The following is a 268,458-nucleotide window of genomic DNA, read 5'->3' on the forward strand; positions in this document are numbered from 1 at the left end:
ACTTCCAGTGCTATGTTGGCTAGAAACGGTGACGGAAGGCATCCCTGTCTTGGTCCTGATCTTAGAAAAAAGGCTTTTAACTTTTCACCATTGAGTAGGATGTTAGCTGTGGGCTTGTCACATATGGTGTTCGTTATGCCAGGAACATTCCTCCCATTCCCGGTTTGTTGAGCATTTTTATCATGAAAGGATGCAGTGTTGTGTCACATGCAGAGAAGCATCTACTGAGACGACCATACGATTTTTATCCTTCCTTCTGTGAATGTGATGTATCACTTTTGTTGATTTGCTGATGTTGAGCCATCTTGCGTCCCAGGGATAAATCCCGCTTGGTCATGGTGGATGATCCTTTTAATGTGCTGTTGAGTTTGGTTTGCTAATATTTTGGTGAGAATGTCTGCATCTATGTTCATCAGGACAATTGGTCTTTGATTTTCTTTCATTGTGGTATCCATCCGGCTTTGGTACCAGGGTGAGTGTGGGCTTGTAACATGAGTTTGGGACTGTTTCCCTTCTTCAGTTTTTGTGACTCCTTCTTTGGCATAATCCTCCCTCCTCTTCTTGCTTGTTTGTGTTATGCTTTCCTTAATGAGTTAAAACGAGCACGTCTACCCCTGATTCTTCCTTGTATGTTTACTGAGATGGTATTAAATCCATACATAAGTTTAGGAAGGATTAATGTCTTTATGCGATGTTAAGTCCCTCATCCAAGAATGTGGTATTCTGGTCCAGTTTCTACGGTGTCTGTTGGGAACGTTTCAGTCTTCCTGCATATTTCTTGTTAAGCTCATCCCTGGGCCTTTTGTTGCCATTGCTTATGGAATATCTCCTCTATTTTGTCCTCTGACTTGACGCTTGTGTATGTCAAGTCTTCTGGTGTGATTGCTAATGGTGCAGCCGGCCGACTTCCTGACTGGCCGCTCCCAACACGACGCTGACCTTGGCTCCATAGAGGTGGGTTTCACTGAGGAACAATATTGCTGTATCAGGTCCCCATTGCTGTGTGAGGGATCACCCCCAGACTTCGTGACCTAAAACAACATTAAACGTCGGTTAGCTCATGGCTGGAAGTGGCTTAGCTGGTGGCTCACGCGTGGGGGCTCTCACGAGGCTGCACTCACCTGGAGGGTCTCCTCGCAGGGTGACTCACACACGTTCCCAACTACCGGTCCGGGTTGGGCGGGAGGCCTCCGTCCTTCTTGGCATGGGACTCTCCACAGGCCGCTGCTTGAGTGCCCCCACGCCGTGGAGGCTGGCTTCCCCCACAGTCGGCCTGAGAGCGGGGAGGAAGCACCGTGTACTGTGACGCGGCCTCAGTCGTCACACTGCTGCCATGGTTTAGCTCTCTTCATTGTTCAAGGAGACTCTACAGGGATATGAATCCAGGAAGCAAGGGTCCTTGGGGTCACGTCAGGTAATGGTGGGGGGATCGGGTGCTTTGCTAGCTGCTAGCTGCTGAACCTCAGCCAGTGACCACGGTGCCTGTTTCCTCAAGGGAGACCTGTTTCCCTCAAGGGAAAGTTGCGGGGTCAAATGCGATTAAGCTGCAAAATTCTCCTGACGCTTCCTGCGTCTAGAAGGGGGAAGCTCTCCCTCGGTCCTGGTGCTGGCATGGGCCAAACATGTCCTGAGTATTTTAAGGGGCTGGAGAGAACTCCAGAGTCATCGCCAGGTAAGAAGGCAGGTCCCCTCTAACCTAGACTGGATGGAGCCCTTTAGGAAAGGGTCACTGCCCCAGCCCTCAGCCCTCTCCCTGCAGGTGCGCTGTGGCTCAGGTCTCTGCTGCCGGGGTCAGTCAGCGGCCACCCACCCGGGGTTCTTGGGACCACCTTCCCCCTTTGCTCTGATTTCTCGTTTTCTGGTTTTCTCCACCCGCCCTCCCGCTCCCCGCCCCAGGGGACGGCTTGCCAACCTCGGAGGATCCCATCCTCCCCGAGCCCCAGGCGCCGCGCGGGTGGGCGGGTCTGTGCGCTCCGGACACCGGGACGTGAGGCGGGGGTCGCAGCCGCTCCGGGGCCTCACCGGGGGCGGGGAGACGAGCTGTCACTTGAGGGCGGTGCCGGGGGCGGGGTGGGGGGCGGTGAGGTAATTTCCGCGATGGGGCGTCAGCGCTTTGAGTCACCCTGGGGGCAGAATCGAAAGTGATCGCTTGGCGGGGCGGGGACGGTGCACCGGGCTGCGGGGAAGACAGGATCGCGGAGGGTGAGCGGGGGGCCGGGAGGGTGAACAGGGGGCTGGGGGCCGGGCCTGGGGTTTCCCCCGCCAGGTGGCGGCTGCCCAGTGCCCTCCAGGCTCCGGCTTTTGTGGGATCCCCGTGCGAGAGGGAGAGGAGGGGAGGCCGCACCCCGCCCGAGGGGGTGCTGGGGTGGTGAGGTGGTGGGGGGACCCAGAAGCTACCTCTGAGCCCCCAGCCCCGAGAAGCCGCGACACTGGCCGCCTGGGGAGGGGCCGTGATCTCTGGACCCCAAGTCCGGACCCCTTTAGGTCCTCCTATTTCTGAATATCCACCTGGCTCTGGGTTCTCACCCTGGTCCCTCTGGAGGTGGACTCAAGACTCACTTTGGAGTGGGGTGGGTTCTCCCGCTCAAGGCTGGGGCTGCAATCATTTCCTTTTAAAACGTCTTTGTGTTGTCCTCAAAGTTTCCTGTGAAAGTTCTAGATCCTGGGCATCCCTGTTTCCTCTGGGAGGAAAATGTGCCGTCCTGTCCTGTCCTGTCTGGCAGGGCCGGCCTCTGAAAGGTTCCGCCTGCCTCCGCCCCTGCCCCCACGGGGAGGAGCCCAGTCTCCCCTCGCAGGCAGGTGCAGGGTGCACCATCTCACAGAACAGGGAGGTGCTGTGTTCAGATGAGTCAGTGCTCCAGGAGCGAGCGTTTCAATACAAGGGCCCTAGCGGGAGGCTGCCGGGGAGCCCCAAGCCTCCAGGGGCCTCCAGAGCCTCTGCCAGCCTGCAGGGCTCCTGTCGCCGGGGCAACCTCCCTCCCACTGGCCAGCCAGCTGGCTCCTTTTGAGCAGGGCCCAGAGACCTTTCAGCAGGGGAGGGGTCTTGGTTGGGTCAAGGTCAATGGGGCCCAGCTCCTTGGACCTACCAGCCCTCTCCTCCCATCTGGGGGACGGGGTTCTCCCTGCTTCTGTTTCCTCTGCCCCTGCCTGACCGAGAGGCAGAGTGTGTCTGAGCCCCCACCTGGGCGCATGTGGACCTCCTGGCCTCGGGACCCGACCTTGCTCCCTGCTGCTCCCGTTCCAGACTCCTCCTCGTGAGCGAACAGCCCCAGACCGCCGGCTGAACCCGTGAGCCTCGGACGCCACCCCACAGAGCCAGGCCGGAGATGGCGTCCCCAGGGCCCGGCCCACCACCCAGCAGCTCGGCGGCCGCCAAGGAGCTGTCCCTGGCCAGGCTGTGCGCCCAGCTGGACCTGTGTCTGGGCTGCTCCCGGTGCACTCAGCGGCTCAACGAGAGCACCTACCTCCTGCGCAGGGTAGAGCACAGCTGTCGCCACGAGGTCCTGCTGGCCCGCTTCAAGCGAGCCACCAAGAAGCACGTCTGGCGCAAGGTGGACCGCCGGCCCAGCTTCCCGCGGCCTGCCCGCTACGAAGTGTGCCGCTACTACAGCCCGGGGCTGGGCTGCCGGCGCCACCACCACCAGTGCACGTTTGCCCGGAGCCCGGAGGAGGCGCTGGTCTGGACCTTCGAGCGCGAGCACGACGTCCGGCGCCTGTGGCTCAAGTGCGAGCTGCAGGGCAGCGGGGCCCAGGGCGACCCGCGCAGCCCGGCCGACGCCATCCGTGCCGAGTACGGCGGCCGCTTCCAGCTGCTCTGTGCCCACTGCTTCCAAGGCTGCCCGCCACGCCTCTGCCCCGTGGACCCCCAGGGGCGGTGCCCCCAGCACGGAGCCTGCCCTTCGCTCCTGAGCCACGTGAGCACCGAGGGCCGCCGCAGGCAGCAGGTCGTGGAGGTGCGGCCGCAGCCCCAGTACGGCCAGCCCCTGGCCTACTGCAGGTTCGTGGGGCGTGGGCGGCCCTGCCGGCACGGGGCGGCCCGCTGCCAGTACGCACACAGCGCCGTGGAGATGGCCGTGTGGGAGGCAGAGCAGCTGGACGGGCTCCAGAGGCGGGACCTGCTCTCGACCCCCGGCCCCGGCGGGGAGGAGCACACGGCTCCCCACCGCCAGCCCCCCGGAGCCAAGCTGTACTGCCGCGCCTGCCTGGTCACCTGCTGCTCCCAGGAGGCCTTTGAGAACCACTGCTCCTCCCTGGAGCACGCGTGGATGGTGGCCTTGGACCCGGCCGTGCCCTGGAAACACCGCAGCCCGCCTGCCGGGCTCTCCGAGTTTGAGCTCTGCCCGAAGTAAGGACCGTGCGGTAGGGGACGAACCCGCCTTTGACAGAAACCGGGGGGGTTCCTGTCCCCTCTGTGTTCCCTACCCGCTGACCCCCACCCCGGCCTCTGAGGCGTGGCTAAGGCAGGTCCATTCAGGCCTCTTCTCGTGGGCACGGGATGGAGGAGGTCCCCGTTCCTCCCCCAGCCCTGCCCCCAGGTGCCCCTCCCCCACCTCCAGGCCAGGATCTGGCGGCCAGGGCTCACACCCCTCTGCTTGCCGACCTCCCCTTCCCCAGATCCGACCTCTGTGAGTACGGGGACATCTGCACCAAGGCGCATTCGGACGAGGAGCTGCAGGAGTGGATCCAGCGGGCACAGAACGTGGAGCTGCGGGAGCAGGCCGCGTGGCAGGAGGGGCTGGTGCCTTACCAGGCGCGGCTGCTAGCCGAGTACCAGCACAGCAGCAGTGAGGTCCTCGTGGTAAGTGGGGCCTCGTGAGCGGGTGGGGCTCGTTGGGGCCAGAACGACCTGCCCACAGCCGGGCCTCTCCGTGCAGCTGGCCGGGGCCGTGGACGGCGTGTTCATCACCTGCAGCCAGCCCTTGGTGCATCAGGCCCAGGAGAAGAAAACGCAGCACAGCTGGATGTTCGACGTCCGCTCTGAGGTGAGGGGTCGGGGTTTGGGGTCTGAGCTGCCGCCTCGGACATCTCGCCCGTGTCTGTGATCCGGAGCACGAGCCTCAGCCGCTTGGGCCGAGCCCCGTGAGGGTTTTTTGGTGGGCTGTCCGGCACGGAGAACGAGGACCGGGCCGGTTACCACCTGCGCCCTGAGCATCCCGTGCTGCACCGTTACCTTGCTCGGCGTCCGTGGGGGCCGCCTGGGCCAGCTCGGTGACCCACTTGCAGAGGCGAACCCCGAGGTTCGGACGGGCCGAGCACCCCTCTGGGAGCACAGCAGGGTGGACTCTGGTCTCTGACCGCCGGGTGGGGTCCAGGGGCCACCTTGCCATCGAGTCCCTCCCCCAGGAGCCCCTGCTGCACGTGGCGCTGCTCAAGCAGGAGCTGGGAGCAGACTTCTCGCTGGTGGCGCCCTGCCTCCCGCCGGGCCGGCTCTACGCACGGGGCGAGCGCTTCCGCGTGCCGGCGGCCTCGCCGGCCAGGTTCCAGGTGGAGGTGCGCGTGCAGAGCACCTCCTTCGGCTCCTTCGAGCAGTGGGTGGTCTTCGACTTTGGCCGCAGGCCGGCGCTGCTGCGGAAGCTGGTGCTGCGGCTGGGCCAGGCGCAGGGCCCGGGGCTCCCGGGGGAGCCGGCACGCGGCCGCCCCGAGGTGCTGCAGCGCTGGCACGGCGGCAGCCGCCACGTGGTGCCTGGCGTGGAGCGGACCGCCGAGCAGGTGGCCCTGCTGGCCAAGTACAAGGTGCCTGACCTGGCCCTCGACTTCAGCCCCGGCGGCCTGGCCCCAGGTCCCATCTCCTGCACCAACTACCGGCAGAGGATGCACCAGTTTCTCTACGAGGAGGAAGCCGTTCGGCAGGAGCTGGTGGCCAAGTGAGTGTGGGCCGGCGGGCGGGCGGGCGGGCGGTGGCGCCGGGGCGTCGGCCGCAGAGCCGTGGCCCCGGCCGGCTGACCCCTGTCCTGCCCGCCAGGCTGAACTTCCGGGGCCCGGTGCCCCTGAGGACAGTACTGGAGACGCCGGCCCTGGGCATGGTCTTCCCGCCGCCGGGGGCCCTCTACGCCGAGGTGCCCACGCCCTCCCCTCTGACGCCAGACACAGACCAGGGCTTTCTGCTGAGCCGGGCGGTCCGCACCGCCCTGGTGGCCCCCGTGCCCGCCCCTGACGACACGGTGTTCGAAGCGCGGCTGGAGGCCCAGGCCGGCTCGGAGGGGGCGCTGTGGCTGCTGCTGCCGGCCCGCTGCTGCGCGGCCCTGGGTCTGCAGCCCGACACCAGCCCCGTCCTGGAGGTGCAGTTCCAGGCCGACCCGCTGACCTTCCGCTTCTGGCACCAGGCGGTGGACGCGCTGCCTGAGGAACGCCTGGTGCTGCCCCACCTGCCGGCCTGTGAGCTGCCGCGCCCCCTGCCCGCCCTGCCCGTGCTGCGCGGCAACCAGAAGCAGAAGTTGGCGGTGGCGTTCATCGCGGGCAGCAGCCCCAGGGGCGTGCGGCCCGTCGCCCCGCTGCTGCTCTACGGCCCTTTCGGCACCGGCAAGACTTACACGCTGGCCGTGGCCTCCCTGGAGGTCATCCGGCAGCCGCACACCAAGGTGCTCATCTGCACGCACACCAACAGGTGAGCCCGGAGCCTCCCCTGGGACCTGCCCGCCACCTGCTTCCTGGGCTGGGGCGAGGGCACCGCTGTGGGGGTGTCGCTGCAGGAGAAGGGGAGCCCGGGTTCTCAGGTTCCCTGGAGGTCCGGGCAGCTGGTTCCGGAGGAGACCTGCCGGGATTGCCTGGCGGAGCTTCCTCCTCTGGCTGCTCTGCGCATGCTGGGGGGAGGGGGGCGGGGGGGGAGCACGATGCAGCCCTTGGGCTGCGTCAGGGTCACTCCGATCCCTGGGACTCTCCCTGATAGCTGACTGGTCCTGGGCCGAAAGGGACAGGGGACGTTTGTGCTTCAGGCCCAGCACAGGGTGCCCCGGGGGTCAGGGTCTGCTGTTTGGGGGAGGGGCGGGTGCCTCCACAAAGGCCCCGAGCCAGAGAGAGCAGCGGGTAGGGGGTCCGGCATGGCCCATCTGGCACTTCCCCGGGGAGAGGGGGGCTCTGCTGTGGTCTTTCAGAGAAACACAGACTCTTGTCTCAGCTGTGATTGTCTCCCGCGGTCAGTATGGTTTTCTTAGCTCCCAACACTTCCTGCTGCTTGGGCAGAGCCCTCCCCGCCACCACTCCTCCCGGGGTGGGCCTGGGGGTCCCTGGGTCTCTGAGATGCCCCAGAGCTGTGACGCGTCCCCAGGACGCGCTGGCCTCAGGGCCCCTTCCAGCCACGCCCAACCTTACTGCTCGCCCACTGACAGCCACCTGGGAGCTGAGCTCAGGGCCAGCCGCAGCCTCTGGCCACCCTGGGCTGCCTCGGGCAGTGGCCCGGCTGTTCCCTTCTCTGCCTCTCTGCACGGCCAGCTCTTTCACCGCCCCCCCCCCCCCCCCACTCAGGAAGCCCTCCCTGACCACGTAGACCCTCTGTGCCGTTGCCGTCTCCCCTCGTCCGGCTCTGACCTTCCCTGTCTCTCTGTCTGTCTGTCCCCTCCACTGACGTTTACGCTCCGTGGGGGCAGGACACAGGTCTGTCTGCCTCTCTTGAATTCCTGGCATCCGGGCTGGGCTGGGCTCACTGTAGGTGTCTTAGCGGACGGCAGCTGAGGCCCCGTGGGCCCTTGTCCCCTCAGTGCGGCCGACATCTACATCGAGGAGCATTTCCATGGCCACGTCAGCAGCGGCCACCCTGAGGCCACCCCGCTGCGGGTGATGTACACGGACCGCCCGCCCAGCCAGACGGACGCGGCCACGCTGCGGTACTGCTGCCTGACGGAGGACGGCCGGGCCTTCCGCCTCCCAACGCGGGCGGAGCTGGAGAGGCACCGCATCGTCATCACCACCACCTCCCAGGCCCGCGAGCTCAGGGTGCCTGCCGGCTTCTTCTCGCACATCCTCATCGACGAGGCCGCCCAGATGCTGGAGTGCGAGGCCCTCACCCCGCTGCGCTACGCCACGCCCCGCACCCGCGTGGTGCTGGCCGGCGACCACATGCAGGTCGCGCCCAAGCTCTTCAGCGTGGCCCCGGCCCAGGCGGCCGGGCACACGCTGCTGTACCGCCTCTTCCAGCACTACCAGCAGGAGGCGCACGAGGTGGCCCGGCGCAGCCGCGTCATCTTCCACCAGAACTACCGCAGCACCGAGGCCATCCTCAGCTTCGTCTCGCGTCACTTCTACGTGGCCAAGGGCAGCCCCATCCACGCCAGTGGCAAGGTTCCTCGCCACCCCCAGCACTACCCGCTCGCGTTCTGCCACGTGGCGGGCAACCCTGAGCGTGACGTGTCAAGGACGTCCTGGCTCAACACAGCCGAGATTGCCCAGGTCATCGCCAAGGTGCAGGAGATCTATGCCTCCTGGCCCCACTGCTGGGGCCGCCGGGAGCAGAGGCACATCTGTGTGGTGTCCCACGGCGCCCAGGTAAGCCCCGGCCACCGGGACAGCCCCCCTTCCCCACTCCCGTCGGAGCAGCTCAGAGGAGGGGGGGGGGGTCCCTGTGTGGTCTGGGGGACCCGCGCGCCCCCGCCCCGGTGGGCCTTCTCAGCCTCTGCGAGGGTGGCCGTGGACTTAATCTTCCAGACACCATGTGATTGGTGCCAGGGCCGGGCGGCTCGAGGGCACCAGGGTGCGGGGGCCAGTGTCCCACCCTTGCCGGGGACCCTCACGGCACACAGAGCGCTCACCCGGGCCTGCTGCTCCGGCCGTGTGTCTCCAGGTGAGCGCGCTAAGGCAGGAGCTGAGGAAGAGGGACTTGGGCCAGGTGTCCGTGGGCAGCTTCGAGGTCCTGCCAGGTGGGTGCTGGGTGCTGGGGGCGGGGCGGGCAGGGCGGGGGGCCCCCCTCGAGCCCGGCCCGGCCTTACGGCACCCCCTCGCAGGGCGCGAGTTCCGGGTGGTGGTGCTGAGCACCGTGCACAGCCCGCACAGCCTGCGGAGCCCCGAGGCCCCTGCCCTGGGCTTCTTCACGGACGCCCGCGTGCTCAACACCGTCATGACCCGCGCCCAGTCCCAGCTGGTGGCTGTGGGGGACGCCGTGGCCCTCTGCTCCTTTGGGGCCTGCAGCAAGTTGTGGAAGAGCTTCATCTGCGAGTGTGTGAAACATCGCAGCGTCTGCCCCGAGGGCCTGTCGCTGGGGCACATCGAGCAGGCCGTGGTCCACAGGCGGCACTGGGCCCTCGGAGCGGAACCAATGCTGGCAGCTGTGGCGCAGGGCACTGTCCCCCAGGAGGGGGCAGCCGAGGGCCCAGCTACAGCGCGCACAGCCGTGGAAAAGGTGGAGCCAGGGGCGGTGGCCAAAGGCGGTACCTTCCTGTCCGGGACCACGGCGGCGGGAGACACGGCCACACAGGCGGCAGAGGCTGGGGATACGGCGTCGGGGTCTGCGGCCGGGGGGCGCCCAGCAGCGGGGGACACGGAGGTGGAGGACACGACATCAGCAGAGAGCTCAGCGAGGGGCGACGTGGCCCCCGGGGATGCGGGAGCAGGATGCATGGCCACGGAAGGCAGGGACCCCGAGGACCCTGAGGACTCCGAGTCCGACTTCTGGCCTGACAGCGAGCTCAACGCCGATGACTCCATCCTGCAGGAGCTCCTGGACGAAGGCCGGAACGTGGCGGTGACTGTCCGGGAAGATGGGCTTCTGGACACCGTGGCCAGGTCCGAGTCCCCGCACCAGGCCTGGGGGTACACGAACCTGCCGCGGGCCAAGCTGCGGAAACTTCTCCGCTCGCAGCCCGAGCTGTACCGCCACTGTGCCTTCGTGCAGGAGACCTTTGAGCGGGCAACGGCCGTCCCGCTGGACGGCGTGGACCCTGGCCCCATCCAGGTCAGGGGCCGCTTGCGCTGTGGGATGGCCTTCAGCGGGGACGAGGTGCTGGTGGAGGTCCTGGGTGGAGACAGAGGTGCCTCGGGGAGGCCGCAGGGCCGCGTGGTGGGCGTGCTGAAGAGGAAGCACCGGGAGCTGGCGTTCGTGTGCCGCATGGACGAGTGGGACCCCCGCATCATGACCCCCATTGACGGCTCCGTGACGAAGATCTTCGTGGCCGAGCTGAAAGACCCCCTGCGGGTGCCCATCCACCGCGTCCTGCAGGGCCGCGTGCAGCGCGTGGGGCACGAGCGGCTCACCGCCGAGGCGCGGAGCAGCCGGTTCTTCCGCGTGCGCATCGTCCTGTGGCGGCAGCGTTTCTACTACCCGCTGGGCATCGTCCTGGAGGTGCTGCCTGAGGCCAGCACCTGGGAGCGGGGCCTCCGCGTCCTGGACCTGGAGCACGGCCTGGGGGAGCCCCCGCCGGAGCCGGCCTCCGCCTGCAGGGCCTCGAAGAAGAAGCACCGGGCACCCGGCCGCCGGGAGGACTGCCGCGGCTTCCTGACCTTCACCGTGGACCCCCAGGGCGCCCGCTGCCTGGACGACGCCCTCAGCGTCCGAGATCTGGGCCCCAGGTACGAGGTGGCCGTGCACATCGCTGACGTGGCCAGCTCTGTCCCCAGGGACGGGGCCCTGGACGTGGAGGCCCGCAGGCGGGGCACCGCGTTCTACGCCCCCGACCGGGAGCCGGTGCCCATGCTGCCCGACGGCCTCTGCCAGGATGTGCTCAGCCTCCTGCCGGGCCAGGACCGCTTGGCCATCTCCCTCTTCCTCACCGTTGAGAAGGGCAGCGACCAGCTCAAAAGCCTGCGCTTCGCGCCCTCCGTGATCCGCTCTGACCGCCAGCTGTCGTACGAGGAGGCCGAGCGCGCGATCAAGAGGCACCCGGGTGCGGGCCGGGAGCTGCCGGCCCAGCTGGACTCCGTGGACGCCTGCGTCGTGGCCGCGTGCCACTTGTCCCGGGTGCTGCGCCGGCACCGCCTGCGGACGGACTCCCACTACGAGCAGCCGACCGAGGACTGCGCGCTGGGCTTCCGAGCGGCCCACGTCATGGTCAAAGAGTACATGATCCAGTTCAACAGCCTGGTGGCCGAGCTCCTGGTGAGCAGCGAGCGCACGCGGACGGTCACGCCGCTGCGCTGGCAGCCCGCGCCCAGCGACCGCCAGCTCGCGGCGCTGCGCGAGAAGCACGGGCAGCTGGTGCCCCTGTCGCTGCACCTCCGCCACCACCTGGGGGGCTGCGGTCCCCCCCCGCCGCGGCTCTACCTCCTGGCCTCCCTGTGGAGGCACGTCCAGCTCGCAGCCCGCGCCCACGACGGTGACCGCCTGGCGGACCTCGTCACCACGGACGACGTGCACCCGCCTCTGGCGCCCGTGGGCCTCGACCTCCGCAAGGCCCTGGGCCGCTCCGTGTTCGGCCGCTCCCGCGAGGGCGGCCGGCCGGTGGCCGGCCACTACGCGCTGCAGGTGGACTGCTACACGTGGGCCACCTCCCCCATCCGCAGGTACCTGGACGTGGTGCTGCAGCGGCTGATCCTGCTGGCGCTGGGCCACGGCGGCTCCGCCTACTCCGCCCGGGACATTGGCGGCCTGTGCCACGAGTTCAGCTACCGGCACGGGCGCGCCCAGAGCTACCAGCGCCGGGCCCGGAGCCTGCACCTGGCGGTACAGCTCAAGACCCAGTCGCGCAGCAAGCTGGGCTTCGTGGTGGACGTGGAGGCGGGCGCCCGCTGCTTCAAGCTGCTCTTCCCAGCCAACCGCGAGACCCTGCCCGACCCCTGCCCTGTCTTCTACCGCGCCCTGCAGCTGGCCGAGCACCCCGGCTGCCTGGCGAGGCGGCCGGGCCTGCGGCTTTCGTGGCGGCGCCGCGTCTACTCGGTGCAGGAGGGCAGGCCGTGCTCCCCGCCGCCCGGCACCCTGCTGGACCCGCACACCTGGCCTGTGGACGCCGACCTGTGGCAACAGCTGCTGCGGCTGGTGGAGGAGCAGCGGTGGCCCCAGGCGGCCGCCCTGGTGCAGGAGCGAGGTGCGGCGGAGCCCCGGCGGCGGGAGCTGGGGCGGGTGCGGCGGAGCCACTGCGGCCACTTTGTGGAGGTGGCCCGGGAGCTGGGCGCGGGGGACACGCTGCAGGTGCAGCTCGGCGCCAGCCTGCAGCGCGGGTTCCTGGCACCGACCCTGCAGCTGTGGACTGTGGCCCCTGGCCTCACCCTCTGCCTGGAGCACGTGGAGAGGCCAGGCGACTGCTTCTCGGGCCAGATGCCCCAGGCGGGGCGGGACCGGTGTTCGGACGTGGGCGAGCACTGCCGCGTGTGGGGGCCCTTCTGCTCCCTGGAGGCGGCCACCAGCGCGGTCTCGGAGAATGACTCGGTCACGCTGCAGCACGTGCGCATATCCTGGGAGCGCACGTCGCAGGGGCGGCTGCGGGGCGCCTTCTGCCTGGAAACCTCCTTCCTCAGCGAGCACTGTATCGACCTCAGCTTCAGGCACTGCTACCTGTGCGTCCGGCTCGAGGGGCTGCCGGCTGGGCCCGGTGCTGGACCCGGCCAGCCTCCCCCGGCCGCCCCGTCCTCCGGGCCCAGCAGCCTCGGGCCCTTCCTGAGCATCGACCCCGACACGTACACGTGGGTGGCCCACGGGCTGACAGAAGACTGGGACCTGAGAGAGAGCCAGGCGGACCGGCAGGAGATCCCCAAGCAGGTGCACTTCTCCATCCAGCACATGGCCATGGAGAGGGTTCCAGAAGAGGTGCTGAGGCCTGGCACCCCATTCACCATCGAGGTGTTGCCCAAGCAGCTTCCTGACATGTGAGTGGCCTCCACAGGGAGAGGCCGGTGGGTGGGGTGGGTGGGGAACACTCTGGGTTCCCTCGGCTGGTAGGGCGTAGCTGGTGGGGCTGCGGCCCCTCCCCAGGGGGAGTCCCGTGGAGGTTCCGGTGTCCACCCTCATTGCCACCTGCCCCCAGCCGCAAGGAAGAAGCCGTGTGTGGGCTGAAGGACGCGTCCCCGCTGGTCATCAGCATTGCCCTGGGCCAGCCCATCCCTCCGCACTGCCAGCAGACCCTCTGCCGGGGTAGGTCCCTCCGGCTTCCCCCATGTCCCTTCGTCGTGCCTGAGCCCTGCCCTGGGCCCCTGCTCAGGGAGGCCTGGCCCTTCTTTAGGGACCTACGGCAGGCTCCTGGAGAAACAGACGTTCGACCTCCCCGGAGGCCGCCACACGCTGAACCCCAGCCAGAATGGGGCCATCAGGGAGGCTCTGAAGAAGCAGTTCACTGTGATCCAGGGCCCTCCAGGTGGGGCTCACGCTGGTGGAGGTGCTGCTTCCGGCTGCCCGGGGCGGGCCCGGGGGACCCTGTTCATGGTGCCCTCTGCCCGCAGGCGCAGGGAAGACGGTGGTGGGCTTCCACATTGTGTTCTGGTTTCACAAGTCAAACGAGGAGCAGGTGGGGGCCTGTGCCCCGCCCAGTGAGGAGAAGCAGCCGGGGGGCCCCTGCATCTTGTACTGCGGCCCCTCTAACAAGTCGGTGGACGTCCTGGCAGGTGCGCTGGGCTGGTGGTGTGGGGGCTCTGCCTGGGGGTGCTGGCCCCGGGGAACGGTCCCTCATGCCCCGCTGCCCCCAGGACTGCTCCTGAGCAGGAGAACGGAGCTGAAGCCCCTTCGAGTGTACAGTGAGCAGGCGGAGGCTGCCGACTTCCCGATGCCGGGTGTGGGCGGCAGGCGTCTGCCCAAGAAGAGCCCTCGGGAGGGCAGTCCCAACCCGATGCTCAGGTGCGGCCTCTCCGCTGTCTGCCTGTGGGTGGAGGCAAAAGGCCCCACCATCCTGTCTCGGACAGGGGTTAACGCGGGGCTTCACGGATGTCCCCCCGCACCCCAGGAGCATCACCCTGCACCACAGGATCCGGCAGGCTTCCAACCCCTACGCACCAGACATCAGGGCGCTTGACGCCCGGCTGCAGAAAGGGGAGATCTTTTCCAAGGAGGATCTCAGCTGGTAAGCAGTTAGGGGCGTGGAGTCTGTCCTCTGCCGTGGAGGTGGCAGAGGGAGGGGGGAGGGGGAAACGGTGTCCCCGGATGACCACACGGTGACCGCACGCAGGTACAGGAATGTCCTGGGGAAGGCACGGAAGTTCGAGCTGGACCGGCACACAGTCATCCTGTGCACGTGCTCATGTGCGGCCCTGGCCGGCCTCAAGAAGCTCAACGTCCGGCAGATCCTTATCGACGAGGCCGGCATGGCCACAGAGCCTGAGACCCTCATCCCGCTGGTGAAGTTCTCGAAGGCTGAGAAGGTGAGTGAGGTGGGCGGGGAGCCGGAAGCCCCAGGCAGCCGTCCCTGGCGTGGTCTTTCGCCTACGAGGGCAGCACCGCAGGCATGGCCGAGTGGCCGCGGCCACGGAGCCGGGTACCTCTGGGTCTGGGGGTTGTCAGGACCACACCTGCCTGTCCCTCCAGGTGGTTCTTCTCGGGGACCACAAGCAGCTGCGGCCTGTGGTCAAGAATGAGCAGCTGCAAAATCTGGGGCTGGACCGGTCTCTCTTCGAGAGGTATCACACGGAGGCCTACATGTTGGACATACAGTACCGCATGGTAAGCCCGTCCCAGCCTCTGCCCCTCCCGCCCAAGATGTGACCCGAGGCCAGGGGTGCCACAGGTGCTGCTGCCCACACCCCTACCTCCTGTGTCCACCCTGGCCTTGTCCTGGGGCCACAGCAGGCCCCCCCGAGACCCCGGCCCTCGGCCCCAGGACAGCTGGACGGGGGACCTGCTCTGGCTTATGCCCTGCCTTGCAGCACGAGGGCATCTGTACCTTCCCGTCCATGGAGTTCTACAATGGGAAGCTGAAGACCTGGCAGGGCCTGAGGCGGCCACCCAGCATCCTAGGCCACATTGACAAGGAGAGCTGCCCTGTCATTTTTGGCCACGTGCAAGGCCATGAACAGAGCCTCCTGGTGTCCACAGACGAAGGGAATGAAAACTCCAAGGCCAACCTGGAGGAGGTAACAGAGGTGGTGAGTGTCGGTGAGGACTTTCCTGCTGCCCCTTGGTCACGGAGGGCTTCCTGGAGGAGGAGGCAGAGGAACCGAGGCAACAGGTGAGGCTCCGGTGCCCAGGGTTAGCTTCGACAACACCCTCTTGGTCCCTCAGGTCCGCATTGCCAAACAGATGACCCTGGGCAGGACAGTGGACCCCAAGGACATCGCAGTTCTCACTCCCTACAACGCTCAGGCTGCGGAGATCAGCAAGAGCCTCCTGCGGGAGGGTGTCGCTGGAGTGACTGTGTGCTCCATCTCCAAGAGCCAGGGTGAGGGTGGCTCTGGGGCAGGGGGCACGTGGGCCAGCGGGTCTCGAGGGAGGATGCAAGCAGCATGGTCAGCGGCAGCTGACAGGGGCCTCAGCATGCCTGCCCAACTGCGCAGGAAGCGAGTGGCGCTACGTGCTGGTGAGCACGGTCCGCACGTGCCAGGAAAGTGACCTGGACCAGCGGCCGACTAAGAGCTGGCTTAAGAAGTTCCTGGGCTTTGTTGTGGACCCCAACCAAGTGAACGTGGCCATCACCCGGGCCCAAGAGGGGCTCTGCCTCATCGGTGGGACAGCTTGGCTGGCGGAGGGCTGGGGCGGGGCTCCTCCCTGGGGGTGTGGCTGCTTGGCTGGGGGTGGGGAGGGCGGGGGCGGGGCTCCTCCCTGGGGGCGTGGCTGCTTGGCTGAGGTGAGAGGGCTGGGGCGGGGCTCCTCCCTGCGGGAGTGGCTGCTTGGCTGGGGACGCGGAGGGCTGGGGCGGGGCTCCTCCTGGGGGCGTGGCTTCTTGGGCGAGGTGGGGGGGCGGGGCGGGGCGGGGGCGGGGCTCCTCCCTGGGGTGGGGGTGGTGGCTGCTTGGCTGGGGGAGGGGAGGACTGGGGCGGGACCGGGGTCTACCATGGACTCGTCTCCCCTCTCCCCACCGCTGCAGGAGACCACCGCCTCCTGCGTTGTTGCCCTCTCTGGCGTAGATTCCTGGACTTCTGCGAGGCCCAGCGGAGCCTTGTGCCCGCCAACCAGGTGCGAGTTCGGAAGAGGCCAGCCGTGTCTCCCTGAAGAGCCCTCTCCATCTGCCCACCGCTCTCAAGCTGCCAGGACTTGGAGGAAAAGACCGTGCCCTCTTCTGAGGATTCCCTAGTCAGGCACCACTCAGGAGCATCCCATGTGCCTTCGGTGAGCACTGTGGCCACCCCGCCTATCGGACTGGGTTTCTGAGGCCAACTTCTGAGCAATAATCTCCTTCTGGAGTCTTGACCTCTCCCCAGGGCAGAGAGCAGGCCAGGCCCCACCATACCGATGTGCTGTGCGCCTGCACTGGGGAGGAAGAATCCCTCTCTCCCTGCCGAGCCTTGCATCTGGAAATCTGGTGACAGGGGACATCTCAGGGGTCAGGGGCTCGGGGAGGTCCTCTGGACCTTCTGGCGTTACTAGGAAGGCTTGGGGTCAGAAGGAAATCCTGCTGGGGCTACTTTTTGGTCTTTGAACACCATCCCTGAGACACTGGGCGCTGGCTGTGGAGCTCAGCTTTTCCTTTTTTCCCTTTCTCACTTCTTTCTTTTCTTTCTTTCTTCCTTCCTTTCCTCTTTCTTTCCTTTCTTTCTTCTCTTTCCCTCTTTTTTCTTTTTCTTTCCTTTCTTCCTTCCTTCCTTCCTTCCTTCCTTTCTTTCTTTCCTTTCTTTCCTTCCTTCCTTCCTTCCTTCCTTCTTTCCTTTCTTTCTTTCCCTTCTTTATTCTTTTTTCTTTTTCCTTCCTTCCTTCCTTCCATCCTTCCTTTCCTTCTTTCTCTCTCTCTTTCTTTAAAGTAAGCTCCATGCCTAATGTGGGGCTTGAACTCATGACCCTGAGAGTAAGAGTTGCCTGTTCTACCGAGTCAGCCAGGTGCCCCTATTTTCTATTTTTAAATAAACCAAAAACCAGTGTCTTTATTACTGGAACAAAGTCCTTCGCCCAAACGTAGGGCCAAGAGGCCTCCCTGGAAGAGAGGGCCTTTTCTCTGTCATCACTGCCCCACCTGACTGGGGCCCACAGCCCTGTGTCCTCTCAGGAGGAAGGGCAGAGCAGAACCAGATGCCCGCACGGCCCCGCCTATACTGGGCGGTACCCCTGTGGTGTGTGGGTGGGGCTGGGACTGAGCGCCCCCTGGATGGGCAGCCTTGTGCCTTCACCCTGAGCTTTCCTCCCCTTTACGACCTCAAGCCTGCTCCTGCTTCAGGGCCTTCAGGACAACCTGTGCTGAGAGTCTGTCTTTGCAAGGTTGAGGACCTTCACCTGCCTCTCAGGGTGTATTTATATCCTGCTTTTTCTGGAAACCTCTTGCCTCAATATCAGCCCTCACCTCAGGCCACCCCAGACCCCAGCACCCCCCCCCCCCCACTTCCACGGTCCCCACGGCCTGAGGGTTTGCTGCAAACAAGCCGCTTACTCTAGGAGGGGTGTGCCCTCTCTGTGGCCTTACTGAACCCTCGGCTGGCGGGGGAGGGGCAGGGGGGAGGATGTGTCTCTGCGTTCCGCGCTTTCTACAAATCCAATGTCTACATTCCAATTTTTATATCTTTTCTTTGGCTCTGTGTTATATGATTGAATAATAATTTTATTACAAAGACCACTCTGAAAGTTCTCTCTTCTGGGTGTTTGAGGTTTTACTGGGGGGCAAGGAGAGGTGGCCCCTCCTCTTGCGTCACAGGGTGGCTACCCAGTCTGTCAAGAGTTAGGAGCCCATTACAGCCAGATGCCGGACAAGCGAGCTCAGAGAAGCTGGCGTCGCCACGTCACAGCCCTCGGCCTGCCGGGAGGGTGGGGGGTGGGGGGTGGGGTGAGGGGGTGGCGTCTGTGCCAGAACGGAGGAGGCTGGGGCGGGGGGCGGCTGACTTGCTGAGGGTGGGCTACAGCCCCAAGCCGTGTCCAGGGAATTGGGGCAGGGCCTGCCTACTGAACTCTGACCCCGAGCAGGGCTGGCTTCACAGTCCAAGTCCAGAGTCCCCGCGGCTGCCAGTCCTGCTGGAGTCCTGCATGGTCCAGGCTCTGACCCTGGACCAACGCCCACCCCCTCCAGGCCAACTTGAGCTACTCAGGACTCGGCATGCTTGTGGCCGAGCCCCCAGAGCCACAGCACCAGCTGTGCGGAGGAAGGCACACCAGGGCCCTGGCCTCCCTAGATGCCAGCGTGGGTCTTGGCAGGGACTGGAAGTCACAGAGAATCAAAGAGAAAAGGAGTCTCTAAGGCCCGTGTGTTCACTGTGGGACTGCAGAGGGGCCACGCGGCCTTACCTGAAAGAGCAGCCATCCAGGCTCGGAGAAGTTTTCCTGGCTGGTGAAAAGCAGTTGAAAGGAGGATGGACAGGGGCCCCGAGGCAGGAAGTCAGAACCTCTCAGCCTGGAGTCAGGGAGGGCTTCGCAGAGGAGGGGTCGTTGACGACCCGAGGGCACGGGCAGCTGCGCCCAGAGGCAGCGCTCGCGAGCCCGGTGGCTGGTGGAGGGTCAGCCTCGTCCCAAGAAGAGTCGTGGTTTCGAGTTAGGGGCGATCTTGTTCGAGGCAGCGAACCCAGCGAGCCCGAGCTCAGAAAAAGCGCCTGGCCCTGTGTGCGGCCGTTCAAAGACTCGGGAACCCCAGGCCGGCGCGGTGCGGTCGTCTCAGAGCGGGGACCTGAGTGGGGCCGGCCTCTGTGTAGCTGCCTTCCTTGGTGAGGGCTGGAGGCACCCCCACCCAGCCCGCCTCCTTCTCGGTGGGACGGTGTGACCCCGCACAAACCCTGATCTCTGATCCCTGCCCCGTCCGCTCTACCCTGTGCCCTGCCTCACCACCCGCCATTTGCTAGGAGCACCCTGGCTCTGCCCGGAACACCCTCCAGCCCCCCACCCCCCGGAAGCCTTGGGATGACCAGACCCTGAGGAACATCCAGGAGTGTCCGCCCCATAGCCACATGATGTCACAGAGTGTGTGACAGTCTGACTTGAGCCCCTGGATGATGTGGGCCAGCACACCCATGCCTCAGCAGCACACAGTGGGTCAGCAACTGCGGACGCCTGGGAGGACCCACCCTACCTCTCAGAGAGCATGGCCTATGGCTGGGGGGCAGGTCCTGGGGCCTTTCCGGCCCAGTTGGGGGCCTGCTCTGTCCAAACCTGCCTCTGTCCAAACCACTTCTCTGCCAGTGGGGGAGAGAGTCCCTCCTCCTGGTCACCCTGCCCTATGTTCTCAGAGGGCCCACTGTCCTAGTGACCACCACGGCACGCGGGCGGGCAGCTCATGAGATGTCAGCGTCCCGACAGTCCCCCTCGGCCGTGACTCGTGGCGCTGGCCACCCTGGCCCCAGGCCCAGCCAAGCTGCGGCAGGAGCCAGACGCATTCGCCCGCCCCAAGCAGTGACCGGGAGGGAACGAGCTGTTGGCCACACTGGCGGTCAGATGGCCACACTGGTGGTCAGATGACCACACCGGAGGGCGAGGACAGACCATCGAGGCAACGATCTCACGGTTCGTGATTTCCAGCCCCACACTGGGCTCCGTGCTGACAGTGTGGAGCCTGCTTGGGATTCTCCTTCCCTCTCTCTGCCTCCCCGCTCTCAAAATAAATAAAACTTAACATATATTTTACAATAAAATAAAATAAAATGTCCTCTTGGCCTTGGTGCCAACTCCAGTGAAGCTGGGAGCAGTAGTATGGGGCATGGCTGCCCCCATCGAGATTACTGTACCCCCCTGGAGACGGGCCAAGGACACAGGAAAGGACGGGCAGAGCCGGGCTGTTGTGACAGAGCGGGAAGGAGAGATGTGGGAGCGGCTGGGCCCACGCGACAAAGCCCCGGAGAAGCTCTCCTTCACTGGCGGTGGTAGCCATCCGCTGGGGCGATGCTCCTTTCTCCAGGGGTCGGCTCTCCTGGAAGGTCCAGCCCCGGGCCCGACCCGGGAAAGGGGGCTGGAGCCTGGGGGGCCTGGGGCTGGAGGGGAGGCTGGCCGGAGTCCGAAGAAGCACTCACACGGCTGCCGCTGCCTCTAAAACGTAAGCAGGTTTGCTTCTTTAATGGTGTGTGTGTGTGTGTGTGTGTGTGTGTGTGTGTGTGTTTATACTCCTCTTCACTAGTGGATAAATATTAGAAAATCATCTCTCGGAAAGCGCGGTCAGGGGCGGGCCTGGCTTGCCCGGCCGACTGGGGGTGGGCCCTTTGGGGGGCCCCGGCCTGGTCTGCAGCGTGAGGCTGTCCCGCCAGGGCTCGTACACCAGCGTGTAGCTCTCGGCTCTCTTGACGGTGAACTTGTAGGAGCGGTTGGGCATCAGGTTGTGGATGTCGAAGGTGCAGGCGGCCACGGGGATGATGCCACACTGCGTGCACTCCTGCTGTGTCCGCGGGTCCAGCAGCTTGAAGCGGAGCTCAAACTGCTCCGGCGCCACCGGCTGGATGGTGGCAAACCACCGCAGGCTGACCCAGTCCCGGTGGGCCACCGACTCCTTCCGGTCGAACACGACGGGCATCTTGGTGCTCAGCATGAGCCGGATGTGCGGGATCTTGGCGGCACCGACGTCAGACACCAGGCGGTGCTTCATGTGCAGGCGCCCGGGCACCGTCATGGCCAGGAAGCTGTCCGTGACGGCCGCCAGGTCCGCCAGCCTGCGCTCCACCAGCCCCCAGCCCGCCAGGAAGGGCTGCGGGTCGGGTGAGCCCAGCAGGGCGCCCAGCTCGGCGCGGCCGCGGTCCAGCTGCTCCAGCAGGTCCGTGAGCAGGAGGAGCTGGATCTTGGTCTGGGCCGCGCCCACCTTCTTCATGCGCTGGAACTTCCAGGGGTCGATGAGCTGGAACGTGGCGGTGGGCAGCGGCAGCGGGTTCTGGTCGCCCGGGGCCAGGTGCTTGGGGAGGATCTCGAGGTAGTAGGAGCATTTCTTGAGCAGCTCCGTGCGGGCGTGGTGGCGCCTGAGCAGGTGGGGGCTCAGGTCGGAGGTCAGGAAGCCGCGCAGGGCGGTGCGGCGCTCCATGTAGGTCCTCCAGACCTCCGGTTCCAGCAGCCGCGCATCGTCAGCCTCCTCCGCCTCCTCCCGGTCCAGGAAGGACGGGGGACTGTCCAGCTTCGTCTCGTTCGGGCCCAGGCCCGTCACCTGGAAGCTCATTGTCTGGGAGCAGGGGCGGAGGGCGGGGTGTGAGCTGAACGCAGTTGGCCTCCGCCACCCGCCCAGGGGCTCGCTCAGGGCAGCGTTTGTGTGTGGGGGTGACTTCGGGCCCACTGCCCTCCCTACGGGGCCCCCTGTCCTCCCCTGGGCCGGGAGGAGGGGAGCTTGCGGGGAGAGCACGGCCCTCTGCAAAGAGGCCGATGGAGGGCCGGGCCGGCAGGCTGCAGGCGGGCATAAAGTTGGACACCGAGGGGCCGGCGCTCCACCGACGGTCAGTCGTGATGGCACAGGGAGGAGCTGACACAGTGAGCTCCGGGGCAGAAACCCCAGCCCACTGAGCAGCTGCGTGGCCTGGCCAAGGTCTCAGTTCCTCGTCTGAGGGGGTGAAGATGCTCCCTCGGGACAGTGGAGGGGCTGCGGTGTGATCCTGTGCGCGCCGCACCAGACTCCCCCTTGGGGACACCACTGGCCTGGACACCTTCCGTGCCCGGCTGCAGGTGCAGAGCACAGCGCCAGGGCTCACCCGGAGACAAGGCCAGTTGGTGGCTGGAGCCAGCGAGGGTGGCAGGGTGGCCCCAGCCTCAGCTCTGAGGGATAATCGCGCCGGCTCCTAGTTACCAAGTCCACGCTCTCTACCTTTGACGAGCTCACTGCACGCAAAACCCCTCAGAGTGGTAAGGTCCCCTGACCTCATCTCACAGATGGGGCCCCCGAGGCTGCAACGCTTCGGAGTTTGCTCTCAGTTCAGAGTTTGACCCCAGCCGTCAACTCCAGAGCCTGATTCTCCTTCTGTGCTACTCCTGCCTGGGTTCCCACCCCCGGGGGGGCCGTGGAGGGGCCGGTGCAGCTGTCCTTCCAGGACCGGGACACAAGGATTGGCCCTGCACGCTGGGGCTCTTTGGAGAAGGTGCCAGCGACCTGGCTGGCGTCCCGGGTCCCGGCCACCCCCAGGGCAGTGAGATAGCCGCTGGGTCAGCACCACGTGGGAGACCTCAGGTTGTCCCAAGGGTTGGATGAACTATGAAGAAAGCTCACAGGTTGAGTGACCTGCCCAAGGCCACACCTGCCAAGCGGCAGTGAGGTCGGGACCCAAGTCTGCCTCCCTCCCCAGAGGCCACCTTCCAGGGGCGCAGAAACGAGAGCAGGCCCTGGGCACCGCCAGAAAGGTACTGGGATGCAGCGAAGCGTGCCTCTAGCAATCCCAGCCCGAGTCCTGTTGGCCCCTGGGTCTGACCACCGGTTCAGGGATGCCTCCCAGGCTGTCAGTCGGAAAAGCGCCGCGGGGCTGCTTGTGAGTTCCGGGGAAGGGGCCGCTCTGCGCCCGGGGCCGGGCGCCCAGACCTACACCCTCCCGGGCCTTCCAGAAGCCCCCAGACACCTCCCCCAGCAACCTGCCCGCCTCCCCGGCCCGCGCCCAGCCTCTTGGCGCGCCCACTTGCCCTGCCTCCCGGAGCGGAGAGAACCACGCGGCTGACTGTGCGCCCAGCGCGCACCTCCGAGGCCCGCGGGTTGCCATGGGGACCGCGGGCCTTTGTGACGCCCCGCCCGTCTCACAGGGTGGAGCGGGAGCCCAGGGCCCAGGGGTGCGGTGAGACGTCGCCGGGGGGCGGGGGCGGGGGCGGGGGCGGGGCGCTCTCTGGTCTCAACACCCAGACAGGAGCCGCTGGTGTCAGCCTCCGGTCCCGCCCCCCACCATGGTCTCAGGTGCCAGGAACTATCTGGGGGCTTCGTTCCCTCCCTGAGGAACCTGGGGCAACGCGCCCTGCGCCCTGACTTGGGAACCACCTCGAGTGGCTATTCCGAAAGCCAAGCCTAAAGTAGGGTTCCCCGGAGAGGAGTAACTGAGGCTGGCCGTCCCTCTGCGAGTGCCCCTGTCCCAGAGTCCTGTGGACACAGTGCTCACGTGGGGCTGCCAGAGCCGGGGGGGGGGGGGGGGGGGGGGGAGGGGGAGTGCTAGTGGGGAAGAGGACTCCTGCTCGTGTCCCAGCCTGAGACCTGCTCCAGGAAGCCCTGGGAGGACCTGGGGGGAGCAGCAGTGACCTCGGAGTGAACACCTGTCACCGCAGGGAACAGCGCAGGGATCAGAGCAGCCTTTCCTGCGACAGCAGGCTTCCTCTCCCACCTCTGACAGTGCGGGGGTGCTGGCGCTGCTCATCTACCTGGGTTTGGACAAACGGGGTCTCCACAGTTCCAGGGAGCCTGTCAGAGGGGTTCTCAGCCCCCTCCGTGACCCCATCTGTAGCCCCCAGCTGGACTCAGGACCTCTGAGCTCTCTCAGCAAGCCTGGGGCCTCCCTCAGGCAGTAGTCAGTCTCAGACACCCAAGACACTCGTTGTACCCCTTTGGGAGAGGCGGGAGGGAGGGAGGGAGGCGGGGGAGGGAGGGATGCTCCCCGGGTCTCTGTCCTCGGGGGACGGGAGACGACAGAGGTGGGTCCAGAGCCTCCCTCCACTGCACCCCTCCCCTCCGGCTGACCCCACTCTTGCGAGGAGGCTCCCCTGGCTGGGCGTCCATCAGTTTATCCTCAGGCCCAGGCCTGGGTATGGCGCCCCCAGGAGGTCAGACCTGGAGGGGGGCCGGTGGGTGCGTTTCCGCCCTCCTCTCTCTGTTCTGGGCTTTCAGTAAATGCTAGCTGTTGGTGTTGTTATTCGGGGGTCTGAGGATTATTTGGATCATTTGGAAAGGGGGGTGCTGTCTGAAGGCTGAGGGGGAGGCTGGCACCGGAAGGGGGGCGGGGGAGGGAGACGCCCGGCCCCCGCAGAGGGGACAGAGACGCCCCTGCCCCCACCCTGTCCTGGGCATGTCTGGGACTTCTGCCGTCTCCTTGGTGTCCCACCCCCTTTTTTCTGTTTAACTTTAAAAAATTAGCCTCTTCTGTTTCTTTTCAAATTTCAATTTCAGTTCTAGTGAAGAATTAAACCCAGTTTTGAGAGAGTTGCAGATTCCCACGCAGTATAGCACAGTCCACATACTCTTGTCCCGTTCAGAACATCTTGTCACAAAGGGCCACCCAGGACAGTGACGGTGGCCCAACAAGAGCAGGACTGGTCCATCCCGCAGGGACCCTCACGTGGCCTTCTGCCACCACCCCAAGCCCTCCTTTCCCCAGCGACCACTAACGTCATCTCCATTTCTACAGCCGTGTCCTTTCCAGAATGCTGTGTAAGACAGCTGGATGCTTTTGGGGACTGGCTCCTTCGCTGGGCACATTTCCCTTCATCGCTGAGCGACCGTGCCTGGCACGGATGGACCAGTCTGCTCAGCGCTGTGTGCCGCCACCTTGGTCCTAGGAGCCTCGAGGGTGGGGAGCCCGGTGGTAGTGAGATCACGGGGGGAGGGTTCACCTCCACCGCAGGCCCCCATTATGTGTCCTCCGGAAGATGAACCGAACCCACGGTGTGGTACTCTGGGCTGCCAGCCTCGGCCCGGATACCCGGGGGGCCCCCCTCCTCATCCCGGCAGATCTGGTCTGAACCCTCACTCGGCCCCTGCAAGCCCAATGCTCTTAGAGACGGGGACGCGGAGGCAGAGAGGTCTAGCACCTTACCCGAGACCATACGGCTAGTGAGCCTGACAGCAGGGCTAGAACACCATCATCTGACCCCGTCCGGGGTCGGGGGTCCTCCCCCCCCTTCACACACCTCTACACGCCCCGCCCCATCCAGCACTGTCTCTGTGGTCAGGGCCGATGGAGGGCGTGAGTGGCAGAGTCAGGGCAGGGACCGTCCCGGGGGCCTGGACGCTGCTGTGTCAGGTGGGTGAGGTGAGCAAGGGAATGGCGGGTCCCAGAACCTGGAGGCCGGAGGGTGGGCAGGGAGCCCCGAGAGCCGCCAACGACAACACGGACACAGGTGGCTCTCGCTGCCGGCTGCCTGATGCCGGGTGTGTGTGGTGCCGGGGCGGCAGGCCGTCTGGGGGTTTGTGGGGTGAGGGGACGGGAGAGGGCCCAGGCAGGGGTTGCCAGGCGCGGGGTGCTCCCTGCAGAGCCCGCTGCGCGGGGCAGACGAGGAGGAGGACCCGTCCTGGTCACCGGGAGGTGGGGCAGGCATTCTTTGTGAGCCGGGTCCCCACCGCCCAGCACAGGTTCCTGCTAGAAAATGTCCCTGCTCTGACCTTGACGAGGTGGACTGAACCTTGCTTCCTCACCTGTAGGATGTCCTGGAGGTCTTTGTAGCGGGGACAGGGTGGGCAGCCCACTGGGCTCTTTCCTTTGGGCACCAGGCCTGGGGCCAGGCCAGAGGATGAGGAGGAACCCTCCCTGCCTGCTCTGGCCGCCAAATGAACGTGCTGATCCGAGAGCCTGGGGCTCTGGGGCTCGGAGGGACTGGGAGTGACCAGAAGGAATCTGTGTCCAGTGCTCCGAGCGCTGGACCCCAAGCACGGTCAGCACAAGCAGGACCCTTCCAGGACCCGAAGAGGCCTCCCTGCGCCAGGTGGGTCAAAGACAGGAAGCATGGCTTCCCAGGAGGAGAGCGGCACAGGCATAAAGGACTTGAGGGGACCCGTGTGTGAAAGGCAGACTCGCCCAGGGATGGGAGGAGCAGGTCGTGGGTGTGGCGGCAGGGTCGCCAAGCGGGCTGGTGGAGTGGGAGCTCCAGGCCCCTTCAGTGGGTGGGCTCCAGAGAGGAGTGTCTGCCGCGGGTCTGGCCCGGGTAGGTGGCTGTTCGGCCTCTCAGTGACCAGCGGTCACACCCGTCCGTTGGCTCTGTTCAACCACATGAACATCCAGCCGTGGATCCAGGGCAGGACTGGGAAGGGGGTTTGCGGCTGTCACAAGAGGGGTGTGGGCTCCGAGCGCTAAAGTGGATGAGCTGGGGGGAGGCCAGCGTGGGGTTGGGGGGTGGGGAGGAGCATGCGGCGGCCTGGGCCCGGACCCACCTGCCCCCACCCTTCCCCCACCCTGCCCCAGGCTGCCCAGGGTTTGGTCTCCCCACCCTGCCCAGAGACAGAGGCAGGGCTTGGCCCGGCCTCTCCGCCACTGGAACCCCAGTTCACATCCCTGAGGTGGGGGTCAGACATCAGAGCCTCCCCCTCCCGGTGGTGCCTGTTGGGGGGGTCTCCTGACCCCCAAGGGCCCAGAAGATACATCGCCCCATCCTCCGTGCGGCACCCACTCTGGTGCTCACCGAGCCCTGGCGGTCACCAACTCCCACCTTATGAGGGAAAAACCAGAGTGGAGGGAGCCTGCCCGCCTTGCGCGAGGTCCCAGGCTGTCCCCAGCCGGACTCAGACTTGGCTGCGGACGTTCCTGGCCAAGCATGTGAGCCTGTCCTGCGCAGGGTTTTATGTTGAGAGATTTGGTCGACACGTAAAGAACCAGACAGTTTTCTAGCAAATCCGGTCACTGCCAGGCGCTGCGCAGCGGTGCCTCCTTCTCTGAGGGCAAGGCTCAGGTCGAGGGCGAGCGCGTGGTTCACTTGAGCGTGACCTCTTGCGCGCGCCCCCACCTCCGTCGTCCCACCTGCACCCACGGCCCCGCCCCGAGGCCCCGCCCCGAGGCCACGCCCCCAGAGGCCCTGCCCCCAGAGGCCCCGCCCCCCCGGCAGGTCCCGGGGCCGCTTCCGCCCGGGCCAGGGAGAGCGGCTGTGAGCCCCTGGGCACGAGCAGCTGGGGAGCAGCCGTGGCGTGGCCACCCTGCGCCCCTCCCTGGTCTCAACCCCAGCCCGGGAGGCGGGCGCCTTGTTGGAGGACTCTGCAGTGACCTGTGGCCCACGCTCCGCGCCACCCGCTGACCCCTGCGGCCGCGGCCCCTCCGCTGAGGGCCCCGGCTTTGGCCCCGGGAAGCCCCGGAGCATGGAGCCCTTCCTCAGAAAGCGCCTGGCCTTCCTGTCCTTCTTCTGGGACAAGATCTGGCCGGTGGGCGCGCCGGACGACGGCGTCCTGGGGCTCCCCGACCCTGAGGCCGGCGCGGAGCCAGAGCCCCCCGCCGCAGAGCCCCGCAGCTCCCCGGCGCCCGCGCAGCTCTTCAGGGCGCTGTACGACTTCACCGCGCGGTGCGCCGACGAGCTGAGTGTCAGCCGCGGGGACAGGCTCTATGGCCTCAAGGAGGAGGGCGGCTACATCTTTGCCCGCAGGCTCTCCGGTCCGCCCAGGGCCGGGCTGGTGCCCATCACCCACCTGGCCAAGGCCACCCCGGAGACGCTCTTGGACCAACCGTGAGTATCAGCCTGCTCCGCAGCGACAGGAGTGAGGACCAAGTGAGCCCTAGGATCACATGTCCCGACCCACCCTTCCTCCCTCCTGCCCCTCACGCCCTTCCTCCTGTGGCCTGGACCCACGAGGCCTTGCCATGCGGCGGTGAGCGAGCACACGGGGCGGCGCACGCACGCCGGTGACTGTCTCCTGGTCCTGCCAAAAGGGAGGACGGTAGCGGCTCCTGCAGGCGCCGTCGGGTCCGGTGCTGAGTAAGCTGCACGGCGTGTACACACGCCACTGGCCGGGCCCCCAGCACGGTGGTCGCTCTGGGGCCCTGTCCCGCCAGCCGGGCCCTCCTGCCCTCACACAGGGATTCAGCCTGGGGAGCCGAGCACTCTGGGGGTCTCCACAACATTAAGCCGAGTGGCCATTGCTTGGAGGGCAGGGGCTAGGCTCCTGAGTGTAGTTCCAAGGGAGACACGACACGGCCCCTGTCCTCCCTGCGCTCCTGATCAGGACGTAAGTGACCAGAGGGGCCATCCAGATGCAGTGAGGGGGTGAGGGGGTGAGGGGGTGCCATGCTGAGTCGGAGGTCTGCATTCACCTGCCCCTCACTGGTCCACATTCACCCAGAACTCTCCTTGCTGCCCTGGGCCAGGTGCGGGGCAGACATGACCCCGGCCTTTGGAAGTGCTCCCAAAGAAGCTTGTTTTGAGAGGGGGACACGGGTGGATGGGGGGGCTCACCCATCCCGCCCCCCCCCCCAGCATGCCCGAGGCCCCCCAGGGCCGGGGCATTCCACAGGCAGGGATTGGCCGGCACGGACACCTGGCGGGTCGCACGCCCGCCTGCAATCGTGGAGGGAGGAAGACAGACAGTGGAGGCTCCGCTGCAGGGCTTGGAGGAGGAGATGACCTCTCAGCCCAGGCTTAGGGTCTGAACGACAGGGTAGCCGTGGGTCCACCCGGCCCCGTCTTCGTAGACATCGTGCACGGGCCTCAACCATTCGATCCAAACTCTGGTTGTGGCCCCACCTGTCTTTCCCCTTAATGCAGTGGGTCAGCCTGGATGTCATGGCCGTCGCAATGCCTGACGTCCAGACAGATGTGGCACTGGCTAGGAGGACCTCCGGGGGCGGCAGAGACGCCACCCCCCAGCCCCGGCATGCATGGAGGTGACGTGCTGGGTGAGAACAGGCCAGAAGCTGGTCGGTGACCAGGCTCAGCAAAGCCAGGCCCAGCTGCCCAGACCCCTGCCCTGTCAGACCTGCCCAGGCTGACACTGGTTTCTTATCCTGTGCCCGGCTAGGCTAGGACTGAGCCCTAGACATGTCCTCTGCAGACCAGCACTGGGTCTCAACTTCACTCAAGCCATCTCCAGTCCCCTGGGGGTTTTGCATGTGGCCTGGAAAGCCCGAGTCCTAGGAAGGTGCCTCCTGAGGGGACTCCCACCCAGTGACCAGCCTGCTGGGAGCGATGGGAGGGACCAAGCAGCCGTTCTGATGGGGAGGGGGCCCACAGTCACTCCAGGTGTGGAGGGCAGATCCCATGAGCCACTCTTAGAGGTGGCTGGCAGGGCTGGGAGCGTCAGAGGGGGCGGTGCTGGGAGGAAGCAGTAATGAGTGTTTGCCTGGGCCTGGGATGAAAGGGCCGACCACACTCACGGTGTCATTAGCCCCAGACAACCTGGCTGTCTGTCCTCGGGGCCAGACTGGCTGGGCAGGGGAGGAGCCTCGTTCTCAGGGTTGAGGGTTGACCTGAGAACGAGGCTCCTCCAATCTTAGCTCAGCCAGTGCCCCACCCCGGGGAGAGACTCCCGAGAAGGTGCCTGAAGCTCGGAGTGTGCAGGGTCTTGGCCTGCCATCGGCCTTTGCTGTGGGGCTGGGGACCCTTCTGCCCCTCCTCTCCCCCCGACCCCCGCCCTGCTGTCCTGGGAGGGGCCTCTGTAGCCCTTCTGATGCCCTCCTGGCTGGTGGGCTGCGGAAGGCGGGGTCTGGCTGCATAGTTCCTAGCTCCCCCACCCCCATAGCTCCCCAGGTGCCCAGAGGCCTCTGTGCCAGTGCCAGCCTCCCTCTGTCTCCCTCCTGCCAGGCACTGGCCTCACCCCAGCCTCCGGCAGCATCCGCCTGCCTGGGATGGCACAGGTTTGACCACCCAGTCCCCTCTTTTCAGGGCACCCCCACTTTGTGTCGACTCACTTCGAGTCATGCCTGGGGACCCCTGGGATAACTGCCAGTCCCACACGCCCAGGTGGGGGTCAGAGCCCACCCTCCAGCCCCCAGAACCCCGAGTTTCCCCCCATCAGAGGGGATGAGAGCCATGCTCACAGGGCTAGTCGCCTAGTGGCTGTGGCTCCCCCTTATAGGAGGCAGGCCTCCTGCCACGGGGTCCCCAGAATCTCCGGGAAGCAGGAGCCTCCAGGGTGGGAACCTGACTCAGGCGTAGGGCTCCCCGACCTGGGCCTTGGGAGGCAGACACAGGCAACGGGGTGGGGCCTGGTGCCTTTCCATTTTCCTTCCAAGGATGTGGAGCAGGGAGCTGCACCTGGTGTGGCCCAGGTGGGTTACGGCCCAAACGGGTGTCAGATGGGGAGCCCCGGGCAAGCCCTCACCCCCTGCCCCGCTCCACACTCGGGTGTGTAGCCGCCTGGTATCTGGGCACCCGGTGCTCGGAGCATCTCAGCGTGTGGAGGGCCGGGGGCCGGGGCCCCTCAGAGGCAGAGGTGTTTTGAGCCCCTCCCGCCTCTGCAGGCCTGCCCAGCCTGGCTGAGCGGCCTCCTCCAGGGCCTTCCTGGCCAAGCCACCGTCAGCCGCACTGTCCTCCCCTTGGGCGGGTGGGCTCTGCCCGGCCCGGCTGCTCGTGGTCCTCCATACACCCCTGCAGCCCGGCTGGGACCGCTCCCCGGGGGCCCTGGTTCCTGGTGCCCCCTTCCCCCGGGCAGGTTGGGCCGGGGCCGGGGCCGGTGGTCATTTTACGAGCAGGGCTAGCGGAGAACCTGCGGCCGAGGAGTGTGGACAGTGTCTGTCTCCTGACTCAGGTCCCTGCTGGCGGCCGGCCCAAGTGGTCCCCCTGTCCCCTCCCCGATGGCTCCAGAGGCTGGGCACCGAGGGCCGGGGCAGATGCAGACCTTGGGCCGGGACCCTGCGCTGGGCCCTGGGTGCACCTTGTGCCTGGGAAGACGGTGGGAGCCGGGCATCGGGGCCTCTGACCAGTGTGGGGGCAGGGGTCGCTCAGGTCTGGGCCTGCTGGTGACCACCCACCTGCCCTTCGCAGCTGGTACTTCAGCGGCATCAGCCGTGCCCGGGCCCAGCAGATGCTCCTGTCTCCGGCCAACGGGCCTGGGGCCTTCCTCATCCGACCCAGCGAGAGCAGCCGCGGCCACTACTCACTGTCAGGTAACGGCGACGGCCGCTTGCGCCTCTGTCCCCGGGCTGAGCCTGCGCCAGAACACCCCTGACCTTGGGGCAGGTGCTCCCCAGGCCTCGCTGGCCGCACGTCGAGCTCGAAGGCACCTGCAGCTGGTCACCTCGAAGCTCACCAACCTGCTGGTTACCTTCCCTCCTGTGCCTCTGAGCTGCCCGGCCTGCACAGCCGCCCGGCCGTCACTCACCCTCCCTCCCTTCTTCCGCTCATTCTCGGACTCTCCACGTGCCCTGGGCTCTGTGCCCTGTGGCCAGGAGCCCCCAGTGCCCCTCTCGCTGCACCTCTGGCTTGCGGCTGCCCACGCTCCCTCCTTTTCCAGGAGGCCCCTGAGGCGGGCTCCGAGCCCGGCCCGTGGAAGGTTGTGGTGGCCGTCTGGTTGGGCTGGTGGGAGGGTCTGGGGCAGGCAGCAGCCGGAGGAGGGCTTCATCTCTGTGCGCTCACAGTCCGGGCCCAGGCCAGCGTTCGCCACTACCGCATCTGCACGGCGGCTAACGGCCTCTACCTGCAGAAGGGCCGGCTCTTCCCCAGCCTGGAGGAGCTGCTCGCCTACTACAAGGCCAACTGGAAGCTGATCCACGACCCGCTGCTGCAGCCCTGTGTGCCCCAGGTGGGTGGGCCAGTCCCGCCCCCGCCCCCTGCCCAGCACACGTAGAGGGGAGGGCAGAGGGGGGTGCGAGCCAGGCAGCAGGCCCAGGCCGGTCTCCGAGCGCGGCTGCAGGGGTCTGACACGGCCCGGAGCACTGGGGGCCCTGCCTGGGGTCGGGTTTGCTCTCACAGGTACTGTGTCTCTATCTCCAAGGACTTCTGGTGCCCCCCCCCCATACCCAGTTCTGTGGGGGGACAGGTGAGGGCCGGGACAAGTGTGGGGAGGCGTCTGGGGAAGGTGCCCACAGCAGCTGTGCGCCCCAGGAGGAAGCTGTAGGAGGAGACGCCGGGACCGGCTGCACACCCGTGCCAGAGCTGGAGCCCCCGGGCCACCACGCACCAGCCGTCCTGCCAGGGGCCAGGCAGCCATCCAGTTGCTCTGGTTTCTAATGACAGTCTGGCCAGGCACAGTAATGAGTGCGCGTGGGTGGGTGTCCACCTCCGGCAAAGGGGCCACTTAGAGCCCGGAGCCACCGGGGCTAGACTCCTGGAGCTCAGCACCTGGCTCCCTAGGCCTCCGCCAGGCCGGCGTAGGGCGAGCGCCGCGGCACAGGTGCTGGAGGCCGGCGCTCCAGGGGGAACTGTCCCCTCTGTCCAGGGCGCAGCAGGCGGAGGCCCCGAGTGCCCCCCACCCCCTCAGCAGCCTCTCCTGCAGGACGGGTGGGAGCGGCCTCGCTCCGAGTTTGCCTTGCGGAGGAAGCTGGGTGAAGGCTACTTCGGGGAGGTGTGGGAAGGTCTGTGGCTCGACTCCACACCGGTGGCAGTCAAGGTCATCAAGTCAGGTGGGTGAGGCCTGCCCACCCCTGTCCGTCCCGCCCTCTGACCCCTCTCGCCCCGGGGGCAGCGGCAGGGTGGCACGGGCGGGGCCTGGAGCGGTGCCTCTCCTGCAGCCTACGTGAAGCTGGGAGACCTCACCAAGGAGATCCAGACTCTCAAGAGCCTGAGGCACGAGCGTCTCATCCGGCTGCATGCCGTGTGCTCGGCCGGCGAGCCCGTGTACATCGTCACCGAGCTCATGCGCAAGGGCAATCTGCAGGCCTTCCTGGGCAGTGAGTTCTGCCCCCGACCAGGGGCCGCGGGTGACCCAGCTCTCCCTGCGCAGCCACGACCGTCGGCCCCCTTCTCGGCTTGGGCCTTTCGTGGCGTGCCAGGCTCGACTGTCAGGGCTCCGGCCCACAGCGGGTTCGGGCCCCGGGCCTGTGCTGTGCCTTGTGGGGGCACTCGGAGCGTCGAGGTTCCAGGCTGAGCGGGTGCGCAAGGGGTGGGGCCCGCCCGTGTCACCAGCCCTGCGCGCCTTCCCTGCCTTGGCCCCCCTCTGTGTCTGGTCTCTCCCGGGGGCCCAGGTGGGTTGCTTCACTGAGCGGTCCCCGCACAGCACAGTGACCCTGCAGCCTTGGTGGGTAGCCCTGCCCTCACCCCCTCTTCAGGGTGAGGACGCTGAGGCACAGGCGGAGGTGACCAGTGCAGACGCCCGCCCCCCTGATAGCCCGCCCCGCCCCGCAGGCCCGGAGGGACGGGCCCTGGGCCTGTCCCTCCTGCTGGGTTTTGCCTGCCACGTGGCCGAGGGCATGAGCTACCTGGAGGAGAGGCGCATCGTGCACCGCGACCTGGCCGCCAGGAACGTGCTTGTGGGTGATGACCTGGGGTGCAAGGTGGCCGACTTTGGCCTGGCCCGGCTGCTCAAGGTCAGTTCAGCTTGAGACCACCGACCCTGCCGTGGCTGGGAGGCGAGGGCGCCACTCCGCCCCGCCCACCACCAGTGTCCCCTCACCCAGGAGGACATCTACTCCCCAAGCAGCGGCTCCAAGATCCCCGTCAAATGGACGGCGCCCGAGGCAGCCAACTACCGTGTCTACTCCCAGAAGTCGGACGTCTGGTCCTTCGGAGTCCTGCTCTATGAGGTCTTTACCTACGGCCAGTGTCCCTATGAAGGTGGGCCGCGGGGGGGGGCCTGATGCCGGCCGGGCAGGGTCTGGCCAAGAGCTGGGGGGAAGCGCCCACGCTGAGCCCTCAGCGGAAGAGAGGCCCCCCCCGCCAGCCCTCTCGTTGCCCCTCGCCAGGACTGAGCAACCACGAGACCCTGCAGCAGGTCACCTGGGGGTACCGGCTGCCGCGCCCGGCGTCCTGCCCGGCCGAGGTCTATGCGCTCATGCTGGAGTGCTGGCGGAGCAGCCCCGAGGAGAGGCCCGCCTTCGCTGCGCTGCAGGAGACGCTGGATGCAGCCCACAGGCGCCTCCACCCCGCCCTCACGTGACCTGGGGCGCTGGACGCAGGGGCTGGGGCCACTCCTCCCCGCCCGCGTGTCCCCGCAGGACAGCACTGGCCGCCAACACACACGGGTGCCGGCGGCCTGGAGCCGACTCTGACCGAGGGCCGAGGGCCCTGACACACACGCTGACCCACACTGTGCGTGTGGATGGCAGACACACGCAGACTCCCGCTGGCACAGGAGGGTATGATGGCCTTTGCCCCGCGTGACCCGGTGTCCCTGCCGAGGGAAGAACTCGGCATAGAAGTCCAGGTGGGGGGGATGCGCTGGGCCTGCCGCCCTGGACGCCCTCCACCCCCTCCCAGGTCGAGAGCCGGAGGCCGGACTTCCCAGTGTTCTGCAGGGCCCCCCTGTGGCCGATGTCGGGCCGGCGGGCAGACCCCAGGCGCTGGGCACACAGGGCTCAGGAACAGACCCGGGCACACGGGAAGGCAGCGGGCACGCGGTAAATGCACACCGAGCTGACTCAGACACACGCACAGACACGCGTCACCCACAGGCCGCAACCCCAGCCCCGGAACAGACCCGGAGCTGTCACGGCCCACCAGCTGGTTCATCGTGGCAGACAGACAGCTGGCCCCGTGCGGCCCAGGCCCCCGGCCCAGGATCCTAGCGCCCAGACCGGGGACCCAGAGGAAGCATGACTTCTGGGCCACTGGCAGGACTCTGTGCCGGCCGCGGGAGCTGTGTGATAGCCCCTTCCATTTCCCTGGGGCCGGAATTGAAGGGGCGGAGGGAGGGACTGGGTCAGGCCACGGGGAAGGTCCGGCTGGCTGGCTCTTTCTGGGGACGGGGCAAAGGTCAGGGAGGCAGGGTCTGGACCTCAGCCGCTCAGGGTCCCGGGTGCTGGCCTGCCCGTGCAGGGTCAGGCAGGGGTGGGGTTGGATGCCACGGTGTTCAGGCAACTGGGTCACGACCCGGTCTCTGGGGAAAAGGAAACGGGCGGTTTCCAGCGTGTGACTGCTCCCCCAGAGGCTGATTTCAAGCCACTGTTGATGTCACTGAATGAGGAGCTGGGGGCTGGGAGGGGAGGGGGGACGAACAGCTTTGCTTCTCAATCATCCTGCCCAGCTCTGGTCACTAAGACGAAGGGCCAGGGGCCGGGCAGGGGAGGTCTATGCTCAGGGTCCTTACCCTCCACTCCTGTGCCCCCCATGATGACAGCTGCGCCCCGAAGGCCTGTGGGATGGAAGGACAGAGGCGGCTGGGTCTGCTTACCGTCCCCTGGAGAGAACCGCCCATGTGCACAGTTCGAGGCAGGGGTGCGCCTGCTGAGGCCAATTAGCCCCGCCCTGCTTGATGTGAAGTGTTGGGGTTCGGAGCCGACGGCTAAGAAAGAACTCTTGAGACGTTTTTGGTGCGAAAGGTGGTTTTATTAAAGCGTGAGGACAGGACCCGTGGGCAGCAAGAGCCGCACTGGGGTTGTGGGGGGTGATGGGTTATATAAACTGTTCTAGTCTATGGAGGGGAAGGTGACGTTAGGGCTTCAGGAAATTGAATCCGTAGGTTCCTGGGAGTTTGGCTGTTGAGAAAATGGCTTTTTTCCTTGTAAATCATTAAGACGGTTGTAGACTGACAGACTCGTGTCCTGCGTGACTGTGATCTCTACCAGTTATCTGTTTGTTTGCCCCTTTTCCTTTGTTCTGGGGGCCAGGAGAGCGTGAAGAGAGTCACACACATCCCATGGGGGAGGGGCCCGAGGCGGGGGAGGGGGTAGCTTGTGCTCAGCCCTCAGCTGGCCTTTGTTTCCCACATCACCACTGATGACAGGCCCTGCCCTCCGGCTGGCTGGCACGGAGGCTGTGCAGGGCTGGATGGTGGGGGGCTTCCCAGAGGGGAGGGTGCTGAGGTCACCAAGGGGAGGGCCGCACAGAGGGAGGAGGGAGGACACGGCAGGGCCCGGGTGTGAGTCAGGGTTGAGCGGGGAGAGGACGGGGGCTCCTTACATTGGGTGCCAGGCGTGGGCCAGCCCTCACGGGGGAGGGGGGCGGGAGGAATGGGCGGGCTTGGTGGCAGCCCCTGGTTCCCCACCCTCTGCCCCCCGGTCCTGCCCGCGACAGACGGAGGAGCAGGTGAGTGTGGCGTGGGGCCGGGCCGTGGCCTCTGAGGGAAGGAAGGGAGGGAACAGCTGGGCTTGGACCAGACGCAGGTGTGCGTGGGGGTCACCGGTGCGTGCCTGGCGTGTGTCATCAGCCACAAGCCGGACGGGTTTGGTGCTCAGGGGCTTCCAGGTGTGGCCCGGGCAGAACCGGGACGTCCGTACCCAGGAGCCGACTGGAGCAAATGGCCCCACAATGAGGGAGGCCTCGCGGCTGGTGGGGGGGGCCTGCCTTGGAGCCCTGGGTGCGGGAGATGCCTCGCAGGCCCCGCCCAGCCGGGCCCCCTCCCCACCCTGCTCTGCCAGTAGGACTGTGACCTTACTGAGTGACCACACTCCTGTTCTTGAGCCTTCCCTTTCCAAAAGAGGGAAGTGCCAAGAAATCAGGCTTAGTATCTGGTTTTCCCTGGTCGTTGTCTTCCCGGACCTCCCATCAAGGGGGCAGGCTGGGGCAGGCCGACCACAGATGGACGGCGCACCCGGAGCCCTCCCCGCGCCCAGGCTGCCGGCTCCCCTTGGGGGCTGGGCCCCGCCTGCCCCCACCCCGAGGCCTCAGTGCCGCTCCCTCTTTCCGGCACCTGCCCACCCTTTCCTGTGTCTTGGAGGCCAGCGCAGCTCCCCTGGGTGGTCGGAGGTCTGGGGAAGGGAGTGTGTGGTGGGCCCCCAGGGGTCAGCCTTCAGGGAGGGGATGGGAGGCCACACCCACCGGGGCTCCAGGGGTGACTCTGGAGAGCTCAGCCCCAGCGGCCCCCGGGGTCGGGCAGCGCTGATGTGCCCACGGGTCTCCAACCGCCCTGTCGCTCACTCCCACCTAGGTTCCACTCAAACCGGAGCCCCGGTTGCTAAACTGGACCCCAGGGAGGCCCTGTCTGACCCGTTACTCGTCCCCCCCCCCGGGAGGGCGGGGGCTCAGGTCCAGCCACGCGACCATGTGGTGGGCACGCTTTCCAGGGCAGGTGGGAGGAAGCGGTACCCAGACTGACTTGGCCTCAGTGGGCAGGAGGACGGGTGGAGCCCAGGGCAGAGGCCCATCCGGGCTGCAGGTGCGGCCGGCCTGGCTTAGCCGCCTCGGCACCAGGAAGTGGGCTGGCTTCTCGGCCGGGTGGAGGTGGCCTGTCAGGGCGGGCCCCACCCGCCGTTCCTAGCCACAGGTGGTGCCGCCACCAGCCCGGTGACAGGTGTTGAGGCCAGGAAGCCAGTCCAGCCGCTGCACCCGCCATGGTGTCCCGGGACCAGCCTCACCCGGGCCCCCGGTACGTGGGCCTGTGGGACTTCGAGGCCCGGACGGACAAAGAGCTGAGCTTCCGGGCCGGGGACCTGCTCCACGTGGCCAGGAAGGGGGAGGAGTGGTGCTGGGCTGTGCGGCTGGACGAGGCAGGCAGGGCCCTGGCTGAGGGCTACGTGCCCCACAGCTACCTGGCCGAGAAGGAGACGGTGGAGTCTGAACCGTGAGTGTCCCCATGGCCCTCGTGGGTCACCCCAAGGCCCCCCCACTCTGGGCCCTGTGGCCCCTTGGGAGCTCAGGGCAGGGCAGCCCTCAGGACAGAGCTCTGCACTGCTGCGGCCTCTGGGGAGGCCGGTGAGGATGGGGGACACGGGACGCCATCTCCCTATGGTCCCTAGTCGGGGCCAGACCCCACCACGCTGTCCCGGGAGAGCTGACGAGGCTTTCTCTGTGCGACATCTGGGGATACAGAGCCACAGAGGCAGGCGGCCCCTTCCCTGGGCTCCCCCACGGTCACTTGGAGGTGCCAGGACCCAAACAGGACAGAAGGGTCCACGGTGGGCTTCCGGGCCAGCCGACAGGGATGTGGTCTGCGTAGGCGTCCGAGGCAGGGACTGAGCCTTTTGGGGAGCAAAGCTTCGCTCACCTTCCAAACAACCCAAACCAGATGCATGACCTAGTTAGAGGGAGCAGGAAGGTAATTGCGACATGCCGGGTCTGGGCGTGGGCCACGGGCTTTCGCATCACCGGCAGGGAGGCTCCTGGAGGTGGTGGTTGGTCCCAAGGGGCTGCCCAGGAAACTTGGGCCACAAGGGCAGCCTGGAGTGGGCGTCCGCACAGCCCCCCGAGCTCTGGGCCAGGACGGTCCAGCGTGAGAGGCCCCGGGAGCTGCTGCGAGCCGGTGCTGTCGCACGGTGAACGGGCGTGGGGGTTTCCTCCCGCTGAAGAGGGACGAGCAACAGGGTCGTAAACCGCACAGCTTCAGAAGGCAGGGTCCGGCCACGGGGATCGTGCAGAGGTGGGCGTGATTGGTGCTAAGGCCCCGAGGTCCTGAGAACCTAGTGCATTTGTAAAGCAGGAAGGAAGCAGGGTGGTTGCAGCGGTGAGCCAACAAGAGAGACTCCAGAGGCGCTACCTCGGCCAGGCTCAGGGTGGGGCGTGGCCCTCACGAGGCCCCCCGCGGGGGCTTCCTGTTCCTGGGACCCCTGCAGGAAAAGGGGGAGCTGAGGGCTGAGCAGCCGGCAGCAGAAGTCACCTGGGTAATTCTGCAGACCCCACCCTGCAGCCCAGAGTCCGGGGCTCGCCCGTGCCTGGGCACCAGTGTGTATGAGCAGGCGTGAGTGTGGGTACGCGTGTGTGAGGGCGCACGTGCAGAGCCTTGCCGCTCAGACGCCGACCCAGGCCCCACAGTCCTACAGCAGAGCGTCTGCGGCCAGGGTCACGGAACAACGTGGTCCCTCTCACGGGACAGGATGGCACGTCTCTGGGACAGGAGTGGCTCTGAGCCCACAGACAGGGGACTCCCCGGGCAGGCCTTTCCTTGGTGTCCGGACGGGCCATCTGGGGGCTGCGATTCAGCATGGGCAGGTGGGAGGAAGCGGGGGCAGAGAGGGCAGGGGACGAAGGTCAGTGTGGGCTCAGGACTGCCCACCCCCCCCCCACCCCCCCGCAACCTGCCCTGCAGCTGGTTTTTTGGCCGCATCTCCCGCTCCGAAGCGCTGCACAGGCTGCAGGCAGAGGGCAACACAGCGGGGGCCTTCCTGGTCAGGGTCAGCGAAAAGCCGGGCGCCGACTATGTTCTCTCAGGTACGGCCTCCCTGGCCCTTCTCCCCGCTCTGTGTCCCCCGTGCAGTTGACCCTGGGGCTGCTTGCCCCCAAACCCAGCCCCGCTGGCCTATGCCTCTCTGTCTGCCACAGCCAGGACCTCCCTCCGGCGGGCGGACACTCGGCCGTCCGGGGCGGCTCGTCCTAGCGGTCCTGGGTCTGGGTTTTCTCCCATCGCCGCTGGGCGTGCCGGGGGCGGGACGCGGGGCCCGCGAGCGCTTCTCGAGAGGGGACCGTGATGGTGGGCGCGTGTCAACGCGCGTCCCTGCCTCAGCCCACCCTCCCCGCACCCCAGTGCGTGACGGCCAGGTCGTGCGACACTACAGGATCTGGAGGCGTGCTGGCCGGCTGCACCTCAGCGAGGCCGTGTCCTTCCCCGGCCTGTCCGAGCTCGTGGACCACCACAAAGCCCAGAGCCTGTCCCACGGCCTGCGGCTCACCGTGCCCTGCTGGAAGGTAAGGTCGCCTGCACCTGCTGCCCCCACTCGTCGCCCGCCTCCCTCTCTCCTGACGTGGGTGGAGGGGGCACGGGGACACCTGGCCCCGGGGACTCTGGCCGTCTCCAGCCGTGTTCCCACAGAGCGGGGCGTGGGGGCAGGGCCGTGCCTTCCTTTGCTGGGTCACCCTTGCCCCTGGGCCAGGGAGAGGCCTGTGCTCCTGCCAGTCCCGAGTCTCTCTGGGGCAGTGGGAGCCTGGGGCCAAGAGCTCTGTGGGACTGGCACTCAGGTGGATGTCACCGGCCTAGAGTGGGCAGGTGAGGGTGTCTGCAGCACATGGCTGGGGTCACGAGGGCAGTTCCTGGGAAAGCCTGGCTGCGTGCTGGGCCCTGGGGCGTTGCCCTGAATCCAAGGATAGATCAGGGGCTCCCATCCTGGGGTCAGAGTGGGTGGGCTGGGTGATGGGCACGGCACCCTGCCTGTCCCTCCAGCATGAGCCCAAGCCCCTGCCCCACTGCGACGACTGGGAGATGCCACGGGAGGAGTTCACACTCTGCAGGAAGCTGGGGTCCGGCTGCTTCGGGGAGGTCTTTGAAGGGCTCTGGAAAGACCAGGTCCGAGTGGCTATTAAGGTGATTGCTCGAGGTGAGTGGGCCCCAGGCCAGGCGCCCCAGCAGGGACTTCGGGCCTTGCGCCCTGGGGACGGGCGGGGTGGCCAAGCGTCCCCGGCATCCCCCGCGCCACCTGCGGCCGTATGTGCATCGCACGCGTCGTCTCCAACAGTGTCCACGTGGCGTCTTCCTTTCAATGTGCATGTTTTTACCGAAAATGCGTTTATTTTATGAAAAAAATTTTTTTATGTATATTAATTTTTGAGAGAGAGAGTGAGAGCGTGCGCGAGCAGGGGAGGGGCAGAGAGAGAGAGACACAGAATCGGAAGCAGGCTCCAGGCTCCCAGCACAGAGCCCGACTTGGGGCTCGAACTCGTGAACTGTGAGATCCTGACCTGAGCCGAAGTCAGTCGCTTAACCGACCGAGCCACCCAGGCATCCTTCAAGGCATTTGTTTTAAAAGGGAATTTTAAATTCTTTTCTTTTTAAGTTTAGTTTTATTTATTTTGATAGAGATATAGACAGCAAGCACGAGTGGGGACGGGCAGAGAGAGAGAGAGAGAGAGAGAATCCCAAGCAGGCTCCATGCTGTTGGCACTGAGCCCGATGCGGGGCTCGAACTCATGAACCCTAAGATCATGGCCTGAGCCAAAATCAAGAGTTGGACACTTAACCGACTGAGCCCCCCGGGCACCCAGGCAATTTTAAATTCATAACGTACATGGAAAGCTATTAAAATAAATAGATCACTAGACATCTGAAAGGGTTCGTCTAAAGTCTCCTGTGAACCCACTAGAGGTTTGGACCCCCCGCTTCAGGAATTGGGGCAGGGGCACGTGGGGACACACCCGGGGGGTGAGCCACTCCACATCAGGCTGGGGACAGGGCATCAATGCGGAGCCCGGTGTGTGGCCGGCAGGTGGTGGGTTCGGCACAGCCTTCACGTGGACGCTGTGGTGCGGTGCTGGGGCGCCCCGGGGAGGGCGCCCACGCGTCCCGAGCCGCTGCCGCGAGCGGGCGGGCGGGCGGGCGGAGGCCGGGACTGGGCCGCACCCACGGAGGCCGCCTGCCCCCGCAGATGACCTCCCGCACCAGCACACCTTCCAGGCGGAGATTCAGGCCATGAAGAAGCTTCGGCACAAACACATTCTGCCGCTGTATGCCGTGGTGTCCGTGGGGGACCCCGTGTACATCATCACAGAGCTCATGCCAAGGGGAGCCCTGCTGGAGCTGCTGCGGGGTGAGCTGGCCGCGGGGCCGCACTCGGGGCTCCTTTCCTGGGGATAAAAGTGCCATGTGCTTGAGGGCATGGGAAACTTGCACAAAGAAAGAGGAAATCCACGTGGGCTCGGTCGGTTGAGCGTCCGACTTCGGCTCCGGTCACGATCTCGCGGTTTGTGGGTTCGAGCCCCGCGTCGGGCTTTGTGCTGACAGCTCGGAGCCTGGAGTCTGCTTCGGATTCTGCGTCTCCCTCTCTCTCTCTGCCCCTGCCCTGCTCAACTCTCTGTCTCTCTCAGGAATAAACATTTAAAAATTTTTAATAAAAAAAGAAAGAGAAAACCCAAATTGCGCCCGTACCAGGGACAGGACAGCCCGGGGGCTCCTTGACAGCCTTACCTGCTTAAGAAATGATTTAAAATATCCTGTGGTAAATGCACCATCCGTTTATCTATTTACCACAGGTCAAGTGAGAGAAGACTAGACAGGCCAGCCCTCCATTCACCATTAACTGAGACCATTGTGTTCAAATGCCAGGCGAGGCCGGCCCACCTCTTAGCCTGGGGGCACGCCGGCCTGGTTCTTAGGCTTTTCTTTCTAGAAGGTGCTGACCTTCTTCTGGTGTCCGAATGGGCACGTACACTTGCACACGCATGTACACAGACACCCTCATGTGCTACACACACACACACAGACACGCACACACTTCAACATGCGCGGACTCACAGACCTCGTCATCTGGACCTCATCGAACACCCAAAGCGAACGCGGCCACTGCCAATTAGCTGGGGCGCCGTTGCTAAGAGCCCTTCTCCAGAAGGCGGCCCCACCGACGGCAGGCTACCGCACCCACGAGCTGTGCCTGTTTAGCGAGTCCCCTCTCGTTGAAGCTTTCTGAGGTTTTTAGTCGTGTGAATAACGTCGTGATGAGCTTCTCTGCACGGACACTTCCGTGTGGATTCCCAGGAAGGGAACCGGGGAGTGGGGCAAAGGGCACACGCGGCGACCACGTCTGGCCTTGCAGAAGGGCCACGACAGGTGCACTGTTCAAGTCGGGCAGCCACCCTCTGTCCCAGCAGCACACAGGGCCGGTGGAGGGGAGGACGTGGCCCCCTGCCCCTCTGACCGTGGCCTCCCCTGGCCTCTGCAGGCTCTGACGAGAAAGCCCTGCCCGTCTCGGAGCTGGTGGACCTCGCATCGCAGGTGGCCGAGGGCATGTGCTACCTTGAATCGCAGAATTACATCCACCGGGACCTGGCCGCCAGGAACATCCTCGTGGGGGAAAACAACATCTGCAAAGTCGGGGACTTTGGGCTGGCCAGGCTCATCAAGGTAGGGCCCGGGGAGCACGCAGGACTCCCTCTGCGCAAGGAGCTGGGGTTCAAGGGAGGCCGGCTGAGCAGCCACAGGGCGGGACGCCGGAGTAGCGGCAGCTCCCAGGTGAGGCCCGGGGCGCAGACTTCATGGGATGGGCAGGCCTCTCCGGGGACTGAGAGCTGGAGGGGCAGGGGGACCCCCGGAGGAGAGAGAAGCCACACGGGGGGCCGGTGGGGCGCTCCTGGGTGGGTGGGGCACCTGCTCACTCTTTCATGGTGTCTTGCGTTCAGCGCTCAGCGAGGGGAGAGGGTGGGAGTGGCTCGTGAGCTTAGGGCAAACGTCCCCCCCACAGAAGACACTTTTATCGTGGAGGGTTCTGAAGACAAACGTGGACAAAATGGTGTCACGAGCCCCCTCCCCAGCCCCATCCGGTGTCCCCTCCTTCCACGGTTAGACCCAGGTCGACACGTGCACACTGAGACTCCAGACAGAAACAGACACAGACACATTTCTGACAATTAACGGGACTCCTTAAGGTCATCACATGCCCCCTCGGAGCTAAGTTTCCAAATTCCTGAGAGCCAAGATTTCATTTGTTTGCTCCCACTGCCTGACCCCTTCAGTCTGTGCTCCCCTGCGGCTCCTTCGGTGTTGGGCCTGGCTCTCTGGCTCCCTCTTCCCAGAAACCCCCCTTGTGGCAGGGCCTTCCACTCAGGGCGGGGTCTGTCGGTGGGCGAGTGGGTTCTGCCTCAGTTCCCCTGGCATGGTGGGGCACCGATGGCCAGAGTCCAGGGCCCTCCACTCAGGGGCTGATATCCTGATGCTGTAGTCCTTGACTGGAGGCTGGGTACTTCTAGAAAGGCATTTCCCTCATTCACTTGGTGGCCAGCCCATCCGGGCTGTCTCTATGAACCCATGGTTTGAACACACCGGCAGCCTCCAGCGTGGCAGGCACTGTCCCTGCTCGTGCTCACGCTGGCCGACCTCTGGGACACGGATGCCACCTGGGAGGGGCACGTGTATCCCAGTGCTTCCTGCGCACCCCCCGCCCCCAGCCCCTGAATCTGGTGGCCCAGGGCCTGCCTGTCTCCCAGTGCCAGCACCACCTCCCTCTAGTGGCAACCGTCCATGATCGGTGCCCAGTCTGCTCTGGCCCACCGCGAACCCCAGCTCCCCACGTGCGTCCCCACGTGCGTCCGTGCTGCGGGGCCAGAGCCTGCAGGCCGCCCCGTGGCCTGCCCCAGCACGTCTCCGCTCGCAGGAGGACATCTACCTTTCCCACGGCCGCAACATCCCCTACAAGTGGACCGCCCCGGAGGCCCTGTCAAGAGGGCTTTACTCCATCAAGTCGGACGTCTGGTCCTTCGGGATTCTCCTCCACGAGATTTTCAGCAGGGGTCAGATGCCCTATGCAGGTACTGGCCCCCAACAACGTCCCCAGCCGTGGGCAGGGTGGGAGGGTGCCGCCACCTGGACTCGGGGCGTGCACCACACAGAGCGCCGGGCTGCCTCCCTGGGGCGGCCTCCAGACGGCGTCAGGAGGGTGCAGGGGATGCAGAGCGCAGGAGAGCGGCCCGGGGTCCCCCGGGAGGGTGGAATACGGTGGTGAGGGGACAGCCCCTGCAGCCCCTGCTACCGGCCCGCCACAGGCATGTCCAACCACGAGGCCTTCCTGAGGGTGGACTCGGGCTACCGAATGCCCTGTCCCCCCGAGAGCCCACCCGCTGCGTACAAGCTGATGCTGTCGTGCTGGAACAGGGACCCGGAGCAGAGACCTTGCTTCAAAGCCCTGCGGGAGAAGCTCTCCAGTGTCAGCAGGTACGAGAACCCGCTGTGAAAGGGACACCCCTCTGGTGCTGCCTCTGAGGCCACGAGGCCCTGTGAAGGGGGGCCTGGGTGCCGCCCTGGACCTCGGATCAAGGGCACGGGCAGACGAAGCTGTGGACAAGTTCGCAGGACCGGGCTGAACGCTTGGGGGACGGAGATCCTCCAGCCAGGGGCCCACCCTGCCCCGGGGCCGGGGGAAGCAGTCCCCTTGAAGTCGGGGGGCTGAGGCTGCCCATTCCTCCTGTCTGCTCCTTCAAAGACACCAGCTCCTGGAAAGCGCCGGGACTCTCCACAGCCAGCTCTAACCCTCCAGGAGCCTGGCCACTCTTCTTTCCAAAGGGAGTGGACCTGTCCCTGGTCCTGACTCAAAGCCCATCAGCTGTCGGGACCAGGGCACAGCTCCCCCAGGTGGGGCATGAGGAGGGGCCTGGATTTTGGGCGGGCTCACCCTGGGTCACCTGGCCTGTGTGCAGCTCCTGATATGGGGGGACATGGCCTTCTCAGTGCTCTGTGAAAACGGGCTATTTGCTGGTGGGGCACTGCGGTCTGCTACCCAGGGCCGTGGCCATCAGCAGCCGCCACCAGGAGTCCTGAGGGCCTCATCTGGACGCTGTAGCCAGGAGACTGGGCACCTGCTCCCACCCTGGGTCCGTGTGAGGTGGGAATGAAGGCCTCCCCTACAGGCCTCAGCACGGACTACTGGCTTTGGGAGCACAGGGGGCCTGGGTAAGACTGCACTGACCCTGCAGCCTGCCCGGACACGATGAGGGCAGACGGGACAGAGGCCCTTGAGGGCCATCAGCTACGCGGGATGCCCTGGATTGGACTGAGCCGTTTCTAGCACAGAGCGGGGGCAGAGTGGCCAAAGAGGAGGCTGGGCTCCCTCAGTGGCCCGTGGGGCCCCTAACTTCATACCAAGCCCCCATCCACGCCCTCCCTAAGCTGCCCCCTCCTGCCCAACAGACCCGGGCCAATCCCTGCTGGCCATTGAAGGTGTGTGGACACACAGTCCACCAATCACACCCGCCCAGGGAGGCCGGCGGAGGATGACACAGCCACACCCTCCCAAGGCTGGAGTTCGTCCAGAGCCGGGTCACCAGTGGTGGGAAGGTCCCTTGGGAACGCCCCCATACCACTTACGACTCAGTCTTAATTTGGGGTCCCCGCCCCCAGAGTTGGGGGACCCTACCCAGAGCGCGTCCTGCAACAGGCTAGAAGAGACGACACCCTCACAGGAAGGCTCCGGGAGACAGTCCGGCCCCATGAGCTGCACACCAGTTGGGACAGCTCTGGTACCGGCCCCTCACTGCCCTCCAGGGTGTCAAGGGCAGGGGCCCTTGCCAAGGTCCTTCCAGGGGCACCAGGTCCCTCCAGCTGACGGCCCCTAAACCCACAAGCAGAGGCCCAGGACTCCAGTGGCTGCCCCGGAGCTTCTCGTCCAACCTCTGAACTGCCTGCTCTTCCAGGCCCCCCACCCCTTCTCAGGTGCCAAGGCTCCACACTCGCTGTGGTGGCTTGCCGCCGTGAACCTGGGCCAGACCCAAGAGGTGGCTCCCCAGTGAGGGAACCCAGGAAGGCCCAGGGAACAGGGCCAACTCTCCACCTCTGCCAGGAAGGGAGGTTGAGAAACATCAGCTTCTCCCACGGGCCCCGGGGGCACATGGTCACACACACCATCAGGGCTACTGGCTGCTCGGTTTATTGTCCACTTGGTGCAAGGCACACGGTTACAGGGTGTCGGGAAGGCTTGCGTGTGGCTTGGATAGTAAAGAGTGGGGTTCTCTCGACTTCCTTTTTGGTGTTTTGTTATTTTGATATAAAAGAACCCAAGTGCTTCTGCCGCAGCCCGCCTAGTCTATGGGGGGGGGAGGGGAGGAGACAGGGGAAGAGGGGAGGGGAGGAGAGAGGGGAGGGGGGGAGGGCAGGGACGGGCTCTGATGAGCCTAGCGCCTCCTGCAGCCTGGCACGGGCGCTCAGGACTGGGGCCTGGCGTTGGCTTTGCCAGGCTGGCCACCAGGCTGCTTCCTCACGGCTTCCAGAGCCAGGTCGCAGGCGATGGAGCGGCTGGACGCCTGGGGAGATTCCGAGCTGGGGGAGAGCTTGGGGTCAGGGGGGGGTTCCACCTGCCCCCACCTCCCATGCTGGCCCCCAGGAATGTGGACTCACCGCTCTGGGGACTCCAACACTGTAGCCATGAACGGGAGAGTGGACTTCCCGAAAAAGAAGCTTGCCCACCAGTGACCTGGGTCAGCCTTGGGGAGACCTGAGACAGGCAAAGTAGGGTGGTGGTGCCCCTGCCTACTCCTGGTGGGATCCCGCCACATAGTGCCGCCCACCGAAGGGGAGTGGCCCTGCGCTCACCGGGGTGGTGAGGGATGGCTTCCCCAGGATACTCCGCACTTCCGCAGGAGCTGTTACTGGAAGTGGAACCCAGGCGGCCTGGAGAAGAGAGGCCTGGTCAGCTCTGCAGGGCCCCGAGTCCCCTGCCCTGTCCACCAGGCCAAGCGCTGGCTTTGCTGGCAGCACAGCGGCAGAGCCAGCGCTTCTAGCGGCCCACCCCCCGCCCCGACGGGACCTGTAGGGCAGAGGACGAGGGGGCTGACTTACGCCGGTAATAGTCGTGGGTGGCCACGAGCGAGCCGCTGGAGGGGATGGCTGCCATGCTGTCGCTTCTATGGCCGGTGGAAGCCTGCGCACACAGGGGTCGGGGAGCCCCCCTGGTCACCCGCCGGCCCTCGGGAGGGGCGTTCCCCACTCGGGTACCCGCCCCCACCCAGACTCCGGAGTCCGCCACGCTGAGTTTATTTCCCGAGCGGAGGCGGAGCCCGAGCCCGGAACTCCCGGCAGCCTTCATCGCGCAGGGCGCGGGCGGCTCCAACCGACCCGAACCGGCCGCGCGGGAGCAACAAAGGCTCTTTGTGCGCTGGGCCGCGGACCCGGGGCTCCGGGCACCTGCCCAGCCCGCCCGGCCCGTCCGGCCCTAGCCCGGCCCGCGCCCCCGGCCGTCCGGCCTTCCGTCCGCCAGTCTGTCTGTCCCGCCAGCCGTGGCGCACGGGGGCGCCCCTTCGGATCGCTCGACCCCACTCACGCGCCGCCCGGGTCCTCACCTAGGCGGCGACCCCTCGCGGGCCTCGGCGCGCGATCACGGGTGGCGGGGACGGGGACGCTAGGCCACGGAGCCCATTTGCAGACGAGACCGCCTAAGGCCGCTCCACGACCGAAGCGCGCGCGGAGTGCGCACGCGCGGCCGCGCCCGCTTATATAGCGGCTCCGCGCTCGCGTCACGGGGGCGAGGCCAGGCGAGGCCCCGCCCCGAGACTGGCCCCGCCCCGCTCGTCCAAGACACACCCCCACTCCCGACCCCCGCCTCTGCGAGGCCCCGCCCCGAGCTCGGCCCCGGGCCGCTCCAGTCCCATTGGGCCCGCCCCTGGGTCCGTCCGAGCCCCGCCCTTAGTGGCCTGGCTCCCGCGGGCTGGCCAGGGTGCAAGTGCCGACCTGCGGCGTCGGTCCAGTCTGGGGCCACCTGGGAAGCCCGTCTCGGCCTGGCCTGGGATTGGGATGGTTAAATGACCTCCCTACCCCGTCCCGGAGCAGTGCCTGTCCGGCCACCTCCCCTGTCCTAAAGAGACCCTCTCTCCTGTCCCAGAGCAAGGCTTGTCCACCCTTCCTGAAACCCCGGGACCCCAGGTGGTCCAACCTGTCTCGACCTCTCCAGCCCTTCAGAGGCGGTGGGGGCGCTGGATGTGGCCACTCAGGCCCAGCCCCTGCAGTGCCTTTCTCCTTCAGCCTTCTCCACTGGGGACAGAGCCAGTCCCACTGTCACCCAGGACAGACTGGGGCCTCTGCTCTGCGTGCCCAGCCCTCCAACCAGATGTGGGTCCCCAGCAGCTCCCTTCTCTGCCTCCGTGGGCTCGGGGTGGTGCCTGGAGCCCTCCAGCTGGGCTGTGGCGGACGAGGCCCTTCCGGGGTGTCCCTGTCCCAGTTCTGGTGGCTCTGGGACCCACACCCCAGGCCTCCAGCTTCAGCCAGCATCCCCCTGCTTGTGAGCACAGCTTGCAGGGGAGGGTGGGGGTGGGAGGGCAGCGGGCCAGGGAGGGGGCCTCATGTGAATGAGTGGAGGTAAAGAACTGCCATCTGGGGATGTCTCCCCCAGCGGGAAACAGAGGCCCCCTGTTTGGGGCAACCACAGAATGTTCCCTGAAGCGTCTGGGGCCTTGCCACACCCCGGTTGGTCAACCAGGACGACAACTTCCTTTTCTGTTGTGGAAATCAGCCCTCCCCCCAGCCCCTCAGCTCCTTGTCAAAGGCCCCGCGAGCCCCAACCTCCCTCTGCAGGGAGAGGCAAACTTGGCTTTTCGCATTCTAGGCCCTGGCTGGGTGTCTCTTCCCTGATGGTTGGGAGGGTCTTGGGAAGTCCCTGCGGGCATCAGGGAGAAGCCAGGGAGATCTCATAATGCCTCTGCCAGGCCCTCCCCATCTTCAGACCCCGGCAAGGACCCCTCCAGGATTCCTGGACCTCAGTCCAGCTTCTCACCCAGCAGACAGGAAGTCAAGGCCTCAGGAGGGGAGGGACCTGGCAGCCCCTGGATGTGACCCTTTATCTGGCTGGGTGGGGGGTCGAGGCTTCGGACATTCTGACCAGGACCTGGCTTGGGCAGCGGTGTGGCCCAGGGCCCTGTAAGAGGAGCTCAGTCTGGGTAATGCCCACTCCTTCTCCACCTTCACCCTCTCTTCCCCGTGGGTGAGTCCCCTGCTGGCAGTTCCGGGGGGGGGGGCTCTCACGCAGGGGGTCAACCAGGCCACACGCATGGAGGAGACAGCCTGGCCCCCGCCAGCTTGCTCTCATTTCACCACAACCCCAAGCCGCCTTCACAGCCGACGACCTTCCCCTCTCGTCGACTCCCACTGTCTCCAGTTTCCTGTCCCTGCGTCAGGCTGATTCTGGATCACAAACTAGGTGTGACTTGGTGCGAATCACATTTAATTGTTAAAGGACATTTGTCATCCTCTACCTCACCCTCACACTCACCACACCTCGAGCCCCTCCGTCAGGTTAGTGGGTCAGTGGCTGTCTGGGGTTCGTGCTGGGGTGCCGCCATGGGCTTCAGTGCCAGCCCCTGATGCTGGCCTGGAATGGGCCAGGCCCATGTGCACCCCCCAACTCACGGGGTGCCTGTGCCTTTGCCTGACTCTTCCTCCCCTGAGAAGCACCGGACCCCCCTCCCAAGCTAGGGGCAGCTCCTAGGAGGCTTGAAGCATGACTGGATTTGGCGTTTTGTGGTCCACAAAGGTGGCTGGGGTGGCTGGGTGCCAGCTCTGTGCTGGGTGCTGTGGGGGAAACCGAGGCCAATAGCACCTGCACTCTCTGCACAGTAAAGACACAGAAAGCGAGGGAGGGATGCTGGGGAGGGGTTTCTCATGTCCCCAAGAACACAGAGATGGGCCTGACTCAGACCTTGCACCATTCTGGTACTCAGTACGTGGGTTTGTTGAATATCTAGTATGAGCAAATGGCTGAGCCGGACAGGAGTGGAAAGGCCAGTCCAGAGTGCAGGGGGACCCAATGCGGTAAGGGAAGACAGCAGAGGGGGTGTCAGGTTTAAGCTGAGATCTGAGGAAGGTGGAGATGGGGGGAGGGACCAGCAGGGACACCCTGAGACCCAGCTCTCAGTGCTGCCGGGCAAGAGCAGGGAGGCTGGTAGACCCTGGGATGGGGAGGGTCCAGGCCGGCCCACTGGGGCCACCGAGGGTCACTCGTAAGGCAGATTGGTCAGTGTACTGACCAGGAGGGAGGAACATTCTAGTAAGACCCACAGACCTGTGGTCTGTGGCTGAGTGTGTGACTGTCTTGTGGTATGTCTCACACACGCCTCCAACAGGACTGTGGTTTCAGGGCTTGAGGACCTTGGACAGCGCTTATGGCCAGAAAATGGGGTCGGGGCTTGGAGGTCAGGCCACAGTCTCTGAAGCAGTGGGGTGTCTGCTCTGAATCCTGGGCATGGTGGTCACTCAAAAGGGGCGCAGCTGGGGTTGGGGGGATGGCAAAAGCTGATGCTACTCTGGGGGGCCTGGGTGGGTCAAAGAGAGTGTCCTGGGGGTGGGGAGACACCAGTGTGAGCAGGAGGAGGACAGGCTGGGATCCCTGGGGCAGACCCATCCTGTGGGGGGGGAGGGGGTCTGAGCAGAGACAGCTGGGATTGGGGGCCACCTGGAAGGATGGGGCCAGCTTGGGGCTCCCAGGGACAGAAGGGCTGCCCAGCCTCTGCTGGGAGGGGCTTGGTGCTGGAGGCCAGTGTTGACGTCGCTTTCCCGGCTGAGGCTCGTCTGTCTGTTCTTCCAGAGAGTACTGGAAGCCTACTTTGTGCCCGGCAGTGCAAGGCCTGTGTGTGCAGAGCTGGATGAGTGGGAGCCCCTGCTCTCCCAGGGCTCAGTCCCAGGCTCAGTCCCCAGAGCTTGAGAACGTGCTGTCACAGCCCCCGGGGCAGGGAGGTACACGGGCCCTGGACCCAGAACCCCTCGCACACTGGGCTCAAGGTGCGTGGAGGTTGAAGCTATGTCCTGCCTCCTGGTGGGGAGCAGCGGCCGAGGCGTCCTTCTGCCTCCCCCCAAGTGGGCACACCAGGCACGGCCCTGCAGGCTGGGCAGTCCTGCCCTGAGGCCTCAAAGCTCCTCCTTCAGCTGTGCTCACAACGGTGAGGGCCCTGACGCAGCTGCTCCCCAGGGACCCAGGCCTGTGCCTCTTGGGGGCTTCTCGGGTCTTCTTAGGCCCGGGCATCTGGGGCAGAGGGTTCTGGGAGAAGTGTAGGGGGGCCAGGCAGTTGGGGTCCTGACCCCCCTCCTGCAGAACCTCCAACCCCAGGCACGGCTGCCTCCATCGCATGGACAGAAGCTTCAGACTCTCACAGGAGAGACCCGGAGTGGTCAGGCCGGCCTCTGTGGCTTGGAGCTGTGACTTCTTGACATTTTGTCCCTCTTTCACATGTGAGCGCCGGTTCTGTGACTTTTCTATGACTTGGTGCTTTTCACTTCAATTTGACTAGATTTGCTTCCGTTCACACTGACCCTCTAGCCCCAGCCAGCCAGGCCCTTCCCCAGGCCACATGACGCCCCACCCTGGCTGGGTGCAGACATGTGCTGGGTGTGGATGCCAGGCAGAGCATGTGAGCCCCCCTCCAGGGCTGAGGGCAAAGCCAGCCATGCCCAAGAGTCACTTACCTCAGGGTCGGGGACCCTGTCTGGGGGCCCGGGCAGGCGGGGCACTTGGCCGCCACCTGGCTGTGGTCACCTCCCCTCTGGGGCCCCCCCTTGTAGAAGTGTCATAGGCCAGGCTCTTGGGAACAGAAGCGAGATGGAGACTGAGAGGCAGGGCGCATGTTGGGTGGGGGGCCGCGGGGCCAGTGGGGGTCCTTGGCGTGAGAAGCGACGGTCAGGGGTAACCTGCATTGGCCCCCACCCCACTCAGACCAGCCTGGGGAGGAGTCCTGAGGTGAGGCGGCTCTGTGGCCTGTGACCGAGGCCAGCCCTGCGGGAGCTGTCAGCAGGGACTGTGTGCTGACCACCCCAGCCGCGCAGCGAGGCCTTCCCTGGAGGAGTGCGTCTCCCGTCTCCCCAGGCCACCCTCCAGCTGTCCACTGGGCCAGCTGACACATCCCCAGCCTCATCGGCATCTTCAAGAACAGAAAATCTGAAAGGAGGCGGTTTTTTTTTTTTCTTTAAAGTGTAAACAGAAAAGCTACATTTACTGAGCCAGGAGGGTGGAGGCTCTGCCAGTCCCCCCACTTACTAAGTGTCAGGGACCCAGAAGGGGGCTTGTGGGACAACCTGGTTACAGTGGGGACCCATCGCCACTGGTGCATCCCCAGCCCGTGTGCGGACTGCGTGGCATGGCCTGAGAGGGGCGATGCTCCTGTCTGGTGTCCACTGAGGCACCGAGAGGAGGAGTCAGGGCCGCTGTCCTGCCGGCCGGCCCCCAGGTGTGGCTCCAACATGGGGGGGTGCGTCCCCAGCTCTGGGGCCATGAGGCCTGGGGTAGAATCTGCCTCCACCTGCTGCTGGCAACAGGACCCCACCCAGCCCCACCTCAGTATCTGGGCCGGGCGGCCCGAGCTTGGACAGGTCAGTCCTTCCCTTCCGCTGGCTCTGCAGGGAGTGTGGCCATGTGCCTGGAGGGTGATCGCGTGCTCAGGGTGCACAGGGCTGGGTTCTGTGTCGGGAAACACCCGAGCCTCCAGCCACTGGGGAAACGGTGACAGAATAATCACTCAGTGGGGCAGAGATGTGCGTGCTGCCTCGGGCTGGTCGCACAAGGTGGGCGGATATCTCTGCTGAACACCAAGTGGCCGGCCCTCTCGCGGCCACAGGCTCCCGCAGGGTGGCAGGGAAAGGCTCAGGCCCCGGGGGTTGCCGGGACTGGGGCTCGAGTCCCAACTGTGTCACAGCCGTGTGACATCTGGAGCCTCCACTCCCTTCTGGGGAGATGAGAGGTCCGGGTAACGACCGTGCGGTCCTAACAGGTGTTCTGTGGAGACGGGCTGGGAGAGGCAAGGCTCACAGCAGCCCCTCACAGCCGGGCACTGTGGCTGTGAGAGTCTGTGGATTGTCACCCTGGCCGCAGGTGTTTGCCCTGAGGTAAGACCTGTGCCGAAGCCAGAGGCCAGGGCTGGGGCCCTCAGGGCTCAGCCTACTCCTGGGGAATGAGGGTCCCCCCGGGAGCACAGCAGCCCAGCCCCAGCCCCTGGTGCCCCAGGCAGCAGCTTCTGCAGGCTTCTCCGGCACACGCACTGGCACCTCTGTAGGTGGAGTCACCATTTGCAGAAGAAAATAAAACAGCTGACTGATATTTGGTGAACGATGTGGGGGCACTTTGTGTGGCCGGACGATGTCCTCGGGGGCCACAAGCCCCACCGCTGTTCCCGTTTTCCTGCCTGTAAGATGTAAACGCTTAGACCAGCACTGAGCACGTAGTGGTGAAAGTTAGACATGATCTTTATTAACAGTGCTTTTCACTGCTGGGAATAGCCTAATTTGTTTACTTGTTGGTTAAACAAAATCTACAGGAAGAGAGTTTGTGTCCGTCGTGCGCCCAATGGCTAAGAAAGAATCGGCCATGTAGTAGACATTCAATAGATACAGTTGATGAAAGGATGAATTGAGTAATGAAAGACATTACAGATTTCGGGCGTGAAGGGGTGAGGAGGTCAACAAATGTTCTCCCCAGAATGCGACTATACACCTGGGAAAACTGTCAGAAACAACCGTTTTAGTGCTCAAGGCACACAACAAACTGAAAAGAGTTCATTCATCAAGAATTCTGAGTTTCAGGACAAAACCCAAAATTACTTGGCATGAAAGCCCCAGGAAAATCTCAACTGGTGTGGGAAACAATAAACAGGCCTGGGAGGCCCAGATGCTGGATGATCGGACTCAGGCTCGAAAGCACCTGTTACCAGCAACTGGGAGCATTCATACCGTGTGCTGCGGACCCAGCATCCGTCCGTGACGACAGCTCGGAAACGAGGATCAGAAAGGTTTTCAATCTAATACAGAGCACTGGCGAAGAACTCATGCCAAGCACGTTCAGCATTGCACACGTTGGAGAAGGTCTGCACCCCCCGTCCAGGACTGGGATGAGGCAAGGACGTCCACTCTCGCTACAACTCCTCCACACCTCCTGGGAGTCTTGGCCGGTACGCTAGGCGAGGAAAAGAAACACAAAGCGTATGGGTTGAGACTGAGAAATACAACTATCCCTGCTCACCGACAACATGATGCTCTGTGGTCACGGAAAGTACGCCAAGCGGATAGAGCAAACGTGACCGGCACGAGGCGGGGTCAGCCATATTGTGACACGCTGGCAATTTACAACTGGAAGCAGACTTTTTTTTATTTTTATTTTTTTAAAGTTTATTAACCCATTTTGAGAGAGAGAGAGAGCGCGCGCGTGTGTGTGAGTGGCGGAGGGGCAGAGAGAGGGAGAGAGAATCCCAAGCAGGCTCCACGCTCTCAGGGCAGAGCCTGATGCGGGGCTCAATCCCATGACCCTAGGATCATGACCTGGGCCAAAATCAGGAGCCTGACACTCAAACGACTGAGCCATCCAGGCACCCCTAAAACATACCATTTTTAATAGTTACCCTCTGTCCGTGAAGCACTTAAGTATAAACCTAGCAAGACGTGTGTGCCCAAAGTGAAATGCCAAAGGAAGATGTCAAGCCAGACCTAAGTAAACGGAGACTCAACACAGCGAAGACCAGCTTCCTCCGAACTGATACACAGACCTAGGGCCGTGCAAGTGAAAACAGACAAGCAGGTCCTAGAGTTGGTGTGAAAAGACAAATAAGCTACACTAACCGCAACATGTTTGAAGCCTAAGAACAAGGAAAGATCGCGGTACCCAGATCCTTTCATGGGGGGTAAGTTCTAAGTTCCCAGAACACGGACGTCACCGTTTTAGAGCGCGCATTTTCGCACGTTCGCAATGTAGTGCAGCCATCACCTCTGTCTAGTTCCAAAGCATTTTCATCTCCCCAAAAGGAAACCTTGTGCCCAGCAAGCAGTCCCTCCCCCAGCCCCGGGAACCACCAATCTGTGTCTGTCTCCGTGGAATCAGTGTCTGGCTTCTTTCCCTCAGCCTAGTGCTGTCCAGGTTCATCCACACTGCAGCACGGATCAGTACTTTCTTCTTCTCAAAACAACGTCTATTGTGGTAAAATACGCTAACAACATTTACCACCTCAGCCATTTTCAGTGTGCGGTTCAGTGGCGTTAGATGTGCTCCCGATGTTGTGCGGCCTCAGAGCCACCTGCATCCGCGGTGGATTCATCCGCTGAAGCTGCGACTCTGTCCCCACTGACCCCCGTCCCGTGTCCTGTCTCCCGGCGGCCACCTCTCGGCCCTTTGTCCCTGGGACTTTGGTGTCAGCATCTCCTGTCTGGCTGTGACGGGGGCTCCCTCCCGTCTTTATTTCCTCTGGTTTAACTTGTTCTCCTCCTCCTAGTTCCCTAAGTCTGAACGTTACATTGTCGACACGAGACCGTTCTTGTGTTTTCACGTGTGTTTATCGCCATAAACGTCCTCCTTCCGGTATTTTAGCCGAGTCTCTTATGTTCTGATACCTTATGTTTTCCTTTTCTCTCCTCTCCGAGTATCCTAGCGGTTTCTTCTTCCAGAGTGTGTTGTTTAGTTTCTACAAACCTGTAGATTTTCTACTTCATCCTATTGTGATTCAAGGAGATATTTTGTGGATCTATCTTTTAAAATCCAGCAAGATGCAGCCTGGGACCTGTCGTCGGCTCTCTGCTGGAGACCGCCCCGTGTCCTGCTGATGCGTGCTCTGTGTGTGTGTCTTAGACCTGCTTGGTTCATCATGTTAAGTCCTGTTTCCTTACCTTCCATCTGATTGTTTGGTCATTATGGACAGTGGGGTACCGATGTCTCCAACAATTGTTGTAGGAATGCCTGTTTCTCCCTTCAGTTATGTCAGTTTGGGTTCATGTGTTTTGATGATCTGTTATATAGGTTCACAGTGCCTAATAATGTTCAGTATCTTTTCGTGTGCCCATCGACCATCTGCAGATCTCCTTTGGATAAATGTATATTCATATACTTGCCCATTTTTTAAAAGTTTATTTATTTATTTTTGAGAGAGAGGGAGAGAGAGAGAGACAGAATATGAGCAGGAGAGGGGCAGAGAGAGAGGGAGACACGGAATCCGAAGCAGGCTCCAGGCTCTGAGCTGTCAGCACGGAGCCCGACGCGGGGCTCGAACTCAACAACCATGAGATCGTGACCTGAGCTGAAGACGGACACTTGACCGACTGAGCCACCCAGGTGCCCCTCCCCCTGCCACCCATTTTTAAATTGAGTTGTAAGAGTTCCTTATATATTCCGCACACTGGACCCTTATCCAACATGATCTGTAAATATTTTCTCCCATTCTGTAGGTTGCATTTTCACCGTCTTAATAGTGTCCTTTTTTTGCACAGAAGCTAAACGTTTTCAAGTCCGGTTTACTTATTGTTTCTTTTGTTGCCCATGTATTTGGTGCCACATCTTAGAAACCACTGCCAAATCCAAGGTCATGAAGATTTACACCTGTGTTTTCTTCTAACAGTTGTATAGTTTTATCGGGCTTTTGATCCATTTTGAATTAATTTTTGTATATGGCACGAGGTAGGGGTCCAAATTCATTCTTTCGTGTGTATTTATCCAGTTATCACAGTGCTACTTGTTGAAGAGACCATGCTTTCCACATGCTGCCTGAGTCTGGCAGTTGCTATAAGACTATAGTAATCAGGTCAGCATGGCCTTGGCAAAGACACGGACATAAATCACTGTGACAGAAGAGCGTCCGGAAACAGCCCTCCCACACACATGCCCAACGGTGTTTTGAGAAGATGTGAAAGCAATTCGACAGAGAAAGTATAATTTTTTCAATAGGCGGTACTGGGAGAACTGTACATCCTTATGCAAGAAAAGTAACACGACCTAAATCCCACACCTTCTATAAAAGTTAACTCAAAAACAGGTAATGTCTCCAGGTGGGACACATAGAACTTCACGGCTTTGGAGGAAAGTATGGGAGAAAATCTTTGTGATCTGGGGTTAGCCAATGTCAAAAGCATGAAAAGCATGATCCGTGTAAGAAAAACGTTGACGAACTGGACTTTATCAAAATAGAAAATTTTGTGCTGTGGATACAAGTACAAAAAGAGAAGCCACCGGTGGGGAGGAAATATTTGCAAATCAAATATCTAACAAAGATTTAAAAAAATTCTTTTAACATTTATTTATTGCTGAGCGACAGAGCATGAGCTCTGGGGAGGGGCAGAGAGAGGGAGACACTGAATCTGAAGCAGGCTCCGGGCTCTGGGCTGACAGCTCAGATCCTGTAACGGGGCTCGAACCCACACACCATGAGATCACGACCTGAGCCGAAGTTGGACACTTAACCGACTGAGCCCCCCAGGCGCCCCTAGTTTGGCAGTTTCTTAACAGGTTAAACAGACACCTGTCACACGACCCAGCAGCCCCTACTCCTGGCATTTGCCCGAGAGGAACCCAGATGTGTTCACACAAAAACTTGCGTGCAAATGTCGACGGCAGCTTTATTCATGACTGCCCCAACTGGAGACAACTCAAATGTGATTCAGGGGAGAAGCGGGTAGATAACTTGTGTTTTCGCTGTATATGGAATATTATCCATCGATAAAAAGGAACAAAAGGTTGCGACACAGCGGCCTGGATGAATCTCCAAGGTGTTATGCTAAGGGAAAGAAACCCACCCCAAAAGGGACATGGTGTAAGCTTCCGTTCACATGACGCTCCCAAGACGACGCCACAGTAATGGAGAACAGCTCAGCGGCCGCCGGGGCAAGAGGACCATCTAAGCATAAAGCGGGAGCGTGGAGGAGAGTTTTGGGGATGGGACAGTCTGTGTCCTGATCAACGTGGCTACAGTCATCTGTGCGTGTGCTAACATTCATCCAACTGTGTATTCCCCAGAGAGTCCCTTTTCTGTGTGACAACTTAAAAGATAAAAACAAAAAATAATTCAAAAAGGACAGCCACCATAGTAAAAATGGATTCAGGTAAGAATCATCAATGAGTGTTGGGTTGAAAGAGGATATCGATGAGGAACAGGATATCTACAGAATCCAAGGTGCATCCTCATTAATTAGCTCATACTTACGAGGGGAAAATAAAACTTTGCTACAGGCAAAGCTAGTGGCCACCACCGTCACTGGGTCGTCGGGGGTGACGTCCCCGTCAGGGAACTAACTGACGTGAGGCACCTCCCCTTCGGATGCGTTGGGGGAATACGTGTTGCTCGGCGGGGATTCCCACCAGAAAAATAAAACTTGAACTCATTTGTGCAGAAACATCAGAAGCTCCAGAAGACGGAACTCTTCAAAGCAACTGGCCTCAACTCTTAAAAAATGTGTGTCATAAAAGACACAAATGGCAGAGGAACTATTTCCAATTAGAGGAGATCGGGACATGTGACTTGGGAAACCAGCATTTGGTCCCAGACCGGGAAAAGCTGCCGGGGTGGCTGGCGCCATCGGAACAGGGCTTGTAGACTGAAGTGTTGTGCCAATTGGAAGGACGCAGTTGAGTGCTGAGGGCAACGATTTACACAGCCCCTTCGCAAGTGGCTTGAAAAAAAGAATATGCGTAGACACACACACGGAGAATTGCATAGACGCACACAGAGAGGATTGCATGGACACACACACAGAATTGCATGGACACACACAGAGAATGAGAACGCAGATGGGCAGGCATTGACAATAGGGTGCCGGCGAAGGGCGCCCGACGCTGGGGGCACCTACTCTTGCAACATTTCTCTAAGTTTGCAATGATTTCAGAATAAAAAATGTACATGTGTGGAATCTACTGCTTCCGGCCACGGTGAAGTGGCAGGTGGCAGGCCAGCCCTGTGTCCATGAGGAAGCGTGGAGCTAGACCCAATTGCGGCAGCCGCCCCAGGCGGTGGGGGGCCCAGGGAGTAGGGCTGCGGGTGGAGGGAGGTGGGTTCAGCGGACCCACACTCGCAGGGTCATCCAAGTGGGCTCAGGCTGAGGCTGGGGCGCAGGCCGGCTGAAGCGCGGGGAGCGGCTCGGGTCTGTGCCTTCTGGCTGGGGGAGCCTGGGGGGCTCACGGAGAGCAGACACTACGGTCTGTGTCCTAGTGTACTAGTTATCTATTGCTGCATAACAAACGATCACAGGTTAGTGGCTTTACAAAACATGTGTTTATTGTGCACACCCACCTCCCTGGGTCAGGAGTCCAGGCACGGCTTACTGGGTCCTCTGCTCAGGGCTTCAGAAGGGTGCCACAAAGCCATCAGTTTCCTTACGAAGCTCACGGTCCTCTTCTAAGGTCACATGGCTGCTTTCTTTGGCTGGACAGCTGGAGGCCACTCACAGCTCTTAGGGGTTCCTTGACCTGTGGCCCCTTACAGGCCTTCTCGTATCTTGGTAGTTCTCTTATTCAAGGCCAGGAGGAGAATCCCTCGTTCCTGTCTGTCTGCCGAGACAGGGTCTTAAATAACGTAGGCCAAGTAAGGGAGTTATAGCTCACCCCCTCTGTCATGTTCTGTTGGCTGGATGCAAGCCACAGGCTCTTTCTGCCCTCAAGGGGAAGAAGTTACTCCAGGGCATGAATCCTGGGGAGGGGGGGTGAGTTGAGATCAGAGCCAGAATATCAGCAGACATCCAATGCTGGGCACCACTGGTATCTGGACCTGGCTGGGGTGGAGAGACCTTCTGACTTATTTCTTTAAGAGATAAGACTACAGGGGCACCGGGCTGGCTCAGTCAGAGGAGCACACAACTCTTGATCTCATGGTCATGAGTTTGGGCCCTATGTTGGGGGTAGAGATTACTTAAATAAATAAAATTAAAAAAAAAAATAGAGAGATGGGGTGCCTGGGTGGCTCAGTTAACTTTGGCTCAGGTCATGATCTCACGGTTTGTGGGTTCGAGCCCCGTGTCAGGCTCTGTGCTGAGAGCTCAGAGCCCGGAGCCTGCTTTGGATTCCATGTCTCCCTCTCTCTCTGCCCCTCCCCCACTCACACTCTTTCTCTCTCCAAAATAAATAAACATTGAGAGAGAGAGAGAGAGAGAAGAGTACCCACCTACAGTAATGTCTACTCTAGGACCATCTAAGAAAAGTTAAAGCTGAGCCTCATGAAAGGCTGGGGGACCAAGACTGAAAGTTGAATCTTATCAATCTGAGGGAAGTTATGTTGGGTGTTCCACAAATCAACACCAAAAAGCATGAAAACAAGCCCATACAGGCCCAGCGATTGAATGGCCACTAAAATAAGAACCCACAGTCTCCAGAGGAAGATAACAGAATCCAGAGTCTTTACAGAACGTTCAGTATTCAACCAAAAATTACTAGATGTGCAAAGAAATAGGAGAATTTCCTCATACCAGCAAGGAAAAAAGCCAGCGAGCAATCAATTTTCTCTCAGCGGTGAATTTATCCTTCAGTGCCTGCCCTATGGAACGATCTGCTCACCGTAAAGCAGAAATGCTTCAAGTAATTCTGTCCGTCATCACAGAGCAGGTTTTGAAGCAGGAGTTTAGAGCCAAGAGGCGGTGAACAGATGACGGCGCACACCTGTGGCTCCGAACCCCATCCCCGCGGTGTCCTCGCACAAGTTCACACACAGCGGCACACGGCAACCTTATCGTAGAGCGACACTGAACGCGGAACCCCGTACGGCAGTGAGAAGAAACAACTACCGTGTAGACCGTGTATGTGAAGTCTGAGAGTAGACAGCATGATGCACGGTCTAGGAAGTCAGGACAGTGGTCACCTCTGAGGGCACGAGGGAGTGTTCTGTTTCTTGATCTGGGTGGCCAGGTACATTTGTCATTTGTGCACTTTTCTCTAAGTATTTCCAAGGACAGTCCCCGCACCCACCCCCCAACCTTTTCTCTAACCAAGGACCAGCTTCCTCAGTCTTGCCAGTAGGGAGGGGGTCTCCCCTGGGGCAGGGGAGGCTCTGGACCTCCACCATTGATGGAGGCCGCCAACAGCCTCCTGCGCCAGTCACCCTAAGACACCCACGAGGCCTCCTGCTCTGGAGGCAGGTTATTCCCAATTGCCCTGCCGAGGGTTTGCTCTACCTACGAGGTGAAAACATGGGCCCAGAGTTGCTAAGGAGCCTCAGGATCCCCAGGGTTGTCTGCCTGGAGACACTCCTCCTTGAACTGAGCACTGTGGCCTCTCCCTGCAGCACCTGAGGAGTGGGCAGTGGGTCTGTAGACCCTCCCCAGGGGCTCCCTCCGTCTCTGGGCCCCACCATAGGGGAGGCCCCTTCTTGGCCAGAGAGGCTGACCCATCCCCTGGGCTCTCCAGTGGCCCCCCAGCCTGCCATGGACCACATGGGGGGGGCTGGGCCCCCCCCCCTCCTGGTGCTAAGCTGGAGCCCCGGACTCTGGGGGGCTCAGAGGGCAAAGCTCGCCAGACCCCTTCCCTGGTGGTGGCGCTGGGCTTGGGCAGGGCAGGGGTGGAGCTCTGGTGGCGGCAGGAAGCTGCCCTCCCAAGCACTGATGACACTAACCCAGGCTCTGGGTGGAGCGCTGCTCCTTTGCCATGGCAACAGCGCCCCGCTGTGTTGCTGGGGGACCAGCGGCCCCAAGTGCTGGTGGCTGGTGGCGGTAGGGCAGTCCCCTGCCGCTGACCTTCCCTTCCCTGAGGGGCTGCGTCCCCCTCCTCGGGGCTTCCCACCCTCCAGGCACGCTGGGTTTCTTAAGGTGGACCGTTTGGGGGCCTAGATTGTCTAGTAAGTCACGCCCCGCACCCCGTTCCACTCGGCCCAGGGACCGATCACAGGGCTGGACGTTCGGTGGGGCCCCTGCCTAGCCTTGGGTCTACTTGGGGCGCAAGCGGCCGGCCCGCCACCCCCCCTCCAGCCCCGCCCCAGCCCTGCCACCAGGCGGCTCGGCCCCCAGGCCCCGCCCGCCGCCCCCTCTGGCCCCTACTTCTCTGATTTGGGGCCACGATCTCGCTTTTCCGTGGGGAGTTCAGCAGCCGACAGTTCCTCCTCCATGGACACCACCTAATGTGCGGACTCATGGGCAGCTCAGTTCCCTGGTTGTCCAGCCTGGGGAGCTGGGGGAGGGAGGACCTTGACCCCAAGGCCGTCCAGGGTCCTGCTGCCCAGGGAGGCTGGGAGATGAGATGTGACTGACCCCGCACGTGAGGGTGAACACCGGAAGTCCTGGGGACAGACAGGAGCCTGTGGCCCGAGGCCAGGAGTTGAGGTCATGCTGAGACACCCCAAGGCTGGAGGGTGTGCTCAGCCCTGACCCCCATCCTGCCCCCAAGTCACTGCCCGGGCAGCAGCTCCCAGGGTGACCACTGGCCTTGGCTCCGCAGGAAGGCACATGCCCAGCTGGTCAGTTATGCATTCGCAGGTTATTATTAACCCAGCAGTGACATCACCAGCAGCCAATAGGAGGAGGGTTTATTTCCAGGCTGACAGCTTGATAACGGTTAATTTTAGCTGGGTCTTCTTTCCACGGGCTCATGAAACCTCAGCCCGTCAAAGTGGGGGCTGCCTGTGTCTCCCCAAACAGCTTCCCGCTGGGGGTAGCTGGGGGCCACCGGAGGGGACAGAAGGTGTGCCGTGAGGCGGTGGCCCCTTCTTTGCTCCCCCTCCCCCGCCCTAACCACCCCCTTGGCTGCTCTGGGGGCCGTTGTGACTAGAGGCTCGGATTTGGGAGGGGGGGTTGGGGGGAGTTGGAGGGGGAGGCGTGGCAAGCCTGACCTGGGAGGAGGGGAGGAGCGCAAGCGGGAACCGGCTGGCCTCTGTCCAGGAGTGACACTGGCCGGACTCAGGCCTTCCAAGCTGCCGGCAGGTTCCGCTCTCCTTGCTGTGTGACCTTGGGTACTGTGGCTTGTCTGTCTGTGCCCAGCTGACTCTTGGTCAGTGGGTGCCCTGCCGCCTGGTAGGCCCACCCAGCACTTGATGAACTCACAAGGCCTGGAGACGGGTTATTTAGTATTTGGTGTTCGGTTCTGTTCAGTGACCTGTAGTTATTAAATGCTATGCGACGGCGAGGAGGTGTTAGTTAGTTTGGGGACTCTGCAGTCGTACGGGCTTGTTCAGCACTGTCGGTGTCTCATTATGCAGTCTCACCGTCCAAGAGAGCTTGAGTGTCGCCACCTCGCCCAGCCTCCCAGGGCCCTGCAGGCTGCCCCGCTGCAGGTGCACGGGGCGCATCCTGGGGACCCAGAGGCACCTTGGAGAAACCACCTGAGACCCCTCGGGGTCAGCGTGTAGGGCCTTCAGGGAGGATGCTGCATCCCACCGGCAGCGGCTACTCCCCTGAGCAGCACCTCCCGGCACCGGCCTGCCCCTGGCAGGGGTGTCCCAATGTGATTCTGTCCCCACCAGGCTGACGGCTGTGGGTAAGCCCAGAGTAGGTGCGCAGTCCAGACCTGTTGACGGGGAGCGGTCTGCAGGCAGCCCGGGGTCCTGGGCGCTGGTGGTCCCTCTGGGGGAATGGGGGTGGGCGTCTCCAGGGGCCTGGGCCTCCCTCAGCCTTGGTTTGGCCCATCCCAGCTTCAGCCAATCCCGATGTCTCCCCAGACCCTTGCTAACCTTCAGGCGGGAGGGATGCATTAAATATAGAGGGCAGCTGGGGGTGGGGGGGTGGGGTGGGTCTCCGTTTCTTGCCAGGAGTTTATTTTTAATTCCTGGCTCCTGCGTGATAGTATCAGCAGCACTTGGAGGTGCCCAGAGTCATCTGTGAGCCCCTCCCTGCCTGAAAGGGCCAGGAGTCCGTCTGTCTGTGGGGCAGGGCCCCCCGTCCTCACAGCCCAATGGGACAGCCTGTCCCTCCCTCAGAGACCTCTCCCTGAGCAGGGGAGACCTGCTTGCCCTCCCCCCCCCCACTGTGCTGGGCCCCTTTACCCCCCCCCCGACCTCTGAGGGTCCCATCTCAGAGGGCTCTCTCAGCCACTGCCCCCGTGCAAGGAGCTGGGCACCAAGCCTCTGCTCTCACCCACTCAACACACATTTCTAAAGACCCTGCAGTCACTAAGAAGAATAAGACAGGAGCGGTGGCCGGACGATGGCAGACGAGGCCACGGGGAGAGGTGCCAACGGCGGAGAGGCCTGTACGCTTGGTTTTCACACAACACATCGCTTCCCCGTCCCTCCCCTGAAAACCCATTTTGGCCATTGCCCTGGTCTGCCCAGGACCCTCAGAGGTCCCCCATCTGTGGCCTGGGACTCTGCTTCCCTGGGGGCTCCTGCCTGTCGTGCACACCAGGGCAGCCCAGGAGGCACCGGTGGGCTCTGGGAACAGACCTGGAGTGCTCCCTGCGTGGAGAGAGGCCCAGGGTGTTAAACAGTCCTTTCCAGAAGCCTCGCAGGGACGGTGGTGGAGGTGGATCGCCTCAGGCCTCAGGTCACTCTGCCGAACTGAGGGGACCCTGGACACAGCATTTTCAGTCTGTCCCATGGGGCCGGACTGGGGGCACGCCAGGGTGAGGCCACGTGGCAGACACCCGGGCACAGGGGCCTGGAAGCAAGCAGACTCCAGGGTCTCGGGGGAAGGACCCATTCCGCAGAGGCCACACTGAGGAGGCAGAACGGAGGCTTGTTAGTTCCGCGGGCACCAACCACGTGGAGGGCCAGGCCAGGCCTCAGTCCCTGACCTCAGTCCCCTGACCTCAGTCCCTGACCTCAGTCCCTGCCCCCTCCTGGCAGAGGCCTTACCTGCTGCTACCCTGGCCCCACCTGTGTTTTCCGGTACCTGGGGCTGACCCCTGGCCGGAGACCTCCCTCGGCATCTGCAGTGCCGTCTCGCTCTCTCCAGGAGCGCCAGAGCCTGGCCACTCGGGCTCTGCTTCATCTGCCCTCCATCTCTGGCTGTTTCTCTCCCGTCGCCTCCCTCCTCTCCGTCTCCCTCCCCCTGCCCCCCTCTCTTCTCTCCGCGCCTCCCTGCCTGCACTCCCTCCGGGTGCGTCCGCGCCTTTGTCGCTCGCTCCCTCGCCGCATCTTTCTGTCGCGTCCCTGCTGCGCCCGCGCGCGTCCGCCGTCCCCGCATCCCCGCATCCCTCGCGTCCCCGCCCCGGCCCCGCCCGCCCCCCTCCCCCGCCGGTACCGCATTGCCGTACTGCAGGGGCGCGGTGCATTGCGCCCGCTCCGTCAATAGGTGGACCCCCTCCCGGAGAGATAAAACCGCCGCGCCGGCGCTGCTAGTCCCTCTGGCTGAGATCTCGGCTCTGGGTAAGGACGCTCGGCCTCCGGGTCTCCGGCTCCATCCCCAGCTTTCCGCAGAGGGCCCTCTCTCGGGGGACCGGACCTGGAGGCAGAGAGGGGCCAGGGAGGCGCCTGGCCAGGCTGCGCTGCTCGCCCCGGGCTTCGGCCAGCCATCCCACGCGCCCGGACCGGCACCAGGGTTCGGTCCCCTCGGGCGACAGGGGCTGGGGTGGGGGCACCGCGGTGGCGCTTGTTTAGCCGGTGGCGGCGGCGGGGGAGCGGTCTTCTGGGCGGTGGCGATCGCCCTGCTGCCGTGACCTTGGAACCGGCTGGGGCCCTGCGGGGTTGGGGCAGGGTCGTCCTTGCTGGGGGCTGCTGGAGACGCCCGCGGAGGGGGAGGCAGTGAGAGCCCGGAGGCACTCACCACCCTGCCCCCACCGGGTGGGCCTAGGGGTGTCCGCTTGGTGTCTGCACCCTAGGGTGCACCGTTTCCCTCCCCCAGGCACCTGTCCCCTGCCGGGCTGCCCAGATTTCTTCACTGACCTCCAGGGTGGGGCAGGGGCTGTGACCTGGGTTCTGACCAGAGGGAGAGGGGGAGGGGGTGCCCCCCTGCCCCCACCAGGCTGCAGGCATCTCTGTCTGGCTCTTGCTGAGCTTGGCTGCGGGGCCAGATTCTTCTCTCCTCTTTCAGAGCCGGCACCCCACTCCCTTGCCCTACTGTCTGCCCCCTGCCCGGGTCCGGGGAGGGCCCAAGCTATTCTAGGCCCCCTGTCTGGGCACCACCGCCTTGTCGGAGCTCTGGCCCAGCCTGTCTCCCCTGGTGCCAGCCTGCCTGGCAGGGATGAGGGGAAGATGGCTCCCTCTCTGCTGGAGGAGAGGAGTGGGGAGCACTGACCGTCTCTCCACCAGGCGACAGCTACGCTGGTGGGGGTGGGGCACAGCAGTGGGCCCGGGACTCCTGGTAGGGGAGAAGCATCAGGGACAGAGCCCCGGAGAGCGGGGCAGGGTGACTCATCACCGGGCTCCTGGCTGGTCATGGGGCTCGCCCAGCTTGGCGCTCCTCCCCCCCCTTCGGGGGGGTTAGCCTCCTTCATGGGGGTGCCCTGTGGGCACAGCACCCCGATATTTACTGCAGATTGGACTGCTGGGGCTTGCCACTTGACCCGAAAGGGCCAGGCCCAGGCTGGGGGGTGGTCTTCCCTCCCTACTAAATGTGGGAATGCGGCCCCTGCCTCGGGGCCAGGTGCGTGGGCAGGGGTGGGGGTGTGCTGGCAACCTGTGCAGGGCAGTGTCTCTGCTGGCCTCCGTCTGAGGCTCTCCGTGGCCTGTCCCCCACCCCACCCCACAGAATCACTGCCCGACAGCCCCCTCATCCTGAGCCACAGCGCTCCAGCTCGGTCCGGCCCCTCCCCCCACCCCGGGCAGAATGGGCAAGGAGAAGACCCACATCAACATCGTGGTCATAGGCCACGTGGACTCCGGCAAGTCCACCACGACGGGCCACCTCATCTACAAGTGCGGAGGCATCGACAAGAGGACCATCGAGAAGTTTGAGAAGGAGGCAGCGGAGGTGAGCCTGGGGGCCCCTGTCTTTTTCGCCACACCGAGGGGACAGCTTCCCGCCTTGGAGGCCGGGCTGGCGCGTCCCTGACTCCAGGCACAGCGGATCTCCTCCAGGGCACGAGGGCGTGAGCCCTAAAGGAAGCCGCGTGGGGGACAAATATCTGAGAGAGTCCAGGTGGAGTGGCACGGGGGGGGGGGGGGAGGTGGGGCTGCCTCCTTCTGAGGATGTGCTTGGTGTTGGCGGGGGAGGGGTGGCCCGCTGGCTCTGCCCCTGGGGCAGGGGAGGTGGCCTGGACGCAGCATTTCTGCTGCCCCCCTGCCACAGCAGGCTCCGGAACTCTCTGCCACACCGGACTTGAGAACCTGGAACGGGTGGGGTTCCCGTGTCCCCGGGGCCGAGTGCTGGGGCTGCAGGCACTGCTGCCCTCACTTGTCCCGGGGCTGGGCCACGACTCAGGGTGGCTATTAATAGCTCACTGATGGGCACCCGGCCCCAGCCCGTCAGCTCCACTTTCTCATGCTGGGCTGGGGAGGGCTGCTTGTCCAGGGCGGCACTCTTTGGGGGGGGGGTCCTGGTTGCCTGGTGAGGATGAGAGGGGCCCCGGTGACTGAGCTTTCTCTCAAGTGGCAGAGACCCCCGAGTGGGAAGTGGTCACGGAGTGGGGGTCTGCTCTTTGCGATCCCCGCCCCCACCCCCGGGCTCTGGGAGAAGCCCCCGTGTGGGGGGCTGTAAGGGTCCTCTCCTGGATGACAGAGGGGTGGGGGCCAGGGCCCAGGAGGAGTCAGTTGCTGGCCTGGGCTGACCTCGCTCGGAGTGTGTGTGTGTGTGGGGGGGTGCGGGCCGCCTCCCTCCGCGCCTGGGCCCAAACGCTGCGTCACTCCCTCCTTCCCTGCGGGTTTGGCGCTGGGGGGAGGCCGTGGGTGTTCGCAGGATGTCTGATTCGGGTCTAGCTGGGTCCCATCTGGGTCCTGGCAGGGCGGCCCTCCTGGCCGGGCAGCCTCACATCAGCCCAGCTGGGCGGCAGTAACCACAGCTCTGGGCCCGGCACGGGGGCCTCGCTGGGCTGGGCACAGGTGTTTGCAGGTGGGGCGAGGAAGGGGAGGAGGGGCCTCAGAGCTACTAGGAAGCCTTGGCTGTCTGTAGAAAGAGCTGGAAAGCCCGGCCCTGCCATGCGACCTCATCCGATTTCCTTTTTATTTTTTGTCTTAAAAAAAATCACAGAGGGATTTTGGGCTTGACACCTCGACAGTGGTGTTGCAGGCCTGTGGCTGACGCAGCGATCTGCGCCTGCGGGTGCGGCTGTGGGTGCGGGGGTCGCCAGCTTCAGATAAAGGGGAGCCCCCAGCCAGGGGAGGGGTTTAAATCGCCTGGGGGCTTCTCCGCAGGCCTGACTCCCAGGCCCTTGCGCCACCTACTGGTGGACATTCAGATGGCAAGCATCGAGGTGGCAAAGGCCAGACCTGGGGACACAGGATGGCAGGGCTGAGGTCGAGGTGTCCCTCAGAGGTCCTTGCATCTGACTCCCTCACTCCGGAGATGGGATCGGGGTCCTGGGGTTCCAGTGGGGAGCGAGGGAGGCTGTCACCCAGGTCTCTCCGCTGTGACATGCTGCCGTGGTCCAGGGGCTGAGTCCCAAGCCCCTCCCTGAACCATCCCCCCCGCTCCCCCCAGATGGGGAAGGGCTCCTTCAAGTACGCCTGGGTGCTGGACAAACTGAAGGCGGAGCGGGAGCGCGGCATCACCATCGACATCTCCCTCTGGAAGTTCGAGACCACCAAGTACTACATCACCATCATCGATGCCCCCGGCCACCGCGACTTCATCAAGAACATGATCACTGGCACGTCCCAGGTGGGCAGGGCTGCAGGGGGCCGAGGGGGCACCCGTACAGTACACACCTGGGGGCCCGGGAGCCTTGAGGGGTAGCTGGGTTTCCTCTGCTCCCTTGCCAGGGCACAAGGAGAGAGAGGGAGAGGAGAGGGAGAGAGAGATAACCTCATCACACCCGGACAGAGTCCCCCACAGAGCTGACTAAGGGCCCCATCATCTCAGCTAGGCAGAGGTGCCCACGAGGACCGCTGGCCACTGTCAGGGCCGCCTCTGCAGACAGACAGACCCGGACACTGTCAGGCCATTCACACGGACGGACGAGCCCCTGCTGCTGCCCCTAAGGCCCAGACCCCGAGGGCCCGTCCCGGGGCACCTGTCTGGCGGGGCCCGGTGCGAGGCGGGGCCCGGGGCTCACCGCGCCTGACCTGCCCGGCAGGCGGACTGCGCGGTGCTCATAGTGGCTGCAGGAGTGGGCGAGTTCGAGGCGGGCATCTCCAAGAACGGGCAGACCCGTGAGCACGCGCTGCTGGCCTACACGCTGGGCGTGAAGCAGCTCATCGTGGGGGTCAACAAGATGGACTCCACGGAGCCCGCCTACAGCGAGAAGCGCTACGACGAGATTGTCAAGGAGGTCAGCGCCTACATCAAGAAGATCGGCTACAACCCCGCCACTGTGCCCTTCGTGCCCATCTCCGGCTGGCACGGCGACAACATGCTGGAGCCCTCCCCCAATGTGAGTTGCCCGGGGCTGGGCGGGGGGGACGGGGCCGCTCGGAACCCTGCCCGGGAGCCCAGGGCCCTGGGTCAGAAGGCCTGTCCGTAGGCTCCCCTCAGCCCCGCTGTGTTCCCTTAACCTGCATGACCCTGGGCACCTGGCCCCGTGGGTGTCTGCCCGGTGGGCCGCCGCCTCCTCGGGGCCTAGGCGCTGTGCCCATGAGGCCAGCAGAGGCCCCTTCTCTGGCCAGGGGTACCGGCTCTGGGCAGGCAGTGTGGGAGCAGCGGCCGCCACGGCCTAGGCCCAAGCGCTCTGTCGCAGGAGGCTCTGCCCTTATGGGGTTGGTTGTCGTCTCCCCGGGGTGTGGAGCGGGCTGGGCTCTGGGAAGGGCCGAGGCCCGGCTCTCCGCTGGCCAGCTGGGAAGTTTCTGGCTCCCGCAGCCGGCATCTCAGGGACTCTGACTCAGCGGGAGGTGACGAGGTGGGGCCCGAAGTGGTTTTCAGGACGTGAGAACAAGGGCCTGGACGCGGTGAAGGCAGAGGACGGCGCTGGCCTAGAAGGGTGGCCATTTGGTCCAGCCAGTGCTGCAGCCACCCACACTGAGCTGGGCGGGCGTGGAGGGGGCCCTGGGCCGAAGCCGGGGACCCTGCCCCCGTCCCGCTAGGCTGCATGCTCGCATGTGGTGGGTCCCGCATGGGATGTCACCGAGCAACCAGTGAGCCGCCACTCCCCACCCTCCTGGCAGGGCCGACAGAACACCCTAGCCCTGAACTTCCCGCTCCTGACCTGCTGCTCAGGGAGCCGTCTGTTGATCTGTGGTGCCGGGAGGACACAGCCCCTGGGAGTGGACTGGGCAGCACTTCCGGCCCCCTCCCCTTCTCCCTGCCTGTGGCCAGTGGGTCGGGGGGCTCCAGGCAGGAGAAGCCCTGGGCCATGCCGGGTCAGCCGTGCCTGGAGACAGGTGGCATAGCGGTTGGGGGCCGAGGCTGGACCCTCTGCCTCTAGCCTGGCCGCTGGCCGGACTCTGGCCGCTCCCGCTCCGGTGCCGGCCCTGCCCAGGGATCTGAGGGCTGCCAGAAAGAGGGGCTGAGCTGGGCTGGGCTCCATGTTGGACGCTTATTCAGGGGTGCCAGAACCCGCCTCCGTCTGAGTGCGGTGTGAGCGGTCTGGGCTGGGGAAGGGGCCCCGCTGTTTTTTCGCCAGACCTGCTTTCCCAAGGCTTCTGTGATGTTGGGAGTGTGGCCTGGGGCTGGGGAGGGTGCAAGGCTGCGCAGCGTCTCGATGGCATGAACAGGCTTCGGGTGAACCGTTGGCCATTAGGTAGCGGCGAGTCCCGTGCTCCCCTGCTCCCCAGGCCCTCTCAGGTCACATGCCTCCACCGGGATTTCTGGAAAGTCCTGGGGAGGCCCTGGGGCTGTGGGGCAGGGCGGGGCAGGTGGAGGCGGTCTCTGCCTCCAACGACACCTTCTTCCTGTCCAGATGCCGTGGTTCAAGGGCTGGAAAGTGGAGCGTAAGGAGGGGAACGCCAGCGGCGTGTCCCTGCTGGAGGCCCTGGACACCATCCTGCCCCCTACACGCCCCACAGATAAGCCCCTGCGCCTGCCACTGCAGGACGTGTACAAGATTGGCGGTGAGTGACGGTTCAGTGCTTGACACACGCTGCTCCACCTCAGGCAGCTGGCCCAGCCCACCCTGGCCGGGTCTACCCCTCACACCCAGCTCCTGAGACCAGGGCCCCTGACAAGGAGGGTTGGAGGCCAAGTTATCTGCCTGTCCCTCAGTGCTGCACACTTTCTGGGGGCCGTCCATCCACCTGTCCATCTCCCACCCATGCTCCATCCATCCATCCATCCATCCATCCATCCATCCACCATCCATCCATCCAACCCATCCATCCACCCCATCTATCCATCCATCTGTCCATCCACACGTCCATCCATATGTCCATCCACCACCCATCAATCCACACATCCATCCATCCATCCATCCATCCATCCATCCATCCATCCATCCATCCACCTGTCCATCCACCATCCATCCATCATTCATTCATCCATCCATCCATTCATCTCTATCCAGACGACTGTTTACCCCACACATTCATCTGTCCATCCATCCATCTACCCAACCATCTGCCTATCTGTCCATCCAGACATCCACCCACCCCTCCCATCCATCTATCCATTTATCTGCCCATCCATCCATCCATCCACACACCTACCCACCCTTACCCGTTCATCCATCTGTCCAGGGTCTTTCTCTCTTCAAGTAAGCACTGAGCCCTGTGCCAGGAGTTGGTGGCATAAGGGTAACTCACATGTCCCCTTCCCCCATGACCGTCCCAGTCCTGTGGGAGACATGACCTACCCCAGGCATGAGAAATGCTATTCGTGAGATGACAGAGAAACCACAAGCAAACATGAGGCCCACAAGGAGCACCGTGGAGACCCCCAGCCAGGGGGCTCGTGCAGAACGGGGGTGTCACACTCACCTCGCACAGAAAACAGCCCCCAGCCTCAATGTCTGTCATACCACAGCCAGGGGTATGGGAGTAGGGTCTCCCTGCACGCACGCTGGGGGACCCCGCATAGCCACTGAGCAGGCACACAGGCGTCAGCGGATCCATGAGAAGCGCTGGTGCCACAGTGTCCCTCTGGGGGTGGCTCCCCGAGACAGGCAGGCAGTCCTGGGTGGATGACCTTGACCCGTGCTGCTGCTGCTGCCTCGCCAGGAGGGGCCTCAGAGAAGGGAGGGGTCCCCACAGTACCGCCCCCGGTCGAGACGGGCCTCCCTCTGCCCATGCTCCCCCCGCCCAACTTTGCTCCTGCCCAGCACGACTAGGGGTTCTTTCTTGTTCAGTCCTCTCTGTTCCCGACAGAACAGGCCAGGGGAGCCTCCACTTCCGTCTGAACCTCAGTGTCTGCCTTGTCTGGGGTCTCCCCAGTCTCTGCACTCTGCCCATGTGGCCACACCTCTCCCCCACCCCTCACAGCCCTCTTTCCCTCCACCCAGGCATTGGCACCGTGCCCGTGGGCCGAGTGGAGACGGGCATCCTTCGGCCGGGCATGGTGGTGACCTTTGCACCCGTCAACATCACCACGGAGGTGAAGTCCGTGGAAATGCACCACGAGGCCCTGAGCGAGGCCCTGCCTGGCGACAACGTTGGCTTCAACGTGAAGAACGTGTCGGTCAAGGACATCCGCCGAGGCAACGTGTGTGGGGACAGCAAGTCCGACCCACCCCAGGAGGCTGCCCAGTTCACTTCCCAGGTGCGTGGCTGCAGAGGCCGGTGTGGCCCGTTCCCTCAAGGGTGGTGGGGCTGTCATCGCACGGTGCTGGGCGCCCCTTAGCCTGGCGCCTGGGAAAACGTAGACCCCCGCTTTACAAACGAGGCCACCCAGGCCTGGAGAGGCTGGATCAGGGCTGAGGACACTCACGGGAAGAGCGGACACCGGAGGCGCCCGGCCTCTGAACCTCACGGAGGTCCCGCTTGAGTCCTCAACATGTTTTTAGTAGTTTATTGCCGGAGACATCTCTACATTTTTCTTTTCTTCTCTTCTCGACATTTTCACGGCACCCTCTTGATCACCTCTTCGTGTGACAACAGGTGTAAAAATTGGCTTCCTTGACATATAACCGAAGTGTAATAACTGAGGTCCGCTTTTCTCATCCCCCTGCCTCAGCTCTGGCCGGTGCAGACAGTATGAGTCCTGCCCAGTGGCCCTTCATGCAGTGCACTTGCTGGCTGTTTCTCTCCTGTGGTTTGCCAAATGCTTGATGAGGACCCTGGGGTCCATGTCAGGGGTGTGGGTCCCTGACCTTTCCCCACGGCCAGCACCTGGGCCCCTGGGCCTAAAGCTTCTCTCCGATGCCGTCTCACCCCCTCTGGGCACGCCTCACGGCCTTGTGCCCTTGTGCACCTCTTCCTCCAGGTTATCATCCTGAACCACCCAGGGCAGATCAGTGCCGGCTACTCACCGGTCATCGACTGCCACACGGCACACATCGCCTGCAAGTTTGCCGAGCTGAAGGAGAAGATTGACCGGCGCTCGGGCAAGAAGCTGGAGGACAACCCCAAAGCCCTGAAGTCCGGTGACGCAGCCATCGTGGAGATGGTCCCTGGGAAGCCCATGTGTGTGGAGAGCTTCTCACAGTACCCACCTCTCGGTGAGCTGGGCAGGTGGTGGAGGGAGGTGCGGCCTGGGTGGGGCTGGTCCGGGCTGCCAGAGGACCACTTCCGGGTGGGGGGTTTGGCAGGGGGGGGGTCCTTCAGTTTGCCCCGCTTAGAGTTTAGCAGGAGACCTGCGGCCTCCATCCCATGCATGAAGCAGCCCTGCCGGCCAGCTCTGGGATGGTGTCCTCCTCTGTAGATGAAGGCCCCGGGCCCCATAGCCAGTCTAGTGGCAGCATTAGGGCTGACTGCCGGAGCTGGACAGCAGCTGGCTGGCCGCACACACGTCCCTGGGATAACCCACCGGCCTCTATGCGAGAGCTGCCTTGTGCAGGCTGCCGGCCAGCTTCGTCGTAGCTGTGCCTCGCCAGGCGCGCTCCAAGAGCGTCCGCGCGTCCTGGGACCCCCACACGCCCGGGGCGGGTCCTGCAGTCGTTCCTGCCACCCGAGAACCTGATAGCGCTAGCGTCCCACACTCCTCGGGCCGTGGCCGCACCGCGCCACCCTCAGCCCCGCTGGGCAGGTAGCAGCGGGCGCGAGTGCGCCTGCGCCCGGCGTGTCCCGGCCGGGGCGGGGCCAGGCCGGCCCTCGCCCACCCCTCACGCCCTCTCCCCGCAGGCCGCTTCGCCGTGCGCGACATGCGGCAGACGGTGGCCGTGGGCGTCATCAAGAACGTGGAAAAGAAGAGCGGCGGCGCCGGCAAGGTCACCAAGTCCGCGCAGAAGGCTCAGAAGGCGGGCAAGTGAAGCACGGGCGCCCGCGGCGCGACCCTCCCCGGCGGCGCCGCGTACCGGCCCCGCCCTCGGCCCCGCCCCCGGCCCCGCCCCCGGCCCGGCGCCCCGCCCCCCCGCCAGGCGCATGTCTGCACCTCCGCTTGTAAGAGGCTCTCGGTCAGCGACTGGATGCTCGCCATCAAGGTCCAGTGGAAGTTCTTTAAGAGGAAAAGCGCCCCCGCCGCCCCCGCTTCCGCGCCCAGACTTCGCCGCGCTCAGTGCCCGTTTTACCAATAAACTGAGCGACCCCAGAGCCGTGTGCGCCTGCTTCTGGGTGGGGTGGGGTGGGCGGGGGCCGCCCGGGGGCCGCCCGGGGGCCGCCCTGCGCTCACCCTGCGCTCTCTCCTAGCCCCTTCCTTCCGGCCCAGATGGCCTCCCGCGTTTACCCAGGGTGGGTGGTGGGGCGGGGGTCCCCACACACGCTGTGGCCCAGTACTGGAGGCCCGATCCGCAGTGCAGCTGGTCTGGCTGGCTACGGAGGGGGGCGAGTTTTGGAATGCCCTCCTGGGGGCATCCAGCACAATCAGTCACTTCGGATCCACAGAAGGGGGCTGACTGTTTTGAGGGTCTCTGAGAGCTGAGGGCTCCTCCCCCACCAGTGATTGTCAGGCACACTGGCCCCCGCGTCTCACTCCCCTCCCCAGCCAGTCACCTGTGGCTGGAGGGGCACCACCACCTACATCCCGCTCCCGGCTCCTCAGCTGAGCCCTCCCCTCGCCCAGGAGCTCCAGCCGCGCAAAACCCTAGAGAAAGCCCTGACTTTGGTCATCAAGGTTGGGGGTGGCGGGGGGGGGGGGGATGGCAGGCCCACCCCTGCTCCCCCATCCCTGCTCCAGGAAAGGAGTCCCAGCCTGTGCCCGGTGTTGGTGTTGCAGAAGGAGCTCGGGGTGGGGGTGGGGATGGGCAGCTGTGTCACCCAGGCTCACAGTGCAGACTCCGTTGCCTGTGGTGGGGAATGGGCTGGGGGCTTCCCCTCCAGGGTGGGCAGCAGGCTAACCACGTGAGTCTCCTAGGGTCACTGCAACAAATCACCTCAAACTGGTGGCTTAAAATGACAGAGGTGTCCTCTCTTACCGGCCAAAGTCACCAACAGTGGGACAAAATTCAGGCCTTGGCAGGGCTGTGTTTGCCCCAGAGGCTCTAAGGGAGGGTCTGTTCCTCACCTCTTGCAGCTTCCGGTGGCTCCAAAAGTGGCTTGGCTTGTGGCTGCGTCCCTCCAATGTCTGCCCCATGGTCACGTGGCATCCCTTCTGTGTGTCAGATCTCTGTCCGTCTCCTCTTATAAGGATGCATGTAGTTGGCTTACATGATAATCAGGGCTAGTCTCCTCATCTTGAGATCCAGGATTTAGTCACTTCCACAGGACCCTTTCTGGCCTCACAGGCCCCATCAAGGTTCCAGGGATTGGGAAACCTGCGGGGGCACAGGCAGGCCACCACACTGGATGAGGCTGCCAGCCAGGAGAGATGGGCCGCGGAGGGGCCGCTGTGTGTCCCCACCTGTCCCAAAGCGAGCATGGGTCTCAGGCAGGCGCATGAACAGCGTGTGATGAGAAGGAAGGGCCGAGTAGCCAGGCAGAGTGCGGTTCCCAGTCTGTGTCCCAGGCAGTGGCACTGGTGGGGCAAAACCACATGGGAAGGGTCTGGGTTGATCTGTGGAGGCCGCCAAGGGAGATGGCCTGAGCAGGAAAACACAGACACAGGAAACCCAGTCAAATTTGGATTTCAGATAAACGGTGGATAATTCTTTAATATGTCGTATGCAGTATTCACACCAGAAAAGTCCTTGTTCTTTATCTGAGATTCAAACTGGACTGTCTGTTTTGTCTGCGACCTTGGGAGACCAGGTGCCTCCTGATGCAGGCTACCGCCACCGGTGGGGGACCCGCTGACCCTGCAATCTGTCTGCTCCAGGAGGCTGTCAAGTCGAAGAAAGCTGTGAGCCGGGGACAGGGTACGAGTGAAAGAAAGCCCCACTGGGGTGAAAGCACTTCATGGTCTGTAGTGGTCCCTGACCTCCTGTCCCAAGCTGTCGCCACCTGGCTCCCTCTGGGAGTCCTGGTCACCTAGACACTTCAGGTGGGACGAGGTCAGGTCCTGCCCACCAGAGGTCTGTGCTCACAGCCCCTCTGCTGGCCCCGGGTGAGGTGATGGAGGCAGGCCCAGGAAGGTCCAAGCGCCCGGATCTGGAGCCTGGCAGGGCTCCGGGCCTTGAAGCACCCCTGCCTGGTACCAGGCTCAGCGTATGGCCCACGGGACGGGCAGGGGATCGCGGCTGGAGGAGGCAGAAACCCGGGGCTCAGCCCGGCGGGGTGCGGTGGCTCTGGGCCTCCACAGGGGCAGCACGCCTCCCCGGGATTTTCCCCAGGGTCCAGCAAGGGGGCTCCCCTGCCTCCAGCACTCTGCCAGCAGGACGGCGGGAAGTGCCCAGGCTGTTCCTGGAGCCGCCCACACTCGGAAGGTGGGTTTCTGGGGTCCGGTGGGCACTGGCCACACCTCGGGCTTGAGACACTGCAGGGAGATGAGCCCCTGTCACAGGGGAGGGCTGGGGTGGGGGGACTCGCACAGCCTCTCGTGTGACACTCTGGCCCTCGGTTCTCACCCCGTCACACAGTGACAAACGTGTGGTGTCATCACACGTCACGGCCTCCGGAAAACTCCACATATAAGAGAGAACAGTAGTGACAGAGACAAGGTCTTGGTAGGACTACGGAAGCAGTTTCGACCTCTAGGGCCTTCTAGAAGGTTCTTGGGACCTGAGGGGCCCAGACGAAACTTTGACAGCCCCTGGTCTCAGTAGCATTGCAGGTGGCAAGGCGCCAGGGACAGAGCAGGTGTTTGAATGAGCGGCACTAAGTGCGTGCTCGCAGGTGCGGCCGGCGGGCTCCCCTCCTGTCTCTGCTGCTGTCCAGCTCCGGAGTGGCCGCTGGGGCTGTGGCGGTGGCCTGCAGGAGTCAGGTGGGGGTGCAGGCTTGGGGTGTGGAGGGAGCTGGGGGGCCCTCCTTTGCCCCAGTGGCGGGGGGGCCCTTTCCTACCGCAAGCAGGGGCTGCCGAGCAGGGTAAGGGGCAGGGTCCACCGGGCTTGGGGGGTAGGGTGTCAGCTTGAGGAGCCCCGTGGGCAGCTGGGCGGGGTTGTGGGTGGGGGAGGGTGGGCACCACAGCCCTACGGTGCCGCCCGGGGTGGGGGAGCCACAACCTCAGGCCTGGGGGACCAAGCCGGGGACACGGAGTGGCACTCACAAAGGGCTCGTGTGCCTGGGCTGCCGAGGAAGATGTGGAGGCCCAGGGAGGTGCCCTGCCTGCCGGCCACAGGGCTGGCTCCGGCCTGGGCTCAGGGAGGCTACACCTGAAGTCGGGGCCTTGGGGCCAGATGCTACCACCCTTGCTCGGCTGTGAATAATTTAAAGCAGGACCCCCGGGACCCCACTGGCAGCTTCGCTCTTCACTTTGGGTGCCTCTGAAAAATTCATGAGTCTGTGGGGTCCTGCTGAGCTGGCCAGATCTGATCTGTCTCCTGCCCTTGTCTGCCCGGGGCTCCTGGCGCCCTCCCCTCAAAGCAGAAAGCGTGTTCTCACCGTCTCCCGGGGTCCAGGGTAGCCCTGGCAGTGACAGTTTTGGGTCTGAGCAGCAGTTTCAGACCCAACAATGGGATTTTGGGGTTCCTCACAAGAGAGCCACCGTCTTGTGGGTGGCCGTGGGTGAGTCCCCTCCTGGGTGCCCTAGTGTGGCTCAGACTGGGACCACGGGAGTGCCCCTGGCGCGTTCCCAGTGTGGGCTCTGCGTTCCTGTGCGTGACCCGGATGTGGACCTCTGCGCATCCGTGTGTGGCTCCGTGGGGTGTGGGGAGAACTCGGTGGGCGTCGCGGAGCCCTCGGGAGCTGGTGCGGTGTGCGTGCGCACGTGTGTGTGCAAGTGCCTGAGGGTGTAGGTGATGTGCGTGCACGCACGAGCGCGTGTCCCGGCCCTTCCTGTGCCGCTGGCAGGCTGCGGAGTCAGAGCTGAGCTCCTGGGAGGCATCTGTGGGAGGCCGGGTCCAGGCCTTGCCGGCAGTCCTCTCTGTCCCATAGCCCTGCGGGGAGAAGCTAGCGGGGGCGGGCGCACCGTCAGGGGTACGATGTCTCGGTTGCTCTCAACGCCGCTGGGGTGAGTCCGTGGGAGCGGAGCACGGTGTCAGTAGGAGATTCAGGGCGCCGGCTCCTTTCCTGGCCTCACGTGCTGCTCCCGGTGTCTCCCCGTGGGGGTCAGCGGGGGAGGAGGTGAAAGAGGGTGGAGGGGGCCTCGAGTCAAGACCAGCCCAGACACGGGCTCGTGGGCCGGGAGTCGGGCCGTGGCGGCGGCCGGCAAGGAGGCCCAATCAGCCTCATCACAGCAGGGTCTGGGCCCGGACTGGGTCTGAGTGGGGGCCAGAGCCAGGGTTGGGGGAGGTGGCGGCATCTGGGTTCTCCTTATCCTGTGTCCACCTTGGGCAGAGTGGGTGGGCCCGGAGGGGTCAGTGAGGGCGAGTGCCAGTCAGTCTCTGGGCTGTGGCCCTGAAGATGCTCGGAGGGGTCGATGCTGGCAGCTCTGGTTGGAAGGTGAGCTTTGCTCCCAGGAGGGGGCTTGGGGGCTGTGGGCTGGCACACAGTGCCCGATGGCCCTGGTGGGGTGCCTGGCCCGGAGAGCCCACCCCGGGATCTGGCGACTGCCAGCCGCCACTTGAAACTGCGCCCGTCAGGCGGGCCGGGGCCCCTGGGTTCCAGGGCTCAGCTGCCTGCACGGTGTAGGGCAGCGCTGAACCAAACGGGGAGCCGGGGGCACGCGGAGGGAGGGGAGGTGGAGCAGAGGGGTCCCGTGGTGGGGGGCTGTAAGATGTCTCCGTTCACCTCCTGGCCTTTGGGCAAACCTCTTGCTCCCCAGAGCGGGTGGGGCCCGCACAGCCGCTGTCTGCACCCTTAGGGCTGCCGTCTGGGTAAAATGGCTCTCCCGTGTCCCCCAGCTTTCCCGGAAGGCTGCGGCCGTCTCCGCTGGGGTGGGGGTGCTCCCGGGACGTTGGGTGCCTTGGGTGCCCTCTCTCCTCCCTGTCTTCACTCTGTGTGTCTCCCGACACCCACGGTCTTCATCTTGGCGGAGGAAGGCAGTACACGTTGTAAGTTCAATGCGCTCAGAGCCGGCCCTGGGATGGATTCATTTGTGTTTCCTTTGATGCTTGTAGAAGTCTCCCTCGTGCCAGGCACGGTCTAAATGCCTTACAAACCTTAACTCATCTCACTGTCGTAACAACCCTGCGATGTATGTACTGTTATTAGGCCCCATTTACAGGCTGAGGAACTGTGGTACAGAGAGGTTCAGCAACTTGCCCAAAGCCACACATGTAAATTAAGCCTCCGAACTATGAAACTGCAAAGACTCCATTGTTCTGTGATGGGGAGAGAGTCGCAGTGTTTTGTCATCAAGCTAGAAAAAAGCATCGTGGAAGGTGCGGGGCTACTGTGTTACGCTCTGACCACGAGCTGATGATGAGCCCGACCTGTGTGGACCCTCACACAGATGCTCGCCTGCCCAAAGCCCTTGGCGCGGCGCCCTCCTTTCCAACCCCTCCCAGATTCCTGCCTCCTTTCCCATGAAAATGCTCATCGCTTGGCTTGGGTATTGTTAGGAGCCTTAGGGAGAAAAATCCACGTATTTGCACTATTTTATGCTAAGGTGTGGATGGTTAACTTACCAGAAATATTTGCATTTTAAGAGAAGACCCTGTTAACCTAAATCACGGTGTCTTGACCTCAGCACTATTGACATCCGGGGGTAGATAATTCTCTGTTGCGGCGGTGGGAGGGCTTTTCTGTGCCTTGTAGGAGGGGCCAGTAACACCTGCCCCAGGCATGTTAGACAAAGGTGTCTCCGGGGAACGAGACCACCCCTAGGGGAGAGAGACCACCCCTAGGGGACAGCGACTGGCCTGATGGATCTCATCTCTGTGGGTAGGACGTCAGGAAGGGATGGGGTCAGCACGCCTGAGCTGGGAGGAAGGATGGAGCACTTTCTTCAACTGCAGCCTGTGTGTGGAGGTCTGTAAGAAATGAGGGGAGAGGGAGCCTCCAAGTGGGGAACCGGGGCTGCTGGGGCACCTCCTGCCCCCCCTCCCCACACACACACAGACCCGGGACACCACTCAGCCGACGCTGCTCAGGGCACTGTGCTGCTCTGCTCCATTCAGTGCCCCCGCAGCCCCACCAGGTGGGAGCCATTTCTCTCCGCCTGACCAGTGAGGGAGCCAGGGCCCTGCCAGCTCGCTTACCTGGTCTGCCCAAGGTCTCAGGGCTCAGATGAGCTCACCGGGCCATCTCAGTGCTGCCCTCTGCAGCAACAACACCCTGCCTCCGTGATGCTACGGGACGCAGCCTGGTGTTGGGGCGCAGCCTGGTGCTGCTAGCAGAGTGGGTCATCAGGGGCCACCCCAGCAGAGCCCTTGGTGCTGGCCAAGGACTCCAGCTCTGTCTGGGCTGACGTGTCGCCGGTCTGCTGGCTGGAGAGTCCAGCCTTTTTGTCCCTTCCTCCTAGCTTGGCTTGGTGGTGACCTTGTGCTGGGTGAAGGGGTGGGTGAAGGCCTCTGACAGCCCATGGGTTCTGCCCCAGGTTAGATGGCTCTGTCCAAAGCCTACTGGACATCTGGCCAAGCAGGCAGGGCACTCGAATGAGCCCAGGCCAGCAGTGGGCGGGCAGCCAGGGCCCAGATGCTGATAGCCTGTGTGTGGGGGAGCTGACCACTCTGATGGCAGGGAGCCAGTCTCCATGGCGTTGAGCTCCAGCTGCCCATGTCCTCCATGGTCTACCCCAGCAGCCCCTGAGCCACGCAAGCCCCAGGCTGCAGTCATCAAGGGCACATCCTGGCTCGAGGCTCCAAGCGATGTCCAGCCCTAGAACAAAGTGACTGCCATTCACAGAATGTTGATGAACAGCTTCTGTGGGCTGTGAGTGTGTGCAGGGGGCTGTGAGTGTGTGCAGGGGGCTGTGAGTGTATGCACTGGGCTGTGGGTGTGTGCAGGGGGCTGTGAGTATGTGTACTGCCTGTCCAGTGGGGAGATGAACAGGAGGCAGCAAACACGTGACACGGCTTCCTACCACTCTGGGGAACCAGAACTGAGAAGAAGGGCGGGGGTCCACTTCAGGGAAGACCCGTAAGCAGGGCCTCCCAGAGAAGATGCCCAGAGACCTCCCTGTGCCGGCAGCTGCGGCAGAGGTCAGGCCAGGGGTTACCCCTCCCAACCGCCACCCTGTGTGTTCCGTGTTCCCTCCTGGAGAGGGGGGCAAGGGGGTGGGAGGGCGTGGGGCCGCGAGCAGGGGGTTCCCTTGAAGGCCCAGAACCTTGTCCAGATCCACCTCCACTCCCCAGCCCATTTCCACTGTCACAGGCGACCACAGGCTCCTGGTGCAAGGAAGGGCCTGTGGCTGATAAATACCAATCAGCCCTCATATGATTAGCTGTTCTGCTGGGGGCTGGGGAAGCTTTCTGGGGGCTCTGATCCTTGAAAAAAAACCTATACGTTAAATTTCCATTGACTTTAGTGTGAGATGTTTCAAAAAAAATCAATGCTTTCGTATTGAATCTTTTCCTTATTGTCCTGCTCCCCCATGAACTGGATAAATTCAGCCCTTCCTCCTCCTAATGATGGAAAATTCCCCGGAGGGGAGGGCTGGGACTTTCTGTCGGGTAGGCACTTCCTGTTGTCCAAATTACAGAATTAAGACAACAGCTCTGACCCAGGTTAGGAGATTGAGAGCCTGTCTCTTCTCATTTCCCCAAATTAAGTCTTGTTTCTTGGCCTGGTGGAGTGTCCTCTCTGGGCCTCCGCCAGGATCATCTGTTTTCCTGAAGGCACCGCGATTGGGGAAGGAGCTTGGTCCTCCTCTACTGGGAGGAGGCGGGTGGGTACACGGAAGTCTGATTTTCAATGTCTGTCCCCAGTGTCCCCATGGTCACTGGCCCACGGAACTCAAGTGTCTCCAGACACCTGGGCATAAATATCTTGTCTGTCAACAGAGCATCAGGCTGGGGCTGTACTAGAAGGGCCCCCACAGGCAGGGTGACAGAGCAGCCCCTACTCTACCACGGAAGGGCCAGTGCAGCCTCACCGCTGACCTCCCTCGGCCAGGACAAGCAGCCAGTGGAAGCCTGTTCCTTCTAGACTCACTTCCCCTGCACTCTGATGTCTTCTGGACCCGCTGTCCCGTGTTGTCTGTGAGACCAGGGTCGTGACTTCCCAGGACTGCATTCCAGGAAATGCCAAGCCCACTCCCTGTCCTGACCACTGTGGGAAGAGTCACCATGTAGCTTTTCCACGGAGGGTATCATCCAGATGTGCTTTGATTTGGCCTGCACCAGCGGCAGCTGTGATATGTACCGTCCACACATTGTGGACCCTGTGCCGGTCTCTGGGGGACATGGCAGGACACACACAAAGGCAGGGGTGCCAGGCTGGGAAGTGGGGTCACAGCCGCGTGTGGTGAGTCCCTGATCGGAAGGGAACATGCAAGAGCGCTTTGGGGGAAGGTGGGGACTTGTGAGAACTCGGAGCTGTCCTTCCGTAAGATGGCAACGGTGGCCAATGTTCGTTTCTCAGCTCAGGAGTCCGATCTTGGCTGCTTGGTGTAGCCAGTGATGTGGGGACAGGAGGAGGAACCGAGAGGAGAGCCAGGAGCAGGGTGCTAGGCCCTAGGTTCTGGGGGGAGTGACCGGAGCTGGAGGTGCTGAAAAGACAGCGCACAGCACAGTCTCCCGCCCGCGTCCTGGTGAAAGGTCCCTCCGGACCCGAGCTGGGTGCTGTGTGCATCTGGATTTTTCCACTTCTCTTTTCTGGATCCCACAGTGCAGTTTTGGCAAAGATGGCTTGAGCCTGAAAGTCTTTCCCATCTATTTTTAAATAAATGAAATTCCTGTCTCTTGTATGGAATTCACCCCAACTTAGCATTTTCAACGAACTGCTTCCCTGGGCTGCAGGGGTGGAGGGCACTGTTGACCAGGTTGCCGACAATGCAATCCTTGTACGTGGCACAACACTGAAAGCATACATGTTCAATGAGCCAGCTCACTGAAAGGACATCCTAAACAGAGGAAGCAAAGATCTTCATGCCTTGAGGTGGGCTTCACGCGCCACAGCCCCTGAGGGTCGAGGCAAAGCTGCGTGTGCAAGAGAACAGTGGGCTTGTGCGTCCCCGGCAGCCTCCCCTCCAGCCTGGCTGTCGGTGCTCCTGCTGCAGGGGCCTCCCCCAGGGGACTGTGAAGGCAACCTGGGGCATGTGGGTCCCCTTGGGGTCTCTGCGGAATCCTGGTCCCCTCCCACCTTCGGGGCACCCTACACTCTGGGATGAGAACAAATGTCACGTTGACGCCTGACTCTGGTCTCGGCGAGCACACAACTCTCCCTGTGGGCCTCCCTGATCTCTCCCGCCTTAGCCTTCCGGAACTTACCACGAAGACAATGGAGACCAAGTTGGTGATGTAGGCTGGGAACCGATGTCTCCAGGTCAGCTTCACCGAGTCCACCTACAACAGGGAACAACGTCGGGTCACCTGGTGGGAACCGTCACGGAGGAGAGAAGTCTGTGCGCACGCGGTGGGGTATGGGTGAACAACTTGGACAAACAGAAATGCTAGGAACACCTTTTTAAAAAAATGCTTGCAGGTGATGAGTAAAGCAGACACCTAGCGTCCAAGGAGGGGTCTGGGGTCTCACCGCTATCAAACGATGTCACGCAACAGTAGAAATAGCGTTTAAAAATGTGGTTCGCCTGTGTCCAGGGTGTAACAGCACCAAACACCTTTCTAAGGTAGACGCTTAGACCCACGTCTTGTCCTGGATGCCAGACGGCACAGACTTTGCTCCCACTCGATGCTCATGCGTCTGCAAAAACGATACCTGGGAGTCGCTGCTTCATCCTCTGCGAAACGACCCTAACCACGGATCCACTTCACTCTCACATCGAACCCTGACAAGGGGCTCCCCGAGGAAAGGCCATGCCCAGCATACGTGGCACCCCACAAACCAGGGCTTCCTCTTAACAGGATGAGGGGGAACGAGGGCTGCTCAGAGTCTGAGCAGCAGGGCCAGTCTCGGTAGCTTCTTTCCTTTTGCGATCTAGGCCATTGTCTTCCCCTTGAAGTGACCAGGTGGGTCCCCCTTCCTGCGCTTGACCTCAGCGATGGTACACATACTCAAGAAAACTGCAGCCATTTGGGGACATGCTGGCTGGTCGTAGCTAATGAGCGAGGGGCAGGGAGGTAGGGGTCAAGAGTGTGGTCCCTGGGACACACCTGTGTGCACAGGTGTATGTGGGGCCTAAGTGGCACTCCATCCCCAACATTCTAGATGACTTACAAATGAGCACTGTGCCTGCATTGACCATTCTGTTTTCCGCTGAATATAGAAAGCTATAGAAAGAAAGGGGCAGGGGCGCCTGGGTGGCTCAGTCGGTTAAGCGGCTGACTTCGGCTCAGGTCATGATCTCGCGGTCCGTGAGTTCGAGCCCCGCGTCGGGCTCTGGGCTGACAGCTCAGAGCCTGCAGCCTGTTTCAGATTCTGTGTCTCCCTCTCTCTGACCCTCCCCTGTTCATGTTCTGTCTCTCCCTGTCTCAAAAATAAATAAAAATGTTAAAAAAAAAAAAAAGAGAAAGAAAGGGGCAAACGACACAGCGGACCCGGTGCGGTAGAGCGTGCTGGCTTGTGAGCCTAGTAACTGGTGAGGGTGGTTCAGCACAGGGCCTTTCTCAGTGGACCCCTCGGTGCCGGGCAAATGTGGGGAGAGGCTGGTTGCAGTCGGGAGAGGCACCTGCGGCCAACACCACCCACGGGGGACAGAGGGAGGCTCCGGGGGGGACACGGTGAGGACTGTCAGCATGGAGTGCACCGGGGCCTCTAAGTGGCTGAAGCATGGGTCCTTTGGCTTCCCAGAAGCAGGTTCTAGAAAGACCCCTCCCCCCCAGGACACCCTGGCTCCCTGGCTGTAGGAGGCAACCTCTGCCAACTGCCCTCAGGAGGACTCCGTGCCATCTGGTGTCCAGAACCTTCCCTCCTGGACTGTGGCATCCGTTTCCCCATTGGCCTCCGGCCTGTGTCTTGCCCTGGGGCCCACCGGCCACCCCCCTGCCGCGGGCCCTTTCTGGGGTCTGCCTTAGAAAGCCCAGGCCCCCCAGGGGCAAGTGTCTCAGGTCTCACCTCTCTGACCACCTTTGCCCCTCTTCCTGCTGCAGGGGCCTCTGCAAACCCTCCTCGCCTTTCCCCTGCTGCCTCCCTTCAGGACTCCTTCTCCAAAGCCCAGTTCAGGTAACCTCTTGGGAAGTGTCTCCAGATGCCTCCCTGTACACTCAGGGGACCTGCGTCTAAGGGGTCTTCATGCCTGGCCCACCTAGAGGCCAAGAGCATAAGTTCCTAGTGGGCTGGGCCTTCACGGAGGGTCCGGCAAGAGCCGGTGCCTGTCTCTCCGTCCTGGGCGTCCCTCCGTCCTGCTCCCAGGCGTCCATTCCAGGGGCCCAGCTGGTAAGAATCCGACTGGGGCCAGGCGCTCCGATCCACGGAGAGCTGGGGGCCGCTCAGGCGGCGCGCTTGTCTGGCCAGGGAACGACCAGGGGGCCGGATTCCCTCGTCAGGGCACACCGGGCCGCGGGAGCGGGGCCAGGCGGCCCGGGGCGGCCAGACGCCTGGAGCAGCCGGGTCCCCTCCCCCCTCCCCTCCCGCGGCCGGCGCGGCGTCGCGGGGGTTAACGGGGGCGGGGCGAGGCGGCGGGCGGAGCCAGGCGGCCGCAGCGTCCCCGGCGCGCGGCCCGGGCCGGCAGGAGCGCGGAGCCGCCGCCGCCGCCGCCTCGGCCATGCGGCTCCCGGGCCGGGGGCCTGGGCTCGGGCCCGCGCCGCCCCCCGCGCGCCTCGCCCGCTGAGCCCGCGCCCGCCGGGGCGCCGCCCGGCACCATGGTGCAGAAGTCGCGCAACGGCGGCGTGTACCCCGGCCCGAGCGGGGAGAAGAAGCTCAAGGTGGGCTTCGTGGGGTTGGACCCCGGCGCGCCCGACTCCACCCGGGACGGCGCGCTGCTCATCGCCGGCTCCGAGGCCCCCAAGCGCGGCAGCATCCTCAGCAAGCCGCGCGCGGGAGGCGCGGGCGCCGGGAAGCCCCCCAAGCGCAACGCCTTCTACCGCAAGCTGCAGAATTTCCTCTACAACGTGCTGGAGCGGCCGCGCGGCTGGGCGTTCGTCTACCACGCCTACGTGTGAGTGGCGCCGGCTGGGGGCGCGAGGGGCGGTGGGGGGGGGGGGTCTACGGGTGAGTGCGCGCCGGCGGGGGGCGAGAGGGGCGGTGGGGGGCCCACGGGTGAGTGCGCACCCGCGGAGGGTGGTGGGGGGGCCTACGGGTGAGTGCGCGCCGGCGGGGGGCGGTGGGGGGTCTGCAGGTGAGCGCGCGCCAGCGGGGGGCTCGGGCGGTGGGGGGCTCTGCGGGTGAGTGCGCGCCGGCGGGGGTCGCGGGGGACGCGGACGCGGGGTCGCGGGGCAGCGTGGGGGGCCTATGTGTGAGTGAGCGCCGGCGGGGTCGCGGGGCGCACGGCGGTGGGGGGGGGCTCTGTATGAGTGCACGCCGGCGGGGGGGCGCGGGGCGGTGGGGGGGGCCTCTGTGTGTCCGAGCGCCCGTGTCGGTCACGCCGGTGCCGTGCTCTGAGCCGGGGGACCGCGTTCCCTGGCTAAAGCGAAGGGCGGAGACGGTAGTGCGATTTGGAAGGAGTTCTGGGGCCCGGGCGTTCAGGCGGGTGTGGGGGAGCCATCCCCCTACCGCCAGCGGCCTGGTTGGGTTTCATCAGCCCCTCCCCCGCAGGATGGGGAGATGTGCGGCGCCCCAGCCTCCCTTCCTCGGCCCGAGGCCCCTCCCCACGGCCGCTGCGCTGAACAAAGGGCCAGCCGGGAGGGAGGGTGGCGCTGCCGGTCCTGCCCCTGGATCTGGACTCCTGGAGGCCCCCTCTGGCCTAGACTCCCCCAAGGAAGGGGGCAAGGGGCTGGGGGAAGGGGCTGGCCTACTGTTCCTCAACCCCCAAGCCGCTCACTCTCCAGCTAGGGTGAGCCTCAGGGCTGCTGAAATGGGGAGGAGGGGTGTCCAAATATTACCTCCCTGTCCCAGCTCTAGGCTGAGGGTTGTGGTCTGTCTTGCCCCGCGGTTCCTGCCCTTCTCCTTGGCCCAGCCTGGACCCCCCCCCTCCCCCCCCCTCACACAGCAGCCTGACCCCTGTCGGCTGGAGGGGCAGGTATGTGTCTAACGCAGTGCACATTCTGGGCTCTGGAGCCCCTCCTTGGTAGAGTGGTCACCCAGGAGGAGCGGTGCTGCTGGCCCAGGAACGGGCTCTTGGTTTCCCAGGCCCTGTTCAGGGAACTCCTGGCTCCTGGGTCAGGTCCGGTGGTCTCGGACCGGCCTTGTGCGCACATGAGTGTTCACGTGTGTGGTGTTGCGGGAGCTGCTGTGTGTGGACTGGGCCGTTGGCATGCACAGTCTCTGAGCAGGCAGGCGCTCTCTGCCATCCCAGTTAGACTGGGACCGAGACTCGGCCATTTTGTATGAAAGAGGCATTTTGGGATGGGATTGAGGGACGGATTCTGGGAAAGCACCTCCATGTGCCCCCTCGGGACGGGAGGCGTGTGTGTCCCATGAATGTGCCCATGTGCCTGTGAGTGTGTGCCCTGGACAGATCCTCCGTGGGATGGGGGAGAACACCCCGGGAGGGAAATGCTGGAGGGGAGGGTGTCTTGGGGAGGGACCACGGCCCTGGCAGGTGCCTCGGGCACGTCTCCAGGCCCAGCGCTGAACCACTTGGGAGTCCAGACGGGCGGGGCTGTTCTGGCAACATGAGTGTCCCCCCGCCACCGGCCCCAGTGAGGGGACTGGCTCTTCCCATGTAGGCGTACTCAGGTATGCTGTTCATCCTGGGAAGAGCCCTGTGTCTCCTCACCAGTGGCCCTCCTATCACCAACTCCCTCCCCGCCTGGTGGGACCAGCTCTGGTCATCCGGTCCCGGCCCAAGGTGGCCTCCAGTATGTGGCCAGAGCCCACCCCCAGCCCCTGGGTGCCTCTGCCAGACCCGTGGTGCGGCTGCCGGAGCGAGCGCTGTGCTTTGGCCCCGCACGTCCCTGGCTGGCAGGACGTCCTGGGGGTCCCGTCTATGTGGCCCCGTCTCCAGCCCTGAGTGGCTCCTCCCTGCCGGGCCTGAAGCAGCCAGCCCCTCCTGCCCCCTAAAAGCTGCAGCATCCAGAACGGGGAGCAGAGCAAAGCAGAGCGTGAGGGAAGCCTGAGTCTGGTTGCGGCTCTTGTGTCTGTGGGGTCTGTGCTGGGGTCCACCTCAGGTGTCTGTGAGCCTGCATGTCCAGACCTGCGGCGTGTGGGGGCATGGGGGACAGTGGTCCTCGCTGCCCAGGCGGCCTGCTCAGCCCCTTCCTGCTTCTCTACCGAGGGCACAGAGCTCTCTCAGCACCCCTCACTCCCCTCCTCCCTCCCCCCCCCCCCACCTCGCTCACTGGCAGGAGGGGAGCAGAGGTCTCGGCAGCTGCTGGGTGCGACACTTGAGTGCAGTCACAGAATGTGCAGGCCTCAGTCTTCCCACAGTGAAATGGGCATCATACTCCCTGTTCCCAGGGCCCCGGGGACCTGAGCTGCTCTCTCAGGGTGGCCCAGTGGCTCTCCCCGGATGGTGACGTGTCTCCTGCCTGCTTTTGTAGCTCCTGTTCAGCCCCCAGGCCCCCAGGTGTGGAGTTCTCCCCTGTCCCTGTGCCCGTGCTTGGGGCCCAGCCCCACCCTGGTGCTGGTCTCCTGCTCGAGGCCCAAGTTACTCGACGGTGCGGCAACCCTCGCATCCCCTTGCCCGGCACAAGGACTGGCCCGTATTTGAGCGTCATTTGGTTTGTTGATTTATTAATTAAATGAAGTCCAAGCCCCTCTTCCCTGTGTGGCACTGAGTGGGCCTGGGGAAGCCAGTGGAGGGCAGGCACAAGGCCTATATAGTCTGTCCCGGCCAGAAAGGAGTCCTCGGGCCTGGGGCAGCCCTGAGCCCCCTGGGACCACATTTCTTCTCCTCTTGCCACCACAGCCTGGCTTCTGGAAGATGGAGGTGTGCCAGCCCCTCTGGGTGTCCCAGGGGACCCTGGGGGCAGTGGCTCTCAGAGGTGGGGAGGGAGGGTGGCCACCCTGTGGCCTCCCGGCTTGGTGGGCCTCAGGCAGGTTCCCCCTCTTCCGTCTGTGGAAGGGTCTTTCTCCGAAGACACGTCTCTGGGACCAGAGCTATGGCCATCACTCCTTCCTGGTGTGAGCTTTTTGAGACCTGCTTCTGGAGACAGGAGACTTCCCTGCATCAGGGGGGATCCGACACCGGCTGAGGTATGGGCCCTCCTGGGCAGAAACAGTTTGCACCACCCCCCCAGCCCTGACGGCCCTGGAGGGTCCCTTCCTCTGCTCATAGCGAGATAGACAGCCGGCCCCGGCTGACCTGCCCCATGTGACGGCCCACCCAGATTCGGGTGAGCAGCCCAGGCTGCACATGGGTCCAGGGGGAGGTTGCCGGGGACCTGACCGTGTTGTCAGCACTGGGTGGGGCCCTGTGTTGAGGACCTGGGCATGTGGGGTGGGAAAGGGGTCAGACTCAGCTGCAGGAGGCCCACAGATTTTCCTCACCCCCCTCCTCTCCTCCCCACTGCCTGCCCCTCCTCACTCCTCAGGCTGGAGCCTCAGGGTTCTGACGTTCTGTGCACCCTGACAGTGGGGGCGTTTTTGTGTGAGAGGGTTTTCGAGATAGAAGGTCTGGAGTTTCCATGACTTTCTCAAAGCGGATGTGAGCCACAGAAAAGGCTTAGGCCACCTTTCAGGGGTGTGTCCCCCGCGCTCGATGGGAGTCCTTCAGGGGGATCTCCTTAGGGTGGTCTCTCTGGCTGCAGCTGGGGGTGGGGTTTATTTTGTGTCTACAGTGTGCGGGTCTCGGATGTGTCCCTGGGAGCCTGGGAGGTGCCCATTCTCACTGGTGGGGAGACTGAGGCCAGGCCAGGTTGAGAGGGTTCCGGAGCTGCCCCACTCAGGCCGAAAGGGGTCTCTGCCTTGGAGATGAGAGTTTGGGGGTACAGATTGCTTAACCTTTCCAACATCTGAAAGCCACTTTAAGTTGCCAGGATGAAATTGCATTTAAAATAGGCCGGGTGGAAAATGCCGGTGACGGCCACGGGGCTGAGCCCGTGAAGTCTGGGCTCACTTGACTGGCTCACTTTTTGTGAGCTGTTTTCTCTTGGGCTCGACTGCTAAGCCCTCTGTGTCCTCAGATGGCATCTGCTGTGGGGCCGGTGCTGGGGGCTGTGGGGCCCCGTGTGACCTCTTGCCCCCCACCCCCCCCAGCAGCAGGCTGGGGTCCGGGGCCTCAGGGCCTTGCTCCAGTCCCCTGCGTGGCCTTGGCTAACCCAAGTGGGGTCACACTGTTGGCCCGCACAGGCCGCCTGCTGTCCCCTCCCGCTCATCCGCCACCGGTGGGCCACCTGGGTGGGAGGTGGAGCCTTGGCCCTCAGCCTTGACCCTGAGTGTTGGCCACTCTGTTCCTTGGTCTGACCGCATTTGGGGGTTGAGTGTGGCCCCGGGGCGGTGGCAGGGTCCCTCCTCTGCTGACGGAGCATTCTGTGTTTCCAGAAGAAGGCTGTATTCTCAACTGCTTTCCAGTCGCCGACCTCTCTATAGGCCTGGGGAGAAAGTGTCCACCGGGACTTGGAGAATCTTATGGAAATTTCCACAAAGGTGGGAATGCCAGGAGAGTTCTGGTTTCCAGGGAAACCAGGGCTTAGCAGACCATCCTCGCTGGCCTGGAGACCTCGGGCGTCTTTGCAGAACTTCCCACCCTCCGTTGAAAGTGAGATCACTCTGTACCAGTATAACATTTTTTGATCACTGTCTACTGTCACACGGGGTCAGTCTCCACACACATTCTTGGGTCTGCAAGGCGATAGGGTAGGTGGGAGGCTCAGTGCTGGACAGCTTCACAGATTCAAGCAGAAAAAAAATCTCAGTTTTATTAGAAATCCGTACAAGTCAAATATTCCAAGTCCGAAGTCTCAGAAGGAGGGAGGCTCGGCTTGGCTAGTGACATGGGCGCCACCGTGCGTTGGGGACCCTGAGACCCCAGATGCTCACCATGTGGTGGGAGGGCCACCCTGCTTCTAACGAAGCTTAAACCCCAGAAGGTCAGGTTACTGAGCCAGATTACTTCCAGGAGGCACAGGCTGAGTCCGGATGGAGTTCCTTTTTTTTCTTTTTTTAAAGTTTATTTTTATTTATTTAGAGAGAGAGAGAGAGAGAGAGAGAGAGAGGGAGAGAGGGGGAAGAACAAGTCGGGGAGGGGCAGAGAGACAGGGAGAGAGAGAATCCCAAGCAGGCTCTGTGCTCACAGCACAGAGCTTGACATGGGCCTTGAACCCATGAATTTCGAGATCATGACCTGAGCTGAAATCAAGAGTCGGATGCTTAACTGACTGAGCCCTCCAGGCGCCCCTGGATGGAGTGCTTCCAGGTTGGGTTTTACCAGTTTGTTTTAGTTAACACGTTAATCCGCAGATCTTTGTTAATACGTGCACTCCTGCCTGACCGAGGCAGGCCCTGTGGGTCTCTGCGTGAGCGTTACTCGGCAGACGTTCTGGGTCCTTGTTAGTGGAGCCACAGGGCTACCTTTGGGAGCTGGCTTTCTACCCGTCCCGTAGAACATATAAGGTCCAGAGGACTGAGCTCTTGGGACATTTCACGGGAGGCACTGACAACGGGGTCTTGGCTGAGGGGAGGGGAGACCCCCTCAGAGGCTTGAACCTTTGTGCGGGACAGGGAAGCCCATGGAGTGCGTGTTCTGTGCCCCCTGAGCATCTGCCCGAGGCTGGACAGGGCAGGTGGGGCCAGAGGCAGGTCTGGGCGTCAGGACCCGTCCTGTTAAAAGGCTCATGATGGCGGATGGGCCCTGGGCTGCAGGCTGTTCCCCTTCGGGGACAGAGCTTATAAGGGACACCGGTGACTGGTGTGTGCCCATTGTCTTGTTACTGTGATGGTGCTGGGATACCTCGCAGGTGGCTCTTTTTAAGTATTCTCAAGTACAAATGTTGGGTCGTTCCTGGATGGACGTTGCAGGGGGCGCGTTGGTAGCGGATGTCACCACGTTCGCCCTCGCTGAGGTCATGCTGTCTCAATTCCTCCTATTGGGTGTGTCACTTAGCTGCTCACTATTCATGGCGTGACGTTGTAGCCAGTGGAGATGGTCCAGAGGGCACGTTCCTGTGAAAGACGGCGAGTGGTGGGGACCACTAGCTCTAGGCTCACCCGACTGGGGTCCTGCCTCCACTGACATCCCGGGACCAAGCCTTCTTGTCTGTAACGGGGGCTAAGAGCTCCGTGTTTATCTCCTGCAAATCATTCGGCGTGGTGTTTGATGTGTGTGGTGCTCATGAAGCTCGTGGCCGTTGTTGCTAGGTCTCCGTGGTTGTGGCTTAGCAAAATGAAAAGCGTCGTCCTGCATAGAGACTGGCCAGCCAGGTGGACGACGGTTAGCAAGCATGTCCTGGACAGCGCCCTCAGCCATCTGCCCCTCGGCCCAGCCACGGCCAGTCCTCAGCCATCAGCCAGTAGCCGGCCTGGATCAGGAGGTTTGTGGCTGCTGTTAACGAGCCCGCACATAAACGTGAGGCCTCTGACACTTCAGACGCTTGCTCGTGTGTTGCAGGGGGACCTGCTGTTTTCCTGAAGGAAGTTGCTTGCTCTACAGCCGCCTGGGTCTGGGGACACGTCTTCTGTTCACAGCCGAATGGCACACATCCCCAGCATCCTGAGCCTCCAGACATGGAGGCAGAATGGTTTGGGCTTGAAGAACACCGTTGCGGGCGGGTTGGACGGGCAGACTCTTGGGACCCGAAAGAACTTCACCGGGGACATCTGGTTTCCACCTGGGCGTCCTGACCAGCCCCCCCACCGTCCTCGGCTAAGTCATGTAGTGACTTAGGTGTGTGTGGGCCTCAAGGCTGAGCCCACCTTCGACCGTGCTGTCCCCAGAGCATGGGAGACGCTGCGGACATGGCTGCTTTCCTCTGCAAGGCTGGAGCCAGTGGTGCTTTCCAGCAGCAATGTGCTGACAGCTCCAGCAGCCTCTTAAAACGGCACCTCACTTGTGACGACGTGCCGGGCCGTCGCTGCCGGAGGAAGTGTGTCCTCCTGTTGTGGCTGCGTGGCACCTGTCCACCCTGCCCAGCAAAGCTGGAACAGCTTAGCTGGGTCCTAGGTACGAAGAAGAGGGCCGTGCAGACCTAAGATTGTCCCCAGAGAACAACGTCGTCTGTGCTGGGGGGAGGGTTTTGAAGAAAGCAGTGCTTCTGGAAATGACTCCCATTTGTCCTTGTCCCCGGGGGCCCCTTTCAGCAGCTGGGCCCCACCCTTCTCGGTGGTGATGCGTCGCACTGATCCGTTCGTTCTCAGCTCGCTTTCCTGGCTGCTGGTGGCACAGTGGTGAACCCCCGGAGTGAGTTTGCTCTCCTTCTGTAGTTCTTGGGGAGGTGCGTGCGTGTCAGAGAGGGTCATCAGTGGCAGAGATGGCTCTCCCTGTAGCCTGTTCCTCATGTGAATTTAAAAAGCCAGGGGCGCCTGGGTGGCTCAGTCGGTTAAGCGTCCGACTTCGGCTCAGGTCACGATCTCGCGGTCCGTGAGTTCGAGCCCCGCGTCGGGCTCTGGGCTGATGGCTCGGAGCCTGGAGCCTGCTTCCGATTCTGTGTCTCCCTCTCTCTCTGCCCCTCCCCCGTTCATGCTCTGTCTCTCTCTGTCTCAAAAATAAAATAAAAACGTTAAAAAAAAATTAAAAAAAAAATAAATAAAAAAAAAATAAAAAGCCGGGGCCACAGAGTCGGAGGGGAGGGGGTCCACGGGCTGTTCAGCAGATGGACTGGTCTGGAGCTGGGGGCTGGGAGGGCTGGAGTTTTTATTGCTTGAAGCTGGTCTAGGTCATGCTGAAGGCCCTGAGGACCGCAGGGTCCCTGGACTGGGGGCCCTCCGGCTGAGCTGCCCAGGGGCAGCTGTCCGCTCCACATTTCCAGGGGAGTAGGTGCTCCTAGAATGATTTGCTCTCAGTAAGTTTGTGTGGCTTTCTCTGCAAGGGTCTTGCTGAGCGTGGCAGGATGGGTCCTCGTGGGGCACCCAAGGGGACTAGGCTGGGGACTCATTGTGGGGAAGGAAGGGCCTGGTATAGTCACACTGATGGGCACTGGCTGTGGGTCTGAGTGCTGATTAAGGAGCCTCTTGTCCCTAAAGCAATCCACCACCAACCCTGCCATACACCTGTAGCCTCACCCTTTCCTGCTGCAGAGAGGGGACTGTGGCCCTTGGGGACGCTGGCCCCAGTGCGGTGTTGAACCTAACCCTTCCTCTTGCCCCCCGGACTCTGGTTCCTGTGGGGTTCAGTCACAGGGGCAGTCAGGTCTCAGAAAGGGGGTCCTCTGACCCTTCCCCAAGTCTCCAGGATGATGAGCAGGGGTGGGAACAGGATTGTTTTCAGGTGCTCCACACACCTGCTGTCCGTCAGCCCCCAGATGCTGAGGTCAGGACCCCAGGTGAGTGGTCATGGACTCAAGGCCACTTGATGGTAAGTGGGGCAGCCGGGATTCAGGCCTGGCAGGTGCTGGGTCAAAGAGGTCATGGCCTTCTCCAACAGCCCCCACAAATGGGAGAGGTGACCTGACTTGGGGGGTGGTCTGGCTTCCCCCCCAGCCACCAGCTGCCCAGAACCTTGGTCCCACTGCTTAGCACCTGGGGTTGGTTGAAGGGAAGGGATGCTGGGGGGGGGGGGCAGGGCCCTGGCTTTCCTGGCGGCTCCTTGCAGAGACCATGAAGGTTGGGGCCACGGCTGCTCCCCTTGGGGGAGATGGGGGATGGGTGTGTTCCGGGTCATCCCTAAGCCTGACTTTCATCTCCAGGACGTGCTGCAGAGCTGAGTGTCATTAGTCTCTACTGGTTATCTAGCCTGAATACAATTAGGTCTCTAATTTTTTTGGATTACTTGGAATAATGTTGTAAATGTACAGAAAGTCCTAATGGGAGTCATTGGGAACAGTGTATCCGGATGTTCCTTAATCATCTGTGATGGTGGCAGGTCGGCTGCTAACAGTGGATGGATGGGTAGTGCCAAGTGAGCCCGGTCGCAGAGGGCGTCCCCCTGGATTGTTCCTGGTGGCCTGCAGGGTGCGGCCGTCCCCTGCCTAGCTGCACTCCTTCCCCCTAGGTCTTGTATGCTTTGCTCTTTCCGTCCACGGAATTAGAGAGCTTAGAACTTCTGAGTTTGCTTTTCCATTTAGGCTTGGAAAAAAATGTTTGAAGTGTTTGGAGGAAAAGGCCAGTTTCTCCTGGGACCCCAGGTTTGTGGGGAGGTGGTGACAAGCTGCGGGAGGTGCAGAGAGAAGCCAGTTCACTGGGAGAGGATGTGGAACTGCCGATTCTGGCCCAGCAGCCGACAGCTTGCCCCAGGAGCCTGCTGGGCCCATGGGAGTTTGTTTACCCACAGACAGAGCCTCAGTGAGCCTCTCTCAGGAGGGCAGGGCCTGACCCAGTGTGCTGTTCATCACGTGCACAAGGGCAGAGCAGGGGAGCATTTTGGAGCTTAGGTCCCGGATGGGATTAAGAAGAAGGCAGATGGGTTTCCCTTGGCCTACCCCAGGCCTGTGGGCAGGAGAGGGTGCTGGCCAGGGTGCTGGCCAGGGTGCTGGCCATGGTGCTGAACAGGAGCCCACGGCCCTGGCCCTTCATGGGCACCAGCCAAGGCCCATGGGGCGTGAGGGGCCCCTTGGCCCCTTGGCTGGTGCTGGGGAAGGGGCTGGGGAGGCTGCACAAGCACCAGCCCTTTTCACCTGGACCACTTGCTTGCATCTCCAGATTTAGCTTGTGCTCCCAGCGATCCTTTCTTCCCAGTTAGCATTCTTGCCTGCATGTCTGAGGCACGTGTGGTTTAACTAGCCGAAAGCTGAATGAATGTGGCATGGACAGAAAGCAGGTGTTTCAACCCTACCTGAGTGAGGGGCGCCAGCAGCTTCTTAAACCATTGGGTATGGTCTGTCGTCTTTGCTGATGACAGAAATAATACACGCCCCTCGTGGGGAGCTGGGGAGATACAGTCAAACAGGGGAAGAACGTTTGTGTCACCTGATTTATTTTCAGGCATCTGTGCCCATCCTATGCGTTTTTTAAACGAGATAAGATTCAGACTTCTCTAGTCCTTTTCCACGCTAACGACATATTGTGAAGTTTCCCTGTGGAATTACATGTGCCTGTTTGGCGAGCACTGGGCTTTGTCTCTGTCATAAGAGCTCCTGGTGCTCCCTGGGTAACAAGGTGGCCCTGTCCCTGACTCCCCTCACCTTGTGCCCTCGGTGGCTTATAGCTTGGGAGGAGACAGTGGCTGTGGGTGCTGGCCTGGAGAATGGACCCCACGCACATGCCTGGGGGAGGACTGGGACCAAGGAGGGGGCATGTTAAAAAGGGGTTCTGCCTGTGGGTGAGCCTCCTGTCACTTGGAGGCATGTGAGTGGAGTCCAAGAAAACACTCGCTAGGGATGATTTTAGGGGACCAGTATGCCAGAGCTGTGAGCTGTGGGAGCACAGGGGATGGGCCAGCCCAAGAGCCAGTTGGAGGCTCTTCAGGAAGAGTCTGGGGGAGACTGACCCTGGGGGAGGCAGGCCTGGCTGTCCCATCAACGTCAGGGGGCAGTGGGGCAGGGAGGCAGGTCTGTTGGTTCCTGTGCTCATGTAGGGAATGTGGGATGTTTTGTGGGGCGTGGTCCTAACTGATCCCACTGCTGAGCACCTTCTCCCCAAAAGGTGATGTCTTCTCAGCAGATGACAGTTCTGCTGTGTCCTGACCCCAGAGCTCACATCCACAGCAGCGCTGGCTGCCTCAGAGGAACCCTCCTCATCCTGCACGAGGCTCCCCTGTGATTGTATGGATGGGCACGAGTTACCTCCGTCATCTCCTCTGGGGTGTGGCCTTGCTGGAAGTGAGCCACATCTACCCTGTTGTGGGTTCCTGTGTGGCCAGGCTCCTGAGACAGGGCCAAGCCCCTCCTGGTCTCAGGACCCCCATGCTCTGCCTTTGGAAGCTCTCTGGGTCCCTCTAGGACACAGGCCTCCTACCCGTGGGCCCCTTCTTTCCAGTTCTTTCCAGTGGTGTTTAGAGACTGCTCAGGATGCACCACTGAGCCTTGTCTGAATGGGGCCGGGGGCTGCTCTCCAGTTGGATCTGACCTCACGAGGGCCATCTTGGCTGTCATGCGTCAGGATGCACATGCCACCCCTGTGTGTGGGTTCTGACTGTGTACTCGGGGGCCAGCAGAGAGAGCAGGAGAGGAAATGAATGGACCCCTGCTTAGAGGGTACCAGTGTAGGAAGGCTGGGCAGCCTGTCAGAAACCTGAGGACAAGGAGGAGGCAGCCCTATGGTGGATGTGCAAGCAGGAAAGAACTCCAGGCAGTAAGAGGAGTGTGTGCAAAGGCCCTGGGGCAGGGAAGCTGGCTTGCGGAAGCTGAGAAATAGACAAAAGGGGAGCGAAGCACACTTCCTATGGTCTCTGGTGGGGGTGGCAGGTGTTTGCAGTGGGGCACGGTGGACACGGGACACGGGGTGCATCAGATGGAAGGGCCAAGATGAGGTCTTTGGAGGAAGGGAGACACCTAGAAGGGTTCTGACCGGAGGCTGTGAGCCTGGAGGAGGTCACAATCGTCTATGAGAAGGGTGGGGTTGGGGAGGCAGAGGAGACCCAGGAGTGCAAAGTAGAGACTGCGGCGCAGCCCCTGTGTGGGCGGGGTGTGGGGTGGGGGGAGCCCCTCTGGTGTGCTCGCGTGAGCCAGGTGGTAATTACCCCGGTCTCCCAGGATCGAGCAGGAGGCACCTGGGGAAATGGCCTTTATTGTGTGCTGAGCCAGCGGGCCTCCTGCCCGGGCCCCTTGGGTTCAGTCCCTTTGCACACCTCCCAGTCCTGGAGCACCTGGCGCTTCACCAGGATGCTGGCTCTCTTGGGGAGGGGGGCAAGGTCTGCAGTGGGCAAAAGGGGGGCTGGGGGCCCCTGTGAACTTGGGGCTTCTGATGGGTGGATGACTAGGGGGCGAGGCTCAGGGAGGCTCAGGGAGAGGCCCCTCTGACCTGCATGGCCCCCTGTCCAGAGAGACCTTGGAGGGACCCTGGCCATCCTGGGGTCACTGGCCAGTGGGGGGCTTCAAGGGGTCCACCTGGGTGTCGGGAGAGGAAGGGGCATTAGTGTGAAAGGTGTGGCTGTGGGGTGGCCACGGGCGCCAGTCGGTGGATGGGTGCAGTGAGGTGGGGGTGGGGCCTGGGCAGGCCAAGGCTGTTTATGGGGGACTCAAGTGCCGGGCCAAGAGCCGGACCTTCTGAGGTCTGGGACTTCCTGAGTTGAGGCATTCGTCGCACCTCCATCACCTCCCCAGCCTTAGGTGCAGGTAGGTGCCACCAAGAAGCCTCCGTTCTCTGATTAGCAGGCTCAGGTGGGCTGGGGGCAGGCCACGCCCACGGGTGAGACTTGGCTCCAGACGAGGGGTCTCAGGAGTGCGGCCTTGGCCTCCCTCCAACGCTGGCGGGACCTCAAAGTGATTTTTCACATCTGGTTTACGCCTGGAGCAGCCGTCAGCAGTCCGGGCTCCGTCGCTACCGGAGATTGGAAGTGGCAGCGTGTCCTGCAGGCAGAGCAGTTCATTAGGGGCGAAATTCGATTCCGGGCTGTAGCGCCGGCTGCAGTCCTAGCGGACGAGGTGAGCGGGAGGCTCCCGCGGCCCGGCGGCCGGTCTGGGCGGGAGGGCCTGCTTTGGCCTCACACTGGAAGCTAGCCCAGCCCCGGGCCCTGCTGGGCTTCTGGGCCACCCAGCCCGCAGGGAGGCACAGCCTGATTGGGATGGACATTATTCTGGGGAGAGGGAATTTCTACAGCGGAAGACGGTGCTCAGGCTCGACCCTGAATGGCCATGGTGAGCTGCTTCAGAGCCTCCGTTTTCCCGTCTGTTAAATGGGTGAGAACATTTTCTGCCTTTAGGGCTGTCGTGGGCCTGGTGCATAGTAGACTCACTGTGAATTCTAGCCTGGAGGGGCGGGGCTGGATGTCAGAGACCCTTCCCCACTTGCCGAAGAGCAGCCACTGGGGGCCGGAGGGACAGTGGTGTGCTGGCAACCTTCTCCGATCCCGGCTGCTCCCTTGTTAGATGGTGATTTCACTAAGTACACAAATGAGATTAACAGCCCCAGCCATCTCCTGAGTTAGTCTTTGGAGGCTGTGAAGGGGTCTGGGGTGGGCCTGACCACGGGGGCTTTGCCCTGCCAGTGCCGAGGGACCCTCCCAGTTGGCCCCACAGCAGTGAATCAGGACTGAGGAGCCAGGTGGCAGGGGTTCTGTCATATTTTCCCAGAAAATAAATAATTCCCTGCTGCCAGATGGGGCGAGGGTGTGGGATGGGGAGACGGAAGCAGAAGCAGAGGAGTCTCTCCCTGGAGGTGGGCGCTGCCCCTCTGTCTCAAGTGCAAGGGCAGGCAGAGCACACGTGTGCACACACCCGCACGGGTGCACACCCGCACAGGCGTGTGCACACCCACACGCGCGCACACGCCCACAGGGCGCACCCCGTGACGTGCAGGTGTGGCTGCAGGCTGACCACCAGGAGGGGCCCCTCCGGCCAATGTGATTGCCTCCACCGTCCTCTGTCTCTCCTGTCACCTCGCGTCTGCTCTGGGCCCCTCCCCGCTGTCCATGTGTCAGGACCCCAGCCCTCAGGACCCTGCCAGTCCTCTGCTCAGAGCTCGGGCTGTGGCTCAGATGTCCCTCCTGACGTCTGGCTGCGGTTTCTCCTGCTGCCGGGTGCAGACGGTGTTTGCTGTGGGTCCTGGGGCGCAGCAGCAGGCAGCCAGCGGGGGAGTGCTTCCAGCCAGAGCTGCGTCTCCAGGTGGCCCGCTTCCTCGCTGCTCGTGAGCGTCATCTGAGGTCCCTTGTCACCCTGGCTCCCCCTCCTCGCCCCCCCATCCCAGCCCCTGGAATCTGGGCTGCTTGAGATACTGGTCTCCTTGGCAACCGCTGCCGGAGAATTCGCGATCGTAACCATTCTCGGGCTGCAGGGAAACCGCCCCGTTCTGGCACCGGGGACGCTTCCTCCCTCCTTTCTTTCCCTGCAGCCTGGACGGTTCCCAGGCTGGAGGGCATGAGAAGGCCCTCTCCCACCTGGGCCTTTGGGTGTTGGAGAGACCAGGCTGGGATGAGCCTGTGGGTGGGTAGAGCCACTCACCTGTCCCCATCAAGAGGAAGCAGACCAGCCATCCTGCGCCAGCACAGCACAGATTTCTATCTGAACGTTTCCTCATGAGCCACGTCGGTCCTCGGGGCCTGGAGGGGACACACTCTGAGCACGTGGCCGTGCCGTGAGGGTCCCCCGCGGTGGTGCTGGTCTTCCCTGTGCACCGTCCCCAACACCTCTCCTAGGGCGAGGGGTGGGAAGAAGGGCCCCTTCCTCCCACAGCTGTCAGGAGCCGGGACTGAGGGTCACGGGGTCGCTGAGGGAAAGGACTGTGGGAACACTGGCCATTTGCAGACCCCTGAGCACCCACAGGAAACTCCAGGTCTGCCCAGGGCCCCAACCGCTACAGCCCAGGGGCCCTGCCATGGGCTGCGGGGCTTTGGTGACTCTCCCCTGTTGCCTTGCAGGAGGCTGGCCCCTCCTCCAGGCTCCCCAGGGCTGGACCCCACCCACGTGTCCCCATCACCAAGGACACTGTGCTCTGGCATCATGAGGCCAGAGGCAGAGCCCCCTACCACCTTTCTGAGACTCAGTGTCCCCCTGTGTAAGGTGGGTATGAGTGTGGATGTGGCAGGGGGCATGGCAGGGCACCCTTGTCACCAAGGTGCCTGCAGATGGGAAGAGGCCTGGAAAGAAGTGTATTCCCCGTTGCTCAGCGGCCTGCAGGGCCAGCTGGGGAGCGAGGGAAGGCTCTGGGATCCGTGGGAGACTCGAGTCCTGGGCCTGGAGGCTGGGCGGGTGGGCGGCCTCTCTCCATGGGGATCTGCTTGTCTTTGCTGCGGGTGTGGGGTGCCCCACGAGGCTGCCTGCCTCCTTCCTCCTCCTCACGGGTGGGCAGGCCCCACCCCTTTCCCCCGTCGTGCAGACCCGCCTGCCGTCTGTGGCCACCTGCTCCAAAACCTCAGAAGCCGGGTGGCTTCTGCTCAGGTTCACTCTGCTCACCTGGTGGCCTAGGAACATTCACCGTGTCTGGCTTTGGGTTTTTCTTCTCCTGTATTGCTGGCGTGGCCCTGGACATCCCAGTCCCTGCCTTCTGGGAAGGGCTCTGTGTCCGTAGAGCACGGCCAGGCCATTCCGGAATGTTCCAAGATGCCAGTCAGAGCTGCCCTCAGGAAGCAGGGCCGGGAGGGCCCGGTTGCTTTGGGACTTGGGCCTTCCCTTTTTACTTCAGGGTAATGTTTTCGTACAGTGTGAGTCTGAGTGTGGACTCTCCGGGTCCCCCCACGTGGGTGACAATGGCATCAGGCCCATCAGGCCCCATTCTTTAGTCTGGTTGGACTTGCCCTCTGCTGAGTCCTGGGACCCCCTGTCGTCCCTTTCTCTGGACCACCCCTTCCCTTCTCCCTTCTTGGCCCCACCAGTTCCTTTTTGCCTTTGTGGACACCTTCTCAGGGAAGCCTGCCAGATTTCACGTCTCCCCTGGGCTCTCTGCACCTCTGCCCCGGGCCAAGCTGGGCTGGGTGGCCTCCTTGCCATGGGCTCTCCCGTCACCCAGGCCTCCGGGGTCCTGACCCAGAGCCCTGGAGTCTCCGGGTCCCCCATTCCTGGCAGAGGCACTGTGTGTAAATGCTGCTTCCCCACTGACTGAGTCGGGAAAAAATACCACCAGGCAGAGAATTATGAATAAATATAAGACACATGAGATAGCTGGACGTTTTTTTCCCAGCGCTCGGTTAATTGAATAAATTGTCTAATGAGCAAAGGAAATTAATTGTGGTTTTGAGATGTGACTGTTTCTTCGCGTGGTTTTGTGTGTGCCAGCGGGCACCGGCTTTGCCTTTGTCATCTGCTGTCCGTGCCTCTGCTCCGGAGTGGGGTGCGCGCCGGGAGCGCCCTCACCAGCCACGCTCCTGGGAGGGTCGTGTGTCTCTGCACGCGGTTGCCCATCTTCGGGGAGCGTGGGGCCGGGCTGCCCGAGATGCCCCGGGATCCGGCCGAGGCCCTGACGTCTGGGGGCTGCGTGTGCCGGCAGGACGTCCGGCTGGAGGTGGCCGGGGGGCAGGGCTCGTGGCGGACCACGCAGCAGCCTCCCCACTGTGGTCTCTCCCCCTGGCACGTCCAGGGTGGCAGTAACACACGGGAGGGGTGTGGTGTGCGGGCCCCTGTCCAGCTTCCCCACACTGTGTGCTTTGTGCCCTCAGACCCCACCCTCAGCCTTTGGACGGACACCCTGGCTGGTGTCAAATGGGGCCTCCTGGTTCCACCTCTCGGGAACCGATGGGTCTTCTGCGCGCCCGCCGGGTGCGGCCCGGACGCGGGTCCGCGGCCAAGGCCCTGGGCCGGTGCTACTTGGAAGATCGGCGGTTTCCGTTTCGGAGCCGAGAAAGGGATGTTACAAACAAGGAGGATGAGTTTCATTGAGGGATGTCCACGGGGTAGCCGGTGTCCCCCCGAGAGCCTGGGGACCGTCTCAAAGCCCAGGGCTGTTGAGGCAGGAGTCCCGGGCGCGCTGTGTGCGTGCGTGCGTGCGGCGCGCTTTTCCCCGGCCCCTCTGTGGCGGCCGCTGACACCCTCTGCCTCTGCCCGCAGCTTCCTGCTGGTTTTCTCCTGCCTCGTGCTGTCCGTCTTCTCCACCATCAAGGAGTACGAGAAGAGCTCCGAGGGCGCACTCTATATCTTGGTGAGCCCCCGTGGGTGTGCGGCCACGGAGGCTGTGGTCGCTGGCCCATCCCCATCCCTCCGAGCCTCTGACCCCCCCCCCCCCCCGCCCGACCTGCTCCTGCATGAGCCTGGCCTCCCCCGCAGAGACGCCCCCCCCCCCCCCCCCCCGTGGCCCCTGCTCTTCCAGCTCTAGCCTGGTGGACCCGGGCCCCTTCTGGCCTCACCTCCTGACATGAGCCATCTCGCAGCGTCCACCGCGACTGTCACAGTGCTCCCACCCACTTCTCCCCACACACGGTCCACCCCGCTGCCCTCCCTGTGTCCCCACAGCATCTGACAGCCACCCCACTCCCCCACCCCTTCCCCCCCTGCTCACTGGAGCCCGAGGGCCCAGGCGCCCCCTGGCCCCAAGGTGTGGGGTGTTTCCCGGCGGGCGTGGGCGTGGGACAGGGGGTTGAGAAGCTGACGGCAATTGACAGGCAGGGGCGGGCGCCATGGCAACCACAGAGCGATGTCTCCGTTGCTGTTGGCGACAGAGGGGCCGCTCGAGGAGGCTGATCCGGGTCCAGAGTGTGGGACCCCTCCCACTGACACCGGCCCACACAGGCCGGGCCCCCCACCCTAACTCCCGCTCAGCCAGGCTGGTCCCAGCCCTGACGCAGGCCCGGGGGTGGCTCAACGCGGCCTCTCCTGCAGGAAATCGTGACCATCGTGGTGTTCGGGGTGGAGTACTTCGTGCGGATCTGGGCGGCCGGCTGCTGCTGCCGGTACCGCGGCTGGAGGGGGCGGCTCAAGTTTGCCCGGAAGCCTTTCTGCGTAATAGGTGAGCGGGGTGCGCGTGTGCACGTGTGTGCACATGTGCGTGTGTGACAGGTGAGCGGGGCATGTGTGTGCGTGTGTGCACGTGTGCATGCAGGCGGGGGCTGCCAGCTCCGGGAGGAGCTGAGTGTGTGTGGGCACGGGAGGCGGGCTGAGGCTGAAGCTGAGGACTGGCTCCTTCTGGAAGTTTCTCCCACCTGCCCTCTTGGCATCTGAGCCTGTGGTGAGCTCGGCCTGGTGGCGGGAGGAGGGGACAGGTGGCAGGACAGCAGCCGTGCCGGGCAAGGCTGGACTAGGTGGACGGCCGTGGCGTCCCCGTGCTGCCACGCATCCACGTGGCTGGGGGCCCCGCCCTCATCTGCACCAGGCATGGAGGTGCAGGGGGCCGGCCCCGCCTCGAGCCGCGACGTCCCCCGCAGACATCATGGTGCTCATCGCCTCCATCGCCGTGCTGGCCGCTGGCTCCCAGGGCAACGTGTTCGCCACGTCGGCTCTCCGGAGCCTGCGCTTCCTACAGATCCTCAGGATGATCCGTATGGACCGGCGCGGCGGCACCTGGAAGCTGCTGGGCTCCGTGGTCTACGCCCACAGCAAGGTGAGCGCTGGCGCGGGGTCACCAGCCCTGGGGAACCGAGCCCAGGGGGCGGGTCAGCTGGGAACCAGCCCATCCCCTCTTCTGGGGGCGTCTTTCCATGACCCGGTCCGTCTGGTCGTCTCTCTCCAGAGCGGCTGTTCTGCGGCTCGCTCTGTGCTTGGTGGGTGAGCCTGGGTCTGTGCCGCCCGGGCTCACAGCGGCTGCCCTGAGGTGCCCCTGCCCCACGTCCTGGCAGGAGCCCAGCCCTGTGTCCCAGGCAGCCCCCACGAGGCCCACACCGCACCCCGCCAGCCCAAATGGCCTCCTTTCCTGTCCTTGTCTGAGTCCTGAGGCTGGACGGGGAGGGGGTCTGTCCCCAAGGAGGGCAGCCAGTGGGCAGTCGGGCTGCCTGCTCCAGGCGTGGGGAGGTGGGACAGGTTCTCAGCAGTCCCAGATCTGCAGCGGGAGTGCCTCAGGATTGTGGGGGTGCTCCCCATACCTGGTGGACGGGGTGAGCTGGGCTGTACTGAGCGGCCGTCCTCTGGGTTTGTGTGAGCAGGTTCAGGGGCCACGTGGCACGGGGACCACACAGGCAGGACCACACACACCATCCCTCCCACCCCCGCAGCGGCCCTGTGCTAAGGGCCATGCGGCCAAGCAGGTGCCGGCCTGGGCTGCCGAGGGCTCTGTGGGGACAGAGAGCTGGATTGGGCGTGGTGCCTGCTGGGGCCAGGGAGCCGGGACGTGACCCTCTCTTTCAGGAGCTGGTGACTGCCTGGTACATCGGCTTCCTCTGCCTCATCCTGGCCTCGTTTCTGGTGTACTTGGCAGAGAAGGGCGAGAACGATCACTTTGATACCTACGCTGATGCCCTCTGGTGGGGCCTGGTGAGTCCTGGCAGCTGGGGTCATCGTCCTTCACCGGGGACCCGCTTGCTTGGCACCGCCTTCCTTGGGGGCCCTCCTCCTTGCTGTCCCCCACCCCATCTCCAGGATGTGCCCCCTGCCCCCAGGGCATGGCAGAGTCACAGGGGCTCTCTGGCTGCAGAGGTCTCTCTGGGGCTGGGCAGTGGGCGGAGAGGCCCTGCCCGGTCACCCACCTTCCTTACTGGCCACCGGTGTGTGAGGCCTCTGTGCTGGAGGGAGGAGGGCACAGCCCTTCTGTCACACAGAGAGTCTGGAAAAGCAAAATCGAGCCCCTGGCCCTCCTGGGCCTCACCTTCCGGGCTGCCCGTCAGGGCAGGCAGAGAGTCTGTGGGCCCACAGCCCCTGCTCACGGCCACCCAGCTCCCAGGGCCCCGGAGCGCCCCTCCCCTGTCACCTGCCTCTTCCTGGGCCAGCCTCTGAAGGGTCCCTCCACCCTGCGTGGGGTAGCCCTGTGTCTGTGGCCCTGCCCTGTGGGCTTCATCCCCATTAGCTAGATGGAGCCTGGCCTGGCTCCTTGCCCAAAACCACGGATGGATGTCCCCAGGCAGGGTGCTGGAATGCCCCGAGGGTGCGGGGCGCTTGGCCTGGGGATGTGTGGCCAGTCCTGGGACCCCAGGCCCCCTTCCACAAATGCTGGCTGCGTGGCCTTGGGCAGATACTTCAGATCCAGTGGCGAAAGGAATATGTAGCTTTTACACGCATCTCAGTGAGAACGCACTTTATCCAGAATCATCTTATCGATTGCCGTGCAGCCTGGAGTCTGTGTGCTGTGCCCTAGCTGAGCGGGAAGGAGCGGGGTGGGCCGTGGGCCAGTCACTGGTGACCCGGCTTGCCCTGCCCCAGGTCTTGTTCGTGGGCCATGGCCTTCCCATCTTGAAGAACGGAACCGAAACGGCTACTTAAGTGTTTTATCCAAGTAGTACTTAAACATGGTGAATAGTGTGTGCGTGTTAGAGTGACCACGCAGTTCCCCGCACTCCCTCCTCGCCCTCTGGGCAGAGCTCCTGTGGCTTTTCTTGGGGTTTGCCTCCATGCTCCCAACAATATGCTTACGCTGCTGTTTCCGGATTTAAACTTCAGACGTGAATTATTCACTCTGTGCTGTGATAGAATGAGGTGGTGCCCCGTCCCCTGTGCTCGTCATTCTTGGAAAACGTCCAGCCTGAGCCTCCCCTTTCTTCTGCCCTGTAGGCCTGCGCGGCTGTGGGGGACCCTCATGGGGGTTGAGGAGTCTCCGCAGTTCGTCCCGCCCAGGCCCACCCCGATGCCCCCCTCGAATCTGCCCTCATTTTGGAGGAGCAGGCCGATGGCTTTCTGAGAGTTTTCTCAGACCCGGGCGTCTGCGAGGTCCCACTCCCACGCCCTCCCGGCTGCCAGGACCCACACTTCCGGGATCCTCTCCCACGTGTTTCTGGAATGTGGCTGGGTGGGGGGGTCCTCCTGTGCACGTGAGCTACCTCGTTGCCCTCCCTCCGGGCCCAACAGGCCTCAGGATGTGTCCTCTTATCTCTGTCTCCTCACCTCTTGTCCGGCCCCGAGGAGGCGTCTGCAGCCGTACATCTCCGCCTGCTTGATTTTAATTTAATTTTCAAGACTCCTTTGTCATATGGATGTGATTTCTTCTCTCTGTGTGAGGACCAAGGTGTCCGGCCACAGAGTGGCCCCGTGGATTCCAGGTTTCTTCCCGCCTCCTGACCCTGAGCCCCTCCTCCAGGTCCTACCCTTGCTCTCCAGGCTTCTTTGCACAACCTTGGCATTTTTGCAGAGAGTGGTGGTTTGAAGCATCTCCTGTCTTTAAAATACGCTTAGTTTATGTTAAAAATCTTGACTGTAATCCTCACAAGAGGTGAAGATTCTACCAGGGAAGCTTTATGGTGAGAAGTGGGTCTCCTTCCTGCCCACACCCACTCCTGGCTGCCCTTCCTCATTACCTGTGACTTTCCAGAACTTTCTGCACTGGCGGGAATGGGGACGGTGGCCCCTCGCCTGGGCCTGTTTCTTGCTGTATGTAAACAGGCCCTGAAGGTCCTACCCCCGGGGCCTCCATTTACCCAGGGCGTCTCCCAGACTCATGGCAGGCCCTGTGCGGCACCCGGGGACAGCTTCCAGGGGCTGCAGGTGGGTGGTGACAGGTGCCCCTGTCCCCAACAGCGTGAGCCCATCCCCACTGGCAAGTCTGCTAGGGGCCACCTGGGGCTTGCTCCACGGGCAGCGGGCCCTCCTGTGTGCCCAAGCACCCCTCTGCGTGGGTGCTCCTCTCCCCGCTGTACAACAGGGCAGCTTGCGCTCCGGCCACACCTCTGGGGACCCTTCCCGTTCTGGCCTTATGTCACCTCCACACGTCCCACCACACGGTCCCCATCCTGTCCCCGTCATCTGTCCCCCGGGGCTCCTGCTCAGCACCGTTCCTGTCCAGCCCCTGACTCTGCACTTCCTGGCTGCTGCCTGGCCTTGAGCCCAGAGCTGCCCCCGCCTCCGTCCTGGGGGAGGCCGCTTGACGGGTTCTTCTGCCCTCATGCGTGTGAAATGGTAACACAGGCTTCTGGTGACCCCCACATCCTGCCCTGGCATGTAGGGCAAGACAAAGGATCCGGAGAGTTCTGATGTGGTTGTTGCAGGGGGGGAAGGATGGTGATGGGGAGGGTGGTCCCCATGCCTGTCCAGCTCACCCCGAACGGTGTGGGAGGTCACTGCGTGTAAGACTCCCGGGGGCTTTGGAAGTGTCCAGCTCAGGGTTGCGGGTGTCCACGGCGGTCACTGCCAAGCTGGCCGAGTGACTGGCCTTGCCGCCCTACAGATCACTCTGACGACCATTGGTTATGGGGACAAGTACCCCCAGACCTGGAACGGGAGGCTCCTGGCTGCAACATTCACCCTCATTGGCGTCTCCTTCTTTGCTCTTCCTGCGGTAAGTCCTGTGGCCCCTCTTGCCTTGGCGAGCCCCCGGGTGGCCACACGCAGCTTGGGGCACCTGTCCACTTGGGGTCCCTAGGACGGGAGCGTGGCTGCCAGCAGGGTCCCTGGCACCCCAGGAGCCGCAGGCAGCGGGTATGGTGCAAGGACACCCTTTCCCGGGCTGTGCAGGCAGGGTGCGGGTGGCTTCTGTGAGCCTCCGTGGGAACACACTGACCGTCCTCCAGCTGTGGCTTCAGACCCTGCATCTGTGGTCACTGTCAGCCCCTCCCAGCCCTATGGGATTGACCAGTAGGGTCCCTGTGAGCCAGAGCAGTGCTTAGTGGTGATGAGGCTGCCTTGTCAGATCTCCCGGGGGGGGGGGGTGCTTCTGGTGTCACCCACAGCTGGACAGGTCAGAGGGGTGGCTGGTGGGGACACAGCTGTCTCAGGTGGCTGCCACCCAGAGCTTGGGCTGCACTTGCTTCAGTGCAGGCCAACCGGGAGGGAGGGTAATCTGTGGGCCCGGCCCTCTCCCGCAAGGTGGAGGTTTTCCTTTACCCTAAATCCGAGTGTTTCTCCCCAGCATGGTCCCCAGGTGATGGGCAACTGAGGAGGAGGGAAGGCAGAGCCGGCGAGGCCCCCGGGTGTGCAGGCTGGGGCGGGGGTGGGGCTGTGGTCCCCAGCACGTGGTCTGACCCTGATGATCTGCAGGGCATTTTGGGATCTGGCTTTGCTCTGAAAGTTCAAGAGCAGCACCGGCAGAAGCACTTTGAGAAGAGGCGGAACCCTGCAGCGGGCCTGATCCAGGTGAGTCCAGGTGGCCCCACATGGGATTCCCCGGGGCGCTCCGGGCACGGCCCTGCTAAGGGGGGGCCACCTTGGCCCCTGTGTCTCCCCTGCCCCGGCGACGTGCACGGCCCTTGTTCCTTTGCAGGAATGTGTTGGGCACGGGAGCCGGGTGCAGACGCCTAAGGCTGCAGTACCTGTAGTGACACCCGGGGGGGCGGGGGTGGGGGGGTGGGGGAGTGGGTGGCCGTTGTCCTGCGTGGGCCCCGGGCCCTAGACCAGGCGGTCACAGGTACCCCTGACGTGCCGCTCACGGGGCCCCTGCCGGGCAGGTGTGGCGTCTCAGCTTCGCTGCCCGCGCTCACACAGCCCGTCCCACTGCTGGGGACACAGGGGCCCTTCGGGATCTAGCAGTGCCTCCCGAGCCTGAGCAGCAGGCTGCCCGAGGGGCCCCTCCAAAGCCCATGGGCGCCGGCGGACCTGGGGAGCCGTGGTCTTCCCTGGGGACAGCCTCCTGCGCGTGCGTGCGGCGTGTGAGTGCGTACAGGCGGCGTGCGCGTGCGCGTACTGCATGCGTGCGAGCGCGCATGCATGTGTGCGCGTGCGCGTTTACCTTTCACCATAAAAGCTGCAAGTGGCTATTTTTCAAATGCGAAAGAGCATGAGGGACAAGGACCACGGCCTCACCGCGCACGTGCACGTGGGGCCGAGGTGTGAGGCCCTCTCAGCAGCCGCACGCTTGTCCCGCTTCCCCCCGTGAGTGTCCTGCGTGCCTGTCCCCCGTCAGGACTCAGGCAGCTCAGGGGCGAGGCTCGGGTGTTCACCCGGTGGACGGACACTGAGCTTGTGGGCGGGGCTGCAGGGAGTCCCGGTGCACGAGTGGCGCGCGGTCACGGGCGATGCCTCGGGGACTGCGTCTCCTCGGGGATCCTTCTTTGGAGGCAGGTGGTGGGACCACAGCCCCGCTGCTCGGGATTACAGGCTGGGACAGCTGCACAGCTGCGTAGCTGGTCACCTGGCTGCGATTCCCGGCGCCCAGACGGGAACAGACCCGCGGGGGAAGCCCCAGCAGAGGCCCGGGCCCTCTATGCTCTGGAAGTCTCCAATGGTCTGTGTCCTTCTGGCAGCTAAGGTGCCCGGGCCGGTATCCACCCCATTGCCTTTGCACGTGGTCCACAGTTTGCCAGAGTGCCTCCCCACCGCCAAGGGAATGGACATCCTCCCTCGGATGGCCCGGGACAGGCTCTGAATAGCAGCGGGACAGGGAGGGGAGGCATCCCCTGCCCTGTGCTGAGGTCCCCACAGGTGGGCAAGGTGCTCTGGTGTTGTCTGTGAATCCGGGTTGAGGGTGGGCCCAGATGGGGGCCTGGAGAGGGAGGGGCAGGAGGGACAGGACCCAGAGAGGGAGGGAGGGGAGGGCAGAAGGAGATGCCCCAGGCTTTGCTAGGAGCGTCCAGGAGGGTGGAGAGGTTGGGAGGAGGTTTGGAGTGTGGGGTTTGGGAAGCCGGTCGGCCCTGAAGGGCAGGTGCGCACAGCGGCTGGCCAGAGGCCTGGAGTGGAGGGGTGAGGCCCTGGCTGGACGCAGAGGTGCAGGAGAGGAGATGCGTGTGCAGAGGATACCGGGCCCTGAACATCACAGGCAAGGAAGGGGGCAGCATGGGGGCCCCGAGCCGTGGAGAGCCTGTTGGGGAGTCCCCGGGGCCGGTGGGCAGGTGATGGGGAGGCACCGCTCAGACTACAGGTGCAGGGGTCCGGAGCCTCTCTCTCAAGACCCCACGTTCGAGTCGAGGGTTTGGATTAAAGCTTAGGGACCAGGGAGGTCACTGGACGTGGCGGGAGACAGAATTCCGGCACCTCATTTCTGTGCTAAAGGCACACAGATTAGCAAACCTGTCCGGATCCTGTTTTGGGGACTCAGGAGCTAAATCAGAATTTTACAACAACCAGGGGAGGGGGTGCTTGTGAGCACAGGACTGTGGGCTGTGTGTGGGGTTAAAGGCACCTGCCTGCCCCTGCCCTCCGCCCTGGGGAGTCCCTGGCGTGGCCTTGTTCCAGAAGGTCAGTACAGGGCTTTGCCTGTGTTTTGTCCGCCTGGAGACCTCAGAGCTGGAGCGGCCCCAGGGCTGTGAGCGTTGGTAAGAAGGTAACCGCGGGGTAAATGTCAAAGCCGGCCGTGGTGTGCTTTTGACTTGTGACTCGTCTTTTGTTTCTTCACGTGATTTAAAAGGCAGACGTATAGGGCAGTGATCACAGATCCGTTTTTCTGGTGTGCAGCGTGTAGAGATGTAAGGGGCACAACACCAGGGAGTGGAGGAGGGGCGCGTTCGTGCGCCGTGGCAGCTAAGCTGGTTCAGACTAGATGCTTCTGTGAGACGCTCACCGTGAGGCACACGGTCGCCATTAAGAAAACAATTTCTAAAAATTCCGAAGAGGCTCAAGATAACGTAGCAGAACAAGCGAGCACCGAAGGCAGAAACGAGGCGCTGGGAGCACGCACACACAGAGGGTTCTGTCCGTGATCACTTTGCACGTGAGTGCACCCCCCTCTCCCGCTTGAAGGGCAGCAGTTGAGAGAACGGATTTGAGATGGGCCTGGCGGTGTGCTGTCTGTGGAGACTCCTTAGACGCAAGGACAGCGACAGGCTGAAAAGTGCAGCAACGAAGACAGGAACCCCTCAGGGAACGGTGGCCCGAAGGGGGCTGGGAGGGCTGTGGTCGGGGCAGACAAAACACACTAAGGCAAACACTGTTAAGAGAGACCCGGGAGGCGATGACACATTGACAGGAGTCCGACTGTACGGACGGGGGTAGACGTGTCCACGCTGGGGGCAGAACCCCAGAGTATGTGCAGCCAACGCCTGACAGAATTACAGGGCGACCTAGATGCTTGTATAATAGCTGGAGATGTCAGCACCGCCCCCCCCCCCCATCCTGGGTACAAGGACGCAGGATGTACAGGACCTGCAAATACCCGCAGGGCAGCCCCCCACAGCCTGTCAGCCCCACGGGAGTGTTCCCCAGGATAGACCACGTTTTAGGCCCCCAAACAAGCCCCCAAACTATGATGCTGCAAACCTCCAACGGGAGAGAATGTCTCTGCAACAAATGGTGTTGGGACTGCTGAAGATCCAGTTTTAAGAGTGAAGTTTTGCTTTCATGCAGAATTTACTCAAAATGGGTCAAAACCTAAATTTGAGAGCCGAAACTATACAGTCCTTACAAGAAAATAGGTGTAGAGCTCCATGGCTTTGGTTTCTCAGATCTGATACCTGAAGCACAAGCAGAAAAGAAAAACCCATGGGAATTTATCAAAGTTAAAACCTTTTGTGCATCAAAGGACACTGTAGAGAGAGTGAGAAGCCAACCCACAGAATGGGAGAAAGTGTTTGCAAATCCTGTGTCCGGTAAGATTCTGGTATCCAGAATCCGTAAGGGGCTCCAGCAACTGAACAACAAAAAGACAAGCCAATTAGGACGTGAATTCGGACAGACGTGGCTCCAGAGAAGATGTCCAGGCGGCTAGTCGGCACGTGGAAAGATGTTCCACGTCATCCGTGAGACAAACGCGAGTCAGAAGCGCCTCAGGCGGTGGGAGTGTGGCGGGATCGGGATGCTGGCGCATTGCTGGTGGCGGGTGCAGGGGTGCGGCCCCTTGAGAACCCTGGGTGGTGCCTCAGAGGGGTAAGTGCTGCCTTACGTCACAGCAACCCCCCCAGGTGTGTACCCAAAAGAACTGAAAACAGATGTCCAACCAACAACTTTTCCACAAACATTTGCTCCTGGGGGATTCACAGCAGCCAGAAAGTGGAAACGACTCGAACGCCCGCGAACAGACGAACAAAATGCGGTGTTTCCTTGCCGTTGAACGTTATTCGATCATTAGAACAGAACGCTAACGCTCACCACGACGTGCACGGGCCTTGAAACCTTCGTGAAAACAGCCGGTCACGAAAGGCCACGTGTCGTGTGGTTGTGTCCAGGACAGGGATGCCGTGGAGACGGGTGCAGGTGATGCCCGACGCCCCCACGCTGGGACGCCCCCCCTTTGGGGGGATGCGAGTGTGGAGTGAGATGGGGGTGGTTGCACGGCAGTGTGAGTGGACCTGTTGCCCCCGGATTGCGCGCTTTGAGACGGCGGACCGTGTGCTCTGTGCGTTTCGCCACAATTGGAAGGAAAGGGAACGGGAGCCCAGGCCGGCTGTGTGGCTGAGGCTGGGCCACTGCACTGGGGAGGGTCCGGCTGTGTGTCCCTGGCTCTGCCCCTGCCCCCCGGCTCCTGAGCCACCCCCCCGCCCGCACCCAGGGCGGCGTCCCCATCGGGCTCGGGGAGTGCGGGAGCGGCCGCCGTGGCAGGTCCCAACCGCCAAGGGTCGGGTGAGGCGGACGACGAAAGGCTCGCTGTAGACGGGCTGCGAGCGTGACCTGTGGTGGCGTGTGCCCCTCCTCCCGGGGGTAAACTGAGGCGGGGGTGGGGCCGGACGGGGCCCGGGCAGGGGCGAGGCCCTCAGGGGCGTGGGCATGGTCTGACCCTCGCCCGCTTCCCGTCCGCAGTCCGCCTGGAGGTTCTATGCCACCAACCTGTCTCGCACAGACCTGCACTCGACGTGGCAGTACTATGAACGCACGGTGACCGTGCCCATGTACAGGTACCGCCCGCCCGCCGGGACCCCGCCCCGCGGCACACCGCCTGCTTGTCATCGTGTCTGTTCTGAAGCCCCATTTTTTGGTTGTTCATTATTTTAATTGAGTTCTCCTTTTTTTTTTAAACAACGTGTGTACTTTCCACGGAGTTCTGTGTGTGATTTATTTCGCAGCATTAATTTTGTTCTTTGTTTTATAGCTCGTGGCTCTTACTTTCCACCTCCACCCACCCTTTGCTTCCCTTCCTTGCTGTGGGTCACGTTATGTTGTGAGCATCGTGAAGACAGGCCCCTCCCGAGAACTCGTGGAGGCCCGCGGCCCGGCGTAGTGCCCGCCAGGGCGGGCCCCGGAGCTTTGGAAGTGAAGGGTAACCTCTGTCCTTCAGCGAGGACCAGGGTCTCTGTGTGGGGGAGGGGCCACGTCGAGGCTGTAGGAGCAGGAGTCCCCGACAGCACAGAGCACACAGACGCTCGAGGGCGCCCTCGGGTGGGACAGAAGGGCCGGAAGCCCGCGCTGGGGGCACTTGGTGGAGGCAGCGTGGTCACCAGCAGGTGGCAGTCCCCGGCCACCCCCAGGATTTGTCTGTGCTGGGCTCTGGCTTAGAACAAGGTCTGAGACGAGGGGGGCTGGGGACCCTCGGGGCAGACACTGCCCTGCAGGCCCATCCTTGCCTGGGGCGGGGTGCGGGGGCGAAGCTGAGCCCGGGGGCGTCCGAGCCCCTGGATGTCCCCTACCTGTACCTACTGGTGTCCAGCCAGGAGCCCTCACCGGAGGAGTGGCCTGGGCTGCCAGAGCGGGTTGGGGCTCTGGGCTGGGACGACGTCCCCCTGGGGATCCTGAGGTAGCGATGTCCAGGCAGGGTACGACCGCCCCGCTCTGTCACCTGGGCAGAGGCCGCGGCCCCGCCCCTCCTTCAGCAGCCACGCTGGCGGGCACTCTCTGGAACGTCCCCCTTCCCCGGGAGTGCTGAAGGCTCTGGCTTTGCCGGCACCGTCCCTCGGGCCTGAGTGGGCCGACCCTGGCGCTAATTTTCTTTGTTCTGTTGTTTCCCCCACTTTCCTCAACCATTTGGTTCATTTTCTTTTTCTTATCCCGTTCTTTTAAAATTTCCGTTCTCTTCCCTTTGTGTGTGTGTGAAAACACTTGAAAGCTCGCAAACTCAATCCTACGGGGCCTCCAGGTAGGAGATGCATGGGACGGACAGCGTGTGTGGTGTGGTTGTTCTCTGTCTGGGACGGTGCAGGGCCGCCCCGGCCCCCGGCCCCCGGCCTGCCCCGGCCTGCAGCCCTGTACCCGTGCCCAGCCTGTGTCCCCCACGCCGGGCGCAGGCGCTGCCCTGGTCCCCCTGTGGCCTCCCTGCCTGGAGCCCGGTTCCCCCCTCGACTGGTCCCCTCCCCCGTCAGCTGCTTTCTCCGGCTGGATCCGTCTGTCCTGCCTTGTCTTCTGTTCCTCGTCCTGCTTCTGCCTCGCGTCTCAGTAGCTGAGCCCCTCCCCGCCCTCCCCCCCTCCCCACAGGCCCCATGTGCAGAGCACAGAGTGGGTGGACACGGCTTCCACTGTCCCAGCCAGGGGTGCTCCCTCCCTGGACCCGGGAGGACCGTGAGCGCTGTCCCAATTGCTGTGTCTGCACGGGGCGGGGGTGGGGCTCTCACTCCTGCTGACCTTTAGCTGCTGCACAGGGCAGCTTCTCGGCAGGCCCTTCCCTGTGGGATGGGTGGGGCTTCGGGCACAGGCCTTCGGACCCAGGGCCCACCCTCCCTGTGTAGACCAAGCCTGGGATCCCCCTGGCAAAAGCTCTTGCCTGTGGTGCCCTACGTGGGAACTGATTGAACGTTCCGGAAGAGGGGGAGTGTTGTGGGGGCAGGGCCGGGCAGCCCCCGAATCCCACGGGCATCTCCACCCCAGCACCTGCCCTTTACTGGCCGTACACCCCAGAGACCCCGCCCAGAGGAGAGGGTGGGGGGTCAGTGTACATCCCCCCGCCCCCCTGTGTACTGACCCATCGCTGCCCGGGCAGTTGGGGGTTCCCTGCTATAGGCTCCTCTCCTCCCTTGTCCGTCTTGTCCAGCCGGTCCCTGGCTCCCGTCTGAAGCAGCCTCTCCCCGGCCTGGGTGGTTGGAGGTGTCCTCTCGGAGCTGGCTGACCCCCGGCCAGCCGCCACTCTCTCCTGTGGGGCACCCCCTCATGTCCCTACTCCCGCGTCCTCCACAACCGCCCTCAGCGTCATCGGGGCTGTGTGCTGTGTGCACGTCCCTGCCCGTGACCCCGCCCCTCTGTGTTCTGTCCCCTGCTTCCGTGTCCAAGGCATGACGTCCTATCTGCGTATATGTGTGTCCCTGAACTTGGACCTGCGTGTGTGGGGGCCGAGTGGGGGGTGCTGTCCAGGGTCTCTGCTCCAGGCCCAGGGGTGGGTGCCTGAGGGGCAGTGGGGAGGCCAATTCTGTCCCCATGTCCAGTCCTGGGGCCTCTGCTGTGCCCATGCCGTGAGCCAGCCTGACTGCCCACATACCTCCTGCTTCGTCCTGACCCACTGGGACTGGGACAGCCCTGCGGGGAGGGGAGGGGAGGGGAGGGGGGAGGGGGAGCGAGCTCACCGGTCTCCCCTTCGCAGCCAGCTCTGAGGCTGTGACCTCAGACCAAGGGCAGGCCGCCCTCAGGGAAGTGTGGCCGGACAAGGAGGGGTGTGGAGAGGCCTGGCCGTCAGCACAGAGGACTCAGGGCAGCCAGCAAGCCTACTGTGGAGGCACGGGGGAGCCATTGAGTGACGTCACGTGAAGGCGGGCGGTGGGGGGTGGGGGGGTGGAGCGGATCACACCTGATAGCAGGTGACGGCTGAGCCGGAAGTGGCCGTGCCCTCCACACCAAGTAAAGGCTCCGACGCTGATCCTTGACCAGGGCCAAGGGGGGGTCTGGGCGGGGCAGTGGTCCCCAGGGTCAGGAAGGACAGGGGCTGAGGACAGGACGATAGGGAGGGGGGCTGAGGCTGGGTGGGGGTCTTTGAGCATGGTTTTAAAGGAGTGGTTGGGACTCCACTTGAGGACGAGTAGGGGTCACAGAGCTGGGTGGGGGGGTCACAGTGCAGGATGGGGGCTGGGTCAGGAAGGAGCAGGGGCGTTTCCTCCTTACGCTGAGATGAGAAATGTGTGAGGGCAGAAAGTGGTGAGCTCCCGAGTCAGGGGAGGGTGGGTGAGGAGGGACAGAACTTGCCCCAGAAGTTGGGAGGGGACTGGGGTCCCCCCCCCCCGTTAGCCCCTCTGGTCCTGCGGCTGGGGTGGGGGAGGCCCGAGGTCCCCCAGGAACCTGGCAGGATTTACAGATCTCTGCCTTGGTGTCAAGGCGGAGACTTGACTGTCCCCTTGGCTCCTGTGGAAGTCCTGCTTGGAGCTGCCCAGTGGCCACATGGGCGAACGCCCACCTGCGGGCGGGGGCCGGGCAGCAGGCTGTCCTGGGTGGGCGTGGCCCGGTCTGGGAAGAGGGGGCTTGGAGCAGAGCCTTTTCTTCCAGCTGTCCAGGCTGCCCATCTGCAGCGGACTTCTCTCTGCCCAGCAAAGAGCCCTTTTCTGTGACCTCGGTCCCCGCCCTGGCTTTGCAGGGAGGGATGTGGGACCATGAGTATGTTGGGATGCTGTTTGCAACGGTACTGCCCCTCGGGGGTGTTCAGGGATTGGGAAGGGAGAGGAGACAGTACATGGCCCCCCAACCTGTCCTCCGGTGCCCTTCTAGACCCTCCCCACACTCTCCATGGACGGCCCGGGTGCTGTTCCTGCCCCCTGCCGTGCATGTTGCTCACTGCCCGCCACCAGCGCCACGGACCCTGGGAGACGTGTAGCCCGGAGAGTGCGGGTGGCCCCCCAGGGCCACCACTGCCGGGGAGCCGTCCCCTCCCTCTGCCTGGGACAGGCCACACCCATGCCCCCAGCATTAACACCGTAGGTGCCTGTGTGTGCAGTGGATGCTGGTGAGAGCAGGGGTGAGGGTCCCCCAGGCCTAGGCGGCCTGAAGCTCACTGTGCCTCTTCTCGCCACAGACTGATCCCGCCGCTCAACCAGCTGGAGCTGCTTCGGAACCTCAAGAGTAAATCTGGGCTCACCTTCAGGTCAGCAGAGGGCGCCTGGGCTGGAGCTCGGGGGACAGCGGCGGGGGGGGGGGTGTCTCAGCCCTCCTGGGGGTCCTCGGTGAGGGGCAGGCAGCCACAGGAGGTCCCCGGCACTGCTGGCCACGGGGCCTGGTGGCCTTGGTGGTTTCCAAAGCTTCTGCTGACCTGGTTGAGGCTCTCTCCAGAGTGTGGCCGGTGTGGGGGGTGGGCACAGAGGGTGCTGCTCCGCGTGGGGCCAGGGGCTCCTCCCGTGGCTGGCGTGCCAGCCCCGGGCCGGGGGGAGCCCATCCCCACATCTCTCTGGGGCAGCGGGCGGACGCACACGCTACGGTGCCTGCTGGTTCTCTCGTAATCCCCCCAAATCTGCGACTCGAGTGCAGGGGCACAGAGCCGGGTGTGTGGAGGGGTGGCTGCCTGGGCCCCCGCGCAGAGGGCTGCCCCGCGCGGCTTGCCGCCTCTGAAGAGGGGTCAGCGGGGTGGGCCGCCCGTAAGGGTTGAGCGGTGGCCCCCATCCCCTGAAGGTATGTCTGCGCCCCGGAACCCGTGAACACAGCCTTCTTTGGAAAAAAGCTTTGCAGGTGTTATTGTGTGAAGGATCTCAACACGAAACCATTCTGGATGAGCATGGGCCCTGAATCCCAAGACCGCGTGCCCGCGTGAGGGGAGGCAGAGGTGGGAGGGATGTGGCCAGGGGCCCAGGATGCCTGGGGCCACCAGGAGCTGGGAGAGGCAGGAGGGACCCCCCCCCCCTCAGGCCCTGCCCAGAGCCTCAGGGGAGCTCGGCCGCCCCAGCTCGATGGAGTAGCCTGTGTTGTGTAGGCTGCCTGGTTTGTGCTCCTGTGCGGCCTGGCAGATGAGTGCAGGTCTGTAACCAGACGTTAGGAGCCTGTGGCACTACCCACGGTGCCTGGGATGGGATATGGGAGAGGGCGGTCTGGAAGAAATGGAAAAAAGACACAGGAAAATCCTGGGTTCCCTGGAGGAAATGATTGACGGGAAACACGGCCGTGGGAGTGGTTCCAGTAAGAGCTCCAGGGAGTGAGGAGCGTGGCGGGGACGGTCTGGTCAGGGCACAGGCCGCTGGAGGGTGCCGTACGCGCTGCTGGTGAGGTCTTGCATGGAAATGGGGATCGCCGGCTAAGGGAGGAAGGCCACTCTTGTCACAGACGGTGGCAGACAGGCCGAACCTCGTGGAAGACACTGTCTGGGGCGGTGAGGGGGAATTGAATCAACCTCAGAGCAGAGAAGCCAGTGCCTGAAGACTCGGGGCCGCGGCCCCGTCGAGACCGCGGGGGACACAAAGACCGCGGGGGACACAAAGTTAGGAGATGCGCTCTGGAAGGAGGGTCGTGGGCGGGGACAGCCTTGGTGGGAGAGCTCGGTGTGTTGACGGGCGGGTCTAAGCTCTCTTGGCAGAGGCGGTAAGGTGGGTCACCCGGGGGAGATGTGTGGGAACCCTCCTGCACAATTGCCTGTCCCCGTGGCGTGTATGGGAGGCCCACGCGGCTGTTAAGAATTTATAGCAGCATGCCCTGGCCGGCAGGGACAGACAGACTGAGCGAAGGAGGGCTTGGCAGTCTGGGGACCCGCGGGCAGGAGGCAGGCTGATGGGGTTCCCCAGCCACAAACACGCCGGGCCCTCGGGGCGAGGGGAGAACGGCTGGGGCCCGGGCAGGTGCGGGGCGAGTTCGGGCCGGGGCCCCTGGAGACCATCGAGGCGCTTGTGACCAAGAGAGGTTTCCTGCTGGGTCTCAGACCTTGGGCACTGGTGACCCTTTATGCCTTCCAACTTCTCCCTGTTTGGGTGGGCCTCTCTGGGCCTGTCTGTCTTGTTGTATTTTGGGGACAGATCACTGGTTTTCTAGAGTTGACGGGTCCCCACCTGGAGAGGACTTTTACCCAAGTGTGGATCACATGCACTTTTCCTCGCATCTGGCTCAGATGAACGAGACCCCGCGATTATGGGTTCTCTGAGCTACTGAGCGTTAGTTGAGATTTGGACGTAGGGCTGATGCTGTCATGGGTTGAGACTTTGGGGTGTTGGGGTATAAGGTGGACATGAATTTTGGGGTGCTAAGGCACAGACCGTAGTGGGTTTAGTGGTGGCCCCCGGAAGATGTCCATGCCCTTGAACCGTGAGTGGACCTAATTTGGGAAAGGGGGGTTGGAAGATGTAGCTAAGGATCTCAAGGGAAGGTCATCCTGGATTGGGGTGCCCCTAGACCCAGGGACACGTGTCCTGAAAAGACCAGACACAGAAGAGAAGCCCTGTGACAGGGAGGCAGAGACTGGAGGGGCACGGCCACAACCTCAGGAGTGCAAGGGGCCCCCAGGGGCTGGGAGAGGAGGAGGGACCCCACGCTCCGGCCCCAGGCGGGGAGCTGCGGACCGACACCTGGATTTCTGACTCTGGCCTCCAAACCGAAAGAGAAGCTCCCGTGGTCTTAAGCCGCCAGATTTGTGGGTCTTTGTAATGCCGTCACCGGAGACTCGCCGCGCAGCTCTTGGCGTCTGAGCTCCAGGGCGGCTACAGGACGGGCATGAGGGGTCCCACGGAGGCCTCTGCACCCCGCGTCGCTGGACTGTGGGCGGTCTGGCACCCCTCCTGCCTCCTCTGGCACACGGCTCCGCCAGCCACAGCAGGACGGTACCTGTTCCGCCGAGACTTTGGACACGCCCCGAAGAGCCCACTCGGGTCACCTGGGGTCTCCCCGCGATTCAGCCAAGGAAAGTCCAAGCCGCCAGCCTTCCATTCAGTTCATGAAGAGCGTGGGCCCTGGAAGTCACCTACCCCCAGTCAGGGTGCACTGGAGAATTGCCCTGGGCCGAGCCAAGCACAGGCCCAGGACCACAGCCCCGTGGCCTCTCCGCTGGGAAACATCACGGAGAAGAGTGACCCCAAGAAGCCACAGTGGGAGCCAGAACTGGGGCAACTGTCCGTCCCGAACCTTGGCTGTGGAGCCGGAACCCTCCAGCGTTTCCATCTACGCTCACTTAGTTAACGTTGGCGATTCTCATTAAAACGTGTGCCCCTAACGTGGGGCCTCGAGCACTTCCAGAATTCCCTCTTGCCTTCAGGACCTGCCTCCTCGGGCCCTCCAGGGGCTCTTGGGGCGTGTGGGCCTGAGGTGGGGCTGGGTGGGGCTGGGTGGGGCTGGGGGGCGGGTCCACTGGGCCCTGCGTGGGGTGGTGTCCGCCTGACCGACCTGCTGCTAACAGTCTTGTCGCTTCTGTTTAAAGGAAGGAGCCTCAGCCGGAGCCCTCTCCAAGGTCAGTGCCCGCTTGCCCCCCGCTGCCCCGGGTATGCTGCCGTGCGTGGGGGCTGGCCCCTCCGTGTCTGTGCACTGTCATCGCGGGCCCTGTGCCCACGTGTGGAAACTGTGTGTCTGGACCCTGCCGGCCACGCTGTGGGCCCTTAAATCACTTTGCCTGTGCTCAGCGCCCCCCGTCAGCCCCTGGCCCTGAGGCAGCAGACCTCTGTGAGCACCCCTAGTCCAGGACAGGGCCAGACGCCCTCTCCCCGCCTCATGCCTCTTTGGTGGGAACTGAGCCCTGGCCCTGTGAGTGTTCGCCTGTCCGGCCCCTGCAGGTGCCGCCTTCCGGTGTGCAGTCAGGCAGGTTAGAGACGGGGTCGCTCCCAACCCCACCGTGTGCGGGGACTCCGAGGGTTATCTCTGCTGGGAGCAGAGAAGGGCTGATAGCAATCTGATGTTTTCCTGTACTAAGAAGAAAATCGACTGTTTCATGACTTCCAAGTCTGATAAACCCCAGCCTGCCTGTGTATCACCATGCTGAGCTCGGGGCGCACCCCCCCCCCCCAACACCCTGCCGCGAGTCTAGTCCCTTCTGGACCGCAGGCCACTTAACTGGCCGCTCAAGTTAGGCTGAGCCCTACCCTCTCCATGCACCGGGGGAGGGCACGCTCCTCCCCCCATGTTCCCCCAGAGGGGGTGACAGAAGACTGGCCACACTCTTGCCCCGAACCAGCCGCTGGAGCAAGGGTGACCAGCCCCTCAAAGCGGCTAAGAAAGCCGACCCTGGACCTGGCTGGTTTACCCGGCACGCAGACCCCGTGCTCACCATCAGGGGGGATGCAGAGCACATGCCCAGCACGGCCTGGCGTGTGGGGGACCGGGGGGGCTGCCCCCCGCGTCCTCAGTCCCCATCGCTGCTGCTGTGTCGGCCCTTCCGCACCCTGAGCCCGGGGGAGGCGGGCCCGCAGCTCTGCCCCGGTCCATCTGAGGCCCCCCGGCCTCATGCGGCCTCTCGTTCTCCTCCCCACGACTCTCGTCTCAGCGTCTCTCTCTCTCTCTCTCTCCTGCCCTCCCCCCAATTTGGACACTCTTGCCTGCCCCCCCAAGTGCCTTTAATCTTGTCACTGCCCTTCTTGGGCCCCTTTCACGTCCGTCTGTCTTTGGGGAGGAGGTGGCTGACCCTGAAAGCAGGACTCAAGGTGAGGACACACGGGAGCCCTCCCCCGGGCTCTCCGGTACGTTCCGTGGCTCCCCTCTCCCTGCTTTCCGCACACCACTCCTCTGTCTCCTCCCTGTGTGTCCATGTGTCCCTGCCTGCCCGTGACCCAGTGGCTTCCCCGAGGGCTGGCCTGGCCCGGCCCTCCTCCTGGCGCACCCTGGGCTGAGCCCTGGGGACAGAAGGCCTCTCCTGGGACATACACTTGTCAGCTAGGTGACGGAGGGCAGCATTTCTGTCCCCTCACTCGGGGTGGCCACAGATCCCCTTTTCGGCAGCCAGAGCACCGTAGGGATGCCAGAAATTCTTCTGCGGCCAGGGCCCCCAAGGGGGTGGGCCTGTCCCGGGGCTGCCGGGCAAGGGGACCCTGTTGCGTGAAGTGCTAACGGGGGTGTGGTTCCCCAGCCCCTCCTGCACGGCAGTGGGAGGTAGTGGCCTCCTGCCACCTGCCACCTGCATGTCAGGATCCCGCTGGCACTTACCAGTCTGGGCAGGTGGATGGGTGGGCACAGGGACCCTCACTCAGCTGCCGTGAGACCCCCTCCCAGTCCTGGCTCACGACGGGCATGCGCCCCAGCTGTGTTGGGGTCCTTGGCTGGGCCGGTGTCAGACCGAGGCCGTGTGTGCCGGGGCAGGGTGTGGGGGCAGGCCGCGGGGTCTCGGGCTGTGCCGCTCTGGGTGTGTCTGATCTGCCCTTTGCCCCATCCCACTTCTCACTGCCCCCCACCCCCCGTGCCTGGAGGAGACCCCCCCCCCCCCGTCCTCCAGCTGCTTTCCCCTTGTCTGTGTGGGTCCCTCCTCGTCGAGGCAGCCACGTGCTGTGTCCGAGTGCCTGTCTGTTCAGTTTGGTCTTGGTGAGTGTCTGTGGTTGCCTCTTCCACTCACTCAACCCCCAGGCCCCCTGGGCGTGCCTGACCACCCCTCCCGGACCCTTGCTGTCTGCTGGCGGTTCTCAGACCGGCCGGAGCTCCACTTGTCTGCTGCGGGCAGGAAAACCCCAGCGCTGGCCTGAGCCCCGAAGGAACGGGCCTGAGTTGGGGGGCCTTGAGCCACGAGGCTCGTGGGGCAGTGCTCAGGGAGGCCGTGGGTACCCCCTGGCTCTGGTCAGGCTCTCAACGCACCGTCCCATGGGGGCGCCGCTGGCCACATGTGACCGGTTCAGGTTTTACTACACACGAGAGCCAGTCCTCCGACGCAGGTGCTCAGGAAGCAGGCAGCGGGCGGACAGGTGGGTGGTTATGTCTTCGGTGCGGCTGGGAACGTGTCCCCAGGCAGTGTTGGGCCCTTCCGGGGCCGGCGTCTATGCTGGGAGTTTTGAAGGCAGCAAAGCTGTTTGGGGGGTTGGACAAAGCTAAGGTCCTTCTAAGGCGCTGGAGGCAAAGCCCATCCCCCCATCACCGTCTTGCCCTGGACAGAGCCTCCGGGTGGCGGGGGCTGGGGGCCGTGTGCAGGCCCAGGGAGCCCCGGGGGGCAGGGGGAGGCAGCAAGGGGCTCTCAGTCTTTAGCTGTGGTGGGACTGTGGCTGACGTAAGGGTGTGCCTTGGGCAAGAGCATTTGCCCCGAATTTGAGGGTCTTCTGTGAACAGAGCTGCTAGGTGGTGGGGGCGGGGGGAGGGTGGTCTGGGTCCTGGGGATACTGAGTCACAGGGAAGTTTGCCCCCACGTGAGGGCACTTTCTGATACAGCTGGACCCCAGTTCCCTCACCGAGAGGACCCCACAGGGAGGAAGTCCCCCCTGGAGGGGAGAGGGCTGGGGGGCCCATGGCCCTCGGCCCCTGGGCTGGCATGGAGCGCTCTGGGCAGTCTGAGCTCTGCACTGGTGGGAGAGCTAAGTGTTGGGGACCGGAGGCGCCCTGTGGGGACGCCGGCAGGTGCCGCCAGTGTTTATGTGTGTGGACGTCGGGCAGCCCTGCCTGGGGCTGGGTTGTGTGAGCAGGGGGGAGGGGAGGGGTCGGCGTGTCTGGTTCCTGTGCCCGCGGTTTGAGAGCAACTGTCTCAGGCCATAGCTGCAGGGGTGGGGGGAGGGAGGGTGGCCTCAGGAAGACCAAAGACTCTTGTGTGTTTTCACTTTTGCTTAAAAATGTGCACGATGTAGTGCAGAGAGATCTGGGGCCTTCGGGGGAGGTTCCTGGGGACCGCAGACCACTGGGGGAGCCTTTTCTGAGCTGCCCGGCAGGCCCAGCCCAGCCCAGCCCAGGGCTTCAGCACCGAGACCCAGACGAACCGACTTGGGCGGTGCCCCCAAGGCCCCTTTGCCGAGCGTCCCTCCAGGGACAGGCAGCCACTGGCTCCTGGATGTGCCGAGGCCACTGCTGACCGGCGGCTGGCTGGGCTCGGCGAAGCCTCGGTGATCAGTTTGTGACGCCAGAGTGCACGCTTTCCCCCCCTAAAATGTGTGCTTTCCGGAATCCTGTCCATCTAGAACAAGCCTTTTGCCAAGTCTCGCCCGTGTATTATTTTTTGGTTGGCATGAAGATAGCAAAAAATAATACATTTTTAAGAAGACGTGGCCCAAAACTCTGACTCTGGAAGGAAAAGGTATTTTTGGAGGAAAAAAACGGGAATTTTTTTCTCCAAAAATAGGGCACTATTTTCTTTTCCAGGCCGGCGGAAGACTCTCTGTGCAGGCCCCTCACTGTCATTGCTCAGACCCAAGTGCGGCTGCTGGACCCCGAGCCCAGGGCTGCATCAGGGTCGGCGTGGTGCCTCAGTTTACCTGTGCTTTCTGCCCGCTCGCCCGGCCCAGGCCCCTCTGGGCGCGCCCAGGACTAACTGTGCTCTCCTCATTTCCAGTAAAGGCAGACCGTGCAGAGAGTCCCTGTGTGGATGCTGCCCAGGACACTCTAGGTACCGCGGGCGTGTCGCACGGACCGACCATTGCTGCACGGCTGTACTCCACCTCCTCTCCCGCTCCAAACACTGCTTATTAGAGGTTCTAGATGAGTGAGGGCGAGGCTGGCACCCCGACCCGGCCCCCCAGGCCCCAATTCTGATTGGCAACTCGGCCTCCACGGCCCCTCGCGACGGAGCCCCGGGCCCCCTCTGATTCCAAATGACGGCCGGTGACGGTGCTGGCTGCTGGCGGCACACTTGCTTTTGTCCCCAAGCCAAACGATGCCCTGCTCCAAGCAGGAGGTGGGGGGAGGGGGGGGGCCGGCCAGGGGCTCTGAGGCCAGGAAGGGCGCCGGTGGTTTCCGGGGTCCTCATCGCTCTCCGGTGAGCCTTCCCTCCGGGGCTCGCCATCTAGTACCTCTACTACGCACCGAGGGTGGCCACTCCTCACCGGCCGCCTCACCTGCGGGAGGCATCTCCGTCCTGTGTGTGCGGGCTCCCCGTGGCCCTGACACACCAGACGCGCCGGAAAGCCAGAGGCCCACGGCCCCCCCTTCCCCCTACAGGCCTGGTTTTGGGCGGACCGGAAACGGCCCCCTGCCCCGTGGGCTCCTTGTCCGCACCTTTACTCTTCGTCCACTGTCTGCTGTGGGGTGTGTGGAAGCGTCTGTCCTGCTTGCTCTGGGTCCCCGCCCCCGCCCCGCCCCCCTCCCGCCTGCCCCCCTCCCCGGCCAGAGCAGCACGCAGCCCCACAGCGTGTGGGCAGCTGCACTCGCCTGTCATCTTGTGCATGTGGCGGTGCTGGCCCTGGGCGCACGGGTGTCGAGCGGCGGGCGTGGGGAGGGGCTGTGCAGCAGGACCAGGGGCAGGGGCATGCTTGCCCACCTGCATCTCTGCATGCCTCGAGTCCCCACCGGAGGCGGCGCTTGGGGGACACTGGCAGCTCCGGGACCGGAGGCGCTGGGCCCCGGCAGAAGCTGACCCGCTTGTCCAGAGCTTGTGTCCAGGGGGCTTCTGGCCACAGGCTGGGCCCTCGGGTGAGGGGCCGCGGTCAGGCTGCTGGGGGACCAGACGGCCAGTCCAGGAGCCCAGGCCAAGCTCAGCCTCACGGATGCCCCGTCATCGTTCGCGCTTTCCCTGGGCACATCCGTGGTCGAGCGCGGGCGGGAGGTCCTCCCCGCGGATGCTGGCTCCCTCCCCGCTGAGCTGGGCCCCGGCTGTGCAGACCCAAGCGTGGCCGATGTCGGTGCGGGCCTCCCCCCCTCCCCTCCCCTCCCCTCCCCTCCCCCGGGTATTTAGGGTTTCGCTGTGGGCAGCAGGCAGGGGAGGAGAAGGCTGGGGCTTGGCTGTCTCCCCCAGACCCTCCGGAACCTGCTCCCCTTGTCCCGTGTGAATGCCAGAGCACTGGTGCCAGGAGAGACCGCCCTTGCACACCCACGGCGGTCTCGTCCGGGGGTCTCTCCGCCGGAGCAGGTGGCCAGAGCCCCAGCCCGCGTTGGTTCGCTTCTGTCCTTGGCTTGTGAGGTTATTAAGGCAGCCCTTCCCTCGACACCTGCTGCAGCAGGGGCTGCGTGGACACCTGGCCGTGGGGCGGGTCTGGGGGGCCGGGGGCCGGGTGCTGCACACACTGAGCTGTGCAGCCTGGGCACCCACGTGGCGGGCTCTTGCGGCAGAGCGTCCCTCACCGGTCTGCACGTTCCGAGAGCCGGGACAGCAAGGCCTTCCTGTGGCTCCGTCCTCGAGACGGCTGCGTGGGGCCCAGCTCCGGGGGCTCAGCGGGGCCGTTGCTTCGTCCGGTCTCCCTGCACCAGCTGTTGATCTCCGTTGGGAAGGAGGAGGTCGTCTGTGCGGAGGGCCGCACGGTGCCTGGATTCCGGCGTCCCTCGCACCCGTCTGGCCTTCTTGGCCTTGTGCTGGGCGCAGCCGTTACGGGCTCGGGCCAGTGTCCCGAGCCAGCAGATGCCTGCTCCACCCGAGTGGGATCCACACCGCAGCTCAACTCCTAGCTCTTACAGGCTCCTTTCTTCCCTTTTTCCCTGTCCTGGGGAGACCTGCTCACTAGCAGACGGGTGATCTCAGCTGCTCAGGGAGGTGGGAGGGGATGCTGTTTCCAGGCTGGGTAGACCAGGCCACTGGCCGTCTCTTCTCCGTGGCCAGTCATGTCTGCGCCGTCTCAGGGACCTGTCTCGGCTGTGGGTTCTGGTTGGGGCCGATGGGGGTGGCTGACCCAGGGGAGCCACAGTGGGGTCTGGCGATGTCTGAATGGTGAGCAGGTGATGGTGGCTTCCCGGTGACAGCAGAGGCCCCCGTCGGGCCCCGGGAGCAGCGCAGGGCTTTGCTCAGAGGCTGTTCTAGAAAGTTCTGTGGCTCCTTGCATGTGCTGGGTGTGAGCAGGTTCACAGTTCACAAGAGCCATGCTCTTCCACAGTGGAAACTGTCCAGTGGGAGGAAGCCAGGGGCCAACTGGTCCCTGGGCCTGACCTGCCCCCGGACCACAGTGACCCACTCCTGTCTCGTGGCTGCTGCCCAGAGGGTATCAGACCCAACTGCACAGGGAGGCCTGAGGACCTCTGGCTGGCCACGGTGGCCCCTCCCTGTGGCACGTCCCTACCACCCCCTGGAAGTGCGGGCGTTCAGTTCCCGGATGCATCCTGTATGTGGGGGCGGGAGCCTGTGCTGGCCCTGGTGCCGGGGAGAGGGGACGAGCCTCACAGGACACCCCGGCCCCCTCCACGCTTCCATGCTTTCTGCTCCAAACCTTTCTCCAGGTGGCTCCCGGGGTTTGGCAGAGGGGGTTTTGGCAGCTGTGGACCTCACCCCCCCCAGACCCTGGGGCAGTTACGGGGTATGGAGGGGCAGGCAGGGAAACCAGAGAAGGTTGCCAGGGAAAAGCCACACCCACGGGGCATTTTGGGGCCCTCGTGCCGCAGAGTGTCACCGTGGAGTTGGAGACCTGGCAGGACAGTGTGGAGAAGGCCCAGCACCTTTCCGTAGCACCCAAAGTGATTTAAGAGTCCACTGCCCCCCCCCCCCACCGGCCATGCCGAGCACTGAGGGGCCCTAGGGGCGCCCGTGTGTGCACGTGTCGGCGTGGGCTGTGAGCGGACGTTGGGGTGTGAGTGTCCTTTGCACAGTGACTTCTCTTGCTGTCTTTCTGTGTGTCCGCCCCTGTCGGTCCTCGTGGGAGCAGTCAGAAGGTCAGTTTGAAAGACCGTGTCTTCTCCAGCCCCCGAGGCGTGGCCGCCAAGGGGAAGGGGTCCCCGCAGGCCCAGACCGTCCGCCGGTCACCCAGTGCCGACCAGAGTCTGGAGGACAGTCCCAGCAAGGTGCCGAAGAGCTGGAGCTTCGGGGACCGCAGCCGGGCACGCCAGGCCTTCCGGATCAAGGGCGCCGCGTCCCGACAGAACTCAGAAGGTGGGTCAGGCCGCCGTCTGCCTGCGCTCTCGCTGTCCCCCGAGCACCGCCCAGGGCCCCGGAGCCCCTTTGAGCAGCGACTCTCCTCGACCCTTTCTTCTGAGGTGCAACTCCCGTAACGTAAGGTCGGCCACGTCACAGTGAGCACTTTGGTGGCAGTACACTCAGCTTTCAATCCCGCACGTTCTTTGGCTCAGAGCAGACCTGCACCTGTCAGGGCCCCTCCCAGCCCCGGCCACTGCCAGGCTGCTGCTTCCCGTGTGCCTTGGCCTCCTCTGCACTTTTCACACAAGCGAGTCACGTGCTGTGTGCTCACACGCCCGTGCAGGGCCACAAATCGGCTTCGTGCCTGTTCGTGGCCGGACGATCTTCCATGGTTTCTGTCCACTTCGAAGCCGTCCTGTGAGCCGCTCGGCTGAGGGGAGCAGGTGGGCTGGAAGGTGGCCTCCCCGGGGAATCAGGGCACTGCTCGGGGGAGGGGGGCGGCCCCTCTGTCCTCGGTGCAGCTCCGCCCCTCACGGGCCGCGTCTCGCCCCCGCCCAGAAGCGAGCCTCCCCGGGGAGGACGCTGCGGAGGACAACAAGAGCTGTAACTGCGAGTTTGTGACCGAAGATCTGACCCCAGGCCTCAAAGTCAGCATCCGGGCCGTGTGGTGAGGGACTCAGCTTCCGCTCTCCCTGGGATGCGGGCCCTCTGGGGGCCGGCGTGGGGGCATGTGCTCTGGTGAGACACCTGTGCCTTGTGGCTCCCATGGCCCTTCATGCCACGGCTGTCAGCTACCCGTCCTGGGTGCAGAGCACGGAGGCTGCCGGGAGGCGGCTCCCGGGGGTGGGGGGACGGGGGTCGTCTGCACCCTGCGGCCCGGGAGCGGCCCGTGTGCACAGAGGGCGGGTGGCCGGCCCGGGAGGTCGTGGTGTCGGCCGCTGCCTGTTCTTGGAGGTGCTGGGCGTGCCCGGGGCTCACGGCTGCCCCCGCCCCAGCGTCATGCGCTTCCTGGTGTCCAAGCGGAAGTTCAAGGAGAGCCTGCGGCCTTACGACGTGATGGACGTGATCGAGCAGTACTCGGCCGGCCACCTGGACATGCTGTCCCGCATCAAGAACCTGCAGTCCAGGCAAGAGCCTCCCCCCCGCCGCCTGCCAGCCCTGGGGCGTGGAGGCCGGGTCCTTCCGGGCCGCAGCCGGGGTGGCTCCGGAGGGGTGGCATCCCTCAGGGGCCAGCACGGGGGGTGGGGGGGCGACGGGGGCGGTCCTCGTGCCGCCCCCAGAGGGGGGGTGGCGGACGGGGCTGCGGGGACGCGGTGGTCGGCCCTGCCTGCCGCCGCCTCCGGGCCCTTCCTCTCGGGCCCCACGCCGGCCCTGCGTGGGCCTTCTGCACACCCTCGTGTGGTCTGTCTGGTGTAATCTTTCCGTTGTCTCTCCCTTCTCGCCCTCCTGCCCCCGCTCTGGTGGGCGAGCGTACGTGTGTGTGCATTCACATGCACGTGTGCGCGTGCGTGTATCGTGTGAACGCACACACGCGCGTGCACGGGTGTGGGCACCTGCGGCCACGGTACAGGTGCACGTGTGTGCACACGTTATGCATGCGTGTGGCGTGTGCATGTGCCTCTGTGTGTGCTGTGGGTCCACGCATGTACGTGTGCACCTGTGCACACCGGTGTGCGTGTGTGTGGGGGGTGAGGGTAGTTGCCTCGAGAGAGGGGGTTTGGTGAGCCCCGCCGGGAGCTGCTGCTTATTCCGGGACAGGGGCTTGTCCACCCCCGTCCCTCACGGGCGGCCCCCTGCGTTCCAGGACACATGGGAGGGGTTGGCATCGGCAGGGCACGTACACGCGTGTGCACGGACCCGGGCGCACACCCGAGCACAGGCGCGGACACGTGCACACACGTGTGTGTGGTGCAAGGAGCCCACGTGGCTGTTGCCGTGGTCCCTCCGGAAGTGAGTCACACGCTCCCGCCAGCAAGAGCCCCGCCCCTGCCCGTGGTCCCTCAGACTCCACTGGTCTGCCCCGGCCACCTGGGTCCTGGCCGCAGCAGGGTCCCGACGGTCAGGGGACAGTCGTAGGGCTCAGCCGGCTCCCCGGGCCCTGGCGGTAGTGAAGTCCTCGTCCTGGGGAGGTCAGTGTGCCCCTCCCGCACCTGGACGCCAGGGAAGGGTCTCTCTGGGCCTTAAGCTGCTCCCGTCGGGCGGGTAGCGGGGGGTGACCCTGTCCTCAACACGGCTGAGGCTGCGCGGTCAGCTGCTCACCGTCCCCCACCGCCCCGGGGCAGCAGCTAGACCTGTGCCGTGCACGCGGGCATATGTGAGGTGCGAGTGTGTGCGTGTGCAATTATGCACATGCAAGGAAACGTGTGCCTGTGCAGCGTGCGTGCAAGCTGAGGCGTGCAGAGCGTGGACGTGCGCGCGCACAGAGGTGTGTGAGACAGAGTACTGCAGCGGCTCGGCCGCTGGGCCTGTTCCCATGTCTCTCTCACCGAGGTTGATTTTGTTAACCGGGCTCCTCTGTCCTACCCGCCCCCCTCCCCCTTCTGACCGGAAGAACAAAGCACATGGGCCGCCCCAAGGAGCTGGGACACCTGCCCCTCACTGGCAGGGCCCCACCGTGGTTCGCCGGCACCCTCGGCGCCGTGCCCCGGCTGCGGTGGCTCCGGCGCACACACCTGCTGGCCCGGGCAGGCCTGGGGCCAGCCGCGTGGTTGCGGGCCCCCCTAGTTCTGGGCTCGCTCGGGCGCCTCCCAGGTTAGGTGAGCGCCTTCCGCGCTGTTTCACGATGCATTTGGTGGTGTCTCTTTTCTTGTTCACTCGCCAGGATAGATATGATTGTGGGCCCCCCACCCCCTTCAACTCCCCGGCACAAGAAGTACCCCAGCAAAGGACCCGCGGCCCCTCCGAGAGAGTCACCCCAGTACTCACCTAGGTCAGGACGCCAGCCCTTCCCGCCTTGTGTCTGTGGAACGGCCAGCTCCCTTCGCTCCAGGCCACATGACGGCAGCACCTGGCCTGTATCCCGACGGGACATCGGGGAGGCGGGGGGGCTGCTCCTGGCGGGGGGGGGTGCTGTGTCAGGGTCCCGGGGAAGCTTTCCGTGGGGGGCTCCTTTCCACGGACATCCCAAGTGACGTCTAGCCTGGGCGGGGGCCCCCCAGCTGGCGGTGTCCTTCCCGCCCCAGCCCCCCTGCCCCTTCCCCCCGCGCCCTCCCTGCTTCGGGGCTCACCTGGGCTGCCTCGTGGATCTGAGGAGCGCCTGTTGCTTCTCCCGCCTTGGAGCCACCCGGGTAGAGTAGTAAGGAAGCCCCCCCCCAGGCACCCAGCACTCAGCCGGGTGCCAAGGGGACGCGTGACAGTTCACTGCGTCATGTCCAGCGGGCAGAATAGTATGGAAGCCGGTCCCGGCTGATGGGCGGAGTGGAAGGTGAGGGCACGGTTAGGTGGGGAGTTCACAGAAGCAGCTGTTCTAGTGACGAGTTCAAACTTCGGTACCTTTCTGCCTCCTTGGGACAGATGGTGGCCGTGACCTGTGGCCCTTGGGCAGGGCTGCTCAGCCGAGGGACAGCGGAGCCCCCAGGGCAGAGAGGAGGGCCAGGGCAGATATGCCCTGGCCTGCTGGCAGCTCAGGGGCAGAGGGGCCCAGGAGCATCCCGGAGGCCTGCAGGGACACTGCCACGTGGATCCGGGCTGGCCGCTGGAGGGACTGGTGTGTTTGACCCGTCCTCCCCGCGTGCCAGGGTTTCTGCACGTGAGGCTGAGGGTCAGCATGCTGGACCTCTCAGCCTGGTGGCTCTTCTGTCAGAAAGGGGTCCCTGACGAAGGAGGCCTGACCCGGGGCAGCCCCTGACAGTGTTTGCTGGTCTGCTGCTCTGCCCGTCCTCTCCCGCCTTGAGACGCCAGCCCGTCCTGGGCCTTGTGCAGGGGGCAGGGGTGGGCATCCAGAGCCGTGAGCTGGGAAGGTTCTGTAGCCCTCGGAACTGCCCGGGGCCTCCGGACCGGCTGCAGCCAGAGGACACGCAGATTCTCACAGAGAAGGGGCCGGAGACACAGCGTGGGCACGTGGGGGTTTAGCCTGACCCCTCAGCCCGAGGCCAGGGGGAGGGAGGGCACAGGCCCCTTAGAGGCCCCTCCCCCAACCCCGGCAGCGTCAGCTCCAGGCTCCCAGGGGGGGACCAGCCAGGCAGGTGGCCCGTCATGTGGCAGGGGTGAAGGCGCTGAGCACCTGTGCCTGGACTGTGTGGACACTTGGAGACACCAGGGAACCCTCCTCCCTCTCCACTGGCGTCTGCTTGGAGCCCGAGGGTCCCCCCGCTGCCCCCCGCCCTTCCTGGTCCTTCGTGCATGAGTCAAGCATGAAGTTCAGACAGAGCATGAGGCTGTACTGTGGCTGACGCAAGCCTGAACCCCTCTTCTGCTTCGTGCAACAGAAAGAGAACAATCCCCCCGAGCCCTGCTCCCCGTTCAGAGGCAGACAGAGCAGCCTGCGGGTGAGGAAGGAGGCCGAGACGTGGCCCCGGCTAGCTCACGTGGCCCCCTGCACTCTGAGACCCGAGGAGTGTGCCTCGTGCTGGAGGCTCCCGACCGCCCGGCGGGGATGCCGTTTGCCGGGCCGGTCGGAGGGCTGACCCAGCGGCTTGCACACAGCCCGGGACTTTGTTCCCGCGTGAGCCCCCGCGTACCTGTGGGTCTTGGCTCAGTGTCAGGAGCCCACACCGCAGCGGTGGCCCCTTCCGAGCCTGTCGGTGGCCCATCCCGTTCGGCCGGGGATCGTACCGATGTCCTCCTCCCAGATGGAAACCTTCCACCTCCTGTTGCCGTTCGGGACCCGTGGCCTCCTTCGAGTTGAGCTCAGCCGCGCTGTCCGTCCCACACGCGCGAGCACACGCGCACACACACACGTGCACACGCCCAGCAAGCACACAGACTGGTCGGCAGTGGCTCTGTCTGCCCCCACCCCGTGTTGTGCGTTGGCGGTTTCCTGTGTTGGTCTGTGTCCCTCCCTGTCCGGTGTGCATGGAGCCGCGGCCCTCATCATCTGCTTCTGTTCCTGCCGCAGACGTGGAGCTCCGCCCTCCCCAGGCCCCCCCCCCCCCCCCCCCCCCCCCCCGGTTGGGCTGACTGAGGTCACATTTAGAGGAGTAAAGCTCAGGGGAGGGGGCGGGGCACGGGGGGCAGGGCAGCTGGGGGGTGAGCGGTCCGATCCCTCTCCACTTTACTCCTCGTTAATGTGCCGTCCGCTGGAACGCAGTGGGTGGGAGCAGGCCCCTCAGGCTCAGAGAGCAGGGCGAGACCAGGTGCCCCACGTCTACCTGCCCTGGCGCCCTGCTGCCCCCCCCCCCCCCCCCCCCACGCCCCGGGCGGCTCCGGGCCCAGCCCGGAGCCTGGATCTGGGGGCCCGTGGCCTGGCCCGGGAGGAAAGGGCCACGGGCCCCGGCGCACCCGCCCGAGCTCATGCTGGGGGGTGGGGTCTCTTCCCGGCAGAGTGGACCAGATCGTGGGGCGGGGCCCGGCGATCACAGACAAGGACCGCACCAAGGGCCCAGCCGAGGCCGAGTTGCCCGAGGACCCCAGCATGATGGGGCGGCTGGGGAAGGTGGAGAAGCAGGTAGGAGGGTCCCCCAGCCCAAGGTGGGGGGCGGGGGGGGTGGGACGGGGGAGGCCACGGCCCTTCCTTCCCTCTGGACGGTTTGCTCCAAGGGGTGGACCCACGGTGGACAGCGAGGCGGCCCAGAGGCCACCCAGGCTGGCGGGTGGGGTCAGGCGCAGAGCCCCTCGTGCATTTGCTTCTGCGCCCACGCGGGGGAGGGTGCCCGCCCGCCTCCCGGCAGCTCCAGGCCTGGCCCAGCGGCCCCTGTTGCAGGTGTTGTCCATGGAGAAGAAGCTGGACTTTCTGGTGAACATCTACATGCAGCGCATGGGCATCCCCCCGACGGAGACGGAGGCGTACTTCGGGGCCAAGGAGCCCGAGCCGGCGCCGCCCTACCACAGCCCCGAGGACAGCCGCGAGCACGGGGACAGGAACGGCTGCATCATCAAGCTGATCCGTTCCGCCAGCTCCACGGGCCAGAAGAACTTCTCGGCGCCCCCGGCCCAGTGCCCGCCCTCCACCTCGTGGCAGCAGCAGTGCCACCCGCGCCAGGGCCACGGCACCTCCCCTGTGGGCGACCACGGCTCGCTCGTGCGCATCCCGCCCCCGCCCGCCCACGAGCGCTCGCTGTCCGCCTGCAGCGGGGGCAACAGGGCCAGCACGGAGTTCCTGCGGCATGAGACCGCCCTGCGGGACAGCGACACGTCTATCTCCATCCCGTCCGTGGACCACGAGGAGCTGGAACGTTCCTTCAGTGGCTTCAGCATCTCCCAGTCCAAGGAGAACCTGGACGGCCTCCACAGCTGCTACGCGGCCGCGGCGCCCTGCGCCACAGTCAGACCCTACATCGCGGAGGGCGAGTCGGACACGGACTCGGACCTGTGCACCCCGTGCGGGCCCCCGCCGCGCTCCGCCACCGGGGAGGGCCCTTTCGGCGACGTGGGCTGGGCCGGGCCGCGGAAGTGAGGCCGCCCGCCCGCCTCCCCCCGACTCTGGCTTTCCAGGTCTGCAGACGGGACGCTCCTCAGCGACGTGGGCGGGGGCGCCTTGGTCTCGGGAAGTGAAGTCTGGCAGAAGTTATTTCTTAACAAGGGGCCGCCAGGCCGGCCGTGCCCTCTCTGCAGACCGCCGGCTGGGGTGTGAGCAGGGGTGATGGCAGAGGACAGACCCCTGGCGGTAGGGAAGAGGCGTGCGGTCAAGGAGCAGGGCCCGCTGAGGGTGGCAGCGAGGGGCAGGATCGATGGCCTTGAGGCCCGTGGGGAGGGAGCTTGGGCTGAAGGAAGCACTGTTGCCCCGTGGGCGCGGCTTGGTCTTGTCCCTCTGTCCCCGCAAGGCTGGCACGACGACGCCTTCTCTGCTCCAGGGAGCTGCAGGCCTGCAGAGGAGGGGGTGAGACCTCAGGGCCTCCCGGCCTCGGCTCCTGTGGGGAGGGGCCTGCTCCACAGGCTTCTGGAACGGGGCCGTTGCGGGGGGCTCTTGCAGCCACCGGAGACCTGGGGGTGGGCACCCCCATGTGCTCCAGGCCACGGCCAGCACCGGATAGAGCCCCGTGTGCAGGGAGCATGCTGGGTGGTTGCGGGCTGGTGTTTCTAGGCCCCAGGGCCGGGTAGGTCGTGGTGAGCAGGTTCACGTGCTGTCTTTCCCTGGGGGCCCTGCCTCACTGCTCCCCCACTGGTGCCTCAACAGGACCCAGGGCAGGACGATGCTATAACCCCTGGGGAAAGCCTTCAAAGCCCCCCAGATGTTGGGGGGCCCCCTCCCCCCGTGGAGCTGAAGCAGCCCTGTCCTGTAGGGTGCCTCCTTCGTCCCGCTGCGGCTGACCGTCCACCCACCCGCTCTGCACTGACTGGTCCCTTGGCTGTGACTTCTTGGTATCCTGGGAGTCAAGGATGACCATCTCCAGCCTGAGCCTCAGGGAGCAGGGGCTCTTGTCTCCTGTGGTTGGCACCTTGGCCCCAGGAACAGCAGCTCTGAGCCAGTCTCAGCACTCTGTGGGGTGGGAGGCATCTGGCATTTGGAGGCGCAGCCCGGGCACCTGGCTATCTCTGCGGCAGTGACCCCCGCGTGTGGTCGGGCTGGACGCGGCCAAGCCCACTATGGAGTGACCTCCCCCCAAACACTAGGTCCTGGGGGAGCTCTGTCATGACTCGGACCAGAAGTGGTTGGCGAGAGAGTCTGCCTTTGTCCTCGGAGAAGGGCTTGGAAAACAGTATCTGAGGGTCATGTGCCCCGGGCATGAGGTCCGGGTGCTCAGAGCTCTTTAGGGAGTGATGTCTCTTGACCGGGCAGGGGCCATTGCTATGGGCTCTGTGCCTGCCGCCTCCCCTTGCCAGGACACCCCGGGTCCCACCATAGGCGCCTCTTGCTGGCTGGGCAGCAGGTGGCTGTGCTGGGTCTGTGTTTGCCCACAGCGGAGGGCGGAGGGCGGAGGGCGGAGGGCACAGGCTCAGAGGTGGAAACCGCTGTTGCTGTCAGGGCCCAGCCTCCGGGAGGGGAAGGTGTGGAAGTTGCCACGGGGCCCAGGAAGGAGCGCTTCTGGGGCCGTGCTGGCTCCCTCATGCTGAGGACCGTCCTTCTCCAGGGCCATGTTTCTCTGGCCTCAGGGTGGTGGGAGAAGTCCCTGCCCGTGCAGACGCCGCGGGCCTTGGTGTGGCCTGTGCGGAGTGGCCTGGGGAAGGTGCCTCTCCCATCGCCATCTCCCTCTGGGCTGAGCCCCCTTCGCCCTCCCGGCACGGGGGAGGGGAGGGGGGTTCCAGCTGCAGACCGCCAGGCAGGGCAGGAGTGGGCGGCCCCTGAGCCGGGCAAGGCCGGGTCGGATCTCGAGGCCCTGTGAGAGTTAGAGCATGTCGCCGGTGACAGACCCGCCTTGTTGGGTCTCGGCCATCGAGGACTCCAGGCCCTGGGTGGAGGCGCCTGTTGTCCCGAGAGAAAGGTTGCTGTCCCGTCCCACATGCTCCCTGTGTTGTGTGCCCCTGCAGACGGGAGGAGCTGGCCTCAGAAGTGCTCCCTGTCCACAGAGCCGCTGCACAGGGGGAGGGGTCTCTCAGGCCGCAGCAGGAGGGGTCTCAGGCATGTTCCACGTCCGCAGGGGGGACGAGAGGCCTCCTGCCTGAGATCTCTGGCCCCTCCGAAGGGAGGAGGCACCCAGCTCTGGGGGATGGTTTAGGGGCTCGGCTTTGGGAGATGATGTCGTAGAGGCCCCCTCTCGGGACGCCCGGACCGAGGCCCGGGCGGTGCGTGTCCCTCACGGCACCCGCCCCCTGCCCCGGGGTCCCACCCTCGGAGAAGCATAGCAGGAAAAGGCTGGAGGCCTCTGCAGGGAGCGTGAGCCCTTGGTTGGGCGTGTGCGTGATGGGAGTACGGAGCCGGCCGGTCACCCTTGGCAGATGTGGCAAAGGTTTCCTAAGACAAGGGCACTTGTTAGGCCAGAGTATGTGCCCCCACAAGCCCACAGCCCTGTGCTCATGTACACGCTTGCGTACGTGCAGCACACGCACATACACAAGCGCACCCATGGGGATGTAACTTGGCACACACACGCTCACATGCACGCACACACTCATGTGCACACGTACACATGTGCAGCCCACCCACACATGCACACAATGCGCGCACACGGGCTCACTCATACACACACTTACAAGCTCACACGTGCACACGTGTGCACACTCACACACACACAACTTCACACGCACACGGTCACCCACACATGCTCACACACACTCATACACACACTTACAAGTTCACATGCACACGCTCACCCACACACGCTCACATGCACGCGTGCACATTCGCACAAAAGCTCACACATGCACGCTCACCCATACATACTCGCACATGCACACGCCCACGTGCATGCACTCTCACACCCTTGCCCAGTGTGCGTGCACGCTGCACATCTGACCTTGGTGGCCCTTTGTCTGACCTCTCTCTCTGGATCTGTCTGCTTTATGCCCTGAGAAGCTAACAACTTTGAGTGGCAGGTGGCCGGCGGTCCCGGGCTCCTGGGCAGCTCTGGCAGAGGGGCCACCGGGGCCCGTCAGGGGCCCACGCGCCTCACGTCAGCCGGCCCGGCGGCTGTCCAGAGCCTCCGTTCGGCCGGATGCCACGACGTGACTTGGGCTGGGCTGGGGAGGCCCGGGTGTCCGGTTGTAACCCTGGGGCCCTGACCGGCTCCCTCTGCCCTCCCTGGCCACACGGGCGTCACCCTATCCCTCACCGGCACCCTCTGGCCCAACATCTCCTGCCTGCCCACGTGAACTCATGAGCCATGGCCTCGCTGGGCTTCCCTGGAGGATGGAGGGGCCCTGGCCAGGTGGCAGAGGCCTCCCTCGGCCTGCCCGCCTGGCCCCTTGTACGGGAGGGCGCTCCCCTCGTCGGGGGCGCTCGCCTCAAGCCCGTTTGGAGGCTGGAAAGGTGCCTGCGCTCTGGGACCCCACACTGCAAAGGGTGCTCTGTAGAAGCCCATCTGGTTAGAGCGGGAACTGCCCTGTGGCTGCCCCTGGTCCCCGAGCACACGAACCAGCCAGGTGGGGCGGCATCATGAACTAACCTTGTCCCTTGTACTAGGCTCACGGATTCAGCACGTTAACACGGGAGAGAAGTGGGGGGGAGAGGGGTGCCCTCTCTTCTGCTGGCCCTCACATTCAGGGGGCACCCCATAAAGCAGGTGCCCCTGCCTCTGCTGTTTGTGGATGGAACTCGGCCCTGAGACCGTTCTAGATGCTTCCTGAAGCCCAGAGGTGTGGAGGGCTCCTGGGAGGCCTTTGTAGAAATGCTGACTCTTTGTATCTATTTCGTATTCACCCCGAACTGTAAATAGTGTACAGACTGTGGTGCAGGCGTTTGTTTGCCTCTGACGTCATGCTGCGAGACCAGAGTGACGACAGTGTCCCCGCCCTCTGATGTCACAAGCCCTTGAAATAAACACGGTGTGCAGAGGGACAGTTTGACACCCCATGGAGGGCTTGGGGACATCTTGCACCCGAGCAGGGTGGCTGGGTTCTGAGCAGCAGGACGCCTCTGTGCCCCTGGTGCCCCTCCCCCCACCCCATGCTCACCGGCTCCGAGGCAGACGCTCCCTTCCCCGACTGACGCTGTCTTGCGTGGTCTTCCACTGCCTCCGGCGGTGGTGTGGACAGACCTGCCCTCTGTGACCCCGGAGCCGGTCCTCAGGCCACCTGCTTGGATGTGCCAATGCTGGGTGAGGGGCAGGAGGGCTGGGGAGGGCCCAGAAGTAATGGGCTACCTGCTTCTAGCACCCAGGGGAGCCTGTGTGGCTGCTCCCGGGGGGCAGGCTCCGCTGGGCCCTTGCTGAGCACTAAGTAGGAGAGACGACCAGGGAGGGCTTCCCGTAGGAGGTGGTGTGGTGGGATTAGGGGCTTGCACCTCTCCTCTCTCCAGGGGACCTGGGAACACCAGCTGCCGAGGCCGGGACGCTGCATAGCCCCCGGAGCGTGCACGAGCAGGGGCCACGGGTCACGGGATATGCCATCTTGTGGGGGTGGGGGCTGACCGCAGACGCCAGGAGGAGACGTTGGAGGGAGAGAGGCTTTAGCAAACAGGGTAGAGACAGCACGGAAGAGACACTCCCTGGAAGGGGAGACCCTCTCCTCTGTCAACCTCTCCAAGGCACCTGTGGGACCGGAGGAGCCGGCTGACCTCTCGTCTTGGACACCTGCGTGGTGTCCCTGGCTGGCAGAGGACGCCAGGGAGACCCTCAGGACGGGCAGGTCAGGTGCTGGGGGAGGGGGCCCCGAGAGGGGCGGCCCACGCGGCTGGCCCTCCCCCGCCACACCACACGCCCAACTCTGGCTGGGTTTCATAATGTCGTTGCCTTAATGCGCATTGACGGAAATTCACCGAGGTCGCCCCATGCCCCCCGGCGTCTGCCGGGCACCGACACAGGACCCCGCCTCCTCCTCCCCGCCGGCTCCGCAGATGGACGCAGAGCGGACGGCGGACCCGGCACCAGCCTCACGTCCGCCGGGCCCTTCCGCGCCCCGTCCCGCGCCCGGTGCCCCGTTCGCCGCCCCGCAGCCCTTGTCCGCGCCGCTGCCTTGGCTGTCTGCACTTTGTTCTTGCTCCAAAGAATACTCATAATGCCTTCAGTACTGCCGTGTACTTTCCACCACTCGTACGCGCCCCTGTACCATTGCCACCGGCCTTTCTTCTCGCGAATGTGTTACCACCGCACACTTGACCCTCGACTTGTGCATTGTCCGTTTTCTAGGGATAGACGCCCAGGGAATGAACTCTAGTTTTCTACGGACCAGCCGACACGCTGACTTACTCAACTCACTGTCAGGTTGACACTTGTACCTGAGAGCGGGGCCCAGGACGGCTTTGCCCAGGACCGCAGGGGTGGAATCTGGCAGCAGGGACGCATGTGGAAAGTTCCAGAAAGTTCTACTGCCACAGGGACCTGTGCACTTAGTAAAACACAGTGATTCAACCTGCACGGTGTGTGGCCTCTTTCCTCTTGCACGCCGTCTCGGGGCTGCTGGCCTCTGGCCCTGCTCGCAACGGGCCGGGCGGCGTGAGGCCTCTGTGCTCCACGGTGGGACTCCCACTCTCCAGGGTCAAGGCCTTGGGCTCTGTCAGTGTCCTTTGCTGCCGTAACAAAGGACCACAGGTCGTCAGCTTAAGGTAGTAGGAATTCCGGGGCCCGAGCCCGCCAAAGCCCCTTCCCGTCCCTGCTGCTGCCAGAGGGCCGTGGGCTCCAGAGCCATCCCGGGAACCCTGGAACCTGCACTGTGTGGCCCTTGGGTGTCTGGGCCAGCACAATCCACTCTGGCCAGATTTCTCTGCGGCTCTGGGGGTCCTGGTGAATAACCCTGCTCCCACGTGCTCTGGGGGGGGAGTCCCTCGCTACCCCCTCACACACTGGCCCCCTCACTGCATGGAGGAGGCTGTGGAGGAAGGCAGGAGCCTGCCTGTGACCGCCCTAGCCTCACCGTGGCCATGGGAGAAGAAGGTCGTTGTCTCTTGCATTCGATGGTCTTTGGCTCATTTCTCTGCGCCAAGAAGTTTCGCTCAGTTTCTCTAGAATTGTCACCTAGGGTTAGGGTTAGGTTTGGCTGTGACTAACAGAGAAGCCTTAAGTAACCATGGGTTCAACAGAATAGACTCATATTTGTCTCTCATGGTCCAGAGGGAGGCTGTCTGGACTAGTGTGGCAGGTGGCCCTCTGGTGCCAGGGACCCAGGACCCTCCTGATTTGTGGCTCTGCTCTACATGACTTTCTCCACAGGGTCACCTCAAGGACCAACATGGCTGCTTGAGTCCAGCCATTACATCTTCATTCCAGTCAGCAACAGGGGGTGAGGGAAGGACACCCTGTCCCTTCAAGGACCAGTCTCTGAAGTTACACACACACACACACACACACACACACACACACAGCTTCTGCTTACTTCCATTGGCTAAAACCCAGTCACGATCTGTACAGAAGATCAGAAAATGTGGCCTTCATGCCGGGTGCCATGTGCCTACCTATGCTCTCTGGCAGCCCACCCAGCCCAGGTTCTGCTCCCTGCAGGGCTCACTCACCCTGGGTGGACACTGGCTGCCAGACCACAGGGTGCAGAGAGTAGAGTGGGGAAGAACAGGGCAGAGGGTGACCCCGTGGTCCCCGCTGCTCCCCGCACATTCAGGCTTTCCTTGCCACTCTGCGCCCAGCCCATGTGGCCGCACAGCCCTGTGTGTCCGGCCAGCAGCGGCCGGTGCACACCCGCCCCCCTCCTCATCCCACTATGTGGTGGGAGCACGGATCACCACGTTCCCCGGGGAGGAAACCAAGGCGGGAGAGGTAAGTAGGGGCCGGTATGTGGCCCCAGAGCCTGCCTGGAGAAGCGGCCAGAACTCACAGGGGAGCCCGCCCCCAGCTGAGCCGCCCTCTGTGTCCCGGCCACAGGGGCCCTGGTTTCTGAGAACGTCTGCGTGTTCCTCGTCCCCATCCCGGTACGCCAGGCACAGGGCTGCCTCCCGCTGTCTCCCGGGCCCATGGGCCCCCTTGTCCAGTGCTGGACGCTGAGGCCAGCACCGTGGGGGACTGGACACTGGGGCCAGCGCCGTGGGGGACTGGACACTGGGGCCAGCGCCGTGGGGGACTGGACACTGGGGCCAGCGCCGTGGGGGACTGGACACTGGGGCCAGCGCCGTGGGGGACTGGACACTGGGGCCAGCGCCGTGGGGGACTGGACACTGGGGCCAGCGCCGTGGGGGACTGGACACTGGGGCCAGCGCCGTGGGGGACTGGACACTGGGGCCAGCGCCGTGGGGGACTGGACACTGGGGCCAGCGCTGTGGGGGACTGGACACTGGGGCCAGCGCCGTGGGGGACTGGACACTGGGGCCAGCGCCGTGGGGGACAACGGGGAAGGCTGCAGATGGTGGAGCCGGATCCGGGCAGCCTGTGGGGGCGGCTGGAACGAGGGCAGCTGGTGTCCCGACTGGCGTCTGAGACTGTGGCGGGGGGGGAGGCTGCAGATGGGGCACAGGGCGGGGGTCCTTGTGGAACAGAGCGTGGGGGCAGGTTGCAGGTGCCTCTGAGTGTCCGAAGATGTCGTCCCCGGGGGCACCCAGGAGTGCGTATGATGTCTGGAAGAGGGTCAGTGGGGCCGCAGTCAGCGGAAGGACGGGACGGGGGCAGATGGGACGAAGGCGTGGCTCGAGGGAGGCTGGTGGGCGAATGCCACTGCCCGCAGCCGCCTGGACACCCCCTCTTGCCCTTTCTGGAGCCGCTGCGTCCAGGACGCCACTAGGGGGCAGTGCTCACTGGGAGGAGGGCTGCCTGCCGGGGCCAGGCCAGGCCCAGGCCAAGGGGACTCCGAGCGGACCCTCCAGCTTCCCACCTGCGATTCTGGAACCTTCACCCTGGGTGGAGACCAGTCCCTGTCCCCCCCCCCACTTGCGACTGAGGTTAGAGTCAGACACGGTCCGCAAACGAGGCCAGCGTGAGCTCCTGCCGGGAGAGCTCCGGCCTCCAGGTGGCCTTGGCCGAGGGGTTATCGCCACCTCACTGGCTCGTGTGTCAGCACACGCGTGTGCGAGACGGGAGGCCAGGCTCCGGGGATCCGGACGGGCCCCGCGACATCCGTGAAGCAGCCGACAGGAGGGGGTCCTTGTGGAGACCCAGGGGCGGCACCGGCTTGGTGGGGTGGTCACAGGCTGGCCCGAGCGGCCAAGCCTGGGTCAGCGGTTCCGCTGGGCCCTTGGAGCAGCCTGGACCCAACGCCGGGGGCCCCTGGAGGAGCCGTTCCTTACTGGGACCGCTGTGTCGGGCTTCACCGGACCCAGAGCCTGGGGCACAAAAGGGGCACCCGCCCAGGCCTGTCCCCCGACCTCGGACGCCAACCCTCCCCGGACGAACCTGTTATTATAGTCTCACTTTCTGGAAGCTCCCGGAACAAACCTCCCCTGACCTTCTCCGGATGCCCCTCAGCTCCGTCCCCGCAGGTGCACGAGGCTTGTTTGCTGACCTTTATCACACGCCCCAGGCCCGGCTCCACTCCGCAGAGCCCTGGCGGAGGGAGCAGCACCCCAAGCTCCCGCTCCCTCTCCTCTGAAAGCACCTTTATGGGGAGCACGGTGGAGTGTGGCGGGGGTCCACAGGGAGGCCCGAGGGGGCTGTGTGAGGGGGCAGCACCCTCCTCCCCGCCGTGGGCACCGTGCCCTCCCTCCCGCTCCCCCCCGGGGCTGGGCCTCCCCCCACCCTCCTCACCTGCTCCCAGCACCAGCCAGCCCCGCCCCCGTCTCCTGGACAGAGTATCCCTCCAGGTGTCTTGTATTCTAGAAACACAACCCCCCCAGCCCCGCCCCAGGTCCTATGGGTCTGAGCAGGCCTCAGGGTGGGCATGGGGGGCTCTGAGTGTTGGGGGCAGAGGGCCTGGGGATCAGGGGCTCCCTTGCTGAGCCAGGCCGGGTAGTCTTGGGATTGTCTGGGTACCTCGTCCGGTGCCCTGGCCTTGGATACCGTCGGGAGCCCGCCCTCTCCCCCCTCGAAGACTCTCCCGCGGCCCCTGTGCACCGTGTCCACGCCGGGCTCCCAATCGCCCCCGTCTGCAGCCGTGGTCTCTCCTTGCTGTCCCATCGTGACCTGTTGAGAAACCCGCCTTGCCCTCTGCACGCACCCACCTCCCCCTGCACCTTCTCCCTCCAGCACGGGTGCGGAATCGAGACCCGGGCTGGACCTCAGAGTGGGCTGCAGATGGGCACAAGGCCCCGGGCTGCTCAGCCAGGGTGGGGGGCCGGCCAGGAGGCAGGTAGAACCCGGAGCCAGCAGGGGCTCCTCACAGCCCCATACACCTGCCCCTAGCTGTTAAACCAGGCAAGTCGGGGTCCCACTGGGAAATTTCGAGCTTTCGCAGGCAGGAGAGAGGGTTTACTAAGAGAGAGGAGGGACCCCAGGGTGAGCCCAGGGAAAGGCCCGTTCGTGCCTCACCCAACAGAGGGAAGGCCAGGTTTCTTCTGTGTGTGTGTGCACGTGCCCAGCTTCCCCACCGAGTCCTGTGAGACTTTCTGTGCTCCCCTCCACCCGGCCGGCCCTTTCCTCCTCTTCTCCCGGCCTCAGTCTCCTCCTTCAAGGCTTCTGCCCCTTTGGCCATGCACTCCCTACTCTGAAGTCTTCCATGGCTCCCTAGTGCCTGGAGGGAAAAGTCTCACCTGGAGCATCCTGGGGGGGCCTTCACCACCTGTCTCTCCAGCACACCAGGATGGCTCCTCTCTCTGTGCTGCCCCCTCCCTACCTTCCCTGCCCTCTGCCCTCCTCCCAAATCCTCCTAGGTCCGCCAGGCCCTCCTGCAACCCTGCCTCTTCCTGGGGGTCCCCACAGTGCTCTGCACCAGGGTCCCTCCCACGTCCGGACCGGCATCCTGTGGGTGACCTGTGGCCCCTTCGTTCCGCCCTATCCTGTTCTCTGAGGACGCCGCCTCCTGAGTGTCTTTTCTCCAGCCAGGCCCAGGTCCCTTCGCTTGTCCCTGGCCTGGGCGCCCGAGTCCTTGGGCACATGCTAGGGGTGGACTCCAGGAAAGTTCTAGAAGCCCGGCACTGCTGGGTCCTCGGGAATCCATTCCTGGTTGCGGCCATTATCTGGTTTTCTAAGACGCGAAAAAAGTAACTTAATTTTCAATTTAAAAATGAAATGGTCTAGCTCAAGATATTGGCCTTTCCTTCTGTGCAGAGGAAGGTGTAACATCGAGGCTGGGGCCTGGCTTGTTGCCGACACTTTCACATGGAAACGGCCGAGGCAGGCTGAGCGGGAAGGGGTCGGCCGGTGGGCGGCTCGGAAGACTGGGGCTGTGCCAGGTGCCTCTCCGCCTGGAGCGACCCTGGGTGGCACCCGCCGGGGTGTGCGGTCGGCCAGCGGACCAAGACGCAGCCCAGCCCGGAGGACGCCAAGAGCACTGAGGAGCAGCGGCCGCCAGGCGCCCCGGGTCCCGGGCCCGCGGGAGCCTCAGGGACGCGCAGAGCTCTGGGTCGGAGGAGCTGGGGGGCAGTGGTTTGTGGGCCTGGTGGCAGCCTTCGTCTCCCTTCCCCAGATGTCACCTCCATCCTCTCTGACTCAGGACACGGTCAGCCCTGCAGTCCCAAGACTGGTGGTCACTGGGCCTCCGTTGCCCCAGCCTGTCCGCTGCCCTCAGATGACCTAGTTTTCACACCCGCGTTGGCCGCCTTGTGGTAATTCAGTCACCCACACCCTCCTCGGCGTGGAGCCCACAGCTGCGCCCAGGGCCCCGGGGCCCCCTCCCTGGCAAAGGCCAAAGGCCCTGTCCCCTCCTTCATTCCAGGTAGGAGAGCTCTTGTGATGCAGCCAAATTAAGTCCTGGGCAGCGAATTCAGGTGTCGGTTTGGCAACTCTGGGTCAGATGTCACTTTGTACCTATTAGCTTTTGTCTTCTGGGTCTGGACTCAGCAGACCTGATGTTGTCATCTGCAGCCCTGCTCTTGGAGGGAGGCTCTCGGGAACACTGCTCCTGGGGCCAGATTTCCCGGACTGGGCTGTTGCTCTGCACCGGAGACAACAAGGCCTGAGGTTGGCTCCCTGTGGCTTCGCAGGAGGGCGGTGGCCCCGCAGCCCGGGGGGCTGGAGGAACGCCTCCGGAGCCACACGGCTGGAAGCAGGGCTGTCCCTGACATTCAGAGCCGCTCACGTTCATCGCACGCTTGGTCTGACATTTGCACTAGAATCGGTCTGTGTTAGCCTCCTCCTTGCCGCTTGCACAGACCAGACCCTCCTGGCTCTCAGGCATTGAGAGTCCGAGCGGCCACCCTGCCCGTGGCCTGCCCTGCGCAAGGGAGGTTCTGGGGCCCTGGACCCCCCAGGTGCAGACCCAGCCTGTGGGGGCACCTGGAGCCTCTGCCCTGCCCTCCGACCTCACACGGGGTGCGGGAGGGCGGCTTCCTCCGCGAAGTTTCCCCGAGGGGGCCCGGTCCCGGGTCGCCTTCCCCGGTGCTCCCTCGTGTCGGCACCCAGCCCCGCCACCTTCCAGGGCTCAGGGCTGCTGGGTGCTTTCTGTTCTGTCCCAGAGCCAGCACACGCGGTGCCCAGCGAGCCGCAGTCACCCGCTCCCCTCCCTGCAGCAGGGTAATGCACCTGTGCCTCTCCACCGGCCCTCTCCTGGGTTCCGCTGTGCATGCAGCAGGCGCAAAATGAGGGCCTGCCAGCTCCGGGGGGGGGGGCTTGCCCCCTGTAGAGGGGTCCAGCTGGAGCTGGGGATGGGTTGACAGGAGCGCGCTGGGTGGCAGCGCCCACACCGCCCCTGCTCCTGTGGGTTTGCTCGGGAGGGACCCTTCCCATAGCCTCGCCTGCCCCCCTTCCAGCTTCTGATGGGGTGGGGCGGGGGGACGGAGGGGCCGGTTAAGGGGAGAAGCCCAGGGGAGGGGACAAGCAGGGCCTGAGGGGGCCACCGCTGAGAGACTCTCCCGGGATGAGTCCCCGCCCGTCTTGGTCCTCCACTTGCCATGTGCCCTGTGTTCCCAGCCCCCTCCCCGTCCGGGAGAGGAACCCGAGTGTCCAAGAGCCTATCCTGGCCAGAGGCGCCCGGGGAGAGGACGGCAGTGCCCCGAAGCGGCCGCCAGGAGGTAACAGAACGGGTTTGAACGGGCCTGTCTGGCTCCGCCCTTGAACATGAGTGTCGCTGACAACGGCCCTGAAGGTGTGGGTGGGACAGAGCGTTTCTGGGAAGAGGTAGGTGGGTGGGGTCCCAGGTACCGGACCTGATTCAGGGGGTCCCTGCAGCCACCTGGGGAGGTTCAGTCTTCCCTTCGGGAGCACGAGGAGGCCCGCTGGGGTTCGGGGAGCCCCGCCCCACCATGCTCTCTGAAAACAGCGCTGGAAGCAAGAATCCGTGAGGCAGGGCTGGGTTCTTCCTCCTGTGCACGTGAGACCTGCCTCCGCACAGCCAGAGGAACCCCCTGTGGGCACGATGGGACAGTGAGGACAACGTGCCTCCCCTCTGGCTCTCCCTTGGGACGCTCGCCTCTGGAATCCGGCCGAAGCCGCGTGGGGAGGCCACGGGAAGGGGTCCCGTCTGCCTGAGGAAAGCCTTCGATGCTTCCAGCCCCCAGCGGAGTCCCTGGACACTGGGGCAGAGACCACGGTCCCTGCTGGGTCCTGTCCAGAGTCCCGATCTACAGGAACTGGGAGACACAGCCCATGCTTGCCACTGTGGCTTGCTTTCTTCTAAAGTTTTATTATTTCTAAGTGATCTGTGCATCCACCATGGGGCTCAAACTCACAACCTCGAGATCAGGAGCTGCATGCATCACCGACCGAGCCAGCTGGGCGCCCCTGGTCGTCGTTGTTGGAAGCCACTGGGTTTTGGGGCAATGTGCTGTGCGGCCACAGATCCGCGAGTACAAAACCACGGGATGTACAGGGCGTGGCCCCCACGGCACAGGCGGGGAGGAGCCGGGCGGCGTGAAGGCAGCTGGAGAGCCCGGCCGTCCCAGTTTGCCGGGAGCTGTCGTCATGGATACGTGTCTGCATCCACCGAGGTGATGCGTGGTCTCCTTCTCGTCTCAGGCCTGTGCCCGGGGTGAAGTGAGGCCGTGATGCTGTGCTCCATTTTATGTTTTTTGCCGGACCCCACGCTCCTGGGCGCCGTTGCGTGCGCAGCGTCTGGTTCCCGCATCGGGCGGTGTCGTCGGGGCGGTGAGTTGGGAGGGATGTGCTGTCTTTCTGGGAGTGATGGTGTGAAAACTCCCTGGAGCTTTCCGGGGAGGCTCTTACCTTCCGCACGTGGGGCAGTTCCGACGCCCCCTTCCGCACGGCGCTCTGTAGTCCGTGCTCCAAGGAGCTGGTCATCTGGGCTCAGCTGCGGAGCCCGGCTGGCGACTGGCCCGTCGAGAGCAGGGGAGGGGGCCGTACCCCTGAGGCCTGTCCTCCTCCTCCCTCTCTTACGGGAGTTCTGGTCTGGCTGACCTTTGCCCCCTCGTCCTGCTCTCCTGAGGGTTTCTCTTCCTCCTCTGGGTTCCTCCCCGCGACCGCAGCTCCTCCAGTAGAAGCACGAGGCCCAGCTTTCCCTCGCGCTGCCTCACGGCCCCCCTCGAGCTTTGGTAGGCGTTTTTCATTTCCATTTTCGCCCAAAATATTCTCAAACTCCCCCCAAGACTTCCTCTTTCGTGGGTTCCTTTTGGGGTGTTTTCACCGTACCATTCTGTTTCTGATTTCTCCCGGATGCCCTCGTGCTCTGGACTGCGCTTCGTACGGTTGATGTGACTTCTCTGTGAGCTTTGTTTCGGGGCCCAGAAGACGCCGCGTCTCACTGGACGCCCGTGTGCGATGTTGTGGTCCCGGGAGCGTCATTAGCCCCGGTTGGCTGACGGTGTGGTTCCGGTCATCTGCGCAGCCCGGTGCGGTGGCTCCGGAGGTGCCCGGCCTGGAAGCGGCACGGCGGGATGCGGGGCGGACGCCAACTCCTGGTGCACGACAGCCGTCGTCCCCCAAACGTGGGGGTGGCAGGCGCCAGCGCCCACAGGCACCCAGTGGCCCGGGGCCTTTCGGGACAGCGCATCCTGGAAACAGGCCCCCACTCGTGGTCACTCTTGCGACTTGGCACCTGGGAGCTCTGGGGTGCATTTGGGGTTCCCAGGGGCTTCCAGATGGTTAGGTCTGGTCCCGGTGTTGAGAGAGGGGCCCCCAAGTCCGAGAAGATCACACGCCTCAGATCCTGGTCCCACGAATGGGCTCAGAGCCCCACAGAAGTTTCCAGGAGGTTCCTTGGCACCTTTGTCCAGGGTGTGGCTCTTCCAGCAACTCCCCCGACTCCAGGGGGCCCGGGTGCAGCCTGGCTGGCGGCTGGCTCGCCCCTTCCGTGCCTCCCGGCTGCAGTCCCTGCCTGTGGTGTCTCACAAGGTCACGACCCCCGCACGCGTGTGGGGAGCTGATCTGTCCTGGGGAGGCCAGGCCCCCCAGCCCCAGGCTGCTAGGAGGCCCGTCGGGGCTGGTCTCGAGGGCAGGCGAGGAAGGGGGGCGCTCAGTACTCGCCCGGGCTGCGCTGCCCCCGAGCAGGGGGTGCCGGGCGGCTCCGACCCCCACCCGTGCTCCCCGCCCTTGGCAGTCAGTCTGCACTCCCGGCCTCGGGGAGCAGGTGACGGGAAGCAGGTGAGGGCGGCTGGAGAGAACTCCAATCCGGCTTCTCCGTGGAGACAGCCAAGGCATCGCGTGTGGGTTTTATAACTCAAAAACACCAAACGAATCTTCTGTCATTTTACCATCGAGAAAATAAGACAGGGCGGAAGAACCAGGCGGACGAGGCAGCGAGACCCGCCCGGGCGGGGTGGACGCCTAGGCTGGGCCCGGGCCAGGCAAGCGCTTCGGGAAACCGAGTCCCCGTCATCTGTGGCCGTGGGGAAGGGCTGGCCCTCGCCTCCCGGACAGGAGGGGCCGCGCTGCCGAGGATGCGACTCGGTTCTGTTCTCCGGGCAGCGAGACGTGATCTGGTAGATATTTTATGTGCCTTTTTAAGACACTGGGCTACGGCCGACGTGTGATCGGCAGACAGAGTGCAGGGCCCATGATGCACAAGCTGATAGGTGTGGCCCGGGGGGGAGGGTGCCTTTGGCTGCAGGACCCCTCGTTTGAAAGGGGGGGTTGGGTCGAGGGCAGATAGGCCTGTCCCTTGAGGGAGAGGCCTGGGTGACGGCTCCACACGGTGACAGTGGGCAGGGACCCAGCTGCAGAACCACACAGGCCTCTCGGTGCGACCAACCCGGGAACCAGGGCTCAGATGCCCCACTGTGGGGACTGCCTACACTGGGGGCAGAGGGCAGCTGGGGACTTCTTGGTCCTGCCCAGCCCCCTCCACCCCAATGCCTTCCAGGGCCACGGCAGGGCCCGAGCTAAGCAAGAGCCCAGTTCTGGGAGGGTCGGTCACCCCTCCATCTTGATAGGACCAGGAGGTCCTCACTCTTCAGTTTGTTCGCCTTTGCTTCCAACAGCCTTACCAACTCTGTCCAACCCACGCTCTTTAGGACAAGGGCACAGACCGGGACAGCTGTGGACAGTCAGGATCCATAACCCAGCCAGCAGTGCGTGCAGGGTGCTGCGGTGACCACAGCATTGCCACCTGGCTCCAAGCCCGGAAGTCCCCCTCCCGGGGGCTCTGCAAGACCACAGGCCCCTCCTAGCAGTGTGGGGGCTTGGAGACAGTGGGGTCCTGGCATCTGCTGGGTCAGGGTCTCCCGCCAGCAGCCTGGGGTGGGACCCTGGTGCTTCTCCAGAGCTAGCTGTCTGCATCTGCATTTTCTAGCAGGGAGGCCCTGTGCTAAGAGCCTAGAGGGAAAGACCATCTCGCTCCTGTACGTGAAAGTCTTTTTTTAAAAAATTAAAGTTAAAAAAAATATTTTAATGTTTATCTTTGAGAGAGAGAGAAAAAGCATGAAGCACGGAGCATGAATGGGGGAGGGGCAGAGAGAGACACACACAGAATCCAAAGTAGGCTCCGGGCTCCGGCTGTCAGCACAGAGCCCAGCGAGGGGCTCGAACCCATGAGTCGCGAGACGGTGACCCGAGCCAAAGTTAGACGCTTAACCAACTGAGCCACGCAGGCGCTCCAAATGGGTTCCTACTTAAATGATGTCCTACCCGAGCTGAATCGGAGGCTGAGGAAGGAGACGATAGGGCCTCCGAGAGCAGGCAGCCCACGGAAGGGATTTCGCAGGTCAGCCTGAGGCCCCAAAGCCCCCCCCACACTCCGCACCACCTGGGAAGAGCCCCACCCTACCCTGGGTTCCCAGATACGCAAAGAGGCCGGGGTGCGGGTTGTAAGGGAGAGGGAAGCCGTGGCCCCTCGAGTCGTGCAGGGGGCAAGGTGGGGGCTGGGCAGGGCCTGGAGGTGGGCGGTGGGACCGGCCGCCTGCTCCTGGTTTCTCTGGCTTGAATGTCACATGGAGACCAGGTAAGGCAGGTGCTCCGACTGCTGGGGGTTCACGAATACATGCCCGCTTTTCCCTTCTTCCGCTGGTAAATGTCAAGGGCCGCTGGGGAAATGAGGTTGACCCCAGGACTCAAATGAGTTTGAAGCTGGTCTGGAGGCGAGAGGGTTGGTCTAGAGTGAGGGAAGGAAGGAGGGAGGGAGGGAAGAGAAGGGAAGGGAAAGGAGGGGAAGGGAAGGGAGAAGGAGGGAAAGAAGGAGAGAGGGAAGGAGGGAAGAAGAGTGACGAGGCTGGCAGGTGCCTGGGATTATGGAAGGACAGATGGCCCCCATTTTTTTTTCAGCCAAATTCCAGCAATGTCTGTGGCCTGAGAAATTTGCATCGGAAACAATGATTTTGCTATCAAAAACTGACACGTAGGGCCTGCGTGTGTCTGAAAGCGCACTAGTTATCCCTCGCCCCGGGAGAGAACATCCGGGGCCCAGAGGAACATTTCTCGGTTGCCGTCGTGGGTGCACACAGGGTGGTGAAGCCGCAGGCTGGAGCTCGGCCACGCCCGGCTCACAGGGGACCCGGGTGCCTGTGCCGCCAGGACCTGGGACTGACCCTCGCTGACGTCGGCCCAGAGGCACGGAGTCCGCCTCTCCAAGGTGCCATAGAGTCCAAGATAGGTGCTGGCACATCGGAGTGGCTTGCTTTGAGAGGGGACACACCAGACAGAAACGTCACCGCACCAGGATGGCCAATGGTGCCTGAGCAGCAAAGCCATCGCCACCGAGGGGGGTTCTGGGTGAGGAGGCAAGGCCGGCCCGGCGCCCCTGCTCAGAGGGCCGGTGGCCCGCCATCCTGTTCCAGGGACACTTCCTGCTGGTGACTTCCAGTTCCCTAGGAAGGGGGTGTGGGTGTTGCTAATGGGAAGACCCCCCCCCCACTCTTTCTGTGCCTCAGTTTCCATTTTCAGCCTGCCCTCCAGAACGCATGAGGTCAGGGACAGGAGGCAGAAGACACAATGGCGGAGAGCAGGCTGGAGGCTCAGCTCCCAGGGAGGCCGGGCTTAGTTCACGGGGCCTCCCTCTGCACCCCACTCTCCTGGAGATCCAGGTGGGGCCCCCACCTTCAAAGCTCACAGTGGGAGGCACGTGCAGGTTGCCATGGAAACACGCACAGTCTGTGGGCTGGAGGATGGGCCCCGGAGGGTCCGGGATGGGGTCGGGAAAGAAGAATGAGTTTCTGCAGGGAGCAGGGGAGGAGGACGTGGGGTGGGGAAGCGTGACCCTCTCGGGCTGGGGAGAAAACCTCGCATTCAGCTAGTTAACCGGGGTCCACACAAGGCTTCTTCAGGCAAGTTGTATTTAAAACCTGTGAGCAAAACCAGCTGTAGGACCCCAGCCATCCGTCTTGTCCCTGGTTTGGTTGTGCACAGCCTTTACCGGTGGGACCGACGCTTGCATCTGCAAACACGTACCTCCCTCCGGTGTAGCTCTGGGCTGGAGAGGTGGGGGCGCCCCGCTGGCAGCCGGGCCAAGCCCCAAATCCTGCACTGTCCTCCCCCACCCCCACCAGGGACTGCAAGGCACCCAGCCCCCATGGGCCTCTGAGGTCCCAGCACCCGCGCCCACAGGGGGGATCACGGGTCCCCTGCTCTGTGCGTGCCCTCAGGGAGCTGATTTCCTCCCACGGAAGCCCCTTACCAGCCCATCCCAGACTGAGGGGAGGGGTCCTTCCAGGCGCAGCCCGGTGGTGTGTCCCGAGGCGCCCTGGTCCAAGCCAGGCCCTCAGCAAACCCTGGGGAGCAGGCGGCCGCGGCCGGGGCACAGGGGGACTGCCACAAGGGGGATTACCGCCTCTGGAGCAGCCTGGAACCTCTGGCAGGAGAGCAGCGGGATGATGGCTTGCACCCACCTGCACCTGCCCTCGGCCCCGCCTACAGCACAGTTTCCCGTGGCAGGTGAGTGTCCCTTTTGGCTGTCCTCAGCTTGCAGGCAGGCAAGCAGCCGGCCCGGGGAGGGGAGGGGCAGGGAGGGGCCTGTGTGCTCAGGCGGGAGGCTCGTAAACCCTGTGGGCCTGGACCCTGTGGGGGCAACCCCGGGCCGAGCTGAAGGCCACAAGCCCTCCTTGCCGTTCCTCCCAGGGCCGAGGCCTGTCCTGAGGGCTGCTCTCTGTCCTCCACTCCTGGGGGGCCCGTGGGGGGGGTTACTCGTGGCGGAAGGCTTGTCACCCTCTGGTCGCACTGGAATCACTGGCTCTGACCATCACATGTTCTCTCTCCTCTGCCCGGACACATCCTCTTTCACACCATCGTCACTGTGAGTAGACAAGACCCCAGCAAGACCAGAGCCACGGGCCCGAGTGCACAAGGTCACCCAAGGTCACTCCTGCCAGCCCGGCCCCGGGGAACTGGGGTCTCACTGTCTATGGCCGACGTGGGGGGCTCTTGCCCAAAGGCGTGGTCTCCCGAGGTCCCGAGTGTCGGGGGTCCTGTGACCTTCACGGCCGCCCCCTTGGCAAGGCCCGCAGAGGCCTGGCTCAGATCCTGGTCAGGCCCCCCCTGCACTGCCCCACAGCCTGCTTCTCCCTGTTGCCCGCCCTCCCGGGGAAGCTGGTCGGGCATAACAGGGTCCCGCTACCCAGATTTCCTGCTCTGAGGGTAACTGTTACAGGGGGGAAGGAAGACCAAGAGGGGGGTTGAGAGCACAGCACAGGGCTGATGGTGGGCGGGCTCACTCTGCCAGGACAGCAGGTGGCACCAGGGCCTGGCGTCTGCCATGGATGCTCATGGAGCCCTGGGCCTCTGGCTCCCAGGTCCCCATGGAGCCTACAGTGCATTTCCTGGGTCCCAGAGCAGAGCCAGACCCCGCCGTCCATCCCGACCTTGGGGTCCAGCCTTTCCCAGAAGGTGCTCTGCAGAACCCCATTGCCTACAGAGGCCCCCAGATAGCTCTGCGTTCAAATCAGCGTGGTCAGTGCATGCACCCCAGTCCAGGAACCACAGGGGAATTCACACGACGAGGCAACAAAAAAGGGCTGATTAATGAGTTTTCTCTAACCAGGATCCACAGACGCATTTGGCCAGAGGTCACTTCTCCAGAGTAGTCCCTCTAAAGTGTCCGAGTGTCCCCGGCTCATGTGGGCCCGCACCTGAGCTGGTGCTGTTCCCATCACAGGGGACCGTGACAACGAGGGGCCTCACTACCGAGAAAGGCAGGCTTCTGGACCCCACACCAGGCATCACGGGGGGGGGGGGGGTGCCCCATCACCTATGGTCCACACAGGCACTAGAGGCAACTACGCCTTTCAGAGGCCAGTGAGGACACGGAGGTTTGGGCTGGGTCACCGTCTGCTCCGGGACAGTGGTCCTGGCCTTGGTACCACCATCCCTCCCGCAGGACCACCCTGGGCATTGTCTTCACGAGTCTGGATCTCCCGGGCTCCCCCTCCGGCTCCTGGGTGGTCTATGGGGCGAGACTCAGGGGCGGGACTTGCCGGTGCTCACAGTGCCCACCCCATCTGTCTGAGCCTGGCTGGGCCGAGGGGGCCCCAGGGGAAAGGCGGGTGGGGACCGTGTCCGGTCAATCCATTCCTGAGAAGCCAGGAAGGAGGCGGCTGTGGCTTGGGGAGGGGGGCCTGGAGTGGATGCCAGGTGTGTCCAGGCCCCGGTGGGGGGTGTGCCCTGCCCAGCCTCTCTGTGTGTCCCGAGGGCAGGGGCAGCCGCCACCTTACGGCCTGCCCTGGCCTGGGCACCAGCTCTGGGCCAGCAGGGTGGTGGGCGCGGGGAGGCCGAGGGGCATGGCCCTCCTCCCTGGAGGCCTCGTCCGGCAAGCGCAGCCATGGGCACGGAAATCCCATTAAAATCTCTCTCCCCCAGAACCCCACACCCGCCTAGCTGGCGAGTAGAATGCCCCCCGCGTCCTGAGCTGGACCTGCTCACCTGAACGGCTTGTGCTCAGCCTTCCCCTCGCTTCTCGCGGGCGCGTGGCTGGCAGGGTCTGATTCAGATGAGGACGCACGTTGCAGCCCGGGTGGGGGCCGGGGGCAGCAGGGGGGCCCAGCAGCGCCTCCTGCGGGGCTGGCGTGGCCCACTTCCTACAGGAAGTCCCCTCCTGGGGCTGCGGAGGCCTGAGGATTTAGCACCCCTGACTCCAGGGAGAGCAGAGAACAGACTTGCAGGACGCCTGCCTCTGCGTCCAGGTTTTAAAAGGTCTGCAGCTACGACGCACAGCTGATACCCACCGAGAGCTAACGGGATTGCCTAGGGGAGGGGAGGGCAGGTCTGGGCCCCCTCTCCCTGAGCCCGGGGCCTCGGGTGGCCTCAACGTCTAGGCCCCAGGTTCTCCCTGGCTGAGCCCCGACCTGCGCCTCCTACCCTTGGCTGATGTCTGCAGACACTGGGCCTGGGCTCACTCAGAGTCCCGAAGACGGGCTGCTTTTAGCCGTGCCCCTGCCTGGGAGGGCGCGGCTGCGGGCCAGGTTAGCCCCACGGAAGGGGGAGCGGCCAGAGGGGTCCTTGTGGGGGTCTGGAGCCGCACGTGCTGGCGAGGGCAGGGGACGGGGGCCACGTGCCTCCAGGCAGGCCCTTGCAGGCTTGGTGGTGGTGGCTGCGGGCGAGCAGGTGCAGACCCGGCAGGACACGGTCTGCAAGGCAGGCTCTGGGGTCTGGAGGGCGGGACTGGGGGGCCGTGACCCCAGCAGCTAGTGCTGCCCAGTAGGGAGCAGCGTGGCCAGGTGAGGGGCAGAAAGAGGCTGCAGGGGTGCCCTGGGGGGTCCAGGAGCTGGGCTGGTCCCGGAGAGGTGGCCGTGGCCTGCCTGCCGGAGTCTTCCTCAGCAGACGCGCCCCTCTCAGCCCAAGCAGAGTGTGTGGAGATAGCAAGGCAGCAGGGAGGGGGCGTGGGGGGCTGTGGGGGGAGCTGGGGGAGAGGCCATCTGGCCAGCGGGGTCAAAGCACTCCCGGGCTCACGTCACCATGGGTCCTGAGTCTCCGGGTCACTGTGTGAAGGTGGCCATCCAGGAAGACGACAGACTTGTCCCACGGGGGAAGAGAGGGGCTTCCGAGTAAGACCCCAGCATCGGGATGGAGGCAGACCCCGTCCCTGTGTGACCGCCCTCCTGGGATGGAGGACCCGGCCCTGAGGCGTCGGGCGTGACCCACGCTCTGAGGAGCCCCATCTCCCTGCAGCCCAACGGCCAGGTCAGCCCTGCCTCACCTGAATCACGGCCGCGCCCGCCCACCGACGCCCTGCTGCAGCCGTGGTCCCTCCATCCACGGGCACCACCCGGAGCCTGAAAATGGGCAGCAGGCACCCCCAGGCCCTGGGCGCTGGCCTCACCAGGGGCTCCGTCCACCCCATGTGCTCGGGGAGGGCCTGAGGACCGGTGGCCTGCTGTGTGAGGGGGGCCAGAGGGGTCTGAGTGGTGTCCGGGATGGACTGAGGCTCTGTCCCCATACAGTTCCACCCTGCGGGTCTCATCCCAGGGCTTTGCTGCAAAGGCCTCTTTGCACTTGAGCTCTGGGCACACGGGCACATGGGAAAGGGGTTCACTGTGACCCACTGGGCCCTCTGGCCTTGACTCAGCTGGAACGGGGCCCGAGAGGCCAGGCTATGTGGCTGTGCTGGATTGAGGCCCACCGGACCAGGAAACCCCAGAGCCACATAACACTGGGGGACACTTGGGGTCGGGCTCCAGCGGGGGGCACGTGGGAGGCCACCTCCCCCCCCCCCCGCCCCTGGCACTGGCCTTCTCTCAGGGGCTCTCAGCACAAGGTTTTCAACATGAAAAGCCAGTTCTGTGTCCTCCTTATAAACCTTCCCAACCAAAGCTTGATTCTTCCGTGGGGCCTACAGGGAAGCCATTGGCTCAGAACCCGCTCTCAACACGAGCGCCCGAAATTGTGCCAAGGCGCCCGGCGCTGAGATGCTTCCCCACTGCCTCAACCTTATCCTCCATCCATGCTTCCTGTCCTGGGCAGGACCAGAGCCGCCGTCCTCTGAGAAAGATGTTGGGAGCCCTTTTTGGGGAGGCGGCCTTTCACCCAAGACCTGAATGATGAGAAGGAGCCAGACAGAGCACGGGGGCAGGTGGGCAGGGAAGGGCCCAGCTAGAACCTTCTAGATTCTGGAACTGTGGCAGGCAGGGGAGAGAAAGAGGAGGATGGAGAGGGTCACTCAGGTCCTCTTGGGCCAGAGATGGGGTTGGGCGTTATTTCAGGGGCCCTGTCCCCCTGCCCTCAGCAGCATGTTGGCTCTAAGCTCTGGGGTGCTGGGGTGGGAGGGACCTACCCTGTTCTGGTTTCCCGTGGGGCCATGGGGCCGGCCGTGAGACGGGACGTGGCTGGCCTGACACACGTTCGCAGAGCTCCATCTGACTCCTGCTGGCCGGACAGCAGCAGCCGTTCCCCGCGTCCTGCAGGCCTGCTCACCTCAGGACCAGGCGCCTGTGGTTGATTCTTCGGAACTAGAGGCCCTGCTCACCCTGCCCCTGCCCGCGGCCCGGAGCCGCTCTGAGTGAGATCCCACCTGCAGCCGCTTTGGGGAACATCTGCACGCAGGTGTGGAGCTTTGCAGCTCCCCGCCCTCCGGCCCGCGTGCACCCCAGGCCCCTGTCCCCGGTGGGGATGTCTGGGCCCCGGGCAGGTTCTGAGAATGAAGTGCCCCCTGTGTGTCCGCACCGAGCTCCGTGCCGGTTTCTGGGTGAGAAGACACCCGGCCCCTCAGTGGTGGAAACGCCAGCCCGGAGCAGGTGAGCCAAGAAAGGGACACACCGCCCATCGTGGCTGCCACAGTCAGATCTGCGTCTCCGACGCCGAGAAAACGTATCGAAGCTCCGCAAACGGACGTCAGGGTCATTTTCTCCATCCAGGACGGGACAGGGTCCAGGGCCTTCCTGAGAACAGGCCAGGGACGTGTCAAGTGCTTTGGAGAGACGGCGAGCTGGAGCAGGGCCCGGGCGCCGGGACAGCCCTGATGGCCCTGACCCCACCTGGGCGCAGAGAGGGGGGTCCCACCAGCCGCCTCCCGCTGCGCCCGCAGGAGGTGAAGGACTGGGGTGGGGGGCGCCTGAAGGTCGGAGGATTGCAGCCTGCAGAGAAGCTGGGTTGGCTTAATTCACACTAATTAGGAAGATTCGTGAATATTCATGAGCCGCAGGCTGGCCCAGGTAGCTGAGGCGGAGCTGGCACAGCGGCTTCTGGAGCCACTGGAGCCACGAGGAGCTATTTGCAGACATGTCTTCGTCAACAGGAAGCCAAGCTGGCTTTACGAGCTCTCCTGGGCAGTCAGCTCTGGGCACCGCCCGGGGAGGACGGCGGGGTGGGGGCCAAAGTCCTAGGGGACTTTGGGCGCTGTGACGTGAGGCGGCCAGAGGAGCTCAGCCTGGTCACGGGGGCAACATGACAGTCATGTTGCCCCGGACGCCGTGACAATCCGTCCGGTGTGACAAATGTGAGAACATGCCAGAAATCAAACAGTACTCCACACTGCAAATAAGTACACCTGTCTTCCCCCCCTCCCCCAAGACACCATGTCTCCCCCCCCCCCAAGACACCAAGCGCAAGCTCAGAAGCCCAGTGGGAGGAGGGCTGCAGTTCCCGGCCTCCGAAAGCTCCCGGCTCCCCGTGTGGAGGCGGGACAGCCAGCATCCCCCGCAGCGGCAGTGGACACGGGACAGCAGAGGGTGATGGCGCCCCTCGGGGCTGGGCTGGGCCTTGGGGTCCCGGACCATTCAGAGCGTGCCTCCTTTTTCTCCATTTTATTGTTTATTTACGTTTCTAGCTTTACGGAGATGTAAGTGACCTTTGGCATTGTGGACGATTGAGGTGCACAACGGGTTGATTTGATGCACACTTTTTTTGAGGTGGGGAAGGAGCAGAGGGAGGGAAAGAGGATCCCAGCAGGCTCTGCACTGTCAGCGCAGAACCCCAACGTGGGGCTTGAACTCACGAGAGATCGTGACCTGAGCTGACATCAAGAATCCAAGGACCGCTGCTCAACCCACTGAGCCCCCGGGGAGAGCCCGCCCTCCGCAGCCCCGCCCACCCAGCTCTGCCTGAGCCCGGGGTTTCTCAGGTGGGCTTCCTCACCTAAGCACCTGGAGACCCAGAGGTGCCAAATCCCGCTTCATCCCACCTGCCCCCCCCCCCCAACGGCCGCCCCTGCTCCAGAGGCCCTGTGGGTGGTGCGTTTACGCAGCGCATCCCGGGGGGCGGGGTCAGCAACCTCCACTGGGGAAACCCGGACAGCGGACAGCGTCCTTTCTGCCCAGGGCTCCTGAGCTTCTGGCTGTGCCATGCGAAGAGGCCTTGCATCTCTCGGGCACCCAGTGCTGCTTGGAGGACAAGGACAGGACGCAGAGGACAGAGCCCTGCTCCCCGCCCCCCCCCCCCCATCCCTGCTTCACTTGCAGGGAATGTGCTGATTTGAAATCCAGTCGCCTGGCTAAAGGAGCCTCTGCTCCCTGGTCAGCCCCTGGGCCTGGTGACCCGAGTTCCCACCGGGGAGGGCTGCGGAGGGGGGCAGGGTGGATGTCCCCAGGCTCGGGCAGGCTGGAGGTGGAGGGGCCTGCCTTCCCTGCAGGGGCGCCTCCCGGGCAGGAGAGCTGGGCCCAAAATGGGGCGGACGTGAGTGGGGCAGGCCAGGCCCAGGGCTGCACTGCAGAAACGGGCCCCCATTTAGGAACATGGACACAAGGACAGGCAGCCTTCCCTGTGCCTACCAGGAAATGGCCCATGGCCTCCAGGTTCTCCCCTGGCCTCTGGGCCTGCAGCCGTCCTGAAGATGCTGGGGCTTCCTGTCCAGCCTCCTCTGCCGGCCTCGCCGGCTCGGCCCCAGGGAGACCCCCCCCTCCAACCCCCCGTGTGGCCTTTTGTGGTTCTTCCGCAGGCCGGTCTCTGCAGCCTGTTGGCATTGTTTGCACTGTCGGAGGCGGATGTCTGTCAGCACTCGGGCCTGTGGGACTGGCCCAGAAGGTCTGGCAGGGAGGATTCAGCCTGGCCCAAGGGGCCCCAACTGTGCTGCTCCCCAAGGAGCCTGGGATGGCAATGCAGGTAGGCCTGGCGTGTGTGTGGGGGGGGAGCCGACCTCAGGGCCGTCGTCCTGGGCCAGCCTCACTGGCACCCTCCCCCAGGCCCCTGTGGCCTTTGCAGAAAGGAGCCTTCCCCTCGGCCAGAAACATCCCTGCTCTCGAGGCCTGGGGACTAAGGGAAGGCTCCCCAACCTCATGGGTGGGATGCTGAGCTGGGGAAGGACTTGCCCGGCTGCTGTGCCTAGAGGGGCCTGGACCTATATATGCCTCCTGACTTGGGGTCCCATGGCTCACACATGCCTCCCCAAAAGCGGGGGCCCCAGGGCACGTGCTCGGGAATGGAGGTGACAAGCTGGGGAGGGGTCTTAGCTCTGCCCAGGTCTGCAGGGAGCAGAGCCCACTCCCCACGTCCAGGGGCCAACAAGAGCATGAACTTGGCCTCCTCTCCCCTATCTTGATGGGTGGGACCAGTTTTTGAAGATCAAGCCCCAATTTCCAACCTCAGGAGGTGTTCCTCCCTCCCTGGGAGGCCCCTGGGCCTGCTCAGTGGGGCTTTGTGGGCAGCGGCCAAGCCCAGTCCGGGCGAGATGCACCAAGGCCTGGCCGGCCCCTCCTCTAGGATCTCCTGGCAGCCACCTGCCTTGAGGGTCCCAGGGTCTGGTGGGGGAGGTAGGCACCCACAGCCCGCAATTTTGGGCCCCCCGTGGACCAGCAGAGCTGGGCTAGCCCCAGGACACGCACCTTGCTGTGCTCATAGAAGAAGGGAGGTCCCATGCGTGGCCCGGAGACATCAGAGTCTCCAGACTCTGGGTCACAAACCAGGAGCACTAACCTGGGGCTCAGGGCCTGTCCAGGCCCTAACACGGAGCCTCCATTGGCCTGGGAGGGGCCTGGCCTCGTGGCCCTAGGCAGAACTCCATCTGGAACTGGTCCGTGCCAGGTTTGGGGGCTGAGAGAGGGCAGGCTGATTGGGAGGTGAGGGGCAAAGAAGTAAATTTGCTGGGAGGACTTCGCATTCTCCCTGGACGGTCACAGAGTTTCCCACTTGACCTGTTCCCTCTCCACATGCAGAGCCACTCAGCTTGTGGCCCGCCCTCCCCCTCCCCTGGGAGCCCCCCCTCCCAGGGACGCTGTCTGGGTCCTCCCGGGATGTCCATGTCCGGAGGGCTCAGGCTAGAAATCAGCAGGCCGCCAGCTGGCTGGGACAAAGGGCTTTTCTGTGCCGGGAGCCGTCAGGATGCATTTCTTCACAAAGAGCCGACTCCTTCTACTAAAGTCTGCTCAGGGGCCTCTGCCAGAGGGCTCAATGCGTCTGCCAGCTCGAGGAGCGAGGAGCGGGCATGCGTCCAGAGGTCTGCTGTCTGGGTCCTGGGTTAGGCCACCTGGACAGAGCCTCGTGTGGGGGTCCTCCGCCCCCAACGCAGGCAGGATGCTGCTAGGATGGTCTACAGCCCCTGGGGCAGGTGGCAGGGCTCACAGGGCGCAGGCTCTGTGTCTGTCCCATCCTCGGCCTGGCCCACGAGCTCCGTGCTTGCACTCTGAAGGCACTTGAGTTGCCACCCCACACGCAGCCCCCTGGCTGTCGGCACAGGGATGCTTCCCTTGAGAAAGAAAAGCAATATAGCAGTCAGTGCACGGTGGCCACAATTCAGCCGCTGCCAGACCCTGAGCCAGGTCCCAAATGCCCGGCTGGAAGGCCCCCTTGAGTCGAGGGCTGATGCTATCCCCACTTAGCAGCTGAGAAGACTGAGGCTCAGAGAGGCACCGCTGGCAGGGCAGAGCCGGTGCCTGAGCCCATTTTCCTCAGCCCTGCTGCACAAGCACCCCAATCCTCTTGCTCAGTGCAAAGACCCCTCATGCTGCAGTCTTTCACTTGGAGTGTGTTTGTAGATAATGAACTACTTAGCAGAGATGCAGGCAGAGCTGGGGGGGGGGAGGGGTCGGTGGGCAGAGACACTCAGCTGTGAAATTGGAGTCCGGCCAGTGGCAGATCAATATTCTGTCTAAAAAGATCCTGCAGAGTCGAGGGCAAGACCCCGCTCACAGGAAACACAGCTCGAAGGGGTGCTCGTGAAGGTCGGGAGCAGGGCCCAGCCTTGCTCAGTTTGGCTCAGGGGACACAGGGCCCTGCGGAGACCCAGCTGTGGGATGCCAAGAGTGTGGGGGCCAGGGGCACCTGGCAGAGCAGCAGGGCCTGGTCCTGGGGCAGCGCGGCTTATCTGTGATTCCACAGCAGGCCCGGGCGAGCTGTCCGTGTCTTGGGGAGGGGCTGTGTCTCCTCTGCTACTGTCCACTCCTCTCCCGTGAGGAAAACATCCAGGGCTCTTTAAACTGCTGTGGTCTGGGGCACTGGGTGGCCCAGTCGGTTAAGCATCTGACTTCAGCTGGGGTCATGACCTCGTGGTTTGTGAGTTCGAGCCCCACGTCGGGCTCTGTGCTGACAGCTCAGGGCCTGGAGCCTGCTTTGGATTCTGTGTGTCCCTCTCTCGCTGCCCCTCCCTGCTCACATGCTCTCTCTCTCTCTCTCTCTCTCTCAAAAATAAATAAATAAACATTAAAAAAAAACGGATGCTTAGAAATCAGGGCCTCCCAGCCGCCCTGTCCCCTCTGTCCCGCCCATAAGCCAGCATTGGTGTGGCCTTCAGGGGACCAGCAACGGTGTCCCCATAAGGGGCTGGTTGGAAGCATCTGTGGCGGGGGAGAGAGGGGAGCCTTCCCCTTTGGAGATGTGCCCCAGCAAGGGCTTTTGGCCTGGGCGGGAGCGAGGCGCTGTCCACGGTGCTGAGGGCCTGGAGGCAGGGTGCGGCGGAGCCCAGCGGGGACCGGGCCGGTGGAGCCCTCTGGACCGGGAGAATTCTTGTCTCCATGTGGTGGTCAGCATGGCCTGGGGGCCGGACACAGCATTCTCTCCAGGACTCTCTGGCAGTGTGTGTGGGACCAGGGCTCCTGCTGCGGGATTCAACCCCAAGGCCAGGCCAGGGTCCTCCTAACAGGCCCAGGGAGAAGGCAGGCAGGGCCAGCCCGGGGCTCTGGTGGGGCAGGGTCCACTGTGCACCAGGGGGAAGTTCCCACGGGCAGGACCGGCTGACAGGAGTGTTTCAGGGGCAGCCAGGGGGCAGGCACAACCCCCGACCGGAGGGAGGGCAGAGCCAGCGAAACAAGAACCACTAAATTCTGATTCACTCCTGATGGATGACAGGAAAATCGATGAGCTGAAAATGGATAGCTCTGAACCCTCCCCAGTCCCCAGTGTCATTGCGCCTGCCTGATCCACATGGTCATTGTTCCTTCCTCCCAGGTATCACCTACCCATAAGCCTAGGGCCAGCCTCAAACACCTGGATCCTCTCAGCCTGAGCATGAAGGGTCCAGGCCAGGGTGGGTTTGATGGGTGGCACAACAGGGGCCCACTATGGACCTGGCTTCCCTTATGCCCTTTGAGAGATATCAATCCACCCCTCTACCATCCATCCATCCATGTCTCCATCTATCCGTCGGTCTCTTTATCCGTCCACACACCCATCCATCCGTGCACCACCCATCTCTCCATCCACTCATCCATCCAACCATGAATTCATCCATTCATTCATCCATGCATGCATTCGATCATTTACCCACCCATCCATTCACACACACACACTCATTCATTCATTCACTCATGCACGCATTCAGCATGCTTACCCAGCCTCTGCTAAAAGCCAGGCAGTGTGTACAAAGCCTGCAGCCTCCCCTCTGAACTGACTTTGTTGGCAGAGGTGTGGTGTGGAGCAAGACCCACGTACAATGTGCAGTAAGCTGTCTGGTGGACAGGCGTCCTAGAAAGAGAGACACAGCCTGGCCTTGGAGCGGAGTGTGGGGGAATGAGAGAAAACACCCCTGAAATCTCCCTTCACAGTGGAGCCCAGATGGCACTCGTCGTATCCCCCCTTCCTCAGGGGTATTTGGGTTTTGAAGGGCCTGCCGTGGCCGACCCTAGAGCGAATGGAGGGGTATTAGGCGCGGTGTCACCTGGGTGAGACAGAGGCTCGGGCAGGGCAGGCTGAGGCTGGTGACAGGTTGGAGGTCTCCTGAGGTAGCGGGAGTGCATGCAGGCTGTCCCCCTCCTCACGGGGGTCTCTGGAGCCCCCACTGGGTCCTGGGGCCGAAGGCCCCTCCCTGGGGGCTCTCGCTGCCCCCTGCTCAGTCCAGCTCAGACTGGGCACCCAGCTGGATCTCCCACCTTTAATTCAAATCCCTGTTTATGCCAACAACCGGTTACCATGGAAATGTCCTTGGGACAGGGTGGAGGGTGGAGAGGGCGATGGGAGGGAGGGCCGAGGCTGTTCCTGCAGAGACGACCTTCCACTTTTGCCGGTAGTAGTCCTTGGAATTGGCGCGACACTGACTGGGGGTGCGTCTGGGAAGGGGCCTCTGAGGGGCCCGTTCCACATCCTTCCTCCCCTCGGCCCCCACCCGTGATCACCCTCGGGGGACGCTCTGCTCCTGCCACCAAGGCCGTGAGACTCAGGGCCACGGGGGCGCCCCTCTCTCAAAGCTGGTCTCATTTGTTTGTGAATTTTTCCACTGAAACTGCCGCCTCAGGAGCAGCTGGAGGGAGGGGCCTCGAGGCCCAGAGTAAGAGTCTAATTCAGCGGCCGCTACGATGATTACTAGGCTCCCACGAGGAGTGCTTTCCAGCCGGGTGCAGGTGGGGAGGGAGGACCTTGCAAATTAATGAGTGAGACCCGATAATCTCGCTGCATTAGCAAATCTGCAGGGAAAGCCGAATGAGGTTGGACAGATGTGTGTGAGCGTGCGCACGCCAGCCACGGGCCTATGTCCGCCAGAGCCTGGGCCCAGGCACCAGGAGAGACAGGCCTGCTGGCCTCTGCTGGGCTCTCGGGCTGAATTTACCCGTGGGAATGGCCGTCGAGAGCCACCATCCTGGCTGCTGAGCTGGCCCAAGTGAAGGGGGCAGAGGGCAGAGGGGACTTAGCCTGGGCACTGCGGCAGGCTCCCGCCGAGAGCCGGGATCCCCTTTCCCTGTGCAGGTGCGCACCCCCTGCGGCCGGTCCTGCGCCTGCTGTGGACCAAGACACCAGGCTCTCTCCCCCTGGCCCAGGGCTCGGCCTGACCCTCCTCATGGGTCCTCGGGACTACGCTCCTCTGTGCCCCTTCTTCCAGGAAGCCTTCGCAGATTGGCCCAGCTCCCCGCACACCCCCTTCTCGTCTGACTCCAGTCTGACAATTGCAGGAGCACCTCACCTCAACCAGTCCTGCGGGAGGAGCCTGAATGCAGGGGCGTGAGGGAACACCGTCATCCCAAAAGGCTCATGTTTGCTGTGGGATAGTGGGACAGGGCAAAGGTCACTTCATCAGTTAGCGACAAGCCTGTTTATGGCTCGCCTTCCTCGATTGCCAGCTGAGTGTAATGATGATGTCTGCTTCACAGAGACGCTGAGGTAGTTGAAACGGCATTCCAGAAGGACCCAGAGCATGGCTGGCCTCTACTACTGACAAAGGAATGTGGGACTGACCGGGTCTAGACTGTCAAGCAGAACACTGTTCTATTTGCTCTGGGACATGCAGAACAGGGGATTTCTCGAAATCAGACACAAAATCGGAGGCTCCGGGCAGGTGCTCCCATCCGTCCACCGGCACTTGTCACACTCCCTGGTCCCCTCCCTGAGAGGGAGGCTCCAGGAGGTTCTAAGTGTCCTGGGGATGAGGTGGCTCTTGCCTGGTCCAGGTGAGACACGGGTCAGCCGGGTGGGGGTGGGGGGGTCTGAAGGACAGCCCTGTGCTGGGCTGGGCAGTCCAGGTTCCCCAGAGGGCAGGCTTCCCTTAGCTCCAGGAAATGACAGACCATGGGGTGCTACCAGGAGTCTGTCTCAGTAGGGACACAGGCCAGTCCTGGGACACACCATGCCCAAGGACTGAAGGTCCGGAAGCCAGGCGGCCTGGGCTGGAAACCCTCTGCTGGCCGGATGAGCTTGGGCACGTGGCCTAACCTGTCCGTGCATTTACCTCCGGATCCGGATGCAAGGACAGCAAGAATCCACCTCACAGGGTGTAATGGGTGACAGCTCATCACCTCTGAGACTGGCCACTGACCAGGGCTGAGCCTTTTGGAAGCTCTATTTGTAGGCAAGTGTGGGAGAGCCTGCAGAGAGCTCCCATGAGAAAAGCCCCTGGAGGTCTCAGAGCAGATGTGATGAGCTGTGCTGAGCTCAGCCTGGGCTCAGAGTGCAGGTGGGCTGGGGGGCAGGGGCAGAAGAGATGGGGGAGGGGAAACCAGCTGGGAGGAGCAGGGGGAGATGGGGAAGGGGTATGGGTTGGGGGAGATGGGCAGGGGAGATGGGGGAGGGGAGCCCAGCTGGGAGGGGCAGGGGGAGATGGGGGAGGGGAGCCCAGCTGGGAGGGGCAGGGGGAGATGGGGAGGGGTCAGGGGCCCTTGGGACCATCGCCTGTGTCTGTCCGGGTGGGGAGAAGCGGAGAGGGCTCCTGACAGACATTCTGCCCCCTCAAGGGCAGGCTCTAGGCCAGAGGCTCTCAGTGGAGTCTCTTCTCTGCTCCCCACCCTGACCTGAAGTCTCCTCCGGTGTGGGGGCTCCGGGAACTCTGCGCAGGGATGGCCGCCGGCGGCGCCCTCTCCTCACCACGACCCAGGTTGTGTGGCACAAAGCGACCCCTCCCAACCCCCTCCGGGCCCCTGCTGCGGGTCCGCGGCCACCTCGGCCCACTTGGGGGCAGACCCCCTCCAGGGCACGGGGCACGGTCGCGCCAGGCACCTCGGTTGCGGCTGACATTGTCCACGACCGGCCCGCGGGCGCCGCTGGACTGTCCTCCAACCACCCCGGCCGAGACCCTCCGCCGCTGTCCGTGGCGCGCGCTCCAGGCCGGATCTGGAGGCAGCAAAGCGGCTTCGCCTGGGGCGGGGGCATCAGGGTCCTTCCCTCTCCCCAGAAGGGCGGGCCGCGACGCCTGGGCTCCCCACTGGACGCTTCCCGGTCGGTCCGCGGGGGACAGGCTGATAAGGGGTGGTCCTTCCCGAACGAACGCCTCGCTGGGGAAGAAGACAAGGGGGTTGTGATTTCTAAACTGCGAAGTGGGGCGGGGGTGATGGAGTTAACCGGGCGCGAGCGGGGCGCCCCGAGCCCCTGGGTGCGCGTCCCCCATCCAGGCAGGCGGCGGGGCGCCAGGATTGGGGACGGGGTGGGGGGCGGGGGTGGAGGTCAGCGTGTCTCGGTCCCGGAACCAGCCGGTGGCAGGATCCCCCAGTCGCACGCAGTGACTACGGGCCCCCGCCCCTGGCTCGGGCACGTCCCCGGCCCCGGGAGGACGACGGAAACTTTACCCCGGAGCTTGGCCGAGCGCAGCCTCCGCGCCCCCTCCCGGCCGGTGGTCCGCTCCCCCCACCCGCCCTCCTCCCCTCACGTCCTCGCCCGCTTCCCCCCTCCCCCCCTCCTCCCCCTCTCCCTCCTCCGTCTCCTCCTCGCCGGCTGGAGGCGGGCAGGTCCGGGCGCGGCCGCGCCGCCGAGCCCACAGCCCCGCGCTCCCGGCCGGATCGCCGCCGCCGCGCCCCGCGGGAGGAGCGGCGGAACCAGGCCCAGCGGACCGAGCGGCCCGCGCGGCGCGGGGGCATGAAGTTGGGCGCGCGCGGGCCTCGGAGCGGGGGCGCGGCGGAGACGGGAGCCGCCCGCGTCTAGAGCCCGCTCGGTGCGCCATGGAGCTCGGGGGCCCGGGGGCGCCGCCGCCGCCGCTGCTGCCGCCGCTGCTGCTGCTGCTGGGGGCCGGCTTCCTGCCCGGTAAGTTTCGGGGCGCTAGACAGGCCCCCCTTTCGTCCAGTTCAGGGCGGCCTCGGCTCTCCAGAGCCAGAGAAGGGGAGGCTCCTGGCTGCGGTCCCGAGCCGCGGGTGCGCGCAACGGGGCAGCGCGGAGGCTCCCCCACCCTAGACGCAAAGGCTGTCCTGCGGTGCGGACCGAGCGGGGCAAGGAAGGAGTTAACTCGCCCTCGAATGCGGGAGACAGGTTTGGGTGGGGGTGGGGGCTGCTGTTTGGGGAGCTGGACCCAGAAGCTCCAACTTGGGTAAAGAGAGGCGGGGCCCATCTCTCCCCCTCTTTATCCATTTGGCCAGATTTTAATGCAGACACCCCCATGCCTGCTCCTGATTTGGGGGATCAGAGCGGTGGCTCCCGCCCTTGACCGCACCCCACCCGCACCTTTTCTGCTCCCCCAGGCTCAGTGGGACAGCCTAAGTCCCAGCCCCCTCCGCCTTCCCCTCCCCCCACCCCCTGGGCATTCACCTTGTTATTCATAGGTTGGTGCGGGGAATTGAAGCTCCTGGCCTCCCCCGTGAGGGGTGGGCTATACCCTCCTGGTCCAAGGGACCAGGAAGAATAAGGTGGGGCTGGGGAGCTCTGGACTGAGAGTGAAGGGTCCCGTTGGTCAAAGACCGACCTAGGAATGTTGGTGGACCCCCTTTTCACATCCTGTGTGTGACTTACAGGTGAGCTGGTATCCTGTTCCCCTCCCCAAATCCCCTTATGATGCAGTGACCCCAGTGCAGGCGCCCAGGAGAGACAGAGAGGTCCTCAGATCACAGACTGGTCAGCAAGGCTGGGCTGGGTCAGAGTGGCCCCTCCCAGGAAGCAGAGTGTGTGTTGGGGGGGTGGGTCACCCTTGACTCATGGAAGGCAGTCTGCGTGTCTGTCCAAGAACACAGGGTGCTGGAGTGGTCGTCCGGGTCTGGGTGATGATAACTCAGGGTTGCTGGCAGCTACAGGAAGCGGGCTGTCCGTCCCCCCGCCTTTGGACGGGTCCCCAGTGTCCTGGAATCCTGTGGTTATCCCCACCTTGTGTTTTCAGAAGTCTGCTAGTAGCTGGAGATGCAGCCCCTCCTTCCGGAAGTCACGTCTGGCAGGGAGACTTACCCCAGTCAGCTCTTACCAGATCAGTTGTCTGTTTTGGGGGTACAGTGCAGGGTGCTTGAGGGGTCTGGAAAGGCTTCCCTGAGGAACTTACACTTGTACCCAGAGGGTAGGAGTAGGGCAGGATGTGCAAATGTCCTGAGGTGGATGGACCTGGAAGGAAGCCGGGGCCAGGTGGGAGGCCGGAGCGGGCAGCCGGAGGGCCCATCATCCTCCGCCCCTGAGCTGCACACCCTCCTGTCCCCACAGCAAGCAGCCACGTGGAGACCCGGGCCCACGCAGAGGAACGGCTGCTGAAGAAGCTCTTCGCTGGCTACAACAAGTGGTCCCGGCCCGTGGCCAACATCTCGGACGTGGTTCTCGTCCACTTCGGGCTGTCCATCGCACAGCTCATTGACGTGGTAGGTGCCGGGGGGGGGGGGGGAAGCGGGGAGCGCTGGGCCTCGGCCATCACACATCGCAGTGGAGGTTCTGCCTGAGGGGCGCCCCTGCGCCCCAGAGGAGGCCGGCCTGGCCGGGGTGCCTGGAGGGGCGGGGGGCTGCCGTCTGCTCTCCGTGCAGGCCGCGTGTGTCCAGCCCCGCCAGAGTCCCGCACACCCGCCCTTGTGGGGGAGCCCGGAGGAAAGACGGGTTTTGTGCACCCCCACCCGGAGCTTTGCTCCCCGCCGCCCCCCACGTGGGAACCCACAATGCCAGAGTGTCAGCAGCAGGCCGGGGCCATGTCCTTCAGAAGCCAAGAGCAGAACGCGCCTCTGGGGGGTGGGGGCACTTGCCCCGGCTGCGAGTGGTGAGGCTGCAGGAGGTTTTGTGAGTTGAGGGGCCGGGAGCTTGAGACGCGACCCTTGTGCCCCCTGGTCTAGGAGAGCCCCGCTACCCACTGGTCTGGAATACGGTGTCCCAGCAAGGCTCGGACAGGGTTGGGTGCATTTATCTTCCTGGTTAGGGACCGAGGAGGCTGCTGGGGCGGAGGGGGAGCTGGGGGTCCGGTCTCCAAATGGTCACAGCTCTGGAAGGGCAGGGGCATCCATTTGGGGTCGGGGCCCATCCTGTGGGGGAGATCTGACTGGGTAGTGTGTTCACGGGGGTGGGGGCCCAAGTGCCTTGGAGGGGAGGCTCCAGCCCGGCCGGGAGGGGGCCTCGGGGAGCTTGGCTCGCTCACCACGAGGGGGCCCCAGGCCTCCTGATCCCAGACTGGTGCCGTGTGTATCCAGTGGCCACCGGTCTTTTCTCCCGTGACGTAGAAAGGCAGCCTGTCCGGCTTCCTGGGCAGCGTCTGAGAGGCTTTGGGAAGGGGGGACAGAAAGGGCTGCGTGCGGGCCCTGTGGGTAGGGAGACCCGGTCAGTCCACCTGTCTACCTCAGCGGTGTCCAGACTCGAGGCTTCCGGCCTCCTGGAGCCAGACCTCAAACTACGCCTGCAAAGTGCTCCTGGCTGAGGCGCTGGGCTGGTGAGCCCGCGGAGGTCCCCAAACGTGGGCAGAGGCGGCCCTTGGCTGCCCGCCGCTTCAAGTTCCGAGCCGGACCGTCTACCTGGGTTCCTCGGGGCACCACAGAGCCTCGGCTCCCCGTGCCCGGAAGAGCCTGAGGCCTGGGGCACATCGGCTCCAGTCCTGGTGAGGGACGTGCCTGGCAGGATGAGAGGAGCCCCCAGGCTCCTCTGTGTGCACCAGAGCCGGCCCGGGGCACGCCTGCACACGCGCGTGCTGATGAGCGGCCCGGTGGCACACGTCTGGGCCCCTCTCTGCCCAGCCCCTGCAGGGCTCATGCATTGGCTGCAGGGCTGTGTCTGGGCAGGGCGTGCTCATGTGTGTGGGCTCACACCTGCAGGAGAGCCGAGGAGTCCCTGGTGAGGAAGGAGGCCGGGCCCTGTCACCTTGAAGCTCGTCCTGAGCCTGGGGAGGTCGGATGGTGGGTTGGACGGGGTACAGCAGGGGCAGGCTGTCTGCCGGAAGGCAGGGCAGGACTGGGGCCAGGCAGGGGCGTGATGGGCCAGGCAGCACCGGGCAGGACCGTGCTACCGAGGTCATTGGACATTGTGCCCAACACCGGCTCCAGGGCCCGCTCGGGTCACACTTGGATGGGGGGGGGGACAGCCCTGCTCAGGCGGCTGGGTGGCCTGCCCCGGGTGGGTCTGGGGGAGAGCAGGATCAAGGGCAGTGCCTGGGGGCGGCAAGGGACACGGTCCCCTCTCCCTGAACTAGCCGGCTGGGAGCTTGTCCCCCGGAGAGGCAGGTGGACAGGGGCCCAGGCCTGAGCCTTTGGGGACAAGAGCCCACCCTGACCCTCGTCCGGGCACCGGACACCGTTCTGGTTCGGTGATCCTTCAGATTTCTTTGGTTTCAGCGGTCTTTCCCACTGGCCTGTGTGTTCCTGGCACAGGAGGTTGTGGGGGGGGGGGGATGTCAGGCCATCGCTGGGTGCAGAGAGCCTTGCTCAGACACTGCCCCCGGCACCCTGTGCCTCTCTGCCTGGCCCCCTGCCCTCGGGACCCTGTGGGCAACGTGCACTCTGAGGGGGTCCTCCCCGGACCTTGGGCAAAGGGCGCACCTGGGGCCAGCCCCCTCCTAGGTGTGACCCATGGGGGCTGGGGTGTGCTGTGGCCCACAGAGGCGGCATCAGTGCCACAGGGCTCAGTGTGAGGCCCCGGGACTTCCCGTCCCAGATCCCCGTGTTCTGCACGGACCCCCGTCCCTGCTGCGCTCCATCACGTGTTGGGGTCTGACGTCCCAGAGGACGGTGCTCCCCAGCAGAAACGTGGCAGATGGCCCCTCCCCATTCGCCAGTAGGGAATAAGGGGGGGGTGAGGGCAGTGCAGGGCGGGGGCCACGGGACTTCTCAGGGTGTGTGGTCCAGCCTCCTCACCTGGACAGGTGAGCGCACTGTGACCTCGAGAGGGAACCGGCCGGGCCTCCCGCTCCCACCTCCCCTGTTCCAGCCCCTTACCTGTCCTCAAGGGGCTGAGGCTCTGGTCCTACAGGGCAAGTTTGTCGAGGGGCCAGCCTGGTGAGCGCGGGGCCTGTGCGAACCCAGCTTGCTTTAATGACGGTCGGCCGGAGGCGCAGGCGCCTGGTCACCTAGGACACACCTGCCCAAGGGCGGTCTTGAGCAGCTGGAAGGGTGGAGCACATTGGCAGGGTCCCCGGAGGGCGGCTGTCCTCCAGCAGCAGCCTGGGAGCCATCACACTCGCCATGTCACACGTCTGCGTGGTTGGGGGAGCGCCAGGCCCTGGCCGCCCGAGAAGTCAGGCAAGCCTTGTCCCCACTCTCCTTCTGGGAGGGTTCAGGGTCCTTGTCCCCACATTCGAAACCCCTCCGGCTGACCGTCCTGGGCTTGGTTGCCTCCAGGGACGGGGCACTCACTCCTTCTGAGGTCGCCTGCTTCCCGTGTTCAGCACAGGCCTGTCTTTGTGGGTGAGGAAAATACTCAGGGTCCAGAGAGTGGGGGGTGAGGGGGAGAGGGGGAGTAGAGAGAGAAGGAGGAAGGGGGAGGGAGATGGAGAGAGAGACAGGGAGGCTCCAGTCACCCAAGGGAGTTACAACAATGGCCCTTCTCTGTGTCCCAGGATGAGAAGAACCAGATGATGACGACTAACGTGTGGGTGAAGCAGGTAGGCGAGTGCGGCCCCCTCCACCCCTGGATCCCCCCCCCCACACCCCTCCCTGCCTGTCCCTCCTCCCCTACTCTTTCCCTCTCCCCCTCCCTCTCCCCTCCTCTTTCCCTCTCCCCTTCCCCCTCCTCTCCTCTTTCCCTCTCCCCCTCCCCCACACCTCTCCCCCACGGCCCTCCCCCTCACAGCGTGGCTTCCCCCCCACCTCCCCCTGCCCCCAGGAATGGCATGACTACAAGCTGCGCTGGGACCCTGCCGACTACGAGAACGTCACCTCCATTCGCATTCCCTCCGAGCTCATCTGGCGGCCGGACATCGTCCTTTACAACAAGTGAGCCCCTGGGAGGTCGGCGGGCAGGGGTGCAGGTACCTGCGTCCGGGTGCCAGTGATCCAGGCCATCCAGGCGCGAGCAAGAGGTGGTGGCCTGTGTGGGCCCCGCTGTCGGGAGCCAGGGCTGAGGCCTCTGGAAGGGAAGGGGGGTGAGCAAAGCAGGAGACAAGGGCCCTGGGGGCTCTGTCCCTGCCTGGACCAGCCCCCCCCCCCCACCGCCCCAGTCCTGCCCCGGGGCGACTGCAGGCCCCAGAGCTGCCCCCCTGCCGGCCGCACTCACTGTCCCCAGCCGGGCAGGTGGTCCCTTGCCACGCACACAGCCGCCCGGCCCAGCTCGGTGTCCCCAGTCCACCTGTGCGGTCAGCCTTCCCAGCACCGGCACCTTCACGCTGCTGAGCGAGTGCCCCCCGGACGCCTCCCCGAATCTGTTCTTGGATGTGGCTGTTCTGTGCCAGGAAGCCGGTGCTTTCCAGGCACGGCCGTGGCAGGGGGTGGGCTCCAACTCATCCTTTCCCGGGACCCTTGCAGGGGGATCCTGAGCCCGGGGCAGCCCGACGACGTCCTCCTCTGTCCCCGTGTCACTGCTGGGTCACAGCTGGGCTGTTTGTTCGGCTCAGGCCGGGGCAGCAGCTCCCACAGCAGTTACAATTACGAACAAAGCAATGGCAGCACTTAGCTCCCTGCGGACCCCTGCCCTCCCCACTGCCAGACCCCAGTGGGCTGTGGTACAAAGCCCCTCCCGGGCCCCCGGGCAATGGGCCTGACCTATAAAACGTTGCTATTTGATTAAGAACGATTGGGCTCCTTTTCCAACTTAATTGATTCCAGTAATAACAGCGGGAGAGCTGGAGGGTTCTCTGAGATGCATTAGAGGGGGTCAGCTCCGTGAGGGGAAGGCTCTCTCCGCAGGGCACGGTCCTCTGCTCTCTGCGACCAGCCCCTGCCGCCACCCCAGCCCTCCCGGGGTCCCCGGTCTGCTCCCCACACCCCTCACCCCAGGACCTAGCACCACACCGTCTGAGTGGCGGATTCAGAGGATGCGCACCAGTGTCAGCGCCCTGGGCCCCCAGGGGAGCCTTCATGCTGTGGTGACACCAGACCCTCCCTGGGCAGGACGTGCTGGCTGAGAAGCAGCTCTGGGATCTGTACAGACCCCCCCGGGACTGCAGCCCAGGATGGGGCTGCACTCAAAGTCCCTCCTGGTTTCTCCTCCTTCCGGGTCCCTGGGGGAGGTAGCGGGTGGACCCCCAGCTTCTCTGTGAGGCTGTGGTCGGCACAGAGGCTTTGTCTGCGCAGGGCTGCGGTGGTGGGCGAGGAAGGGTCCCGGAGCCGGTGGCCGATGGTGGCCAAGCCACGGCCACCAGGAGGGCTCGTTTCCAGGGGCAACGGGAGGCCGCTGACCAGGCTGCTGTCCACTTGAGTGTGGCCGGGTGGTCGCCCTGGGCTACTGGGTGAGGGGAAAGAGGGGGGGCAGCTTTCTGGTAGCTTTGGGGAATCCCCTCGGTTGGAGGCCGTGCTGTCTGTCCACTTGGGGGCTTCTCCATGCCCTTGGGGGCAGAGTGTCTCGCAAGGCCTCTTACACGCAGCACCACACGGATGGGGGTTCGCGGGGCCTGGAGCGGGGGCCCGGACAGGCTGGGACGGCGCCCCTGCTCTGCCGTAGAACGTGCTCGGGCTCTGCCCGTCCAGTCCCGACGTCCACGCCCCTCGGCTCCCCGGAGGCACAGCCCTGCTGGACGCCTGCCGTGGAACCAGACACCCCTGGCACCGGGCCTCGCCCCTGCACCGCCGGGGCCTCGGGGCCGGGCCGGGAAGACGTTGGACCCTCCGGGCCGCCTCCTGAGAGCCTCTGCTTCCTCAAGACGCGGCCAGGCTGCTGCACATCAGGGAGCATGTCCACCCGCAGGCCCAGGCCACAGGTCCAGACGAGCACGGCCTCCTGGGAGGCGTCTCGGGGATCTGAGCCGGGGCTGGGCCGGGCCAGGAGATGGGGGCCTTGCGGCTGGGGGCACGTGGGGGCGTGGCCGCAGGGGCCAGCGGGCGGTGTCCCAGGAAAAAACTCTGATCCTGTCTGTGGGCATCAAAACCCAGAGGCCTGGGTGCAGATTCCCGGTTCCTGGGGTTGCTTTCCGTGAACTTCTGGAACATTCCCTGCCCTGCCTGGAGGATCAGGGCTGCCGGGCTCACGCCACCGACTGGAGCCTCTGATCTCCGTGCAGAATGTTTGCTGAGTGGCGCTGGTTCATCTGCTCTGTGCCTCAGAGGGGCAAGGCTTTGGGTTTGGAGGGATGTTGCCGAGGGAGGACAGTCTTGCATCATCCTGCCGGGGAGGGAGCCTCAGCCCCAGGCCAGCGTCCAGCGGCCCCCAGTGGAAAGCCCTGCCCCTCTTCGTGGGGATGCAGTTGCGGGTCTCCATCTGCCACCGACCTAGACGTCAGCTAGGAAGGGTCACGGAGGTCATGGGATCGGGTTGGCGCCCGCTGAGAGCATGGGGGGGGGGGTCTCTGAGCTGGAGGCGGGGGACGGGGAGGTGTTCACTGGGGCTGCGGGCTTCTGGGCCCGGGCTGAGTGCACCCGCGGTGGGTGTGGGAAGCAGGGGTGTGGGCCGGCACGGAAGGCTGGGCTCTGAGCCCTTGGTGGGCGCCTGACCCACACCCGGGGCTGAGCAGCTGGTGTCGAGGGTCTGGGGTCTGCCGGCAGCTTCTCCGGCTGAGCTGCTGTGCCAGCAGGTTGTGGTGAACCCCCACCTCCACGGTCTTCGAGCCACTGTCCTTGGGGCTCCGTGGGGCCGTGGGGAGGTTCCCTGCCAGCCCTTCAGAGCCAAGCCTGGGGCTGCCGCTGTCTCCACCTGCTCGTGGCCACCACGCCTCGGGGAGACTGAGGCCAGGAGAGTGGTGACACTGGCCGGGGACGCTGCTGGCAACCAGGGGCTTCCAGCCACAGAGGAGAGCAGTGCCGACTCCAGGAGCCGATGAGGTTCCTGGGCCCCACTCCACACCCGCCAGGCACACTCGTGGAGACAGTGAGGCAGACGCTGCTGTCTGGGAAGCCTGGGGTCACAGACAGTATCCCCCCCGGCCCTGTTCTGTGCCCACTCGGCCTGTGGACAGGAGCCAACACCCGCCCCCGGCCAAGGGCGAGGCAAGAGGGCGGATGGCCAGGGCCTGGCCCTGTCGTCTCCTGCTCATGTGGCCTGGGGTCCTCGCCTGTGCAGGAGGGGAGTAACCTCACCTGTGAGTTGTGGGGGTAACAGAGAGAGAGTAGCAAAGTGCCCAGCGGTGCGGGCACGCCTGGTCTGGGGCAGGAGACGGTGACCAGACAGGCCCCCGCCCCGCTTGGCCCAACCCCCTAGGTGACCTACAGGGGACCAGGCCCAGTCCCCCGAGACCCTGCGGAGTTCTGTGGCCTGGTGCCCGCAGCCATTTTCACGTCCGTGCCGTCATGTGCACGGGGTGTGGGTGGGGGCCAGGACCCTCTGAGGAGCCGTGCCCTTTGCCCTCCGCCCTGGGCCGCGGGGAGGGCCCCCCTCGCCCTCACACCGGGGACGGGAGCTCCCCGACCTCGGACCCTTGCAGGGACCTGACCCCCCTTTAGGCTGCCCGCGGGCCCTGGCCCAGACTAGTTCCTGGCTCCAGGACAGAAACGGACCGGCTGCCAGGCCCCCCGCCCCTGCCCCGGCGCAGGGCCCCCTCCCTGCCTCTCCCCCCCACGGTGTCACCGTCAAGCCGTGTGTCCCCCCAGGGTAGGGGTGATAAGCTGAGACAGGTGGCTGACCACGATGCGCCCCGGGGCCACCAGCCCCGCCCCGCCCTCGGGGGGGGGGCGCGCCCGTGAGCCGGGGGCGGTGCCAGGGGGGTCTCACACCCCTCTCTTCCTGCGCAGCGCGGACGGGGACTTTGCGGTCACCCACCTGACCAAGGCCCACCTCTTCCACGACGGGCGGGTCCAGTGGACGCCCCCGGCCATCTACAAGAGCTCCTGCAGCATCGACGTCACCTTCTTCCCCTTCGACCAGCAGAACTGCACCATGAAGTTCGGGTCCTGGACCTACGACAAGGCCAAGATCGACCTGGTGAACATGCACAGCCGCGTGGACCAGCTGGACCTGTGGGAGAGCGGGGAGTGGGTCATCGTGGACGCCGTGGGCACCTACAACACCAGGAAGTACGAGTGCTGTGCCGAGGTCTACCCGGACATCACCTACGCCTTCGTCATCCGGCGTCTGCCCCTCTTCTACACCATCAACCTCATCATCCCCTGCCTGCTCATCTCCTGCCTCACGGTGCTGGTCTTCTACCTGCCGTCCGAGTGCGGAGAGAAGATCACGCTGTGCATCTCCGTGCTGCTCTCGCTCACCGTCTTCCTGCTGCTCATCACCGAGATCATCCCCTCCACCTCCCTGGTCATCCCGCTCATCGGCGAGTACCTGCTCTTCACCATGATCTTCGTCACGCTGTCCATCGTCATCACCGTCTTCGTGCTCAACGTGCACCACCGCTCCCCGCGCACGCACACCATGCCCGCCTGGGTCCGCCGGGTCTTCCTGGACGTCGTGCCCCGCCTGCTCTTCATGAAACGGCCGTCGGTGGTCAAGGACAACTGCAGGCGGCTCATCGAGTCCATGCACAAGATGGCCGGCGCCCCGGGCTTCTGGCCCGAGCCCGAGGGGGCGCCCACCCTCACGAGCGCAGCTCAGAGCCAGGGCCCCTCGCCCTCCTCGCCCTCCCCGTCCTCCCGCGGCCCCCTGGACGAGCCGGCCAAGGCCCAGGCGGCCTGCAAGCTGCCCTCGGACCGGGTCCCTGCCCCGCAGCCCTCGGAGGCTGAGAACGGGAGCCCCTGCCCCTCGCCTGATCCCTGCCACCCGCCCTCCGGCACCCGGGCCCCGGGGCTCGCCAAAGCCCGGTCCCTGAGTGCCCAGCACGTGTCCAGCCCCGCCGAAGCCACGGAGGACGGCGTCCGATGCCGGTCTCGGAGCATCCAGTGCTGCGTTCCCCGAGACGATGCCGCCTCCCAGGCCGGGGGCCCAGCGGCCGGCTCCCCCGCCTTTCTGAAGGCCAGCTCGGCCGAGCTCCCGCCTCCAGACCAGCCCTCTCCGTGCAAGTGCAGGTGCCAGAAGGAGCCGTCCCCAAACGCCGCGCTCAAAGCCCGCGGCACCAAAGCCGCGCCCCGGCACCTGCCCCTGTCCCCGGCGCTGACGCGGGCCGTAGAGGGCGTCCAGTACATCGCAGACCACCTGAAGGCGGAAGACACGGACTTCTCGGTAAGTTTCTGCCCATGGCTGTGTCTGGAGGTGTCCCTGGCTGGACAGACGCTCTCTGCCTCTCTTTCGTCTCCGGAGGAGGGAGCGGCCAGGGAAAAGTCCGAAGGCCAGGGCCCAGACCCGGGCTACTGAGCTCTGGGACGCAGGCACCTCGAGCCCCGACCCTGTCCTGCTCTCTATTCCCTGAGCATCTGACGCTGGCGGGAGGTCCCGGGGGTGGCACTGGGGCAGGTGGCCCAGAGCGTCTAGCGGAGAGTGGGCCGCAGGGGCGTCCTTGCCGTTCAGGACACAGGGATCCTGCAGACAGAAGGCAGGCCCAGGACGTCTGGGCGCTATTGCTGGCCTCCCTGTCCAAGCGGGGCGTGGGCTTCTGGGGAGGGGCTGGGGGTGGCAGGGCCCCGGGGCGGAGGAGGAGGAGGAGTAGGGAGAGGGAAGGACTGGGGTCTGGGGCACAGCCCTGCCTCTTCGGCCAGCACCCCACATGTCAAGCTGGGAGCCGTGGGCGAAGGGGCTCTATCGCTGGCCTGGCTACGAGGACCTGGGGACCCCGGGACCCCAGCTGTGGAGGAGCGCGGTCACCGGCAGGGATCGGAGGGCGCCCTGACAGTGTCCCCAGCCCCTCTGCTGAGTGTCAGCCCCTAGGGCTGAGATAGGACTGCCACGCACCTGTTGTGCTCGGCTCACGAAGGAGAGGTTACTGGATGTGCCCGGGACGCCCAGCTGGTGGGCACTGGGCCCAGGGACGGGCCATCTCTGCCTGACCCCCACCGCTAGGGAACGTTCCTTTTTCCTTGTAGTGATGCTTGTCCACCCGTCCCAGCTCAGACTTGGCTGAAATCTCAGGACCTAATGTAGCCAGGAGTGAGGTGGGGACATCTGCAAGGTCAGAGCACAGGCAGAGGAAGTGAGAGGGGTCTCCGGCCCTGGTCAGTCTGCTGGGCCACTATTTGCTGGTCAGCCTGGGGCCTGACCTCTGCCCTGCCGCATTGACCTTGCCCTTGTCAACTGTGTCCTGCCCGCCGGTGCTGCTGCTGCCGTGATGGGGATGCTGCTGTCCCTGCCTGCACCTTGGGTAATGGCCCCTGATTGTTTATGGGACACGTGTGGCCCCAGGACCATGTGCCCCATGGCTGAGTGAGCCCTGGAGAGGATCAGGGGTGCTGCCTGCACAGCACATCCCCAGTTTCCCAGGTACCCTGCTGAACCTCAAGAGGCTGTGAAGCTGTTCTGGAGGTTTCCAGAAGTTTCTGCCCTGGACCCCATTTTGCTGCCAGCTCTTAAAGAACAGATGGTTCCCTAACTCGATGTGGGGGTCCGAGCACTGCTGGGGGATCCGAGCCCTGGTGGGGAGTTGGAACACTGCTGGGGGTGGGAGCACAGCTGGGGGTGGGAGCACTGCTGGGGGTCTGAGCACTGCTGGGGGTCCGAGCTGGGGTCCGAGCTGGGGTGGGAGCACAGCTGGGGGGTCCGAGCAGTGCTGAGGAGGGACTGATGCCGTTAGAAGTGGAACCAGAATCCTCAGGGAGCCCAGCGGCTGGCGGTGCCTGTCTGGAGGGGGCCTGGCCCGTCCTTTATCCGCATCGCGGGTCTGGCCGCCACGACCTGGTTCTGGTTTGGGAGCATCGCCAGGCTGCCTTGACGAGGACGGGCCTTGGACGCTCTGGGCGGCTTTGTCCGCGAGGGCCTTTCATCCGCAGGATGGGGGACGGGTGCGTGGGGATCAAAGACAAAGCGGAGGTGTGTGTGTGTCTCAGCCTCCCTGGAACGGAGGGTCCCGGATGGACTTCTTATTTATAAGTGGCCTTGCTTGCCCTCCGGCTTCGGTTTGCTTTGAAACCCTCAGGATGTCTCTGATGACTTGAGAAATCAGAGCAGAAAATGGCAGTGAAGGGCCCTCTGTACCCTCCACACCCCAGAACGAGGGCTGAGCCCACCCCTGCCCAGGCTGCCCACCCGCCCAGCCCGCCACCGCTTGTGCCTCTCGGAGCCTCTGCCCTGGGCTGCCCTCTGTGCCTCGGGGTCCCCACCTGTGCGTGGACAGCAGTGCCTCCTTTCTAAAGGTGAATGGCCTCAGGTGACGTGCCCTCTGGCCTCCGTGTCCGGGACCTCCCCTCAAGCCAGGGCATCCTCACCGCCTCTGAGGAGCCCTCCGCTCCTGCTGCCGTGCCCCACTCCGAGCCTGCCCGCAGTGCCCTGGTCTGCCGTTTGCTTGTCTCCCCCACTCCCGCCCAGGGACCTTAGAGACAGAGCTAAGAGACTCCGTTGACTCAGGAGGGCAGCTGGCCTGTGAGCACCGCCCCTTGGAACAGGGTGGGCGGGAGTGCAGGGCAGCTGGGCCTCGGCCGTCGCCTTCTGGACGTGGTCCACTGCGGGGGAGGCCCCCAGGGTGCTCCCGGCCCTGGCCCTGAATAGCCGAGGCATGTGGGCATCCCCTCTCTGGGCCTCACTTTCCTCATCTGCAAAATGGGGGCGCACCTGATGCTCTCCATGGTGTCCGTCCCAGCTTTGGTGAGGTGAGAGCAAACGTCACCATAAAGCAGCCTGGCTGCTGGGGTCCCAGAGGCTCTCTACCTCCCTGGCCCTGGGGCTTCTGGCCAGGCAGGTGAAGTCAGGTGGGCCAGAGCACCAAACCCCAGGCCCGGCCTGCAGGATGCGTCTCTGAGCCCCTCCTGCTCAGCTCAGCAGGCGGTCACCCTGATTACCTGGGTGTCCAGGAGGGGAAATGGAGATCCTGCCGGGAAAAGTACCAGGTTCTAGAAGGTTTTCGCCGCCTGGAGGCCTGAGGGCGGTGGGCTGGGAGTGACCACACGCGTCTGTGTTTGCAGGTAAAGGAGGACTGGAAGTACGTGGCCATGGTCATCGACCGCATCTTCCTGTGGGTGTTCGTCCTCGTCTGCCTGCTGGGGACCGCGGGTCTCTTCCTGCCCCCCTGGCTGGCCGGCATGATCTAGCGGGACGGGGGCCAGGCGCCCGCAGCCCCAGGTCTGTGCCTGGCCGTCCTAGGGGTTCCTCAACTGCGTGGGGTCACAGCATTTGCCAGATTGTCCCCCTGTTTTCTGCCTACTGTGAGACAGCCTTGGAAAGGGTCACTGCACCCCGGGGGAGCCGGTGCTGGCTCGGTCCTGCTGAGACCTGCCTGGGGGGCGGCCGGGCTGGAAAGGACGGCTAGGAAATGCCTGTTCTTGTCTGGAGGGCGGGTCACCGCCTACGTCTTATTAAAGTTTATCTGGAGCATGGTGACACGTTGGCTTCCTGCCCAGGACACGCGTCCGACCAGTCAGCAAGCAGCTAGCAGTCCCGACTGTCCCGAGGGCCACGACCTTCCGCCACCGTCAGCCCCCAATTCCCCTCACCCCTGTGGGATCACGGAGGCCCGGGCATCTGCGCGACCCCCCCCCCCCCCCCGCATCCTCGGGCCGGCTCTCTTGGCCCCCGCAGAGGCCAGGCAGCAGACTCTGGAATCTCATTTGCCAGGGGTGGGTCCAAGCAGGGATGCTTTGTTTTGTTTTATTCTGGGTAAATTAGTGATAATGCAAGTTCTGGGCCAGCGTGCGGGGGAGTCTAGCGACAGGCGCCCCATGGGCACAGGTACCCTTCGCACCAGGGACTCTGGACATGTGTCTTCCTGGGGTCCTGGGAAGTCCTGGGCAAGCATTTGCAGACTCCCAGTGGACACGGGTAGTTGTGAAGGTCCCAGAGCAGTGTCCAGTGTCCAGGGTCCCTGTCCGGGCTCTCCCTGACCTCCTGTGGGTCCCCTCTATACACAGCCCCTTGGGAGACCCTCTCTGAAGCACAGGCTCGGTGGCCATGGTGAGGGTCCCCAAGGACAACTTGCCCGGGCTGACTCTGGGACCCTCTGCAGTGTGGTCCCAGAGAAATGTCCTACGTGAGGGGCCCCCACAGGCCTCCCAGCCCTGGTTTTCATCCCGCGGCCGGCACAGCCGAGGAGCCACAGCTGGGGGACCCGGTGTCATTCCCCACCCCCCGCCCCAAGGCGACATCAATAGTATCCCCGTGACCCTGGGGAAACGTTGCCCTGGGGGGGCGTGGGGGGGCACGTGCTGTCCCCGGGCTCTCTCTCTTTCTCCGGAGCCCTTAGGCCCCGAGTGCCGGGGAAGGGGGGGAGGATAGTGTATTCAGAGGCCACCCGGAGGCCAAGGAGTCTGTTCCTCATGTTGATGGTCAAAATCGTACCTCCCAGACCCCCTGACTAAAGGGGTGCCGTGTGGCAGGTAGGAGCTGGGCCTGGAGCCCCGCCTGGCCCGCGAGGTCTGGGTCCAGAGGTACTTGGCGGCCTGGAGAGAAGAGTCACGTTCGGAACCGAGCACAGACCAAGCATCCGGTCCGAGGACTGGTCGCCGCCCAGGCCCGGTTGCTGGTCCCGGTCGGCCGTGGTGCCCGGGCACAGCCACACCCTCACCCGCTCTGTGAGGCGCCTGTGACGCGGACCCTGACTGGGGCCGGAAGGTCCCCGCGCCCAGGAGCGGGATAGAGACCCGAGGTTCTGAATGTCCCGCCCCATCCGCCCGGCTCTGACCGGCACCTGCCCGCTGGGGCCGTCCGGGCGGCCTTCCGCAAGAGGCAGATGTCACATGTAGTGCCCTCAGTCCTTACGGAGTCGGACCCGGCTCCAGATGTGCGGCGGTGGTGGCGGGAGGGCCCTGGCGCTGGCCCAGCCGCGGACACTCGTTTCTGGATCAGGAGAGACCGCGGAGCCGCTGGGACGGAGACGCTGCCTTTCCCTTCCCTGTTTTTGTTTCTTTGTTGTGCTTTCTTGAGACTCAATAAATAATGTCAGAAAATCACACACAAAAACCTAAGTACCGGGTTCCCCTCACGCCAGATGAGGGGACGACACACACTATTTTGTCGTATTTGCCTCCAGGGTTTTGCTTTTTGGATCGAGGCAGATTTCACATGTGACCAAAGTGCACGATCTCAGCCCTCACCTCGGGGAGTTTTACCAGACGAGACACCAAGGACCCGGGACTCCGCTCCACACTCAGGGCGCCACGGTCGCCCGGAAAGCCCACCGGGCCCCTTCTGGTCGTGAGTGGAGCCCTGCGGCACGGGGTCCACGGGCATCGCCGAGACCCCTCGTGGTCCTGGGGCTGCCAGTAAACGCAAAGGAGCTGCTCAGCGCTGTTCTCCACCCGAGCAAACGGAAACGCATTTTCTTGCCCGTCACCTGTGAGCAGACCGTCCTTCCCGTTTTCGAGGATTATGGCTCAGGCCGCTGTGACCGCACAGGACCGTGCCCTGAACTCTCTTTGTATTAACCACGTTCTTATGTTCTGTATCTTGTGACGTTTGGCATCTCAGGGGCCTGGGGACAGACGCCCCCCAGGGCCAGCCCGTTTTGGGGGTGGTGGACATTTGCCTGGAGCGGGACATGTGTGTGCCACACTCCCTCCCCACCCCCACCCCACCCCCGCCTGGGGCCAGGAGTCACCACCGGCCACTCCAAGCCGCTACTCCCAGCCGTGACACCCAAGTCACCCAGAGCCAGGTCCCAGGCAACGAGGGCGGCCCTGTGCGCCCTGCCCTGCAGGTCCCTGGCCCAGGCCTTCCCCTCGCCCTGCCTGGTGGCCCTGTGGGCATGGCGTGCCCTCTGGGGAAATTGAGTCAGATCCTTCTTTCAACGGCACTGGTCTCTCCATGGCATCACGTGGTCACCTGCACCAGCTGAGACAGGGCATAGAGAACTGTGGGCGTGCACGTGTGCGAGGTCCAAAGCGACCTCCCCCTTCTCGCCAAGTTTCTAAGTCCCTCGACGGCACCTGGGGCAGCAGACCAAGCTGGCCAGGGCATGTGGACACGCCCTGTGGCACGTGGCCCCCAGCGGCAGGCCTGGGAGTTTCCATGGAGACCTTGTGGCCCACAAAGCAGAAACTGCTTAGTACCTGAACCTTTACGGGCCGGGCCCGTGGTCCCAGTGTGCGTCCCCACATCAGTGACTGACCTTTCCTACGGTCCTGTGCTCTGGGACTTTTTATTCTAGAGTTTTCCCTTTCCATCTGAATAACAATGGTAAGTTGGGGGTGGGGTTCCTGCCGGGTTAACGCAGATCATGCCAGATGCTGTCCACCCGGCTGGCAGGGGTCCCATCCCTCAACTGCCGCCGCGTCTGGATATCTGCCTGTCGCACGGGTGTAGCGACAAGGGCATAGCTTGACCTGTTTTCTCTGGCTGACCGTACAGCCGGCCCCCAGCCCCCAGCCCCCAGCCATCCATTAGTCCTGCCTCTTCTGGAATTTCCCGGAGAGGGGATCACACAGTGTGCGCTCGTGCCAGCTTCCTTCCCTCAGCCTGAGTCCACACTCCATCCACGTGCCACACCGGCCACCATCGGCGTGTCCCGGCTGCTCTGTGGGTTGCCGTGGGAGGATACACCGGTCTTTATTCATCTGTCTCCCAGTCGATGGCATTCGGGCTGTTTCCAGTTTGGGGCTGTTAGTATTTCTTTCTTTCTTTTAAGTTTACTTATTTTGAGAGACAGAGTGGAGGAGAAGAGAGAGGGAGGGAGAGAGAATCCCAAGCAGGCTGTATGCTGTCCGCGCCGAGCCCGATGCAGGGCTTGAACTCACAGACTGTGAGATCGTGACCTGAGCCAAAACCAAGAGTTGGATGCTTAATCGACTGTGCCCTCCAGGCGTCCCTGGGACAGCTAGTATTTCTGCTATGAGCATCTTGGGGCATGTTTTGGTACATTTGTGCATTTCTACTGGCTGTAACCCCGGGAACGGACCGCTCTGTGCCCCGCGGGATCCGCCGTGGTCAGGTGGTTGGCCCACAGGCTGTGTCACTTTGCCTCCCTGCATCAGGGCCCGGTTGCCCCGTCCACAGCAAGGGTTGTCATCTGTGCCTTTGGTGGGGACACAGCTGTGCCTCCCTGTGCCGTCCCCTGCATTTCGGTAGCTAAGTAGTGAGGTGGGTTTCTTATCGAATGTTAATCGACTCTTCCAGAAAATGCCCATCATTGGCCTTTGTCAGCTCCCTTTGACCAGCTTCAATGCTGGTCTCTAACGTAATTCTGTTGTAGACAGAGAACTACTCGGTTTGATCTGAAATTTGTGACACTTGTTTTGGGCCAGCCTTCCACATGTGCTTGATGGGGAGGTGTCGCTTGCTGTGGTCTGGGGAAAGTTCTAGCAATGCCGGCCAGGTCAGGTCAGGGGAGAGGTCTGCTCTGGTCTTCTGTCTGCTTTCTCTCCCGATTCCCGTGCGGGTGTTAGTGCCACCGAGGACAGCTGTGGGTCTGTCCCCTGCTCCTCGGTCAGCGTTTGCTTCCTGTATTCTGCAGCCCTGTCACGTCGAGGGCTGCCGTGTCCTCCCGGTGAGCAGCCCCCTTGGCCTCATGTCACGTCCCCTTCCTCTCTGGCCCATTCTGTGTTTTGAAGTCTACCTTTGCTGACAACAACATAGCCACTCAGCTTCCACCTTTAACCGCTAACCTGACTCTTGTCGCTGTTTACGACGTGGACAACCCGTGGCTACCACCCAAGTGGATGGATGGAACACGTCCATCTACCTTCCCTGCGCCTCCCCGGGAAGCCGCTGCCCTGACCGCCGTTGCACTAGAGCCTTCATGTGTTCTAGAACCTCACGTAAATGGAGGACTCTCCTTTGTGCACAGCCTGTTTGCTTCAGCGGGCTTTGCCGTTCATCCCCGGTAGTACGTGTGTGATTTGCTTGTGTCTGTGAATACTCCGCCATTTGTTTATTCATTGATGGACGCTTGGATTGTTTCCTGTTTGGAGCTATGACGGATCATGCTGCTTCCCGTGCGCGCACACACACGCGTCTTTGTGTGGACATGTTTTCATTTCTCTGGCGCAAATACCTACTAGAACTTCGGGGCCCCGGAAGGCCCCAGGAGGTGTTTCCAGAAGCTTCCCAGCCATGTGGCCTCGCACCCCTGCGACAGCCTCAGAGACACCGGGTGTGGGTTGCACTGCATGAGTGGCTTTCTCGTCTCTGAAGACCAGGGCTGCTGAGCGCCGTGTCGTGGATTCACTGACCGCCCGTGTGTCTTGCTTAGTGAAGTGTTGAAATCTTTTCTCATTACACATCGCCTTCTTTTAATGAGTTGTTAATATTTCTTTCCCATCTGTGACTACAATTTTCATTTCCTTAATGGTGTCTTTTGAAGAAAAGCTTTTAATTTTGATGAAGTGCAATTTATTATTTTTTTTCCTTCTATGGTTATTGCTTTATGGACCCTGCTTAAGAAATCTGTGCCTATCCCGAGGTTTTGAGTATGTACTTCTAGATTTCCTTCTAGAAAGCTTTGTTTTAGCTTTTATGTTTCGGTTTATCACACTTTCCGAGCCAGCTTTTGCACGTGGCATTCGATGAGGGTGGTTCATGATTCAAATCTCCAGCTGCCTCTGCACCATTTTCAGAAAACACTATCCTTCCCCGTGGAAACGCCCAGAATGACCACCTCGTACATTCTCCCGGCTTCCGGGTGCTCTAGTCCAACCCTGGCTGCTCCGAACTGGCTAGAGGCAGAAAGCTGGGTCGTGCCTCTCAGCACGGTTTGGAAGTTCACTCATATTTATTGTAATTTCTGCTACACTGGGAAATGTTTCTGTTTACATGTTCTATCCCCTCCCATAAAGGAAATGCTAATCTCGAAGGTTACACGTTCTATTTTCTTCCTCCTCATGGCTGCTGCCAAGATTTATATGTTCCAAGAGTTTAATAAATTGATATCAGGCTGCCCATCTCCGAATAAAGCAAGCGCATTGGTTGCCTTCAGGAATCCTGGCCTCCCACGCACCAGCCACAGCGGAACAATCTAGAAGTGCAGAATTTGTCCACGTGGAGGGCTTCATTGTCCAGTCAGCAGTGAACTTCATCACGTGTCTCAGGGACTGGGCTTTCCTGTGTATTGGATCTAATTTCTGGTTATTTTCCCCTTTCTGGGGGGGCTCCCTCCCCCCCTCAGGGGGAAGGTGTTTCCCCTTCTGAGACTTTGTGGACTCGGGACATGTTTTTGCCCCATTCATTCCAGTGATAATTCACTGGATGTGACACTTGAGTGCTTTCCCTCAACACTTCGGGTCATCATGCTCCCGCCTTGGACACCAAGCTGACTCATTCTTCCAAGAAGTATTTCCGTTCGCTTCACCATGTTTTGCATTAAAGAGTCTAAGGGAGTATTTTCACAATCGATCCCATCCAGCTCTCTGAGCCCTTCAGTGTGAGGTCTGAGATCTTCTCTAATTTTCTAATTTTTAAAAACTGCCTATTTGAACATTCCCCAGTCCTCGCTTCCCACCTCTTCCCACTTGGACCGCCCCCCCACCCCCCACGTGGATGCCAACACTCGAATTCTCTGTTTCATCCTTTTCTGAGCCTGAGGGGAGACGTCTTCAAGCCGACCCTGCAGCCCGGCTTCGGCGCGTGTCCGTAACCGCCCGCCCGCCCGCCTCGCTGATACTTCTCCTTTTGCAACCTCCATGCCGTGTTTCCCGCTGTCTGTCCTTTCTACTTACTGATTCTGGCTTCGTGTCGTTACATCAATCCTTCCCTCTTTGAACTTGGGAGTTTTAGGTTAATGGGCCCAAGAGGACATCCTTGTCGGTCCTCGTTGGTCTGGTGGGCTCGGCGCGGTCTGCCCGGGGCGTGGCCCTGTCCCTCCGATGTCGTTTTCCCTGTTACTTGTCTCCTGGACCCGAGAGTCGTGCCGCACGTGAGCACGTGTGCGGCGCGTTCATCCGGACGCGCACGTGTGGAGGGATTGGGGGTGCTGCGGTGGGCTCCCACAGACCCGCACGGTCAGCCACACCGGAGGCAGGGCCGGGGAGGGCGGGCGGCAGGGTTGCGCTCTCCCCAGCCCGCTGGGCCGGGACGTCGCAGGTTGGGGACGGGGGGTGAGCTGGTGCCTGCTCCCCCCGCCTGGGCTCTCGTGTCCCGGCTGCACCCCGCCTCCTTGAGCAGACGGTCCAGAGCGGGCGTCTCCCCCGGTCCCTTCTCTGAACGTGCCGCTCCTGGGCCAAGCCTGCCTGCAGCCCAGGGAGCCAGCCCCAAGGCTTCCGCTCACACTGAGATGGTGGCCGACACGCTGCCCGCCTGAGACCGGACCCAGCACCCTTCTCCGGTGGGCTCCCGCCCCAGATGGCTCCCGCAGTCGCTCCGCCACCGCCCCTCCTCCCAGGCTCGGCCTCCCGCCTGCTCTCGTCACCTCCGTCTCAGCTCGCAACGATGAGGCCCCGACCCCACGGGGCTCCCTGAGTTCTTACCCACAGATCATGTACAACAGACTGCGGGTCCCATCAGTTCCTTGCTCAGAAGCCCTGGTGACCTGCTCCTGAGTCCAGACCACACACCCCTCCCTCACCCCCCCACCCCCCCTCCCTGTGCCGCCCCCCGGGGCCTGTCAGAGCCGACCTTGCTCCTGGCCCCGGGCTCAGCTGTCTCTGTCCCGGCCGCTCCGGCCTGTGTAGCCTCCCGCCGTTTCTGGGTGGTGCTGTGGGTTCAGGCCCCCCACGTGCTGTGCCCCTGCTGGAACCTTCTCCCATCTTCCACTCCCCACTTTGTTCCTGTCTCTGCGCAAATGTCACCTCGGAAGCTTATGTTGGCCTCTGCGTCTGAAGGAGGCCCGCCCCAAATTCTTCCCAGTTTAGAAAATGACGTGGTGTTTATAGGCCACAGCAGGTGAGGTTTCCAGGTAAGTAAGGGTCAGGGGCGGCCAGGGTGGTGTCCAGGCTGGTGGGCCGGAGAAGGGGAGTGCTGGCAGTGACAAGGCACGGGGCCAGCAGGTCAGGGTCCCCAGGGACTCAAGCGCATGGGAGGCGAGCCGGACGCTATGTCGTTACTGAGGGGATGCTACTAGGGAGAGAGGAGCCCCTGACACCGGCCCGGGAAGGTCACATCAGCGAGTGTTTGACAGGGGGCTGGGCACCGATCTCCAAGCCCCCCCGGGTCAGTCAATGCGGCTGAGAAACCCCGTCCTGGGCAGGGCCTGGACTGTGGGGGTGCCGGGGCACTGAGTCACAAGGTCACAGGAGGCTGCAGGGGCGGCGGGGCGGCGGTGGGGGGGGTGTCCCTCAAGCCACGGAAGGATGCCAGCTTGTCTCTCTGAGGGTGGGGGTGGGGCGACTTGGACTCGACTGGGCAGGGACGGACTCCGGGTCCCAGGGACGCCCCTCCCTGCAGTGAGCAGGCCACTCCCTTGCTGAGCACGCTGTACTTTATCTGAGTGTGGAAACAGTACAGAGGGAAGGCCCCCCACCCCCACCTTCTGCCTCCAGGCCCCTCCCGGGACTCGCTTTCCAGGCTGCTCCTGCAGGGTCCAGGGAGGGGCAGGGTCACTCCGGGCAGCACGGGGGCCGTCCTGGCAGGAGAGAGGGTGAACAGTCTGAGGGAGACGGCAGCCAGCCGGACGGCAGCAGCCCCGCCCACCTGGCACCGAGGACCCGAGCCCCCAGGGTCCCCGTGCCTCCAGCTGGGCCACGAGCCCCGGGCACGAACCTTTCCCCAGGATGCTGCTGCCAGGTGCCCCCGGCCCTGATCCTTTCGCCCACCCGATCCACCCTCCTGCCCTGCTAACCCCTGACTCGGGCCTCCCTGGGCTCTCCTGGCTCCCCCCCACGTGTCTCCAGGTTTGCTGGGCCCCCCAAGGCCCAGGAACCCCCACTCGTGTTCTATCCCAAGCCGCTTCACCAGCTCCTGGGCCATCTGTCCGTGTTGCACCCCCGCCTCCCAGCAGCCCCCCGGGAGCTCCTCCTCCCCGAAGGTGGGGGGCTCACCTGTTCCCCCCAGGGGTCCGGGAGGCTCACTCCCTTTCAGCCGAGGGCTGCTCCTCTGACCAAGGGCTCCGGGCTCACCTGAGCGGAAGGGGGTGTGCTGGAACCGGGGTGCGTATGGTAACGGTCTCCCTTCTCAGGGACCCTGTTCTGACCGAGGGGAGGTGGGCACCCGACCCCAAGCAGGCACGTGTTGTTGGGTCAGTGGCCAAGGTTAACTGAGGGGGGCACTTGTAGCCTTGTCCACGAGGCTGGGTACAAAGAAGGGTATTTATGCCAAAGGCAGTGTCTGGGGCACTCTGACGGACCGTGGGGGGCAGGGCTTCCCGCAGGGGAGCCCCTCTCCCCTCCCGACGCCCAGCCCAGGGGGTGAGGCAGGACCCCGCGGTCCTGCCCATGGGGCGGCACCACAGCCCCACCCCATCCAGGCCCACGAGCTCTGTCTCCCCTGATCGGCCTCCCATCCATCTCGGCACCTGAGCCGTGACCGGCGCCACGGCCCCAGTCGGATGGACGAACGCGTGACAAGGTCATTAGACCAAGCCTCCTGCTGCATCAGAGCAAGGAGAGAGAGAGCACGTGGGAAGGACAGGAGGGAGGGGACGGCAGGGCAGGAGGTGGCCCTAATCTTGGGCTTCCCGGGAGGAAGGGGAAGGGGGCCCTCTGAGGACCCCGGGGAAACCAGGCCGCGTCCGGTCCTGCCTTAGCAACCTCTGTGTGGGCTCAGGGGCCCTGCCTCCGCACCCCGGCCCAGGGAGGGTGCAGGGGATGCCGGGGCCACACAGAACTCCCAGCCGGGGACGGGGAGGGAGCTGCAGTTGCCCCCACACCCCCCGCAAGGGGGCCAGTACCTCCGTCCTCAGGGTGGGGGCCGTCTCGTCCTCCTCTTCCAGGGAGCCAGGCCTCACCGTGAGAGCTGGGGTGTCCGAGGGCCTGCAAGACGGGCCTGGGGGCCCTGGCGCTCTCATGGTGGAACTTCAGCACGTGAGCTGGGGATAGGGGTGGAGGGGTGACAGCAGGGCGGGGCGTGGGGCGGGGGACTCCCCGCTCCTTCCCCCGGATTCACTGGGGCATGGCCGAGGAGAAGGGCTGCATCAGGCTAGTGACGGGTGCCCGCGGTCCCTTTCGGCCCGGCTGGGGTGAGACAGAGGCCGCACGGGGGTGGGGGTGGGGGGCCCTGGCACCCTCACGAGGAGGCCGCACCACTCACTCTGGATGGCAGACTCGCAGGCCTGGTTCACGAGCTGGTAGATGGTGGCCAGGGACTGCGGCTCCCCCTGCAGGGCAGACGGGCCATGTGGCCAAGTGCTGTGCCCAGCGGCACGGGGCCGGTGCCTCCCACACACCCCCCAGGAAGCGCCTGGACCCTGGACAGGGGCCTCACTCACCTTCTCTCCTCGCTCCCCTTTGGGCCCCGGCAGCCCCTGAAATAGAGGAAGAGGAGAAAAGCGGGTCAGCACAGAGAAGTCAACCCGCCTGGACCCTGTCCCGGGCCGGGTGAGGGCTGCATGCTGGGGGCCGCTGCTCCCGACTCTAGGGAGCTGGCAACGCAGAGTCCCCCGCAGCTGGGACACGGGCCCGGACGCCAGCTGGGCCTGCCCGGGGCCTGCCTTCCTCCACCTCCCAGCTGAGCCCTTGCCTAGCTGTGGGACCAGGCCTGCCCCACACCCTGGGGCCCCCAGGCCCGCCCTGTTCCCTGGCCGGTCCCATCTCGGGCTCCCTCTGCTGCAGATCAGTTCCAAACCCAAGCTCCCAAAGTGGCCCTGACTGGGCGGGAAGGAGGCATTTACCCAAATTTGCTCCCCCGCCTCCCATCTTTGCTGAGTGGCTGGCCGGTAGGTGGGAAGGGGACTTACCGTGAGCCCCACAGGCCCCGGGAGTCCTCTCTGCCCTCCGGAGCCCCTGGCCCCCGCCGTGCCCTGGAAGCCCTGCAGGGGTGCAGAGGGTGTGGCCGCGGCCCCCCCCCCCCCCCCCCCCCCCCGACCCGGAGGACGTGGGTCCTCCTCCCTCCAGCCTTGGCTCCCTGAGGACTGGGTCCCTGCCCCCTGCAGGCCAGGCCGGGCCTCCTCACCTGCCTCAGAGCTTGTCCAGGCCGAGTACCCAGGGCAGAGGCCCTCCCACCCCACCCCACTTGGCACTGGCCATCCCGAGTATGACCACTGTCGCCCCCCACCCCAGGGACAGCTCCCCGGCACTGAGCCCAGCACAGACCCCGGAACCACAGGCTGGGGAGGGGAGGTGCCTCTGAGCGAGGCCGCGGAGAAGGAGAAGACGGCCCCGGTCATTTCCCCGCCGCCAGCCTCACGCGTCCACCCTCCCTCGGCCTACCCTGGAGCCCGGGCACTTTCCTGCCACACGGACCGAGGGTGACTGGGGCCATGCTAACGTGGCATTTCCGACCTGCCCAGCGGAGGTGAGGAAGACCCTCGGTTGGAGCCACCCCTGGGCACTCGCGTGCCCTGCGGAGCCCCACCAGGTAACAGCCCAGGAGAGAGAGGCGTCCCCAGGTCACCTGCGGGGGAAGGGGCTGCAGCCACAGGGCAGGCTCTGACCTGATCGGCCCTAGGAAGTGGGGGGAGCCTCTCAGGAGGACCTACCCTCGGGCCCGGAGGTCCAGGCAGGCCAGCACTCCCCTCCAGACCCCTCATTCCCTGAAGAAAGAGGACAGGGCAGGCTAGGGCAGGGGGCGGCCTGGTGCCCCCACACGCCCCTCCCGTGGTGGCCCACGTCACCCCCACAGACAGAACCCAGCACCCAGGGACCCACACCTCTGAGCGGGGGGCAAGGCCAGCCAAGCTCAGGGCCTGCCCCCGGCCCCTGGCAGTGACCACCCTCCCCTCCCCGCTGGGGAGGCCCCTGCCCCCACAGTCTCTATCTGAGATCCACCACCCCCCCACCGCCCCACCCCACCACAGGCTTCTCTCCCACCTTAGGTCCCTGGAGGCCGACCTTCCCGGGAGGGCCCTGGTGACCAGGATGGCCCTAGAAGGAACAGAGACAGCTGGCCAGGCTGAGGCCCCATCCCGGAGACCCAGGTCCCCAGCCTGTGCCCTCCCTGCCCACACACTCAGAGCGGCGTCTGATCCCACTACCTGCAAACCCGGGGCTCCGTGGTCCCCCTTCTCTCCTTTGACCCCTGGCGGACCCTGGAGAGGAAAGGGACTCAGTCTGTCCCAGAGGAGCAGGGGCGGCAGCCGGGGGGAGGGGGAGGGGAGGCAGCACCTACCACAGGCCCCTGCACGGTTCGGCCCTGGGTCCCTGGCGACCCCTGCTGACCCCCAGGACCCTCAGGTCCCGTCTGTCCAGGTGGCCCAGGCTCTCCCTGCAGACACAGGCGAGGGAGGGGCTAAGAAGGCCTCCACCCTGCCCTCAGTGGCCCCCCTGGCCCTCCAGCTGACCGTGGCAGCCAGACCCAGCCCTACAGAGACGCCCTCCCCTCACTGCCCACCCCGGGAGGGGTCCTGCTGGGACCTGCTCGACAGCCGGGGACTGACCCCAGCCACTTCTCCGGGTCACAGAGCCAGTGACCCCGTTCTGCCTTCCTGACCGGGAGGGGTACAGAAAGCCCTGTGGCAGAGCCGACCTGGACAGGCCAGTCAGAGCTCTGACGCCCCAGCACTAGCCTCCGTCCTCTCTGGAGTGTGCCACGGGATCCCTAAGGGCCAGGGACAAACTCTCTTTCCACCGTTTGAGATTCCAGGGCAAAATCAATGCTTTCAAAGAATTTTTGTGAATTTAGCATATAAGTGTACCAAACTCCCTAAAGAAAACTGCAGACATTCTCATGTCTGAATATCAATGAGAAAATCCTAAGTAAAACGTCAGCAAACAGAACCCTGCAGCACACGAACGGGTGACAAGTGCGCGGTTTAACGGGTACAGGAAGAGTTCGGTGTCAGGAATGCGCTAAAATCATTCGCCAAACTAAGAGCTCCAGGAGAAAGAATTATTTGGCTGTGTCCAGCTGAGGCAGCACCACATCTTAACATCCACCCTTGATTTTCCAAATCTCCTAATAAATAGGAACACCCAGAGGCGACTGTCACACAACAAAATCTATCTGTCCCCGCGCCAGCTCCACACCAGCGGGGGGCAAACCGGTCACAACGCAGATCACAGACATGTGGCTAACGTCCACAATCTGTCGAGTGCTCCCAAGAATTAATACGAAAAATAACCCAGCGGCAAGGGTTCCAAGGACATTTGTCAAGGGGAAAACTCCAGCAAGTTCCAGCAACTCCCACAGGGTGTTGGAGCTCCTGTAGGAGAACTGCCAACGCACTTCACCTGTCAGGTTGCTCAAGGTCAATGACGTCGCGATTTCTCGGGTCGGGGGTGGGAAACGGGCCCCTCACTGGGGAGGGCACTTTGCTTCTGGCTGTGGGGCCCCACCCTCCGGCCCCACAGGACCCCCCACAACTCACCCTGGGGCCTGGGAAGCCCCGTTCTCCTGGGACTCCGTTCCTTCCGGGGAGGCCCTACCAGGACACAGACCGGGCTGAGCTTCCGCGGCGCCCACCCGAGGGCCCCGCTGCACTGCCCCCCGGGGACTACAGTCCCCCAGTTCAGGTGGGGGAGGGGAGGGGTCTTCCAGGGCCAGGCCTAGCCCGCCCTCCCCGCCGCCCCCCACCGCCCACAGCTGCCGGGTACACCAGACCAGCTCTGGCGGGTCTCCGTTCAAATTGCGGCCCCTGCCTGGTGCGGTCCGTGGACGGCCAGGCCAGAGCCCTGCGCTTGAGCGACGCTCCCGCCACACGGGCCCCGGAGCCTCGGGGCTGGCAGGGGTGCGGGCCCCGCCCCACGGTGGGGTCCCACAGCCGGAGCACCTGGGACGGAGGCCGCCCACATGGCTGCGACTCACTGCCGGGCCACATCGCACCCACCGGCCACCACCAGCACGGTGCCGCAGACTGAGTGGGCCGACTGGCACCCCCCCCCCCCCCCCGCCCCACAGGGTTGGCTCAGGGGAGGGAAGGAGAGGCTGGCTGGGAGGGGTCTCACGAGGCAGGGGGGTGGGGCCGCTGGGGGGCTCGTGAGAACATCCCATCTTTGCGCAGGCTGGCTCGGCTGCTCGGCGGTGTGAGTGAGGGGGCAGCGGGCTTTGCCAGGAGCCCAGGTCACCCGGGGAGCCGATGATGGACTCACCGGAGGTCCCTGGGGCCCCGGGGGCCCCGGGGTCTGCGAGGAACAGGCACAAGAGGAAGAGAAGGCAGGGCAGCTCTCTCCATCCTTCTGGGAGGAAGGAGACCCCACTCATTAAGTGGACCCCCACCTGTTCCTGTCTGACCTAGAGCTCGGACAGCCAGACAGCTGGGTTCCAGGACGCCGGGGAGGCTGGGAGTGAGGGGCGGGGAGCTGGTCCCTGGTGCCCTCCCCCCCCCCACCCCCGCTGCCGGCTGCCCTGCACGGGCCCTCTCCCAGTCCCTCCCAATCCCCAGCAGGCCCAAGCCCCGTGTGGGTACAGCGTGAGGAACCCTGCCCACATCTTCATGGTGCGGAGGCTGCCCGAGTCTCTGGCAGTCCCTCTGGCTTTGCTGGATGAGCCCCTTCCTTCCTGGCCAGCTGTCTACACCCCAACTGTGCCCACAGAGAAGGGAAGTGGCCCCCGAGTACACAGCAGTGGCCACCCCCGCAGCTGGCGGCTTCCCGACGCACTCCAGCCTGCCTTGGCCTCCAGGGTCTCTTGCATTCAGCTGCCCGGGCTCTGGCTCTGACCAGAGGCCACCTCCTCCAGGAAGGCTGCCCTGCTTTCTCCCGGTGCCGTGCTGGTGCGCCTCCTGTCTACCCCCAGACTCTGCGCCCTTGGCAGGCACTGTCCCACCTACCGACGCAGGGAGCTCGCAGCACGTGTCTTCCTCCGCCCAGGAGTCATTGCACACGATCTGCAGCGTCTGGAGCTGGAACTATAATGCAAAGCAGGGTCAGCCAGATACGGTTGTGGTCTCTGGGGCGCCCCCTCCAGCCCGGTGCAGCAGGACGAAGCCCATGCTCACCGTGGCTGAACTGCTCCGGGGCCCGCGGGCCTTGGCCAACCGTCCCAGCATGACGAAGCCAGTAACAGGTGGGCTGCCTGCCTCCCCCATGGGCCTCTCAGCCACCTTCCGGCAGTCCACATAGAGCCTGACCTTGGAGCGGCCCACAGCCACATGCACCTGCCAGAGAGACACCACCAGGGGTTCCCCCTGCAGCCCCGGCGGGGGTGAGCACCCATCTGTGGCCGCAAGGCCAGGCCAGATGGGGAGGAAAGGGCCCATTTACCTGGGGGTCAGGATCCTGACTCCATCCTGGGTCGAATGGGACACCCCCTCACTGGGCCTCAGTTTCCCCTTTGTATAATGGAGCAAACTACACGTGTTGCAGACCCCTCCCAGGGATTCCTGGGACCGGGGAAGGGTTGGGATGCTCTCTGACCCAAACTAAGACATCTGTCATAGAGGGGATCAGAGGGACAGAGGCTTGGACAGGACAAGATGACTTTAGAGGAAAGTGGGAGGGAGTGGGGGGCAGCGGATGGTCTTAGAGGAAGTGCACTTCAGTCTTTCGGGAACCTTCCAGGACCTTGTGGAAGCTTCCAAAGAATATCCTCCTCACTTCGGGCAGGTCAAAGGTGACCTCTTGCAAGGTGGCCCTGGGGTCGTGGTTGAAGTAGGTCAGAGACTTCCTGCCGGCTGCAGGGGAGGGGTGAGGGACATGTGAGACCCCCCCAAACAGAACAGGACAGCCCCACGACAGGGCAGCGTGCAAAGTCAAATGCACCCCAAGCCTCGGGGACCCGAGCTACAGACATGGCCCCTGTTTGGGACTCCTGCCTCCCGGTGATGGCGGCCCCCGGCCTGGCCTGGAGGCAGGGTTTCTCAGGACCCACCGCCCTGGGCCCACCGCCCTGCCTCTGGGCTGACCATCCAGCAAGACCCCCAGGACGGGCTGGGAGTGCTCGGCCGTCATCTGCCACAGCGCAAAGGTCTCGCGGGGTGTCTCGGGCAGCAGACGCAGGAGGAAGACAACCGTGTGTTCCGGTGGGAGGGTGGCCAGGTGGACGTCACTGTTGGGACACAGGCGGGGGCCGCTGCAGGCCTGGGAGGAGACGGGGTCCCGCCATGCAGAGACTGCAGAGAGGGTTCTGTGACGGCGCTGGGCCCCTCCTGTCTCCAATCCCCAACAGTAACAAGGGGTATACAAGGGACAGAAGTGCCCCTGGGCTGGTGGGGGCTCAACAAGATGGGCCCTGAGGATGCAGCCCACAGCCCCCTGCGCCCTGAGGCCTGGCCGGGATGGAAGGCCCTGCCACAGCCAGTGTTCACGACAATCCTGGGCAGGGTCCGCCAAGACCCCATTCTCCAGGGCCTCTGCATGGGTGGAGAGGAGGCAGCTCAAGGAGGTTCAGCAGGAGGGTCTCTGGGCCCGTTCCCCGGGGTCAGGAGCCCACAGGCAGCCCTGCCCTCAGGAGTCGCTCCCACTGACCTGAGCTTGTTGGGAGGGGAGTGCTCAGAGGGGTTCTGTGTCAGTGCTGGGGCTCCCAGGGCATGCTGAGGGCTGGGGAGGGCAGGGAACAGGGTGTGATCACCCAGTGAAACTGTTCCTAGAGGCCTCCAGCCTTGTTCTTTGCCCTTCATTTGCTCTTGGGATAACCAAGAGCCCAAAAGACCCAGCCCTGCCCATTCCTGTGGTTCTTTAAGTAAACTGACCCCAGGGCCTTGGCACAGGCTGTTCCTTCTTCCTGAGTGCGCTTCCTTTCCCCATTGTCTCCCTGCCCTTACTTGTTTGCCACTTTCTTGGGGAGTCTTCCCGATCCCATTACAGGGAGGGACCCTTTCTACTCTTAGGAGCCCAGAGCCCCATTTGTGGCAGCTATCATGTGGGCGGGGGGCACCTGTGCTGGGTGACCTCACCTGGGGTGGATGATCACATCTGGAGTGGGGGCCACCCCAGCAGAAACATCTGCCCCCACCTCTTGGGCTGTGAGCTCCAGAGGGCAGACAAACATGAAGCGCCCAGCGTGAGGGCCCTGGGACAAGGCTGTCATTTGCAGAAAAGGGGTAAATCACAGGAGAGCTGCCCCCACAGTGATTAACAACGGTGGTGGCATCCAGGTAGGGTTTGCTCTGAGAGTCGGAGCGCAAGCCTCGGGCTCGAGCCCCACATTAGAGCTTGGACGGGAGGAAAAGCCAGGCTTCAGCCACCCCCACAAACGTGAAACCCGTATGCCGCCTAAAGGAGAAGTTAACACAGGAACAGATCGGGGCCTGGGTGGCACAGGGAAGCCATGAGTTCAGGGGTGAGGCCGCGGCCGTGCCTGCTGCACCTGCTGTGCCCGCTGGACTGGGGAGAAAGTCCTGAATCTTAGCAGCGTTGGCCGAGTTTTGCAAAATTATCTATTTTGTATTTTTCAAATTTCCATTACAAAGCACACGACTGCGTTGACAATTTACAACATTCTAACTTAAGAAGAGGCTTTGCTGTGTGTGTCACAGTTGCGATTTTGATTCAAGATCTCTCCACAAGCAGGGGAGGGCGGCTGTTAGACGTCAGGAATCACGCGGCCGTTTTCGTGCTCACATAGCAGCCGCTCGCTAAAACCAGGCATCTGCCTGCCTGGAGCCCACACGGGAGGCAGGGCTTCCCAAGGAGACAAATGGGGGCCACTGTGCGGAAGTCTGCAAGTCTGATCGATGCCTGGGCCACACGGAACAGGACCCACTCGTGGCCTCATTCCACCCATGCAAGATTTGTTCAGTTGGAAAACGCTGCTCGCCGGGGGGCGGGGGGGGGGGGACGTCCGCCTGGTTGGCTCCGGGGGACCGAGCGGCAGGACCTCCCCAGGACCCACCCCCACTGTGCAGCTGCCCCCCATCTCGGGCCGCGGTCTGTCCCCTGTCCTCCCACCTGGCCCGGCGCGTCAGCTGGGCATCCTTGAAGAGTGTGAAGGTCCTGGCGCGGCCGAATGCCGAGGGCTCCATGGCGACGCCGCGGATAGACGCATACTCCTTTTCCACCAGACCAAAGGCCGCCATGAGGTCAAAGCCTGGGACAGGAAGCAACACCAGGGGACGATCAGAGATGAAAGGTGAGGGCCGGAGGGGCAGGACGCAAAGAGAAGGCAGTAGGAGTCAGGGGAGAGGAGAGGAGACGCAAAGACAGGACGCCCATCGACGGGAGGAAGGTGATCAGGGGGCCCACAGGTGGACACGTACTCGGGGCGCCCACCCGCTGGCCTCCCCCTCTGGTGCACAGCCCCCGACCTCCCGGCAGAGGCGAGGGTGCACAGGGGCGGGTCACACCGCCCGCCCCGGCCCGGCAGGCTCCCAGCGTCTGCACCTTCTGTGATGCTAAGGGCACAAAGTGAAGGGGAAATCTTATTTGCTGCGTGCTCAGCGCGGCCACAGGCCTGGGGCAGGAGCGGGGGCAGGACGGAGAAGCCTCAGCGCCCCGCCAGGAGTGGCGCCGCCTCGCAGCTCACGGTGGCCCCCGAGGGACGCTCGGCCCTGGAGACACAGGCCTCCACCGCCTCCGCTCTGCACGCCTGACCACGGGCGGCTCTCACGTCGGCCCCGAGTCTGGGAGCGTCTCAGACCCACGAAGCACTAAAGATGCTGTGTGAGCCCCGTGCTCGGCCCCTCACCCGGCTCGAGTCAGCAGAGAGCCTCGAGGAGGCCACACAGGACCCAGGGCTTCGTCTGCCCTGCCGTGTCCCAGCTGTGACCGTGGACAGGCCTCAGCAACCCCGACGGTGAGGCAGGAAGAAAGCTCTGGCCAGCCTCATCCCCACTCTCCCCTGCGCAGGTGAGACTGGGGCCTCCGACGACCACAGGACCTTGTTTCTTGTCACTGCCCCTTTGTGGCGGGTGGGGTCCCAGGCCACCCTCCTCAGACGGTTGTGAGAGGAGGGGGGGACAGGTGGGGGGTGCGGAGGGTCAGCTGTCACACAAGGGCAGGCCTACCTGAGAGGGAGCCATCTGGGCTGAGGGCGGGGCAGGCTGCTGGGAGGCAACAAGGAGTCGGTCAGGGCCAGGCTGGCACGAGGCCCCGCCCCACCTGGGGAGCGCCCTGCCCTGAAGTCCGCAGATGCCCTGGAGATGCTGGTCTTCAGCCTGCGGTCTCCACGCCTCAGGGAAGGATGGACATGATGTCCCGCTCCCTTGGGGACCTCACTTCCACCCCCTGCAAGACAGCACGCACCCAGGGGTGCTCCCACTGGGCACCGAACCCTGAGGGTACTGGCCACCCGATGTGCCCCAGGTGGCAGGGCCAAGGAGACGGACACACCGACCTGGGGACACCTCGACTAGGGGACATGCCAACCTGGGGACAGGCTGACCTGGGGACATGCCGACCTGGGGTCATGCCGACCTGGGGACACCTCAACTGGGGGACATGCCAACCTGGGGACACCTCGACCTGGGGACACGCCGACCCGGGGACACACCGGCCAGGTCCCTGGCTGTGCAGGCTTCCTCCGCTGCCAGGGGCACAGTGGGTGCTTAGAAGTTGTTCATGAACCAGTAAAGGCACCACTGAGTAGGGAGACCCCCATCCCCAGAGGCATTCAAGCCAAAACTAGATGGCCCTACGGGGGGGACACAGAGGGAGACTGGAGTGGCCCAGCTCAGTGGCCTCAGTGGGCCCTCTGCTCTGCAGTGTGACCTGGTGTCCTCAGCTGGTCCTGCCTGTGGGTGGCCATCCCCCAGGGCCGACTGAGGCCACATCCCTGTGCTCCGTGCGTCGAGGGAGGCCAGCCCGGGCCCCTCGCCTGCCCTGTCTGTGAGGTACAGCCAGCTTGCCCGGGACTCCCGCCGGGCTGGACGGGACTCCCGCCTGGCACCCCCAGACGCAGAGATGGGAGAATTACGAGCCCGTTCCCCAGCTTTGAGCATTGCTGGCAAGGTTCCAACCAGGAGCCCCCAGCCACATCAGCCTGCATGGATTGCATTCACCAGCATGGTCCTAACCCCTGGGTGGGTGTTTGCGCTGTCCAATGGGAACAGGTTCCATGAGAACACTGATTGCCCTTCTGGTAGTTGGGCAGTGCTCGGCACAGCCTGGGGCAGGACTCCAGTAAGGAGGCCCACGGGTTCTAGGCTCCCAGGGGCCTGGCTGGGTGTGAGGGTCTGGGGTCTTGGCTGGGGCCTGGCTGGGTGTGAGGGTCAGGGGCCTGGCTGAGGCCTGGCTGGGTCTGGGGTCCTGGCTGGGGCCTGGCTGGGTCTGGGGTCCTGGCTGGGGCCTGGCTGGATGTGAGGGTCTGGGGCCTGGCTGAGGCCTGGCTGGGTCTGGGGTCCTGGCTGGGCCTGGCTGGGTGTGAGGGTCTGGGGCCTGGCTGAGGCCTGGCTGGGTGTGAGGGTCTGGGGCCTGGCTGAGGCCTGGCTGGGTGTGAGGGTCTGGGGCCTGGCTGAGGCCTGGCTGGGTCTGGGGTCCTGGCTGGGGCCTGGCTGGGTGTGAGGGTCGGGGGCCTGGCTGGGTCTGGGGCCTGGCTGGGGCCTGGCTGGGTGTGAGGGTCGGGGGCCTGGCTGGGGCCTGCCTGGGTCTGGGGTCCTGGCTGAGGCCTGGCTGGGTCTGGGGTCCTGGCTGGGGCCTGGCTGGGTGTGAGGGTCTGGGGCCTGGCTGAGGCCTGGCTGAGGCCTGGCTGAGGCCTGGCTGGGTGTGAGGGTCTGGGGCCTGGCTGGGGCCTGGCTGGGTGTGAGGGTCTGGGGCCTGGCTGAGGCCTGGCTGGGTCTGGGGCCTGGCTGGGGCCTAGCTGGGTCTAGGGCCTGGCTGGGTCTGGGACCTAGCTGGGTCTGGGGCCTGGCTGGGGCCTGGCTGCGTCTGGGGTCCTGGCTGGGGCCTGGCTGGGTGTGAGGGTCGGGGGCATGGCTGGAGCCTGGCTGGGTCTGGGGTCCTGGCTGGGGCCTGGCTGGGTGTGAGGGTCGGGGGCCTGGCTGGGTCTGGGGCCTGGCTGGGGCCTGGCTGGGTGTGAGGGTCGGGGGCCTGGCTGGGGCCTGCCTGGGTCTGGGGTCCTGGCTGAGGCCTGGCTGGGTCTGGGGTCCTGGCTGGGGCCTGGCTGGGTGTGAGGGTCGGGGGCCTGGCTGGGTCTGGGGCCTGGCTGGGGCCTGGCTGGGTGTGAGGGTCGGGGGCCTGGCTGGGGCCTGCCTGGGTCTGGGGTCCTGGCTGAGGCCTGGCTGGGTCTGGGGTCCTGGCTGGGGCCTGGCTGGGTGTGAGGGTCTGGGGCCTGGCTGAGGCCTGGCTGAGGCCTGGCTGAGGCCTGGCTGGGTGTGAGGGTCTGGGGCCTGGCTGGGGCCTGGCTGGGTGTGAGGGTCTGGGGCCTGGCTGAGGCCTGGCTGGGTCTGGGGCCTGGCTGGGGCCTAGCTGGGTCTAGGGCCTGGCTGGGTCTGGGACCTAGCTGGGTCTGGGGCCTAGCTGGGGCCTGGCTGCGTCTGGGGTCCTGGCTGGGGCCTGGCTGGGTGTGAGGGTCGGGGGCCTGGCTGGAGCCTGGCTGGGTCTGGGGTCCTGGCTGGGGCCTGGCTGGGTGTGAGGGTCGGGGGCCTGGCTGGGGCCTGGCTGGGTCTGGGGTCCTGGCTGAGGCCTGGCTGGGTCTGGGGCCTGGCTGGGGCCTGGCTGGGTGTGAGGGTCGGGGGCCTGGCTGGGTCTGGGGCCTGGCTGGGGCCTGGCTGGATGTGAGGGTCTGGGGCCTGGCTGGGGCCTGCCTGGGTCTGGGGTCCTGGCTGGGGCCTGGCTGGGTGTGAGGGTCTGGGGCCTGGCTGGGGCCTGGCTGGGTGTGAGGGTCGGGGGCCTGGCTGGGTCTGGGGTCCTGGCTGGGGCCTGGCTGGGTGTGAGGGTCGGGGGCCTGGCTGGAGCCTGGCTGGGTCTGGGGTCCTGGCTGGGGCCTGGCTGGGTGTGAGGGTCGGGGGCCTGGCTGGGGCCTGGCTGGGTCTGCGGTCCTGGCTGGGGCCTGGCTGGGTGTGAGGGTCGGGGGCCCGGCTGGGGCCTGGGGGTCTCGGTGCCCACTCACCCGTGTGGCCTATGGCAGACACAGGCCTGCTCTCTCCCGCTCCATAGACCGCGGAGACCAGGACCCTGTACTTGCTGGCCGCCAGCAGGTTGGGGAGCGTCACGTGATTGCTGAGTCCTGGAACAGAGATCTGGTGGGGGGGGCGGAGGGGACACGGTCACCTAAGCCGCCTCCTCTGGAGCGTCTCTGCTCTCGCTTGTCTGCATCCGTCACAGAGGGGCGACCGCCCTCAACACACAGGGCGGCTGTGTCTCCCCCGGGACCCGGGGGCGCTCGATGGGCCGTGGCCTCCCTGCGGGGCCGAGACCCACCGACTTCTCGGGCCCCGAGCCCGAGGCTGGCACGTAGGTGAGCCGGTAGTGGAGGACGTGGCCGCTCGGAGGGGTCCAGCTGACTTGCAGGCTGTCAGGTGACTTGGACGCCAGGGCCAGGTCAGAGGGCGGGCTCCGGTGCGCTGTGAGGCAGGCGCCACCCTGGGGGCTCAGGCCGGGGCTGGAGGGTGGCCGGCATGCCCCGCGGGGGTCTGTCCCTGCTCCTCCCGCTCCCACCCTCCCACCACGTCCTGCGGCGCAGACGGGACCACTGGGCACCGGGTCAGCTCCAGGACAGTCCTGAGCACTCTGTCATACCAGGTAACCCGAAACTTCGGCTGCCCCTGAACACCTGCCTGGAGGGCTCAGGGGGGAACCCGTGGACCCAAGTGGTCAGGCCAAGGGGTTGGGGACTCAGGGAGCTGCCTGTCAATGGCTCTGGAGCTCAAGGCCCTGGGCCCCTGGAGCTGGGAGGGTCCAGGGTCCCTCTGGGCGGTCACCTACGGGGGGTGTAGCGGAGGGACACCGGGTCGCTGCGGGCCCCGTCCCTGTAGTAGGCCAGGATGGTGATCTCGTACTCCAAGTGGCTTCGCAGGCCAGGCAGGACTGCCACGTCCCGGTGCCCTGGGACAGAGATCTGTGGAGAGGAGGGACAGGCGTCCACCCCGCGAAGAGGTGTCCTCTCCCTGGGGCTCGGCTCACAGGCCGCGGGCAGGCAGCCGTCCCCGGGACGAAGCACGAGGGTCTGAGCCCTCCCGGAGCCCGGCTTTGGGAGATGGTCCTCCTCTCCCCGGCCCACACCTCGTGGGCCTTCCCGTCTCCCAGGGGCGTCCACTTGATCTGGTACACAAGGACGCCGGAAGCCGCTGCGGCCGTCCACTCCAGTCGAACCTCGTCCCCAGGGAGCTCTGTCACCGAGAGCTGGCTCGGGCTGGGGACTTTCCCTGGAAGACGGGGCGGGGAGACTGAGGCTGGGGGGACGGGGCCTGGAGAAGCACATGCCGTGAGGAGGTGGCCTCCGCACCCCTGCCCCTCAAGACTCATCAGAAACATCCTAACGCACCCGGGAAGGAGATTTCACCGATGCAGGACCACGCTTGGGGGTGACTGCCCCATGGGGGGCAGAGGGGATCCCCAGACCCCACCCAGCAGCCATGCCCACATTTTCCCCCTTTGCCCGGGACCCGGCTGCAGGCTGGGCACAAGCCCTGGTTCTAGAGGTGCCCGGGGTCGTGCCCTCGCGGGCCCTACACCCCGTCGTCACACCTGTCCAGGCACGTGTGCCCCCGGCTCAGCACCGCGCAGGGCGGCTATGTGTTGCTGTGAGCCATCCGTCGGGTGGAGGTGTGGAGCGGCCTGGGGGCCCCGGGCAACCGCAGCCCACTCACGCGTAGTCAGGCGGCCGGTCAGCACGGAAGAACTGCCCCCGGGGTAGAGGCAGGTGACGCGGACAGAATATGCAGTGGAGGAGGACAGAGGGCCCACGGTGGCCGAGGTGGCGTTGCCGGGAGCCTCCACCTGTGAGCCGGCAGGCACGTGGGTGGAGGCCTGGAGCCAACTGCCCCCGCCAGGGAGGAGACCCCGGCCTGGGACCCGCCAGGGGGACGGCCCGTGACGGCCCCGAGTGGGGGAGTGAGTGTGCACTGGGAGCGGGGAGCCCAGCACACGTGGGGCCTCCCGGGGCCTCCCCCCCCTGCCCCCCCACCCGTAGAGAGTCCAGCCAGCCTGTCAGGACAGCACGAACCCTGCACACCTCGTCACGCGTGTCATTTAGGCGTATGGGTCCAATTCCCGGCCTCCCACCGGTCTCCCCCCACCCCTGAGGACTGGCCCCCAGGTGGACATGGTCCGTGACGCTCCGCAGCAGGCCAAGGCTGGCGCCCGGGGGCCCAGCCAACACCCAACAACTGTGAATGTGGGGGTGGAGGTGCTGAGGGTGCTGGGTCCCCCCCCACCCTGTTCACCTCATTCCCGCTGGACACCACGCCCCCCAAGGGCCCCTGGGCAGGTGCTGCTCTCACCTCCCCTGAATGGCTGCCGTCACTGGAGGCAAAGCTGATCCTGAACAGGCGCACGGGCTTCGAGACGCCCTCCCAGGAAACACGGGCTGAGTCGTGACTCACATCTGAGAAGCTGAGGTGTCCGGGGGGCGCGAGGGTGGCTGCAGAGCGCGTCGAGGCTTCAGGGACCAGCCAGCACCCTGTCCCCAAGTGTATGGGGGTGGGTGGGCAGGGGCTAGGGCTGCTGGGGCCACCAGAGGGGTCTGCGGTCCCCCACCTGGTGGAAGGCTGGGGGGAGCCAGAGTGGGGCATTTGCCCGGTGGGCGGGCACTCACAGGTCCTGGCACGGATGCCCCGAGCCTCGCTGGCCTCGGCCCCTCGCAGGCTCTGTACCCAGACATCATAGTCCCTGCCGGGCTCCAGGCCGTCCAGCAGCACCTCGGGCTGCCCCACCCGCACCTGCGGGGACGTGGCGCTCATGCTGGCCCCTGCCCGCCACCCTCCCCACCCCACCTGCCCCCAGCCCCGGGCACCCTCCTCCGCCTCCCCTTCTGGCTGGCCTCGAACCTCTCTCCCCTCCTCTTGGCCCTTGGCGGAGGCCGACAGGCACCGCACCAGGTACCGTGTGGCCCCGGCCGACGGCTGCCAGGTGAGGCGGATGGTCCTGGGTGTCACTGCGGCCAGGGCCAGCGCCTGGGGCGGAGGCAGAGGCGCTGGGGGAAGGCAGAAAGGAAGAGAGCAGCACTTTCCAGGAAGCGCGCACGCGAAAAGGAGGCCCCTCGCTAGAATACCCGCGGGGCTGGGTCAGCGCAGACCTTGCGACGGGGCCGCTGGAGGCAGGTGGGAAGAAGGGCCCACAGACCATTCTGTCTGTCCCCACGTTTCACTTTGGGCCGAGTCTCCAGCTCACGGCTCTGGGGAATCACAGCCGCCTGTGGGTTTCTGTTTAAGGCTACCTGCCCTGAGGGTGGGGAGGCCAGGGCCCCTAGGTTAGCAACCCCTTAAAGACGCCCTGCGCTGAATGGTCCCACCTACACAGAAGGTCCAGAAATGGCCAATCCACGGAGGCAGAAAGCAGACTGGAGTCACCAGGAGCTGGGGGACTGGGGGCAAGCTTCTTGCAGGTGAGGACAACGCACTACAGTGGACTGTGGTGACCCTCAGGGGCCAGACCAACAACCGAGGAGTCTCACACTTGGGAGTTGCACGACATGTGATTCGTTTCCCAATAAAGCTGTTAAAGGGGGCTCATGGCCGGCCAGGTAGGACGGGAGCTCCGTAAAAGGTTTGGGCAGCTCAGAAGAAGACACTGAGGGTCAGAGAGGCCCAGAGACTGGGCCGAGGCCGGGCCTGCCCGCGGCATCGCCCTTGCTGGTATGAGGCTCCAAGGGGAGGCTGCGGGCAGGGTAGCCCCTGAACCCCAAGCCCGGCCGGCTCCACCCCACCCACCTGTGGTCACGAGGCGCCTCAGGCCCTCTCCGAACCCAGCCCGGAGGACAGGGAGCACAGACACCAAGTACTGCGTGCCGGCCGTCAGGTTGTGAAGCTCCGTGGACGAGGCGGGCCCCTCCACCACAACCTACAACAGGAGCCTCAGTGGAGCCGGGAGTGGGCGCAGGGGGCGGGCGCAGGGGGCGGGCACAGGGGGCACAGGGGGTAGGCGCAGGGGGCGCACGCAGGGGGCGGGTGTAGGGGGTGCAGCGGGTGCAGGGCAGGGAGACAGTCAGCTCCGGTGGGGGCTGTGGTCAGTCCTTGCTTCCCACGTGGCGGCACCCCCGGCCCCGGCGGCCATCAGAGCAGCCCACGCGCTCCACCTTCTGCCCCTGGCCGCCCGAGCCTGTCCTCGGGGCTCCGGCCCCGTGGCCGCTGCAGGTCTGGCGGGACCACCCTTGCCACGCTCTCTCCGTGATGGCCGTGTCACGTGTGGCCCTGACTGGAGCCACGTCTCACCTCCCTGGGGGCGCCACCCCTGGAAGGCTGCCACACGATCCGATACTTGAGGGGCAGCTGGGGGGCTGGAGTCCAGGACAGGTGGATGCTGGAGGAGGTCACCTGGGTCACGACCAGGCTGGTGGGAGTGAAGAGGGTGTCCGGGGAGGAGGGGCTGCCCGCTGTCGATGTAACTGTGGGACAGGGGGGAGAGTGGCCAACAGCCCAGCGGGCAGCCTGCGTTACCGGCTCCCCCTGCCCTCCCTGGCAGGCGCTTCCGGGAGGGGCAGGTGTCGTCCTGGCTGCAGACACCCTCAGAGCCCCGAGACCCGAGGAGAGAGGGAGTGCAGGGCGTACCCGCAACCGCCCTGCCCCTTTGCTCGCAGCGGGCGGGCAGGGCCGGGCAGGGCTGCAGCCAGCGAAGGGGGCCCTGCCCTGCCACCGCCACCCGCCACTCACCCGGGGCCCTGCTCCTGCCCTGGACCTTCTGGCAGATGAGGCGGCTGAGCAAGCCGGCCAAGGTGCCCAGCTGGGGAAAGTCCTGCACATTGTGGACGGTGATGTCCAGCGGCCGGGACGCCAGGAGCTGTAACTCGGCCTCGTCCGCGTTCTTCACGCCTGGTCACAGGGTACGGCGGTGAGGACGCCCCGGCCCCACCCACCAGGCGCCGTTGCCCCGTCTTACAGCCGAGACCGCCGGGCCCCTTGCCTGAGTCGCCCCCAAGTTCGAGGGGCCTTCCCAAGCCCCGTACCCAAGATCCTGCGGGCCCCAGAGCCGGGCCACCTGCCAGGCCCCCCCGAGAGGCTGCAGCTGGGCGCTGCTGCGGGTGGGGCTGGACCCCCGAAGGCCCCTTGTGGGCTGTGCCCTGCTTGCCTGGGTCTCTATGGGGTCTGGGGCCGGGAGGGAGGCCAGCGTGCTTTCCTCAGAGGCCCACAGACCCCCAGACTTTCCCGTGAACCCGGGGCCTGGGACACACCTGCATGAGGGGGGCCGGGGCACCAAGGAGGCCCACTGCCCCCAGGAGCCCCCCACACCCGCAGTTCCTTTCTCAAGCGACAGAGGTGATAACTGACCGGTGGCACGAGCAGAACAAGGTCGCTGGGGGTGCTGGGCGCCCGTGGAGCCCAGAGCACGGAGCACACGCAGTGGGGCAGGTGCACGCGGGGTGTGCAAACCGGGAGCCCCATGTCTGCGCGCCCCCTTGAGCGCCCACGGGCGCGCAGCTCCTCGAGCAGGGACCGTCCTCCCTGTGGCACGGGCGCCACGAGACCTCCAGCCCGGGTGGACAAGTAGGGGTGCAAACGGACCCTGCGGCCGGGGCTGCCACGCCGCGAGAACCCCGGTGGGGGGCCAGGGGCCACTCACCCACAGCAAAGATGTCAACACCCAGGTCCTTGAGGGCACGGCCAGCGGCACGGGCATCATCTTGGGACTTGCCGTCCGTCACCAGAATCACCGCCGTGGCCGCCTCTGGACGGGACCCCGCCCCCGGCCGCAGGTTCTGCTCCAGCACGTGTGACAGGGCCAGGCCTTGGGCACAGCGGTGGTAAAGGGCACGCGGCCCCAGGCGCCCCTCCCGGTGCCACCCCACCGGCCGCTGACCCCAGCACGGTGCCCGCTGAGTCAGTCCTGGCCCCTCCAGGGGGAGGGGCACCCAGAGGCAGGGACCACCCCCTTCCCTCAAAGCACCGCGAGACCCAGGGTCTGCCCGTGGGAGACGGCAACCCCCGTTTTCATCAAAGGTCAGCAAGGAGAGGTTTGCTTTTTACAAAGATGTGACTCAGGCTCAGCGCCCACATAGCACTTGGCTGGATCAGCGTGCAAGTTTCCAAATCTGGGAGGCTGACCCGCGGGACGGAGACCTGAAAACAGAAACCCCCGGGGTGGGGCCGCTGGGGGCCCAGGCAGACCTGTGAACGTGTTTCCCCCTTTGTAGCGGAGGCTGCGGACAGCGGCCAGCACGTCCTCCTTGGCGCCGAAGGTGCTGAGATCCCACTCAGTCTGGGGGTCTCCACTGTACTGAGTCAGGCCTGCAGCGGGGGCAGGGCGGGTGAGCGGAGGCCCCACGCGCAGCCTCGCCGGGACGCCAGGGAGGCCCCCGTGTTCCACACTGAGAGGTCACCAGAACGTGCCCCGAGGAGCCAGCTGTCCCACCTGCCCCTGTGGGGATCCCCCCCCAACCTGGCTGTCCCACCTGCCCCCGTGGGGACCTCCCCCCTGCCTGGCTGTCCCACATGGCCCTGTGGGGACGCCCCTGCCTGGCCTGGCGGGGTCAGCCTGTCAGCTACGGGTGAGACCCACTGGTGGGGCTCTCCTGTTTCCCCAGGAGGCTCTGGGCCTCTGCCCTGACTTCCAGTTCCTCAGAGCCGGGCGTCCCCTGCATGCTGGTAGGACTTGTGGGGACACCTGGGGGGGGAGGGCAGGGCCACAAGGCAGGCAAGGGGCCGGTACCCACCGACTTGGACTTTATCCGGCCCGATGGCAAAGGGCTCGATGACGCTGGCCAGGAAATCTTTGACCTGCTGGAACTGGCTGTGGCCGATACTCCAGGACCCGTCCACCAGGAAGATCATGTCCACAGGCGTAGGGGGTGTGCAGCGGAACTGGGGGCTGGCTGGGGGGAGGGAGGGTGGCGAGGAGCTGGGCCAGGCCCACAACACCACAGGGCTACCCCCCCAGCGGCTCCGGGCCAGCTCCAGCCCCCCAGGATCTCCTTCCCTGGGGCCGAGGGAGGGGGAGGGGCCACGGGGCTCTGGCTGGAGTGAGGGGGGTGACCAAGTCCCTACGTGAACGTCGGTCCCTGTGTTGGCCCCCCGAGCACCCCCAGAGAGGGTCAGTGAGACCCCCGGGTGCTCCGGCGGCCTTGGCAGTGCCGGTCCCTGTGTGCAGTTGTCCACGTGGGGGCGGGCCAAGGGGGTGCCCACTGGGGCGGGTGGGGGTCAGCATGGCTGGCAGCTCTGGGCTGAGGTCTCACTGGCTTGTCCCATGACCTAGGAGCTCTCTGGAGACGACGGAGCCACTGCCCGGGTCAGGGGTTTCCTGAGAGTCCGCACAGACAAGTTCTCCGGGCTGAGCGCCCACCCCCCCCCAACCCCGTGACAGACCCCTCGTGAAGACTCCCGGGTAGGGGAAGTGCAAGGAGACCCCCCTCTAATGGGGGACACAGTCCCGCCTACAGGGCAAATGCCCCAGCTGTCTGCCCCGCCCTGGGTCACACGGGAGCAGCCACCTGGGAGCAGGCAGGGGCCGGCGCCCTGGTTGCTTACCTGGCTTCTCGGTCTTTCCCTCGGGGGCCCTGGGGTGGCTCTGCCTCTCCAGATCTTTGGTGGGCTGAGAAGGGGCCTTGCCCCCGGGGCCCCTGGGTGGGCGCTGCTCCTCACCGAGCAGTCCTGGGGGGACACGGCCGTGTGTCAGCTCTTACCCGCCGCACGCGGGCAGGAAGCAAGGCACACTGGGGCCCGTGCGCAACCCCAGCGGTGACCTGTGCCCCCTGATCTGCGTGAAGCCAGGAGAGCGGCCGGCACGCTCCAGGTCAAGCTGGAATGTGGGATCCCCCGGGAGGAAGCGCCCCGCCCCATGAACAGAGCCCGGCAGAGGCAGAAGGTTGCTCCCTTCCCCAGCGACTTACCCTCATCCCACCGGGAGCCGCCAAGAGTGGGCGGGTCTTGGCTCGGGGACGAGGCGAATGGGGGCTCCGGGGCTGGGGTCCCCACGTGGGAGGGCGTGGGCTCCGGGGCTGCCCCCAGGGGCCTCTTCAGCTCCTCTACTGCAGAGAGGGACAAGGGGCTGTCAGGACTGCCCCCCAGGTGGGAGCAGAGCCCGGGGGCTACCGAGGAGCCACAGCTCCAGCCAGAGCAGGGCCAGGGTCCCGCTCCTCCCCACGCGCAGGCTCTGCGGCTGGGCTCCAGGGGCGGGGTGAGGGACTTACTCACAAACTCCCTCTGCGCCAGCAGGGTGGTCCCTGAGCCAGTAAGCCGGAAGATCTGCGCGGTGTAGCCCTTGGAGGGGCTCAGGCCCCCCACCGTGGCCTTGGGGGCCTTCGTGGTCAGCATCACGTCCTGCTCCGCGTCCCCTGGGGTGGGGAGAGAACAGGGAGGGGGGAGGTCTTTGCTCCTCTCTGTGGGGTCTGACGGGAGGGACCGCACTCTGGGGAACGAACTGAAAGGGAATGCCTGTGCGTGGCTCCGTGGCAGCAACACGTCCGTGTCCTTGACGAGGACTTACCCTCCGTGATTTATGCACACGTCCTCCGGGCGCCCAGCACAGCGTCCTCGGGGACACCTTGAGGACGTGAACATGGGGGCACACGGAGAGAGGACGACGGGGGAGTCGGGGCCCCCGCTCTGCCCTCAGCACTGTGGTTGGACCGCATGGTGCCAGCCCGTAAACACCTCCGTGGGTCTGAGGCCGAGGCTGAGTTTCAAGCATGAAAAACAAGCAAAATCCCAAAGGGGACGCGGCTGTCTGCTCAGAGGAGACACTGAAGCGGGTGTCAGGGGGCGCCGGGCGCCGGTCCCATCTCCCGTGCCAGGCAGGGGAAGGGGTAGGAAGGGCCGGCACCCCTGCAGGTGGAGAGAAGGCCGACTCTGCCCTGTTGTGTGGCCAGCCTGCACCGGGGGCGCGCGAAATCCAAGGAGTCGCGGAATTGCCGCTGTCGTAATTAGGAGCCACTTTGTCAGGCATTCACTGTGTGTGCGTCACGTTCATCAAGCTGCGTGATTTTTCACAAACCCGCTGCCCCCACTTTGTAGGAGGGAAAACCGAGGCCCCAAGGACCAAGCCACATAGTCACTCAATGGTGGAATCGGGATTTAACCCCGTCTGTCGGATGCCAAGCCCACCTGCACAGGTGTGTGATTAGCGAGCAGTCGATGGCGGGATTCACGTGTGCATGTGTGCACGTGCGTGCGGGCGTGGACACACACACACACACACACACACACACCCTGCCCTGGCCCGGTGCTCACGCCACACAACAGGGCCTCGGGGATTCTGGACTCCTGGCTTCTTGGGATCAGCTCTGCGCACGCTCAGCCCCTCCCAAAGGCTGCCGTTTCTCTCCTCCAACCCCTCTCGGGTCCCACCGCCTGCCCCTCACCCCCACCCCACTGGCAATGCAGCTGGCTTCACGTAGCCAGGGCCTCACCCACACTAGGTCCTAATCCCGCATCCCCATAAACTCTTACAGGCCTGTCATCGTTAAAAGGAGCCAAGTATTTTGCCAAGGTGGAGCCCTGAACAGATCGCAGGCGAGCAGCTCTGACGTGTGAGCTCAGTAAGCGCTGACTGAGGCGGCCGTCGCTCTCGGCTTTACTGCAGGGCACCTGCCCACCTGTCCGCCCCGGCGCGTAGACCACGGGCAACGGCGGACTTGGTAGACCACACGACCCTCCGTCCGTAAGAGCTAGAAGAACTGGGTGGAGGACTTTTAAAGAAGCTGCTTGCCGAGAGCTGCTGCGGCCACGATCCAAAACCCAGAGCAGGGATGCAGCCGCTAGGGCGCCCCTACAGCAGGCCTGGCCGGGGCCGTGCTACAGGCTGAGTGCTGGCATCCCCCCAAAATCCACACGTTGACCTCCTGCCCCCTAAGGTGACCGTGTTAGGAGGTGAGGCCACTGCGAGGTGAGCGGTTGTCAAGGTGGAGCCCCTGTGAGGCGGTCAGTGCCCCTCTGAAGAAGCCCCAGGAGTGGGCACAGAGACAGGACAGCTGTCTGTAAACCAGGAAGAGGGTCCTTACCAAGAACCCAACTGTGCCAACACCCTGACCTCAGATGTCCAGCCCCCCAAACTGTAGGGACTGAATGTTGTTTAGGCTGCCCAGTCTGGAGTGCTTTGTCAGAACAGCCTGAACTGGCAACGCAGGGGGTCTGGAAGAGAGGCCATGAGGACAAAGGTTATGGGGGCTTAAGAAGCAAGAATAGGAAGTCTGGGCTGGAAGTGAACTCTTGGCACACGCCCCCTCCCCGAGTTTTTGGGTTGAAACCATAAAGATCTATCCTTAAGAGCAAGGGTTAACGGGAATAGACCAGCCCTTGAAGGGACTGGAGCCCAGCTTCAAATACTTTCAACCTCTAAAATTCAACAAAGATTACCCCAAACTGCTATTCCCATTGCCTCTGTCAGAAACACAATTTTTTTCTTTTTTTTTTTTTAAATTGTTTTAAACATGTATTTATTTTTTGAGACAGAGAGAGACAGAGCATGAATGGGGGAGGGTCAGAGAGAGAGGGAGACACAGAATCCGAGGCAGGCTCCAGGCTCCGAGCTGTCAGCACAGAGCCCGACGCGGGGCTTGAACTCACAGAACGTGAGATCATGACCTGAGCCGAAGTTGGATGCTGAACCGATTGAGCCACTCAGGCACCCCACAATTTTTTTTTCTGGAGGAAGACAATGTTACATAAGGTCATAAGTTATTTCTGTGAGCTTTCACAACGGCTGGTACTCAATGCAACATAACCAGGTGTACAAGGAACAAGAGGAAGTGATAGAAAGTTAAGAGAAACAACAGACAATAGGAAGAGACCACTGATTTTTCTGGACAAGTTATGGGGCTTTTAAATAATTATGCAAACTAGTTTGAAGATTTAGGGATAAGCCTATGAAGTTAGGTGTCAAACTAGAAACAGTAAAAAAGAAATTCGAATGTAAAAACCAAATGGATATTTTCCAAATGGAAATTCTAGGATGGAAAAACAAAAACTTGAAGTTAGGAATTCTAAAAATGACTTAACAGCTTCTTACGCACAAACGAAGAGATGAATAGTGGAGTATAGGTCAGAATAAAAACACAACATTAAGAACGGAGAAATAAAAGAATTAAAAATATAGAAGAAAATAAGAGGCACAGATACAGGAGAGGGCCCACATGTGTGATGAGAGTCCCACAGAGAGAAAAGACAGCAAACAGGGCACAAGTGATATTTGCATAGACTTGGCTAAAGAATTCTCCAAAATTGTACGACAGTAAGACCCAGACCCAACAAGCCCCGTGAATCTGCAGCGAGGTAAGAAGAGACCCACACCAAGAACATCAGATTAAGTGTGCTCAAAATTAAACAGAGGGAAAAATCAGAAGGCAGTCAGGAGGAAGGAAAGTGAGGAATTATATCTCACGGGGCAATAATCAGGCTGGTAGCTGAATTCTCAAGAAAACACAATAAAAGCCAGAAGACGGTAAAAGGATTCTTCAAAGTGCCGAAAGAAAGTGCCCACTCCAAATTCTATACCCAGCAACAGTATCTTTCAAGAACAAAGAATGAAGACATTTTCAGGCAAACAACAAAACAAAAGCCCAGAGAATTTGCATCTGGCAGATTTTCAGGCAGGAAAAAAAAAAAAATCTCAGATTGGAAGACTCTGGAAGGAATAAAGAAAAGGGGTGTACATGTGAGTTGGTCTAAATTAACGTCACATCAACTACAGTAATTAAAATGTGCTCTGAGATTTAATATAGATACAGAATTAATGTGCATAGAAAGGGGATGAATGTGGCTGTGATGATCAGAGGCCTTGTCTCTACTGGGGGAAAGGCGGTGTAGCGGCCAAGTACAGGACTTGCTCACAAGTTAATGTCCTTGCTGGTGGTCGTCTCCAGGGTGATCGCCACATGAATAAAGGAACCATAACTACCAAGATGATGGGGACACGGAATAATATGAAAAGTGTTCAATAATCTCATACGTACTGATCGATCCTAACCTCACAAAAAAAAGAGACACCAGACACTGTGTACCTCCATTTGTGGCACAGTAGAAACTGCATAGAATCACTTATAAGAATTTCTGTCAACAAAATATAACCAGATTGGAATTTGACCAACTTCTGGGACACAAGTGCCAGTCTACAGGAGATACAGGGAGAGAGGAATGGTGTACGTGGCACCATGGAGATGCCATCAGCAAAACACACAATGTCGGGAAAGCGATCTTCTTTACTCAACGAATAAACGTCAAAGAAAAGGGGAGAGAGGAAACAGGTTGTAGAGTAAAGACTACTTGAGACATAGGAACCACATAAAATGCGTGGATTCTTTTGGGATAGCAATTCAAAGAAGTCAAGTATAAAAAGTATTTACCAGACAAACTGGAAGATGAGAACACAAGAAAATATTTAATGGCACCTCTGAAACATTTTTACTTTTTAGGCATGCTACTACTGGAGTTATTTCAGAGTCCTTCCTCTTAGACAAAACTACTAAAATATTCATAGACGGGATTATATGACTACATGACGTCTTGGATTTGCTTTAAGATAACGCAATATATAGAAGGAGTTGGAAAGAGATCACGAAATATTGGCCACATATTGATAACGGTTGAGACTAAGTCATGAGAATGTGAAGTTCATTATACCACACTCTCTTTTAGGTGTTTAATTTCTTCCATAAAAATTCAGTTTCAGAGAGGACAAGGAGAGAAAAAAATCATAACAAGTATAACAAAAGATAAACTGGAAAATGTTAGATTTAAACCCAAATACGTCAGTAATTTCATTAAATGTAAATGGGAAAAAAAATCTCAGTTAAAAGGCAAAGATTGTCACACAGGAAAACCAACACCAATTATGTGCTCCTTGGAAGGCGCATCTATGGTGACAGGTGACAGAAGGCTGAGTAGATGATGTAGTGCAGGCAGCGCCCAGCAGAGCCAGTGGCCCTGGTGCAGAGGGACACCTGACGAGAGGTAATGGGCAGCACTCCACAGCAAGATGGAGTCATGCCAGACTCACACGCACCTATTCACATGCACCTGAACACAGCCTAACATACAAAGTCCACTGAGGCAAGCAGAGGAAGACGTTTCTACAAGCCAAGCAGGGGTTAAAGTGCTTCTCTCAGTGACTAATAGGATAAGTAGACCAAAAGCATTAACAAAAATAGAAAAGATTTGGGGTGCCTGGGTGGCTCAGTCGGTTGAGCGTCCGACTTTGGCTCGGGTCATGATCTCACAGCTCGTGAGTTCAAGCCCTGCGTCAAGCTCTGTGCTGACAGCTCAGAGCCTGGACCCTGCTTCGGATTCTGTGTCTCCCTCTCTCTCTGTCCCTCCCCCGAGCACACTCTTTCCCTCTTTCTCTTTCTCTCTCTCCCTCTCTTTCGAAAAATAAACATTAAAAAAAGTTTAGGGGTGCCTCAGTGGTTCGGTCGGTTGAGTGTCCAACTTTGGCTCAGGTCATGATTTCACAATTTATAGGTTCGAGCCCCACGTCGGGCTCTGTGCTGACAGCTTGGAGCCTGGAGCCTGCTTCCGATTCTGTGTCTCCCTCTCTCTCTGCCCAACCCCTGCTTGTGCTCTCTGTCTTTCAAAAATGAATAAGCATAAAAAAAAAATAGAAAAGATTTGAAAAACAGGATGAGCAGCCTTGGCTTAATTAAAATATTAGAAAACTACCCCCAAGTCAGAAAGGGGTCATTCTTGGGAGCAGAGACAGATTGGAGCCGGGGGAGGGGCCTGAGTGGGCTGGGGGAGCCCCTTCCCCCTCCGGGGCGTGCCACTTCCTGCAATTACACACTCAGGGTTGGTGTCAAATCTCAGTTTTTGAAGTTTTTAAGACCAGCAGCCAACATCACGCTGGGGGTGCTCTGTGGCTGTACCTTCGCAGGGCTCTCGGCCCCCCCTCCTGCAAAATGTCCGTTAGGGAGGCGTGCAGAATTCTGGAGGGGAAGCTTGAGGACGGACTCGTTTCTTCGAGAGATACCGGTTGACCCCTTCTGGGCGTGCCAGATGTGGGGACACAGCGGCGGGACCCTTAAAGGCTCTTCTCCCGCCACGTTCCCCGTGCCAGTGGGGCAGACGCACACGGGTGTGGGACGACGGGCAGGGCACTGGCACCCCTCCCAGGGGCACCTTACCTGCCATGGGCTTCACCTGCACCAGGTAGCCAAGGCTGCTCCCCTCCGACTCTGACCACTTCATCTGCAGCCGGTCCTCAGGCAGCACCGCCAGCCTCAGGCGGCCGCTCTCTGGGGAGACAGCACCAGGTGGTCAGGGCTGACCCGAGGACAGCACCAGAGAATTTGCGCCCCCTAAAGCCCCCACCCCAGGTGCCTTGGCCCCACTGGGGACAACTGGAGAACCGAGGCCCCATCTGGGGCTGAGAGGGACCACCTGCTAGAGCCAAGGAGGGAGGCCTGGCCGGCTCTGCCGAACGGGGCCCAGGCCAGCATCCAGGATTGGCGGGAACAGCCTGGTTGGCATCCCCAGCGTGGAGCCCATGTGGTGGCTGCTGCCCTGGGGCCCGGAGCTGCCTGATTCCCCCACCCCCACCCCCCAGAGTCCACATAGCCCTGGAGGGGAGCTGCGGCCGTCCTGGGAGGAGGAGGGTGGCGGAGGACGGGCCCTGGGACACAGACTGGCCCCCCGGGGAAGCTTCCGGGAGCTCTGTGGCGGGGATGGTTATTTTTGGAAAACAGGGACAGAGATGGGCCTCTTCTGGATGCCCCTACTGAGAGACGGGGTGTGGGGAGCAGGGCAGGGGTTGGGGGGGTCCCAAGGCAGGCACAATGACCAGTGGTTCAGAGTGGGAAACAGCTGGGCTGGGCCCCCGGATGGGCCAGGCTGCTCGCTGGGAGCACCAGGGAACGTCTGATGGGGCAGCCATAAAAAGCCATTTGTGAGCAGGGACCCCCCCACCCCCCAGCTCCTGCTCATGAAAAGGCTTCTGTGTCTTGCTGGGCCGCTGACACCCTGGGGGAGGCATCCCAGCTGCCTTTGGGGTCTGCATGTCAGGGGCCGTGGTGGGGCACAGGGCGGACAGCGGGGCGCCTGTCCCCTCAGCAGGGCCATCCCCGGGGAAGACAGCCCAGACATGTGGGCCCCCACCCACCCTGCCCTCCTAGGGGCCGGGAGACCATCCGTCGTACTGAATGAGTCCTGACCTCAAGGTCTGTGGGCTCACAAGTGACTCGGCCCCACCTTGGGGTGGTCCTGTCAGAGCCACGGGGACCCGGGACACGACCCAGCGGCAGTTGCCAATGTGCAACCCCATAACTAAGGAGACGTGCCACAAAAGAGTGGTTGCGGACTCCACACCAGGTGTGGCCACGCGTGTGCCCCGCTGCCGTGACCGTGTCAACAGAGACCACGAGTCAGACGCAAGGGGACTTGGGCAGTAATCCGGGCAGTGACGTGTGGCCTCCTGCCCTCACACGACTCGGGGGAGCCCCCTCGGCGGGGGGCACAGCCAGGGCGCTGGCGGCCAGACACCGGTCCTCCCAGAATCCATCCAAACCAGCACCCCGCACGGGGAACACGGCAAGGAAGTCCATCCGGCTCCGCAGCCGTGTCCCTTTTGGGGTCACGTCACTCCCCCAAAACACGTCACTCCCACAGGGAAACACTGTAAATGCCCAAGAGGAAGCGATCGGACTGAAAAGGCCCCCGGCTAGACGCGGTGCAGTGGCCACAGGCGCTGGCCACGCGGGTGCCGAGGACAGAGGCAGGGCAGCCCTGCCTTCTCCCAGTGCCTGCAATTGCCAGAAGCAGGCGGCAGAGAGCAGAGAACGGTGCTCTCCTCCGGGGGACAGGAGGAAAAGGGGCTCCACTTTCTACTCTAGATTTGTGCCGTCTGGAAACTTCCTGCTGAGGAGGTGTCCTGAATAACGCAAAACACAACACGACTGTAGGAACTGGATGCAAAACGTGTGAATAACTGCGATAAAAACAAACGAGAAAACAACAGCATCCCCGGGCTGGGCCGGAAGACGGCAAGGCCAAAGGTCCAGCAAAAAGCGGAGGGCGACGCTTTGGGCAGAGGAACACAGGTGGCCCCCGGCGTCCCGTCTTTCTTCAAGAGCACGACTTCGGCTTGGGACGACGGCTCCCGGGGAGGGTCAGGAACAGGAGGCAGAGCAGTGGGGCCTGTGCCCCGGGCGGGTGTGGCCTGGGCTGGGGTTGGGCGCGGACTGGGGCCACCTTCCCAGGAAGCACCCCCGCCACGTCCTTACCTTGTCTCTGGCCGAGTCCCACGGCAACACCCAGCCACAGCCAGAGGCAGACCCCGAGGTGGGGGCACACAAGGGCACTCATGGCGCACCTCCTGTGGGAGATGAGGTCCGTCCATCCAATCACTCCTGACCACCCCAAGTGCAGTGATCTGGGGAGTCCTACACCCCACAACCACCCACACCCTGCCCACAGCAGACGGGTGTCCTGCATGACCTTTGTGGAGAGGTCAGCCGCCCTTCCCCCGCCCGCCTCCAGATGCATCTGGCCGTCACAAGCCTCTGCTCCTACCTTCCACCCCCAGGACACCCTCACAGGCGGGCCTGGGTCCTGACTGTTGGCCCGGTCCCTCTCTCGTCATTAGAACAGACTGCTCCCAGGGCCAAGGGGTCTGGGGAGGGAGCTGAGGCCAGGTAGGGGCAGCCTATGGTGTCAGGGCGGGGACTGGGGCCCCAGACTGAGCACAGCCCCTAGGATCGCGTAGGGCCCCTCGGCCAGCCCCAGGACCAGCTTCTCAGCAGGAAGTACAGGTCCTCGGAGGTGGGGAGGGGCCGCCGTCCCACCCACGGCTGCACACAGCCTGGGGACTGCCTGTGCTGACAGTGCAGAGGGGACACACAGCACAGAACCTCAGGACGCCCGCCAGTCCAGCCACACCCAGGGGAGGTGGGAGCCAGGACCGTCTCATGAAACTGCCCAGCTTATGGGCGTCCTCGGGGCCGCGGAGGGCCAGAGGGCAACGCACGGGCTATCTGGATGCTCCAGGTCCCGGGACCTGCCTGATCCACATCCTGAAGCCAGACCCCTCCGCCCCCGAGAAGCCTGACCGGACCCAGTGTGACTCCTTCCAGGAGCACAGAGGTCACGACTGTGAACAGGAACCCTCTGGACAGTCTGCCCTCCCTGCCCCAGGACTTGTTGAAAAGGCAAGATCGTCCTCACATCACAGACCCAGCAGACCGCTGGTGGCCCTCCTCATCCCCCAGCCCCCAGGACCACAGGTGAGTCACCAACCTCCTCCTGGGTGCGGGTGGCATCGCTCGGTCGGTCCCTGTGCACTCACATCCAGTCTGGTCCCACTGCAGCCACGAGGGGCCGGGGCTTATGAAGGCCCCTTTCCTCAAGACGTCACCGCCTCGGCCCAGCCCCCACCCCCCCTCCCCCCCCCCCGCCTCCTCCTCTCCCCAGGCTCTCCGCCCTTCCCATCTACAGCCCAAGATGGGGGTACAGAGTCCCAGTGCGTAGGACCTCATCACCGCAGGGCAGGGGTCTCTCGGGGGTGGGAGAGGGTGCACCAGCCAAATGCCTTTATCCCTCATTCCACAGGGTCTGCCCCAAAGAGGGGCTCACGGGGGAGGCACCTCAGGGACACGGCCACCATGTGTGGTCTCAGCACCAGGCTAGGGGTGACGGGCGTAGGTACCTCCGGCAGGCTAGCAGGGTGGGGACGTATCAGCCTCCGCTTCCTCCCTGCTCCTCCTCAATGGGCCCCGGCGCCCAGGCCCATGCCCACACTGGCCCCTTCCCAAAAACCTCTGCTGCCCCACTGGCCTCGCAACAGCCCTCCCCCCCCCCCCCCCCCCCCCCCCCCCCCCTCTGCAAGGGCCAGCCCGGTGTGGCCCCGCCCACGTGGATAGCCCCAGGCCCAATGCTTGGGCAGGGACGCTGACCAGACTGGACCCCGCCCCAGCCCCACCCGACTCGGAATCGCCCCACCAAGGAGCCGATGGGTGAGCAGAGCTGACTAGCAGTTGGTCGCCAGGGGCTGGCGGCCGCTCTGGGTCCAGCTTCCCGAGACAGAAGCACTTTGGCGGGTGGGCACAGCCTGGGGCTCTTGGGCAGGGAGGCCAGAATCTGAGACCTGGTACTCACTGCAAGCTGGGAGCATTTGGGGGGGCAAAGGTCAGGGGCTGGGTGCTGCTGGGGGGGGCCCTTACCCAAGACCCATGGGGGCTTATCCCCTCCCCGGACTCCTGGCCACAGGGAAGACCCCGCAGGACCAGCCGGCGCCCCTGCCTCACGCCTGCCGGTCTACCAGCCCCAAACCCGGGAACACTGAGGGGGGTGGGGGCCCACGGTCCCAGGCCTGGGCCAGGAAACTGGGGCGGCTCCATCCCAGGTGGCCGAGTGCCCCTCCCCGGTCCTGGCTGCGCGGTGGGCCCAGCTGCGCAGTCAGTGCTCCTGCGGCCGGGACGGGCCTCAGACCCTGGGCCACACGAGCTCTCTGACATAGCCAGGGAGCGCCTGTGCCCAAGGACCCGAGCCGGACAGCGGGACGCTGTAGTGCGGAAGGACGCAGCACCCGGGAGCTGGCCCTGCCCGGTCCTGGGACCCACACCCCAGCCAAGCCCCGCACGCCTCAGTGGGGCCCAGCAGCCACGGACAGCCGTGCCCCGGGCCTACTGTGTCTGTCCGTGGCTCACAGGTGCTCAGGACACACGTCTGCACTCACACGCACCCACCGAGGTGCCACCCGCACGCGCACAAGCCGGTCGCCTCCTCGGTGCCCTTGGCTGGACCCTGTCCGCCCCTCACCCAGTGCCTGCCCATCACCTGTGATGCCCCTGAACCCCCCGAACCAGTTAGCAGCGTCGGGGCCGCCCAGGACCCCGAGAGGACGGGACAGTACAGTACCGGGTGCTGGCCCCTGGCTGAGCAGGGCCCCATCGCCCTTCCAGAAACAGCACAGCAGCCTGCCCACGGGCTGGCACGTCGCCCCCATCACGGGCCCTCACTCCGGCATGCACAGGTCCTCCCCCCATCCTGGCCTCAGGGGAAACTGGCCCTCGGCACGGAGAAGCCTCCTGCATGGCCCCTGACATCCACCCTCGGGGCTGCGGGGGCCGGGCCGCCCCTGACCACACCCGTTGGCTCAGACACAGCAGACACGCCAGAGGTTAGGGCCCCCACCGCCCAGTCATCCCCACCCAGACGGCCCCCCGGGAAGGCCCCGGCTCTGGGTGTGAGGGGTCAGGGCCCGCCAGGCGGCTGAACTGGGCCACAGCAGAGGTGGACTTGTGTGAGGGCTTAGCCGGCAGGGCGCACAGAATGCCACGGTCGTGGGTGAGGCCGGAGGGAAGGGAGCTGAGGGGGGCTGGCCTTCACGTGTGCCCGCCCGTCCGTCCTGGCGTCCGGCGAGGGGTCTGGGGCCGAGATGGCGGAGCCAACCGGGACGCCTCAACTGGCGGTGGTCCTACCAGTCCCTGGTCAGCCTGGCGTCCCGCAGCCGGGGTCTGGGTGGGACCCCTCACAGGCAGCCAGGGGGGCCGAGGGCGGCTTCGCAGCCTCCGGCCCCCTCTCTCACCAGGCTGGCCACCAGCACAGCGGGTGAGGCCCACGGGGATGCAGCCAAGAACTGACCCAGGACTGCCCCATGCCCCCTGGGCCCCACCCAGACCTGCCTTCCCGCTTGGCACCCTCTGTCTTCTGCCCCGGACAGGATGGCCCACGGGAGACCACCCAGGAAGAAAGCTCCGGTTCTGGAAACTCCACTCAGCATCCCCTGGCTGTGCCTCCCTCTGGCCCCACTTCTGCCCAGAGCCAGGCAAGCTGCCACGGGCCCCGGGTCCCAGGCAGACACCCACTGGAGACCTCTCTGCCCCCCCGGGAGGCGTCCCACCTGCACCTCCAAGAGCCCCAGGCCCCGCCCAGCCCGTCCCCGCATCTGCAAGCACACGCTGAAAGTGGCCTTCGGGGCACTCACCCGGGTCACTCTGTTCCCATGTGCCAGTGACCCCTGCACAGGAGAGCACCAGACCGCCGCCCAAGCCCTCAGCCAACACAGCCTGTGGCCGCGGGCACCCCACCCGGGCTCCACCTGGCACAGCACCAAGGGCATCGGTCTGTCGCCCTAAGGGTCTTGGACCACCGCATCCCAGCACCCCAGGAGGGGTCTGGGAGAACACCCCCTTGGCCAGAACACGTCTGAAGATACAGCACAGACCTGACCGCTGCACTCGGCATGACAAAGAAACTCACTCTCAGCGTGGCCTCCCAGAGGAGAACTTACTGGAAGAGTAACGGCCTGAGCGCCGGCCACCGAAGCCTCCGGGGCCGACAGCAGAGCCCCCGGTTCCCACCCCGACGGAGGAGGAGGTTCCAGTGCAGAAATCAAACCCACGTCCCACAGGGCACCGACCCCGGAGGATGCCCGTAGGGGTGACAGCTGGCCCCGAGCACTGTCCTGAGCACCGGCACCCTGTGACGCTCGTTCCCAGGACGGCAGACCGAGCACGGGGCCTCTCATCACCCTGAGGTTCTGACCTCTGATCCGGGTACAGAGGCCGCCGGCTCAGTGACCGACACCCCCAAACGGCAGCCAAACACCGCAGGTGCTCCACACTGGGTGTCCCTGTTCTCCCACAGGGAGAGCCGTGGGCCGGGAGGCCGTGCCACGCCGGCCCATCACACACCCCAGACCTGACACGGGCGGTCACGGCCTGGCTGCCGCCAAGCATCCTGCCAGGCCAGCCTGTCCCGCGACATGAATGGCTAGCAGCGTCCAGAGCACAGAGGGGCCACATCCCGCACGAGTCATGCCAGGACCGAGGCACACGCGGCACCGCGTCAGACGTTGGCTGACAGCCACGTAAGGGTCAGGAGGCGGGTGCGGGAGAGCAGGCACCACAGCCGAGAGTCACGTGCAGGCGCGTCACGCTGATGGGAGAATGACCCGTTAGTACGAGGCCGTGACCGTGGAGGTGGGACGGCCACGTGGTGGCTGATGGCCACGTGGGCTCTGGGTGGACAAGGAGACCCAAACGATGCTGCAGGCCAGGCCGCGGGCGCAGCACGCACTGGCAGGGACGGGGCGCCGGCGGCCCAGCCCGACGGGAACTCCCTCCTCACCGCAGACGGCCGGGGTGGCTCCCGAATGTGGAAACAAACCCGGGACAGCACCGCGTGCTACTCGTCTGTGAGCCCCGGGAAGGGAGCCCAGCCCCCCTGCCACGCACCCCCACACCTGGCTGGGGGCCAGCCCGGCTCAGACAGGAACGTGCTGGCGTCCCTCCCCCGCTTTCACATCCCTGTTGCTCAGCCGTCCGGGCCATCCCGGGGTGCTGCCCTCAGTCCAAGCGCAGACAGGAGGCCTGGGCGTTGGGGACGAGGCCAGAGGCCCTGGGGTGTGCGTGGCCGCGCACGGAGGCCTGGAGAGGTGACACAGGAGAGAGGGACAGGCGGTGACCAAGGGCCAGGAGGGCGAGGTGGGCGGTCAGCAGCGCCAGCCCCGGTGGCCCTTCTGGATTTCCACACGGAGGACCCGGGGCAGGGTCCTCAGAAGCCCCGACCAGAAGACGCCTGGGCTGAGGCGCTGGAGAGAGAGCACACGTTTCGCGTCACGACACTGCACGGGCTGTGGTGCGGCCACTCGGGAGGGTTTATTAGCAAGGGCGTTACGGGAACGATGGGGCGGCCTGCCTCCCGCGGGGGCGGGACCCCGCCCTCCTCGTCGCCAGGCCACCACAGGAGGGCCAGTGCCCACGTGAGCGGGCAGCCCCGCCCACAGGCTCCCACCCGAGGTGCCGTCTTCGTGCCACAGCTGGTTTCTTGGGTCAGACGGGAGGAGACGTGGGGACCAAGTGCAGACGCGGTGGCCATCCCAGCTGCTGGGGGCCGGTGCGCGGCGGGGCCTACCAGTCCTGGTTGTCCCAGCCCTCGTCCACCGGAGCCGCCGGTGGCACCGCCTTCTTGGGGGCCTTGGCTCTGCCCTCCCCGCTGCCCCCCCAGGCCTCCCCGAGGTCGCTGTTGTCGCTGTTCCTGTTGTTGGACGCGGAGCCCGAACCCCACACGTCCCAGCTGTCCGAGCTCCGCTTCTCGGCCGAGGCGTCCGCACACGTCCAGCTGTCGCTGCTTGGGGACCTGTGGCCCCTGGCGGGGTCGGCGCTCCCGAAGGTCTCCCAGAAGCTCTGGTCGACGGTGTTCTGGGGGTTGTCCCCACTGCCGCTCCGGTAGCTCTGGCCCTCCGGGGGTCTCGGGGGGAGAGAGGGAGACTGAGGACCAGCCAGAGCCACCAGGCCCTCCCTCGGCGTGCTCCCCAATGTCCTCCCCGAGATGGGGCTCAGGGCCCCATCTGGTGTGACGTCCACACCAGAGCTCAGGGCGGCTCTGCCTTGGAGCTGAGGGCACGGAACCCTCTGGAAGGACTTGGGCAGGCCCCTTGAGGCCAGAGCCCAGCTCCGCCAGTCCTACCCCACAAGAAGAATGTCCCGGTGACTGAGGGAACAAGGCCTCTCGTGCCCCCAACGGGCCCCCTGACCCCAAGTGCTCAGGCCCCACATGGTCCAGAGGGTGCCCCCAACGGGCCCCCTGGCGCAGTCATGCTACCCAAACCTCGGGACAGAACGTCAGGAAGACACGTGGTGCGAGTTCTCCCTGCCCAGCCGGCCCCAAGCGGATGGTGAACGAGGGGACAGCATCCACCCACCGGACCCGAGACCGCACACGAGGGCTCAGCACCCGTCTCCAGACTGAACCCCTGCGCCCATCCCTCAGGGGCCCGGGTACAGCCACACTGAGCACAGGGGCCAGAGCAAGAGGTCGGGCTGCCAGCTGGCTCTGGGGGCTGCTGCAACCCCTGCACCCCTGGGGGTGACGTGCCCCCAGAGACCTTGTGGGAAGAAACCCAGGGAAAGGGGGCCCCTGCCTTCAGGACAGAAGGACGGGGGCAGCAGCATACCTGTCCGAGGGGTCCTCCGCTCTCCCAGAGAAAAAGGTGGTGACGTCCCGCCAGCCCCTACTGCTGGCCCCCTGGACCTAGAAGGGACAGAGGAGGCAGCTGAGCGGGGTCCTCACGCACAGCACACACGGCCTTTCACTTAAAGCCCCCGAGAGGCTCAGAAACGCAAGCAGCGTGGCAGGGGCTTAGGGCCCTGCTGTCCCACACTCCCCGCCCCCCCCCCCACCCGCCGGGGCGGCCGGTGGCCAGGGACGCCCACGGGCACAGAGAGGCCCAGGGCTCAGCAGCTCCAGGAGACGCTGAGCAGGCGAAGGCCCCTGCACGCCCTCGCGGAGCGTCAAGGTCGGCACTCACCAAGGAAAGGGCAGCGGCAGCAAAACAAGGGCAGAAGAAAAAGAAGCGACAGGTTAGCGGACGGACGGAAGCCGCGTCAAGCTGTCTCCACATTCCTGTGGCGCCGGCACCGCAGGGCCTCTCTGACCCTCCTCCTGTGTCAGCGGGCGCTCAGCCCCTTCCCGCGCTCGGCTCCGGGCGCCCCGGAATGTGGAGACTGGCTTCCAGCGGCGCCCGGGGGGCCCGCCCTACCTTGGACGCCAACTGAGAGACCCCACTGGACACATCCTCAAAAATCTTTCCCTCCTTCACCTGCGTGGGTTAAAACAGCACCTTTAGCGGAGCGGCGGAAGCCGCACGGTCGCCCGTCTCTGACAAAGGACCGACGCAAACTGAAGAGCCCTGTGGCAGCAGCCGCGTGGGACCCTATCTCCCCCCTGGGCTGCCCCCTCCCCAGACGTGAAGGCGCCGGGGCCACTGACTCCAGCCCAGCCTGGTTTAACGCGGCGTCCTCCCTGGCAGGGGACTGTGTCACCGACAACCTCCTGAGGACAGACCGACAATGTCCGAGGTCCCCAGCCCGCGAGAGCTTCCCGCGCTCGGTCAGCTGGGTCCCCACAGGAGGGCAGGACTCACCACCCCCCCCCCCCCCCCCCCCCCCGCCGAGTAGGAGCTGACGGATAGAGCCCCCTACACCAGCTGCTCCCCTGGACGAGGGCCCACTGGGGGCCGAGGGCCACGTTACCTTCTCCTGGGCGGGTTTGAGGACGTTCTCGTTCAGACTGTGGCCCAGCTCCGAAGCCTGTGCAAACAGGGGCAAGTCAGGGGAGCTCCCCAGGCAGCGCGTCCCCCAGGGCACGGGTTGGCATGGTGGCCACGAGCTTGGCCGACAGAGGGAAGGCGGGAGACGGTGAGCGGCCCGGCAGCACACAGATGCCTCCCGCGCTCCTGGCGCTGCGCTAGGAGCGGCCCCCGGGCACGCTGGCTGTGGGGCGGCCAGAGACCACCGTCCCAGGCCTCCTCGCTCCAGACGGAGAGGCTCAGAGAGGCAGCAAGTAGTCGGGAGCCCGCCCCAGCCGGTGGCCACCTCCAAGTGTTCCCAGCAGAGCCCCCGCGATCCCGGCCCATGAAGACCACCGCCATGCCGGCTACAGGTCCCAGGCTACCCCCTCGACGGGAACGCAGGCAGGCGCACCCACGGTCACCAGAGCAAAGGGGACGGAGCCGGAGGACGAGCCAAGGTGGGTGACTGGTGGGGGTGTGGGGGGGGGCGGGGGGACGACGGGGCAGCCAAGAGCACGTCAAGCAGCAGCAGCCTCGGTGGACCGGGTAGCCACGTGGGCGCCCAACGCTTGCCACCGGGATTCGCTCCTTCCAGTGATTTGGCTCGAGGTGATCAAGCTGGGAAATGAAAGTCCTGCCAAGCAGCTCCTGGTGCCCCGGCAAAAGCAATGTCCCCGGTTCCCGACTCCAGAGCACCACGAGCGGGCCAGACGGGCCCAGTGGGCTGGCGAGGAGCGCCGAGGGTGCGCACACGTAAGCGAGGACACACGACAGGCCACCGTCCAGAACAGCTCAGGGCAAAGCAAGTGATGAGCGCAGAGACGGGGATAGGCATGCACGAGAACAGGCTCGGGCCTTACCGGCTCTGGCTGCTGCTTGGAGCCCCAAAACTTTACCGAGACAGCAAGGGAGCGGGTTGGGGGGCAGAGAGTGGGGTGGGGGGATAAAAGAGAGAGAGAGAGAGAGAGAGGGAAACAGGGAGAGAGAGAGAGAGCGCGGGCGCTAGGAGCATTTGACATAGACCAGGAAGCACGTCCAAACATGTTAATAGCCTCACGTTCTCATGGCATCACCCCAGCAGGTGTCCCCAAAAGTGGCTTTGAGTACACACTTCTTGCCATCAGACCTCACTGCTTTCCACTCCCAACGTGCAACTCCCGGAACCGCAAGAGCGAGCGAGCCAGGAGCCCGGGAGGGGGGCCGGGTGAGAAATCACCCTCGGGCAGGCTCTGCTGCAGAAGTAACCATCCTCCCGCCTGGGACCGCCTCCAGGGCTGCCGCCTCCTGCACAGTCCTGACTCCCAACAGCAGACACAGGCGGCCCAGCTCCAGTACCCCCTGGGGACTGCCGGGGCTACCAAGATTTGAAGGAAAAGGCCAAGGCCCAAGGCCCCCAACCACCTCCCACAAAGAGAACGCACTCACCGGGGAAGGATGAGTGTTATTTCCATAGAACCCAGACCCACCATCCCAAGGAAGGGCCGGGCGCGGCCTGCGTGCGGCTGCCTACCCCCCTCCCCACAACGCGCAGCCTCAGCAGCACCCAGCTTCCCTCCGCCAACCGCACAGGGGCCCTCCAGCAGTGCAGGGCCCAGGCTGCGATGGAGGGGTGATTTTAGCCCTGCAGGCCCCAGGCAGATGCGGCCTCTTACCCATCTGCACACGGACGTGGGAGCCTGGGCCAAGTGCGGGAGCACAGGCCTGTCCACACCTGAGCCACAGACACGTCCCCTCCCCCAAGCACATGGCCCAAGGAGGGCACACCAGGCAGAGTCCAAACACCAACAGGACATCAGACTAGGAATTTTAACAGCACAGAACACAGAAGCTTCCTTTGTTACCTTCTGACTTGCTTGAGATCCGAATTTCGTTGCCTGAAAAGAAAATCGACGTGGCTTTGGGACCTCCTGTCCCAACGCCAGGCCCCAGGCTGCACCTCCGCAGGGCTGAGACAAAGCTCTGGCCTAAGTCTGTCTGCTGACAGCCACCCACCCCACAGTAGCTCCTGGAGCACGAGGCCAGCTCCCTGTCGGAGGAAGGCCATCGGGAGGGACACCCAAACGGCACACGGGCCTGGGGCAGCAGGCCCACCAGGAGGTGGTGGCCACCCTAGCCCTGTCACCTAGGGGCTTTCCCATGGCCCAGACCATACCACCTACTCGGCGCCCAGGGCAGTCACACAGCTCGCCCTAGCACGGCACCCCGCCACTAAGGAAGATTCCAGCTGAAAGACACCTGCACCCCTGTGCTGCACCTTCTGAAGCCAAGTACACAGAGACAACCAGCAGAGGCTGAAGCACCAGGGCCACAGGGCCTGGGCCCCTCAACGCTGAGCTCCTCCCAGGCTGGGCAGGGCAGGATGCTGGGCACAGTGGCCCACGGGGACCACTGAGAAGTGTCCACAGCGACTTCACTCCAGCCCAGAGCCTGCCCAGGGCTCTCCCTTCTCGGGGTGACCTTCCTCAGCACGGCCACACTGGCCGGGCAACCTGCTGGACCCCACCCACAGCCTCCTCTCCAGGCTGACATCCCTAGACAGGTTTCTGGCCTGTTCTTTTCCAAGCACAGGCCCACTCTCCACTTGTCCTGACAAGATCCCTAACCCCGTCGCTAAGGCAAGGGTGAGAGAAAGGTCGGCTTGCACAAACGCTACTCTGTGCCCAGCAGCAGAACCTCGAAGGCCGGCAGGACCGCTCAGCCTACAGGGGTCACGATGTGCCCCACCTCAAGACGGCACGCATCTCTTAGGGCCGCTGGCCCTCAGCAAACAGCGCTGCCCTGACACGGAGGCGGATGGCCGCTACAGAGCAGAGAACGGTGCGGCCCTGAGGTCTGCCGCGGCCTCGGGGGCTCCGGGCCAATGGCGCACAGCCTGGGCCTGGGAATGCTCTCCAACCGTCAGTTGGAGCCCCTTCAAGACCCTTCTGCACCCCCAGACCCCAGAGCAGCCCAGCCCGCCTGGGTCCTACGGGTGGAGCACTGGGGCGGGCTACTCACACCCTCCTTGGCAGCCGAGGCAAACTTGCTCGCTCCGGTGGTGAAACTGCTCCAGCCCTGAAAAGAGAGGCCACGGTGAGGCTGCGGGGGCGCCTCCCAGGCAGGCTTCATCTGCCACGCCGCCCACCTCTCGGCGGAGGGGCTGCCCGCGTCCGCATCCAGCTCCGCAGGAAGGCCGCCCCCACGGGGCTCTGTCCACAGCTGCAGCCCGGCCTCCCACGAAGAACGGGTTCCCACCGCGGGCACGCCTGGACAGCACGCCCCCGACCGGTGGCCACGGCAGCAGGGACAGCACCCGCGACTCTGCGGCGCTCCCCCAGCCCTGACCGTCCGGACCTCACCTCGAGCACGTGGCCATGCTTTCGTCTGCTCTCCACCCCCCACCTCCCCTCAAGGGGCAGGGGCCTGGCACCCAGTCTGTAGAGATGCCTGTTCTCTTTGCCCGAGTTCGAGGCTTCCCCCTGAGCCTCCAAATCCAGTCGAGACCGTTTAAAAACATAAATGGCTCACTTAAACCTCAGCTTCCCAACAGAGCCTCCTCCCCCCAAACAATGAGACAACTGCGTTCAGCTTCTTGCGTGAGAACTAAAACATGGCAGGAGGGGACATGGAAACACGCACGTGCCCCGTACGGGCGGGCGTCTGTTTTTTCGCAGAGAAACTCTCAGGCAGCAGGCTGTCGGCTGGAGGCGTGCCTTTCCGCCCTGGAGCAGTGACCTCGGCTGCCCAGCGCCCCGGCAGGCCTTCCCCAGGCCGCCAAGGGCAGCGGGCACCCTTCCGAGGGTGCTAGAGCCCACACGGCTCAGCTGCCCGCTGTGCCCGGAGCTCTGCCAGGACAGGCACCACACAGAAAGTCGTGCTCTGAAGAACCCCTCCCCCGTTCACTGGAAACAAGGATCTCTAGTCACAGTGAAGAAAGCTCTCTGCGCGTGTGGACCTGAACGCACCAGGCGAATGAACCTGGCTGTAAAGAAAACAGGCCTCCTGCAGAGGGCGGTCCCCGGGGCAAGACGCGGTCCTCACCGAGCACAGGGACGACACGGCACTGCTGAGGAAGTCGTCTTCCCTCCTGGGGGGGGGCACTGTGTTCCCAAACCCGACGTAGCGGTTCTCCTGGGCCCTGACAGGGAGACACAGGCGCAGCCCCACTGCTCCCGACGGCCTCGGGACAAGAGGCCCCCAGACCCCGGATGGAGGTGGGGGACCCCCTCCCTGAGTACGTGTATCCACAGCGGTGGGGGGGGGAGAGGCATGGGGTAGGCTACCCCCTGCTCACTGAAAAAGACCCTCCTGCTGCATTCAGTCGGGGCCCCCGGCCGGACCCACAGCCCCCAGACGGTTACGGCAAAAAGCGCTGAAGTTATTTGACAGCTCCGGAGACAAAAACTCGTTTACGCGTCAGGTTGTGTTCTTTTTTCCTTCTAAATGTTGGGCTTTCTCTCCACTCAAAACTGCGCTTCAAACCTGGGCTGGCCCAGGGACAGCAGTTCAGAACCCGCACGCAGACTCTGCACACAGCAATGGGCCCCAGCCCACGGCCGGGGGACAGTCCTGCCCGGAGGGACCCCACCCAGAGCCATCCAGCCACCAAACCCCTTGTTGCCCGCGGCCTCACCCCTGGTAGGAGCCGAGATCGCCATTCAGCCAGTCTTCAAACGCTTTGTCTGAGGAGCCGGTGGAGCTCTGTGGGTGGCCAGAGGCTCTGAAATGGGAGAGTCAAAGTTCAATGAGGCCAAGGGAGGTCGGGCAGGTGCCTGAGGGAACCAGGTGGGTCTCTGGGAGGTGCTCTCTCTCCACCAGGTCGCACTGGGGTCCTCCAAGAATGGAGCACCTGAGGCCAGCTGGCCTCCAGCTCTGTCCCAAAGGCAGCTCGGGCTCGGTGGCCGAGGCTGGCGACAAGCAAGCAGATACACTGTAGCCCCAGCTGGGGCCGCAAAGGGACCCCGAGAGCGGCTCCATCCTGCCCGTGCCGGCAGGGAAGCAGCCCAGAGGCTGGTGAGACTGAGGCTGAAGCAAGCACCCCAGCAGTGGCAGTGGGGGGGTGGCCTGGGCACCCCCGGTGCAAACAGGGAGCCTTCTCTAGACCGGCCACCCCAGAACAACGCCTCGGCCGTGCAGGAGGACACGGGATGTGCCGTGGGGACCAGCCTGACCACAGCATAGCTGCACTCGGGGGGGCGGGCCACCCTCCGAGAGGACAAAGGCCGCTTCCCAGAGATGCGCACGTGTCACGGGCGTCTGGCAGAGCCTGCACCGAACGGGCCCTTGGGAGGTGGGGAGGTACCAGCTTCTACCTCAGGCACAACTTTAAGCTTGCGTTTCTGCCGAAAGCCTGTGTTGCTTCGGCAACCTAGAACGTTCTCTTTCCCACTGACTTTTGGGCGTGAGCCGTCACCGCAACAGTAAGGGGATCCTGAGCTAAGATCAGGGCCGAGATCGGGGCCGAGATCGGGGCTGGGCCGAGAACAGCGCGGAGCCAGACGAGAGGAGCAGCTACCGGGGGGCAGTGGTCGCCAGCGCCTTGGGCTGGGGCGGGGTCCAGTTCTGGGCAGGCGAGGACTCCAGAGACCATTCTCTGCCTTCAGCTAGGGCGGCCACCTGCCAAGGGGACACAGGGATCAGAGAGCCTGCGGCTGCCAGGAGGGACCGGCGACATCACCCGCTCCAGCATATGCTGCTCCCAGCCCCTCCCAGGCTCAGCGGCCACGGGCTGGGGCCACCCTGACACACGTCAACGGCAAGACCGACCGGGGCTCACGCTGGCGGCAGTGAACAGCGGTGCCGGTGAGTTCCCAGGCAGCGGCTCCAACCCCGAGGGACATGGTTCCTCCGGCAGGCGTGGCCGTACTGGGATGGTCTGGCCACCACACAGAGATGTGGGAACGCGGTGCTCCCCCAGAGGGTGTGGGGAAGGCCCGTTCTCACCCCCGCCACTACACACCACCCGCCCCCACGTGGGACGAGGCGGCCCGCGTGTCCTGTCCGCAGGCGTATCAGGGTCCACAGAAGAATGCCAACGCCCAGACAACAGCCAGCAGGCAGGCCCCCGGCACGGCTGGTCAGCCTGTCCCCACCTTGTCCCTGAAGAGGGCTGCGGCCTTGCTGTTGTACTTCTCCTGCAGGGACCAGCACGGGTCATAGTCGTCCTGAGACTCCAGGAACTCTCGGAACTTCGCGTTCCCCCCAGCTCTCATCTTCTCAAGCTCCGCGTCCTTCCATTTGTCCATGGTAACAGAGCGCACAAAGCTAGAAGCCGGGCGCCGATCCAGTTAGCAGCACTGGGTACCCAGGAGCCGCCCCCCACGCCCGCCCCAACCAGGGCGTGGACATGACACTTGAGCTCCCCCGGGGCGGAAGCCTGGCCACGATGCCCCCGAGGGCACGCAGAGCCAGCAAGGTGGCAAGTGTTGGTCCATCATCCCACACCCAGCAGTGGGCCCTCGACCGCGGCCGAGGATCCCCGGGGAGCCGGGGGTGCAGGGGGAGCAGGGCACTGACCTGAGGTGCACCCCAAGCCCGCGGTGCTTCCCCGAGCACTCCAGGCAGATCCAGATGCCATAGGTCACGCTCACCCACTGGGGGTTGAATGCTCCGCACTCAAAACACAGCTGCAGAGAAACCACATGCGACTCACCCAGGCACGCAGGGCAGAGCCCAGGGACCCCAAAGGCCCCACAGGTGCCCCCAAGAGGGAGCGGGGGAGAGGCCGACTCAAGACCGGCAGCCACAGGGTGAGCTTTGAGGCTACAGGTCGCTTCCGAGAGGTTTGCTGAAGCTCAAAGCACCGAAGCAAAGCAGACGCTTACGTTGTTTTCATCTTGGGCTCTGACTTCTTTAAGAACTTTCCTGGTTCGTGGGCTGGCCATGGTGCTGAAAGGAGAGAAGAAACTTGAAAAACTTACAAACAGGTTACTTTACAAGAAGACCAATTAGGGCAAAGACACCATAACACACAGCTTCAAAGAAACCCCGCTGAGCTGCCTGGAAGCTCTGGGTAACACCCCTAACCTACTACAGGCAGCGTCGGGGAACCGCTCACACAAGGAAACTGTCCCCCACACTCTAAGAGAAACCTACAGCCGTCTGCATGCTCCCAGGCCAAAAGCAACGTGACTATGGAGAACAACGTAATCAGCAGCGTCCGCTTTGCTTAAGCATCACGCACCACCGAGACTCTGCAATCTATACAACATCCTGTCTTGAGAAAGTCCGTATCGAGGGGTGGTCTTTATAAAATGTGCACAGACTGGCCGCTAAATCTGACCGCCCGCCCGAAGGCCAACACACCAGACGTGGGCCAATAATCACGGAAGACGGGGAGCCCCAGGTTCTCTGCGCATCACACCTTCCACTCCCCAGCGGGCAGCGTGGGGCAGAAGTGGGAGCCCTAACTGAGGTGTGGAGAGGCTGACCTGTGGGAGGGTCTACGGGTAGGTCCTCTGTAGGGCCACTGTGATGGAGGTGACCGGTGGCATGACCACGGCAGGACAGACCTGCCACCCTGCCTCACGGGGACGCTGTCGGGAACAACAGCCACATAACTTGGGCTGAAGAGCGGAACCAACTCTGTACGGATCTCCTAGCTTTGGCAAAGTTCAAGGTCAACCCCTGGCCCGCTGAATTCATGACCAGGACCACTGACATAATAAGATTCGAGCCAGGAGCCAGCACAGCGCTGGACATAAAGCAACACCGTGGTTCTGCACACACCACGACCACTCGGCCGTGGGCCCCAGGCCACCTCCCTGCCGCCTGGACAGACCCTCTACTGACGGTGCAGCCTACACAACCCAGGAGGAGCTTCTCTGCCCTGTATCTCACCTTTAACCTTAGTACACAGAACTAACTCACAGACGGGAACGCCGACTCTCCACACAACTGACCTTTCTAAATCTGGAAGGCCACAACTTTGACGTTCCCGCTCTGAGGCTCGTTGAAGCAAGCAAGAAATGAACAGTTGTTTCTGGTTTTCGATAACTGACGGAAACAAAACCCAGAGTTCACCCAAGGCTCCTCTGTGCTCTGCGGCTTTCTGTGCCGCGTGTGACAGTCCACCGAAAGCATCAGATCTTGAGGGCAAACACCTGAATCCATAATCTGGGCCAGACTCATTCAAATGGGATACTGCTGTCAGACTGAGCGCCTAGGCCACAGCACGGCATAGATGGGTAAGGGCACAGACAGGTAAGGAAGGGCACAGACACATAAGCGCACACTCTTGGAGAGACATCCTGCCGGGTCTGAGTCACAAAGCCCTCTCCACACATTCGTCTTGTGGCGGCCACTGGGGAAGCCCATGCAAGCTGGTGTGTGGGGCTGACATGCGTCCCTGCCGGATCAGGTCTCCATACTCAGCCCTGTGCTCTTTCCTGAGGACTGTAGCTTCCCTCAGGGGTTCACATTCTGGTCAAGAGGGCACAGGCAAACAAAAGCCAGAACGGGGCTGAGCTTGCTCTGAATTGGAAACTGTGTAAGATAAAATTGGGCAGAGCAAATGTTTGCAGAACTAGCAGAAAGGTAACATGTGGAAACTAAAAGACTTGATTTGGATTTAAAAGGAACTCCCCTTGGTGACCCGTTTGGAGGTGAGCATCCTTTAACCCTCTGAGATGCTAACTCTGATGCATGAAAACACCTCCTAACTTTCAAAACCATAAATAAGATTTATCCTGAGAAACAACCCAAAAAATCCTTAATGCTTGAAATCCAGATGGTAAAATGCAGCTTTCTGCAGGTGGACATAACTTCAGGAAACGTTGAACCAAACGAGGACACCTTTTCTTGGTTCATCAGGCAAGCCACTTGCTAACTGCTGAAAGCTGAGTCCTTAAGTTGGGACTTTCTCCATGTCTACCATTAAAAGTAGCTGAGGACACTGCTCGGTGTCCAAGGCGCTTACACAGGGGACCAGGAGAAACAGAAAGCGCCCGAAGCACCCCTGTGGAAGCACAGACGATCTCCGAACCCCGGCCGGTAACGTCAGAGCTAATCACCCCCTGGGCCGTCGTCACCCTGCTGCACAGCGGTAACCAGAGCGTGGCAGGAGTGCTAGGCCCGCACTTAACGGGCACGATTACTCCTCAACACTGGCGACGAGGCCGATCACCGGGGCAGACAGGACGCATCCGCTTTACCTCCATCCACGCGAACCGAAATGGAACGGGTTGCTTCTGCCTCCCCGCGGGGGTCGTCCACGGCCAAGGGGCGGGAGCACAGGTGGCGAAGGGAGACCGGACGGCCCCCCTCCCCCGACCCTCACCCCCCCTCCCACGCTGGCCGGAACCCGTACTTGCCAGGGTGGAAGACGCCCAGACTCCAGCCCCGGCCCGACTGCACGCTCGTCCCGGCCAGCGCCCGAGGGAGGAAAGGGGCGAGCCGCGCCGGGGCCCGCGGCTGCGGGAGGATTCCAGCCCCCGAGGTGGGGGCGGCGGGCCGGGGGCGCGCGGGAGCGCCCGCCGAGGCGGACCGGGGAGCGGGCGCCGGGGGCCTCGGGTCACGCGCTTACCAGGCGGGGTCCGGGCTCGGTCTTGTGCGCCGGGGTCGGCCGGGGTCCGCCGGGGTCGGCCGGGCTCGGGCGCGCCGCTAGCTGCTCCGGGGACGCTCGCCGGCCGCCCACCCCGCAGCCACCAGCTTCCGACTACGTTGCGCCTCTCAAGGCATCACGGGAAGCCGGGGGGCGGGCCGGTGGGCCGGACTTCCGCCTCCGCCTGCCGGGCCGGAGCGAGACCCCGCCCCTGTCGCCATGGGGACGCGGCGCGGCCGGATTGCGGCCGGAGTGCGGCCGCTGAGCGTCCCGCGGGGCCCGGCTTCCGCCCTCCCGCACGGCGGGCACGGAAAACGCGTTCCCGCCTGCTCTCGCCGGGATGATTCCGGGACAGCTTCCTCGCCGGGGGCTGACTGGGAAGACGCGGCGGGGGAGGGGGCAGCCGGCGGGCTCCCCGGGGCGGGCGGTTGCGGAGTCCGCGCGTGTGCGTGCGGTGGACGGCACGGCGCGCCTCGGGGACGCTGAGCCCCCGGACTCCGCCCTCCGTCGGCGGGGCCCACCCGGAAGCCACGGGGCCCGAGCCATTTGGGGTGGTCCGACGCGCACGCGGGTGGGAGCGCGCACGGAGCGGTGTGAATGCAGCGCCCGAATACGTGCCGATGCGCCTGCAGCAAAGAGAACCCTGAAAAGTGTTGATGTCGGGGGAGCGGGAATTGCAAGCGATTTTTTGTTTGGTTTGTCCTTGGTGCTTTCTGCGCATACGCCACATCCCTGTAACTTTTGGAATGACCACGTATAAACGTTTTTATTGAGGTATGATGTGCAGTCAGTAACGGGTACCGTTGAACCACTTGACCAATGCCTACCCCAATGTAACCTCCCCCGCGATCGGCTAAATCAGCTAGGGAACATTCCCATCCAGGCAACCACTGTTTGCGTTTCATCCTCACACCTTACTTTCACCTGTTCCAGAAATCTGTATAAATACAGTCATGCAGTATGTGCTGTTTCAAATGGCTTCTTTCAGTTAGCATGATGTTTTCAAAATCCCACGGAGTCGTGCGTATCTGTCTCAGGGATTTCATAAAAGTGGAATCATGCAGTACACGAAAGAAGCTTCTTTCACGCAGTATGATGTTTTCAGATTCATCCATGCTGTAGCTGTGTCAGCACTTCGTGCCTTTTCATAACTTAAGAATATTCCACTGAATGCAATACCAGGGCGCCTGGGTGGCTCAGTCAGTTCAGTGTCCTACTCTTGATTTTGGCTCAGGTCATTATCTCACAGTTCGTGAGATTGAGCCCCTCCACATTGGTCTCTGCTGGGGGCGTGAGCCTGCTGAAGATTGTCTCTCTCCCTCTGCCCCTCTCCCCCGATCGCTCACTGTCTGCTTCTCTCAAAAAAATGCAGTATATGGGGCGCCTGGGTGGCTCATTCGGTTGAGCGTCCGACTTCACCTCAGGTCATGATCTCGCGGTCCGTGAGTTCGAGCCCCGCGTCGGGCTCTGGGCTGATGGCTCAGAGCCTGGAGCCTGCTTCGGATTCTGTGTCTCCCTCTCTCTCTGCCCCTCCCCTGCTCATGCTCTGTCTCTCTCTGTCTCAAAAATAAATAAAATTATTTTTTAAAAAGTGCAGTATCAGTTTGTTTATCCATTCACATATTGGACACCAGAGTCATTTAAAAAATGTGATATTATGAATAAAACTGCCTCATTTATGTACAAGTCTCTTTTGAAGGCATATTTTTTAATTTATCTTGTTTAACCTAGAAGCAAGATTGCTGAGGATGGGCAGGTGTACTTTGAACTTTATGTGACATTGCCTGACAGTCTTCCAAAATGGTCTTCCACCCGCAGTAAGAGAGTTCCACGTCTTTGTTAACAACTGGGATCGTCAATCCTTACGCTGCAGCCATTCTGGTGGGCACACAGTGGGGTTTCCCTCCGCTGTTGGCTGAGAGCTGCTGTGGGTGCTTAGCTTACTTCCAGAACTCCCAGCCTGCCTTGTGATGGCTGAGCCTGAGCACCCTGCCAAAGCCAGAGGAAATCCTCAGGGAGGGGCCGCTGGCATTCACGGGAATGATGGCACCAGCAGGGTCCACGTGGTGGCAATACGAGACTGGATGGCAGCACAAGAGCCTGTGGCTGGAACTGTAGGTTCCCCGAGTTCAGAGGGTGAGAGCCGTGGGCCGTATTAGTTACAGTGGGCTTCTTGGAGGAGGTGGGCTGGGAAGGGTGAGCAGATGTGGAAAAGGTGAGGAAAAGGGAAGGCAGTCCTGGACAGGGCAGAGAAGGGGCCGTCATTTGTCACCGGCTAGACCAAACAACCACCAGAGGCTGCCTGCTTACAAACACAGGGAAACCTACTGCAAACAGCATCTGGACGTGGTTTGCCGCTTTCTGTGATCTCAAGGCTCTTGCAGCGTCCAAATAACAGGAGAAAACGCTCATTGACAACAGCAGCATCTGGGCAATAAAGTGGTGAATGGTGCAGATTGTGCGGCTACAAACAGAAGATGTTTTATTACTCCCTCTGAAATATTTAGATAATTTGTTTCTCTTTGACAACCACAGGCAGTCATTAATTGTCAGTTACAGTAATAGGATCAGTCTGTGGTTTCCTGGGGGGGGGGGGGGGGCTTGAAGTTCTTGATGTGAATAGACCTGAAGGGAATGCCAAGGGTAGCAAAATGCAAGCCTCAGGGAAACAGCCACACAAAGTTGCAGAGCTCTTGGCGCCAGCCCAGCCACACCAGGTGAGCAGAAATGAAGTCCCCGCAAGCCGGGGAGTGTAGGTCATCTGCGAGGTCGCTGTGGGAGCTGGGGCAAATCATAGCACTTTGTCCTGACTCGGGTTCTCCACTGGGTAAGGGCAGTCTTCGATTCCCTTTCAGGCCAGGAGCGCGTACTTCCTGAGCACTTTCCCGAAGTCAGGCCCTGGGCTTGATAAGGAAGGCCTTGTAAAGCGGCACAACCACCATGCATGCTCTGATATGACCCATTGTTCAGATGAAGAAACTGAGCTGCAGAACAAATAAGCAATTCTCCCAAGACGAAAAGGCAGCTCAATGGAGCCAAGGTTTGCACCCAGCTTCTGTAACAGCCTCCTCAGAGTAGAAGGCAGGTGTGTGGCGCTGGGCATCCACGGGGCGGGGGGGGGGGGGGGGGGGGCGGGTAGCCAGGTGTGTCTCCGGGTGGGGACACCCAGCACCGGTCTCTGGCCTTGTCTGGGCCCCATAGCTAGGTCAGCTGGATCCAGGGGGTCCAGCCAGCTGCCAGCAGGGGTGGCAGAGGCTGAGGAAACAGCTGGAGCTTCACAGGGCTGGTGAGGGCCGTGTGTGTGCATGCGTGTATATGTCCGCATCTGTGAAGGTGTTTGGGTCTGCACGTGTGTGCATCGGGCATGTGTGTGCATGTGATGTGTGTGTGCTCGTGCGTGTAGGGGTGTGTGTTGTGTGCAAATGTACAGGTGCATTCGAGTCTGTGATGTGCGTGTGCATGCAGACGTGTATGCTTGTGCAGATGTGTACCTGTGTGCATCGGATGTCCGCGTGTGCCTGTGGCCGCTGCATACGTGTGCACAGGTATGGTGTATATGGGTCCGTGCCTGAGGCTCGTCAGGTTCAGTTTCATCGCACCGAGTCAAGCACCTGCACGGACGGAACCAAGGCTTCCTGGAGAGGCAGGTCCTGCCGTGTCCGCTCTGCACAGCTGCAGAGGCTGTGAGAGGGCGCCTGACCCCAGGGCAGTGGCCGCAGCGCGACAATGCGGTCTGAGGTCGCTCAAACCCCAGAGGCCCCGGGGTCAGCCTCATTGGAACGTCGCGCGGTGAACGCGAGCAAAAGCGCAGCCAGCCCCCACGCGCAGGCGCCCCTCCGGCAGCACCTCGCCCAGGGCTCCAGGACAAGGCTAGACGCAAAGCCTGCCTCGCCCTCCCTCGGAGCGCTCCTCCGCCGCGCGTCCCCCGGCGGGACCCACGGACACGCGCGTGCGTGCGCCCGAAACCCATCGCGGACCCGCGCCGTTCCCCAGACGGCCACCGGGGGGCGGTGTGGGGCCTCGCGCGCTCCCGCCGTCAGCCCGCGGCCAGCGCCCCTTCCCTCCCCGGGAGCACCGCGCCTCCTGGTCCTCAGCCGGCTTGCGGGCAGGCCGGGAGCCTCCGGTATGGCGGGCCCAGCGGGCGTCTTGAAATGACATCCTCTAATGCCATCAACTGGCCAGGGCTCCGGGGCCACCAGGAGAGGCTGAGGCTGGCCCCAGATGTCACCAGAGCCCTCGGTGTCACTCTGGACTCTTGGCTCAGCTCAGGGGCCAAGGACAGATCTCAGCTGCCGGCAGGGGCTATTTCCCACGCCTGTGAGGGATGGAGGAGGCCTGCAGGGAGGCCCCCAGGGCCCAGAATCAGCTCCTCCGTGATATCCAAGAATTGTTTAGACGATGAGAAAGGTGTACAGGTTCCCAGCAGGAGCGCCTGAGGCCAGGACCACCCATTGGCTGACACGGCGTGAGCCCACTGCTGACCACATGCTGGATGCCGGCAGCGGCCTGTGCCCTGCGTCTCTCGGGCACGCGTGGGTCATGCGGATGTGACACCATGGGGTCCTGCACGGTCTGGGGATCCAAGTGCCGGTGAGGTAGATGTTTGGGCCGGATCCCAGGGCAGAACTGAGCCTTCCTGGGGGCCGTGTGACGGGAGGAGACCCACAGAAATAGGGGACCCTCAGCCCTCAGTCCCCGGCCTTCTTCCTATTTGTTCCCAGCAGCGTGTGCATCACAACAAAATGCAGCTGTGGGGCTCAGGCTTTGTACTCGCTGACGGAGAAAACAGGTTACGTGGGGCGGGACCCAGGCTGGCCAGTGCTGGCCCCTGTGTAGGTTCTGGAGCACAGTGGATGCCGTGGTTTCCTCGTGGAGCCCCTCACCCATGATGCACCCACCTCAGGTGTGGGCCCGTTGGATGCATCTGGCTCAGAGAAGCCCCTCCCCTCCTCCAGACTAGCTGTCCCCCAGGTTTGCACCACCCGCAGGGCTTCTCATAATAGCGGTGGCAGGAAGGGGGTACAAGGGAGAGGCGCCTTGTTGGTGGGTGCCTGGCTGGCTCTGGGGCATTTCCTGCTCTAGACACCCTCCCGCCGCCACCATGAGATCAGGCTGAGGCTGGTCTCCAGCTGAGACCACCCCCTGGCTTGGTTTTGCCTGCCCCATCCTGTGTCCCGCCAGCCCTTCTCCTGAGAACCCCTCAAGTGGCCAGTGGCACAGGAGACGAAGTCCCAGGCCCTGCTCCTAGGGACCCCAACCTGGGCGGACCCAGCCCTCCCAGCTGGCATTTGGGGTGGTCATTTGCTGTAACAGATGCCAGTGCCTCTTAGCGGAGGCAAAGGAGAGACAGGCAGTCTCTCTGGGGCCATCTCCTTTCTCTCATCTCTCCCACCTTCTCAGTCACTTCAACTGGTGAGTCACATCTGGTCACCATGACCACAGCCAAAAAGAGCCCCAAACCATATTGGGCCATGCCTAGACGCGAGAGCTGACGGCACAGCCCCATGATCTGTAGAGGCCAGGCTCCTTCCCTGCAATTCTCCCTTCTAGCCCCAGGAGTGGGAAGCATTCAGGGCAGAAGGCAGAGGCTCAGAGAGGCACAGTGTCTCATGTGAGATCACACAGCTTGTGCTTGGTGGTGTGGGACTGGGCCCAGGTTTCTCTGGCACAGAACCGCTGTGCCCCCCGGCCCCTGGGCTCACCCACTGCCACCAGGAATTCACTCAGTTTCCTGCCCAGATGCTGCCCACCATAGTCAGTCTCCAGGCCGCCAGGGAGCTCAGGCTCTGGTCTGGTGACCGCCCTGCCCCTGCAGTCCTGGAACTCAGGCCTTCCCACCCCCCCCCCCCCCCCCACCCCAGCTCGCTGCTTGTGGGAATCGTGTTCATTCTTCTGGGTCCTCCTCCCTGCCCTGTCTAGCCCGCCTCGTGGTCTGGGAAGGCCAGCCCCGTGCCTTCGCCTCACCCTATCATTCCGTGTGCCTCACCCAGAGGTGCCTGGGGACAGATTCCTACACCCCAACTGCTGCCTCCCACTTTGCTCCAAGATCACAGCAGGTTCGAGCCACAAGCCAGAGGTCCTGGGTGGGAACGGGCTGAGTCTGGGGCCTCCCCACGCATGTGGCCAGGCGGGGACCTCACGGAGCTGGAAGGACACAGCCTGCAGCCCTAGGGCGTCATCCGGGGCTCTTGGGTTCCCTCGCGGGCCCCTCCAGAGGTGGCCGTGGCAAGAAGTTTGGGGCGGACCTACCTCGCCTGATTTTCCCCAGTAAGCATACATCCTGCACTGCGCACTCCCCCTGGGCCTGTTTACAGCGGAACTTCAGCCTTCCTAACCGTGGGCACATGTGACGACGTCACGGCTTCTCTAACTGGGCACTCTGCTATCGTCGCTATCGTTTTCTTATTAGTTTGCTTCATCCTTGCGCTTTGCTGGACGTCCGGGGGCAATGACCTTTCTGCACTCGTGTGTTTTTATGGCCTAGGTCTCCGAGTGGAAGCCTGGGTTAGTTCCGGGAGATTCTCACCCGTCGTTCCCGGAATCTGTGTACCGAGTGCCGGGTGGTCAGCATGCCTATTTCTCACGGCCTCTCCGTGCCGTGCCCCCCAGGCCGCTGGCCTTCGTCCTGCTATAAACACACATGCACGTCGCTGCCGTGTTGGGCTCCATCTCCTTCCTGGTTGGCAAGGCTGAGCACAGGCGCGCTGGACAGCGTGCGTCCCCTCCTGAGGACCCCTGTGTGTGTTCTCTGTGGTTCTCCGCCGCCGGGTCCGTCCTGCACCTGGAGGGAAGACGGTGAGAGGGGTTTAGGTTTCTCCAGGCCGGGGCTGCGGGGATCCTGCCTCCGGCCGGCCGGGCGGGAGGACTCAGCCCCTTGTGGAGAAGGGCCTGGCTGGCCCGGCCCCATCTGACTCTCTGCCACTCCTCTGAAAGATGCTGAGGACGAACTGGGGCCTGGGGCCCAAGGAAACAGAGGGGATGCCGGAGCGCGTGGCTCTGCTGATCTGAGAGGCTGTGCGCGGCTGCGGAGGGGCGACTGTTGGTGAAAACCCTGAGCCATCATTCCACTCTCCGCCCCGAGGAGCTTGCAGCTGTGCTGAGCGAGGCTCGTCCACACTGGCCAAGGAATCACAGCGGGGAATGTGCGGAGTCCGGGCCAGCTGCTCTGGAAGCAGGCCTGATGGCTCAGATCCTGGGCCCAGACGGTGAGGACCCACACGCACTGCCTCAGCCCCTCCCTCGCCCCTCGTAGTCAGGAATGCTTCTAGATTCAAGTTGCTCGACACAGAAAATCAACCCCAAATGGCGTAAACAACAAAGCAAAGTCATCGACTCATGTGATGAAGGGCCCAGTGGTAAATTGGCTTTCAGGCAAGGCTTGATCCAACAGCTCAACAATATTGTCAAGAACTAGGTTTCTTTCTGTGTCTGCTCTGCCGTCTCTTCTTTCTCCTAAGGTCCCAAGATGCAGCTTTTGAGGCTGCAAAATCCCCGGCTCGCATCCAGCTTTGTACCAGCATCCCTGGCAGTCCCTGCCATTGGGCTGGCTCTGGTCACATGTCCACTTCTAAGCCAATCACAGGCCCGGAGGATGGTCTGTGCTCACCCATCGTATCTGAGCCCCAAGCTCTGGCCCCAGGGGGAGGCTCCTTCCCCAGGACCGGAAGGATACCAAACAGCAGTCTGAGGAGCTGGGGAGCCAGAAGGAGAGACACTGGGGAGCGACCAGTCCACAACCTTGCACCTCCAGGCAGCCCGCCTCAGTGGCCTCTGTGTCCCCAGGACCCAGCATGAAGCCACTCAGTGACAGCTAGTGTGGGTACAGATGCTGCTGTCAGCTGGGCAGGGGTCTGCCTGCGTCTTCTACTTTCCGACGGCCTCGGCTGCCGCTGGAAGGAAGAAGGGACAGGGGCAGAGACAGGTGGTTTGTCAGGAGAGGCAGGGACTCGGCCTGGGGTCGGGGAGAAAAAGGGGTGTAGGTCCAGGTGTGGGCATGTCCCGTTTGGAGCACCTGGGATGACCTGAGGGGCTGGTGTGCAGACAGGAACAGCACCAGGGGCCTGGAAGGGAGATGAGCCACAGGCTCGTGGCCGGGGGGGGGGGGATGGACAGGGGGGCGGTGACATTTCAGGAGACACAAAGAGCCACTGACTCTCACTGACCCCCAGGCCGACGTGGCCAGTGACGGGCAGATCAGGAACCGTAAATGCATCCCAGTCAAGGCTGGGGGCTGAGAGTGCTCCTGGGCCGCAGGGAGGCCTGAGGTCTTCGTCGCCCACATGAGGCTCCTCACAGCAGCTCTCTGTTCACAGAGGCAGAGATACCCGCTAGCTTCCCGCCACCGTGTGACCCTGGACCCGGCTCATGTCCCCGAGGTTCAGGGTCCTCACCTCAGAGGAGGCATCACCTCCGGGGGCCCACGGAGAGCACGTCAGACAAAGCAGACGGCGGTGTGCTGGGTCCCCGACTCACGTGTCAGGTGGTCCGTGTGAACCTGTACCAGCCCAGGCACGCTGCGGCAACAGCCCGTGACAGTGTGAGACGTGACGATGACACTCAGCCCAGGGGGAGGCTGGGGCCATGCTGGGGGGCAGACGAGGTGAGCTAGGCAGACCCTGCGGTCTGAGCTCCAGACTCAGGTCCCCTGGCCACGGGGGGTGGGGGGGGGAGCACCGGGAGCCCCAGGCACTCCCAGGGCCACCGTGCGTGCGGCTCAGCAAGAGCCCTCTCCAAGTTTGCTCAAGGTTGTGTCCCCTCTTCCCGGAGGGTGAGAGCTGGAGGGCAGAGAGGTGCTGGCCAGGCCGGGGAGAGGCTGCACCAGGGCCCCAGGGACCAGAAAGCACCAGAAATGGAGGCCCAGCAGCTCCAGGGCTTGGCCTCCTGCTGTCTGTCGGCAGAACTATAGGGGACGCGGGCTGGGCCCTCGGTCCCTACAAGGCTGCCAGGAGCACGTGTCCTGGGCCCCCCTGAGGTTCAGGGGCACAAGCCCATCCATGCGGGAAACACAGCAGATGCTGCTGGTGAAGGGGGATACTTTTCCTTCAGGACGGAGATGTTGGGTCCAGCTACAACTCGAAAGGGCTCCCTGTCTTTGCTCTTGTGCAGGAAACTGGACAGCAGACAAAGCCGTTTTCTTTCAAAGAAAGAACAGAATCGACAGCCCACCCATCGGGCTGCCTTTTATCCGGTGCGGATGAGGGGCCAAGCCGCCCCTCCGTGCTGATGGCCACGCCCGGGACCCCAGGCACAGGGGCTTCTCCTGCTGTCTCCTAATGCCTGAAGCCTGTGAATGCGACCTTCTCTGGGAAAAAGATCTCTGTAGATGTGACTGAATTAAGGGTCCCGCTGTGAGATTGTCTGGTGTTGCCTGGGCGGGGCCTAATGGACTCACACATGCCCTTATAAGAGACTCGGGGGAGAGACAGAGAAGAAATGCCACCTGAGGACAGAGACAGAGGCCACGGCCACAAGCCCGGGGACGTCAGGAGCCATGAGAGCTGGAAGTCGAGGATGGACCCCCCTCGCAGAGCTTCTGGGGGGAGCACCACCCCACCGACACCTTGATTTTGAACTTTCAGCCTCAGATCTGTATGGGAACAAATTTCTGCTGCCTTGAGCCTCAAGTTGGTAGTAAACTGTTACAGCGACCGTAGCAAGTTAATACACCCCGGTTACTCCGGAAGGAAAAGAGAGAGCACACGTGGTCCTGGCCCGCAGAGCCCTGGTGTCCTGCAGCCTCCAGCTGCCGGCCTTCTGAGCGTGACTGCTCCTCCCCAGGAAGAAACAGCCCCACACGCACTGAGCATCTGGAAACCAGGGGTGTCGCCCGGCTGTCCTAGTTCCGCCTTCCTGTTCCCTCCTGCCTCCCCGTTCGCCTAAGCCCGTGGGCAGTGCTGATGATCCCCGCCCCACTTTGATGACTGAGTCCTTGCTGCGTGTCAGGCTCCTCTCTGTCCCCCCAGCCCCTTGCACCGCGGGTGGGGGGGGCCTGGACACCGCCCATCTCTGTCCTTTAGTTATGACTGACCACGTTGCGGTTTCTGGCTGCCCTGAATCCGATGAGGCAGCTACGGGTCTCCGACTGTGGTCTTCTCATCTGGGGGTCTATGCAGAGTGAGGCATTGCTCACCCTGCTGGAACCGGAACCGTACTGCTCAGCCAGAAGGCACAGGAGATGAGGCGCTACCCGGAATCTCACCGCCCAGAGGTGGCGGGGTCCCCAGGCGGTGCAGCGCTGCCCACCGTGTGACCTGGGCAGGTCCGAGCCTGGTCATCTGTAACACGGTGACTCTGCACTCTGGGGGTCCCCCCGCCTTGCCCTAGCCGCGTGCGCCCCACCGTGGCAAGTGGGGTGGGGGTGTAAGGACACCGCGGACCCCGTGCAGACCCCACACATCAGAGGTCCGTGTTAGACCCCAGCCCCTCCAGCAGCACCGGAATTGCTGGAACAGTGATGGCTCAACCGATGCCCCCCCCCCCCCCGCAGGAGGAGGCCAGCGGGCTCCATCGTTGCCCAGCATTCGAGTTCAAGAGGGAGAGCAGACCGTCTCTGGGACTTACTTCACTAGATGCGCTATTTTCAACATTCACCCACAGCATAGTCTGTGTAGCACTTGACTTCTGCTTACACCGGAGGACTATTCTATTGTCCTGGAAAGACCTCATCTCAAGGAGTTTATTCATCTGTTGAGGGACACTTCAGCTGTTTCCTCTTTGGGCTGTTACAAATAACGCTGCTACAAACATCGCGCACGAGCTTTTGTGTGGGTGTTTCATTTCTCCCTGGTGAATGCCTAGAAGGAGGATCGCTGGTTCCCATGGTAACCGTGAGGTTAACCTTGCGAGGCGGTGGCCGGTTTTCTACTTTCACATCCCCGCCAGCAGGTGCAGGATTCTGGTCTGGGATTCCAGCCACCAGGGTGGGAAGTACCCTTTCCAGATACTTGTTGGGAACTACGGGCAGTTAGTTAGCCTCTCGTGTGGGCCCTGGGCTGTCCCTTCTTCTGTCCGCAGATGGCACGGTGACAGCCATCGTCCACGCGCCCTGACACCGATGGGACAAGGTCCAGGGCCCAAGGGCTTATGCGCTGTCAGCTGGTGACCAGATCTGCCGTCCCGTCCCCTGGGCCCCTGGATCTGTGTCGTCCAGGAGCCTACATGGCACCTTCCTTTTGAGAAAATGGGGACCACATTTTACAGCAGTGAGGGCTGTCCCAGGGGACATTTGGCTCTGCCTGGAGACATGTTTGATTGTTCTGGCTGGGGGGGATGCCACTGGCATCTAGTGGGAAGAGCCCAGGGATGCTGCTGGACCCCCATAGCGCCCAGGACCCCCGCAGCAGAGAGCCACTGCCCCATGATGTCCGCGATGCTGACTTTGAGAGGCCCCATTGTGTATTCCCACCTGTTCTTTCCACTGAAAAGGTTTTGATGAACATCTTTCTAGGAGGCCCCTTTACTCGCTGTGTTTTAAAGTGTCAAGACTTGCAAAGAAGGTCAAAGACCTTGGGCGGTGAGTCCAAGCTTCCCAAATGTGGTCTTGCCCCCCCTAGAGCCCCACACCCCACTCCCAGTCTGCTGACTCATTGTGTCAGGAACTGGACTTCATGGCGGGGGAGGGCTTCAGAGGCCCCTTCTGCTGCCCCAGCCCAGCCTTTTCCATCAGCAAATACCCCTCCACCAACCTGTCCCCCCAACCTTTCCTATTTACTGGGGTCTGAGCTCTGCACCCCTCAACAGAGCCTGGGTTCGGGATCTGCTGTGCCTTTGTCTCCCATGTGCTGGAGACCTTAGGAGAACTTGACCTTGCCCTTTTGTTAAACTGACTGATAACCTCTGCCCCACATGCTTTCAGGGACCGTCAACCAAAATCATAGAGTTGAAAACTCCCAGTGCTTTGTAACTCCCGTGGGAGGGGTCAACTGAATTGATGTCAGTTCGTTCCCCTGTGAATGGGGCACTCAGAGCTCCTGGGAGTAGATGTTCAGGGAGCGATCTCGAAGGTTCCCCTTTGCCTGATGGTGCTGCCCAGCCTTGCAAGGCCTTTACTGTCCCTGCCGTCACCAGGGAGCTGGGACCCTCTGGCCCTGGACCCCTGGAGCCAAGATCAATGGCCCGAGGCTGAAGTGTCGCTGTGCTGCCCTGGAGGTGGGCCCTCCTCCCCACTCCCCCCACGTGCTCCTCTGTTCAGGAGGCTCCTCTCTGGGACGCCGCCAGGACCACTCCCTGGCTCCCAGCCTAAGATTCACTTCCTGAGGCAGGCTGATCACGGCTCACACCGATCTAGAACTCCAGTGGCTCCCTATGGCTGAGCGATGAAGTCCAACCCGGTGTGTGCAAAGCCTCTGGATCCCACCTTGCCTGCGTCCCTTCTCCCACCTGCCCAAACCTTGCTCCGTCCCACCTCCACGGCTTTGCGCAGCGGGGTGATCCCCCAGCCCTCCCTCCAACACACAAGACGCGTGCCTCAAGGCCGCCTGCAATGCTGAGGGCGCCCCAGCGTCCTCTCCCTCCAGCCTGACCCTGCCCTGGCCCAGACACAGTTGCAGCAGACCCCACTTGCAGGTCTCCCCATATTCTGTGGGCTGGTGAGCTCTTGGTGGACTAGCCCGCCCGCCTCCCGCTCCTCCGCCCCAGGAGGGGGACCTCTAGTTCTTGACCTGGCCCAGGAGCCTGGGGGCTGGGGTGCACCTGCGGGTCCAGGAGGGAGAGGTTGATGGGGAGGGCACCCTGCGGGGGGGCAGAGGAGGGAAGTGCTGGGGTTTTCCTGGATTTGTCTGGGGCCTGGGTTCTGGCCCAAACTCCTGAGGAGCCGTGCCATCGCCTCTTTAAAAAGGGGGTCCGGGTCCCTCCTCAACTGGAGGGAGGCCCGCAGAGGGACCAAGGGACAAGGTGCAGCCGGTACTTGGAGGGGCGGAGCTGAGTGGTGGGGTGGGGGGAACTGGGGCTTAGGGGCGGGGCTGGGCCCGGGACATCTTGCGGGGGTGGGGCTGGGGGGGTGGGACCTGGCTGGCAGCGGACAAGTATGTGGGGCGGGCCCGGGACCCCAGGGCTGGCCAAGAGAGGGGGGTGGCGGGGGCGGGGGCAGGGGGCCCCTGGCCCGGGCGCCCCCCGCTGGGAGCACGGGTGGCTCAGGGCCCAGGCTCGGAGGCGGCACCAGGCGTCGCTGCTCTGGGCGCCACACGCTCGTCTTCCTCCGCACTTTCCAGCTGGTGATTGGACTCTAGCCTTCGGTCGGGCTCCCAGAGCCCCAGGGGGATCCAGGCGCCTGGCGCCTCCCCTAGCCCTGCCCGCTGGTCCGAGCCTGCCTCGGGGTGGGGGTGGGGGGTACCGCGCACCTCTGGGGCCGATTCCGCCGCCGCCCGGGGGAGGCACGGAGCCAGCCTCCTGTGCGCGACCCCGATGGCCCCTCCGCCGACCTCAGGTGCCCCGCTGGGTGTGTGCGCTCGTGGGAGGGGGGGGAGGCATGGGGGCCCGAGCGGGGGCGGGCACGCGGCGGGGACAGGTGCCGCCTGGAAGGGGCCCGGTGAGGACCAAAAACCTCAGGGCAGGGCGCCTGGGGAGGGGGGGTGGGGACTTCGCGCGGGGGAGCCCGGCCCGCCCCTGGTTCCTCCAGGACTGGAGAGATTCGGAGGGAGAAGAGGGTGGGGAGCTGGCGCCCAGGGCTTGGGAGCCTTTCGTGTTGAGGGTGAGCTGGTCCCCGATTCAGAGCTTGGTCTCAGAACTTGGGCGGCCCTCGCCAAGGGGACGTCCCGTTCTGCCCTTGGAGCTGCTCCCGAGGCCCTGGGTGGGGTGGGGGACGCTAAACCAAGATCCCTGGCCACTGGCCTGGGGGGCAGATACCGATGGGGCCCTTCTTAGAAAGGAAATACTGCTTTGTTGAGGCCAGGCTGGGCAGGCTTCTGGCTCAGCTGGGCAGGGGACTTCCTCCCCTTGAAGCTCAAAGACCCAGGGAGGATGAAGTTTTAAGCAGAAAGTTGACCCGCACCAGTGGGGCCCTGTCCTTCGCCCGGGGGTGAGGGCCGCTGGCAGAAATGGCAGGGGGCTGAGGTACAAGGCTGGTGTGTCCCACGTGGGGTTCCCTGTGGACACACACTTCGTACTTTGGAAGCCCGAGGGGTGGGGGTGACGGACTGTGCAGGAGGTGGACTGCTTGTGCTGGACAGGCAAGGCTGGGAGACACCTCTGGGCTTCGCAAAAGGCTAGAGGCCCGAGGACTGTTCCACCAGCAACAGGGAGCTACAGCAGCTTAGAGCAGAAGTGTCCCCGTGTCTTTCGGCGGGAGGCTCCCTCGGTGGCAGGAATTCCTTGGGAGGCTCCTGGGGGCGGGTGGGGGAAGCAGGAAAGGGGAAGAAAAGGCCTATGGGGTGAAGGACGGTGAGGAGCCCGGGCTGATCAGGTCTGCAGTCTGCATGTCAGAAAGTGGTGCTGCTTTGTGGGTGTGACTTTGGTTTCCACGTGCTGAGTTTGGCGTGTGGGATGCAGTCAGGGTTGATGTGTGGCCCAGAAGGAGGGCAGCAGAAATAGATACACCGGGCGAGGGATGTGGCCTCGGGGCTCGCATGGCTCAGGGAGGGTCACGTTGCCTGTCTCACTTCCGCAGCGGCCAGTGCACAGGGGGGCACCTCAGCAGGGCCCAGAGAGGTCACCTGCAGGTAAGGGAGAAAGGTTATCCTGGCCCCAGGGCAGCGGGTTCCCCTGGACGGCGCAGGTCGGTGTGTGGGGGGGGGGGGGTCGCTTTCTGAAGACTCTGGGTCTCAGCCAGGAGGGTCTAGGGCTGGGACAGAGCGTGTCCCACATGGGCGGTCAGGCCCCAGCTAAAGAGCCTTTTGTCCTGGCCACCCCCGTGCTTCCTCTGCGCCCTGGAGGGGAAGCAGAGGGGGAGAGCTGAGCATCGCATGTGGGGTAGGGGCACGTGGGGGGGGGTCCTGTGGCTTTTCTTTTCTCTTTGACAAGCGTGAGAGTTTTCTTGTTACCGAGCTAGTGGACGAAGTCCTGAGCGTCTCTTCTGGGCGCCTCCCTCTCGAAGAGTAGCCTGAACTTTGGCCGCTCTGAGCCGGCCGGAGTGCGCTGTGAAGGTTCCCCACGCTGCGCCCACCACACGGACGAGAGGGGAGCCTGGGCTCAGCAGGCGGCTGAGCTAAATCGCTCACATTCTCCCTGCCCCGAGGGAGGCCGTAGGGCCGTGCAGCGCCACGGCGGCGCTGAGCCTTCTGGCGCACGGCTCAGAAATGGAGAAGATGCCCCCCACAGCCCCACCGGGGTGCTGACACCCTGCCCGAGCTGCAGGAGCACATCCAGCCCAGGCTCAGAGAACAGTGCCAGCGGTGACCTGGTGCGCGGAGGCGGAGGGGGAGGGGTCTTGGGGGCCGTCCTCGCTGGCCTCCCCCGGGCGCGTGGCACGGGCAGGGGCACGGAGGCAGGGCAGCGTCCCAGCCCGTCGCTTAGGGTCTTCTGGGCAGAAGAGGAGGCCTGGGGCTCAGAACGTAGTTTCGTTCTGTGTCTAGAGCAGATGGTGCCGGCCAGCTGTGCCCCTGAGCTCGTGTGCGCGTGAGCTTGCGTGTGTGTGCACACGTGTGCGCCTTTCTCTGTCTCCTTGCCCCATGGGGTCACCCGTCACGGCGTCAGCCCTTCATGCTTGCCCCTCCCCCCCGCCACCTCCAGAGCTTTGCCAGTCCCTCCACTCGCCCCTCCCCGCCCACCACACCCCTCTGGGCCTGGCCAGGGCTTCCTCCGCCCTCATGGGTGGGACCGCCGGGTCCCTGACCCCTCAGTGGCCGAGGGTCTGTGTGTCCATCCTCCAAGGGGTTGACTGGGAGCTCCAGGCCGGAATCCCGCACCCTCGGTGGCCTGGTCAGGCCGGACGGGCTCTCGTGAGGCAGGGGGCACACGAGCTCTGCCCTCAGCTGCGTCCTTCCCGACACGTGTGTGACTAAGTCCGTGGGCCTCCTCTGGACACTGGGCTACAAGCTGCGATGAAGGCAGCTGTGCCGTGACCGGCGATGCCGCTCATTAAGGGCTGGGCAGGGGGCCAGCCCAGGGCGACGTCGCAGACAGACAGAGGGCAGGTCTCCCTGCCGTGCCCTTCTGCCGACACCTGAAGGGCTGGCAGGGTGAGCCGGCAGATCCCGGCCCTCAGCGGCCCCACCCTGACACCTGTCCCGTGGTGGGCTGGGGCGGGTCATCCTGCGAATGGAGCCTGTGGGTGCCAGGCTGGGGGAGCAGCACCCCCAGGTCTCCTCCACGGCCCCCCCTTCCCGCGAAGAGCTGAGCTCGTCTTGTCCACCCCCAGCCTCTCTCGACTTCCTGGCACGCCGTGTGGGCGGCCGTCTGGGTCCCCTGGAGTGTCTTCATTATCTGCTTCTACCTGGAAACGGGGGGCTGTCAAAGGTGAGTAAATCGGAGGGGGTGTGGTCAGGCCTGCCTGTTCGTCACCATCTCCCCCATGGTCTGTTCTCGGCTCTGGCCCGCAGGGGCGGCTCAGCGAGGGTTTGGGGATCTGAAGGGCAGGCAGGCGGCCTGGGAGCGGAAGCCGCGGGCGGGAACACCTCCGAGGGGGCCAGGCAGTCCGGCCGCTCCTTCAAATGCTGGTAAAACCCACCGGCCTCCCCCTGGAGGAGGGGGACACCACATCCAAGCCACGTTTCCATGTTTTGCTGGGAGCATTGGTGTGAACACCTCCCGAGCGGCTGTTTTGGGCACTTTGTCCGTGATGCTGTATTTCACGCTTGCCTGGGGCTCAGAGTAGGTCCCGAGAGCTAGGAGTGGGGGAGGGTCTGCCTCCAGGTGGGCAGCAGGCAGACCGGCCACTGCTTTGTGGGGCCACACCTGGGGCAGTGGGGTCGGGAAGACAGACGTCAGTTCAGACCCCTAAACTGGCGGCGACGGCCAGAGGTGTGAAAGAGGGGCCAGTGTGCTGCGAGAACACAGGGTCCGACCTGGACAGGGAGGCCTTCCTGGAGGAGGGGATGAGAGCGGGGGAAGGGGAGTCCGGGCAAGCAGAGGGAGGGTGTGGCTAAGAGCGCCTTGGGGGTCCCTGCCTCCCTGGCTGGAGCCCAAGCAGGTGGGGCCGGGACAGGCAGGAGGGCAGGACACCCCTGACCCTTCTGGGGACCCATGAGGGTGGGTGGGCGAGCGGTGTCTCTGGTCCCACCCGCACCCCCGGGACAGCAAGCTCCTGACCTTCCACCTGCCCCGGCACCGTTCCTGGTGCCCCTGGACGGCCAGGCCTTGGTGCCAGGCATCGGCTGTGCCCTGTGCCCTGGAGCACGGCTACAAAGAGGCCCTGTGGATCCTGGTAGCTGTGAGCCCAGGGAAGGGGAGGGGTGGGGGGACTCTCCAGCTCTACCTCCCCAAGGGCCCCCGTCGTTGCCTCACAGGTGAGGAATCACACTCCCGCCCCCACCTGTGTGCTTTGGCCACAGGATGTGCAGGATGGAGGGTGGTTCACCAGCCTCGCGGGACGCGGGGGCCTCTGCAGAACTGGGGTCTGCTGTCTGCTCACGGCACAGAGACGCCAAGTCTCCGTGAGAGGCCCGCGAAGGTGTAGCCAAAGTGCTTTTACCCGCGTTCACGGGCCCTGCTGTTAGGGGAGGGTCTGAGATCGATGGAGAAGGGCGCTCGACTGGGGTGGGGGACACCGTGCACCGCCACTCTGCGTGGTTGATGTCACTCGTTTTCCCCGTGTGTGCAGCGAGGGTGACCCGCTGGGAGCCACAGTGCTGGTGGATGGCTGGAGTAGCATCATAGCTCGAAACAGTAACTCTCTATGCGGGTCGGGGAATCCGGAAATGGCTTAAATGGCCGGTTCTGGCTCCAGGCCATTCACGATGCTACAATCAGGCTGTCGGCCGAGGCCCGGGATCACCCGCAGGTTGGATGGGGGCTGGACGGTCCCCAAGTTGGCCCGGTCACGTGGAGTCGGCAGGCGACCTCAGGTCCTCGCCTCCTGGACTCTCCCCAGGGCTCGTCCCCCCGGGGCGAGCCGTCCGAGGGGGAGACGAGGGGGCTGCGGTGCCTCTGTGACCCTGCCTCGGACGTCACACTTGGTCATTTCTGGAGAATGTCAGTGTTGCACAGGCCAGCCCCAGCCAGGGTGGGAGACGGTCCCACAGGCGTGGGCTCAGGGGGAGGTGCACCGGGACGGACTGGGGGCTTCTGCGGGAGCACAGGCTCCCTGTGCTGCTCCTTGCTGCAGTGACAACACAGATGGGGCCCAGAGTCCCACCTTCCTCCAAGGCCCAAAGTCTCTGGATTATCACTTGGGGAAACCCTTTGTCCCCATCGTCTCCCCATCTGAAGAAGAAGAAGGTGAAGGGCCATAGTTTGACCTGAGGCCACATGGCCAGCTGCAAGGAGCTAGGACCCAGATGAGGCTGTGAGGGGCGTGTCCCAACCTCCCCCCCTCCCCCATTCACGGATGGGAGGAGGCCAAAGGGAAGGAGGAGGTGACAATTATAACACGTCCTCCTTCAGGGCTTGGTGGCTGTGAACATACATGCCTGGTCAGCAGAGCCCGTGACCATGAGCATGACCCCATCACCCAGCTGGTGCGGGGGGAAGCCCCCATGTGGGCTCCAGCCCCTCCCGCCCACAGCCTCCGGGAACGTCCCCTGGGGTGTGTGTCCTCTCTCCAGATGCCACCATCCGTAGGCTGACCCTGGCCCAGCATCGGGGTGCACACCCAGTGGGTCTGGGGCTTCTCCTGTGCTTACTTCTCTGGGGGCAGAGCCCTGGGGCGCTTCACAGTTGGAGGTCTCTCCGGGAGTGTGTCTTTTCAGGGGGGGGGGGTGCCTTATCCGCGGATGCGTGTGTCAGATGAGACTGTGAACTCAGAGATGGTCCAGACAGCCTGGAGGTCCCTGGAGAAAGGTGGGGTCATCGAGCGTCTCCCAGGGCCAGCGGTGGGGCTGTGCACAGGCGCTTTCCCTGTGCAGAGAAGGGAGAGGGCCCGGTGTCGGGGAAGCCCGTGCTGGGCTCCACCCTGAACAGGGTCCCCGCTGCCCCCTGTGTGGCCAGGCCACGTGGGCCAGTTCCGACTGATTTCTGGCTTTCCACCTGGGAGTCTCCCAGGGTCCCCGTAACAAGGCACTGAAAACAGGCAGCTGAAAACAACAGATATTTATTCTCTCCGACCCGGAGGCCAGCGTCCAACAGGGTTGGTTCCTGCAGGGGGCGCTGAGGGAGGGTCTGTCAGCTGCCGGCGTCACTGGTGTCTCTGTGGTTCCTCGCTGGTGGACACATCTCTGTCTTCATGAAACCTTCTCCCTGTGTGTATTCTGCGTCCAGTTTCTGTCCCCTTTTCCTTAAATCACGGCAGTCGATGACGTTAGGGTCTGCCCTAATCTGGTGTGACCTCTTTTTAACTTCATCGGATCTAAAAAGACCGTTTCTAGACAGGGTCATATTCGCAGGTACTGGGGTTAGGACGTGAACACATCTCTGAGGATGTGATTCAGCCCACAACGACTAAGCAATTCCTCAGGGTTACATGTATATGCTCTGGCTCCTGGAGGACCCCCGCGGCAGAGGGCTGCCCCGCGGGGACCAGCCGACCCAGGCCCCTTTCTGAAGCTTCGTGTTGTGCAGGCTGTGGTGGCCCTGAGGAGGCCACTCTCCCTGGGCCCATGTGGGTCACAGAAGGCCGACAAAACCTGATGCAGTCACCAGAGGGGACTGGCCGGATCTGGAGGCTCCTGACTTTGCCTGGTGTGCACGGGGGTGTCCGGGTGGATGTTGGGTTTGTAGCACAGGTTCTGAACTAGCGGCTGGTACTGGAAGTGAATTTCAAATCTAGGGCCATCCATGGCTTGGGGCATCCGTGCCCGTTCGTGGTGGTCTGTGGCATGAGAAAACACGGCAGTTCAGGTGGCCTGCGTACTTCCAGGGTTCCCTCTGCCCCAGTTTTTATAGGCCCCACGGACAATCCGACTGTGGGGCATTTGGGGTGCAGCCCCATAGCCAGGAAACAGACCCGGCCTTCCCTTTGGTGCTGGGGACCCCATCCCCATGTGCTTTGCTCACTGCTGCCAAATGAGGGCCACGGTTACGTGAAAACACATGGGAACCCAGGTGCCTTCCTTGAAAGGGGAACTTGGCAGGGATATTCATCAGCACTTCTGAAGTCGTTTACAGAGTGTGTAAAAGGGCAATGAAAAGGAAAGTGGGGAAGAACAAATGAAGATCTCGGGGGAGTTTCCAACATGCCTCCGCTGGTTCTGGTGCTGGAGGAGAATTCTGCGTGTGGATGGGAGAGACAGGGACACCTGGTAGTGATTACCCTTCACCCGCAGGGCTGGGCATCCCGTTAATGAAATGCAAGTTTCTGAATACCAGTCAGCTGGTACGAGCTTTGCCTCCAGGAGCCAGCCCTCTGCTGTTTGCTTTGGAGAGTTCGGAGAGGCAGGCGCTGAGCTGGCCCTGCGGTCTGGCTGGCGGGGAGAGAGACAGCCAGAGGAGGCTGCGCGCCCAGTGTGGACGGGGCAGGGTCTGCAAGTGCTGTGGGCCTCTGGGGGCTTCAGGGAGGATGGACGGGAGGTGGGAAGGCCGAGGTGTGGCCGTGGGGTTGCCTCCCCCGGGACCCTGTGCACAAAGAGCAGTGTTGGGGGGATGGTTTCAGCACCGCGGTCAGCGCCTGGCCCTGGACCCTTCCCAGGGAGGGACACCAGGCACGGGGCCACAGGGCGGCTGGCCAGCAGCACTGTGACGTCGGAAGGCTTCTCAAGCTTGTCTTTCAATAGGGAGGAGACAGGCTTGCCTGGGTCAGCATAGACGAGGCCCACGACCTGCCCCCTGGAAGGACGGGGGTTTCCAGAGCAGGGGCACAGCACCCTCGCGACTTCAAGGGGGCCTGTTGGGCCTGTTCTGTGGATGAGGAGACCAAGTGACCCCTCGGGTGTCACCCCTGCTGGTGGAGGGCCAAGCCACTCCCAGGAAGGCTGGGGAGGCTCGCTCCTTCCCGAGGCCCCTTGTTTCCAAGACTGTGCTGGGGCCACGTTCCTGTCCCCCCACCACCCTCTCTCCAAAGATCTGCTGCGGCTTCTCCATAGCGGGCTCCCCTGTGAAACCCCAGAGTGGTCAGCATCCCACAAGGCAGAGAGGCTGCACTTAATTAGGTTAATTCCAGGGGACGGGTGAAGGGGCCGTTCTAAGTGTGGGCGCCATGCCGGGCACCACATGGGGTATCCCACCCCCTCGGTGTGCGTAGCCCTGGCCTGCAGGGGTGTGGGGAGGAGTCACACCCAGGCAGAGTCCCCCCTGCTCCCGGGAGGCAGCCCTGCAGAGAAGGGACGGAGGGATCTGTGCCCTCCTGTCTCCCTCCCATCGCCTGCTGGGCTCCCCACTGGCCGCCCAAAGCTGGAGGGCGTTGGAACCCGGACGCCACCCGCACCACGGAGGGTGGAGAATGTGGAGGCGGGTCTGTGGGGGGAGGTGGGGCACCTCTGACGCACCGCCTTGGACTCCTGCTCGGAGCTGCATCCTTGGGGTGGAGACCATTGCTAGGGGAGGTGCTCCAAGAATCGGTGATGCCCCTGAGGGTGCAGGTCTGACCTGCAGGGTTCAGAAGCCATGGGGCATGACCTCACCATCCTCAGCTGCCTCTCAGGGTTCCGGTGTCTGGGGAAGAGGTGACTGCTTCCCTCTGCAGAGCCCCCCGGATGAGTTGGGGCTGCCCTCCCAAGGGAGCACACGGGGCTGTGGGCCTTTCGTGGGATTCCCTGTGGCTGTCATGTTGTGCACAGGCAGTCCTGCTCAGGGGCCACTCTGTGCTCTGGCTGTGAGTCTGGGCTGGTCCCTCATTCTCGTTCACAGAGGACGCAGCTCCCGGACACGCTCAGGAGTGATTCATCCGTGGTTAGCGCTGCTCGGGCCACGAGAGTGCGGAGAGGCGGGCCGTGGGCAGCGTGGACCCTGCACCGTCTCCGCTGGAGCCCTTGCTCCCACAGAGGCTGGTCCCTGGGTGTCCATGGGACACTGAATGCCAGGCTGCCCTCTCCCCTGGGCACCTCCAGTGAGCCTGGCTGGGGAACTTCTGCCTAACCAAGCCCCTGACGCCCTCGTGGCGGTGGCCAGCCCCGTCCACTCTGCCCAGGATGGCCCACTGGGCTGGGTCCTGGGAACTTCCAGCTTGGCCAGCTCTGACTTCTCCAGCCAGGGCTGCCTCTAGATGCCCCCTCGCCCCTCCACAAGGAGGAGAAACCTGGCGGTTGGCTGCTTAAGACAAGAGGCCCTGGGATGGCCTGGCGGTGGCTGGAGGGTTCCTCCTGGGGCTCCATCTGGGCTGTGGCCACACCTCTGAGCGCTTCTGTTTGCCTGCGTCTCATCCTCTTGCTAAAGCAGGGACTTGGTTATGCTGACTCACCTGTCCGTTGGCCAGCCCTGACCCCTCCCACCCCTCACCTGCAGGGGCCCGGTCAGCCCCACAGGGGAGGTCAGATGCCACCCAGTACATCAAAGCTAAAGAAGTCCTTGGGTCCACTCTCCTGGTTCACTTTACAGACAAGGAAACTGAGGCCTAGGAGGGGCTGTGGCTTCTGTCCCATGCCCTTGCAGCTTGCCCGAGTCCTGGTCCGGACCTCTTGGTGTCTTTCAGCTTGTGGGCTTTGTCCATGGCTGCTATGTGGTCAGCGTTTTCACCGAGGAGGACAGCTGTTGGTGTGCGGCTGCCAGGCTCCCACGAGAGCCCCTGAGCGACCCGGCCTGGACCCGCCAGGCAGTGGGGAAGGGACAGGGAAGCAGAAGGCACAGAGGGGGTGACTCTGCGTTCTCCTGGCCTGCTGTTGGCCAAGCCTGAGACCTCGCCTCTTAGATGGACCCCTGTGCCCATCTAAGGCAAGGGTTCCTTGCCTGAGCGGAGGGGGCAGATGGCCCAGGCACCTGAGAAGAGAGGAGGAGGAGCCCTGGGCTGTGGGCACCAGGGGCAGCTCACCCCCAAACCCCAGGTCCCGGGGATCCCGTGCTGCAGGGTTGGCCCCCCCCACAGCCCCCACAGCTGCTGCAGGTGGAAGGCTGAACCCTCAGACCCACAGGGAGGGGCCCCTCTGCCTCCTTGCAGCTGACATCCCGGCCCTGCTGGCTGTGGCTGTCCCCACCGGGCCTTCAGTGCCGGCTGGACCCATCTGGGCAGCATTTTGGCTTCCTGCTCACAGAGGTGAGCCCCCGTGACCTTCCTCTGATTGGCAACCTGAACGCTCAGGCACACTTGCGAGCCCTGATCACCCCTGGCTCTGACCGGTTTCTTGGGAAGACCCTGCAGGGGACAAAGCCGGGGTGGGGGGGGACTGGGTACACCCGGGGGCCACGGGTCCCGTGAGCAGAACCCTCCCTGGGGTCGGTTCTCTGGGGATTCAGAGCCTCTGTTCCCAGGAGTTAGGTGGCTGTGCAGTTGGGGGTCCGCGTGTCCAAATGATACCCTGTGCTCAGGGAGCCGAGTCTGGACCAACCCCAGATCCCTCAGCTCTCGTGCTGTGTGACCCCTGGACCATCGCTCGCGGGCTGAGAGAGAACAGAAGGGGCTTCGTGTGTCGGTTACATTAAAACAAACGTTTTAGGAGGAGAACCAGCCCTGGGGGGTCAGAAATGCCTCAGCTCTGCCAGCGAGCCCGGCCGCCCACCCGCCGTGCAGACACAGACTCAAGGGGCAGGTGACTGATGCTTGTGAACATGGTGGGGACCCTGGTTCAGACAGAGATCCTGGCAGGTCAGGACGGAGCTCCCCACAGCTCCAAGGATCCAGGCTGTCCAGGCCTGCACGGTCACCCCAGGCCACCTCCCCCTGCTGAGGTGGTCAGCGTCCACTGGAACGTTTCCCTGGGGAGTCCCACTGTTCATCCTCCGGAGGGACAGTGCCAGCCCTGCCCTCCCCCCCCAGCCCCCCAATCTCACCCCTGCCCCGCCCTCCCCTCCCCACAGCCCCCCAGCCTCACCACTGTCCCCATCCTCCCCCACAGCCCCTCAGTCTCACCCCTGCCCCCGCCCTCCTCCCACAGCCCCCAGTCTCACCCCTGCCCCCGCCCTCCCCCGCACAGGCCCCCAGTCTCACCCCTGCCCGCATCCTCCCGCCCCACAGCCCCCCAGCCTCACCACTGCCCCCATCCTCCCCCACAGCCCCTCAGTCTCACCCCGCCCCCGCCCTCCCCACACAGCCCCTCAGTCTCACCCCTGGCCCCGCCCTCCTCCCACAGCTCCCAGTCTCACCCTTGCCCGCATCCTCCCCCCCACAGCCCCCCAGCCTCACCACTGCCCCATCCTCCCCCATAGCCCCTCAGTCTCACCCCTGCCCCCGCCCTCCCCCCACAGCCCCCCAGTCTCGCCCCTGCCCCCACCCTCCCCCCTGCAGCCCCTCAGTTTCACCCCTGCCCTCCCCACATGAGTGCCTGTGGTTGGGCATGTTCTCCATTCTGTCATCTTTTCCATTGTTTGGGGCATGTTTTATTTGGGTCTTGATTTCTTACAGTTGATTTCATTGGTGGATTTGACCCATTTCTTCTCTACCATGTCAGTGAAAAGCCTTCTAACCTCTTGTGCAAGCAGGCGTCCTTGTAAGTGTGGCCATCAGAGCCTGCCCCTGGCTGGGCCTAGCCGGCTGGGTTAGCACAGCCATGAGGCTTCTCTTCCTGAGGAAACTTCACCAGGCATCTGTCTGTCCATCCGTCTATCCGTCCATTCCCCCACCTATCCCTGACTTGTCAAGGTCAGCTAGGGGCTTGGCCCACACTCCCTGGAGTTCAGTGCCCAGCAGGGTCTAGGAGGTGGGTCTGGATGGTTCTGTGCCAGGGGGTCGAGGGTGCATGGAGAGGCCTCCTCCCAGGAGGGTGCTGTGACACTTCTCTCGGGGTCTCACTGTGGCAGGACATTTGGGGTGTTGGTTTCTTATCTATCCAGGGCCCTGAACACTGCGGGCTCAGGGTGGGGGCACCTGGGCCGCTGGCCCACCTCCTCTCAAGCAGCCTTTGCTGGGTCCCATGCATAACCCTGAAATCTGGGGTCAGGAGAGGCGGCTGGCGGTCCTTCTCCATAGAGATGCTCGTCCTCTGTCACGCCCAGGCCCTCAGAGACAGTTCTGCCCTTCACGCTACGCCTGTGGCCACCCCCTGGGGACCCAGCCCTCTGGGCAGCCACAGCCTTCCTACCCGATAGGTGAAGGCTCATCTCAGCCGAGGGCCACCAGGGGTAGTGAGCGTCCCATTCCCATGACAGGGGAGCCCTGTTCAGGCCCCTGAGCCCGGGCGGAGGGCGGCCGACCACCCGGAGCACACGCAGCTCAGGCTGGACCGGGCTCTGGGGATCTTCCTCTGGCCACCAGACCCTGGGCACACCCTCACCCGACCCCCAGCCGCATGGCCCAAACTCTGCTGGCGTGTGTGTGGCCAGAGCCCCTGCCCAAGTCCTGGGAGCCCTCGGGGGCTGAGAGGCGGCCCCTCTGACATCTGGAGCCTTCCATGCAAGAGCCTTCCTGCCCTGGTGCCAAGGGCGGCTCCTCAGGGGCCCCTTGACTTCTGCCCACCCCCACCCTGCCCCCACGGGCCTGCGTGAGTGAGGAAGCACCAGTCCCTCCTGCGCGTGACCTCCAGCCTCAGTGCCCACCGAAGACTGGAGTAGACACCAGCCTCCCTGCCCCCGGGGCCAGGTGATCGGACACCAGCCAGGACAGCGGGGCCAGTGCCCAGCTGAGGATGGCCGCGGCCTCAAGAGAGCTTATCGTCTTCTTTTTCTAAAAAAATCGAGGAAAAGACACAAAAGACTGCAGCATCGCTGGGACCTCCATCCCCCGCAGCCAGCCTGGGACGGCCCTCCCTCGTGCGCCTGGGACGGCAGCGCTGGACCCCCGGAGGCTGCCCGCACCGCTGCTGGGGGGGCCACCACAAGGACTTTGAGACAGGAAGGTGTGACCCCACCTCAAGGTCCATGTAAACCCACAGTGACACCCCCACCGCCCTGAGCGGGGGTTCCTGATTAAACACCACACACAATGCTGTGAGCGGTCGCCCAGGCAAAACCCCGCCCCAGGTGCCCTGCCGACGGACCCTGGGGGTGGGCGGCCTGGCTTGACCAGGACCACAGGCCCCTTCCGCCACAGAGCGAGGCGCTTCCTTGTCATTAGCCAGTGACCCTATTCACAGAAGGGATTAAATCCTGGTCCTACAGCATCCCTAAGGTGTCACCAAGTAGGGAGCAGAAAAGAGCGCCACCTGTAGACCCCCTTTCCTGAGAGGCAGGGGTCTGGAGCAGAATTTTAAGCTCAGGCTCAGAAGTGGCCTCAGGCTAGATGCCCTTGGAAGTCCCGTTACAACGCTGAGACACAAGATCAAGGAAGAGGAGAGAGAAGGGGGTTGGAGGCGAGGCAGCATTTGGGGAGAGGGCGGCCGCGCTGCCCTGCTGGTGAGGAGGGGGCCGGCTGGAACAGAGGCTGCGGAGTGCCGTCCAGGGAAAACCCGCCACTTTACTGTAAATCTGCAAAAGCGCCTAAGCATCGGTCAAACCACCTTCACGCCCCCTCCCCTTGCCAAGCCGTCTGCAGCTCCCTTCCTCCCTGGGCTGCCAGTGGGGACTCTGGCTGGCCAGTTCTGGACGCCGGCTCAGTCATCCTCAGCAGCCCCCCACGGGACACGAGAGGCAGCCAGCATCTGAAGCACCTGGGAGAGAAGGAGAGATGGATGGGCTACTCTCAGGTGGCTGGTCCAGTGGCCAGGGACCTCAGCTGCAGGGAGTTCCCTCCCCTGCCTCTCGACCCCCCAGTAGATGCTTGGAGACATGGTGGGGCACATGGTGGGGACAGCCAGGAGGAGGCCCCCCATGATAAAGGCTGAGGCTTCCCTCCCTCCCCCATCTCGCACTCCCTCCTGGCCTCGGCTCCCAGGTTAAGGTCTCTGCCCAGTCCCTTTCTCGCGACAACACACCTCCACAGCCATCCTCCCCTTGGCCTGGCTCAGCCCACACACGCAGCTGGACAGGACGCATTATCCCCTGAACACTAGCAAAATCAAGGCAGAGATGGCCCAGCCAGCCAGTATGGTCTAATGTGCCCAAGTAGAGCGGCAGGGGCTGCCCAGGGTGCGTGTTGAGAAGGACCTAGAGCCAGCATCTGAGCGCCAAGGGAAGGCAACAGGTTGGCGAGCAACACCCGGCCAGGCCAGGGAGGCAGGAGAAGTCAGGAGGCTGCCTCCCACCCCCTGCAGTGCTGGCCACCCCGGAGGTAAGAGGCGGCCCAGGGGGCAGATGGCAGCAGACAGGGTGTGCTGGGGCCACTGCCCTGGCACGTGCTGACACCCCTGAGGCCCACGCGGGGAGGCGCCTGCTGGGGTCAGGCGAGACCCGCTCTGGGGCCACTCACCTGGCCTAGGGTAGGAAGGTGCGCACGCAGCTGCGGATGGGGGCCCTGCAGAGGGGGCAGAGCCGCAGCACGGGAGCGCAGTCCGCGCAGACCAGGTGGCCGCAGGGCACGAGGACGGTGCACACGGGGTGGTCCAGGCAGACCTTGCAGGTCCGTTCCTCCTGCAGACGCCGCAGCTGCTCCTGGGCGTCCTGGGCTCCTGGGGGGACCAGCCGCACCCTCCGGGCCTGGGCTCCGCCCGGCTCCTCCACATCCACCCCCCCCCCCCACCGAGACCTCCACCTTCTGTATGGGGGCCAGGCCAGGAGCACCCTCCCCCGGCAGGGTGCAGGGGAGCCGGTCCTGCCCCCAGCTGGTCCCCAGGGGACCCTCACCTGGCTCTGTGGCACCTTCTGACTGGGCCTCCCTTCTGGGCGTGGGCAGCTCAGGACCCACGTGGACAGGAGCTGTGGGTGGTGTGGGACAGACTAGAAGCCCCCAGGGGAAGCGAGACCCCACCCAGGGGGCCCCACAGGCGAGGTCTGGCTCCGGCGGAGCCCATGCTGCCCGAACCCCCCAGAGCCCACGCCACCAGGACGGGCCCTCCGGCCCCTGGGCAGTGGGAACTGTATGCCAGGGGAGAGCATGGGGCAGGGGCGGGCACGCACCTCTGGCCTCCGCAGCCCGGCCCCCGTCATCTTCCTGGAGCAGGTCGGCCACCAGCTGGGACGCGGATACGCTGGCCGGCACCGCCCAGAGGTACTTACGCTGCACCAGCCGCCGTACCTGGTTCTGCCCGAAGCCCATGCAGAGGGCAGCCTGCACTGCCGGGCACCGGCTCCATGCAGGCCACTCCTGCCTGCCCCTGGCATCTGCAAGGCAGGGGGAGGGGCACTGGACCCAGGGAGCGGGGGGGAGCAGCCCGCTTGCCACTGTGGCCAGTCCCCGGTGGCCGCCTTAACACAGGGGCCTCTGTGGCCGTCAAGGGAGGGCTGTTCCCAGCACGTTTGTCCAGAGGCGCCACCACACAGAAAACACAGGAAACGTCATCGCCAAAGCCACTGCAGACAGAGCCCCAGCGGGTGTCAGGTGCTGCTTCCAGAGCGTCACAGAGACCAGGCTCAGTTCCAAATTCAGAGCTCGGGGCAACGAGGCCCAGAGAGCAGAAGTCCCTTGCTACAGGGCTAGAGAGGAGGGCCAGGATCTGAGCCCCGGAGCCTCTCGGACCCCTGTCCTGCCAGGTCCTGCGCGTGGGTATGGACAGGACAGCCCCGCTCCTCCGTGCTCGTGACCGCTGCTAAGGTGGGGCCGTCCGGTGCACAGCCTCTCCTCCTCCCACCCCTGCCGCCAGCGCTGGGATCGGCCTCGCCCACGGCGGCCTGCTGTGGCCTCCCTTGGGCACCAGACACACAGAACGCCTGCACACAGCCCCCTACCCCCAACGCGGGCCCAGCACTGCTCCCTCACACCTGGCTGAGCACACCTGGCCTGCTCTCCAGCACGGGGACACCCAATGGCCCGAGCCACGGTGCGGGCTGCAGGTGCCCGGGGAGCAGAGCACGGGTCACACTTCACGGCTCACCTGAAGGGGTGGTGGCGGCTGAGTCTGCGGGTTCTTCCGATTGGTCCTGAAAGGAGCCAGAGGACATCTGTGCCCTGAGTAGATGCAGGGGCAGGGGTGGGGAGGGACCCTCACCGTCCGTCCCGCCACGGCCCTGAGGGGAGCAGGACTCACCCAGGAGCCCAGCGGGTGGTAACAAGACTCCTGGACGCCGCAGACAAAGTCCCTTCCTTTTGTCTGGAGCAGGAACCCACACCTGGAGGAAGCAGCTTGAGAGGCCTCAGGGCGGCAGGCCCGGCCGTCAGAGAACCAACCTCTCCGGCCCCGCCTGCCACCGCGCACCCCACACAGGCCCGCACAGGGCAGTCGGGGCTCACTGAGTGTCAGGCACTTGCTGGGAAGGCCGCCCCCAGGAGGTCCCCCATTCCCGGATTTCACCCCCCCACCCAGGACTGGGGAGGCAAAGCCGGCCCGTGCCCCGCCCCAGGAGCGGCCTGCAGGGTCCTTACCTGGGGAACCACTTGGCATGCTCTGTCCAGGGGTCATCCCCTTGCTCCCAGCTCTGCAGACCCCCGCGGCAGAAGAAGCACCTCACTTGGTCTTGCCGCCCTGGGTGGAGCACGGATGCTGGCCCTGCCCACACCCGGCCCCTCGGTGCCGCCAGGAGCCCCCTCACCCACCCGCTAGGCCAGGTGTGTCCTCCGGGGCTGGGGTCGCGGGGGCTCCCAGGTGGTCTTTCCTCACGTGGCAGGGGCTCTCTGGGGTCACCCCTGAGCCCCCGCGGGGCCCCCCCTGCTCTCTGCCACCCCACTTGCCTTGCATTCCCCCTGGATTTCACATGCACCCCACTTTCTCAGGGGAGAAATGGGGGACGGGGCAGGCGTTTGTTCACAGCAAGGCAGGTGGACAGTTAGACCTGGAGCCCTGAGTATTCTGTGACCTTCCAGCTTCAGGTGACAGCAGTTCCTCTGTCACCTCTGCCCCAGGTGCCACCTCCCCAGGACAGATTCCCAGTGACGGGGAAAAGGGGTGACTGGCAGGCTCAGGCATCCATGTGGGGATGTCGCCTCCGCCTCACCCCCCACAATCAGCAGAGACTGCAGACCAGGGGCTGCTACGGGCACAGCAGACCTGACAGCCCGTCCCCGGGTCTCAGGGGCCCCACGGAAGACCCACACACCTCCTGTCCCCCTCCCCCCCCAACCCCTGCACTCGTCAGAGTCTGAGCGGCCAGGAGAGACTCGGATGCTGGGGACAGGTGCCCCCCCTCGGCTTTATCAGGCACAGACCCCCCCTGCTGTGGGGGAGGAGCTCCCCGGAGACCCTAGAAGTCTCCTAGAAGTGCAGAAGGGCCCCCAGGGCTCACCAGTGTGGAAGAAGCCTGCGGCAGCCAGCGGCTCTGGCCGCACCACAGCACTCAGCGGCCAGTCGTAGAAGGAGGCCAGCCTCAGCTCCTCAGAGCCCATCCCGGGGAAGGCCGGCCCTGTGGCTGGGGCTGCCCTGGCCCCCCCCTCCTCCTCCTCCTCCTCCTCTGCAAGGGGGCGCAGCTGGCCCAGGATCTGCCCATCTGTGCGGTCCCGGCCTCCCCAGGACAGGGCACAGCTGGTGTCCTGGTCCACAATGGAGCCGCACAGAGAGAGGGGTCCACAGTGGGCCCGTGTGGGACTGCGGCCGGCCACCCAGCAGCTTCGCTCAGGGCCACAGCACCGGCACTTGGCTCTGTCCTCGGGCCCCATAGAGCAAACACCAGCCCTGACCAGTTCTGCAGCAGGCACGCAGGCCCGAGGAAGCCGGTCCTGGAATGTGCCCAGCTAACCTGCCTCCAGGCTCCTGACCCCAGGGCCCTGCCTAGGGACAGCAAGTGGCTTTTGCCTCAAACAGCCGGGCAATGAGGGCAGGCACAGTCCTGACCCCAGGATGCCCCAGGTGGGGGAGTGGCCAGGGGGCCCACTGCTTTCTGGAAGGGGCCAGCGTGGCATCCAGCATCACGCGCTCTCTGCAGCAGGGGTGTGTCATGGGGCTCAGCAGTAGAGGCCTTGCCCCACTCCACAGGGGTGGGGTGAGGTGGGGAGAAGGGGGAGGCAATGCTGTGGGTCAGCTCTGAGCTCCTGGGCCAGATGCCAGTGACGGCCTCTGAAGGCAGAAGGTTCCAGGTGCTTTGAGCTATGCACTTAGTGCCCCCTAGAGGGGAGGATGGCCCCCTGTCCCTGGGATGACGCCGGGCTCCCTGGGACAGGGATGCCTAGTGAAGGGCTGGGCCCTGGAAGTTGTGCTCTCAGCCCTGGAGCTGAAGGGGGCGCCAGACATCCCCGCTTTCAGCCCATCGCCCAGCCCCGCCCCCAGCCCCGAGCCCCGCCCCGAGCCCAACCCTGCACCCAGCCCATCGCCCCGCCCCACCCCCAGCTCCGCCCCGCGCCCAGCCCCCCAGAGCCCGAGGGCCTCAGTAGGTCAGCGTGCATCTCTAGTCCTTAAGCCGTGAAGTTTGGGGACAGTTGGGCTTGTGTCCTTCCCGAGGTTCTGGGGAAGGGGCTGGCCTGAGTCGCCTCTATCGCCTCCCTCAGCGTCAGTGTCCAGGTGGCACTAAGCTGAAGGGTGAAGTCACACAGTGTGGGCTCGGTTTTCCCATTGGAATTAGCGCTTCCCGGGCCACTGTGACCCAGACATTTGGGGAGGGGTCACAATTCCAGCTACCCGCACCTGGTGCGTCAGAGGAGTCTTGCTGCTTGGGAGACCACACCCCCCATCCCATCGCCTTCCCTGGTGCCCCCCACTCTGCGTCAGAACCAGCCCGCGTCCCCGGGCCTGGCTGCGGCTCGTCCTCTTGCCGGGTACGTGCCGGGAGCCCCCAGTGTCGGCTGGGGGCCCAGGTTTCCAAACTGCACTCCCACCACGTTCTAGGTCAAAGCCGCTGGCCCCTCAGGACCTTCCCCGGATGGGCTTCCCTCAGACCTGTCGTGGCCACACAGGCTCAAGCCCAGGGGCCCCACCCAGCACCCCCAACCCCAACAGTTAGGGAACACGGGACGAGGGCTGAACCCAGGGACCCCGGGTGGGCAGAGCAGGATCAAAGGGC

General features: G+C 63.9%; 11 protein-coding genes and 1 long non-coding RNA gene across 29 annotated transcripts; 6 read left to right on the forward strand and 6 right to left on the reverse strand.

The window, feature by feature from the left end:
- Nucleotides 1-2,136: 2,136 nt before the first annotated feature.
- Nucleotides 2,137-16,525, forward strand: HELZ2 (helicase with zinc finger 2). Its single transcript, XM_042979928.1, has 20 exons — nt 2,137-2,202; nt 3,245-4,345; nt 4,615-4,798; nt 4,875-4,982; nt 5,344-5,864; nt 5,963-6,604; nt 7,695-8,478; nt 8,774-8,849; nt 8,934-12,723; nt 12,882-12,988; nt 13,077-13,208; nt 13,294-13,455; nt 13,537-13,684; nt 13,791-13,907; nt 14,013-14,205; nt 14,369-14,503; nt 14,707-14,925; nt 15,062-15,218; nt 15,334-15,501; nt 15,864-16,525. Exons 2-20 carry the CDS (start codon nt 3,327-3,329, stop codon nt 15,986-15,988), a joined length of 8,787 nt encoding a protein of 2,928 aa, XP_042835862.1. The 5' UTR covers nt 2,137-2,202; nt 3,245-3,326; the 3' UTR covers nt 15,989-16,525.
- A 3,394-nt stretch (nt 16,526-19,919) lies between these two features.
- Nucleotides 19,920-22,560, reverse strand: FNDC11 (fibronectin type III domain containing 11). 3 transcript variants are annotated; one of them, XM_042979929.1, is made up of 2 exons: nt 22,472-22,560; nt 19,920-21,035 (listed from the first exon to the last, which is right to left on the reverse strand). In XM_042979929.1, exon 2 carries the CDS (start codon nt 21,030-21,032, stop codon nt 20,031-20,033), a length of 1,002 nt encoding a protein of 333 aa, XP_042835863.1. In that variant the 5' UTR covers nt 21,033-21,035; nt 22,472-22,560; the 3' UTR covers nt 19,920-20,030. The 3 variants fall into 3 exon arrangements, with proteins under 3 accessions (XP_042835863.1, XP_042835864.1, XP_042835865.1); XM_042979930.1 differs by having other exon boundaries at nt 19,920-21,036; nt 22,447-22,540; XM_042979931.1 differs by lacking the exon at nt 22,472-22,560 and adding an exon at nt 21,556-22,439.
- A 4,037-nt stretch (nt 22,561-26,597) lies between these two features.
- Nucleotides 26,598-35,248, forward strand: SRMS (src-related kinase lacking C-terminal regulatory tyrosine and N-terminal myristylation sites). Of its 2 annotated transcripts, none has more exons than XM_042979932.1 (8): nt 26,598-27,187; nt 30,440-30,561; nt 31,033-31,196; nt 31,833-32,016; nt 32,125-32,283; nt 32,738-32,919; nt 33,010-33,166; nt 33,295-35,248. In XM_042979932.1, the coding sequence occupies exons 1-8, from the start codon at nt 26,826-26,828 to the stop codon at nt 33,486-33,488; spliced, it is 1,524 nt and encodes a 507-aa protein (XP_042835866.1). In that variant the 5' UTR covers nt 26,598-26,825; the 3' UTR covers nt 33,489-35,248. The 2 variants fall into 2 exon arrangements, with proteins under 2 accessions (XP_042835866.1, XP_042835867.1); XM_042979933.1 differs by having other exon boundaries at nt 33,010-33,135; nt 33,295-33,378.
- A 164-nt stretch (nt 35,249-35,412) lies between these two features.
- Nucleotides 35,413-45,847, forward strand: PTK6 (protein tyrosine kinase 6). Of its 3 annotated transcripts, XM_042979937.1 has the most exons (8): nt 35,440-37,049; nt 38,511-38,632; nt 38,946-39,106; nt 39,579-39,732; nt 40,777-40,938; nt 42,067-42,248; nt 43,495-43,648; nt 43,883-45,847. In XM_042979937.1, exons 1-8 carry the CDS (start codon nt 36,820-36,822, stop codon nt 44,068-44,070), a joined length of 1,353 nt encoding a protein of 450 aa, XP_042835871.1. In that variant the 5' UTR covers nt 35,440-36,819; the 3' UTR covers nt 44,071-45,847. The 3 variants fall into 3 exon arrangements, with proteins under 3 accessions (XP_042835869.1, XP_042835868.1, XP_042835871.1); XM_042979934.1 differs by lacking the exons at nt 43,495-43,648; nt 43,883-45,847 and having other exon boundaries at nt 35,417-37,049; nt 42,067-42,816; XM_042979935.1 differs by lacking the exons at nt 40,777-40,938; nt 43,495-43,648; nt 43,883-45,847 and having other exon boundaries at nt 35,413-37,049; nt 42,067-42,816.
- Nucleotides 45,744-47,310, reverse strand: PPDPF (pancreatic progenitor cell differentiation and proliferation factor). Its single transcript, XM_007087015.3, has 5 exons — nt 47,168-47,310; nt 46,668-46,749; nt 46,422-46,499; nt 46,227-46,323; nt 45,744-46,148 (listed from the first exon to the last, which is right to left on the reverse strand). Exons 2-5 carry the CDS (start codon nt 46,720-46,722, stop codon nt 46,034-46,036), a joined length of 345 nt encoding a protein of 114 aa, XP_007087077.1. The 5' UTR covers nt 46,723-46,749; nt 47,168-47,310; the 3' UTR covers nt 45,744-46,033.
- A 13,954-nt stretch (nt 47,311-61,264) lies between these two features.
- Nucleotides 61,265-73,901, forward strand: EEF1A2 (eukaryotic translation elongation factor 1 alpha 2). 2 transcript variants are annotated; one of them, XM_042979939.1, is made up of 8 exons: nt 61,265-61,363; nt 66,144-66,365; nt 68,031-68,210; nt 68,626-68,922; nt 70,384-70,534; nt 71,917-72,173; nt 72,837-73,071; nt 73,694-73,901. In XM_042979939.1, exons 2-8 carry the CDS (start codon nt 66,222-66,224, stop codon nt 73,819-73,821), a joined length of 1,392 nt encoding a protein of 463 aa, XP_042835873.1. In that variant the 5' UTR covers nt 61,265-61,363; nt 66,144-66,221; the 3' UTR covers nt 73,822-73,901. The 2 variants fall into 2 exon arrangements, with proteins under 2 accessions (XP_042835873.1, XP_042835872.1); XM_042979938.1 differs by lacking the exon at nt 61,265-61,363 and adding an exon at nt 64,719-64,822.
- A 1,599-nt stretch (nt 73,902-75,500) lies between these two features.
- On the reverse strand, nt 75,501-85,512 carry LOC122237130. Of its 2 annotated transcripts, XR_006215327.1 has the most exons (4): nt 85,037-85,512; nt 83,293-83,367; nt 80,122-80,740; nt 75,501-79,893 (listed from the first exon to the last, which is right to left on the reverse strand). It is a non-coding gene; the product is annotated as an uncharacterized LOC122237130 (long non-coding RNA). The 2 variants fall into 2 exon arrangements; XR_006215328.1 differs by lacking the exons at nt 75,501-79,893; nt 80,122-80,740 and adding an exon at nt 81,413-83,001.
- A 235-nt stretch (nt 85,513-85,747) lies between these two features.
- On the forward strand, nt 85,748-137,379 carry KCNQ2 (potassium voltage-gated channel subfamily Q member 2). 2 transcript variants are annotated; one of them, XM_042979940.1, is made up of 17 exons: nt 85,748-86,078; nt 102,688-102,778; nt 103,456-103,582; nt 103,998-104,173; nt 104,914-105,039; nt 107,876-107,986; nt 108,685-108,780; nt 113,311-113,405; nt 114,551-114,580; nt 117,428-117,496; nt 120,737-120,766; nt 127,989-128,212; nt 128,756-128,864; nt 129,193-129,324; nt 131,019-131,126; nt 133,679-133,802; nt 134,058-137,379. In XM_042979940.1, exons 1-17 carry the CDS (start codon nt 85,783-85,785, stop codon nt 134,748-134,750), a joined length of 2,637 nt encoding a protein of 878 aa, XP_042835874.1. In that variant the 5' UTR covers nt 85,748-85,782; the 3' UTR covers nt 134,751-137,379. The 2 variants fall into 2 exon arrangements, with proteins under 2 accessions (XP_042835874.1, XP_042835875.1); XM_042979941.1 differs by lacking the exons at nt 114,551-114,580; nt 131,019-131,126.
- A 35,161-nt stretch (nt 137,380-172,540) lies between these two features.
- CHRNA4 (cholinergic receptor nicotinic alpha 4 subunit) lies at nt 172,541-181,605 on the forward strand. Of its 2 annotated transcripts, XM_042979677.1 has the most exons (4): nt 172,541-172,693; nt 172,915-173,024; nt 176,907-178,284; nt 181,110-181,605. In XM_042979677.1, exons 1-4 carry the CDS (start codon nt 172,664-172,666, stop codon nt 181,233-181,235), a joined length of 1,644 nt encoding a protein of 547 aa, XP_042835611.1. In that variant the 5' UTR covers nt 172,541-172,663; the 3' UTR covers nt 181,236-181,605. The 2 variants fall into 2 exon arrangements, with proteins under 2 accessions (XP_042835611.1, XP_042835612.1); XM_042979678.1 differs by lacking the exon at nt 172,541-172,693 and having other exon boundaries at nt 172,944-173,024; nt 177,043-178,284.
- Nucleotides 181,606-189,468: 7,863 nt separating this feature from the next.
- Nucleotides 189,469-219,286, reverse strand: COL20A1 (collagen type XX alpha 1 chain). Its single transcript, XM_042979680.1, has 37 exons — nt 219,205-219,286; nt 217,111-217,221; nt 211,189-211,332; nt 210,889-211,026; nt 210,527-210,649; nt 209,716-209,874; nt 209,171-209,290; nt 208,626-208,790; nt 207,719-207,877; nt 207,281-207,453; nt 206,780-206,909; nt 205,898-206,043; nt 205,666-205,789; nt 205,352-205,491; nt 204,719-204,848; nt 204,132-204,274; nt 203,835-203,967; nt 203,331-203,473; nt 203,020-203,149; nt 199,979-200,014; nt 198,924-199,062; nt 196,940-197,082; nt 196,599-196,708; nt 196,034-196,192; nt 195,866-195,943; nt 195,186-195,272; nt 194,465-194,518; nt 193,267-193,362; nt 193,133-193,186; nt 192,969-193,022; nt 192,638-192,691; nt 191,897-191,968; nt 191,429-191,464; nt 191,251-191,317; nt 190,892-191,029; nt 190,044-190,121; nt 189,469-189,628 (listed from the first exon to the last, which is right to left on the reverse strand). The coding sequence occupies exons 1-37, from the start codon at nt 219,284-219,286 to the stop codon at nt 189,603-189,605; spliced, it is 4,074 nt and encodes a 1,357-aa protein (XP_042835614.1). The 3' UTR covers nt 189,469-189,602.
- Nucleotides 219,287-224,561: 5,275 nt separating this feature from the next.
- ARFGAP1 (ADP ribosylation factor GTPase activating protein 1) lies at nt 224,562-236,867 on the reverse strand. 9 transcript variants are annotated; one of them, XM_042979944.1, is made up of 14 exons: nt 236,497-236,862; nt 234,875-234,968; nt 233,798-233,861; nt 233,490-233,599; nt 233,066-233,237; nt 232,489-232,589; nt 231,607-231,693; nt 231,015-231,111; nt 229,992-230,048; nt 228,836-228,868; nt 226,957-227,013; nt 226,464-226,523; nt 225,879-225,955; nt 224,562-225,172 (listed from the first exon to the last, which is right to left on the reverse strand). In XM_042979944.1, the coding sequence occupies exons 3-14, from the start codon at nt 233,855-233,857 to the stop codon at nt 224,833-224,835; spliced, it is 1,251 nt and encodes a 416-aa protein (XP_042835878.1). In that variant the 5' UTR covers nt 233,858-233,861; nt 234,875-234,968; nt 236,497-236,862; the 3' UTR covers nt 224,562-224,832. The 9 variants fall into 9 exon arrangements, with proteins under 9 accessions (XP_042835878.1, XP_042835880.1, XP_042835876.1 ...); XM_042979946.1 differs by lacking the exon at nt 234,875-234,968 and having other exon boundaries at nt 225,879-225,949; nt 236,497-236,863; XM_042979942.1 differs by lacking the exon at nt 234,875-234,968.
- Nucleotides 236,868-263,113: 26,246 nt separating this feature from the next.
- BIRC7 (baculoviral IAP repeat containing 7) lies at nt 263,114-267,121 on the reverse strand. Its single transcript, XM_042979681.1, has 7 exons — nt 266,752-267,121; nt 265,895-265,994; nt 265,560-265,641; nt 265,407-265,452; nt 264,220-264,291; nt 263,846-264,044; nt 263,114-263,147 (listed from the first exon to the last, which is right to left on the reverse strand). Exons 1-6 carry the CDS (start codon nt 267,119-267,121, stop codon nt 263,851-263,853), a joined length of 864 nt encoding a protein of 287 aa, XP_042835615.1. The 3' UTR covers nt 263,114-263,147; nt 263,846-263,850.
- Nucleotides 267,122-268,458: the final 1,337 nt, after the last annotated feature.

This window comes from Panthera tigris, chromosome A3, assembly GCF_018350195.1.
Source record: "Panthera tigris isolate Pti1 chromosome A3, P.tigris_Pti1_mat1.1, whole genome shotgun sequence".
In the NCBI taxonomy this organism is placed as follows: Eukaryota; Metazoa; Chordata; class Mammalia; order Carnivora; family Felidae; genus Panthera; species Panthera tigris.

What these genes read in the sequence shown, in the direction of transcription:
- SRMS (XM_042979932.1), top strand. Translation starts at nt 26,826, where the DNA reads ATGGAGCCCTTCCTCAGAAAGCGCCTGGCCTTCCTGTCCTTCTTCTGG. An exon ending in GAGACGCTCTTGGACCAACC is followed by an intron (nt 27,188 to 30,439) that starts GTGAGTATCAGC and finishes TGCCCTTCGCAG; the next exon opens with CTGGTACTTCAGCGGCATCA. An exon ending in GCCTGGCCCGGCTGCTCAAG is followed by an intron (nt 32,920 to 33,009) that starts GTCAGTTCAGCT and finishes CCCCTCACCCAG; the next exon opens with GAGGACATCTACTCCCCAAG.
- KCNQ2 (XM_042979940.1), top strand. Translation starts at nt 85,783, where the DNA reads ATGGTGCAGAAGTCGCGCAACGGCGGCGTGTACCCCGGCCCGAGCGGG. An exon ending in AGGGCGCACTCTATATCTTG is followed by an intron (nt 102,779 to 103,455) that starts GTGAGCCCCCGT and finishes CCTCTCCTGCAG; the next exon opens with GAAATCGTGACCATCGTGGT. An exon ending in ATCAAGAACCTGCAGTCCAG is followed by an intron (nt 129,325 to 131,018) that starts GCAAGAGCCTCC and finishes TTCACTCGCCAG; the next exon opens with GATAGATATGATTGTGGGCC.
- FNDC11 (XM_042979929.1), bottom strand. Translation starts at nt 21,032, where the DNA reads ATGAGCTTCCAGGTGACGGGCCTGGGCCCGAACGAGACGAAGCTGGAC.
- CHRNA4 (XM_042979677.1), top strand. Translation starts at nt 172,664, where the DNA reads ATGATGACGACTAACGTGTGGGTGAAGCAG. An exon ending in CTAACGTGTGGGTGAAGCAG is followed by an intron (nt 172,694 to 172,914) that starts GTAGGCGAGTGC and finishes CCCTGCCCCCAG; the next exon opens with GAATGGCATGACTACAAGCT. An exon ending in GACATCGTCCTTTACAACAA is followed by an intron (nt 173,025 to 176,906) that starts GTGAGCCCCTGG and finishes CTTCCTGCGCAG; the next exon opens with CGCGGACGGGGACTTTGCGG.
- BIRC7 (XM_042979681.1), bottom strand. Translation starts at nt 267,121, where the DNA reads ATGGGGCCCGAGGACAGAGCCAAGTGCCGGTGCTGTGGCCCTGAGCGA. An exon ending in CGCAGGCTTCTTCCACACTG is followed by an intron (nt 265,995 to 266,751) that starts GTGAGCCCTGGG and finishes TGCTCCACCCAG; the next exon opens with GGCGGCAAGACCAAGTGAGG. An exon ending in AGAAGGTGCCACAGAGCCAG is followed by an intron (nt 264,045 to 264,219) that starts GTGAGGGTCCCC and finishes TGGTCCCCCCAG; the next exon opens with GAGCCCAGGACGCCCAGGAG.
- HELZ2 (XM_042979928.1), top strand. Translation starts at nt 3,327, where the DNA reads ATGGCGTCCCCAGGGCCCGGCCCACCACCCAGCAGCTCGGCGGCCGCC. An exon ending in TCCAAGGAGGATCTCAGCTG is followed by an intron (nt 13,908 to 14,012) that starts GTAAGCAGTTAG and finishes GACCGCACGCAG; the next exon opens with GTACAGGAATGTCCTGGGGA. An exon ending in AGTTCTCGAAGGCTGAGAAG is followed by an intron (nt 14,206 to 14,368) that starts GTGAGTGAGGTG and finishes CTGTCCCTCCAG; the next exon opens with GTGGTTCTTCTCGGGGACCA.
- PPDPF (XM_007087015.3), bottom strand. Translation starts at nt 46,722, where the DNA reads ATGGCAGCCATCCCCTCCAGCGGCTCGCTCGTGGCCACCCACGACTAT. An exon ending in AGCCATCCCTCACCACCCCG is followed by an intron (nt 46,324 to 46,421) that starts GTGAGCGCAGGG and finishes TGCCTGTCTCAG; the next exon opens with GTCTCCCCAAGGCTGACCCA. An exon ending in GTGTTGGAGTCCCCAGAGCG is followed by an intron (nt 46,149 to 46,226) that starts GTGAGTCCACAT and finishes GCTCTCCCCCAG; the next exon opens with CTCGGAATCTCCCCAGGCGT.
- COL20A1 (XM_042979680.1), bottom strand. Translation starts at nt 219,286, where the DNA reads ATGAGTGCCCTTGTGTGCCCCCACCTCGGGGTCTGCCTCTGGCTGTGG. An exon ending in GGGCATCCGTGCCAGGACCT is followed by an intron (nt 205,492 to 205,665) that starts GTGAGTGCCCGC and finishes CGCGCTCTGCAG; the next exon opens with CCACCCTCGCGCCCCCCGGA. An exon ending in GACCGGCCGCCTGACTACGC is followed by an intron (nt 204,275 to 204,718) that starts GTGAGTGGGCTG and finishes CCCGTCTTCCAG; the next exon opens with GGAAAGTCCCCAGCCCGAGC.
- EEF1A2 (XM_042979939.1), top strand. Translation starts at nt 66,222, where the DNA reads ATGGGCAAGGAGAAGACCCACATCAACATCGTGGTCATAGGCCACGTG. An exon ending in GGACGTGTACAAGATTGGCG is followed by an intron (nt 70,535 to 71,916) that starts GTGAGTGACGGT and finishes CCCTCCACCCAG; the next exon opens with GCATTGGCACCGTGCCCGTG. An exon ending in CTGCCCAGTTCACTTCCCAG is followed by an intron (nt 72,174 to 72,836) that starts GTGCGTGGCTGC and finishes CTCTTCCTCCAG; the next exon opens with GTTATCATCCTGAACCACCC.
- PTK6 (XM_042979934.1), top strand. Translation starts at nt 36,820, where the DNA reads ATGGTGTCCCGGGACCAGCCTCACCCGGGCCCCCGGTACGTGGGCCTG. An exon ending in CGCCGACTATGTTCTCTCAG is followed by an intron (nt 38,633 to 38,945) that starts GTACGGCCTCCC and finishes CCCGCACCCCAG; the next exon opens with TGCGTGACGGCCAGGTCGTG. An exon ending in CCTGCTGGAGCTGCTGCGGG is followed by an intron (nt 40,939 to 42,066) that starts GTGAGCTGGCCG and finishes TGGCCTCTGCAG; the next exon opens with GCTCTGACGAGAAAGCCCTG.
- ARFGAP1 (XM_042979942.1), bottom strand. Translation starts at nt 233,857, where the DNA reads ATGGCCAGCCCACGAACCAGGAAAGTTCTTAAAGAAGTCAGAGCCCAA. An exon ending in GAGCCCAAGATGAAAACAAC is followed by an intron (nt 233,600 to 233,797) that starts GTAAGCGTCTGC and finishes GTTTCTCTGCAG; the next exon opens with CTGTGTTTTGAGTGCGGAGC. An exon ending in GATCTCAAGCAAGTCAGAAG is followed by an intron (nt 227,014 to 228,835) that starts GTAACAAAGGAA and finishes CTGTTTGCACAG; the next exon opens with GCTTCGGAGCTGGGCCACAG.